General features: G+C 37.3%; 21 protein-coding genes across 48 annotated transcripts; 10 read left to right on the top strand and 11 right to left on the bottom strand.

The window, feature by feature from the left end:
- Window positions 1–7,420: 7,420 nt before the first annotated feature.
- slc43a1b (solute carrier family 43 member 1b) lies at window positions 7,421–19,342 on the top strand. Of its 3 annotated transcripts, none has more exons than XM_056731568.1 (15): window positions 7,421–7,613; window positions 10,557–10,714; window positions 10,900–11,086; window positions 11,416–11,471; window positions 11,639–11,715; window positions 14,277–14,369; window positions 14,499–14,632; window positions 15,056–15,207; window positions 15,299–15,445; window positions 15,591–15,626; window positions 15,825–15,957; window positions 16,032–16,161; window positions 16,681–16,754; window positions 16,862–16,985; window positions 17,149–19,342. In XM_056731568.1, the coding sequence occupies exons 2-15, from the start codon at window positions 10,561–10,563 to the stop codon at window positions 17,326–17,328; spliced, it is 1,677 nt and encodes a 558-aa protein (XP_056587546.1). In that variant the 5' UTR covers window positions 7,421–7,613; window positions 10,557–10,560; the 3' UTR covers window positions 17,329–19,342. The 3 variants fall into 3 exon arrangements, with proteins under 3 accessions (XP_056587546.1, XP_056587553.1, XP_056587535.1); XM_056731575.1 differs by having other exon boundaries at window positions 15,296–15,445; window positions 16,041–16,161; XM_056731557.1 differs by having other exon boundaries at window positions 15,296–15,445.
- Window position 19,343: 1 nt separating this feature from the next.
- Window positions 19,344–21,183, bottom strand: med19b (mediator complex subunit 19b). The gene is made up of 6 exons (XM_056731588.1): window positions 20,848–21,183; window positions 20,454–20,576; window positions 20,192–20,325; window positions 19,999–20,095; window positions 19,823–19,917; window positions 19,344–19,675 (listed from the first exon to the last, which is right to left on the bottom strand). The coding sequence occupies exons 1-6, from the start codon at window positions 21,059–21,061 to the stop codon at window positions 19,610–19,612; spliced, it is 729 nt and encodes a 242-aa protein (XP_056587566.1). The 5' UTR covers window positions 21,062–21,183; the 3' UTR covers window positions 19,344–19,609.
- A 314-nt stretch (window positions 21,184–21,497) lies between these two features.
- Window positions 21,498–25,730, top strand: tmx2b (thioredoxin-related transmembrane protein 2b). The gene is made up of 8 exons (XM_056740105.1): window positions 21,498–21,815; window positions 22,079–22,139; window positions 22,502–22,615; window positions 23,082–23,158; window positions 23,356–23,462; window positions 23,586–23,651; window positions 23,738–23,867; window positions 24,021–25,730. The coding sequence occupies exons 1-8, from the start codon at window positions 21,627–21,629 to the stop codon at window positions 24,201–24,203; spliced, it is 927 nt and encodes a 308-aa protein (XP_056596083.1). The 5' UTR covers window positions 21,498–21,626; the 3' UTR covers window positions 24,204–25,730.
- Window positions 25,731–26,036: 306 nt separating this feature from the next.
- zdhhc5a (zinc finger DHHC-type palmitoyltransferase 5a) lies at window positions 26,037–54,764 on the bottom strand. 3 transcript variants are annotated; one of them, XR_008909531.1, is made up of 13 exons: window positions 54,437–54,764; window positions 39,024–40,568; window positions 38,554–38,675; window positions 38,260–38,417; window positions 37,340–37,512; window positions 35,695–35,797; window positions 35,191–35,282; window positions 34,969–35,095; window positions 33,427–33,544; window positions 33,170–33,282; window positions 30,747–31,660; window positions 27,079–27,650; window positions 26,037–26,996 (listed from the first exon to the last, which is right to left on the bottom strand). XR_008909531.1 is itself a non-coding variant. In XM_056773248.1 (12 exons), the coding sequence occupies exons 2-12, from the start codon at window positions 39,176–39,178 to the stop codon at window positions 27,422–27,424; spliced, it is 2,304 nt and encodes a 767-aa protein (XP_056629226.1). In that variant the 5' UTR covers window positions 39,179–40,568; window positions 54,437–54,764; the 3' UTR covers window positions 26,037–27,421. The 3 variants fall into 3 exon arrangements, 1 of the variants encoding a protein (XP_056629226.1); XM_056773248.1 differs by having other exon boundaries at window positions 26,037–27,650; XR_008909532.1 differs by lacking the exon at window positions 26,037–26,996 and having other exon boundaries at window positions 27,511–27,650; window positions 30,662–31,660.
- Window positions 54,765–63,073: 8,309 nt separating this feature from the next.
- Window positions 63,074–67,297, bottom strand: rtn4rl2a (reticulon 4 receptor-like 2 a). Its single transcript, XM_056763580.1, has 3 exons — window positions 67,148–67,297; window positions 66,416–66,642; window positions 63,074–66,151 (listed from the first exon to the last, which is right to left on the bottom strand). The coding sequence occupies exons 1-3, from the start codon at window positions 67,203–67,205 to the stop codon at window positions 65,051–65,053; spliced, it is 1,386 nt and encodes a 461-aa protein (XP_056619558.1). The 5' UTR covers window positions 67,206–67,297; the 3' UTR covers window positions 63,074–65,050.
- Window positions 67,298–82,135: 14,838 nt separating this feature from the next.
- crybb1l2 (crystallin, beta B1, like 2) lies at window positions 82,136–84,460 on the bottom strand. Its single transcript, XM_056731905.1, has 5 exons — window positions 84,365–84,460; window positions 83,729–83,847; window positions 83,505–83,637; window positions 83,159–83,301; window positions 82,136–82,307 (listed from the first exon to the last, which is right to left on the bottom strand). The coding sequence occupies exons 1-5, from the start codon at window positions 84,458–84,460 to the stop codon at window positions 82,136–82,138; spliced, it is 663 nt and encodes a 220-aa protein (XP_056587883.1).
- Window positions 84,461–95,513: 11,053 nt separating this feature from the next.
- unc93b1 (unc-93 homolog B1, TLR signaling regulator) lies at window positions 95,514–107,812 on the bottom strand. Its single transcript, XM_056739382.1, has 13 exons — window positions 107,460–107,812; window positions 107,003–107,145; window positions 106,556–106,697; window positions 106,021–106,174; window positions 105,577–105,738; window positions 103,453–103,582; window positions 103,100–103,193; window positions 99,196–99,320; window positions 98,807–98,989; window positions 98,256–98,529; window positions 96,832–96,950; window positions 96,593–96,715; window positions 95,514–96,496 (listed from the first exon to the last, which is right to left on the bottom strand). Exons 2-13 carry the CDS (start codon window positions 107,120–107,122, stop codon window positions 96,260–96,262), a joined length of 1,863 nt encoding a protein of 620 aa, XP_056595360.1. The 5' UTR covers window positions 107,123–107,145; window positions 107,460–107,812; the 3' UTR covers window positions 95,514–96,259.
- A 1,724-nt stretch (window positions 107,813–109,536) lies between these two features.
- timm10 (translocase of inner mitochondrial membrane 10 homolog (yeast)) lies at window positions 109,537–111,904 on the bottom strand. The gene is made up of 2 exons (XM_056731151.1): window positions 111,689–111,904; window positions 109,537–110,097 (listed from the first exon to the last, which is right to left on the bottom strand). Exons 1-2 carry the CDS (start codon window positions 111,757–111,759, stop codon window positions 109,902–109,904), a joined length of 267 nt encoding a protein of 88 aa, XP_056587129.1. The 5' UTR covers window positions 111,760–111,904; the 3' UTR covers window positions 109,537–109,901.
- A 488-nt stretch (window positions 111,905–112,392) lies between these two features.
- On the bottom strand, window positions 112,393–118,801 carry LOC130409498 (uncharacterized). Of its 2 annotated transcripts, none has more exons than XM_056733510.1 (6): window positions 118,693–118,801; window positions 118,045–118,186; window positions 116,468–117,339; window positions 115,874–116,318; window positions 112,836–114,878; window positions 112,393–112,733 (listed from the first exon to the last, which is right to left on the bottom strand). In XM_056733510.1, exons 2-6 carry the CDS (start codon window positions 118,175–118,177, stop codon window positions 112,417–112,419), a joined length of 3,810 nt encoding a protein of 1,269 aa, XP_056589488.1. In that variant the 5' UTR covers window positions 118,178–118,186; window positions 118,693–118,801; the 3' UTR covers window positions 112,393–112,416. The 2 variants fall into 2 exon arrangements, with proteins under 2 accessions (XP_056589488.1, XP_056589497.1); XM_056733519.1 differs by having other exon boundaries at window positions 118,045–118,168; window positions 118,693–118,796.
- Window positions 118,802–120,793: 1,992 nt separating this feature from the next.
- ctnnd1 (catenin (cadherin-associated protein), delta 1) lies at window positions 120,794–150,003 on the bottom strand. 9 transcript variants are annotated; one of them, XM_056737138.1, is made up of 21 exons: window positions 149,882–150,003; window positions 141,446–141,597; window positions 136,156–136,227; window positions 133,146–133,271; window positions 132,762–133,042; window positions 132,400–132,675; window positions 132,064–132,313; window positions 131,764–131,986; window positions 130,535–130,727; window positions 129,723–129,840; window positions 129,223–129,379; window positions 128,849–128,866; window positions 127,226–127,291; window positions 127,018–127,145; window positions 126,783–126,933; window positions 126,493–126,688; window positions 126,046–126,236; window positions 125,871–125,924; window positions 125,001–125,083; window positions 124,619–124,719; window positions 120,794–122,894 (listed from the first exon to the last, which is right to left on the bottom strand). In XM_056737138.1, exons 2-20 carry the CDS (start codon window positions 141,590–141,592, stop codon window positions 124,660–124,662), a joined length of 2,790 nt encoding a protein of 929 aa, XP_056593116.1. In that variant the 5' UTR covers window positions 141,593–141,597; window positions 149,882–150,003; the 3' UTR covers window positions 120,794–122,894; window positions 124,619–124,659. The 9 variants fall into 9 exon arrangements, with proteins under 9 accessions (XP_056593116.1, XP_056593108.1, XP_056593160.1 ...); XM_056737130.1 differs by having other exon boundaries at window positions 149,597–149,941; XM_056737182.1 differs by lacking the exon at window positions 141,446–141,597 and having other exon boundaries at window positions 149,882–149,961.
- Window positions 147,330–160,124, top strand: slc43a3a (solute carrier family 43 member 3a). The gene is made up of 14 exons (XM_056737208.1): window positions 147,330–147,888; window positions 151,018–151,137; window positions 154,337–155,011; window positions 155,083–155,212; window positions 155,959–156,005; window positions 156,213–156,289; window positions 156,353–156,445; window positions 156,550–156,689; window positions 157,559–157,692; window positions 157,814–157,954; window positions 158,131–158,238; window positions 158,325–158,511; window positions 158,613–158,733; window positions 159,109–160,124. The coding sequence occupies exons 3-14, from the start codon at window positions 154,816–154,818 to the stop codon at window positions 159,250–159,252; spliced, it is 1,518 nt and encodes a 505-aa protein (XP_056593186.1). The 5' UTR covers window positions 147,330–147,888; window positions 151,018–151,137; window positions 154,337–154,815; the 3' UTR covers window positions 159,253–160,124.
- On the bottom strand, window positions 160,054–164,500 carry cabp2a (calcium binding protein 2a). Of its 2 annotated transcripts, XM_056737219.1 has the most exons (7): window positions 164,391–164,432; window positions 163,857–164,069; window positions 162,428–162,458; window positions 161,940–162,074; window positions 161,142–161,251; window positions 160,412–160,559; window positions 160,054–160,191 (listed from the first exon to the last, which is right to left on the bottom strand). In XM_056737219.1, the coding sequence occupies exons 1-7, from the start codon at window positions 164,430–164,432 to the stop codon at window positions 160,166–160,168; spliced, it is 705 nt and encodes a 234-aa protein (XP_056593197.1). In that variant the 3' UTR covers window positions 160,054–160,165. The 2 variants fall into 2 exon arrangements, with proteins under 2 accessions (XP_056593197.1, XP_056593203.1); XM_056737225.1 differs by lacking the exon at window positions 163,857–164,069 and having other exon boundaries at window positions 164,391–164,500.
- Window positions 164,501–178,933: 14,433 nt separating this feature from the next.
- On the top strand, window positions 178,934–188,300 carry vwa11 (von Willebrand factor A domain containing 11). The gene is made up of 17 exons (XM_056769190.1): window positions 178,934–178,948; window positions 179,031–179,219; window positions 179,952–180,212; window positions 180,328–180,421; window positions 181,686–181,814; window positions 182,031–182,217; window positions 182,994–183,163; window positions 185,094–185,206; window positions 185,415–185,531; window positions 185,654–185,836; window positions 186,191–186,323; window positions 186,446–186,595; window positions 186,730–186,822; window positions 186,905–187,170; window positions 187,280–187,413; window positions 187,665–187,824; window positions 187,902–188,300. Exons 1-17 carry the CDS (start codon window positions 178,934–178,936, stop codon window positions 188,298–188,300), a joined length of 2,793 nt encoding a protein of 930 aa, XP_056625168.1.
- Window positions 188,301–190,099: 1,799 nt separating this feature from the next.
- On the bottom strand, window positions 190,100–191,726 carry LOC130408986 (gastrula zinc finger protein XlCGF49.1-like). The gene has a single exon (XM_056732539.1). It carries the CDS (start codon window positions 191,563–191,565, stop codon window positions 190,834–190,836), a length of 732 nt encoding a protein of 243 aa, XP_056588517.1. The 5' UTR covers window positions 191,566–191,726; the 3' UTR covers window positions 190,100–190,833.
- On the bottom strand, window positions 191,666–194,604 carry LOC130408977 (uncharacterized). Its single transcript, XM_056732529.1, has 4 exons — window positions 194,182–194,604; window positions 193,602–193,753; window positions 193,027–193,138; window positions 191,666–192,903 (listed from the first exon to the last, which is right to left on the bottom strand). The coding sequence occupies exons 1-4, from the start codon at window positions 194,450–194,452 to the stop codon at window positions 191,666–191,668; spliced, it is 1,773 nt and encodes a 590-aa protein (XP_056588507.1). The 5' UTR covers window positions 194,453–194,604.
- A 490-nt stretch (window positions 194,605–195,094) lies between these two features.
- si:ch73-109d9.2 (uncharacterized protein LOC565042 homolog) lies at window positions 195,095–203,486 on the top strand. The gene is made up of 4 exons (XM_056768941.1): window positions 195,095–195,730; window positions 196,170–196,297; window positions 198,025–198,133; window positions 202,025–203,486. Exons 1-4 carry the CDS (start codon window positions 195,475–195,477, stop codon window positions 203,083–203,085), a joined length of 1,554 nt encoding a protein of 517 aa, XP_056624919.1. The 5' UTR covers window positions 195,095–195,474; the 3' UTR covers window positions 203,086–203,486.
- Window positions 203,487–203,839: 353 nt separating this feature from the next.
- si:ch73-109d9.3 (zinc finger and SCAN domain-containing protein 16) lies at window positions 203,840–207,644 on the top strand. Of its 2 annotated transcripts, XM_056740598.1 has the most exons (4): window positions 203,840–204,142; window positions 204,248–204,573; window positions 204,715–204,836; window positions 205,000–207,644. In XM_056740598.1, exons 2-4 carry the CDS (start codon window positions 204,291–204,293, stop codon window positions 206,119–206,121), a joined length of 1,527 nt encoding a protein of 508 aa, XP_056596576.1. In that variant the 5' UTR covers window positions 203,840–204,142; window positions 204,248–204,290; the 3' UTR covers window positions 206,122–207,644. The 2 variants fall into 2 exon arrangements, with proteins under 2 accessions (XP_056596576.1, XP_056596568.1); XM_056740590.1 differs by having other exon boundaries at window positions 203,840–204,573.
- Window positions 207,645–208,421: 777 nt separating this feature from the next.
- On the top strand, window positions 208,422–215,325 carry si:ch73-109d9.1 (zinc finger protein 544). Of its 3 annotated transcripts, XM_056739945.1 has the most exons (7): window positions 208,422–208,935; window positions 209,572–209,885; window positions 210,209–210,708; window positions 213,782–213,856; window positions 213,946–214,035; window positions 214,168–214,272; window positions 214,956–215,325. In XM_056739945.1, exons 2-7 carry the CDS (start codon window positions 209,594–209,596, stop codon window positions 215,034–215,036), a joined length of 1,143 nt encoding a protein of 380 aa, XP_056595923.1. In that variant the 5' UTR covers window positions 208,422–208,935; window positions 209,572–209,593; the 3' UTR covers window positions 215,037–215,325. The 3 variants fall into 3 exon arrangements, with proteins under 3 accessions (XP_056595923.1, XP_056595908.1, XP_056595915.1); XM_056739930.1 differs by lacking the exon at window positions 214,956–215,325 and having other exon boundaries at window positions 208,424–208,935; window positions 210,209–211,471; window positions 214,168–214,262; XM_056739937.1 differs by lacking the exons at window positions 213,782–213,856; window positions 213,946–214,035; window positions 214,168–214,272; window positions 214,956–215,325 and having other exon boundaries at window positions 208,428–208,935; window positions 210,209–213,393.
- A 318-nt stretch (window positions 215,326–215,643) lies between these two features.
- On the top strand, window positions 215,644–220,075 carry zgc:66472 (uncharacterized protein LOC327494 homolog). 2 transcript variants are annotated; one of them, XM_056730377.1, is made up of 7 exons: window positions 215,644–215,727; window positions 216,510–216,831; window positions 217,122–217,224; window positions 217,535–218,584; window positions 218,669–218,736; window positions 218,843–218,886; window positions 219,328–220,075. In XM_056730377.1, exons 2-7 carry the CDS (start codon window positions 216,526–216,528, stop codon window positions 219,389–219,391), a joined length of 1,635 nt encoding a protein of 544 aa, XP_056586355.1. In that variant the 5' UTR covers window positions 215,644–215,727; window positions 216,510–216,525; the 3' UTR covers window positions 219,392–220,075. The 2 variants fall into 2 exon arrangements, with proteins under 2 accessions (XP_056586355.1, XP_056586346.1); XM_056730368.1 differs by having other exon boundaries at window positions 215,664–215,727; window positions 216,483–216,831.
- A 500-nt stretch (window positions 220,076–220,575) lies between these two features.
- Window positions 220,576–225,252, top strand: si:dkey-22i16.9 (uncharacterized). Of its 10 annotated transcripts, XR_008904673.1 has the most exons (10): window positions 220,576–220,690; window positions 220,868–220,931; window positions 221,199–221,537; window positions 221,627–221,668; window positions 221,861–222,813; window positions 223,146–223,245; window positions 223,413–223,712; window positions 223,852–224,169; window positions 224,252–224,533; window positions 224,642–225,252. XR_008904673.1 is itself a non-coding variant. In XM_056730830.1 (6 exons), exons 2-6 carry the CDS (start codon window positions 223,188–223,190, stop codon window positions 224,974–224,976), a joined length of 1,293 nt encoding a protein of 430 aa, XP_056586808.1. In that variant the 5' UTR covers window positions 222,123–222,808; window positions 223,171–223,187; the 3' UTR covers window positions 224,977–225,252. The 10 variants fall into 10 exon arrangements, 6 of the variants coding, with proteins under 6 accessions (XP_056586808.1, XP_056586799.1, XP_056586817.1 ...); XR_008904674.1 differs by having other exon boundaries at window positions 220,640–220,931; window positions 221,873–222,813; XR_008904671.1 differs by having other exon boundaries at window positions 220,640–220,931.
- Window positions 225,253–231,107: 5,855 nt separating this feature from the next.
- Window positions 231,108–232,747, top strand: odam (odontogenic, ameloblast associated). The gene is given in 6 exon segments (XM_056768431.1): window positions 231,108–231,167; window positions 231,253–231,297; window positions 231,374–231,436; window positions 231,641–231,838; window positions 231,935–232,122; window positions 232,630–232,747. Coding segments are annotated over 6 exon segments (672 nt in total).
- The last annotated feature ends 26,531 nt before the right edge of the window (window positions 232,748–259,278 follow it).

Raw genomic sequence — 259,278 nt, 5'->3', positions numbered from 1 at the left:
AACATTAAAAAAGTACTTAAAACCCATCTCTTCTGTAAATACTTGAAAGAAAAAAGAAAGAAAACAAATATACTCTCTCTTTCTCTCAACAGGTATTGGTCTAGCTTTTGTTGAAACTAGTAACTTTGTATAAGCACCCAGGGGCGACGTATAGGGGGGAAAGTTAGGACAATTCCAAGGGCCCGTGACTGGCAGGGGCCCCAAAAATAAGTAAAAACTAATATAAAATTATCAAACCATCATCATTCAGTATATATATTTATATAATAATAAAATTAAGTAAAAGAAAAAATCCCCATTGACCTAAAAGTAAACATCCTTATTGACCAACCACCTGCATAAAATGGTTTGGTCCTGCTTTAGGGCTCTCAGTGACGGTGTTTAGTTGCAGTCAGTAGATGCGCTGGAACTACAGTGACCACAATGTTGCTTAGTAACTTTAAATCAAATTCTGGTTTTCCAAAAAGGAAAGAGAGGAAAGAGAGAGAGGAAAGACGAAGGAAAGGGTGTCAAACTGTAACCCACTTTTTCACCAAGAAAGGTGGGTAGCCTATTGTCTGTAAGTGTTACTTACCTGTTGGCTTAATGTCCATAGTGTAAGTTAGCTAGGCACAGACTAGTGTAAGCCTACATTTAATCACCATTTAATTAGTGCCGGGAAACGTTTAGCACTATAATAACCCTGGTGTGGAAATTCCATTTTACATGTCCACTTTATTTTCTTGTTGGCATATATGTGCAGCTAAGTAAAAAATCTGATGTTTTCATTGTTTTGAGCAGATGAAGTCTATTTATTTTGATTGAAAAGTTAATATATATTTAAGTTTGTTCGTTTTTCATTTTTTAAATCTTTCATTAATAATTAATAATAATAATAATTTTGTTAAGAGAATTTTTCATTTTGTCAAATTTTACAATAAAAATACGCTGAGACTGTAAAAGATAGCCTTCAGCACATTTTTTATTAATCTTGCATCAAATAGTGAACTGCATACTAGACTTGCATGTACAAATCACCAGCTGTAAATATTGTGCTAGTACTAGTGTTGAACTTCAAGAAGCAAGACAGTTGCAAGCCTTTAATTAGAGTTATGTAAAGCTTTTGATGGGACAGTTAGGTCCTAGAGATGTGGTGACAACAGCTGCGCAGAGGGGATTTTTTGTCATGGGGCCCAAAATTCCGGGCGGCGCCCCTGCACCTATTGTATTGTTGCTTCCATATGACATATCGCCTATGCTCGCTGAACTCTCTGTAAGGCGATTTGGATAAAAGCAGCTAATGAAATTTTTATTTAAATCAAAGCATTTTATTTTGTGTGCATACCACTGGGTCACTTTCCAGAAAAACTTTAGATTATGGCTTTCATGATCAGACTGGCACACGGTTATGGTGGCCAATATTATCACAATACTGTTTAACAAATACATAATGCAATAATATGTCAAATTAATCTTTAATTTTGTAAATGACAAAAACTTTGAACAGGTGCTTAATTAATAATAATTAATTAATAAATAAATGTCAGTCGTCACAGTTATTAATATCACGATTATATTCAATACAAGCAAATTGCAACACCCCTAGCAGAGATATTTTATTTTAAAAGGTCAGTTGCTTTATCAGCATTCATACGGCTCTGGAGAATAATACGAGACAACTTCACAATCTTTTTCAGTGTTTCTAAATTTACAATTTATAGGTCTGTGATCATGTAAAAATTATCCTTTTTGTTTGCATTTATTTGAAGAAAATAAAAACAGGACAAGCTTGACAAAATAATAATATATGCAATGTTTTCAGACCTCAAATGCTTCAAGGAAAACAATTTCATATTCATCTTTTAACAGCACCCTGACTTCATCAAAACTACTACAAATCTTGGCATGCTGTCAGTCTTTCACGTTACTGTTGAGTAACTATACCACATAGAAATTGTGATTTAATCACATCCAGAGCTGTATGTGCTTGTTGAACTCTAAATTTCAAAACCATTTTAATTGTCAGCTTCCTGTGTTCTGGGAAGGCTTACTACTACTAGATGTTTGAACATGGCTTCAAGGAATTACTTCAAAAAATACATGAGAGCTTTGATGGGATCAGGAACTTGGGTGATGTTTTAAATAGTCAGTCTAGTTCCTTCACAGTCTAGTTTCTTTTGTAAATAGAAAAAGGCTGAAAATGATAGGAGATTGCACGCTTGGTTGTCTGCTTTTGTGAAGTCTAAATTAAATATGTTAAATCAACATTTTGATCAACATTTTTTTACAGTCTTCATTTGAAACATCCTTCCAGTGCACTAGAATTGTTCATTTCCTACCAACTCAAAAAACATGATTTTAACAAAACAAAAGAAAAATCTTAACAAACGTTCTATAAGCCTATTTTTGTCTATAACACACATTAGGTCTACTACAGGTAGGGAATATTTAACATTCAAATGAAACATATTGCAATAATTTGTAATACATTGATATTTACCACATTGATATCTAACACAATAAAGTGTTTTACCCAACAGACTTTGACCAGTATTTATTAAATAAAAAAATGATTGTTTCTGTCTGTTGTTGGTGACCCAGTGATGACTTTTTACATGCGTAAAAAGTCAAGTCACAGTTGAGCCAGCAAGAATCCTTAGCCTAAACCATATGATTCATGACCTATGAGGGCTAGGGAGAGCTGATTGAGAAACACTATTGTGATTACATTTTGATTACATTTTGGTCAGGTTTAAGCGGGACTCCAGTATCTAAGCCACTATAGTATTTATGAAAATGTTCCAATGACGTATTATTTATTGTTGTTGTACCATATAATCAGGATACATTATATTCATTTCAATAAAAATAAAATTTAGAATTTGTATCACTATTTAAAAAAGCATGAGAATAGTGATGCGTAGACCCGAAACACCAAGGATTTAATGAGGGCCGGGATTATCCAATTGCAACTCATATTTACTGCTGTAACTGAAAACATGGCCACATGAGGGCGTCGTTAAAATGTAGATAAATCAGTCTTCTACTCTTCCACTCCACGAGCATGTGTGCACTTTGAGAAAAATACATAAATTGCATGCAGTGTGTCAAGGTAGGGAGGGGGGCAGTGGCGGATCTAGGATTTTTTAAAGCAGGGGCAACATTGGGGCTACAATTTACAGAGGGGGGCCAAGAATAGTGCACAATTCTTTTTCATTTACAATTGCTGCTGGCACCACAAGATTTCTGAACAAAACACTGGAGATGAGTTAGAGAATGATGCAGGTTTATTAATGATAAACAGAGATGAGTATAAGTCAGTAAGCAAGCCAACACAACACAGTACAAACGTTTTATATAGACACACTTTTGGTATGACCAAATACTCAACGGTTTTATTATCTATTATACACTATTATCCATCACTGAACTATTTTACTTTCTTGAACTATGCAATTGTTAACTAATATGTGAATCCTACTTTTAATCTAGCTGCTAAAGGTAAACTAGCTAATAAAGTAGTGTGTTGTTGTAGCTGCAGGGCTCAAAACTTTAAGGATTTTTTGACTGGTCCAGTCAGTGATTAAAATTTTACTTGCAATGCCAACATTTTGAATAGCCCTGCCAGAAAAAATAAAAGAATTGTTGTTATCGTTGTTTTTGACCCATCATGTAATCTTGTATTCTGATTAGCAAACTTCTAATACACAAATTCAGTGGCATAACTTTGTTTTGAAATGGTGAGATGACAAAAAAACACTTAAATAATTTATTTCTGTAATAACTCGTTGGGAATATTTGTCATATAATGATGTTTTATTAACAAAGTTCGAGAGAAGCCCGAGCACATAATCAAACTCTGCTGGTTCGCTCACAGCAATCACGACATCTATACCCCACGTGGCCACCAGCTTCTCCGGTCATCACAACGCGACTCGAAGCGCCGCTGCACTTCTTCGCCGCGCCCAACCGTGCAGCATCTCCACTCGCCAGTGTCGTCGTACACCTCCATCCACCGCATACGGCCATCGCAGCTATCGGGAAGTGGACAGTTGACAGGTTGCGACAAGCATTGGCCTATCGGGACGTCATCCCCAGCAGGCGGCACAGAAAAGCAGAACTGTACAGCCTTTACGTCTCACTGCAGACAGAGGCCCCGCCTTCCTCCACAGAGAAGACAAACCAGTCGTCACGAGCCCAGCCAGGCTCTTCCACCTCCACGGCAAGGCAAGACTTCCAGGTAGGCTTGCCGTCGCAGCAAGCCGTCTGCAAGTCTGGGCCACACCCCAGAGGAGCAGCTAATGTCGCCAGCTGCCTTCTAGCTCGGAGATATAGGGAGGAATCGTTTCTGGCTCCTATTTCCCTCAACTACCAGGACAACGTGAGCCGGGCTCCAATGGCGGTTCAACAATTCATCAACCCCTTCCCCCACATCAAGCCAAGATCCTTGCCAGTGGCTCCACCACTAATACCCAATGCGAGGCTGCCTCCGTTAGTGTCTCGGGCTCAGGTTTCTGGCTTCCCTCCCCTCCCCCAAGGGTACGGCCCGTCCTACCTCCATCAGGCCCCCGTCATGGATGCCATCGCGCTTACGCGAGGCTGCCTTCGTTAGCCGCTCCATCGGCCACTATTCCCTCCCCTCTTTCTCTACCACAGGCACGGCCAAGTTTCTCACAGGCTTCAACAGCTTCCATGTAGGTGCCAGTCAATGCCCCAGTTCTGGAACCCCCCCGTCTCCACCAGCATCAGAACGCATATCTTGGCAGAAATTAAGGCTGCAGGCAACCCAGACGCGGATCCCCTACCAACGCCTGTCCCTCCCTGTTCGGAATTAATCTTCAACTGAACCACCCTCTAAAAACCATAGACGCCTCCCTCAACTCCATCATTCAAGCCATTTCCCCCAGGACCCTACTTTCTTAACCTTACAGCATGGAGGAATTTCAGAACATTTCACCGCTCACACAACCTCCCCTTCCCAAAAAATTCACTAAGCAAGTTAAATTAAAGGATACCTGATCGAAATCCAGTTTTTACACAAGTGAATCCTCACAACCCACCCAGACGCCAGACAACCTATCACCATAGAAATTCTATCAAAATGCATTTCTACCCTCCGCAGAGGCAATCACACAAAGCACACTGCACGCACACTCGATGCCATGTTCATTATGGCTTTCTTCGGATTCCTCAGAGGGTCAGAAATCACCACCACGTCCAACTTGGATCCCTCAATTCAAGATAAGATTTCGGATCTATCAGTGCTCGATTCGAAAACCATCTCATTTTTTAACAAGCGAAGCAAGACTTACAAGGCCGGGAGAGGCCATTTCATCTATATCTTCAATCTCAATTCCCCAATCTAGCCCTATCAAACCCTCCTAGCCTACCTCCGCTTCAGACGATCACAAGTTAAATCTCCATCCTAACCCCTTTTCGCAGATGACTTAAATCACCCCGCCACACACTTCTGGTTCCAAAATCATCCAAAATCCGGTCCTCATCCACACTGGCATCCCAGCAGATCGCTTCTCCTGCCATTCAGCATCGGTGCGCTTCTCCTGCCATCAGCATCGGTGCGGCAACCATGGCTGCCCAACATGGACTCTCACAGCCCCCTCAGGGGCCCGTGCGTCCAACCCAACTCTTCCTCTGCCCCGAGCAGACCCCCTCATAGCCCCTAGAAGCCAGATCACCACAATGAATGTCCCCGCAGGGGCCGTGTTTCGATCCCGTGCTCACATCCAGAAACTCAAGATCACCACGGTAAGGTCACCCATCACGGGGGCTTGCACCTCTACACTCCACGGCTCACCAGCCATCTTTTAGCAAGACTTACATCTAAGTGGGAATTCACACCACCACCCATTCAGAGACATTCGCTCCGCAAGAGCTCACATCATGTCTCCATCCCCATGCTCCAAGAAATCCTACATCCCCAACCTAACAGCACCAGCCGCCATGCAAGGCCAGTCCTCAACATACGACTGCAGCAGGCTCCCCACTTGTAGGAGTCCCAGACATCCAGACGCCACAGGAGCACTCACATCATCAGGTTCTGCACAACCCCGAAGCCCCACGGCCATGAAATCTTCATCCACGAAGCCTCAAGTCTCGCATTTATGGGGGGAGTATGAGCTACGGCTGCTGTCCAGCATTTTTTATGCGCTTTTGGGGTGAGCTCTGGGTTCGGGTCATTTCCGAGCCTGGAGCCTGCTCCCTGGACAGCATGCCAAATACACATATCTCATCTACCCCTGCTATCAGCTTTATCCCTGCCATCATTATAATTTGCATAGGCGAACTCGTGAATAGCCTGGTGTAGCGTCCATTGGCTTTACTCCGCTTTTCGACTCCAGCTCTCAGTTTGTGGTTCCCAAACTATCATTTGGGGAAGGTCAATTGTTGCGGTGCACTGCAAATAAAATCAGTTTATTTCTATGACTAAAATGTCACTTGTTTATTTGTTTACGCGTTAGTGCTTGGACACTGGATGAAGAAGCAAGCAGCGCGAGCGCGGATAATGCGCGCACTTTTACACTGTCCGCATTCCTGATTTCGGGGCTCTCTGTCTTCCGCAAATATAACTTACGAGTGCGAGCACCGGGAGATGGTGAGAAAGTGGCGCATCCTGCGTTTTCCAGGCGTTTTAAATATGAATGGCACCTAAACAATACACACCTTCCGCAAGCATTTCTTAATTTCTTATAAAAAGTGGTGGGGAGTGGGGATAGGCAAATTACGCCTATGCCAAAATTAGACACCATCTAATACCACTGCGAAAACTATGGGTCTAACAAATATAAAGTTCAAACGTTATTAATGACAAGTAAACAGCCCGTTAAGAACGATCTCTCGTTCGGGTTGCTCACGTTATCAGGGTCGCCACAGCTGTTACGAACTCCACTTACGAATTTGAACAGTCAAAATGAAGCGCGTCCCAATCAGGTGCATCAGTTTTTGGGGTCCCCGGAAACACTTCCGTTGTCGTTCGTGCAGCTTGCAGCGCGTTTCTGTGTTTGTTTGTGTTGCGAGTATTTGCAGGGCATGTGTCGTCAAACTAATGAAGAGGCTTTCTGAATTTGCTTGTGTTTGCATGTGTTTTCTTCTGTTGCAGCGCAGTGACACCTAGCGGCCACGGTATATGCGGCCTTTTACCTTCAACCACATGAGCGTCTAACATTACACAACAAACAGAATCCGGTTGAATGTGTTTTCAACTTTTTCTGGAAGTGTTGAAAGTCGACAAGCTCAAATAGTTTCACACCCCGTTTACACATGTGTTAATGTCGTCCCCTCGACCAAAACGCATATCATGTGTAAGCTACAGAGGCCCTGAGAGTACAGGGAACATTCAGGGGCCAATAAGATTTCAACTGGGGCCAGTGCCCCTCTGGCCCCACCCCTAGAACCGCCAGTGGAGGGGGTTAATGTCTGGTGCCATTTATAGACAAAAAGAAAAGAGAAGAGAGAGAGCGCGCTTGTAAAACATGATGTATCCTCCTCTATAGTTTGTACAAAAGCGCAAGAACAGAAAAAGGTTTATAATACATGCGTTTGGAAAAGAAAACAGCTCAGAGGAAAATAAAACTCATTCCATTTCTCTAAAGAGGCTTTCAAAATATAAGAAACTGGTAAGTTTACCCACTCATTCGCATGGGTGTTTAGCGCCAAGAAGTTTGTAACTTTGATGAAATTGTCAAGTTATAATTATGTACATCATTGCATACTTATTGCTTGTATATGTATTACTTAAATGTACCATCATAAATAAGGTAGATTTTGAAATCGTTTCTTTTCACATAAAGTAGCATGTAGAAACGTCTAATTTCTCATATAATCTTGACTAATGCATTTAAGAAGATCGTCTGTATTGAACGTTTAAAAAATAAAGACATACCTGTAGCATATTTGGAAACATGAAGCAGATATAATCATATGCAAAGTTAGAATGTAAGTAGCATAATTTAAAAAAATCCAATAAATACTATTGGGCGATTTGTTATTATAAATGACATGAGCGCGAGGGGTTTTTCCCTTAAGTAAACTGCGCACGCGATAGTTTCAGTGAGCTTGACGTTATTGGAACACGCGGTAGCAGCTGCAGCCACTGTGAAGGAAACAGCTGGTCGCGCGCCTGTGCGTGTGTTTGGAGTTGAACGTCATTACTTTGAATAGTTACTCAGGGGCGTCGTTAGACCCCATTTACTGGGGCACGTGCCCTAGTATAAATCTGCTGTGCCCCAGGATCAATTTAAAGTTTGAGTTCTAACAGTTTACTATATTTGTCAGTGTTATCATCTACGGATCTTTATAGCTACGTAGTAACCCCATTCGTAAAAGCGACTCAGACGCGCACTTTAACCGGTCCGAAATCATAAACTCGTGCCGTATTTTCGTGCAAGAATCCATGTCCGTTCGCGTCTGTGTGTTTCATTTCAACAACTGCAGAGCATAGCTGCGCATTCGCACGCAGCTGCGTACGCAGGCGCGCAAGGGTGACGACATGCGACCGATGTAGGCTATGGAAACATGACCAACCTTTATGTGTGTTATGTTGGAAGGACGTGGTACTAGGTTTATTGACTACGATCAGTCCAAGAAAGGTGAATTTTATGTTATTTATATATTTATGTTTTGTTACTTGCTAAGTTACACATTCATAAATAAACATTTTTGAAAGATAAATCTCTCTTTTTTGTTTTCATGAGAGAATTGGAAAAATACCTAATTTCAATCAAATTGTCAGAGAACAAAAAAGCTGTGAAAGCATTGTCTGTTTGTAGTTTATTTTATTTTTTAAATCTTATGTAATTCTCTTAATTTCCCCCTGGTCCTTTGTTTTGTTATTTTTTTGTAATTTCCATTGTATGTTTGTTCAAGCATCAATAAAGAATATATATATATATATATATATCTTAAAAACATGTGAACCTTTAAGAAAATAATAATAAAAACATGACAAAACTAAAGCAAGTTTCTAAATAATATCGTTCATCTTATTCGGACTCGATCATAACAGACCCTCGATGGACATCAGAATTTGTTAAAGCAGGAAAATGGAAGCAGAAAGGATTAGTTTAAGGGAGGTAAGACTAAGGCTACACAGTGGCCTTTGGGTGCCAGTTCAGTAATCTTGTCATCTGTAAAAGCCTTTATTAGCGAAAGCGAAATCTCAGCATTTCATGAATAACCTAAATTTATTATAAAGTGTATTTGAATAAATTAAAATATATTAAGCATATCTCTTTGCGTGTATTCACTGTGTGTATTTGGTCTTATTTTCATCCTTATTGCCTATTGCTTGGTCTATGATTTATGATACAATAAACAATTTTTGCCTTGGGTAAATAATGTCTTAAAAAATATGCAGATGTTCATTTCTTGATTATCTAAGTATGTATGTGGCCGCCAAGAATTAATTGTGAAAAACACTTAATAAACAAGTCACTTTTATCCTTGTTGCAGATTATAGAATGATTGCATGTCATGTTGGCATCTGCAGTGTAACTTCTGTCGAGAGACAGATGTTAACATCCGTTGACAAATATTTTGTGCAATAGAAAAGCATCAGTTGTGTTTTATTAAATAGTTTGGAGCATTGTTTGTCACTGAATTTTAAGGGGATAAAGCTTTTTTAATCTAGAAATGCAATGAGAACAGTTATAACAGTGTATTTACTGTCAATGCGAGTCATGTTTAATGGTTTAATTAATGTTTTATACAGTTAAAATATGATTTATGTTGTTTGCACACAGCAGCCTTATTCAATATGTCGTTGTCAGTTCAAACAGTCAGACTTCTGGTAAGATGCCCATGGTTTGCCATGGTGAGGCTCTGTGGCTATTTATGGTGCCGGCAGGTCAGGGCAATGGGTATTAGGACACATGCTTCAGCCTGTCTTATCCACTCTCTAACTCGTGTGACAGAAATATGGGTACACAAGTCCATACAACCAAGATCAAACAAATACAGTATTTGTAAATTCAGATTCAAAAAGGAACAAAGACACGAGTGACTGTTGACTGTTCAGGATTCTTACAAGTTGTTTTATTGAACATTATAGTATAAACATGCTATCAAAAAACTCACTTTTATATATTGTCATTGCCTGTTAAAGTTTAGGTCATATCAAAAACATTGTTGATTTAAAAAGAAATAGCTGCTTGCCTTATATCTCATGAATAAAAACCCACAACACTCCAATTGTAATAAATAAAAACTTAAAGGCAAACCATAATAGAAGTGTTTGTTGGTGAGGGATGCTTGCACTCTGTCCTAAATCACAGTGTCCGAAGCTGAATGTGATCATCAAAGAGGCCAAACATACAGTACATGTTTTACTTTTTCTAGTCTTTGCTGTTCACAAACAAACATGCACAGAAATGGGCCTGTAATATATGCGTCTCTGACATCCACTTTATAATCAATTTTGGTTCAAGTTTGAGGTAGTTGGGTTTAAAAGTCACGATTAGCACAGACTCGGTTTAAAGTGTAAAATTGTCAGCCTGTAATGAATTAGGAATTAAAAACAGACGATATTCTTCCTTCCTGTCATGATTTCTTTCGTCCTACAGTGCGATGGCTCCGTCACTTTCTCAGGCCTATAGGAGGCGCTGGTGGATGGCTATCACAGCAGTCATCGAGAATCTGCTTTTTTCAGCTGTGTTGCTGGGGTGGGGCTCCCTCCTTATCATGCTGAAGAGCGAGGGCTTCTACTCACATCTGTGTACAGGTACATGACAGCACTGCACATTTTGCATAATTCCCACTCATGTGACACGCCAGAACAAAGAAGGACCCATGTTAGATATTTTTGAAGTTATAGGTCCAATGAAACCTCTACCCTTGTAGTGTTATGTCACATCTCTAACAGAAAACCATTCGACTTGAACACACCTGAATTGGTTTCTTTCTTAGAGAATGTCACAGAGAGTCACACAAATGTAAGCTTGTCCGAAATGACGGATTGGCCGACCTGTATAGAGCAGGAGGAGATTCTGAACGTGGGCTTTACGATTGGCTCGTTCATCATCAGCGCAGCAACTTTGCCTCTAGGTGTCCTGATGGACAAATTTGGGCCACGCCCACTCAGAATGCTTGGCAGGTAAGAAATATATGGGATATTATGGAAATTCATTTCATTTGCCGACTGGCTTCAGTTGTTCTACCCTTATGCAGACCAACTTAATTACTTAGAGGAAGATGCACCTCTTGGACCTTTTTTATAAATTCAACAATGTTGTGTTTTATATGTACCAGCACAGTACAGTGATGCATATGTCCGATATGACACATCAATAGAATAGATGGTCAATTGTTTACAAAATTATAGGTAACACAATTGATATAGTTTCCTCTAAATTAGGGTCCATGTCTGTCCTGTAAACAACTCTGGTCATTTCCATCAACCTTTTCTATTTCTGACTCTAATAGTTCCTGTTTTGCGTTCTCTATGGCTTTGATTGCTCTTGCAGCATATGATCCAACAGGTCAGTATTAATGTTCCTGTACTGTATGTTTTCAGATTTTATATTGTGTCATGGTCCATAATGTGTTTATACGTTATCAATTGATCTTTTATTGATATCTAGAATTGCTTTCTACAAATCAAATGTTTTATGAAAAATAAAGGCATTTTCTTTCATCTCTTTTACAGTGTTATCAGCTCTTATATTTATTGCTGTCTCAATGAATGGTTTTGGTGGAATCTGTTTAACCTTCACTTCACTAACAGTAAGATACACACTCACGCACATAAATATAATACACAATATATACCCAATTTTAAATACACGGACTGTCTCTCATCACAGCATGTATGGATGAATTTGTTGAAATTGATGATACATGATTTGTGTGTATAAATATCTGGTTGCTGTATTTGGATAACGTTGCTTTGGGATAAATGTGTATTGCTGGCTTTTCATATAAATTGGTGGACTGTCAAAAAGCCAAGTTAGAATGTTTTCAAAGGTAAATGTAAATATGTTAAATGTATTTTTTTATGTTTATTGAATAAGATTAGTCCTTAAAATGTTGCCAACACAGATTGTTTTGTTCACTGGACTTAAATACTTAAGTATTTGTCTAAACAGCAATGTAGTAATTGGTATAAAGTATAAAGGTTTATATGCTGGTTTTATTTATACTGTTGGCATTATGACTGTTAGCCTTTAGTGTTTAGAGTTTTTTTATGTTTGTTGATTGTCACTAAGCTTTTTGTGTTCAGTGTTGAGGTCTAACTGCATGATGCAATGTTTTTCCTAGTAAAACTGGTGGAACTTGACCAAAGTTTTGATCTCTCTAAGGAGAGTATGAACAGAACAGAATAAATACACAGTTTTTATTTATTTTTAATGAGTTGAATGGACTTTACAGTCATTAATTGAATAAACTAAGGGGCCTAACTTTTTTAGGATGATTCAACTTCTCTGCATTGACCTAAAAAGACATGTGACATTACTTAGTAAATTAAGGGGCTGAATTATTAAGCTTGTGCAATGTGTGGCTCTGTTTTGTTTATCGCAGGACTGCATGTAAGAGCTGTTTGGTTATTGCTCCATGTGCATGTGTTCTGTTGATTACTCCAGTGTTGTACACTCTACATTTTTTGCATGCTGATCTAAACCAATCAGAGAACAGATATGCCTTCACGCCCTCAACTCCACCAAACCCACCTTCTCCCTACCCTATAACCACACTAGGACATTTACAGACTGTCCTTGCTCTCTCCCCCCGTCTCTCTCTTCTTCTTTTCTCTCACATTGATGTCTTTCACATGCCCATGTTTGCTTTTTAAAAAACAACTGTAAATGTTATATTTTACATATATGTTAAAGAAAGCTAAACTATAATACCATAATATGTAATAATGCTGGTCTGCATTATAGGTCACACAAATAAAGCTGATTAAAGTACATGGGAACATACTTACAAATTATTAAAAACTTTTAATTTTAAGTCACACCAAAATGCTTGACATTCATAACTTGCCAGATCTGTCATTGTGACAGATATTCAAACATTGTATTTTAGCTGCACTAAATTCTTCACCGATGTTCACTATGTGTCAGTCTGTATGCTTCTTGTGTGTTTACTGTTGGTTCTTACCTGTCAAATGTCATCGCACTATATAGCAACGCTGTTCATCCAGAGACTGAAAACTGTGTCCTGAGCTGAACTTAAAGTAGATAAGGTACAGAGTCACACAGAGGTTAGAGTAAGTGATGTGATATTAAGTGTGTATTTATCAACTCAAGTTGGAGGGCTAAAATTAAACTCTTGAAAAAAAACTCTTGCCATGCCACTTGCTCGTGTTGTGCTGGTGTGATGTAAGATTTGTTTTCTGTGTGATGTGTGTTTGGTTTATAAATTGAAAGAAAGAAAGAAAGAAAGAACATGGTTTATAAACGACAGACCATGCTTGGATATACTGTATAAAGCAACGACTGAATCTTATTCATAATTTTTAAATATTTAGAAATATATTTTAAAATATAAATGAAAAATATGTATTGCTTATTAATATCTATGTTTCCCATAACTACTCCTAAATTAACTTTCCTCTTTTATACTGTATCTTCTTTAAACTTTTTAAGGACTATTGATTTCTGAGACACTTTAACTTACAGGGAGCTGTATCCTCACATGTTTTATAACTAAAAGCTGTTTAAAACTAATCATGATAATAGTGCTCTCTAGTGGCAATGGACAGCATTACAGTTTGGACAACATATATATATATATATATATATATATATATATATATATATATTATATTGTAAATAGAAATGAATGCCATATTGGTAATTATGGAGCAAAGAATCTGCCAAAACGATATGAAATTGAATTGTGAAATTTTGTGATTGAATAAAATTTAATATTTCGTGGATTTTTTTTAGGTTTGAATTAGATTTGTTTTAACTTGAATCCAGGACATGTGAAATGTTAGAAAATTTTATTATTTTACAGCATACTTTTTAGATTAAACAGCAGACTTTCGTTGAGAATCCTTTGACTTTACATATTCGTTTTTTTAAAACTTCAAGTTTTCACAGACAAAAATCTGCTGTTTAAGAATTCATACCTAAAAAAGTATGACACAAAACAATTCAGTTTTCTTGAATATCAAATGCAGGATTCAAGTTCAAATATTCAATATTCAAATTTTCACAATTCAAATTCATATCGTTTTGACAGATTTCTGCATCCATAGGCTATAAGATACTTGTTATGCATTTATAATACATTAATTACACTCTTATTTATTGCAACTTTCTCCTTGGTTTTCTCAGTTGCCGAATATGTTTAGACATGTGCGCTCTACGATTCTCTCACTTATGATTGGATCTTATGCTTCCTCTGCTGTAACCTTCCCAGGAGTTAAGGTAGGCTCAATTTATCGCTAAACCAAAAAGGAAACAACTGCAAATGTTTTAAACTACACAAAGTAAAGCAGTTATCACTGTGAAATACGTTGTATGATGTGAATTCTTTCTGTCTGTTTTGCTCTTTAGTTGATCTATGATCTAGGAGTGTCGTTTTGTATGATTTTCTGGGTGTGGGCGGGCCTTGCCTGCCTCGTCTTCCTCAACTGCTTTCTGAATTGGCCGGGAGAATCATTTCCTGCCCCTGAGGACGTCAGATACATGTCAGTACATGTCAAATACATAAACTATATTGCCAAAAGTATGTGCTGACACCAAACCAAGATGTGCTTATTAAGTATTTAATTGCAAAACCATTACATCGTGTCTACACCAGACGCCCAGGCGGGATGCGACATGACAACCTGCTTGTTCTTTATGGGTTTGCCACATCTTGCTCCGCTGCATCCAGTGTGGACAATTTTTTTGATTATAATGGGTTCTAATGCGTTTCTAATGCATGTTGTCGTGTCGCATCGCACAGGTCGCGTCCTTTAGTGGTAATAGGGAGTTGGTCCTGCTGAAAGTTTTCCTTTAAATATGACTGCAGGCTTTCTTCAAGAGCATGTGATTTTACATCAAAGAATGTACATTTCATGCCTGTCCCTAGTGTTTAGATTGACAGAAAAAAAATCTGTTTGTCTTAGTAAAATGGTAAAGTTGAGAGGTGAAGTAGTGGACCATAAGATGACTGAAGATCGCTCCAACAGTCATGTGATTGTTGAAGAACAGGACGTGACCAAAAAACAATCTTTAAATGATGAAGCGCACAATGAAGGAACCGCGCAACATAGCCAAGGTTAGTCTAAAAACACACATCTACAAACATGCATATGTATTATTGTGAACATATACTCATCTTCATGTTATCAATGTTTGTGGGACAGCAGGATCTCCTTCCTTTAGACAATCCATGTGCTCGCCAATCTTCCTGTGGAGTCTCATCATAATGCCCATGACCCAGCTTCGTATCATATTTTTCATGGGCGCCATGAATAAGATGTTGGAGTTCCTGGTTACCCATGGTGACCCTGACCGTAGGGATCAGCCAATACATATTTGCATGCATCATCTTTATCAAAGTGAAGCGATTTGCTTTGTTTAAGAACAAATGACTAAATATAAGAGCTACTGAATGTAATAAACATAACGGTATCAAATTGTCGTTAATGTGTGTTTCAGCCCCTGAGGATTTGGTAAAGGAGGCAGAGGAGAAAGGTAATGAAATCTTTTTATTTTCATCAAACCACTATATGTAGGATGCAATGCATGTAGATATGTTAGAATACAAAATTTGTAAGGAAAACAACAACAATAAAAGCAGAAACAAAACAAAGATTTGTTTTAAATGGGCAAAAATCATGTAAGCTGAATATGAAATGAACATAAGTCAATGGAAGTGTTCTTTTGTTGCAGTGGGTTTATACTCATCCCTCTTCGGGACTCTTCAGCTGCTCTGTCTGGTCAGCTGCCCTCTCATCGGCTACATCATGGACTGGCGAATGAAGGAGTGTGAGGATGTGGTGAATCCAGCAGAGGATGAAAAAAGGTGAAGGTGGAGCACGAGTGAAGTGTAGAATTAGTGATAGAATGTCGATGTTGTGATGACTCATCATTCTTCAGTTTGTCCAGGCCTCCCAAGAGGGATCGAAAGATTCAGAAAATCACCAACGCCATTAAAGCTTTCATCTTTACCAACCTGCTGCTGATCATATTTGGTATCATCTCTCTTATAGACAACCTGCCCATACAGGTTAGACACGTAATAGTCGGTTTCAGATTTTTCTCATTTTAAAACATTATAATTCAGTTTTGCGGAATTTCTTTGCTTTAGATTTTCCTAACACAGGTTTCCACATTTAACTTAGACATCTATTTTTATTCAAAATGAAATGCAATAATGACCATTATGCTTGAACAGTATCTCTCAAAAAAAAAAAAATTTTGGTTTTAGTTTGCTTTATTGGCATGACAAAATGATACATAAATAAAGATTTACAACAAAAACAAAATATACATTTAAATAGGATAAGTTAATATGGCATAATGTAAGTTTATCTACATTTCTTGGTTTATCTTCATTTTTACTTGTGAGTTGCTGTTTCAAAACTTGCAATATAATACCAAGTTTAAATTGCATTGTGAGAAAATCTTCGAACTGAGCGAACCAGACGGCATCCAGTAAAAGTCACGAATGCTTTATTGATTAATAAGAAAATGAAGATTATTATGAATGTCAATTAACTGCTATAAAACGTTCTCTCCATCTCAGGTGCTGTCTTTTATTCTGCACACTGCAGTTAGAGGTTTTATTCACTCATGCTGTGGTGGTCTCTATGCTGCTGTGTGAGTTTTCTTCAAATCAGTTTATTACAATTTATACGGTTTACGATCAAGCTAACACTGCCTTAGAGCTGTTTGTCTGGTATAAACATGTTTTTTTGTGTGTTTAGCTACCCAACCAATCACTTTGGCACTCTGACGGGCCTGCAATCCATGATCAGTGCTGTGTTCGCCCTGCTTCAACAACCACTCTTCATTCTTATGTTGGGACCATTAAAGGGTGATCCATACTGGGTGAGAAAAATGCATCAGCTATCAAATATACATGCTGTTTGACAATATTACATAGTCTAATAATAATATAGTCATTTTAATAGTCAAGTAATAAGCAATACTTAATCATGATTTCTTATGCAAAATACATGAAACATTTCCCTTATTTTTCTCAAATGGACAGATCAACTTGGGCCTGCTTCTGTTTTCTTTGGTTGGATTCATGCTGCCAGGATATCTCATCTATCATCGAAGACAGCTCATGAGGGAGAAGGCAGCACGCGAAAGTCTGTCAGCACAGGAATGCATCAGTCTCAACAAATCAAATGATTCCTCGAAATATCAAACTAACGGAAATGTATGAGGTGAAAAAGTGAATGTGAATTTCATTGGAAAGTCTATCACGTCTATGACTGAACAGCTTGTATTCAAGCTTTATGTTTGACTCTGCGTTAAGATAACAGACGTGAAGTGGGTAATCATCTCAGTGTTTGGTGCAACATTGAGCATTTTGTTGGTTTACCTTTGTCTTCGCCTTTAAAGTCATGTTCACCATCATCAAAACAACATTTACAGTATTTTTTTGGAACTACCAAAAGAGCCATATTATGCTATCTGCCTGGCTAACAGCGATTTACTCTAGTCTAGTGTGTTTAGTTTGTCTCTGGCTGCTATGGACTAAAGTATTGGACAACTCCTTCTAATTAACACGGTTATCTATTCCAGTAATTCCAATCAAACAAATATTAATGTTACCATACAATACCGTTAAGAATTGTAAAAATTGACAGGTGTATAAGTGTGATCAAAGTCTGCAAGTCACACCTAATGTGTTCAGCTGGGATCAGGGGCCTCATTTATAAAATGCACGTACGCACTTATTTGATCATAAAGTGTGTATACGCATGTATACAAGGCAACGTTCATATTTATAAAAATGGAAATGTGCTTAGCGCCACGTCAGGGTCTGAGCAGACATACGCACTTTTGCTTGTCAGAGTGCTGCAGGTTTTTGTAAATATAAGTCATTTTTTGCCGCTCGTAAAGGATTTGGATGTTGACAGGTGCTCCTTTATATATCAATGACATAAATTAGACATCATTAAAAGGTCGGTGATCTGAAACTGTTCAACTCTGAAACAGCTGCGTGCAATTCTGTATCAGTTGTGATTTATAGATTTCACATCTGATAGAGAGGCGTACATGCGTTTTCTCATTTATAAAGGTAAAATCTATATTAGGACAGTTTCTACGCAACATGCTATAGATGATGCCCCAGGTCTGGGCTTTATGCAGACCAGTCAAGCTAGACCAGTCACACTAGACTTAGTCAATCCTTTCTTTCTGAACCTTGCTTGGTGTGCACAGACCCATTGTCATGGTGAAATAGTAAATGTCCAAACTGTTGCTATGACATTACAAGCACACAATTCTCTCTAATATAGATATTTTGTGTAGCATTAAGATCTGTGCTCACGAAAATGATTAAAGTTGTCAAATCTGTTCCTTGGAATACTTCTCTCTATAGTGTATTAAGAGGGAGGGGTTCAATATCTTGAAAATCCAGAAGCACCTCTTATCCCATACTCTAAAAAGTCAACATTAAACCAAAATGGGCCCTTTTTACTGTCCTCATACAGTATGCGTTCATGGTCTAACTGATCGTGAAGTGCACGTTATTTAAAAAAAAATGTTGTCTTCATAATAAAAGTTTAATGAAAATGCTAATTCTTTCCTCGTTTATCAATAGCCATCTTTTAGGGATTGTAGTCTGATGTTAAAGCAATGGAAAGCTGTTTAATGTTGACTATTACTGCTGTTGACTACTGTTATATATATACATAATTTATTATGTATGTGCAGGTCACAGACATATTTAAATTTACTGATATAAAAAGTCATAATTTTTTAGTTTTTAAGGTGTTTTAAGGTTTGTGACCGCGTTGCATAGTGGCTCTATGGTAAATGTGTAACCTTTGTTTATGGGTTATGCAAATATCCCATCAAGACTCAGGGCTTTATGAAATGTCACTTTTTCTTATCAATAATTAATTTGGGAATACATTTTTAACATAACCTGTGTTTTTAAATTCTCAATACTGTTTTTCTGCCTTTCATCACTATATTTGTGTCTTTTCACTACAGACACTATAGAAATGCTGCAATAATGGTATATTTATAGTCATTTTGAATCTTATTGGAAAGGAAGTTTGCACTATATTTATATTTTTAATGGCCCAATAAGAGATATATAAGAATGTCTAAGAAATAGAGTTGTGTATGTTATGTATCTGTTGATTTTCTAGCATAATGGTGCTTGCATTGTTTATGCTGTGCTCACTACTGTTAATGTGCTTGAATAAAACTGTTTCAATTCAGTCGAATTTTTTGCGCTTTATTTGTAAAACGTGTTTATAAAAACTTTGAATGAAAAACGTTCATTATTCATTCTCATAAATAGACACAGATAGGCACTTTGAACACTTCAACACTCAGAAATGTAACACATATGATAGGTTACCATTAATACATTAATGATATAAAGTATATACACATCTGCATCTCACTGCAACGCATTAAAAATGTAACATCTGCAGAAGCCAGTTTTCAAACTCATTTCTGTTCTTCTGTCATTTAGGTAGTTTTTATCTCAAGCTGCTGCTGCTGGGCTGAGAGCCCGTCATGCCTGGGGGATCAGGACTATGGCGATTCTATAAACAGAAACCAAAGATCAATATTTATTTGAGGATCCATTAATTATCCAGTAAATTGCATTGAATTAATAAATCATAATGTTAGAATATACTTAGCGTAGCATTTGTTCAAAAACATTTGTTTTTGCTTCAATGAGCCTTTACCTTCTTCTTCTTTTTATCTTTCTTCTTTTTCTTTCTGTCTGGGTCATCGTCCTTCTTTTTCTTCTTCTTCTTATGATCTGAATCTGAAGGAGTTTCTGTTGTAATATAGGGGTACTGTGAGTTACTTTGTACTAAAAATGTTCATGTTTGCAACTTTAAATGATTGTGACCATCACCTGGCGGTAAGGGATCCTGTGGCCTGTGATGTTTATGCTTGTGTTTGTTCTTCTTCTTCGGTGGTTGAATGTGCATCAGCCGATATTGCTCTGGTAACTTTAGTAAGCGACAGAGAAACATAAATCACACATAAAACACAGGACTAAACTTGCCTTCCTAAATGTTTTTTTTCTTTCTTATAAACACACTTACAGGGCCCGTGTGCAGTCGGAAGCCGGTGAGCATTGCTCCTGTGAGAGGACTGAAGGAGTTGTTGCACACTGGTGGCTTCTCGATGAGAGAGTGCAGAGAGCTGTTGTCTTGAATACCAGGGCTGTCTATCATACCTGGTACAAAAGGAGCAGAGAATGATGCAGGTTTAATATGGGATGTGGCTTAACTCAGTGTTACTGGGAAAGGCACAAAAACTGATCTAGAGTCATCAATAAAAGGTACTATATATATTCATACACACCAGGAAGCTCAGGAAGGAAGTTACTGAGTTTCTCTTTCACCTTCTTGCCACAGAACTTGTTGTAAGCGTGTTCCAGGTTGTAGTGTGTGATGAGATTAGTGTGTCCTGTCAGCTCATTCTCCACTGGAAATAAAGGAGATTGCATCTTCCTATTTACAACATACATTAAAATATATACTGTAGCCTAACTTATATTAGTACTAAAGTAAACTGTAGTTAATTATCCTGTAGTACATAATATACTTTAACAAAACAGCAATGTTTTATTAGTAGTAATAACATGATATTCTCCCCATTCGACTGGACTACCATGTTAATACAATATTATTACCATCCGGCAACCCCCCCAAATTCAATGTTAACACCATTCTGTATTATTAAATATTGCACTTACTGGGCAGTACACGCAGCAGGTAAAAGGGCTCATTCATCGCTGCGGGTTTTCTGAGCTGAGCTCCTTCATCTACCGATACCATTTGATGGGGGAAAGACATCGAGCCCAAGTTTTGTGGTACCTGAGGTTTCCCAGGCCCAAACCCCAGCGCAGACGCCCCTGCAGCACCTTGATGATCAGGCTGGCCATACAACGACGAGAAAATTTCTGTCATGTTTACAGATTTAACATTCGCCGTTACGAGAGTGTTTTGAGATGTATCGGCGTCACTTTTGCCAATCGTTTCTAAACGATCTGTTGACAATCACTTCCGGGTGTTCTTGCGCATTGGAGAATTTACCGTAAAGTATCAAATAAAATGTCTTTTGTTTACAGGTCATATTTTTTACTAAATATAATTTCATAATGCGGCCTAAATGTGGATAAAATGTACCACATAGTTATTTTAACACATACATATGTATTTACAAAAGAATAAACCATCAATGTAGCATTTCACTTACGCATGCTAAACTCGTCGCTCATATTTGATTAATTACGGTAAAAGTAATTCCTCTTGTCCTCCCCAAATGTGACATCACGACCAATGAGCGCTGTCCTTTCAGCAAACTAACCAATCAGTACTAAGAGTCCTGCGTATTTTTTCTTCGTCCGCAGTGACCTCTGTCCCTTTAAATCGGTTATTCGTTTGCCGACGTATATTTTCTCACAGTAATAACGGCATTGATGCGGACCTCGTCGTCTCGGAACAACACCGCAGCACTCGTTCTTTGAACAAAATGGCCATATTAACGACTTTGTTCGCGTTTCTGTATCATTTGCCTCTGGTTTACAAATGGCTACTAAAACCGTACTACGTAGCCTCGTTGTTCATGTCTCTTGTATTTCTGGCCATTCGCAAGACGCCTGGGATCTGTGAACATCTTTCGACGCAACGCGAGGATGGGAACTCGTGCGATTTCGACTGGGTTCGTATAAACCACATCTTTGGCAAATGATAACGGATAAAGCCACCTTGCTTCGAGTAAGAATTGGGCCATGGGCAGTAAATGATGGTGGGGGTCTCAGTTTGGCACAAACGGAGACCAAGGCCGTTCAGTAACGTTAAATAGAAGTATGTTATTGCATATAAATGATGACAGTGCAAGTTGATACACGTTACATTTATGTGCAATATATGTTTATTAATTAACTGTTTCGTCAGTTTTAACAATTGTTTTGTTTGTTGCAGAGAGAGGTGGAGATACTGATGTTTCTTAGCGCTATAGTCATGATGAAGAACAGAAGAGCAAGTAAGTGTTCTTCCTCTGTGCAGTTATTTTTCTGCCTAAAACACAAGTCTACATATGATCCCCATTGAAAAGTAAGTCTAATGGGAATGTATGAATTGGCTAAGCAATGGTTTGTTTATACACTAAACATCCCTCTTTGTGATCTCTGTGACGGTTGTCTATGTGTTTGTTGTTGAATCACTTTTCTTTGTTGTTTCTGTCCCCCCTCCTTCAGCTCTGGGGTTTTACTCCACCCCCCTTCTGTATTCTTTACAATTACAGACTTACACAAAAAAGTGCTTGTTTTGTTTTTGGCAACAACACACTTAAGAGTGCCATTACTGATGTTTAATATTTTCTTGTCACTTATTTTTGCTTTCCAGTTACTGTCGAGCAGCATCTGGGCAATATTATCCTCTTCTCTAAAGTGGCCAATGTGATTCTGTTCTTTAGACTGGATATAAGTCTGGGACTACTCTACTTGACACTGTGCATCGGTCAGTATTCTTAATCTTTAAACACCGAAGTGTCTTGAAAGCTCCAGCTTTGGTCGATGTGTTGATGTCATTTCCTTCTGAAACAGGAAATTAGGGTGGACATATTGAGTGGCTCCTTTCCTTTTAAAATAGCAAATAGTGGACCTACACTAGATTCTAGAGAACGAGATTAGACGATAACTCAAGTGCAGAATAAAAAGTGCTGATTCAGTTTAGTGGAGACAGCAAGTTTTGGATGTTTATATGAATTTTCTAAATGTACATTTTGCCTTTTTGATCAATGGTTGGATCCTTATGGCCAACATATTTATACTAAAAGCCAAAAATACATTCATTTGTTTTCATGGGATCTTTAAATAAATCAAAACACATCCGTAAACAACGAAAGCCTTTTTTGTTTCACTTAATCCTCCAATCTCTTGCATACATCTTGTAAACCAATAAGTATATCTCATGTTTGATACAGTATTCCTGATGACCTGCAAACCTCCACTCTACATGGGCCCAGAGTACATCAAGTACTTCAGTGATAAAACCATCGACGTGAGTATGATTTTTGATCATATAGCCTTGCAGGGGTCCGACCTGACACTGGCCCAGCAACTAAGTATTTGACCCCCCCCAACTGTAGTATTCTTAGTTGAACATTAACTTGACTATTCCCTTTAGGCTGCTGGTCTTGTATAACTGCTTTGGAACTGTTTTTAGTTCATATAGAAGCTCACTCTTCTTGTCTTTAGGAGGAGTTGGAGAAGGACCACAGAGTGACCTGGATTGTGGAGTTTTTTGCTAACTGGTCACCAGAATGTCAGTCTTTCGCCTCGGTCTTTGCCGATCTATCGCTGAAGTAAGAACGTTGCTCTTAATACACAGCAGGAACACATTTAACCTGTTCAGCATTTTTTGGAACATACACTACCAGTCAGAAAGGTCATTCAATCATTGTTCTCCATCATTTATTTTCACGCAGGTACAACTGTGAAGGGCTGAAATTCGGAAAAGTGGATATTGGCCGCTATGGGGAAGTATCTAAGAAGTAAGCCGCCCTTCTGTTCGCCACTGCATTTGATATGTAGAACTGACAAATCTAATCATTCTGACAATGTTTCTTATTAATCTCAGGTATAAGGTCAGCACATCCCCCCTATCTAAGCAGTTGCCTTCCCTGGTGCTCTTTCAGGAAGGAAAGGAAATCATGAAGCGCCCTCAGCTGGACAAGAAGGGAAGGGCAGTGTCATGGACTTTTACAGAGGTGAGACTCACTCACTAGTCAATGCAATATAGGCTTTATTATAAAGTGTATTGTGACCTATGTCAGCTTATTCAGTGATGCTTGCTAAGCAAACCCCTCAACCCTCAATTTTACCACGTATCAACCAACAACATTTATTTCATTGATTTCTAGGAAAACATCATCCGAGAGTTTAACCTAAATGAGCTGTATCAGAAGTCAAAGAAACTCTGTAAGAGCAAAGGAGAGAAGAGCGAGCAGTTCGCTGTACCAGTGTTCTCCCCTGTGCCTGAAGAGGAGGAACCAGAGGCTGAAACCATCAACGCGATGGACACAGAAAGCAAGAAGGACAAATAGAATGTGTATGTGCTATTTAAGATCGCTGTGATGTCAGAATGGGACTGGATGATATTTTGATAATGCTCAGTGCGCAAAGAATTTTACGTCGTTGAACAAACGGAATGACTGTATTTTTTGTTTAACATATAGATCTTAATTTATTAGTTCAGTCAGGCTGATAGTATAGTAAATTATAATACACATTAAAAAATCATAATCGTAAATACTGGACTGGTATACTCTGATGTCCATCATTCATTAGTTGAACAGGGCATTGCTGATTCTGTCTCTGCCAACTGAGTTTGACATGAATAAAGTTAAACATAATTAAACAATCGGACACCATCTACCTCTAATATGGTTCATAATTTTTAGTCAGTGATTATTTAGTAAGAGGTTATGTGTTGCAAGTGCATCACAACTGGGATATCAGTTCTTTTTACTATTATTAATAACATTCCTTTTTTAATCGTAAGTCACTCCAGTTTTTCCTTTTCTGTTGTGTCTTCTACTAATTCTAAAAGACATATGTTGCTGTGTTTTTTAGTGCCGACTACATGGTTTCTGTAACATTAAAAGGGACAGTTTTTCAGTGAATGCCAACAATGTTGTGAAAACATTTCACAGCGTGTGTAAAGTTTCCAAATGATTGCCATTAATACATAAAGACATGGGGTTTTCAGTTATTTCCAGCCTGAATACTGCTGTACATGTCTAAAATATTTGTATTTCCTATTATTAATTTTATTTGTGCTAATGTCTTTTTACATGTCATTTTTATTTAAACAGAGGCATGGAAGAAAGCTGCAGGCAGTGTTTATTTTAACCTACAGGATTTACTTTCAAGTTGAATGCTAGTATTGTCAATATTTTCATCCTAAATCTAGTCCTAAATTGACCCGCAGAAAGAGCAATATTGTTTTTGTAACCGTTTCAAAAAATAAGTTGGTTTTCACTAATGCTTGTCAATGAATTGATTGTCATTGGTATTTTGTCATTCAAATTAAACACTGTTCAGCATCTTGTTTTACTACCTTTTAGCTAATGAAATTAATCTAACTTTAGTGGCATTAAATTCACTCTTTGTAGAATAACCAAGATGTTAAAAGATTTCTTCAAAGGGCGAATGCTGCACATCTAAATATTACATGTGCAGTTAGTGAGATTTAACATGAAAATAACACTAAGTATTTGAACTCTTTATCCACACAATGAATGCCATTGTTACAGATAACAATTGAAAGAGAACCGGTCCCAGTGGGTGTAGTCGGTGTTTTAAAAAAATCCCTTAAAGTTAACAACACAGGTTTTCATTAAAAACGAAACAAAATATAATTAGCTTTTAACGATTTTCATTTGACGCGCGTGACCCCCGGTTAGTGTTTGGTTAGTGTCTAATAATATAACTTTATATTATATGTAATGCAAGTTAATATTGTATATTAAATTGCAAATATAATAATTGTATTAAACAAATGATTTGTTGAAATTTGTTGTATGTTCATTTGATTAAATAAACAATTTGGGTCCTGTTGTTTTGACGCATTTAAAGAAACCGCGTGGTCAATTTTGCAGAGACATGTTTATCCAAGGAACGTTTCTTCTCGGTTGAATTTGCTTGTTTCAGAAATCATTTACAGGTACTCTGTGTGATGTATATATAGTGTGTGATATATATATATATATCATATATATATATATATAGTGTGTGATATATATATATATATATATAGTTTGTGATATGTCAATTGGTTAAATATTTTATCTGATGCAATAACAAAACTGTGGTTGAATCTTCCCAACAAAATTCAGTTCCCCTCCTCTCAAACATGATAAAAACACCATAAAGGGTACAAATGATTCATAGTTTATTACCAATGCTCAACCACACACATTCACGCATACATGTTGTCCACGACCATGTTCACTCACACTGAACTATACAGTACACGTTCTTTTCTTCCCCATCCATCTTTTGAGTCTAAATATTTGTAATAATTATTCTGAGGATGACTTGTGCCATTAAACACCTCCCAGCACGTGACTGGCCAGCCCTGATCTAAATGTTGATCAATACCCCTGACAAGACAATGATTGAAATAAGTCTTGCAATATGTCATAATGCTTTTCTTGAATGTAACGCGTACAAATTAAATAGTTAAAAGCGTTCCGCTGATTCATAATGAACGCTTGACTGCCATCCGACCAGAGAGCAATGATATGATAACCCACAATTCTGTGACACTGAGCAGCAAGCTTTGAATCCTACCTGGATGGCTAGTCAAGGCCACCGGGCAGACCTGCCTCACGTAGTAGTTAAAGAAAAAATAAACCTTAGAGGCAGAGAATCTATGTTTACGTGATAACCTCTGTGCCACAGATTGAGTCCCATTGTGTGAAATTCATTTTTATGCTACAAGTAACCCTCTGTGCATGACTGTTATCACTGGCTGACCTTATCCGTTTCAGACTCCTCTCTGGCTGGAGCATGTCTTTATTCCACCACATGGCTGGATAAATGTCCATTGAGAATCTCGTGAGCCATTGTATAAAAACAACATTTTGATCTTGTCAATTACATTTATAAAGTTATATAAAACATCTTAAAAATTAAATAAAAATATCCTTGGTTACCAAGGCCACTGCGCTGAAAACACCACGTTGAAAAGGCCTTTGTCATTTCAATAATGCAATCCATATCCTTATCTTCTCTTTATTCTTTTGATCCCCTGGTAATGATTGGATACAGACGCAAAATTGTTGCATGCCAATCACAGTGGTCTGACATGGCTACTGCATGTCACAGGTCCCCTTCGGAAAAAAAGAAACGAATTCCACGCTGTGAAAAAAATGACAACCTTTTCTCTCTATACAGAACAATTTACACATTTACCTTGGATAGAAATCTTTTTTTGTGATGTACTCAAGTCATTACGATGTATGAATGCCATCCAGTCCTTCCAGTAGCATACGTGTTACGCCTCTTTTTCTGGTTAGGAGTCTTATATAGGTCTCACAGCTGAAAAACAACCCCCCCTCCTCCACGTCTATCCAAAACTTGCTTGGTTTTCTTTTTCAAGTCTAAAATCCCAAAAGATTTGTTTTTGTGGGCAGCAATAAATGTCCAAAACACATTTTTTCCTCTTCTTACAGCATGCATCTGCAATGTGGGCTGAGAATTGAGAGTCTGTGGCTCCATTCTCGACAGACCATTGGTAAAAGTAGCTGCTCATGTCTCACACCGATATCTCGTAAGTGGTCCCTCCGACACCTGTCACCTTCTTTACCCCACCTCCAGGCTTGTGGGCGGGGCTCTGAGAAGAGCCAGCGCTGGAATAGGCCTGACCCGGGCGAGTGGACACGCTGGCAGGATGAGAGGGGCATGAGAGAGTGGAGGGAGACTGAGGAAGAGATGATCTTGACTGCCCGTTTGTCCTACTATATGACTTCATCTGAATCTCGTCCCTGAAACAAAAGACATTTAGACAGATATATTTAATTACATATATTACATTAGAATAATATATACACAATAATAAAGCTACTTCTGTCTTCTGTATAGAAATTATGATTTGCTGTATTGTTTCCTAATTCTTGTTAGTTGCTTTATATAAAAATGTGTCAACTACATGACTAAATGAAAATGGAATGATGCTGAAGACAACTGCATGCATTCGAATCAAGAATGAGAGTACTGACAAAGTGTATTGACAGTATGACAAAAGGTAAAATATTTAGGTAAAACTTTGACTGTAAAGACTTATATTTGAAACCACTTTCAATGTATACAAGACGTTTTTGAAACACAAGAAATATTTGTAATGACACATTTATTGTAAAATGCATCATCGGATGCCTGGTGTGTTTTATACCACTATTGATTTAAAGCTGAGATTAAAAAATAGTTAATGATAGTCAGTTAAAGAAACCTACCGAAGCAGATATCAATGCAGAAAACTAAAATAATGCCTACCAGTTCGTCTACCACAATATGAGAAGATAATATACATTTAAGAACAAAATCAAGTCTTATCAAGATTATTTTAACCTTCAGTATGACACATTCGTTTGTTTCTGAAAAAAAGAATTCAAGGAGTATATTAAATAACCATGTTGATGTTGTTATTATGTTGAGGTTTTTATTTCAATTCAAATAAATATTCAAATCAGAGGTTAACCTGCTAAAAAAATCCATGCGAGTAAATTATTTCACCATTTACCTACCCTCAGGTTGTTCCAAATCTGTATAGATTTCTTTGTTCAGTTGAACACAAAGGAAAGTATTTGGAAGGATGTCAGTAACCAGTGGCGCTGTACGTACTATGCGAACCATGAGAGGACGCTAGTTATAATTTTATTTATTTGGTTAAATATTTAAATAGTCCTTAAAATTGATTATTAATCTGAGTACACTCTTGAAATATTGAGAAAGCAAGAGAGAATGAGAGTAAATAAATAAAATAAATGGTGTGTATGTTGTAAAATCAAATGTGTGTATCGTTAGCCGCTCACAATCTGTTTAAGTAACATGTTGCCAGATCTTCGAAAATAAACCAAAAATATCCAAATATATTATATTTTATAAGGCAACAAAACTCAAATATCGGTAACAGAGCATTATTTTTAGCTCAGGTTTATATTCTTATTTACAGCTGAAAAATGCTAGAACAGCGTTACCAGTGTGTCCATCATCACTTAATGCGGGAGTGACTATACATGTTCCATACACACATGGAATGATAATTTAGTGAATTCACTCCCGTATTTAAATGCATATTTTAATCGCTTCCGAAACTGCAGTGTGTGCATGGCGCAACAGGATGAAAGACACCAGGCGTACTGGACTTGCGCTAATGAACATTCAACCTGAGAATAAAATGAACAGCGAGGGCATGCTTAAAGAGGGAGGAGGAGTGTCAAACAGCTATAAGAATGGTTTATCTTATATATAAATAAATTTTCTTGCATTTTTGAGTATTTGCGTGTGTGAGAGCTTTATATTAGGTGGGGGGGTTCTGTGCGCACCCAGAGATTAAATCTTGCAGGTGCCGGATGTCAGTTCATCCTCCTTGGACTCCCATAGTATTTAATTTCCCTACTAAGTAAATAGGAACTTTTTGGTTACTGACATTTTTTCAAATATCTTGCTTTGCATTTATCAGAACAAAGACATTTAATACAGGTCTGGAACAATCTGAAAGTAAATGAAGACAGAATTTACATTTTAGGGTGAAGTATAACTTTAAGATGAAGGATTAGGGGACACTTTTACAAGTTACTTTACATTGTTTCTAAATAAATAAATAATAAATAGGAAAAGATGTTAAGTTATGTGTTCAGTCAACTATTTAATTGCATCAACTATGTCAACTGGTTTGATTAGTTTTTATATTTAGTAAATATGCTGCTTTTGATAATATTTGAAATGATCTTTAAAGGGGATGAAACAATTCACGATACTAAACTCACGATATTATTTTTTTTTGAATTACAAAATAAGTAGAGCCAAATTAGAAATGGACAAGTGCCTTTTATCATCTCTCAAATGCTGCACACTTCTTTTTAAAATAAAAACATCTTTTGTGTCAAATAACTAAATTGCAATTTTAAAATCAATTTGGAATTAAATAGAAAATGAATAATACAAAAGTCTCTTTGATTTAAACAAACTAAGACTTTGTCTGTGCGTTTCATAACTTGGAATTTTTTACATTATTATTAAAGAAATATCATCATATCCACATTTTTCAATTTTGCAGAAAACACAGCGGCCCCCTGCTGTTCAAAACATCTCAACCGACTTCGATCGTCACATAATAAAGTTGATTTTCAACCGGCTCACTGTGAATCGTTACATCCCTAATCTTTAAGGAAGAAACATTTACTGTGATTGTTTTACACAAATGTTTTTTTTTTCTTCAATTTTTTTAATAACAATTTTGAGTTGTTGCAAATCTGTATAAATGTCTTTGTTCTGATGAGCACAGAGAAAGATATTTGAAAGAATGCTTGTAACCAAACAGATCTTGCCCACCAATGACTATTACATTTGGAAAAATTACATTGGTAGTCAGTAGTACAACAGTTTGCTTTCCTACATTCTTCAAAATATCTTCCTTTTTATTCAACAAAAAGAAATTCATACAGATTTGGAACAACTTGAAGGGGAATAAATGAAGGCACAATGTTCATTTTTGGGCAAACTGTTCCTTTAATACTAGAATGACACTTTTCGACACCGAGACCTGCTTGAAAACAGCTTTTATTTATGCAATTCTGATCTTTGCTTTGAAAAGTCATTAAAAAAAATGATGTACAATACAATGAATCAAAGCAGCAGAAAGCAACAGATCACTGATGATTGCAAAATTCAATAGAATTCTGCTTCAACAGAATGAGATGATGACAGACCATGCATGCGACAATGACTATGGAAAAAAGAAAAAGGAAGAAAGAAGTGAAAGAGATACACTCACAGGAGTCTGGGAGGAGGAGGAAGAGTAGGAGGAAGGAGGCAGCAGGCTGCGCAGAGCGTCGAAAGGTTGTGGGGGAGTTACTCACTTTGGCGCCTGTATGCCCCCTCCCCCGATCGAGGCCGAGGCTTTGCGGACCAGGCGGTACTGCATCTCAGCAGCTGCAGCACTCGAGTAAGACAGAGACTTCCCCAGTGGTGGGGCATGTGGCGAGCGTGGGGGGTGGGCGGCGGTCTGCAGGGGCGTGTCAGTAGAGCGGGTGCGGTACCCATAGGAGGACTGGGAGTGGCCTGAGTCGGAAAGCAAAGGAGGACGAGAGAAGCGGGGCGGCCGATGGTGATGGTGATGATGATGGTGATGACGATGGTGGTGGGGTTGTGACTCGTGCAGCAGCCGTTCCCGTTCGGGTGGCGGTGGAGGAGATGAGGATGTGGAGCCCCGAATGTATGCTGCGTGCTGTGGGGATGCTAGAAGGGAGGCACTGGATGGCTGATGCAGCTCCACTTCCCGTTGATGGGCGATCTGTGCCGACAGGAAGGGTGAACTGTATCCGACAGGCGTGCGCGGTCGCCCTGGTGAAATCTCTGGTGCTGCGGATTCGAAAACGGGGCTTTCCGAGGGAGTAAGAAGACTGTCGTACGACAGACTGCCATTGCGAGGAACCAGCGGTGGTGTCTGATTTGCTAAGCTCTTGTAGCTGGTGGAGGTTGTGGCCTCAGATGGTGGGGCATTGTGGGAAGAGCGGACGCTTGAGGAGCGTGAGGCCCCGCTGGCGAGAACCGTAGGATCCGAAAAGGAGGGATACGAGCGCCCACTGAGGGAGTAGCCCGGCACTCCTGAGCCTGATGGTCCTCCGGGGGGCCCTCCCGTTCGCTCCGTGCCGCCTCGCTCCACTGTTGCCCCCTCTCGTCCATCCAGACTGGGCTCAGAGCGATAACCTGACTGCTGACTGGACTGGAAGAGAGAGGAAGGGGACTCTTTAAGACTCTCCCCACGACTCATCTACAGAGAGAGCAGGAGAGAGAGAGAGAGAGAGCAAGCAGAAGAGTTTACAAAGTTATAAAGGCAATTTGAATGCTAAATCTCATAGGACTGACGGCAAATCTCTTGGTAAGGATCAGGTGGGTACCACTACAGGGAAACTGCAGAGGAGACGAGTGATTTGGGAGTATTTTTATGGCTACAAGTCAGCATTACAGGATACGACAGACAGAGAGGCTTAGCTTAGAACAGCAGGCCAGGGACACATTTGAAGTACACGCAACAAACTTAAAAGCGCTAAGGGCAAAGCACTGGTATTTTTACATTTTTGCGTTTTTGCCTGTCTCAACGAGACACCACATGAGTAACGTTAAAAACCAGAAGACTTTGTGTTTTTTATAGATGACGCTTCAGGGACATAAACATCTGGAAACCTGTATGTCACAAGGGGCAAAATAAAAAAAAGAATCATTTTTGATTTCCCGGGTCAACTTGGTGGTGTGTTTCTCATCTAAGGTCTTAATCTAGCACCACTTTGCCCCCCCCCAACCCCCCCTTCATATCTAAAACTGGCAAACTGTTTCACATTTCTATTCGATCATAACAGATGGGTTGTCTGTTCTGACACATTGTGGGCTTTTTATTAACAGTAGTAGGATTTAATTCAACAAATGGAACAGATAATCTTTTTCTTTTGTCTGCCAAATGTTTTGACATATACTAGAAGCCTATCTAGACTTTTTAAGTAATTAAATCCAAATTTAAAGAAAATTTAACTAAATACAAAGACATTAAATTGTAAATTGAAATGTGTGAAATACAACAACATAAAGTTTAACAGAAACTATTAAGCTAGATAAAAAATATTAAGCAATCAAACAGTTTTGGGGCATTATTGACGATCAATGTAGGAAGATGTTGAACACAAAACAAGATATTTAGAAGAATGTAGTAAAGCATACAGTTCTGGTACACTTTTGACATTTTGACTACTTTTGTAACTTCTCCTACTCTGGTAGTCAATGGTTGCCAAGAACTGTTTGGTTACAAGCATTCTTCCAAATATAATTTTGCTCATCAGAACAAAGACATTCATACAGATTTGAAACAAATCGAGAGCGAGTAAATGATGACAGAATTTTCATTTTTGGGTGAACAGTCCCTTAAAAAAGGTCAATTTGCAAAAATATAACTATAAACAACAGATATAAGAGAAAGGAGAAAGGCCACTGACATTAAAACACATAAACAGAAAAAAGAATACTGCGTGAACTTACTGATACTGTTCAACTGAGCGTCACTGAGTCAAACAAATTGAGGGAAAAAACAATTCAAAGACTTGAATAAAACAGGAAAAAAGCTTAAAGAAATGAAAACATGCAAAATCAAAGAAAGGGCTTCACATAAGGACAAATTAAATTGATGACCATCAGAACTGTAAATTCTGCCTGAACGTGAAAATACACATTCTTTTATAAATGATTTGTTATTGTTTATAAACAAATACAAATTAAAAGTCAGAAAAGTTACCTGGTTGGCATAGGCATGTGTGAGGGCAGTGTGGTTCTTGCTCGGGCTGCTGTAGGCGGGCCTGTACTTGAACATAGTGGGGGTGGGTGGAGCTTTATTTAACAGACCGCTCTCTGAAAACAAAGACAAATGAAAGACACAGTAAATTGTGAATTCCCTGCATAAAGGGCTCTCAGCACCCATGTTGTCCGTCCATGCAAATATTACGAATGCAAAACATTCGAAAACATTAATCCGTCATGTAGGTTTGCACTAACCCTCAGAGTGTCCGGGAGGTCCACGTGACAGCCCGGGATATCGGAGCTCTGGTTTAGGGGGAGGTGGAGGCTCGGCATCAGCAGACTGACTCTCCATCATCTCCAAACTGCTCTTGGACTAAAAGATGGAGAATAAAACGCCCTTTTAATCAAGCAAAAGACAAAAAGGCTGACGACACAATAAAATGTAGACGCAGGACTCCGACTCCAAACAGACTCACGGCGGAAAAGCTGGAGTGAATTATGAGAGCTTAGAAGATGCAAATCAAGCGTTCAGAGAGACCAGAATGTCTGATTGGAAAATGTGGAAGTTGCATTCAGTGCATCACTCCTTCCTCCGGTGACTGACAAAGTGATCTAATCTAAAACAAATGTGACGCAAAACCAATGTAGTCTGCCACGATATCTACCACAATGAACTAAAGCTGCATATCATTAAATAGCTCACAATCATTACTTGTACAGCAAAGATTTTTGAATTTTCATTTTAAGAACAACAACTCCTTTAAAAATGGCCGGAAGTTCAATGTGCGCATATACAGTATAAACACCAAGAGCAAATGTCTGAAATTTGCATAATATTCATACTGTTTTAGTATCACTATACTGCTTCCTCGCTTACAGATTAAGTTGTTGGGTGTTGCAGTATGAACAGCCTTCAGGCTCTTTCTCAGGCTCTGCTTCTTCTGATCTGCTGACTCTCTCTGAGTAATCGCTTGTGTTCACCTCTGTACCTTTCTGAACTAGTGCAACGATAATAAAACTGAGGGTGCCAAAACATTTCACAATCTTAACATTATGAAATCAAAACTGGACTCATGATGCATGCTGGCTGATCTCACAGACATTACTGTATAATCATCTTCATCCATCCATTCCACAACTGAACACATTTACCAGTGGGCTCTCTGTTACAGTCTACCTTCCTCATTCTTAAGGTTTTTAACACTTACAACTCAGTCAACTACAAGGTGAGTCTTTAAACAGAAATCCTAAAAAAGTATCGGCAAAAAGACGGGAAAAAACAAAAAAGGTTTGAATATCTAATGAAAATTCTTGTAGAACATAAATCAAATGACGTACCACAACACATTTTAAAACTAAAGCTGATCTCATGTTCCGCTTTATTCATACATGTTTGAGTGTGACTGCTTTTGCAGTCCTGAAACCAGATGATAATCTACACTCAAAAGCCTCTCTCCTTTCACATGGCAAATGACACAAACAGACATTTTAAACTGAGGCTGCCAAAGAAGAGAATTGGAGCAAAATTCTGTAATGCACTCTGTGACCTGATGTTTGCTCAAACATATCTTTACATACGAGACAGAGGCAATGCTTAAGGCCTTGGTTCAGTGTTAACAGCCCTCGGCATATTAGAAAAATGTGATAGAAAGCATACTTAATGCATTTTCAGTATCAAGTGCTATTGGGTGATTTGCTTAAAATGTAGAATCAAAGCCAAGCTTAAAAAACATGCTACGGTGAAGGTTAGATGACTGTATAACTGTAATAGTAAAGAAAACAGAAAAGATTTCCTACCCGGTGTAGATCTCCATGGATTCCATTATCAAGCACTTTGGCGGCCAGCTGTGCTTCAGTGAGCTGCGGCCGGAGGAAAGGAGGTTGAACGGATACTGTCGGAGTCTTTCTCCTCCTACCCAAATACCTGACAGATCCGAACACAACACTGTTTCAATACCTGAATACCTACATCAATGTTTTAAAAAGCAAAGGCTTTTTGATTTGGAGGAGATGTTTTACCTGGGTGCCTGTGAGCTGCACAGAACGTGCGATATGTTTCTCAGGCAGCCGTTTGTAAAGGGGTTCACGCCGCCTCTAAACTTCCCCGTCACCTACAAAAACACAGTGATATGCAATAAATTCACTGTATGGGTCAGGTACTTGAAAAGTCTCTTCCCGAGTTTAAAAACTCATAATCAACACGTTTTGGACATTAAAATCACATTATCGATAACATAACATGAGAAACATAAAGACAATTAAAAAAAGGAAATAAAAGATCAGCAAATTCAGCAAAAAACTGATTTAACATGTAATCCGTTTTTAATCTTCAAAGTAAGGAAGGAGGGTTGAGAGAAGCCCATATTTTGGGATTATAGACTGCTTAATAGTGGTTTTAATCCCGGTTCTCTACCACCAACATGATTTCTGACAGAACATCAAAACAAACTTTTTTAACAAAGATTATGATGTGCATGTCACTATCATTTCCCCTAGCAAAATGCACACAAACACGCTACTAACCTGTTCATTGGTGGTCCTGCCTCTTGCCACCAGAACAACATGGAAACCAGTGAGGCCTGCCACTGGGATGAAGAATAGCCCAGCGACACACATGACGGCCATGCTGATGAAATGTCAAGGATGTAACTGCAATATTCATCCAAATCAACATTTTTTGATTCCACTTTAAAGAACACGTTCCCAAGATGTCCTAACATTGATTGTATTTCAATGTGTGATGTAGCTTTACTTCAATGTTAAAGATCTGCAAAGTTGTTAATCAAAAAACATTTCCATGATAAATAAAGATTTTGTCTCCCTAAAATAAGGAGTCGACTCCGAACCTCCCGAACGAGTCATTTTGTTTTCGAGTCGTTTCTGCGCTACCTTAACAAATAACGAATTAACACATGTGCATAATCCCCGCCTTCCTGCGCAACACAAACACTCTGACCTGGCCCCAAACAATTCGGATAGTTTGTGTGATTTCATCCTGTAGCGGAGACGCTATGTGTTCTGTCCAGCAAAATTATCAAGTAGTTGTTTTGTAGTTCTCCAACCTTGTAGAGTTCAGTGGTGTACACTTACAGCAGCTATTAGTTTCCCACTATTTCTGGTCCACTATTGTCAAAATATGTGTTGTGCAATTTAGTGTCTGTCATTTTTATTACTTGGATTCATGATAAAGGATGTGGATGGATTTAGTTTTGAAGCTGTAATGTTTCCTAAGTCATCACGTTAGCATTGCGGCTATTGCATATAACAGTTATTTGTTCTGTTTATCTTCCATAAGTGTTAAAATGCGTCATTTAATGTAGTGTCTGTCGTTTTTATGACTTGGATTCATGATAAAGGATGTGGATAGATTTCGTTGATATGCTGTAATGTTTCATGAGTCAGTTACGTCAGCATTCCGGCTAACCTATTAACGTGGCTTTACTGTGCTGTGTTTACTGTTTAGCTGTTGGTCCTTTCGCTTACATAAGTGTCATTATCTTTATAACACAAAACGATGCCATTTTTGCAATCTTAGTATCTCTGTGTGCAAATAATCCTTAATAAGCCTCCAAGAGCTGAAATTAAGTTGTGTGTCTATGCAGAAAGACCAATCACAACAGACTGGGGTAGCCGACCTATCGGAGCAGTGGGCTTGAGGAAGGGAGGGGTTTAGAAAAAACGGAATCTTCAAACTGCTTGAAGGGAACCGTTTAGAGATCTTTGAGAAATGGGTTGATATTAAATGCATATTTTGAGAAAATGACAGCTTTATTTGACCTTGGATGCATTTAAACCTGTTGTTGAGAACAATATTAGGTCACTTAAAAATAGAACATTATGGGCACTTTTTAGTAGTGGTTCTTCAAAGAGGGATCATTAAGATGCTGACAGCAGGGTTTGTTTAGCGTGCTGTTAGACTACCAACACTTTACACTATCTCAAAGCAATACTTGCATGAATTTCGAGATAATTGCTGTCAGACGTAATATAATGTACATGCAGACATCCTTTGCCTTTTCCGTTTTTGAATCTCTGACACTAAAGTGAAAACAAGCTAATAAAAACAGGAAACATAAATTATGTGTGATGTAAATGATCACCTTCCTTCCTACAGAACCTTTAACTCTTCAATTATGCAAATGTTAGCACATTGTCAATGTAAGGATACGTGACAGCTGAATGTATTCTGTCCAGCTGCTGAGTGTGGTAGAGAATGAAGAGCAGACCAAAGCCGAACACGCTCATGATGTGAACTGTCAAAGACAACAGGAACATGAAGAAGTAACGGTAGTTTCTCCGGCCGATACAGTTATTAACCCACGGGCAGTGATGATCAAAATCCTGCGAGGAAAGAGAGAATAATAACTACTGTGGTCATGTACGAGAGAGAGAGAGAGAGAGAGAGAGAGAGAGAAAGAGAAGAGAATGAGTTTAAAGCGGTCCAAGCCTACTTCTTTACTTAAGAAGAATCGATCAATTTAGTCTGGAAAGCTTTAATCAAAGCAAGAGTGGACATTCTGCATTATAAGGAAGATTTAGCCATGGAGAAAATGCAAAGAGAAACAGTGAGGAAAAAAGACGAAAAAGACAGTTGGGGGAACATCTAAAGTCCCAGTGAAATAAAAAATGACAATGCCTATTTTTTCATAAAATATTGCAGCCTTTAATGTAAATAGTTTATCAATGTGGGTCATTCACTTTTTAAAACGCGTATGCCTCATAATCTTCAGTTAAAATCTGAAAATGCACTTCCTTCCTGTAATGCCTATCCGTCTTAAATGACGTATGTTAGACGGCTTGGGCGGAGCATCCGTTAACTCCTCCTCTTCAACTGTCAGTCTGCTCCCAGTTCCTTTTCAAAATGCAATGGCTGTTTTTATACATCCTACCAAACCGCAGAGAAAGACGAAAGCCACGCCCACTCTTTTTCTGACTTTCCTCTGGACATTTTCTGATATTTTTGCAAAAACCCCATTAATAAAACAGGCACGTATGTCTCGTATTATGAAAACTTACACATGCTATTATATGAATTGGATATGCCTTTACACACTGCTATGGTTTCAAAATTAGGATTTGTGTTTGTACCTCTACACAGTTGTCGCACACAGAGCAGTGCGAGCAGCGAGGCGGTCTGTAGAAACGACAGGTGGAGCACCACTTCATTCGCACCTGAATGCCTCTGATCTCCACCGTCTTGTATAGAGGAGCCCGGAAATCATCCTCTTTATCTTCATCCTCCTCAGCTGCAATACAAGCAGGTTATTTTTCTGAATACAACTACCTCCTTAACATTTATCATTTATATGTTCATGTTACACATTACTGGAAAATTCGGCAAATCTAGCATAAAGACACATATCAAGAATAATTCTGCACTACCTCTGGGGAAGATGCCAGGATCCATAAACGTGGCCATACAGAAGTTGGCCAAAACAAACAGAAACGTAATGCCATTGTATATTGGCACAGCGACAGAAAACTGCTCCGAAAGCCAAGGACACCTGAAAGAATGAATGAGAGAACTCAAAAAGAGTGCTCACTCGGTAGCATCCACAAAAAACACTTCCTGCTTGCAGTCCATTGACAAAGAGGACAGATTACCAAGTGCTAATGAATGAATATACAGCATGTACTGTACATGTAAAGGAAAAGTTTATGCAGTCATGAAGAAGTCCCAAAGATGTCTATTAAACTATTAACTATGTGAAGGTAAATGAGTAACAAAATTTGGGAATTCTCAGCAAAACATTTCTTTTCACTTGCTCTATAGCTGGATATTTCAACACTTGCTCTATAGCTGGATATTTCAACACTTGCTCTATAGCTGGATATTTCAACAAAGTACTCACGTAAAGCAAAAGAACAGCGTTGTTGATCCAACCAGGAAGGCCGTTGCTGCAGAGACAGGCACGTAGCGACTTGGCCGGAGAGGTCGAGATGGAACAACAGGGTGGGGCGGGGAGGTGGGTCCGGACACGCCCCCACTCATGCTGCCGCTCGGCATCACCAGGGGGCAAAATCGCAGCACACCCCGATAAATGATCCGTTTGCAAGTGTTTGTGTTGAGTCAGCACAAACGTGTATATTGAGAGAGAAGCTGTCACCCTTTCAGCGTTGTATGAAAAGGCCACAACATGAGTATAGTTTCAACAGCTACAATACCCTCCCGAAAATAAAAAGTTTGATTCAGTTTCTGCAGATGGAATTCGGTCACTATGATTCACAAGGATTTTAAAAGTTAAACATGATAAAGCATGGCACCACTGTTTTGGTCATTTGCTTAAAGCATGAATGTAAATGCAAAAAGGCTCTCTCAATTTCGACCACTGTTTAGAAAAAACACACAAACTAATCGACTAAAAATGTTTCATAAAAATGACAAATAAAAAAAGTCCAGCCAGTTTCACAGCGGCAACTAAAACCAACTGAACAAGCAAACTGATCTATAGTGATGCACTAAATATAAAGATTTGGTGATACAGTATGAAATGAGAGGTAGAGGACAGCATCCAGGACATACATATAAAAGTTTTTTTTTGCAACTGCTGATGAACGTTCATTAAACTTTTATATCATTTGAGCAAACTGCTTGTGATGAACATCTCTTCTACTCGGTTTACAAAGCCTAAGTTGGCAAGTTCAGTTTAGAAGGTTTCAAAGGTTTGAGGGAAGGAGGTGGCGGTCAAAGCTGTGAGCAGATGAAGATGTCTTTCCCCCACTGTCCACGCTATCAGAAAATGTAAAAATGTCTCTCCTTCATTTTAACCAGAATGTGCTACATCGCACCCTTTGAAGTATTTCTCTCTTCAGTCGAAGCATTGCCGATGCACTGTTGAGCGATGGACTACAGGCCAGATGATCTTCACAAAATATTAGTAGGCCTTCAATGTCAAGACTACATCTGCATCGCTGATTAGATCAAATCTTCTAACAAAAAAGACAAATGTTTTGGCATTCGATCTTGAGGAGACTTTCACAAACAGAAAAAAGAAATCCCAACAAAGGTCCTAGGAATTGAATCAGGTGACTGGAGTGATTCGGAATGAAAACTAGAAATGCCACACAATGCTTGGGGGAAGCAAATAGGAAACAATGGAAAAACAAAAAGTCAATAGAACATTATGGACCTTCTTATGTGTTTACGTGCGAGTGCATCAGGCACAACTGACGTCTATTAGCAGATGTGGCGGGTTACATAAGGGTCTCAGGAGGACGAGGTCTCAAAGGAGTGTCCCGAGCCATGCCTACTTTTCCTCCTTTGACTGAGGAGTTATCTCATCTTCCAATGGATCAAATTCACCCCAGGGTAAGCGAAGGTTGGTGCTTTGATATAATGAGGAGCGCTTCTAGTGGGTGTGCTGGAGAGAGTATTTATGAATGGAAATGAACTCCACCTGAAAAAAACAAATGAAGGAAAATTAGGTGTCTGGGCCAAGAAAAAGGCATAAATTATTAAAAGGATAGTTAACCCAAAAGGAAAATTCTGTGATGAATTACTCCGCCTCAAATTGTTATGAACTTGTACAAAATTCTTTGTTCTGTTAAACACAAAGAATGATACTTTAAATGGTAGTCAATGGTATCGCAGAACTGTTTAAAAAGAAAAAAACTTACCCTCTCTCTTTCTCTCAACAGGTAGTGGTCTAGCTTTTGTTGAAATCATTAACTTTGTATTAGCACCTATTGTATTATTGCTCCTGTATGAAATAGTGCTTATTCAGGGCTCTAGACTAACTTTTTGCACTGGTTGCACTGGTGCGCCTAACTTTTTTTCTTAGGTGCACCAGCACAAAAGTAAGGTGCACCCAAATTTTAGACCGCATCGCATTTAACGAATTAAACCGGTTTCACCATTTCATTTTTTTTAAATGTCCATATAGGCAAAATTTACTTGTAAATTATAAACTAACAATCTGGTCAACATAAAGTTCTTTATTTGAAGCACAAATCTACAAGAAAGTTAACTTACTGAAAAAGTGTTGGTGCTTAAAGTGCTTTAGTGAACTGAAATTTAAACTTAAAAGATCTCAAGATAAATGGACCAGGGCTTGACGTCTCCGTGTCAGAGCATTGCTTATGATTTTCGGACGGATCAGGTCTTAACTTAACATTATTCAGGTAAAAGTTGTCAATTATTATTTTCATCTTCTCTCATCATCCGCGGCTACATCCACTCTGTTTAACTGACGGCTACTCACCTCTCTCTGTCTGACTGCAGCACACGCATTTCAAACGTACACACCAGAGGTGGCGCTACACTTTTTTATTTTCCGACATTTTGACTGACAGGCTCGTAAAAAATCCATCATAATCTATTATTACCCATCACTATGGTTAGGGTGGTAATTAGTGAGTTCGTGACGTCCGAAAGTACTGTACAAAACCGTTTGAATAAAATGAAAGTAAGGAAAATGCTTCAGGGCACTCTTAAAGAACGAGAGCTCTGCCATTATCACTACACAAGGAAACTAACAAACATTACGGACAACAACTAATAAGCAGTGAAGCAAGCTTTACGTTGTTTATCATGTGCATAGTGTGTGGACTTTTGATCATCCCTTGTACGTTTTGCGATCGCAGTGCGGCTCACATGAGCAGCGGAGCAGGGATAACTCCTGGTGCTGCAGACTGGGAGCTGTCATGTCACGAAAACATTGTATAAAAAACTTTGCATGCTATAGTTCACACAGGACTGGCGGGAAATGTGCATTGATACTCCTTCATTCTTCATGTTATGTGGTTTCCTTTGATAAGTGAATTGTCTTTCCCACGTCCCAGCGCGACATCCGACGGGTTTTCCCAGATCGCATAACATATGTCTAGTCCGTAACAATGACAGGTGAAATCACGCAGGTCAATTCGCGAGCATATCACGCTGAAGGGAAACGGGGATTTACAAATTGCCCTCATTGTTATCCGCCAAAATGACGGTCGGCCTTCAGATTTTTCAGTCACTGTTTAAAAAAAATCTGCCAATGTCAGAGAATTTTCGGTTAACGCTACTTCTGTTACACACACGTACAGGAATATCTGGACCACGGCCAATCAGAGGGGAGTCCGCCCTACACTATCTCTGATTGGTTTAGACCACGATATGGGACTAATGTGTGTATGTTGTTGAATCACAGGCAGACTTTCAGAGTTGCAGAGACTTTTTTCCCTCGAACGACTGGTCGCACCGGTGCGACCTCTGATTATTTTTAGTCGCACCATTGAAAAATAAGATCGCATTTGCGACCAAATTGGTCGCACTCTAGAACCCTGATTATTGCTCCCTAAACTGTTTGTAAGTCGCTTTGGATAAAAGCGTCCGCTAAATGACTAAACGTAAATGTTTGTTTTCCTAAATTCTTCTAAATCTTTAATTCTGTGTTCAACAGAACAAATACAATATGTGGTAGTAAATGGTACAGTTTTCCAAATATATTTTTGTGTTTAGCCAAATAGTTTTCATTTTGTCAGCTATTTTTTATTTTACTCTAAGTTTCAGTCCCAGGACGAATACACTTCATCTTATTTAGTCATCCTTGTCCTGTTTTTGTTTATTCCAGTTTAGTCGACTAAATTTCTATACATTTTCGTCTAGTTTTAGTCAACACAAACTTAGTCACATTTTCATCATGCCGTATAATGGTTAAAATGACAATTCGATACATTCCCGCTCATTCTCTTTTTGTCTTTCTTTGAGCTTTATCATTTATGCTCTAACAGCAACATTACACACTAACTACTTCTCAGGTTTAATGCACACGCGCGTTTCTGTCTTAATGTGCGTTCATCAATGATTATGTGAGCTCATCAATGATTTCATCCACTCATCTCATGAAATGATGCTGGTGCGGGTAAACTCTCCGCACCAGTTCTCGCCTGTGATACACGTTTGCACTTCCGTGTTTACCATAACGCCATGTGCGCTGATGAATGATTTCATCCACTCCTCTCATTCACTCAGGATAAACGTTGTTAAAGTTAGAAAGATGGCCAGTGCAAGTATTTGCAACAGTTCTTGCATTTAAAGTTTGCGTTTCTGTCTATATATATGCTGATCAATGATTATATGTAAATATAAGCTCATTTTTTTAAATCATATATATATGTAGGCTAATAACATTAATGAGCGATGAATGAGCAATGCATTTGTTCAAGTAGTTATTAAACTCTTAAATCTCTTGATTAATCTAATTTTATGTGTTAAGATGGTAGGACCATCTGACAGGGTATTTTGCATTGGAAAATCATCCAACCTGTTAATTTTGTGGATGTGGTTTAGATTCTATTAAAGGGGAGTTTTTTTTCTACTCATACACAAATGTAAGATATATCATAGTGGTGAAAACAAAAAAGGTGGCAGCGCCAGGGGTGGACACGTTCAAAAAAAGGGACAGAGCACCGGAGACCCAATTTTAGCACTTAGACATGGATAAAATCTGGTTTTCGTGAAATGACCCATTAAAATGTTGCACTTCGGTAGGAAAATCTGACAGGGTAGGACCATTCGAACACTGGTACAGCCCCCCCAACGTGAGGTTTTGCTTTGCCATCGCAGGTCGTCTTTCTCTTGGTCCATCTGTGCAGCGAACAGCAGAAACCTTTCAACTGACAGAACAAAACAGTGTTTCCAACATTCTGTCACTGTTCCTGACTGCCTGGGCATATGAACATGAACGTTCACGGCGCTAAAGCCTACATCAAATGGCAATGTTATAACGCGTATTTTCCATTGACATCAGTAATCACCTGTTATCAGTCTTTTGTAATCGACATCGGGATATTTGCGAGACGTCAGCGATATACGATAACATCGCCTATTAGTTAGTTTGTTTTTAGTATTTGTATGGGAAATGTATTGTTTTCGTTTCTGATTTTGGAAGCCTGCTTAATGTGGGTGTAATAAAGGAATGTAAAGATTCACCGTGAGCCGGTTGAAAATCGATTATAATGTGTCATGATTCAAATCAGTTGAAGTGTGAACTGAATCGCAATATATTTTTTGTACAGCAGGGGCAGCCATTTTCACTGCAAACCTAAACATGGACATGCTGATATTTCTTAAATGCAAAAAAATCCAAGAAAAGCAGGGACAGTATTAGTTAGTTTATATTATAGAGACTTTTTCTATTATTAATTTGTTTTAAAATTGCAGTTTAGGTTTGTTATTTGAAATAGAAGAATTTTATTGTACAAAGAAACGTGAAGCATTTAAGTAATAATGCAAGAGAAGTAATTTCTAATTTGTTTCAACTCATTTTGTAAAAATAATCGTGAGTACATCGTGAATAAATCGCATTGAGAGATCTGAATCATGAATCACATCGCGAGCTGAGTGAATCGTTACATCACTTCTGCCTAAATGATTGAAATCGATCTCGGAGGTCTAAATTTACACCAAATTCACTGTTTTTAGCCGTCACAAAAATTAGGCAGGAGACTGTGAGAGTTATATTCAGCAGACAACGCAAAACATAGTTGGAATTGAAAATACAGGGCAGGCTGCAAACTTTTAAAACAATCAATTGAAAACAATGTAAACCTGACTATAGAGCGCATGAAGGGATAAACATCTAGCTCTTTTTGTCTTTATCTGCGTATTGAGGTAAACTTTAAAACGTATATATTTTTAACCTTTCATCTCTGTTTTGGGATCTGAACTCCTGTTATCTGGCGACTGCAAACATGAACGCAAATATTTTTGACATTATTTTCGTTAACGAAATTAACACTACTACCAAACAAATCATTTATACAGGTTTGGAACAACTTGAGGGCGAGTAATTAATTACAATATGTTAATTTTTGGGTGAACTAGCCCTTTGAGAAGCAGGTTTTATTTCGAAATACTTTATATTCGAAATAGTATTTTATTTCTTCCCTTTGTTTCTTCTTTTCAGACCAGTCTCATACCCTTTGAACAACACAATACAAAGCAAATAAATACATAAACTGCGATTAATTACAAAGACATCTGTAAGACAATACTCAACCAGTTTTCTGTCAACGTTGGAGAGATGACATCACATAAGCTTTAACTATCAAATGTATGCAAACAAACGTAATGTCTGGCTGTTTGCAGAGCCTCAAGGCTGTCTGACATTAGGTGTGCTGACAATGTATGTGTGCCTTTCAGCAATTCAACAAAAGAGGCTCAAAAACTATTACTAGCTGTACTTTGTTGACCAAAGAGGATGGCTCTAGACTGCGACCAAAATGCTCGCAAATGCAATCGTTTTTTATAATGTGCAAGGTAAAATTTCACAGGGTCACATTGGTGCGAGTGCATAACAAAACAATTTGTCCTGCCAAAGATTTATTTGAACATTTATTTGAACATGATTTATGAGTAGTGAATAACGCGCTTGTGATAATTGCAGGAAAGAGCGACCAGAGAGCTTGTGCACTCCCTCTGTTTCCAAACTAAAGTATGTGTTTGACTTCATTCGGTGTCGCACAGAGTGATCGGCATAAAAGCACCGGAGGACAGACTGTTCCATCTTCTCTTAAAACGCTCTCATGTAGGGCTGCTCGATTATGAAAAAAATCCTAATCACGATTATTTGGTCAATATTGAGATTACTTATATTATTTATTTATATACCAATAATTTAACACGATTACTTATCATCTTTAAACAACATAGAAAAGTTAAAAATCCTTACTTTTAAACAGTGAATTCGATTTAAAGATATATATATATATATATATATATATATATATATATATATAATACAGTGGATTTATACCGCAAGACAAGAGGGGATCCATGCAAAATGGAACAAACCATGTTGTAAACACAATAATTGTTTTACCTCGATTATTTTTTTTGGGTAATTGTACAAGGCCTAAATTGACAATTACGATTAATATTTGATTATTTGCACAGCCCTACTCTCAAAGAACATTGATGTTGTATTTCGATCGTTCTGTGCAGCGCTTAATGAAGATGGACATGTCGGTTTCTGAACTCTCTCTCTCCCTCACAAAAAGTCCTATTCAATGAAGTGTTTTCCATGTTAACTTCTATCTTTTGCTTCGTCCTTACAGGTGTGAAAAACAAACAGCGCATCAATGTCAGCTAATATATTATTCGTGACGTAATTAATTATTTGAAACAATTCATTCTGTTGAAACAACTATGTCAAACACTGAATTTACGAGACTCACTGTCTGAACCCATCAAATCAGTCACTCAAAATACATCAGAACACAAGCGTGCTTACATCATTTAAAGGAATAGTTCAGCCAAAAACTTCAATAGGCTAGTTGCACGAAGTCGCCATATTAGATTTTCGATCAGCGAGTGTGGGCAGGATTATTTCCGGTTGTGTTACACTGTATGGGAAAATACGGATTTTTGGCCGGCAAATATGAGCGTTTTTTAAATAAAAATGAGGAACTGATACATCAGTCATATGACAGAAGATCCTCTGTACCTTTCTGAGTTCCTCGTTAAGCCAATACAACTCTATATAACAGAAAAAAAGGCTGATGATGTTTTAAATACCAGTCTGAGCAACTCCCCGCCTTTCTCCCCATATCATCACGATCCTCTTTTAGCAGAACATGAATAAAACTCATATCACTGCTCCCTGCTAGTAGATTACTATTATTAATTTGTTTTAAATCGTCGCAACAAGTTATGTGCGATTAAAGTCAGATGGATGGAATACTCTGTGTTGTTTGTAGCGATGAGTAAATAGTAAAATATTAGTAAAAAAAATTGTAAAATATCAGCGTGTTTCAGAGAGGGGGAGCAAAGAGGACATACAAACATGCACGGTATATGGAAAAATACAGCGTTTTTTAACCTTAAATCGTGTTTACACATCGTATTACATCTAAAGCAAACAATAATATTCGTTTTAGCAGAGTCAAATGACACCTTTAAGTCTAAAGAGTGACAGGTTTTGGGAACCTTGGGAACCGATTTTTTTCTCCCACCCCTAATAGCCAATATATAACTTGAACATAAAACTTAATAATAACAGCTAAATAAAATAACAAATTCAAAATTTCTTTGCATTTATTTTGGATTTATTGGGCTTGCAAGTGTTAAAGCGCAAAAATGAAGCGTTCTACAGCTGACTATTTAAAAAGACAAGACTGACAAATTAACAGAACAATTCATCAACTGAGGTCACTATGAAAGGTCTTCATGATTACTATAAAAAAGATTGGCGACCAAACTGTAAGTTGGTGTGACCAGCTGAGAAAGTGGGTCGCACCAGTGTGACCAGTGGGGAAAATGAGTCTAGAGCTCTGAAACAGAAAAAGATATTTGGACTCTCCAATTTATAAATAATGAATCTAAACATGTGTATGACAAATGAATTATTGATGTGCTCTATAGAAAACCTAAACATTGGAATCTGCACATTTGCAAACAAAATGAGCTATGAATAATTATGTCTGTATATCTGTTTATTTCTAAGACTACAATTGATACAAATTATACCCAGACTAAAAAGCCATATGGGATATGAATGGACTGTGAGCCCTAAATCAGTCTGATGCTTGTCCATTGTGTAATTAAAGATACACAATCGCAACAGACAGGTGATACAGCAAACAGAGACGGCTGAAAATAAAAAAGGACATTAAAGTAACTGTGGTTGACAGCTGTTCTCATCAATTAATAAATAAAGGAGTGAAGGTCCAATCCAATACAGTGACTAACTTCTAAAGCAAAAGACTACATTTCTGTTATATTTACATTTATATTTATTTACCAAACACTTAATATTAGGATATTTATGAGGGATGCAACAATATTGCGACACCCCGGTTCATTATGAACCTCGGTTTATGGCCCACGTTCTTCGGTTCGGTTTTGATGGCTTTGGCACATTAAAGTGTTTTTGATGCTTATGTGACAGGAGCAGTAAAAACTATTTTTATGAAATTCTTAAAAACTACTTGTAAAAGTTCCTGGTATTTAAAGTAAATATGTAAAGATTTACACTGGTAGCTCACAGCAGTTTTTGGTTTACAATTCATCAACATGCCAGTACAATAAGCTTCTAGAAGAGGTTTTAATTAAAATGACGTAATGCAAAACTTGCGATCGCTGTAATCGAAGTAAACGTGCGCTCAATGGGAAAGGCCAAAGATAATGGATTAATAAGTAGGGGTGTTAATCGGACAGTTCCTTGCGATTCGATTAATTAGATCCATATTTTGACATTACTAGGCTAGTTAAGACCAGCAGCTATTTTTAGTAAAAATAAAAAATAAATTAACTATAAAAATACAAAGAATAAAGCTTTTAATCTTAAACCTTTGATCTGTCACACAACTTCAGATCATTTTAACAAGTGCTGCAGCATTGGTCTATTTTGTGAGGCTTTTCTATTTCTCCCCATCTGTTTTCCCTACTACAAGTACAAACTATTTCTAAACCCACGATTTATGTCCGACACCAATCACATCTTCTGCCTCTTTTGCTGTGGTTTCACTGCTACAACCGTCTTGTTGTTGCTGCATCGCATTCACTTTTTCATCCACAAGACGAAAATAAACAAAAAAAACGCGCTTTGGCAGTAAATGCCTTGACTGACATTACGTCCAGGAATGAGGACACGGAGGGTGTCAAAATAAAGGTACCTCATATCGATATTTTATGCATAGGATCTCTGTATCGTATTGTTAGAGAATTAAACGATGTACCGATCCATATCATGTATCGTTACACCCCTATTAACACCCCTATTAACGCTCCCATTGCGACGGGAATGAAATATGTAACACCTCCGTTTAGCGCATATTTCTATGCACTCTCCTGTAACGTTAGCTCAGTGGTAAGAGCATGGCACTGACAACGCAAAGGTCGTGGGTTCGATCCCAGGGGATTGCACATACTTAGAAACAAATGTATAGGATATAGCAATGCAAGTCGGTTTGGATAAAAGCGTCTGCCAAATATAAATGTTATATAGAAAAATTATGATAAAATTAGTGGTGGGCATAGATTAATTTTTTTAATCTAGATTAATCTAGATAAATTCCAAGATTAATCTTGATTAATCTAGATTAAAATGGCTCATTTGCTACCCAAATAATGACTAAAAGTAAGTCTTTGAGAACGGGTTTCTCAAGCCAGGTGGCGCATTAGACCAGGGGCTCATCTCCTGTTTCCAAAATGCATCACAAACTGCTTGAGAAAGCTGTTCTACTATGATAATTGCTGATGAAAATTAAATTATGTTCAATAAGATGAACTTGTGTTTACTTCCGCATTAGCTAAGGGATGCTTTGCGTTTAGGTGGTACTTGAGACTGGAAGAGCTCCTACAGTACATTTACAATTAGTCATATCAGACACTTTTATCCAAAGCGACTTACAAAGAGTGAGGGAGCAACAAGCGATATGTCATACAGGAGCCATAATACATTAGATCTCAATACAAAGTTACTGGTTTCAACTAAAGCTAGACCACTACCTGTTGAGAGAAAGTGTTTTTTTTAAACCAATTCCGCATTTCAAGTGCAAACAACCTTAGTCTTGTCCATGTTTCCATTGGGAAGCTTCTTAAAAATTAATATTCCCTGAAACAAACCCGGCGGCTTCATAGCTGCATCCATGTTAGCACATCACGTTTGATGCGGTAATTTCACAGTAACGTTATGTTGTGTTCAGACCAAACGCGAGTGGCGTGTCAAGTGCGAGTGATTTATATGTTAATGCAAAGAGCCAATAGACCTACTTGCTGCGCGAATCGCGCGAATGAAGCCCTGGTTATGAGATGATGAGGCGGCTTCTGTTTCCGCGAATGACGCGAATCACGCGAGTTGAAAAATCTTGTTCTCGCCCCGTACAGTGCAGTTAAGCTGGTATACATCCGCGCTAAAATATAAAGGTGAAAGTCATCACAGCTTGCGTAGTATAGACCCAGCTCCCAACCCAACTTTGAGAATAGATTATCGGCGACATTTTTTTTATCGCGCGATAAGAGTCTCACTGTTAACGGCCCACCACTAGATAAAATACTGCCGCGGCATAGAAAGATGCATTCTGTGTGAATGTCCAGTCACACAGTGCAACAGTGAAAACACACAGCGCCGCATTCCGCACGTTATTTAAGCGACATACACCCGTAATGCGGTATATAAAAAATTATATCATAACAAAAATACACACCGGTATTCGGTATGAACCGGTTTATCGCCCAGCACTAATGTGAGTTGTTTATTATCATTTAAAGAATTAAGTATCAATCTTTATCCAAATGTGTTTTGTTCCAACGATTTTCACATACAGCAATTGGTTCATATCAGTCAGTAAGATTTGTTTACACATGTCATCGAGTTGTAAATGACAGATGGTTAATTTAAAGGTCTCATGAAGTGTGCTTGTTTATTATTTTATACGGTTAAATGAGGACTACTTATGATGTTCTCATGGAATCCCCTTCAAAAACATCAAAATCAATAAGTAATAGGCTATTTTCTACACAGGTTTTGAGGCCAGCTCTGCAAACGCTCGGTTTTAATGGGAGTGCCGCATTGAAGACTTTATAAGTAAACGCCCACTTATTTGATTGGATAGCATTTTGCGTAGTTGGAGGCTTCTGTGAATATGGTTAGAGACGTAACTTTAGGTTACACATAAGCACCACTCACAGTTTTCACACGGCATCAGTATTATCTGGAGACCTCCATGATTTTACTGTCTTATTTCCCGAATGTGACGGCAAGGCCTTGCGTATAGTTTGAATAGCTTATTGTTGTATTTGGTAAAACCTGCTGTTGCTTTTGTCATCAATGTTAACGAAACAACAAAACACAAAATCATGAACTGCTCTCGTTTCTTTATTTTAAATAAGTGTGTTTATTTAATTCATACAGTGAAGAAGCAGCGTTTCATTTCTAAATTATACAGTTTCTTTGTTAATCTGATAATACGATTTTTTCAACCCCTAATTTGACCTAAATAGTTTGTCATTCTTTCTTTCTTTTGAAGTGGAACACACCTACAGTATCCCTATACACTTGACCACCAGCCAAGACAGGCAGCAAAAACTAAAGTTATAGCCCATTGGTCCAGTCTCTAAATGTAGGCTATAAAGAGAAAAGACACATTCCAGCAGCTGACTGATTTTAAGTCATTTATTTATGATGGTGCTATTTTCCACAATTTTAGACGTTTCAGGTATATTTTTTATTAATAAACTATTTAAAGATGTTCATACAGAGCAACCCAGAAAAGTGTTCTTAATAGCCACATGTCTAACTGATGACAAGACAGAAAGCATTCAGACAGCAATCGGCTTTAAAACTTTTGCTTTTGTTCCTATAATTTACACATTCATAAATATCTACATACTGTACCTACATTAACAATGTTTTGCTAATAACAGTAAGTGAATGATCATGACAGAAAAACAGTAGTGTATTGGATTTTAACTTTGAGCTGCGTGGAGCTGAAGTGGTTTAACCAGAGAAAATTATTCATCATTTATAAAATAAAAAATGTATTGTCGGCCGATTATAATCGTGCATTTGTAAAAATAATCTTATGTATATGTTATTAAACAAAGACATATTTATATTTAATTTTGTGTAATATTAAACTGTGCCTGTCAAAATGAACGACAGCATCCGGGTTAACATGTGTTATTAGTTTTGAGCGGTTGTTATCTATGAATATCAGACCTTGGAATGTTGTGATTGGCCAATAAGAATCAAGTATTCCAGAACGCAGAGTAATAAGTAGTATTAATCAATCACGTTTAAAGACCACATTCCCCGCGATCACATATTTCAACAAATAGTATGTGTGTTATGTTGTTTTAGAGCATAAACAATACCTGCAAAATGATAAAGCTCAAAGTTCAGTGCCAAGCGAGATATTGTCTTTAACAGAATTCGCTTTTCAAGGACTACATAAAACATCTGGAATCAGACTACAGCCCTCTAATTGCCGGGTACATGATGTCACTATTCCCGAGTGGTTTTAATAACCTCCACCCAAAAGGAATACACCAAAAAAGGGCCGGGGCCTTCCTGGAGTAGTATTTGGTTATCAGAGATTGTAAACATTAGACTGAGCTACGCGCTAAACTACTTTCACTTTCATCACAGTCCTACAGCTGGTAATAAGAACTCAGCTACACCCATTCTAAGATAACCAACGATCAAATAACAGCTTCAATGACTTTAACATCGGCTGTGAAAGTTGTTCTGTGTAATACACTGCTTTTGTGCGTGTATGTGTGTGTGTGTGTGCGCACGCACCCAAAGCCAATCTGTCAATCTGCTTGTCATAATATCCAGCTCGGGTCCAAGATAAAAAGACAAACTAACACTTCTGTTATTAGTGTTAATTAATATAACCGGTCTGATGCCATTCAGTCAGGTGTCATTTCCGTAGCCATTATAGGAAAAATATGCGTTTTCTAACAAAGACTGACGTTTGAACATGCACTAGCAGACCTCCGTTACACTTCGATCAATCCGCATGTTTTTAATTGATTAAGTATAGTTGACGCAATTGTTACTGTTTATTGCTTACAGTCAAAGCTTATGAATACACATTCACTGAGAGGGGGACTGACCAATCACAACAGCCTGAGAAGCGGAAGCTCTCTGATATGGTATGGGTGGGACATCATGGGTGGGACATCTGCCTGTGCTTTCTACCTACAAGCAAAACTGCTTTGTTATTGTATATAAAGAAACTGATTGTATTTGATGACCGGAAGAAATCCAGTCTCTTGTGAGGAGAGGGACAGCGTTGAACAATAGACTTGAAATATGTGAAATATAAAGCGTTTTTTTTTTTTAGAAACATGAACATCCATTATTAAACACCCAAAAAACATAATCAAAGCCTCTAAAACAGCAAAAGACTGGCTCCATTAATCACTACTTTGTCTGACAACCGAAAATATAACAATGAGAAAGGCTTCTTTGGGCATTCGGTTGTAGTAAAATACAGTATGTGACAGTCCGGTCTTCAGAGATGTGAAAGGTCCAAAACTATTCTGACAGCATGCTTGTGTTAAACACTGCAATCCAAAACATTTCAGAACAACCCCCCCACACACAAGTTGGCTTTTAACTGCATATAGAGTATGATAATAAAACACTTCACTAAACCCTTTTTGTGTACATCCTTTCTCTTTAATGCATAACACAACAGAATGACTGATAATCCACAGCCATGTGGCAATACACTTCCTGCCAATTTAGACAACCTGAATTTCACACGATCCTCTACATGCCTGCCAAATTCACATGGTGACAGTAAAGAAAAGCATTGCTCTGATGAGAGAAAACAGTGGTGAGAGAGAAAGAGAGAAAGAGAGAAAGAAAGAGAGAGAGAGAGAGAGAGAGAGAGAGAGAGAGAGAGAGAGATTTCAAAAAGACTTTTGAACTTATCCCTTTACCAGTCTTCCCTGACACGCCCCTATATAGTCTAAAGCCTTATCATCAAACTGTGGAGATCAAAGCTGGTCTATCTAGTTATGCGACTCAATACATTGGCCCACAGCCAGTAATGGTTAGATTTTCAAACACACGTCATATTGTTCGACTAATTTTGTTTCAAGACATACGCGAGTCATTCGTTTCGGTATTCGTTCCATTGTTTTGATTACGTGTTAATTTCAACAATGGTTTCTATTTTTACTCATTGTTGACTGTAATAATAACAGATCATTAATAGGCAGGTGACCTGATTACTATAAATTACTCCCAAATGACTATTATATTAAAACGTGCAGAACTGTAATGAACATGTGAGGTTAAAGGGTGAGACAGAATCACGACGACAGTATCGTGGAGTATGAGTCTGATTTTAAGGCGGTGTGTATCTTTGGGTGTGTTTCTCTGCAGCTGTACTGTTGTCATCGGTTTTAGGCCCGACGTGAATCCGGGCGACGTCGATTCCAAGCTCGCGCGGATTTAGTGCGTTCCTTTAATCGATTACCTCAGTGTAACTGCAGCCAGAAAGGTTTATTAATCACGAATCTAATCTTATTAACAGACTCCAGAGAGTGCATGTTAACCTAAAGTGTATCTGTGGTCACTCACCACCTTGATAATTCAGCTCACGCCGCAAAAAGACGAATGACAACGAATACAGATGCCGAAAATCGATTCACATGTTTAGAAAAATCAATGAATTGCTAAATATAAAAGCGTTAAATAGACATATACGTAACTTGTCGCACGGCTGGGCAGGACGATTAGCATGGCAGCTAGCATTCTATCTGCCCCTTTAAAAACGGTGTTCACGACAGTATAAAACAACACCACAAGCAACCTACCTGTCAGTTCATTGACTTTGCTGGTTTAGAGGATTGGTGTGTGTGTGTCACTTGTTATCCTCTTGAATAGATTAGATGATGTCTTTAATCTCCGTTTCAATCTTCGGGTGGTGGGGTCTTTTCGACGGCTCACTTAGCCAGTTAGCCTGCGTCCAAACTATGAAGAATCTTTAGTACACAGTCAAACATAAAAACGTCCTTTTGGGTTTTGGCACCTCACTACAATCGCTAATTATTTTTGTAAACAAAATATACTGTCGCGAATAGCTTGATAAAGCTAATGTAGCTTAAAGCTAACGACTGGTTAAATGTATTCCGATCAGCTCAGCTCAGCGGCACGAGCTCTATTGCATATCCAAGAGCCTCCCAGAACAGCCCGACGTCCCCACCCTCCTGCGAGCTCATTCGCGAGAACTGGCTGTCAATCAAAACAAAGCAACCAATGACAATTCGTAAGAGGGCATTTGACGGATTTGTCAAACTCGCCCGTTTCTCAGGTGTTGATAGAGTGTTATGGACACCTGACTAGCCCACATATGCTCGGACTCTGGAAACGGTAGGTTTAATGTTAACCATAGCTGTTTGTTAAATGAAGTAATACGACCCGTACCCTAACGAGTAATAATACAAGTTAAACTTAATAAACCGACCGACATAAACAGCTTAACGAAGGCTAAAAAGTGACACAGTGACATATTAAATACGCGTGTCTGAGAGCGAGACAGACTAAACGATCGCGTTGCGCCGAGGATTAACGAGACAGAAGGAGTTTTACAGATAAGCATCCCCCACAACCACCAATATCCTCACAAATCTGACCAACATCTGTCACATCGCCTCTCAGACCAAATAACACAAAGCTACTGCTCTGTATGCAACACACATAAAACACAAATATCCCGACAGATGTCCGTGTTACAATAAACTGTAGTTTCCTGTGAAACAAACGTGGCATCATCCCTCCAAAATAGCAAATGATGACAGAATTACAATATTTTTTGCTTGATTATATGAACATAGAAAAAGAAGTAAAATAAGGAAAAGTCTGATAAATTCTAAAGATAAATTGCCTAGATGAGAGTTATTCAGAAAACCTATTTAAGAACACTTATTGGTGTCAAATTGAAATGGGTCGAACAGTACATGAATAAAAGATTAAACACTGCTTTTTTAATGAAAAGGCTTCCTCTTTTCAATGTTTTTAGGTGTGTATAATGTACATGAGAAATAATTTCATATTTTCAATAAAGAACATTCAGTCATTTTAAAAGTCATTACAAAAAATGCTGATGCACTCTGCTTATGGGTCAGATATGTAAATCAATGGGTGTTTTTTAGTAAAATACGTAAAGTATTTTATTTAGACCATCCATTCTGATATCATTCATAATAAATTAGTTAGTAAATGTCAATACAATTATTCATGTTAGTTCGTGATTCATTAACTAATGTTAACTACAACGTTTTGATTTAAAAAAAATAGTAAATGCTGAAATTAACACAAACTACTATTAATAAAAGCTGTACAAGTATTGTATAGCTTTCCTGTAGCTCAGTGGTAACAGCATCGCGTTAACATCGCAAAGTTGTGGGTTAAATCCCAGGGGATTGCACATACCTAAGTATAAATGTATAGGTTAATGCAATGAGAGTCGATGAAAGCGTCTGGTAAATGTAAATGTCTATTGTTAAGTGAAGTGAAGTGAATTTGAAGGGATCTATTTGTCATATGGTGACCCATACCCGAAATGTGACCTCTGCATTTAACCCATCCAGAGAGTAGTGAACACATGGATAGCAATTCGTGAACACTCGTACACCTGGAGCAGTGGGCAGCTATCACTGCAGCGCCCGGGGAACAATTGGTGGAAAGGTGCCTTGCTCAAGGGCACCTCAGTTGATTATGAGGCCTACTCTCTAACTATTAGGCCACGACTGCCCAATTCATGTAATGCATATAATTGGTATGAAATACAACCTTATTGTAAAGTGTTACTGAATTTTCTTTCTAGGAATCTCGGATAAGGTTTGAATAATAAGGATATGGTTAAATTATCAAATGAACATATACATGAGGATACTTCATTTGACAACAGTGATTGGCTAAAGAATTCTAACACTTCTTATGGCCTATTTTATCTAACAGTCCAATTGACCATATTATTAGTTTTATAATCTTGCTTCTGTATGAAAAAACGTATGATGTTTTTGATAGAGATCTGAAGTTATAAGGATGCATAAGCAAAAATGCTTCTTAGCTTGATTTTATTGTATTTCTCTTGTTGTAAAATATGGTGTTCACTGATTATTTGTTATCATATTGGCCCTGTTTGTATGATTGTATTAAATCATTGCAATATCATTAACACATTTGCTTTATAAATGAAGCTTAAAAAATTATCCAGTTTTATGCTATCAATTTAGTTATTTGAATTCAGATTACATCAGATGATTTATTAATATATCTAAATTGTTTAACATATATGTATAATAATATCAATATTTATATATCAATATAAAGAATATATAAATACACGTTTAATTTTACTTGTTGTTTTCACCTGTTCCACTTTCTATTAAAGTAGTACTTTGGGAAAACATTAATAACATTTGTAACATTCCGCCCCCTCGTGGCTAGAATATATATTTCATGTTGTTTAAGGGTAGCACCACATAAAAATGTAAAAGAGAGCACAGTAGTTCCAAAATCAATTATTATTATTAAATTAGCATTTCACCTGCTTTTTATAAAATATAATGTTATTGGTAAATCCTGACTTCAGGAAATCCTGCCAATATAATTGAAGCATTATTATAGTTATATATAGTTATTATTATTATAATACATAAGTGTATTATTACTGTAGCTCATAATACACTTATGTTTCCAAACAGAAAGATTATAAATAGAGATATTCCCATAGATTTAGTTTTCATATTTACTATGTGAGTAAAAATAAATAAGAAATATCTTTCTCATTGAATTATTTTGCAAACGTTCACCTATAGAGGGCACTAAAAGCACATAGAAAATGATGCATGCTGCCAGAATCAGAGGGCCAAGCCTTTTTTTACCCAGTGTAGTACATTAGATGTTACTTAATCTCCTTTTCCGAAACAGATGTCATCAAATTGCTGCTTTCTCCACTGATTTAGGTGTTTATATATTTATTGTCCAAATTTATGTATCCATTTAAAAAAAATTGTCTGTCAGTTATCTGTTTGATCTGTCTGTATCTTCTGTCTTTTTGTAGGTATATTTTAAACATAAAAGAGCATATATTTCACATATCTTTAGACTGTATATCTAAAGAGAGCAGGAGAAGAGAGATCTTTTAAACCAGACAGGCTGCAAGGCAGATGAATGAAGAGATTCTGTGAATGACTCATAATGGACGGCCATCTTGAGAGGGATGATATGGGATCTCTGAGTGTCCCAGGGCACAAGACTGCATCTGTCCTGGTTTATTTTTGACTCGCCGAGATCCTTCTACGCACCTCTGAGACAAACGGGAGCAAAAAATAGACTGGAGCGGGAAGTCAGACAAAGAGCAAAGAGAGTTTGAAGAGGGTGAGACGAGATGAGAAAGGGTGGAGAAGGAGAAGACGCAGGAGTTAAACAAAAGAATAGAATGACGAAAACAGCAGCAGGGAGGACGTAGACAAGCTGATGCAGAGAAAGCCAGTCTGCGTTAGTGTAGGAAGATGTAAAACTGAATGACTTTATAAGGAATGCAGGAAGAAGACATGATTTTTTTACTCTCAAAATGAATCAAAGATGAAAAGCAGTACTAAAACGATGACATTTTTTAAAAAATTGGGTCAAAGTTGAATAAGGGATAGATTTTAGGGTACTTAACTTCTTGTTAAAGACATTTTAGCATCATTTTTCAAGCTCACTAGACATTATTGGTTAACGTTGGTTTAGCTTTTGAAACAGCAAAATTTAGATGCTTTGGCAAATTTGGATGATCAGCACGATCTTGTTCCTATAAAGTTAACCAATGAAGTCTTGCTTATTATAATGGTTAGGAAGATTGACAGCCCATACTGGAGACCAGTATCTAAAATAAAACATATACTGGTTACCAAGATTGTAGCAGATGAGAATTTTCAAATCTCTTGGTCAGTCAGTTCAGCGATGCATAAGACAGCCTTTTAAAGATATACAGGTTTGTTCGTCTTGGTATAGCCTGCACACATTACCACTGTAATAGAAATAGCTGGGAAGCAATCAGTAGTAGCAAAGACTAAAATGTACAGGACACATTTATCATTTCCAACACGATCAATCTTGTCATTTGCAATATTCACTGCAGCAGATAATACAACATAATAAACTACAGCTTATGAAAAGTGTTACCCAAACTATGAACAATGCACAGACTTGAGCAATAGATTATATTTGTAATTACAGCTCTGAGCATTTAAAGGATAATAAGAATAAAGCTGGATGGTTGATCTCTGAGCATGTCTGACTCCCCTGCAGAGAATCGAGGGGCTGGCAAGAAGAGAATAAAGGGATGACGCTTATTGACAAATTCGTTCATCTCTTTCGTCACACACTATCTAGTGAAAATGTATTAATACTGTAGTGTGGGCAGGGCTGGAAAGCAAAAACTGGGATAATCGTCACAGGACATTCAATCTCATTTGATAGACGCAGCTATTAAGATGAAAAACAGCCCTGAATAGTGCTATTAGACTCCCTGTCGATTATCAATAACGGCTATGAACACAACCCTTAAATATAAGCTGACATGTGTGTCATGTGTTTCTTCGGTGTAGAAGAGATCAATGAAACACAAATGCATCATTAACAAATAACACAAATATGAATTTATAGTGTAGTTGATATGAAATACATAGCATGTCGGAACGTTTGTGTGGTGTGACATATATAAGTGACCAAAATTCATATCTTTACCCTTTACAAAATGATTAGAATTTTTTTGGCATGTTGCATAGTGATTTGGTTGTAAACTAAAGCTCAGCTTGGCAAAATATTATGCATAAGTAAAGTTTATTGAGTCAAATAAGGAGAATGACTGCTGTCATCAAAATGAGAGTGATAATATTGATAATATTGTAGCCAATGTACTCTTAACTGTACTGTTATTTATCCATCCATGTATATGTAAAAAACATGTACTTTTACAGACTATTAGTGAGTTTTTATAGATTTTTACATAATACAGAAAAAAGTCAAATTACAGAAAAATACTATATTTGAAAGGAAGTATGTTATTTTTCGCCCCAGCTGCGAAAATATTTCATTTTTTCCATGAATATTTCCTGTACACTTTATTTTCTGTTCTGTTTCTGTGTATACTTTTTTCTTGTTTCTCTGTGCATTTTGGTTTATCACTGACCTTCTGAAACCTCGTATCTCCATATTTCATGCTTTTTATTTTTGCCATAAATCATTTGTTTATCACTTGGTTTTGCAAATATCTAACCAATGAAAGTATTTAAAAGTGCTTGTCAACTTTGGCCAAACAGAATATATCCAATGTTTTTTCCATTTCCTGAAAAAGGTTTTGAAAGCATAGTGTTAACATTTAAAATAAAACCCTTATAACATGATCAACTCTATTTTGCATTTTTTTACCGGAATTTATTTAAATAAATACAAACCACAATGCAATGAAACTACTATACAAAAATACTTGCATCAAAAAGATGATTGGCTTTTAACTTACTTTCCTACAGTCTCTCTCTCAGTCTAAATTTTTCAGTGTGTGATCTGTCTATCCTTCCTCCTTTGACTACTGCACTGCTGTCATGTCAACTTCAACCAAAACACATGCAATCATATACTGGTGATACCAGTCACGTTCCACTGCCTTCAATGCACACAAAAATAGATACACACTGACACCCTCCTTCTGCCACAGATGATGACAACCGTACAGCCAAATCTCTGAGCCTAAAATCTGCCAAATGTCTCTCTCAAAAGCTAAAAACAGAATAAACATTCCCTCATTCCTGCTGATCCACATGAAATATTTTAGCCATTTTAGACATAGCATAAGACTTTTTAATCAGCAGGAGGGCAGACTAGTATCTGTGCAAAGCTACACACACAAATAAGTAACACAAAGAACTGAAAGTGCAAAGGTATAGTCCACTTCATCTAACAAATTTAACCAGTAGGCTAAACATATTGACTTTGAGCTTCACATAAAAGCAGAGCCATGTGAAATCTCCCCGGTCCACCGTCGAGAGCGATGACGCACTCCGTTTAAAAACCGTCTGCCTCACCGCGGGATGAGTGCAGTGCTTTGTGATTAGGGCTAAATGGGTGTGTGTGTGTGTGTGTGCGCCCTCACAAATTGTGTGACTTTGCATGCGCAATTCATAAACTCTCCAAATGTCTGTGGCACCAAAATCTGCCAAGAATGTGACTCAAACATCTCACATCTCTTCTCACTCCTCTCTGCATTTTATTCGCTGTTTCTCACGCTATTTCGGCCGCGATGATGTCTCTTTTTATGTCTCTCTTCTGGCTTTGCATTCCCTTTGAAGTCTGCACGTCAACCTCTGCCTCTCCATCATTTATGTGAAGGGATAGGCCTATGTGCGGTTTCAAACCTCACCCAAAACATTTGAGATAAACACTTGTTCTGTCTTAGTTTGGAGGAATCCGTGCTGAGAATAACAGGTTAAACCTGGTTTGCTGTCCTTTCAAAGCAAGTGACCAGTCGGTTTCATTGCCAGACTATCAGAAAGTGCACAAAGCATTAAAAAGAACCAAGCTAAGGCTGGTTTAAGCTGTCTTTTAACAGCAGGGAAATTTTGGAAGATCTTAAACACCCACACAGATCGGCCACTGTTTATTTTTTATCATTAATCAACCATTCTCACCGATAACGAGGACCTCATCAAAACCCGAGCCTTTAACACAAATCAAATAATGAGCTCATTATTCAACAAAGTATCACAATCCACGCAACTGTAATTAAACACAAAAGATAGAAGAAAAGAGAAAAAAGGAGAGACGGTGATAGAGGGGAAATATATGTTATATGATGCTTATGACGTCAAGTGGAGCTGGAGAATGCGAGAAACATGAGAGAGAAAGGTGAGGGAGGGATGAGAGAGACGCCGATGACGACAAACAGAGCGGAAAGACCGAAAGAGATGCGAAAAGAGAGAATGTGCAATGAATAACTTGATCAAAGTGCAGCCTTGCTGAACTGCAGGCTACACAGAGATGCAGAAATATTACAAAAGTATTGGTAATAGAAACCCACTAAAACACAGTGTATATCCACACCAGCTGGTAATGGGGATTTTGTGTGTATAAGTTTGTGTTGTGCGTGTAAAAAAGAAAATGTGTGTTTCATTGCTATTTGTATGTGTCGAAATGTACCATTGACCTTATTTCAATTGACATTTGATTCCCATGGAGGCGATTGTTATCACTTCAAAGCAGCTCACTGTGATGAGCAATTTCCGGCAAACAAAGTTGCGTCTTCAGTTTCTCACACTATTCCCCCCATTCACTCAGTTTAATGACTCATTCCTGATCTCCGTTAAATTTTCAGCTATCGACAGCCTGCAGTGATATTGACGTGGTCGCTACCCCTTGGTTGCCAGCCATTTCATTGTGTCTCATTGTTGGGCGGCATGGCCGACAGCCAATGGGCACGCAGATGGTGGGTGGGATGATGCGAGAAGCTCTATTTGCGCAATCCGTCCTATGGGGCGTCAGGATGCACATGTCATACATTGCACGGGTTGATTAAAAACAATCTCATACATTACACTTGGCCATTTGTTGGTATAACCCAAGATGTAACTCATTGATTCATTGGTTGGTTGACTAATTAAATAACCAACAACTTTGCTGCAAGTCTGGTTGACATCACATTGATCTATTGAATTCAAAATCTGTCTATAATTTTGCATTTGATAATAAATGAAACAGCACTAGAGGGTCTGAAGAAGATTTCCATGGAACATTTACAATGGAATTAAAAGAAAGAGCCATTGAGCCTCTCAGTGGGACTCACATGTATGTGTGCGTGTATCTGTGTTAAGTACAGGCTGCCTTTGCACATGGTGTGAGACTGAAGCAAGCTTTCGTCATTGAGTTGCTCTTTCAGTGAAAGCCATCTGCTAATCTTTCGTATTTTTTACTCAAAGAGAAAGACAGAAAGAAAGAAAGAAAGAAGGTAAATCAAGATACAAATGCATTTTTTAGATTTCAGAATTCTTTACAAAAGCAATTTGAAGTCTCTGTTGGAGATCTTTGTGCAAACTTTTTCCAATAAAACCATCTTGTTGCATCTTTATTCGTAACTCCATATCTCAGTGTTTAGAACTCTGAATGACGGCCAGTGTGGTTGCATGGTAACTGTGTTAGTGAGTGATGTTTACTTCAAAGAACTCTGCACACAACAAAGGGCAAGGGAATAGTGTATCTGAGCCAGATGTGTGTCAGTCTGTCTGTCTGTGTCAGAAGAGGTCAGACTGAGAGATGAGAGAGAGAAAGAGAGAGAGAGAGAGAGAGAGAGTGAGAGAGAGAGAGAGAGAGAGAGAGAGAGAGAACACATGTGAGATTTTACTGTAAAACGGTTTGACTTTTGGATGAACATAGAAAGTACGCCCACACCAAATATGTTTCTTAGATAAGCCTTTATTTATTTTGTCATGCTTATTGTCCAGCATTTTGTTTTAAAGAAAACATTCAACAGTTCATTCTTTTACATTCTTACATTCAAGTGAGAATCCATACATTCTGGGTAAAAAGGTATAACTAATGCTTTGGTCATCTAGGAGCGACCTCACAAATATGGTCACTCGAGAGCACCTCAAGGCAGTTTGACCTTACCCATCCAGCTCATATCTACATAAACAAAACATCACGTGAGACATAAATGTGCCAGGGGGACATATAAAACCTGTGGAATAAAGATGGCGGCATTATTAGCTTTTGTAATATCTAATGGTAAACATCAGATAGGATATTGCTAGAATTAATAATATGAACGATACAATGCAATTTTCTATCATTATTTGACCCAGGAAATTAAAAGTGAGACAAAAAAATATTTTCTGATTTGTCTGTATTATTACTGAACACATCTTCTGTCCGAGGAGGACATTTTCTGCATTTTGCTTTACACTCGTAAATTCTTTATCGTCTTTTTCTTACTCTCTACCACCCACATCCTCCCCTGCCTTTCTCTTGTCCTTTTCTCTCTCTCTTTCTTTCTCTTGTCCTTGCCCTCTGAGTTTCACAAAACAGTCTTTCTCGATAGCCCTGTCACAGCTTCTTATTGCTGTCCATCTCTTAAGTTAGAAAGAGGTGGAAAAGGCATGGCAAGGAAAGGCAAACACGGAGAGAGAGACCAGGTGAGGACAGGTTTGAGAGAAGTTCAAAGACGTCCATTATTGCTTCAGCTCCATTGACCAATGGCAGACAATTTTCACAATGTCAACCAATCTGTCACTTCTAAGGAGTCCTTCCTTAGTTTTCTACATAGTATACATTTCAGTCTTAAAACAATGCCAATTATTATTTGTTTTGTTATACTGAGAATATAAGGAATGTGAATCAGCTAATTCCGTAAATTTTGAATAATGAACAAAGAAATTTTGTAAAAGAAATAGTGACTCTATGTGATAACAAAACATAAATAAACATTTACTCACTCATCTGCCATTGATTGATCTTTCCATGTGCTGGCCATAGAAATATAATCACAACTGACTTACTCACAGTGACATTCATGGCCAATCAGAACAGTAACAAACATAAGGCCTTTCACAGCGCTATTTACAGCTCCCTCTGCCAACATGTTATATTTACAAAAGTGATAATTGCTGTCATAGCTGGTGGGTGATGTAATAGAATTTCTTTCGCCTTCTCTCGTGCGTACTCTATCGCTCTTTTCTCTCGCATGCTTTCTCTCTCTCTCTGGCTGTTGCAACCTTTCAAATTCCTCAATCCATCATGCTTTCCTTTCAATTCTCTTTGTTCTCTCTCACATAGCCCTGAATGTGTTACAGCCCGTACAGTTAAGATAAAATCTTACATTCAGTCACTGCACTCAAAACAAAATGGATCATAGCGCGTTGCTCATGATGCCATTTGTTAACAACTGAATCATTAGCATTGGTCTGAAATGGGACTGTAGCCTTGACAGCGTTGAAGTTAGAGGGTGTCGAAGTGACATCACAAGCTATAGTTACAACTATCATAGAAGCACTTAGAGTGACTAAAAAGTTAGAAGCATACAAATATTGTACATAAACCTAAGATGGAAATTCGTATCCTCTGTCTGCACTGACTGACAGAGATGGCTTCGAATATGCATGCCCTCAAAAAAAGAAGGACAGCATATCAACTTTGCTAACCAAGCCCTATGAACATCTTTCCTGCACTGCCCAGCGTTCCCTTGATTACCCACTGTATCCTACATCAGTAATAGTGCCCTCTAGATGCAAAGAACTAGAGGCTCAAACTGAACAGAACAAAGATACAGGTGATGCTGATGGTAAACAGGAATCAAGGCATTGAAGTCAATTTGAGTAAAACCTGACTTTTCCTCCTCCAGAGAGGCGAAAAATTAAGGGGGTGAAGGTTCTTGGAGATGGATGGATTTAGCCAAAGAGGAGATGGGTGCACACAGTCAAGACAGACATGGAGAGCAGCAAGAGGACAGAAGACGAAGAGCGAGAAGAAGAAGAGGAGGGTGGCAGAGAGTCAAATTCAGGGGGGCACTCAAGCTCGAAGCAGCGTAGGGAGGTGATGCCTGCATCTTCGTTGCCATAGTTTGCCCAGTACTCTTCCTGGTCAAGCTTGGGAAGAAGAGCCTCTTCCTCTGCGAGCTCGTACTTTGTAGATGTGGAAGTAATGGATGGATGTTGAGATTTTCCTGCTGTGAAGGGGTGCGCCTTGGTCTCGGAGCTCTTCTCGAAGATGCCCTTGGAGCTGCTGACGGGCTTATGCTTGGAGAACCACCAGCGGGTCTTGGTGCTGAAGGTGGTGGTGGTGGAGCCGCTGAGAGAACCAGGGTCGGGAACTGGGCACAAGGCGAAGTCCATCTCCCTCAGGAAGCGCAGGTCCTGTCCACGACGAGAAGCAGGGGAAGCGCACATCACATCAGAACTGGATACACGGGCACCTCGGAAGAACTCCCAGAGGGGGCGAGAATCACAGCCGCATGCCCAGGGGTTGTTGTTCAGACGCAGGAACTCGATGGAGTCGATGTCACGCATGGCCTGACCGGGCAGCTCTGCCAGGGAGTTGTTAAAGAGAAAGAGCATGGTCAGCCTGCCCAGGTCACGGAAAGCGCGGCGGTTGACTTGACGGACCCTGTTGTCGTGGATAAGTAACCGGTCAAGGTTCACCAGACCACGGAACACATTCTCGGACAGGGTGCGGATACGGTTGCCGTGAAGGAAGAGCTGGCTGAGGTTGATCAGGTCAGCAAAGAGATCATCCTGGATGAAGTGGAGCTGGTTCTCCTGCAGGTAGAGGAACTGCAGGCTGTAGAGCTTGTGAAAGATGTCATGGGGGAGGGCAGCCAGACGGCAGCGGTGCATGTGGAGGCTCTGGAGCTTCTCCAGGCCACGGAAAGCTCCGCCCTCTAGGCGGTGCAGGTGAGGGTTGTCGCCCAGGTCAAGCTCCTCCAGATCACGGAGCTCACTGAATGCACCAGCCTCAATCCAGGTTATGTTGTTGGAGAAGAGCCACAGCACCTGAATGGTATGAATTGATGAGAGTAGAGTTGAGAAGAGAAGAGTGAAAAAAAATGAAGTAGGATGTAGTGAGAGGTGTAAAACATTGGACATGGGAAAAGAATAAACAATATAATTAGAAGATGAACAGTTGACGTTTCCATATTAAAGTACTCATTAGTAGCCAACTCAATCTCAAAATTACCTCATAATTATCCTATCAACTATATTTGTATACATTAAGATTGTATGTTATAACACATTTACATAAATACACTTTCTCACCTGTGTGCCAAAAGCAAAAGACCCCACTCTCAGTTCAGTGATGCGGTTGTTCTGCAGAAAAACGCGCTGGGATTCGTAGGGCATGCCGGTGGGCACGATGGTGAAGTTCTGCGCCTGGCAGCTCACAGTCATGGGGGTCGGGTAACACACGCACCGGTGAGGGCAGTTCTGCGCAGGCACGGGTTTTACCACGACCAGCCAGACAACCAGCCAGAGCGAGAGAGCGCCTGACGGAAAGAGAGTTGCACGTCACATCCCCAAGAATTTTGTATTTGCTTAAGCGCATGTCTAAACGGGAGCTGTCCGTACGCTTTAGTGCTGAAACCATTACAAGTCAATCGACATCCAACTATATTTTGTTATCATAATAGCAAATCAATTAAAACGTTTTAATACAATAATGAAATGCAGAACACTTGCAATAATAATTTTGAAAAACGAATCTGCCGATGTCTACTAGGCATCTTTATCGATCGTTCTCTTTGAAAGTAAATTGAGTCTGTACTTTAGTTATATGTTTGTTATATACAAAATATTCATATGTTAACATTTACATACTAATTTAAAGCATCTCAAATGTTAATGCGTAAAACCAAGCACATACCATAATCATAATTAACAGTAACTACTTCAAAGGCAATCATTTCAAATACTTAAAACACTTTGAAAACACAAAAGCCCATCTAATACAGACTCAGACAGCATATGAATAAAGAAGAAGCAAAAACTCACTCTTAAAGTTGTGCGCAAAGGAGCTGCGTTGGCTCCGCGTAAAAGTTGCTGTTTCCATTCCGAACCAAAGCTGAGAGCGAGTTAGCCTGAGGAGTTAAGCCACTGATTCCCTGCTATCTCTGCTGATGCTCTGGTTCCCGAGTCGGAGCGACTGAGAGAGTGCCGAATGACGGGTCCCAGGCCCATTATATACCCGAGCGACGCGTGCGCCTACGGCTGTGGGCACCACGGAATCTCTCCTACGTCACCAGTCGGGTCAAGCCCAAGTGAGGGTGGCAAACGGAAAAGGCGGGGCGGAGAGAGTAGGGGAGGGCTTTCTCGTACCAGTTTGGACCGAGGAAGTCAGACGTCTTAGCTCAGAGTTACGTTATAGGACCACGAACGTGGAGACGTAGTTTGGATAGGGCGGGGGAGCGCGGGCACGGCGCCCGGTAATGACTGAACGGAGAACAGGCGATGAGTAGTGCACGAGGCACATGAAACCGTCACACAGCTCGTTTCTTGGCTTTCAAGCCGGTGTCCCTCTGGATTTTTCCTCCGCATTATATATGAGAATACTTAATGAAACAAAGTGCATTATTTGCAGATGAGAATTATGCTCTAGAGACGCATAAATCATGACTTGAAATATAGACATTTGAAGTTTGAACAATGAGATAATCAGGGATTTGGATGACTAAAGAATGTAGTAAATGCGGATATTTAACCAGATCAGCCAACACCAAGAACGCATCTTTATGGGCAGATTCCTGGGTGCGGATTGAACCTTGAGTTAAACTTCCAGCTAAGAATTTTAATCCAGGTCTGTCTCCCTTTTAAAAAGTAACCATGGTTTAACCAAAGTAACTATAGTTTTTGGTTTAATTTGTATAAAACCACAATAGAGAACAACAGTAACCATAGTTTATCTATGATATTTGAATTGAAACCATGGTTACTACCCTTTGACTATAATGATAATATGGTTAATTTTCCCAAAAGTATGTTTTATTGTTGGCACTAAACAATAGAGGAGATGTTCATAACTTTATATTTATTCAAATGAACATTGTTTTTGATCTCCTGTAAAGGTTCATTGTTCTATGCTGTTTGTTTCTGGGGTGGCTGAAAGTTTAAATTAAAAAGACTATTTACATGTTGTGACACTTTCTCAATGTGTTGAAGTGTGAAAAAGACGCTTTATTACCACACAACATCATTCCTGTCCAAACACCACAGGTCACTATTAAAAGGTTAAGACAGACTGACAAACCGAAAGACAGAGGACCCGAGGATATCCATGTTGTTATTTAGCACCTCGTTCATTTACTCATGTTCTAGACACCTCTTTCTTTTCCTCCCTCCCTCTCCACCCACACAAAAACAGAGGATGACTGGATAAACAGGCATTCCCCGCTCCACCTACACTTACCAGCTGGGAATGTGAGCTTGGTAGTCATGTCTCATGTATATTACCCTATAGAATACAGGCAGCCGTGCAAACGGCATGACTGACAGCATGTCGGTCATGGTACAGTCGTGTATAACATTTGTAAAAAGAAGCGTAACAAAAGAATGACGGGGGACGGAAAGGACCAGTATGGAACAGAAGAGGAAGTACGGAGGAAAGGGAGGAGTTTAAGGAATAAAAAAACATGGGAACGAATGGCACATGACTCATGGATGGTGGAACAAGAGGAATGGGGACTGCACTTAGAGAGAAGTTGTATGCAAAATTTGATTAAAGTGCGGGCCGGCAGCCTAATGCATTAAAGCTGTATGCCATCTAGTGTTCCAAGAGTGGCTTTGTAGTGCCCTAAGGGAGTGCTCAACAGCGGCAACCCACATACAATGACAGATGTACTTTTCCCTGTTGCAGAGAGATATCAGAATAAAAACAGCAATGATAAGTTTAGAGACTGCGTCATGAACATCTGTGGCTTGGGGGGTTTAGGGGGTCAGGGTTAAAAATGTTTCAAAAGAATTATTCCGTAACCACAAAAGTTACATTACAAGTTTAAAAGTATGCACCTAATAATTAATGCTGTAAGTAGAGTGATTTTACATTATAGCCACTATCCGGTGTGTGTGTTGTTATTACCAGTGTTTAAACTCATCGTATGCCCATTTAAACCCAAACTCAAAGTTTCTCTACAAGTGATAACTTAAAATGGATGTACAAGCTTCAACATTCTGCATGTTTCACGTATGTACATTTGAACTAACAGTGTGACACACCGGTATTATCAATAATTGTGATGTTAAGAACCAAAATTATCGATACTGTCTTAAATTTACACATATATAATATATAATAAAGTTTTTTAGTCAAAATTTGGGCATTCTATCATTTACTCACTTTTGAAATCTTATAATTTTTTTGAACTGATAAACACAGAGAAAGATATTTGGAAGCATCACTTCGTCTCCTGCCAGCTGTTCTTTTCTTCATCTCTGTATCTACCTGGTGGTTGATCTTTTCAGATTTAATGAGTTCCTGACTAGGAGAGATCTAGTGAAACTGGACTCTAATTTTGGATTTTTAAGATCTGCAAGCAAAAATCTATAGCTGGAGCTATCATCACAGTAACTGCAAAGTAAAAATCCCTGATCACCCCATCGACTTCCATCTCAAATCCTTTACTTGAAGTCTTTGTATATAATAAGACGTTTTGAAGTTTTCTGTGGAAATCAACAGCTTATCTCAAAGAATACTATCGTCAAAGAGTTACTGAACAAGAATTGAACCCCTATTCCTTTAGGATACCAGTTTCAAAATGACAGCTACATGGCCGATGAAGTACAAATTGGTTAGCACTACCTTTAATATCAAAATTCTGTCATTATTCACATGCCCTCTTGTCATTTCAAACCTGTATGACTTTCTTTCTTCTGCAGAACACAAAAGAGACATTTTGAAGAATGTTGGTAACAGAAAACCATTGGTCCCCATTGACTTGCATTGGTCTTGTGTCCAATGGTTATCCACTGAAATGGTTTGCTTCAACACACAATATTTTGTTTGATACATACCAGAAACATTTATTTCAGTTAGTTCCATTAGCCTAAAAGACCCCCCAAAAAAATTTGAACAAAATTAAATAAATTCAAATTTAACCCAATTTCAAAGTAATGTTTTTTTATGTGAAGTAAATAGGAGGAGCTCTGGAAACATTCTATAATGGTGAATATGTATTGCACCTATCCTCATACGCAGACACTCCTGTATTTCTGTATTACTGCCCATATTCGGGATGCAGGAGAATCTAATGACGAACAACCACAATCAAATGTTAAAAACCCCTGCGGTACAGTACCTGCGTAGTCTCCACTTTCTCTCTCTCCCTCATTATTTATTTCTTCTCCAATGCTCTCTGATGTGTTTCTCTCTTGCTGTTTGTATCTCAAGGGCCAGAGTAGTTTCTGTGTGCCTCATATCTTAATTAAATTTGTGCATTGCTTTATTGTTATTTATTGCATCTTGGACCTTAATTCAACTTATTTGCTTGAAGTTCTGATGTTTTATTATCAGAAGCTGTACATGTTATGTAAATTGTCATCACACCTCAGCCATCAGTTAGTTGAATAAATATGCATTAAATATTCAGCCTGTAGGTGTTAATAACTTAGAAATCTGCTATGTGTATGTGCACTGCATAGAGCCGAACAAGTCTTGTTAAGATGTGTTTTAATAAAATAAAAACTGTTTTCAAAGACCCATGAAATCAAAATGAGAGTTTTGTGGCTTTAAAGTGATAGGTCACCCATAAATACATTATCTGAAAACATCTTTAATATTGACTGAGAGTATGATCATGTCAAAGATTGAAATATAACTTTGATGCTTGTTATCTCAGAATTAAATCATGAGAGTTTTGCCTGGATTTCAAAGACAGGCTCATATTTTGTTTTGACGTAATTCTTTTTAAGCAAAGAGCCCTTTAGTTCTAAATCAAACTCACCTCTCTACTCTACTTTAATATTTTACATAAGCCTGAATATACCCCCTTCATGTGGTTTGTGAAAAACTACAGTATTAGGTCAAAATGTTCAGTAATTATATAAAAGTAAAATAGAGATAGATAAAGATAAATAAAAGAAAATATATATATATGTGTTGGACATTTCTTTTCAAAAGTTAGTGCGTACAGTAAGAGATTTATGGTTTCAATTTTCCTCGTGATTAAATTAAAGGGTCAATTCAGGACTATGAAACTGTGTACTAAAGAACAGTATAGAAACGGTTAATAAAACAAAAAAATGGAAATTCACAGTAGCACAAACACATCTAGACTTCATCTCTTTCTGGGAAATCAAACAACATTATTGATGACGTCTCCGGCACTACATAGAATCCATCCTGCTTCTAAGGCAACAATTACAAGAAGTCTCGGTTGGATTGGTTTATATAGTTACTTTGAGTCATTGACTATCTCTAGAAATGTGTGTTCCAGCGAACCTTCTGAAAATGTGCTTTAATTGCTTAGATTACATGAAGCTCATCTTAGACACATTTGCCGAGCTACTCAAACTGAAGTGTCCTCTAGAGACACTGCAGAAAATTGATGCCGCCTTTTGCTGGGATTCTTCTGGATGAGAGTGGCTCATCTTAAAGACAAAAAGAAATAATTACAAAGTTGCAGTGACTGCGTAAGGAACCGGAGCTCTCTATTGAACCAGAGGACTAAGAGTGTGTGAGACGTCTTCAACAACGTCATAGAGCCACCCAAACCCAAATTGACCTAATACTGGCATCTGGAAAGTTTTTCAGCGTAATACATCACTGCCTGCTATGACAACGCAAATTATAATTAGATAGAAGGACCAAGTCACGCTTCACACAAAAAGAAAACGACAAGCTGTCAGACTTTTCCAGTCTGCTTTGACAGAAGCATTGTGTTTTCTCAATTGTTGACTTTCTTTTGTCCTCTGCCTACTAACAGACTAACTTCCTGTCTCTGGTTCTCATTTCTGTTCACGCTCTCTATATCTTTATGTTCTATACTGATTTACTGTATCTGTTTCTTTCACTGCGCAAACGTTTCTATGTTGTATTTGTTGTGGTCTTAAAACCAAATAAAACCAAATAAAACTTTATAGAAATTTGTATATTTGTACATTTGTAAAATATTTCTAGAATATGTGTTGTGGTCATTCCAGTCCAGTGTTTGTTAAATTACAGCAAAATTAAACCACACCAGTGACAAAAGTCATCCAACAGCAATGTGAAAGACTTACAACATGACAAGAAATATGTGATCAAGATTATCGCATTAACAGATTTATGAAAACAGATTTTTGAACATTTCCTAAACATATAAATGTTGTATTGCTTAAAAGTGAATGTGAACTTTATTCTTTGCAGTATACAGAACATATTTTCTGTTATTTTCACCTGTTTTTCGAGTTTTCATTGCAAAAAAATGCAAATAGAAACAATATTTTGGAAGTTTGAAAGTAATCTTCAAAATATGTGTGATCTGCAGAAGAAAGTGTGTCACAAGAGAGTGAGTAAATGATAACAGAATTGTAATTTTTGGGTGAATGCTGGTTACACATTGTCATCACATTGACATCACAATGACATCAACCAAACAAAAATATAGTGGTGCTTTCGCATTGTGCTCAAATAATTGATGTTAGATGTGCCTTTGAAAATAAACGTTGTGTAATTCGGTTTGTGTCACTGTTAAATGACATGCTGACAATAATAAGCATCTTATCTTTAAAAGACCTTCACGCATTTCTGTAAAAAGAAGACATGCTGTAAAGCCTGAGACCGGTTATCAATTAAATCTGCATAATGTGTCTAGTACGCAAAGAATCAGAATGTCATGCAGAAAACAAGTGTACATCACTATAGACGGTTTCAAAGGATGCGCATGTCTTGCCCCTTGTTAACAATTTTTTAAATTTCATTTATATTTAATTTATGTTAATATTTTTCGCATGTAAATTGTATATAATTATGGCCATAATTTAACTATTTATTTTATATAAGTTTAAATTAATATTTTTTTGTATGACAATTGTATTAAATTAAATTTACACTGCTCAACAGTTATTGTTTCTTTGCAGAGGTCTAATGGAAGTTTAGTTTTGTTTCAACTGTTTATGTTGTTGCCCCAGAAACCGCCTATATTGAGGTTAGGTTAAAACAGAACCTGTTGTTATTGTACAGTATACACAGTATTTTATTTATGGCAATGTAATGAAAAGTTCTCAATGTTATATGTAATGTACTTGTGATTGTATCAGTATATAATGCAAGTTATAAAACGGTCAGTTCTGGTCCTTGATTCTGATTGGCTTAGCGGAGTTCTAAGCCGTTATAAGGTGCATTTTATTAACTTTATTTTAGGAAACCTTGCTAAGCCTATGGAATAACCGTTTTATAAAAGCAATAAGCCCTGCGAAGCAGTGGGTTACAGTGCATTTTATAACAGCTATGGGGTTTTAGGCACTCCGCTTTCCGTCATGCCACAACGCCTTTAGCTGTTATAAAATGCACTGTAACCCGCTGCTTCGCAGGGCTTATTGCTTTATTATCCTGAACATTAACCTAATGTACAAAATAATAATTAAATGATATTTAATCTATGTATATCTAGGCTATGTGTTTTACATCTACAGTTTCCAAATCTTCATCTATGATTACTTACCTGTTGTTTTTTGTATAATGTACAGTATTAACATCTCTGCACTATAGTTCTTTTGCAGTTCTTGAATAACACTGACCCATATCTTTGTCACACTTTTTAGTCTGTTTAGTTTGTTTGGTTTTGTCTTCAGTTTTCCTTGCCTGTGTTCATTATTTATTAGTCCATCACCTGTTTCTGTTGATTACTCATTCACTTCAACTGCAGTTTAGTTCCTCTTTAGTCTTGTTATATATTCCCCCTGTTCTGATCGGGTCATTGTCGGATAATTTTTTTGTTACTATGTGTTGATACCTATTTCTCCCTGTGGATTTAGTAAAATACCCATTTTTGGATTGTACTTCTTCATCGTGATTTGTATGCTCACACACCGTGACAATCTTTCAGTCTACTATATTTTCCTCTGTCATTCAGCCGATAATGAATCAAGATCACTACTGAGCTCCTGCTATTCAGCTCCTAAAACCTTCAATGCACGGTGTGTTTCACATAAACACACTCTTTCTATCGTTGAATCTTTCTTCTCAACTGGCATCTCTCATTTTTCAAAATCATTTCTCTCTTACGTTTACATAGTTCTTCTTCCTCTCTCTTTCATATTTTTTTCTTATTTCTCTAAATGCTTTGCTTTCTCCCGGTGACTGTCCTCTTCAGCCATTCAGTTTTCTCTCTCTCTCTCTCTCTCTCTCTCTCTCTCTCTCTCTCTCTCTCTCTCTCTTTCTTTCTTTCTCTCTCTCTCTCTCTCTCTCTCACTCCTTCTTTTCTTCCTCACCTTCTCTCTTGCGCTGACTCTTTGTTGGACTCAAAGGGAGGGATGCAAGTGTTAGTTTGCTCACAGCCTTCTGTGTACGATCGGTGTGTGGGCAAGTGTTCCGAGGGCAAAGTGTGTGATGTTTGTGTGTTTGTGTACAGACACAGCTAGAACTGTACGACCCTGTTTGTGTATGTGCGGGAACAGCCAGCATTGTGAGATTGGCACAGCTTGAAATGTTACACTGTGCTTATGTGTGTCTTTGAGAATTTTCCAATGTGATCACTACAGCGCTGAACTTTAACAATATTTTCTCAGTGATTTCCTGTTTTTTCTTTACTTGTTTTTCAAGAATAACCTTCCGGTTGTTTACATTTACATTTATGCATTTGGCAGACACTAAAATTTAAAGTGATTTGTTGCAGTGCCCTCAGGACATGTTTATGTTTGTACTAAACATATTTCCTGGGAATCTATAACTTACAGCGGTGTTAGGCAATGCACTACCAAATCAGTTACAAGAACACATTTTCTTGGGATTTTCTTACGTTTTAATGTTATTTCTTATTTTTAGTTTCCATGCAGAATTGCTGGTGTGCTTGTGTCTAGCAGGTGTCTTAACTAACATAACTAGCAAGAATTTATTCTCGAACAATAAGTTTTACCACAAGTCTGTGCTGTTTCAACTGCATGCCTTTGTTTGTCCACTTATCAGAACAAATTTGCATAAACGTACTGTATATGTAGCTACCATCTTAAAAACATCATCCTGGCATGAACTGATCTTATCAGCAGAGCCAACAGAGAAAATAGTCAATGGCAAATTAAGATTAAGCCAGGATAAGTATGAATGTTTTTAAAATCTACTGCCAAATATCCTATTTCATTTGTATATATAATACATATAATAATAATAATTATTTGTATATAATAATTAAATTGATTAAGTTTTGTTTTACATTTCCCTAAAAAATGTGTTTATTGACTTTTTATTGAAAAGTCTTAGTCAAGTGTTTATTGAAAAAGTTGTGTTACATAATCATTTAAAAGTATTTAAAGTATTTAATTTGTATGAACAATCATTTGTTTACTATTTTTTAACTCTATTTTTAACCAATTTCCCGCCTAGCCCCCCCAGTCCCCACGGTACTTATTTGTTTTTTACAGATTTTGCACATGTAAAAACTGAAATGTAACAGAATGGTTCTGTTTTTGAATGTTTTTTTGTTGTTGTTAAAAAATGTCAAATTACAGAAAATTGGCAGTAATTTGGGAAAAAAATGTTTTTTATAATTTATAATATAATATAATTTTATGTCAAAAAAGGTTATTTTATGGTATTTTTCTGGTGCCCCACCTGCCAGAAAATTAATGTTGTTTTACAGGACTTTGCATTTTTGCAATGCATAAAAATATGTTAAATTACAGAAAAAGACAACAAATTTACAGGAAAAAATAAAAACGGTAACATTTTTGTGATAACCAGCTTCCGGACAATTATCTGATTTTCTTTACAGTGTAGGCCTACTTCTGACAAACAATACCAGAGGAAAATGTTATTGCTCAGATGTTGCTCGTTCATAGCTCAGGGGATCTGATGCATCATTTAGTTATGTTTCATTAATTATTAACTTATTCTCAGATGTTTCTCCCAATATTACTTTGGTGAAATAAATAAAAAGTGACACAATTGTTAAACTACATGAACAGCATGCAGAGCTCATTTTGAAATCTTCTATTTTATTGACTTTTGATTTCATACTTCACATAACTGAGCTCAGTTTGTGACATTGTTGAGTCTATTCTGAAACATTAAGATTTATAGGTTACATTTCTAGGACAACAGAGACCGGATGTTTCCATTAACTCTCAATTTGATCTCATTGAGAAATAATTGAGATATTAAAGATCTCATCTCTGATTTTTTTCTCACAGTAGGCTATACCAAACAAACCTATACATGCCTATGACGTAAATAAAAGGCTAATGGCATTTTTGAAAAAGGATGGGGATATCAAAGGGCTTCCTGTATTAATGGGAAAAGCATCGACACAACAACAACGAAAAATGTTCTGTTTTTTAATCTCCAGACATCACTGAACCAAAAACTCATTAAAATGATATTGCTCTCCCATGTATTATTTTTCCCCTTCTGAAGAGCGATTATGAATATTACATATATTTCCTGTTTTCACTTTTACAGTTTCCTAAGACTAACTAGTTTTATCAAGCTAAAAATAAACTCTCTTCACATACGGCTCTTCCCTCAGATTTCTCAGACGTGCCCCAGCATCCCAACACAATCTCTGGCCTTTATTCACTCACACACACACACTCACCCCTCTGCTCGTATTTTTAACCCAGTCAATCAGACGCTGCTCACCGATGACGCAGATCCACATGCAGCACCGACACCATCAGCCAGAGAGGGGGAGCTTGATGAAACAGGGATGAGCTGTGGCGAGGAAAAGAGATGAGGAGAGAACAAAGTGCTTGATGATGAGACAACCCCCCCAACAGAAAAGTAATGTGGTGTGCAATGTTACACTGACGGTATCAGATAAAAAATACCATGGTACCCAATGTACAGTGGCATGACAAAAAATACAGCTAAACATTTACATTTATACCTGAATGCATGTGACTAACAAGAATGCACAAATATCTAAATACTTTTAAAGTAACCGAAGTTTAGAAAAATATTTCAAGTGGTGATGTTTAAATGAACATATTTTATTTAATTTTTTAATATTTATTCATTACTCAAGCTAAAAATAAACAAAAATAATAGTTTGGTTTGATCTTATTAAGTGGAAATTAAACCCTTAAAGCAACACCTGCATATTTCATATTTTGAATTATACAGTATGTACTATATATTTATATATATATATATATACATTTTAGCTTCTTCATTCTATACTATTCTTTTATTCTGTCTCGTTTTTGTGTCACTTTCTCTCTAACTGTCTCTATCTGGCCGATACTCCCACTCATTTGTTAAACACTGAGACAAATGCCTTACATCACTCGACGGAAAGACTTTTTAGGAAGTTCCATAAAAAGAACTGATTCTCCCCCGGCTAACTCACAACACAGCAGTGACGCAAAAGAGACCTGCCACACACACACTCACGCAAACAAACACACAGCTTGTGCAGCCTCTGTGTGAGCTTGTGCCACAAAAAGAGAGAGATAAAAAGGCATAGGTTGCTATAGGTTTTTTGTGTGCTTTTGTGGGAAGCATAAATTCCATTAGTAGAAGGAAAAAAAATGCTTTATGTGGTTAAAGCAAATATGACTGGTTTTATTTGTCAAAAATATCATTAGATTATAGTTTTTTACACAAATTAAAGTCTAAAATGAGGTAGAAATGGCTCTTTAAGAATTTAAGGGATGTAATTGTGTGATGGATATAGCTGAGTGAGAAGAATGCTACCAAATTAAAATTGATTCTGTATTTTTTCAATAGTAGGGTACGCAGGTTGTTTTACATAAAAAGTGCATGCTTATGTAAGTAAAAAGGAGCAAAGAAAAGTTTAAAAGCAGCCTTAAAAAAACTAGAGCTCGTCCACTGGGGGACTACTTGCTACAAACTCCTTCTAGCGGTGACAGGGCGGTACTGCACCAGCCTGAGATTCAATTACTCAGAATCCCACTGAGACGCCTTGATGACTTTCTTGCTTCTAATCAGTCTAGTCTCTGGCCCAAATCATCCTCTACCTCCTCTTCATTACCTCTTGGAGTGTGAGAATGAAAGGAGAGCGAGAGATACTGATCACACATTAAAGATGCGAAGTTGGGCCTACTATTTCCCAAGGTGTCTGCGATGTAGTTGTTTACGTATGCGAGGCATGGGGCGAGTGACGTCAATGCAAGAGCTGGATTTTCTGTGGACGTGGAGGGAATTTGAAGCGTTTGTGTGTGTTTGTTTCACACTTGGGAAGCACAACATCTGTTTAAAATACGCATGTTAATTTATTCAGGAAGTTCAAATGCCAATGACATGCAGTAGCCTATTTTATTTATTCATAGAGTGCAGTGAAGTGCATTTATGAATATGTTTATGAATCCCATGTTGAGGAGATCAAACTTTCCATAAATATCATAGACTTACATTGAAAGAATGTTCTGATGATGTTTATGTTAACTGTTAACTGTCAACTCTCAGAAAATAAACACTGATAATACAATACATACAATATGTCTATTACAGTATAAATTTCTTCCACTCTACACTATTACACGTTTAACGTTTATTTCTTCCACTCTACACAATATTAAACTTTAGACTAGACTTGTTCAAGCCAACGTTGGTTTGTTCACCAATTTTTACCTCATCTACTTAATGCTTGATTTCTCACTCAGCAAAACACATTTAAATGAATAATCCTGTGGTAGCCTACTGCTGTATTTAAACAGTTTTTTGGGCTGCTTGTTTGCTGTTCGATATCACATAACTGGTGCTGCCTCATAGCCTAAATCAATAACTGTTTATCTGCAAAGCCTGCATTACATTGTGACAGCTTCACAAAACAAGATAGTTCTGCACTAAAATGTATTATGTGCCACACAAATTGTGAAAGTTGGAAACAATTTGGGGATCTTGTTTAAAAAATAAACATGACGGACACAGTCTAATCTCACAGAAACCATGTTATATGAAGTAATTCACTGTGAGTCGTTTAAAAAGTCAAATTAACCTCTGAACTGTCGGAGCCTTTTTGAGCCTACACATGAAAAGCCATGTTGGAACTAAAATGGCGGTAACTCATGAATTCTTTGGAATACAGACTAACGGTTGGTCTCGTTTGAAAGAAGAAAAGTAGCTTATTATTGATATAATAAAAACACACACTCAAAAACTGAAAGGTATGTTTTTAGGTTTATTGTTAAAAAACAAATAAAAATAGTTTGTTTTTCTTTGATTAAAAAATACATTAAAAAAATACGGGTCGCAGAAGGATAACAAAAATCTTTATAGAAAATAATCAATCACTCTCCCTACATAAATTATTTTAAAAAACACCAAGGAAATCTGTATTCTAGAGTCTTAGACCATTCCAATGATATATAGTTTGTCATAATTCGATTAGAAATTACATGCACAATATTGACACAAATTTAAGTGTCCTGTATACGGAACGCGTGACAGTTAACAGGTACAAGCAACAGGCCTTCTGAAGCCGCCTCTAATCCCACTTATACGTAACTATCATTTGCACAAATTTCTGCGAGATTGTTGAAACAGAAGTTGCGACGGTCTTTATTGTAAGGAATCTGAATGAAACAGATTCTTAAATAAAAAAAACTGTAGTGCGCTATTTGAATGCATCCTTTGGAAAGTGTTTGGATCTTTGGAAGTTAGGCAGTGTTTACACCTAGTAGCCTAAAAATGCATTTTGTTATTGGATCGTGAATTAAGGGGACACAAACATTTAAACCTGTGCTGCATTCCAATTCGCCTACTTATACTATGCCCTTAAAGTATGCACTGCATTTATTATGGAAAACGCACTGGTGACACACTACCACGAAATGGAAGTGGTCATTGAGCAGGGGTTTTCAAACTGTGTGTCGGGACCTACTTGTGGGTCGCGCAGTGGCACGAGGTGGGTCGTGGAAAGTCACTTGGCTTTTGAATGACACACAAAAAAACTGTTTAATCCACTTAATGACTGGCAATAACAATTGATTTGCTATTTTACCATTAGATAGATAGTATTTCATCTAAAATTTCATTTATTCTATTTAGGGAAAATAAAAACTCTTCTACTGATAGAGGCTGAATGTGTATTTTCTCCCCATATTGCCATTTAAAATTATTTTGCTGGGTCTCAAGATAGAATATACCTGTCTAGGTGGGTCCTGGAATGAAAAAGTTTGGGAATCGCTGGCCTAGATGACATCGTGATCATGAAGTGTCACTAACATAAAAATACAGCTCTTCCTTGCATTTAAGTAAATTACTAATTCATTATTTTGGATGTAACGTTTACAATACACATACATTTATTAATTCAGCCAAGCATCTTTTATTTAATTTTATTATTGCAGTGTAGTGTCACTTAACTCAACACTCACACCGGAAACAAGATCATCGGGGTACTTTCAAAATACTCATTTCAGCAAACTATGATTTGGGACATACTAATTATATTTTTGAATACTATTTAGGACGGATCGTTTGCGAATGGGATAGAGCACAAAATGACCAGAGTACTCTTTAATAAAACGAGCATATTTGTTATCATTAACATACCTGCAAGGGGATTGTTGGCATATTAAATTGTATCTTACAAGCCAACTTCACAAAAAAAATTAAAAATAAATCGCTGAATGGCCATTTGGGATATTATTATAAAAAAGTTTCGATAGTTTTACAGCTTGCTATTAGGGTATATTACCATTTTTTGTTGTTTGCCAATAGAGAATGTGAAGATGATGACACGCCCTATGTAGAACGTTGCAGTAGCGTCGCCATCTTGGGAGGATCATGCTCCACTGCTATTATTGTTTTGATATGTAACGTTAATTGTTTTGTTTGATATATGGAGAAATCGAGAGTGAAAGAACCAGGGGCTTTTCCTGAACAACTCTGTGTAATGCTATTGCAGTTTTTAACACAGCAAGACCAACCTACCAGTTTTATTTCCTAATCAAACAAAGAAGAACAAAACGCTGCATTGAACGCACTAGCAGCGGTCCTCCCAAGATGGCGGAGTAATCAAAACGGCGTGACTTAGCTTTTACATTCTCTATAGCATCAAATTCAAATTCAAATTTAGATGGTACATGAATTTTAAAGAAGAATCATGCGTAGGAATAAATCATGTATGGTAAACAATTCAATATTCCATAAGAAAGATTAGTTTTGGCCTATCCAACAGGTCTATCTGTATGCTTAAAGAAGAAATATAAATGTTGGTGTTCAAATATTTGCATTTTGATATTCACATAAAATAATTACATGATTTCAAATTAGTTTGAAGAAATGAGCTGAGCTAAGAGGTCTTTTATTAAGGTGTGTTTCTAGTGTATTGTAGTAAATGCTGAAGGACAGAGAATATCAGCGGTGAAAACAGAGACCAGTGGTCACAAGTGATGTTTTTATTTCTCTTTCAAAAGAATGTGGAGGTTTTACATTGCCTCCTCTCCCCCCCAATCACCCGTGGCCCCACCCTCTGTCTATCATCACCCCTGACTCCACTAAGTCAGGGGTCAGTTAAGGCTCATTGTGATGGACTGATTTCCTCAGCGGAAAAATGTACGGAGGATGAGGAAGAGGAGGAAGAGGGATGAAAGAATAAGATGAGGTAAAAAGAAGAAAATGAAGATGGATGAGAAAGAAATGGTTTGTCAATCTTTACAACTGCAGTCTTTTGGCATCAATGCGTTTGTGTCTTTATACTTTCTATCTATTAGGCTTTCACCTGTATCCGATTGTCTGTTTCTCTCAGTTTTCCTTCCCAGGATGTTTCACACAGGTGGTCCGCTCCACCTCTCCTTCTTTGCCCTCCCCCTTCCCCCTCCTTCATCTTCTTCTCCCTCTCTCTTTCTCTCCCCCCTGTTCCCTCTCTTTCTCGTCCTCCCAAGCCCTCACTTGGTGGCCATAGTGTAGCAGCCATCAGGGTGCCACTGCATGTCACGGATACGCCTGATTGACTGCATCTGGGGATGGCGAGCACCATACTCGTTGAAGTGACGGTAGTCACCCTTTTCCAGCAGGTACTGGCTACCACGGTATCCGGGGTATTGGTAGCCCACCCAACTATGAATGAGAAGAGAGGTAAAGATGAACGTATACATAAACAATAAAGAATTGAGACATAGAAGTTTATAAATAGAGAAGAGACTGCAGTCGTAAAACTACCAAATCAATCATTTCTATTCCTTTATTTACTAATAAAATATATTTTTTCTCATTTTGTATACTATTTATTTGCTTATTTATTTTATATATACATACAATGGTGTTTACCATTGATGTTTTGTTCGGTTCTGTAGTTAAATAAATAAACAATCATAAAAACAATCATAAAAATAAAATATTTTTATATTATATTATATATTATATTATATAATAAATAATTCATGATTCATGATATATATAATGAATAATTCAAGATGGTTAATCTGAAAAGAGTAACTAGAATGATCGATAAATGATCAGATGTGTAATTTTCTCTACCACAAAGATGCACTTTTTTATACTAAGTCAGTCTTCAAATGTCTTACTTCTCATGTTTTTGTTGGAATATAAAGTATTTTAATTTCACAAAATATGACAAATTACAGCTTTAAACTCGATGGATTTGCAAGTTCAATGTGTGCCATATAGATGTGATTACAAATGACTTGTCTGTCACAAACGAAGATTCTGTCATTTACACACTCTCTTGTCATTTCAAACCTGTATTACTTTTTTTCCCTTGGCAGAACACGAAAGAAGATATTTTGAAAAATGTTGGTAACAGAAACCGTTGGTCCCCATTGACTTGCATTGTTTTTGTGTTCATATCATATAAGTCGATGGGGACCAACGGTTTTTGGTTATCAACGTTTTTCTTAATATCTTCTTTGGTGTTTTGCAAAAGAAAGAAAATGATTTAAAACACTTACGTTCCACAGCTGACCATGATGCTACCAACACGGTCAGTAAATCCATAGGTGTACATACTGGGCACATCATCATCGATGATCTCCATTTTACGGCCCTTGAACTCACCGACCTCATACAGGCAGACCTTATGTTTCTCTGGGTCCTGTCAGAAATGGAAATGCAATGAAAAAAAGCTTGAGGTAAAGTCTATTTTTGACCAGTTTGACACCTTTATAGAAACTCAGAGATAGGCTGGAAAATGCTGGTAGAAGTGCAGAACGTGGAATTGTCTGATTGAAACTCTCGCACCAAACATTAAAATATTACAGATGGAAATATGAATAATGAATAAAAAGGTGTGAATACCATTCTGACAGGTCTGAAGGAGAGCAGGTAGTCGTTTCTGTGGCAGTTGCTCCAGCAGTCCCAGCGGGGGTACTCACCTTTCTCCAGGATGTACATCTCTCCACAGAAGTTCATCTGCTCCCAACCCACCCAACTACAAGAGGTGAGAGAGAACGAGAACAAAAGAATTACAAATACAAAACTAGTTCGCTCCCATGCATCTCATGAGCGGATGGGTCACTTACGCTCCGCAATCCACCCGGAGGGAACGCACTTTGTCCATGCCCATTTCACACACGTTCATGCACTCGTTGCTGATCTCGATCATACGGCCCTGAAAGTTTTCCTGATCAAACACATACATCTAAAGGAGAGAGGGGAATATAAAGCAAAAAAGTAATTTAGCTTGTTGTGCAACCCTACGTTGACAGTTTTCACTTTGGCTTAGCTTAAAATACTGCATATATCCAACACCCACAGCTATTTCTATGGAAACTATGATGAGACGCAACATTCAATAAAAGTTATTATTAAGTCCATCATGCGCGTATGTACATGTGTTCAATTTTGTGTACTGTAAAAATATGTGTTTTGTGAAATAATGATAATTGGAAAAATCCTGATTAACCTTTTCCAATAACGACTGGCTGACTGGATAAAAAACATATTTTAAAGACATGGACGTAGAATATTGATTTAAGTTGAAATTTAAGTTTAAACACAACAGAAACAGACCACACACATGGCTAAATAGAAAGCAAGTCAGTTTTATAGTATAAGTATTGGAAATGGTTATTATTCTATTCACAGTTGACCAATCAGAATAAATTATGCCATAATTGTACTGATCATCTTAAGTATTCTGCAAACAAGTTTGTTACCCTGTAGTTGCCCATGCCCATCTCGGTTCTCTTTGGCTGAGCAGTATTCCCATCAGGCTGGGAGACAGGCTTGGACTTTACTCCACCACAGAACATGACGACTGCAATGAGACAGTGAAAGAGAGAGAGAGGAGCAGCATATGCATGAGTGGGGAAACATGAATAGTTGGTGATCTACTTCACTGAAGTATCTATTATTGGACATGTGATGATGTCAAGTGCTAAATATCGCAAAATAACTAATGAGTTTCATTCTCATGGATGACTGAGAGCATTTATAGCCCTTGGGTGAATTTTTCAAACGTTGAGCCCTTGACACCCACTCACTTTGAAACTCTTACACAATAGCGCTATAGAAATCCATCGCTCATAAGTAAAGTAATGTGTCTTATATGACTATTGATAAATATATGAAAGAACATTCCTTTTTAGTTCTTTATTACAAATTTGTATTCAAAAACATTTGCAATCAAAACTTACTGTATAATCAGTGAAGGTGATTCAACAATACAACTGCGTACGCAAAGAATAAGATGAGTGCACGATTTTAAAGTCCCTCTTTAAAATGTTTTAATAAAAGCAGATACATCCATGCCAAGTGAAAAAGTTAAAGTTGATATTCTATATTCATATTCTATTGCGAAGTCCCTTTCCTCTTGTTTCTCACTAACCACAGAAGACCATTTTTCTTCTGTTATGACACATAAGTGTGCAGTTTGCCCTGATAATGATTAAGTTCTGCTCTCACTGAAGAATCACATTTTAATTGATTCTTCGCCGCTGCCTGATGTCAAAGCTTTTCTTTCTCTCCAAGAGATTCTTGTTATACAAGTCCATGATGGGATTTACACCTTTTTGTAGATCTGTGAACAAATGTGGAATTGAGTGATTTTCAGTTTGCTTTTCGCCATATGTCTCTTACCTGTGTGTTAGTCAGCGGCCGTTGTATGTTTCACTCAGCATGTGTATTTAAAGCAAACAGGGGTCCTTTATATAGCCTGGCGTCCAGCATGAGGGGGATTAGGCCCAAAGAAACAAATTCGCTGAGCTCACCACCCCACACACAGAAAAGAAATCACCCCATCATCAAACAGAGAGAGATAGAAAGAGAGGACACAGCTATGTAGCCTACACTCATTTCTCAAACGCAAGTTTTTTCAGACCAATATTTACCAGATTCAATATTATGAAAGTACATCAAGGACAAACATCTTTTAACATAATGGAAGACCAAACAAAAACCCCCAGAAACCAATTTGAACGCTTACACTGGCATACTATTCATCCTTACATTTGATCTGTGGTATTTTCCCTAAGAGGCTAACTGTTTTGGTGGCGTTAAAATTTTATTTTGTATATTTTGTCTCATTTACAGTACATTAACTTGTTTCCACAGCATACATGTGTTGTGTTTAAACTCTGTCACAGCTGCCATCTGTAAAAGCTGTTTGGAGCAGTGTGCCAGCAAATTAATGCGGCAATTAAAACATATAAAATTAAAGTGGGATCGAAGTTTTTTGGTTGAGTGAAATTGTTAGTTTAATGAGTACAAACACAAGTTACATTTTGTCTCACATGTAGAACACATATTATAAACAACCATACAAATTTTAACCATTCTTTTGTGGAAGATGTGAGTATTAATATTCCATTTCCCATCAGAGAAACACTCGGTCACAGTCCATGGGTCATAAAAGGTGAATACAATGAGAAACAGCAACGATGTGACAGCTGTAACCATGGCAACGTGCATCCTCTTGGTAATAGAACTTCTGATGAACTTGGACTTCAGAAATAAAAGGAAAATGTAATGATAACTGAACATCACAGCCAATTTTTTATAAACACATAAATGATTATTTTGGATAACACTAGATCAATTTAAAGTCACTCCACATCTGTAACGTTGTGTTATGAAGTTAAACTTCACTAAACGTGAGACAAAAATGACAGACGTCATTTTGAGAAGTTTGAGTGGGCGTTTTCTGTGTGCATTGGGTCAAATCCCTGCATTCGGCCGTATAGGCCACTCTTTGTGAAGGCTACCATACACACACAATGCTGACCGATAGGAATACAACAGCTCGCGCTCCATTGAGTTCACTCGCCCTACGGGCGCGCTCGAGGCTTCAAGTCCAATGCGCTGACTGCGCATGAATGTCCAACACTGGATTCTAAGGGAATGATCTCTCATTCTCAGTGATCTCACAAACACAACCAAACACCCACACGCAGGCAAGTAAGCTGTAGCTGCGACGTGCGCGTGGCTGTAATAAAATAATAATAAAACTGACGCACGATACGCACTGTTGGATCGGTGGAGATTAAAGTGAGTTGACGTACATTCCAAAGAGTAATGTGGGACACAATTTATTAGATTTATGGAAAAAACAAATAACTGAATTTTTTAATATAGTCGATGGATTCTGTGGCAAGTAAATAGACCAATTTGACTGTTGTATTTTGGCTATAAACTATTATATTTATGGTTTATGCTGACGAATTTGTCAGCTGTAGTTAAACTTTTTTACAATTCATGTTGAAATGTAACTTAAAATAAATAAAATACATCAAAAAAAATGTATTAGACTTTGTGTCATCTGTGAATTCAATTCAGACTGGATCAGTCTATATGAAATAAAATCTTTATTTCCTTGTTTAATTATAACTGATGATGCATTTCAAATAAAAGCTTCAATGAATAACCTCTCAATTTATTTGTTTGTTTTTATTCTCTCGTAAAGAAAAAGAACATAGTGACTAATATCCAGACAAACCGACAGTGTCTGGGATGGACATGTCTTTTCTGTCTTTACATGAAAAGCATGGATAAGAGAATTAGGCCCAACTATTGATTTGTTTTCAAAGAGAAAGACTATTGATAATTGGACAAAGGCTTCATCTTCTTGAATATATTCATGATGCTGTGCGTAATAATAAGGCTTCTGCAGATTGATGACCTAATGAAAAGGACATCTATGTTTGTGCATTTGGGTGTAAGAGATAGATTCAAAGTATAGAAATAAAAAAATGATGTGGCACATACACGTGTGTGGTTGTCAGGTGACCGCGTTCGAGAAGGAGCATTTCCAATGCACATGTCAGGAACTCACCTCGGAGTGCTGCAACATCCAGGAGCGTGGGTTTGACAACATCCGCTCCATCCAAAAGGAGAGCGGCGCGTGAGTCGCCCACTCTGTGTTAATGATGGCAAAATCTTGCGAGGTAGTAAGAAAACTAACCTCTTAATATTTTTGAAAATGCTGGCCTTTCCATGAAAGAAAAACAACAATAATTTGCAAAAAGTGTTTCTAAAGTCCGTAAAAAAAGCCTTTATCACTTTAACCATTTATGTTAAGCAACTAAACAAGCCAATTTTCCTACAGTAACATGACTCAGATCGTAGGATTTGTTGGCATCTTCATGTCATTCCAAACCTGTATGACTTTCTTCTGCAAGAACACGATAGACAATATTATAAAGAATTTTAGTAACCAAACAAAATTTCCTCCATTGACTTCCATTGTATGGACAAGAACCCACTAAGACATTTGTCATAAAAAAACATAGATTTTGAATGACATAAGGGTAAATTAATGATATATTTAAATATTTATTAATTTGCGCAAGACTAGACTAGAATTGCAATAAAATTATTTTTTTTGTTATTGTAAATGTCATGTTTTATCTGCCGTCCTTCACTACTCCTTCGATATCTCTTTCTTTATCTGTAGGCCCATCAGAGCAGTTGGATGATAATTAATGAGAAGGAGAACTTTCTAGGACGCAGTGTCATACTGTTCATACTATAGGACATGGGCTGTGCATGTGACGACACAAAAGTGGACTCCATCCGTGTGCAGTGTGGCACGAGAGTAACATTTAAAAAACACCATCAGTGCCAGACTACTGTTCTCCAGGACTGCATTTCTCATGCTCAACAGCTGTGCTGACAATACACATACGCACACAAGCAGATCAGATTGCCGTCATTAGCTTGTATTCAACACCGTCCAATGCTGTGAAGTATCAGTCTTGGTAATGTTGAATACATTCCATTGAGGTCTACTGATGGATGAAACATCTGGCTTCACATTCCTTGACGTGTCTATGTCACGTGTCACATTATACAAATACAGTACATGTTAATGTGGCATCTGGTATGTGGTGATGTTACGTACAGTATATCAACATTTCAGTGCATGTCAGCACTTGTAGATGTTAATTTAACACAGTGCAAATTCACACATAGATATACCTATCTGTGCAGCTGGTACTGGCATAATAGCTGAATTTTAATACCTCTATAAAGCACACTGTATTATACACTGGTAGGGTAGAGTGTTAAAGGTGCTGTGCATTTTTTTGGGAGGATCTATCGACAAAATTGCAATAAAAAATGTATTGTTCTTATTCTCTCCAAATTTTGTCACTACTGAAACACAATAATATATTATTTGATAACAATGATTATATTAACCTAATTATTTTACATCCCCATACAAATATATTTTTGGCTATTTAAAAAAAATCTTTTCAAAAGTACATCAATAACAGTTACAATTTTAACAATATTTAAAATGTAATATATGAGATTTGTTTTATTTTGAAGGCAATCTTTCTTTGTAAAAGGCATAAAATTGTACTGATTTCAAAGTTAAGGATTCATTAGTTTACGTATACATTGAACCAAACACTATCAAAAGGTCTAAGTTGATAATTAGATATACTTTTTTTTGACAAAACATCCCATGTTTTGGTCGTGACTGACACATTTTCAGCAGTGTTGGTAATGTTTAAGTAGTAACCACAATATTTAATATACACAGAGGAATCAGACTATCAACATTTTATGTAAATACAAATAACTAACTATGTTGCACATGCGCAGCCATCACATACCACAGACTCACATATGACAGTAGAAATCTAATAGAAAACCTACAGCTCACTTATATCACTACTAAAATACTACAATACTTGCATAACCGTACCAACTTTTGTTTATTTCCCCAAATAAAGGATTAAGTGTTCCTTTTCGTCACTATCGAAATGATTTTTATCACTATAGAAACAATGATACCCAGTGATACGTTTCGTTCCTGACAATGTTTGAAAACTTTTAAGCCTAGCTTAAAGATGCTAATCACTACATGGTAAGCAAGCCCCGTTCTGAACAGATGTAGGCATAAACAACTAAAAACAAAGTTTTATGGAATATTGGCCAAAAACGTTTTTTAATTGCAGAAACAAGATGTTTAGTAGTGACGATCCTTAAAATTAAACACAGATTTTTTGACTTCTGAACACATTTACTTAATAAGACAGATCTACTTACCATGTAGCTATCAGAGAGAGGGACACAGAAATTATTCTTGATCAAAAATGTAGGAGTGTGGCTAAAATCAGTCTCAGCCAATGGACTAAAACACACGTTGTTTCAGTAGTGGGAAGAAAATCCAGGACACATTTTTTTCACAAAGTTTAATCATTTAAAAATTAAAATATAAACATAAATATTTTTTAACTTCACTTCACTTTATTTTATTTTTTTAATCAACACTACAATATTTTAATATAATTTACAGAAATAGAAATGTACGTGTTTGGGTTCAGATAAGCAATCTCCCAATTGATAGAACCCAATAAATTATGATTTTATTTATTTTATAGTTACTGATATTTTTCATTTCATTGTGGATGTCTGTAGAGAATAGAATGATTTTAGTAAACAATTTAGATTTGAATACTTGAATGCTTTTTAAATGTTCGACAAAGAAGCGAAAATGTGACGTGGCGACACCTTTGTCCAGTGCCACCCCTCAAAGTGCTTCAAAAGGGAGTGAGGATGGGTGGAGTAAGCCATTGGTTGCAAAATTTGCAACCTCACCACTAGATGCCGCTAAATTTCATACACTGAACAATTAAGATTATTTTTCCCAAGTAAAAAATAGTGCACTAATTTAATTGTATTACACTTAGTTCTCTTCCATAAGTGTACTTAAAGTGCTCTATTACTGTATACTGTAAATACAATTCAATAAATAAAAAAGTAAACTATTCATGGTGTCTCAAAATAGCACAATTAAGTGCACTTAGATCTTCTTAAGTTTATCTTAAAATTTTTAGGCAATTTGTATATTAAAATACAAAATTATTAAAATATCTTTGTGACTTTTAGTGTACTATTTTACCTGCATTAACTTTATATCCCCTTCCCTCGCCAAATTAGAATTCATGGGGTATTTAAATGATGATGCAAAATAAGCCCAATACTTGAAATATTGTAAAGGGATAAGTTTACCCAATCATAAAAATTCTTTCATTATTTAATCACCCTCATGTTATTCTAAACCTATGACACTTTCTTCTGTGAAACAGAAAAGAAGATATTTCCAGAAATGCCCCAGTGGTTTTGTGTGCATATAAGGGAAGTCAATAGAGGCCAACGTTGTTTGGTTAGCAACATTCTTCAAAATATCTTCTTTTATGTTCTACAGAAGAAAAGTCATTCATGTTTAGAAAGACATGAGGATAAATGAGTTAGTGATTTTTGGCTGAACTATCCATTTGATACCTTTAATGAGCTCCCCTTTAGTTTCTGATTCCATTGATAAAGCATTGTCTTAGTACTGCAAAAGTCATGGGTTCATATGCCAAGAAAACCACACGTTGTAAATCGTGTAGTTAAATGCACTGTAAGATGTTTGGATATCATTTTGGATTGGATCTTCCAAATGCAAAAATATAAATGTAGTTAAACTAATAGAGTATGACATTGACAACACCAAAGTTGTTTGGTATGTTTTCCAAAAAATATATCCCAGAAACTTCATAGCTTAAATGCACTGTAAGATGACGTACTTACTAGGATGAAACGGCATCTGAGATAAAATATGTAAAATGCACTTAGAGGACATTCTCAAAATGACATGTTTCATCACTCCCCTCCAAACAGCTTGTCTTGTTATATTCAGTCCATATACTGTATCTCATCTTCGTCTGACCTTTCCATCTCACACCATCTGTCTCACACCGCCATCATTCCGTCTCTCCCCACAGCTTCGTATGCTGCGAGTACCCTGGCTATCCAAGACAGCAGTACATCACGGAGTGTGACAAACACAATGGAGAGTACCAGCACTGCAAGAACTCCCGTTGCCAGACCCCTCAGATCCAATCCATCGGCAGGATTCAACATTAAACCCTTAGGGAAAGAGGGAAGCAGAAATGGAAAGGGTAGAGAGCATGTGTGCTAACAGAGAAGACAGTTATTTTATGAGGTGCTGTGTGATATCTTTAACCGGCACATAGGCTAAAGAATCAAATATTTGTAATCAATCAGTGATTTTGCAAGCAAACTGCACATCCTCGTATGTAATCTAAGGCTTAGGCAGATGTATTTATATCTGCATCATTTATCCCAGATAGTACAGGATCAAGGGATGATGTTCATTTGTATATGCAAACATGTCATGCTCAGTGACATTTGAGTGTCATAAGTGACAGATGGGAGAGTGTGTTAAACCATTTGGAGAGGAGGACGATGGTTGACTAATACATACATGCATTTAAGACATACAATTATTTTTTATTCATAAAGTTTAGGTGTAGGGTAAGGTTATGGGTAGGGCTTTAATATCTCAATAAGTTGCCATCATTTAAATAATTTTAATATTTTTTAATACATATAATGATATATCTCATATTATTGCAATATGTTTAATGAACAGCAATACTGTAGTGCAAATAGTTACGTTATCTGCCACTATTTATAATTAATAGCATCTTACTACTATTTCTACTTAATCCAAAGAAAATACAGCTATTTTCGGTTAGTGTAAATAGTATATCGCTAAGAAATGTTGCTATTTTCACTTGGTGTAAACAGAACTTACTACTAAACTCAGCAAAAAAGAAACGTCCCTTTTTCAGGACTGTGTATTTCAACAATAATGTTGTAAAAATCCAAATAACTTTACAGATCTTCAATGTAAAGGGTTTAAACAATGTTTTCCATGCATGTTCAATTAACCATAATCCATTAATTAACATGCACCTGTGGGAATGGTCGTTAAGACCTTAACAGCTTACAGAGAGTAGGCATTTAAGGTCACAGTTCTAAAAACGCAGGACACTAAAGAGACTTGTCTACCGACTGTGAAAAACACCCAAAGAAAGATGCCCAGGTTTCTGCGTGAACGTGCATTAGGCATGCTGCAGGGAGGCATGACGCCTGCTGATGTGGCTAGGGCAATAAATTGCCATGTCCGCATTGTGAGACGCCTTAGACAGCGCTACAGAGAGACAGGAAGGACAGCTGATCATCCTCGCAGTGGAAGACCACGTGTAACAACACCTGCACAGGATCGGTACATCCGAATATCACACCTTCGTGACAGGTACAGGATGGCCACAACAACTGCCCGAGTCACACCAGGAACACACATTCCCTTCATCAGTGCTCAGACTTTCCGCAATAGGCTGAGAGAGGCTGGACTGAGGGCTTGTAGGCCTGTTATAAGGCAGGTCCTTACCAGACATCACCAGCTTCAACGCCACCTATGGGCACAAACCCACCTTCGCTGGACCAGACAGGAGTGGCAAAAAGTGCTCTTCACTGATGAGTAACGGTTTTGTCTCACCAGGGGTGATGGATGGATTCGTGTTTATCGTCGAAGGAATGAGGGTTACACCGAGGCCTGTACCCTGGAGCGGGATCGATTTGGAGGTGGGGGGTCCGTCATGGTCTGGGGCGGTATATCACATCACCATCGGACTGAGCTTGTTGTCATTGCAGGCAATCTCAATGCCTAGCGGTACAGGGAAGACATCCTCCTCCCTCATGTGGTACCCTTTATGCATGCTCATCCGGACATGATCCTCCAGCAGGACAATGCCACCAGCTAAACTGCTCGTTCTGTGCGTGAGTTTCTGCATGACAGCAATGTCAGTGTTCTGCCATGGCCAGCGAAGAGCCCGGATCTCAATCCCATTGAGCACGTCTGGGACCTGTTGGATCGCAGGGTGAGGGCTAGGGCCATTCCCCCCAGAAATGTCCAGGAACTTGCAAGTGCCTTGGTGGAAGAGTGGGGTAACTGCAGCTCGAGTTCTTACACGTACAAAAAAGTATGAGCATATAACCCCGGTTCTGTCAACCTTGCACTGGTTACCTATAAAGCATCGCATTAACTTTAAGATCTTGCTTATTACCTATAAAGCCCTACATGGTCTAGCGCCGCAGTATTTGAATGAACTTCTATTGTATTACAGACCTCCACGTAGATTACGCTCTAAGGGGTCCTGTCAGTTGGTAATACCTAGAATTTCAAAATCAAGTGCAGGTGGTAGATCCTTTTCTTATCTAGCGCCTAAACTTTGGAATATTCTTCCCTGCACGGTCCGGGAGGCAGACACACTCTGTCAGTTTAAATCTAGACTAAAGACTCATCTTTTTAATCTTGCATACACTACACCTCCATAATATTAATCCTCAGAGGATTTAGGCTGCATTATTTAGATCAACCGGAACCAGGAACACATCCAACAACAAATGATGTACTTGTTGCATCAAAGAGTGCAGAACAGTACTCTACTCTCAGCCAGTCTTGTCTCTTTGTTCCAAGGTTACCGCAGGATGCAGTTCATGCCCAGACCTGATGGCAGAGCTGAGAATGGGAAGCGGTGACCTGACAAGTGCTAAGAGGATAGAGCTGGATAAAGGACGCGACAACTTTGTTTTTCCTACAACATTTCAAATGCTATTAGATTGTTAATGATAATCTTTAATCCTTAATTTTTATATTTTTACTAAGCCTTGTTGTGCAAGCACTGTTGAGCTTGTGCAGAGGCAGCAGCTTTTGCCAGAGGGGAACTGGAATCCCCTGGTTGGGCCTAGGTTCCCCTGAGGTTTTTTTTCTCGATGGGAGTTTTGGGTTCCTCACCACCGTTTGCATATTGTTTTGCACTATCTGCCTGGCCGGGGGGGCTGCTTTAGAATTCATACTTGTATTAAATGTGTCTCATGTACAGCTGCTTTGTAACACTGAAAATTGTAAAAAGCGCTATATAAATAAAGTTGAGTTGAGTTGAGTAACATCTCACAGCAAGAACTGACAAATCTGGTCCAGTACACTTAGAACTTTAAACTTAGTGTAAATAGCATCTAGGCTAATTGTTATTCACACTTAATGCAATCAGCAGCTGCCTAAGTTATGGACATTTCCATTAACACAAAAACAGATCGCAATGCAGCGCAAAATTTAAAATGCTGTAAAAATGAATAAAAAAAAAGATTTGTATTCGCTAGTTGCACTAGATGGTACCTGTGAGCTTTTGGGATGCCAGAGTCGACAAACTAATTTCCAGTAGAATAACTGTGTGTTCACACAGTTATAACTGCTTTTAGAGCAACCAAAGCAACGAAAGCCTTCTAACAACCTCGTAGCAAGAGACTGTGTTGGGCAAGTTACTCTGAAAAAGTAATTAATTACAAGTTACTAATTACATATTCAATAGTGTAATTAAATTACTGTACAAATGACTCTCTCCAAAAAGTACTGAATTACTTATTACTAATTACTTTCTATATCCTACATCAACCTTGGTTAGTTAAGGGATTCAAGGATAGAGATAAAAAAAGTCATATTTGTTCAACTGGATAATTTATAACTACATAAAGTATTATCATTAATAGACCAAAGTATTACAAATGTAAGAATTATACATTAAAGCACGGATTTAAAAATTATACTTTAGACTAATAGATTATTTTCGATATCAATTCCACTTTTGCACACACATATTACACAAAGTATTTAGTTGAACTACATCAGAAGTAACTGTAATTAAATAACTTGAGTAAACCCAAATTAATTTTTTTCAAGGGAAACTTAATTTTCTACCTTTTCTATCATCTCATGTCAAAATTTGTTTAAAAATTAACACTTGAACAGCTTATCAGCATAACGAAAATGACAAAATATATTTAAAGTGATGTATACGTGTAGTGGGTGGGGTTTTTGAACTATACCACAGCCATCACATTTTTTGCCTTCACTTTTCAAGACAAGTGAAGCACGACAAGTCAGATACTACAAGAGATAGTACTCAGCTATATGTCTAATAAAATAATATTTTAACTAATACGTTTTTTCTTCAAATGTTTTTATTAAAAATAACTATTATAAAAGCAACAAAGGCACTCAAAGCAGCGCATTGTGACAAACAAAGCCATTAAGCCATAGGTATATTAACAATATGAACACTTGTTAAACAACATTTTGATTGATAACACATCTCTCCATCAAGTTTCTTAAAAAATCAGTTTCATAAGAAAATCATAAAAAACACAAAAATTAAGTCCCTGTGATGGACTGGCCATCTATCATGGTTGTACCCTTCATTGCAGTCGTCGAGACCCTGCAGAAGATTTGCAGGTTTGGAGAATAGATGCATGAACAAAAATCCAGTAACTCTTTACAAAAATTAAACTGAAATGCTTCTTTTAGTTTGACTTGAAACAAACATTTTAGAGTGAAAGAATGAATTACAGTAATATAGAAACTCAAGCATTACCTTGACCAGTTCAAAACAGACAGTATTACATTTCTATGGCAACAAACCACCTGACCTTCCAAGGTACTGCAATTTCCTCTTTCATTTCCCATTCAATGAAATGCTTGTATCACTTCAACAATCTTGAAACCCTTGGACTATTTTCTGACCTTTGTTTTCATAGGGGGCCCACATTTTTCCCTTTCCAAAGTAAAGAGAACACATCTAAATATGTTTTTTTTAAATGCCATCCCTACACTTTAAAATCTGACTCTTTATAGTATTTTACTATTTTCCAGACTCCTTCCGCTCACCTTGCATGTTTTCACCCCCCTTTTTCTATTCCCTCATGTTCTGGACGTTATCCTCTCTCTCTCCAACTTGCTCATTTCTCCTCCTGCGATCTCTAATCCCGGTCCTGTCTGGTCCTGGTGAACCCTGGGAGTCTGCATCTGTGTTCCTGTCCTCCTCGACCAAATGTCTCTCCTCCTCTTGTCTCTCGTCATCATCGGCATCGCTCAGATCTGTGTCGGATTCGTCTGAGTTTTCTTCCTCGAGGTATCGGTAACCTTTGACCTTTGTGAAACAGGAGGTTGGTAAAGAAAGTGTTCAAAGGTTGCACAAACGCATGTGGTATGTTGAAAAAGTCCTTTAGCAAGCATTATGAAATACCTTATGTCGTGGCCGAGGAATCTTTGGCAACCTGAACGGAGTTTTCAATGCTAAGCGACGCTCCAACTGCACGTAGCAGAAAGATGCCACCATGAGAGTCAGCAGCAGGATTCCAAGTTTGGCCTTTAAAAGAATACCAAAGAGAAAGTACACAATATAAAAACATTCCCATTTATTTTCTCCAATATTCTCCAACTCCAATATAAAGAATTAAATCTGATTATATACAGTATCTTTACCCTCATGGGCAATGCAGACCACAGGTAGACGATAAAGATGGCAACGGCCTGCCACCAGTGGTAGATCGTATAAATGAAGTCTAGTCGCTCTTTATCCTCATAGAGCATCCCCAGCAGAGCTACAAACAGAAACACACTGTTTATGTTACATCACTGATGTGATTGTTATCTAACTCACTCCGAATTTGTCTAAAGGGTTACATTTCTGTTCTTCAGAGGTACTCTCTGTGAATTGGGCAATGTTAACCACCCAGCTGCTCTTTTCCAAAACCTAGTGTAATAGTCATCATAGGCTTTTTCCTCATTTAAATGTTTTTTGTTTTCAAAAGACAGACTGCATCCTAACACCATGTCTACACCGGTTGTTCATTTAAAATTTTGTCCACACTGATAGTGCCGACATGACAAAGCCATTAAAACAAGACATTTGTCATGTCGCCTCAGGTGTAGACTTGGTTTGGTCAAAAAGTTAACATTACATGAAAATTGGATAACTAAAATGATTAACGGAAATATATAAAAACTAAACTAAAACTGTAACTAACAGAAAAAAATTGTTAAAGTTGAAAAATATATAGTTAAATGTAGAGTTTGGTACCAAAATGAGAATCATTTTTTTTTGGTGCGTTGCAATTAATATCAATCAAACTGGAGTTTGTTGTTTTAAACCATAATAACTAAAAAAATACAGCTAACTAACATAATAAAACACAACAAAAACATGATAACATAATAAAAACATGATTTTTGAAAAACATGATCTAATTTCAAATGAGTTATCTCATTTTGGAACTCTTCATATATAACAAAAGCACATAACAAAGCTGCTAAAGAACAAACTAAATTAACATAGAACTGAAAAACTATAAAGCTTTAAAATATAAATAAAACTTTCAAATGAATATAATCAATCAAATAATTTTGATTATAAATGTATTTCAATGAACACACATAAAATGAGTAAAAAATTCAAATAAAACTAAATAAAGAATTTTATTTGAAAAATATTATTACAAATAGTGTATTCATTGTAACTATTATTTCACCCAATATCAGGAGCGATGTATTTTTTCCCATTGTAATATTTTCTTTAATGCATGGTGTGTTTGGAAAGTTTATTCCTCTGTGTTACACATGTGCAACTGTATTTGTGTGGCACATAGCTTTTCAAATGTACTTTATAAGCAGACCCACACAGAAAACTCAGCGCATTAAACTCTGCAGATTTCAAGAGAATTCGCCCCCTTGTGTTTTTGCTTCCTGCTACTGCAGAACTATTTAACCATCTTTACATCCAGATTCATTCTGGGTCTGCTAATAGGTTCCCTGATGGTGCCTCAGGATGCAGCTGCCTAGGTATTTAGCAGCTTGCTAGGTTTTGGAACAGATCTAGTATGCATACTGTAAATAGCATTAGTACTCACTGCTCACTCCTGTCTTGTTAAGAGCTGTGCCCAGACCCCAGAGGGCAACGAGCACCAGCAGGTATGGAAGATATTCAGGTTGTTTAGGCTGGGGCGACCAGCACATGAGGGCTATTAGAAGGACGAAGTGCACGAAGGACCCCGACAGGAGAATAACCGGCCTGGGCAAACGCAGCATGGTCAGGGCCAAGGCCGAACAGATGGAGGATGACAAACCATACACCATAACTAACAACCACAGCTTCTCCAGTCCCACAACACACACGCCATATGACTGTAGATATGATAATGCGGGAGAATATAGAGATGGAAGCAAGAAAAACAAGACAGAAAATTGGTTTAGAAAATGAGTAATTCTCAGCTGTCACTTTAATTCCTTAATTAACCTCAATAGGAGACAAGCTGGTGTATTTGCAGCATCTTGCTGCCTTGTAGGTGGTTATATTACAACAAGGCAGAACGTTTGACAGTGAAAGATGACTTCAATAATCATGCTTTTAACACAACACTGCAATATCACACAGCGCTGTAAGAAATTCGTTTTCTCTCACCAGAATGAGACCCTTGACGGCGAAGAGCACCTCGAAGCCAGAATAGACGAAGAACGGGCAGAGCAGACGGATGCGGTAGTCTCGTAAGTGCTTGAAGGGCAACTGAAAGATGTTTCCCCAGCCGATGCTACGCAGGTCAATCTCCTCCGTGGGCCGGTACGCAGCTCCGCACAACGCGAGAAACTGCACGAGGAACAGATAGTTCAAATCATTACTAAGTCATCACTATCCATAAACAATCATGGTTTCCTACTGCTTTTGGTTGGAATGAAACGTGTGAATAAAGGTAAATTATGATTATCAAGGTCAAATGCCCGAACGGAATCAAACATAGGAACTTTAATCAGATTTGATACTGAAAACGATGTGGATGATGATGGTGGTCTTACGATGATCATGGCAAGAAAGGCTGCTCCCATGAGAACACTCTCAACCTCGATGAGCAGCAGAGAGCGAGGTAGACTGTGCAATACAGTCTTATTAAAATTCTGTATCACGCCCTTCCCGTCGGCTCCTGGAGAGAGGAGAGGGAGAATAACAGCAATGTTTACTTCTAACAAGAACTGTTTTTACCAAAATCCATCATTAACGCATAAAGCAAGTACGTAATCCAACATTTAAGATTGGGGCAGAGCCATCAAGGGGCATTTTTGAGGACACTTTGAATTTAAGATTATTTGTTGATATAAACAAAATAACAAATGACTGAGGGGTGAAACAACATAGTGTATAGTAGTACAGTTTTGCAAATTGTCCAATTTTTTTTTTGCTGAAACTTTTTATTTCAAAACCACATTGTTTTTTGAGTGATTTCCAAATAAAAAAGGTATTCCAATGAAAAAGCCGGTTTGAAGTGGTATATGTCTTCATTCATGTTAAGAGATATACTCCAGCCCTGGCATTGAGTTATGGATATCAAACTTTCTTCCTCACTTTTTCTTTTCCACCATCCAATATGGCAAGTGGGCGATCGTCCATATTTAGCAGTGCTGCTGTTGATCTGGCGTAATTGACTTGATTTACAATTTCAGATCCTGATTTAATAACATTTCCGTCATCTCTGCTGAGAGGCAGGAAGCGTCAGACGCAGCCAAATACTGAAGAGCAGATGTGTTGCTGCTTCGATCTGCATGAAGTCAGAGGTGTGATTCTTCCCTCCAATCTGACTGTTAATTCTGTTGATACATTTGCTTTTGCAAGATAACTTATTATAAATAAGTTTTGTTATCGAATGCATTGAACGTACTTAAAAGTCTAGCTCAGGAATTCTTGTGGGGACACTTCAGGGCTCAACGCTAAGGATTTTTTTGGGAATATGTTTCCGATTTTTTTTAACCTTTGCAATCTTAATAAATAGGGGTATGATACCATAAAAACGGCTGAAGACAACTAATCAGTAACAAATACAATAAGATCAAGTAGTATAAGTATGTGCAATAGCACAGATAAATGTAATAAACCAAACAGAAATTATATAATGTATTAAATATATTATTAATGTAACCTTACTAAAGTTATAATTTAATGAGTATAGAGCAGTGAGTGTTTTTTGTCTTCGTTCTTTGCTGTTTGATGAACAAAACTGAGACGTTTATTATGCTGCTGCCCCTTTAAGAGATGCACGGATCTAATATAATGTAACACACGCTATTGTTTCCACATGCGTTTTGTTCCCATAAGGGGCACAAGGATACTTGGTATCTGAAACAGCATGTGAGAACCGAATCCAGTCCTCTTTTGCCTCTTCTTGGGAATATTTAAACAGGCAAGTCTTAAAACATTCAAATTATAATTTTCCATGATGATACAGAACTGGCCAGATCTGCAAGTGACAGTTCTCTCAACTGGCCGGAGGATCTCCCATTGCAGTCCTTTATGTGGAGCCCTGCACTTGGATGGGATTATATTGATATGGCTTTCCAAAGTGTCAATATTATCTGATTTTGCTATTGTCTATAGTTTCTGTTTGGGGGCGGAGGGGACTTCACGTTATTCGAACATAGGAACAGCTGTTGAGGTGTTATATTGTTCATTCACAGTCTCTCTCACTCTGTCGATGTGTGTATATATATATATATATATATATATGTGTGTGTGTGTGTGTGGACACCAAAACCAGTCCTATGGGTACATTTTTCAAAATTGAGATCTTCACATTAACTGAAAGCTGAAAAATAGGCCAATATTGGCAGAAATAAAACTGTTTGAAAATCTGGTATCTGAGGGTGCAAAAATCGCCTTGAGAAAATCGCCTTTGCAGTTGTTAATCAGAGGCGCTTTTGCAGGCTGTTGCTCATAGATATCAAAACTAGATGCCACATTAGCATCTGTTTCTATGGGCCGCTATACGTAGGTCGTCCGCCATATTGGAAGGGTGGGAGCCGATCTGTTTTGCCATATCTGCCGCTTTCCAGTGGAATAGGTTCCTTTGTTACTGTTCCTCCGCTTTCTTTTATTCACAGGTTAGAAGTAGAAGGTTGTTGTTATATAGCAGTCAATATTACAACGATTTTATTTATAAATGTTAAGTTCTGTTATTGGATGGACGTTATGCTAGTGATTTTGTTTCACTGATCTGGCAACCCTGTCAAGCCAGTTTGTTAAAGGAGCGGTATGTAATAATTTTATTGTATTAAATCAGAACAATACCTTTATATGTTCATAGATGTTAGGAAACATGCTTAGTTCATATGCTTTATCTAAAAAGCAACACTATAGCCAGTAATGCCACGCTGAAATGTGCGTTCCGTACCGGAATGTCTGTTTTTGTTTTGGTGCGCGTGACCCCACCCACTAGTGTATTTCGAAAGCTCGGTTGCCAGTCGGCAACAATCACAGCCTATTGCGGCAAACAAACGATCTGGGACAGAGCAGATTCCACCCTTTCCGGTTCTATTACAAGGCAAGATTACTTACGAGGAGTAATATACAATTTTATAACGGTTATTTAAACGAGACAGCAATATGGCCCATAAATGCGAACTCTGGAAGACGCAACCTCTGAAACAAGCTGCTGACTGAGTTATATTCGCAAACAACAAAACCATTGTAAAAGTATAAATTATCAGATAAACTTACAGTGTAAGAGTTTATGCTTTCCATTATACTTCTGTAAGTGTCTCGCAACTCCTGTGAGCATCGAGTCTGAGGAGCAGTGGCAGGGAAGAACCCTCTCCAATATTTTGAAATTGGACTGCAATACAAATCTCAACCGTAACTGTCAATGTTACATACAGCTCCTTTAACACTCAAGACCAAGCTGACTGTATGATTATTAGGGTTTGGTTTAATCGATTTCAATTCTGCTTATCGATTCCCAGTTTCAATTCCACAGTTGAAGTACATTTAGATATCAACCTGTATGGTCATTTAGCCTGTTTATTGACTGGTTTTGTGTATATATACACATAGGATTAATGTTTTGTCTGATTGATTACAATTTGTATTACCATAGCTTATCTACATCATGGTTAAACTGTAGTTAATATAGTGAAACTATGGTCAATTTGTCTATCACAAGTTAACACACAGATGCACATTTCTGAAAATATGCACACCGGAATTGATTAGAAGAATTGAAATTTTAGTTTTAGTTATCCGATTCCTATTCCTATCTATTCCACTCTGATTCCTAGCCTTTCGATTTTGATTGTCAATCGATTCTGGTTTTCGATACTGGAAACACTTACTCATTTTTAATTTAGATTTTCTCTTAGAATGTTACTAAACTGATCAAAATCTTGGAATAACACAATTGTAACTGGGAATTAGGTTGTGCCTACAGGCAACTAAAAGTTATTGTTATATTTTAGCATCTTCAAAGCTGCCACCCTTCGACTAGAGTTTTTTTAAGAGGTTTTTATCATTCAGCTTCTTGAGGTCTCACCCAAATTCAGGGTCATTATTAAAATCACGCTTCATTATTTAGTCTTTATAATTATATTATATTATTATAATTGATTGTATTTTGAATTTTAGGATTATTATAAATATTTAGTCAAGCATTAAATGGTACTGCATATATTATGCATGAATTGAGATACCCATACATTTCTCTCAACTATATGCAGATTGAAACAAATGTGCATCACATCAGTCTTGAAAGTCTATGGTAGTTAAAAAAATGTGACTGTTTTTATCTCGTTACTGAAGTACCAAATCGGAAAGAAAAAAGGATATGAAAACCAACACTATGCAAATATAATACTGAGCACCTGTCACCTGGCTCCCTACTCATAAACCAATAAAAAATCACGAGTATAAAGTTAAAATGAGAATGAGAAAGTATTTTACCACACTGTGTGACTTTGGAGAGTGTGTGTGGGTATTCACTCAGATAGTTATTGAGAAACAGAATCATGGGGAACTCGGCAAACACGAAACTCAGCTGTAGAGAGAGAGAGAGAGAAAGAGAGAGAATTGTGAAAATTCTATAAATAACTGTGTCAACCCACCAATGCAGGCTGCATTTGACACAAACACATATGAGGCTTTGAATCCATATAAATACTTCAGATCTGATGGCAACGGATAAACAAAACCAAATCACATATTTAATCAAACTATAATTTGATTACACAAGTTATTGAATTATTGACGCTTCAACAATGTCACCATTAAGAAAAGACCTGAACTTGCCAACTCACATGAAAGAAGATGTAGAAGACAGAATGGAAAACGATAATGTAAGTGTGGAAGGCTCCTTTGGGGGGCTTCTTCTGCTCCTGGACATGTTCCTCCTTATAGTTCACATACTCATAGTACTGGTGGGCCATTCTGACACACGTAGAAGGAAGTGGGAGAAGGTGGGCATAGTTTAGCTGAATCAGTCAAAATTTTAGTGTTTAAGTTAGGTTTTTACAAACACTGAAAAAATGCTTCAACAAACTTTCCATTTTATTGTTTTATACAAACAGGTTGCCCAATTCCAAACATGCACCACTGGTTCAAGTGCCACATAGATACAGTGTTTGTACTTTGGATTAAAATCAGTCAACTAATGTCTTTTTATCTAAAAATAAATTCACAGCCCAAAAAATTTTTTTGTTTAAGAAGCAGAATAATTATTGCCAAACAACACAGCAATATATTTACACATTATTATTAACATGATTATTGACATACAACAAATTGAGCATGTTGACACCAAATAACTCTCTGCTTTCAGAACAGCTAGTTCTCTTCTAAATGCAGGATATTGCATCATTCGTCATTTTGAAAAGCCTCTGGAGGTGAGGACCTGAGAGGCCACAGATGCCATTTGCAATGCAACCTTGAATTACAGCAGCATTTGCAAATCATCTGGAGGTGGTTCCTTCAAACGTTTAGGTGCATGAAACTAAATTAATCAGATTGTACTGACTTTTTATAAAAAAACATTAAGTATTGGTCATAAAAATAGCATCTGGTGTGTTTTTGGTGTATTCCTGCTTTTGGAGACAACCATAAGTAATTTGTTCTTGTTTGATATTTAGTACAATTTTGCTACTGACTCATCTGCATATTGCTAAAAACAATTCAGCCTGTTTGGAGCTCCGCCTCATGCTGTTTGTAAACTCATATTATATCTGTTAATTGTCAGACTTGTTGTACAGATGACAAATTATGCTAATCAGAAATCTGTCTCAGTTATCCATGCGCAGTTATAATTTGTGTTTTAATACAACAATGTTAACATGTTTATATAGGATGTGGAAACAAACAGTAACAATATACGAATCACTCTCTAAATATCTTGTAAAATCTTCTTTGTGTGTTTTTTGTGTCTTTACAGTTATGGAGTGTTACACTGGGTACACACCAAACCCGAATTAAACATGTTGCGTGAGTAAATCATATACAAAGTCAATGCATGTATATATGCCAACTCGCGCAAATCTCATCTTTCGCAAGAAAAAAACGAACTTTTCCCGCGAGGGATAAAGAGCGTGGAATGTTATGTTTGAGTTTGGTGTGCACCCAGCATTAAAGTCCCCATGAACAGGAAGTTGCGATCGTTTTTACTTCCATGTTCAGACACATTTCCGAGTGAAATGGAATTTGGAATGAAAAAAGTGGGCGTGGTTTTCGTCTTTCCTTGCAATTTGATTGGATGTATAAATACAGCCATTGCATTTTTAAATGGAACTGGCAGCAGACTGACAGTTGAAGGGTAGGATGAAAAGGATGCTACGCCCATGCGGTCTATCATTCGTCATTCAAGATGGATAATCATTACAGGAAGGAAGTGCATTTTCAGATTTTAAGTGAACATTATGAGGGCACGCAAATTATAATAAGAGAATGACACACATTGATAAACTATTTACAATAAACTCTGCAATATTTCATGAAAAAATTGACATTGTAATTTTAATTTCACTGGGACCTCAATAGTAAATAGTTAATAATTACATTTTGATACCCAACGCTCTCACATGCATAGAATATTGGTCCGTCGATCTGTCATTTTATGTCGCTCAAAAATTTTCACGAGGTGGTGCTGCACATCTCAGAAGATTTTTACACAGACAACCTTTCGTTGCCATTTCGTTTCAATAACTGACGCGTGCTTCTTGTTTTTGTCGACTTCCTTCTGTCGCATAAATGATGTCACGGCATGGTTTTTGTTCACACCGCCCCCTTTCCAAACCAATCCGCGCTCCAGCCCACCTCTTCCAGCCAGACCAGGGCACAGTAAGTGAACCGCGCCAGAGCTTGGTTACGAGCAGTCACATTAGACCATGTAAGTAAGCCCCTGGGGGATTTGTTTTACACTGAAGCATCCTCACCTAGTGATGTAGTTTCCTAAGGATGCCCACAGCGGAACTATGACGAAACCAATGGCCACAGCGGACGGTACCAAAGTGTAGTATCTCTCCCAGTAATTAGTTGAAACAAAGAGTGCGTAGATTCCGGATGCAAGGAACATCATCCATTTTGTACCCAGAAATCTGAGAAGTCAGTCAAGAAATACAAAAGAGCGTTTTTTTATATCTATCGGCAGTAGTTAACACCATGTGTGTGAAATGACCTCTGATCTCACAACTGCTCATTAGATGTTTCTAGCAAAAACTAGACAAAAGTGAAGCGTGCTGATATTACTTTCAAATAAATAAATAGACTTCATGTTAAATGAGCAAAAGGAAATCATGAAAGTTGAATAAATCTGATGAGCCGTGTTTTAAATATTCGGACAATCTGACGGATTGAAATACAGAAATCTTCAATGTTACCTGATAAGCACAGGTGTGTAAAGCAGGCCGGCGATAGGTGTGACGTTGATTCCCATAAGCATTTTATTATCGATATCCTCCAGCCCCAACGTACCATACTTCACCTCTCTGTAGGTCTCATCATAATGCAGAATCAACTGCATCTGCAACAGACCTGCAGAACATAACACTCCATAAAGAAACAGACACAACACTCTCCAAACCTACTTTTGTTTCTGGCGAGATTGTTCCTCATATTCACAGCTGAGACATCGTTGTGTCTGAGCATGCCAATGAACTTGCTAAAATTACCAGCACCAGTCAAGAATGTCATTCACAAAGCATGTCACACTGTTTGGCGCGCCAAAGACACAGACCATTATGTTACTGAAATCTATTGAAATCATTCATTCCGACAGTACGTCACACTCTATGTCACATATTCGGTGAGATCTTTTTTAGAAAAGAGCACGCAGATTTTTTAAAGTATGAGGTCATCACAGGACTGAATCACATGAGGAGCCTGTGATGTGTAATGCGTAATAGTGTCGCTGACCCATGTAAACGCTGTAAATGATCATTCCTCCGCAACTGGCCCCCACCACATTCTTCAATACACCAAGCCTCTTTCGTCTGTAGTACTTGCGCTCCTCCTCCTCTTCATCATAGTCAGGATGTGGGCCGAGAAACTCCTCCACCTGCCAGAAGAAGAAAGTGTAGTTAAAACCAAATGTCTCAAACCACATTGACTTTAGGGATTTTCAGTTTTTATCATTAAGGCATGTGAAACGTTGGAAAAATTGCTGCGCTCAATATATAATTTGTCATGAAACATGTACACTTCTTTAAATATTAATATATGTTTTAGAAAACTAATATTAAACAATTTTGACTATGGGATTTATGTTGTAACAAAAAATTACTTTGAAGCTTCATAAATTGCTATCACACATTACGTCATTTCAGCTATATAAATACAGGCCACAAAAGTGTATGTGCATACCTGTCCCTGTATGTTTCCTTCTTGTCCGGGTAAATGCAGCTCATTCTCTTTACCAGCAGGGGGCGCGCCGTTCATTTCGGCGTCGTTGTACACGTCATCGTCGGTGATCACTGCTGCCATCTGGTGGCCGCGAAGCTTACTACCTACAAAAAGAATGTAAATATTTACACAAAATAAAAAATCAACCTTATCATACACGAAACAAGAGTAGAGAGAATAAGTCGTGGGGTGATTTAGTGTCTTTAATGTCCATGCAATATAATTGTTGCAACAATTGAAGACTATGCTGCTCAAGAAAAGTTCCGTCGATAAGGTTCATTTACAGCAGGTGTTAAGATTTATTCAATGTCAGCGTTGTAATACACTTACACGTAACGTTAACTGAAGTTGTGTGTGTAATGAAACGTGTGACGAATGAACCAACATAAACCATTTACTAAGTGCAAATATAACTCACCGATCCGATGAGAATACGATGAACGTCGCACACGCTGCAACGTTCGTTTGAAGCAAGTTAAAACTCAAGGTTGAAAACTAATCCGAGTTAATATTAATACTGCAATATCTCTCTTCTAATACCGCGCGTAGCTTTTATTAAGAACACAGAGAAGGAAATGAAAACTTTCTCAGTTCCCTTTTTTTCTTAAAGGTATATCGCCTTGAAATGCGGGTCATTCACATACTGTATGACAAAAGCCCACTGCGCGAGCCTGATTGGATTGCAGAATGTGTTTGTGACATTTAGTGTAACATCCTTTGATATCATAAGAAAAAGGAAACATCCTAGGAATTCGTTTACTTCCAACTCATACCCTTGAGAGACTCGACAGCCTTTCGGAAACAGGGCGTGTACCATTACGTTACCATGTCATTAAAGGAATAGTTCACTTCACCCAGAAGTGTGTTACTGCTTTATTTTTATGTGGGACACTATCACATGATACCAATCGCAAAGGATATGTTCTCTTCAAAATGAATAATTTACATGCCCTCTTCTCTTTTCGAAGATGTGTGACTTTCTTTCCTCTGCAGAACACAAAAGATATTTTAGAAAATGTTGTTAACAGAATAGTACAGACCCGCCATACATTTACATTTGGCAGACGCTTTTATCCAAAGCGACTTACAAGCAGGAGTACAATTATAGGACATTCACTTATATTGTAACCAACGCTAGAGAATTGGGGCCGTTAACATTCTTCAAAATAACTTCTTTTGTGTTCTGCGGAAGAAAGTCATACAGGTTTGAAATGACAAGAGGGTGAGTAAATGATGACAGCATTTTAATTTTGAAGGTGAACTACTCCTTTAAGAACTCAAACTATAAGGAACAAATTTTCCTTAAGAATGATTGTGATTCCATACACTTAAAAACAAGCTTAACCCCAGAAGAAGGTTCATTTGTGTTACTCAGACAATTATTTTAAATATTATGTACGGTTTACATTCATACTATTACATTTTTAGAAGAAAACATAAAAATGACTATATGTTTGAATAAGCATTGAATATTATTGTATGAGGTTGAAAAAACTGCTTTATTTAGAGCAACAAAGTGATAGTTCACCCAAAATCTGGCCTTCATTTACTCAACCTCTTGCCATTTTTAACCTGGATGACTTACTTTCTTTAACAGAACATGAAGGAGAATATTTAGAACAATGTTGGTAACAAAACTTTTACTTGAATTGGTTTTGCGTCTATAGATTAAAAGTCAATGGGTACTGCCATTATTCGGTTTCCAGTATTCCTCAAATATTCTTTCGTGTTGTGCAGAAGAAAGTAAGCCACACATGTTTGAAATGACAAAAGGGTTACATAAAGAATTTTCATTTTGGGGTAGCAATCCCCCTTTAAGACAGTTATTCAGAGAAGCTATGATATTTGAAAGTTGGGCTACCAGACATGTCCACCCGACATTAAATAATCAGAGAAATTTCCTTGTGTTTCCTTAATATGTTTCTGTATTAAAAAAAGCAACTGACAAAAGACAAAATAACAGAACAGATGGCAGGAGTCTTTTGATGCATTTTTAACATTCAAACTATTATTTTATCTTGACAACCTTTCACGTTTAGTTTTAATTCTGATGTACTTTCTGCACTAATTCAGTAAAAGCATTTCCAACCAGAAAGTTTCAAATAAAAATTAACTTCCGTTTCTTGATATCTTATAAACCCAAGAAGTGCATAACAGATTATGCATCAAGAATAGACGCAATGGTCCAAAATGACAGAATTGTTACATTTACTGACCTACTCTTCTAGAAGACTATGGGGGATTTCGAGCACAGGGTTTAAGACTAGTCATAGATGAAAGTGAATGTTAGATCTATCTTAATTTAAAACTGCCTGCACTGAAACATCTTTAAATACATCATTGCCATCGTTTTAACTCAAAATGCAGATTGTAAATTGTAAAAATTACTTAAGTCTTAATTTAGCTAAGGCCCAATTCCGTCTTAAACTCATCCCTGTGCAGGAAAGATCCTCTACATGTCTGCGATAAGACATTAAACAAATAGAAATCAGTGATTAAAGAGCACAATAAGTGTTTTAATATTGTAGAACACTCAGGGTATGTTTTTGCTAAATGATTTAGAATGTCAGAAATACAATGTCAACATAAAAAACAACCACAATTACAATAATCACAGGGACACACAATTTAACAAAACTTCATAAATCGCAGATAAAGTTTTGTTCCTGTGATGTTAATAATGTTTATGCCAAGACTGGAGATTTCACTGCAGACTCTTTTCAAAGGTCTGAACCTTTCACCAGTATCTTTTGGTGAAGCAACTGTCAGAATATTATTTTTTGAAATATTATGGTTCCTCCCCCACAAACCCCAGACCATCCACAGTTTTCAAGATTCACTTATGGAGTCCATACCAGGCCTAACTGGTGCCGGCGGCAGCCTTTCTCATCGCCTCCTCATCCTGCACAGAGAGCTCGGTAAGCTTCCTGCCAAGTCTCTCATGCAAGTCCAAGTATTTGGCGACGCAGCGGTCCAAACACACAGCCTCTCCCTTTGAAAGTTCTGCTTCCTTGTAGTGAGGAGGAACGCATTTTTTGTGACATGCATTGGTCATGCTGTGGGGTGCAAAAAAAAAACTGGTAAATTTGTAAATTCATTTATTATAACTGTAAAAATATATAAATACCCCTTTATTTAATAAACAATTTTTCATGATCCTCATAATATTTTTTATATAACTTTATAATATATTTCATGAATTCTTTGTATTGAAGAAGTAACTTTGTATTGGCACCTAATGTATTATGGCTCCTGTATGAACTATCGCTTATTGCTCCTAAACTCTTTGTAAGTCGCTTTCGATAAAAGCGTCTGCTAAATGTCTAAATGTAAATGTAAATGTAAATGAATTCAGTAGTGTTCCAATACAGATCAACTGGAAGGGCTATAGTGACAAAATAGTTTGATAGTTTGTTAGTGTATAATTTTAATATAATACAAAAAGGTTTAATACACATTCAGGGCAAAGGTATATAGCTTTTAAGCTGAAAAGTTGTTATTCCAGGTATATAATAAATAAATAATTTATAAAACTATATAAGAACAAAATAACTTTGGGTTATGCCATGTACTTGTATAATTGCAAGATGCATGAAGCATCCCTTTAAAACAAGTAACATGCTTATGGCAAGGTTGTTATAATTGTTATAATGTGAGAAGGTCACAAAGTAACATTTTGGATTCTTTTTTAAAAGTACTATAGCAGCAGCTCTATGGTAAAGTATATGGGACTTGAAATTAACCATGTTGCTGATTCTGAATAATTATTTTATTTAGGTAGCAACTCTGACAGTAGCCATGCAAGGAATAATTATTATAAATTATATATGAACACTGTATTTATATATATATAGTTACAATATACGGTTACAAACGGGTAGCAAATGTACAGTAGCTGTAGTACATACTAATGCCTTCTGGATTTTCATTGGTATGTCAAATAAGATCATCTGTAAGAAAGCGGTGTAAGGACACTTTGTATTAAGATATATTAGTAGACTAATTTAATGTAGATTTCATTGACTAAAAATAGACTAAAACTATGATAAATTGGGATGTTTAAAACTAAATTGCATTTTAGTCAAAAGACTATGATTAAAACTAAATCAAAATTTGCTGTCAAAATCGACACTGATCTTAATTCTAATTTCAGTTAAGCCTTAAAATGTTAAATATAAATTTGAATGTGCAACAAAATAAGTTAGAAAATAAATGTGATTTGATTTCTGTTTCATTTTTTTATTCTGTGCAAAATATCGAGATATGTACCGAATCATGAGCGGAGTGTATCGTTACAACCTTACTATGAGACAATTATTGGCTTCTATCTCGTAGATGACAAAGTAAAAGTCACGGCTAGCGCGCATGATAAAACTAGCTGAGCTCTATTCGAGCGTAGCAAATACAATATATTTCCATTATAATACGACGTATGATATTTTCTATAACAAAAATGTTTTGACCAAGGCATGAGATTATAAAACGCCTAGCTTCCCTTTATACACTGATTGTAGTCATGCTATACTATGATGATAATAATCATAGCATATTTGTCTATGTCCAAATACACAGCTTAACGTTATATGCCATGGAGCTGGTAGATGCTAATGCACATACGACAATGTAAGTTAATCATATTCTTCATACCGGTTATACATATCAGCCATCATTTCAACCTCGAGCTCGGCAGCGAGCTGCTGCGCTTTCATGGGGTCCATGTCTGCAAACGACCTTTCCGTCCACCCTCACTCGATTCCCGCCGATCAGCCTTTGGGTCCTGTTCAACACAAAAACCCTGTCAGCCTTGCTTAACCTTCAGCGTCTGTGCCTACCAGTCCTGACCGGAGGAAGAACCCACGTGGATCCTTCCCATCCAGTGCTGTAATTGTCACTTCCGCTGACAATAAAGTTTTCTATTCAAATACACCGAGTCGCCCATATGCAACTCTGATGCAACCTTAAACATTTTAAAATATATTAAACCACAACAATCAACAATTTTTAAGTAAAATTGCTAAATTTGTTATAACAACAAAATAATTTAATAATTTATAAAATACGTCTTTTTCCGAAAGGCATCATACGATAGGTATTACACGAACACTTAATTGAAAATGTATTTATAAAATTATAAATAAAAACAATGTAACAAAATTTAATAATAGTCTGACCAAAATAAAAACACATGTATGTTCACTATGAACTTGTGTATAGACACACAAACTTTATTATTTACATTATTTTAATAATTAATAGATTCCATATATACAGAAATATTAAACATTTCTATACAAGCAAAAACAAATATCAAACTGACAAAACCAATTCTCATTGCTTCATTGTTGAAAGCTGAAAGTGGTTAAATTTCGACTGTGTTAAAGGTCCTCTTTGTCAGTGTCCTCTCCCGTGACATCTACCTCTTCCTCTTCAGTAACATCCATCTCGCCATCTTGATCCTGTAGATCCACAATGGGCAGAGAGATGGTCTGTGCAGCTGCCAACAGCAATAACGGAGGGTTACTGAACAGAGAGTGCTCAATAACATCCACTTCAATCATTTCTTCATCTGAGCTGGACACAGCGATCTGCAATGTTGAATGGTCTTCAGTGACTGTTGACTGGTGAGATACATCACCAGTTTGGACATTTGGGCCATTTTTAACTATTACTTGGGTGCCTCTCAGTGCCATGGCTATAAAGACAAAACAGACATTGTTCAACATAGGCTAAATTGATTGTTTTTTTAAATAATGCCAAATAAGTTAATTTATCATTGTAAATTTAGGGATTTTACCTGCATTTGAAGAATCATCGGTCATCCTACCACCTGCAGTATATCCTGTACTCAACTTGTCTTCTTCCAAAAGGGTGTCAGAACTGTGCCGGCGACCGTCCAAATCAAAATCATCCCTTTTCTTAATTCCAACATCAGAAGCACATTGAGCAATTTCCTGAACTGCTTCATCATTTGTCATCTGAATTTCAGTTTCTTCATTCTCAATAGTTTCTTTTGTTAGCTGGACCACTTTGCATCTCCCTAAATCCTCCTCCTCATTCTTCTCAAGAAATTCTTGCTTATTAGAAACTGCAGCGTCTTTTTTGTTTTCAACATTTTCAGCTTCAGGATTTATACAGACACTGGTGTGCCTCTCTTGCATATTCCTTGTCATGTCGATTCTCTCCATCACTACTGGTTTGTTATTAGCTCTGCTGCCCGTCTCTGTGTGCGATATGTCACAATCAACATCCGTAACATCCTTTGTTAAGTTCTCAGATGTCAAAGGGGCGACAGAAATTTCCATCACATTTTGGAAATCACACTGAAGAACAGTAGCTTCTCTATCCGAGTTCTCCTTAGGTCTTTCTCTCTTTTCAACTGTACGATGCACAATATGTGACGTGCTTCTGTGTGACATCTGTAACCTCACCTGGTTATCCGCTGCATCCATTTCATCCTTATTTTCCACCACAGACATCACTGCTTCGTTCTCTCCACAAACACTCTTACTGATATATTCACTGTCGTTCACTAAATTACCACACTCTCCGCTTTTCTCCACGGCTCCTTGGAGCCTCTGTGGTGAACAAGTTGTGTCTTGCGGGTTTGCTGTTAGCTGCCGACCAAATGAACTTCTACAAGCATTACCAGTCTGATGAAAGATTTTATCAATGATACTCGGTCTCTTTGCTTGGCCAGAATACTTCACATGAACGTTCTGCCTTGTCTGTACAAAATTGCCGTTAACATCTGCCTCACTCATTTCTGTTGAGTCTTCCTCCCGTGGGGTTGGTTCTTTTTTGGCATCTTGTTCAAGCTCAGCCCGGCGTATTTTCTTTGCATTGTCACATTTTTGCTTTCTTTTTTCAGCACATATTTGGGATTTGGGAGGTCTGCCACGACCTCGTTTTACGGTTCCTACAGTGACCTGCACTTTAGGTAAATCAGCTTCATGTTCGTGTTGTTTACTAGCTGTGTTCAGACACATTTTCTTAGTGCGGGGTAAACAATTCTCTTGTTTTCTCTTTTCTCCTGCAACTGTTTTTCTGTTTGCTTTTAAAGGCGTGGACATTTGTGTGCGGACTCCACGCGATTTAGGGGTCTTCAAGTGAACATTTCCACACGTGGGCTCTTTGATGTTATCATCAGATTTAGACTTAAATAGCCTCGTCTGAGCCCGAGACTCCTGAGATTCTTTCAGCCTTTGAGAAGCTAGATGTCTTCTGGTCATTCTCTGCTTTGGGAGCTCACCAATGATATTTGCTTGATCCACACTTGAGCCATTTTCAGTTGTTATATCACGGTGTGTCTTCAGTTCCTGTTTTTCAGGGTTTGACTGATCTTGGGAACCTTTAGGGTCAAGACACGGATGTGGACCAGAAGAATCGATCACTGAACCAAGAGGAAAGTCCAATTTCGAAGATGATTCAGAAAGAAACAGGGGAGATGTTTTTGCATTTGGCTCCTGCTTGTGTGTCTTGGAGAGCTCCTCTTGTGACTGTTCTGATGGCTCATTTGTAGGAACATCCTTTTCATCTGTTTTAAGCGGGGAAAGACATTTCCGCAGTCTGAAATCCATCCCGTCTTCAGGGATGGAGGACATTTTAAAGTCTGACATGTCACCTGTTTCAGAGACAGTGCCGTCTGGGCCAGCTGTTGTTTTTGTGGTTAACAACAGGTCTTCTACAAGTGGGGCGAGAGAGTCCATTTCCATTGTATACAGACTTGTGTCTTTGTTCATGTTGAAAAGTGAAGCATGAAGTTCTTGTCTGGCTAACTGAGCCGGAGGATGATCTGTTTCAGTTCTCAACTGATTGTGAAACCCCGATTTCTCGAGCTCTGAAAAACACAAGTGTAGTCAGGGAAAATAACCAAGACAAACCTATCACACTCTGTTTGTGTGAAACAAGCATGTGCAGAGAAATATGAAGGCTGTCAAACCATGAAAAAGCAAGAGATATTGTGAAAAAGAACATCTGATATTTTCATTCTCTAAACAAATGTGAGTGGTGCAAAACCGACTAGCAAGATACCAGAGTGATGTGGGTGGTTGCCAGAGCATTTCAATCAGATTGGACAAGGGAAAAAAAAAATCAACCAAAATTTCAATTCTTTCAATATTTACTCATCCTCATGTCATTCAAAACACGAAAGAGGATGTGTTGAAGTAAGTTGGTAACACCCCCATGACTTCCATAGTATGTATCCAAAACCACTGAGACATTCTTAATTTGTCAAAATATCTTCTTTTGTGTGCCACAGGTTTTGCAAGACATGAAGCTTAAGAAATGGCAGAATGTATATTTTTGTGTGAACGATCCCTTTTTACCTCAGAAACAGCACAGCACTACATCGTAAGATAAAAAATCATAAGTATCAATCATGTCTTTAACAAAGTTAATATATATGTGACCCTGGATCACAAAACCAGTCTTATGAAGCACGGGAACATTTTTAGCTAAAATATATAAAAACTTTATTTTTGTGAGTGGATGGGCTGCCGCAGTGCCCCTGATTAACAACTTCACAAAGGCAATTTTCTCAATATTTTGATTTTTTTGCACTCTCCGATTCCAGATATTTAAATGGTTGTATCTCAGCCAGATATTGTCCTATTCTAACAACTCATACATCAATAGAAACCTTATTTATTCCGCTTTATATAACCGCTTTCAGATTATGAAAAAATCTAAATTTCAAAAAATTTACCCATACGATTTTTCTTAAAATTTTGTTATTCAGGGTCACATATAGCCAAAACAAAGGCTAACACTTTGTTGAAATCCTTAATACTGTGATAGCAAGCAGTCGTAACGAAAAAAGAAAATGTTTACCTTCATAACTCTGTTGTGGAGACCTGATTGGTGTTACTGTCTCTGTAAAACCAGATTCCCTGACTTCTTCCTCACAGCCAGGCACATAAGGACAAGAACCTTGAGCAGAGGTCTCGGGCACAACTTTGTCTTCCTGAAGAGGATCAAGCTGGTTGAGCTCTTGTTCTTCCAGATTTTTATCTAATGGCATCAAGGGCAGAATGTTTAATCCCATCATGAACATATCCTCCAAGAGTATCGCGATTTGTTCATCGGATTCATCTGCTTGGGGAGGACTTGAAGACAACGCTGGTAGATCCAGAGCAGAAGGCACAGAACTGCGATTTGGAGGACAGCGTTTCTCTGAAGACACGTTTGAGGAACAGTCAGAGGGTGAAATGGGCAGATCGGTCGGTGGGGTGAGAGTTACAAGACTTTGAGCAGGAAGTACAATGGACGGGCAGGTCTTTGATTGAAAATAAAGAGTAAAGAAGATTAGAGAAGGAATATCAGATATCATGTTACCCTGCCTGTGAAAACCCAAACTATGGTGTGAATACACAAATTGTGCTTCTTATGTGGCAACTCAAACTTATTTTGAAGATGAATCCTTACCGGAGTTGGAGGTCCACATTCTTTTACTTCATCTGATTCGCTCTCTCCCTGGACAGACACGATGAGGTTGCTCTCCCAGCAGGCTCCTCTCCTTCTCAGTTTGATCTTTACTTTTAACTTGTCTAATTTTTGTTCACTTGTGGCAATTTTGGGCAAACTCACAGCCTCTAAGAGCTTCCGGAAATCTTTGCCTGACACATTTCTTCTTCTTTCCATCACTTCAGGTTGGATTAATTTGGATCTTTCAACATTTAGGAGCTTCACCTGGCTTTGCTGCCAGGTTGGATTTTGAGTTGGTCCATCTTTCATTTTCCACCTATTCTTAGCATTTGTTTTACACTGGTTTGACACTTCTGTCACGTCAGCGAGGGGAGGAACAGTGACATGACTGATCCAGTTAAAACCTCTAGATGAACTTGATTCATCAAATGACAAATCAGCCTCCAACATAGAAGTCCCTGGATCATCGCTATAATTTGCATTATAAAAAGTACTCCTCTGTCTCTCTGAAGGCAGCACGCTCACACTTTCCTTGGCCTTCACGCTCTCATCGGTCTGAACGGCTGCCTCCTTCCAGCATCTCCCAACATCTTCAACTCCTCGTTCCACCCACACTCGCTTTTTCTCAATTAGGTTTTTAAGGCCAAGCTTGTGGGCAGCAGCCATTACGTCCTCGTGTTCGCTCCGACTTTCTATTTCCATCTCCCCGGTGTATAGGAACCCAACCAGCTTCAGTAAAGCATGAGATCCAACAGCCTCAAGGCTTAGAAGCCTGTTCTTCCCCTCAGGTGGAGCGGGGGATGTGGACAGGATTCTTGAGAAGATGGGACTTAAAGCGGCTAACACACAGCTGTGTGCTGGAACACAGACACCTGAAGACGTGAATTGAAAAGCAATAGTTTGTGTGAGGAAAGACATGTGAAATAAAATATGTATATAAACCAACTAGCTCAGTTGTACACCAAGCATTTGTCGGTTATTAAATAAACAACACATTTTAAACACTGAAGATATAGTTTGCCTAAAAAAAGAAAATTATTTCATCATTCACACATCCTTGTGTCATTCCAATCATGTAAGACAAAAGTAAACGTCTTGAAGAACTTTGCTAAGGAAACAACACCGGCCTCCATTGACACTCACGTTATGGACACAAAACACATTTGTGACCCTGGACCACAAAACCAATCTTAAGTAGCACGGGAACATTTTTAGTAAAAGACAAACAAACATTGTACGGGTCAAAATTATAGATTTATCTTTTACGCCAAAAATCGGTAGGAATCAGAAGTAGAAATCACATTTCATAAAAAATGTTGTGTTCCAAAGAAGGAATCATATACAGTATATGAATGACATGATGGTGAATAAATGATGACAACATCTTCATGTGTGGGTGAACTGTCCTTTTAAAGAATGGCCTGCAGTTAATCTTCAAAGCTCACTTTGATTGAACTGTATTTAAATATGCTTTATAAAAGAGGCCAAAGTTAACATTGTGCTTTTTCTAATGATTCGTAGCAAAGGTTGTCATGTACACTATTATAAGTAGGGTCTATATAAATCTTAGCTCTTACCTCCTGTCTGCAGAAGTGTGTCACAAAAAATGCTTCCCTGCTGCTGCTTCTGCAGTTCACCAAGCAGGAATAATGCAAAGTCAGGCTGCTTATATTTCCACATGCTGCAAGCTTCAGGCTTAAACTGAAACATTCAGATATTCTGTTGCAAGTCAAATTATTTTGTTTAAAACATTTCAGAAAGACACATAAAAACACAGAAAGACTGCCGCTGATAAATTGAGTTCAGTTATAGCATTGTTGTATATTTAATGGAAAAATGCAGTGGTTCATCCATACTGTAGATCGATGTAGGGTGGGACGTAACTTAGACAGGTCACCAGCGATGCCAAATGTGATGTATGTAAACAGAGCCTGACATCACGACGATTAACGTTATAACTTTTAAATCGGCGTATTAATCCAACAAGTGCATGTGGTCGGTGTTCATCGTGCAAATCGTACATATTATATTGTTTTTTTATACTATGTATTATACTCTAATATGCAGTGAAAGTAAATACTTGTACAATATGCAAACAACGAAAAACTGCAGGACACGCGAGGCCTGCAATCATCTCATGATAAATTTCAACCAATTAACATGACATCACATAATACAAGTCAATTCATAATCTGTATTCTTTAAAAATAAATAAAACAACTTACTTTACTGAGACTTCTAAGCTTCCAAAATATTTAACAGATTCAATCCACATCAATTTAGGGCATACCGATTAAGATGTTGTTAACACCTCTAGTGCAGATTCAACGTAACGTTACGTAACGTAGTGCAAGCGTAGCCATTCATGCGCTGTCGTTAAACGCACGAACGCATATATTTTTTGAGATATCAACATAAAAAAAAATGTTTTGCAAAAATCTTGCAACATTTATCACAAATGGGTTGTTAAATTGATTATGTTGAAACAAATATGCACACCTGACCAAGAAACCCGACCCATATTATATTGCAGGGCTATTCGATTAGTTTGTCATAGATAGGGCATCCCAAAATGAGGACCCGGAGGGATATGGCTTGCAATATGAGGAATAATAACAACAATAAGAAATTCATTTTTCTGTTTTAATTTAAAACTGTGTTTTACGTCCTTCACTTATCAATAGTACTATATTTGCCAACATAAAAAAAATAGTTCACTATACTAAAGTATTCACGTATAAACATTATAAAAAAGTGCAGTAGATCCTTTGAACCATACAGGGAAACTTTTTATTAGAAATAAAAAGAAAATTGTTTTTAAATCTACTTCGATGTTAGTAAAAAAAGTTCTATTTTTAAAAAAGTTGTGTTTATAACGTTACTAGCACATTTACTTTTAGTTTCCTAAAGTAAATAATATTCTCAGTAAAAATCAAGAGGGATGTTGTGGTAAACCGGACTTTTATTTTGACGGGTCGCCGCAATCGGTGTTTGACAGTTGCTTTTTTCAATTCTCACATGAAACAGGAACAGTAGAAACTGTTCATGTCTTTAAACTGCAAAACAAAAAAGGAAATTCATTGAAACAACATTAACCTACATATGCGCTGTTCTCCGACGCGCTTTTCTCCGCCCTTGCCTCAGTACTTTTTAAATGGTGGTCCTATTCGTGCTAGCGAAAGGTCAGAAATGAAACTAATAAATGTTCTCATCAGTCATTGTCCTGCTCACCGCGTCTCACAGAGAGGAATCACGTTCTACGCTCTTTATTGCGCGAAATCATAGCTCGAGTTGAAAATGCGCGTCTTTGCATTGACTTTGTATGTAATGTACTCGCGCCAATCGCACGTCACGTTCATAACTATAGTGTCAGTTCCCGACTGAACTAATGAGATTATTTTTCACACTATGCTTGAAGGGCCGGAACAAATCACATCGAGGACCGGGTTCGGCCCGCCAATTGAATATCCCCGTTACATTGTACGACAAAAATTGACGGTTTCAATCTTCAAAATACTTTTCTTCAGAAATCAAACAGCAAATGATTGTCAACATAGGCATTACATGCATAAATATTTTTTTTAATAAATGCATTTAGTTGACATCAAAACTTTTTTTACATTAATTACTTTTCATAAAAATCTTTCATCATTAACTCACCCCCATAATTTCAAACCGTATGATTTTCTTTCAGATTTTTTGAAGATCGTTGATATAATAACATTTGTTGGTCACATAACCACAAAGACATTTCACAAAATATCTGCTTTTGTGATAAAAACGTGTCACCCCTATAATCTTGGAATATGTGCAATGTTTGTCACGTGGCATTATAAAATGCTTTTTACATACAGTTGTATGTTATTTAGAATATTTTCTTCATGAATTCATGCACTGCAGAATTTTAAATTTGACCTTTGTTTGATCAGTTTTCTGTAGAATAGAACACAATTTTTTAAATGTAAAAAAAAAGCAATAAAATGTACTGCATTATGAAAAACGCTAAATGTCCAGTAAAATATGTGAGCGTTACATAGTTTAAAACGAGCTCATATGATCCACATATGATAGTTCATGGCAAACCTAATGCAAGCTTTAGCAACTAGGATATAACAAGGACTTAAGAAAACACATGGGATTATTTTATACAATGCGTATCGACATTTCCCAGCAACCAGCTTGGCTGGTGTAAGCTGCTAAAGTAAATTATAGAACGACTTATTGATTTTACTTTTCAAAGCAGAGCTACACTCTTTCAAAGCAGAGCTAAAAATACAAACTACTAAACCATGTGAATAAAAATAAGTAAAATCACACAAACATTCATTATCAGAACCTTGAAAAAATCATTGTTTTATTAAAAAATGTATTGCGAAGTTACATGTTCAATCCATGAGAGGAAGGTGCAATGTTTAAGACCAAAGGTAAAGTGTTGAAATATAGGAACAATGAATCAAGATCCACTTGTTAGTGTTGCAGAAGAACAGCATGACAACTGACATCACGACAGATTTTTTCTTTTTGTCTTTAATTAAAAGATATAAACCGTAAATGCATTTATTTAAAAAATAAAACTGATTGCATATGCATTCACCCACAACAACCCCAGAAAAACAAACAAAATCAGCCCCAATCATAAAATATAGAAAAGGAAGAGCAAAAAGACAACCAAGAAAAAAATAATTAAAATTAACAAATATTCTCTGGTATATATAGTTAAATGTGCTTTTATCTTAATTTCTAATCAAGCTAGAATCAAAATCTGAACTCTAGTTAAATCTTGAAAGAGATACATTTTTTGTTTGTAATTAAAAGACTGCCGCCCTCAACACTGAACATTCGATCGGTTACTTAAATCTTTGAGCAAACAGGACTCTGATTTTTGTCTCGCATCCACTAAGTCAACAGCCGACCTTCTCCTGTATTAATTGTAGTGTTGCGAAAGATTGGAAATAGGCAGATGGGGATTAAAATGCATTGGGAAAAAGAATTTATTTTTAAAAATCCACCGACCCCTAGTGCTAGAGTTTCCATTCAGTAAATATCTACAGCAGACTTGCTGTGCATTTTAAATATGCAGTCTATGGAACGAGCACTGTACTTATGGATCGCAGAAACAAAAAACAATGCATATACATCCTTAAATGTACACTCATTCACTTTACACAGACAGGCACTAGAACCAAGAGGCAGAAGGTTGGCTGAACATTTCCATTCACACGTTCTTGGAAGCCGCTTAACGCAACCACACGCGCAACTCGTATGTCCATTTAACAAGCGAGGCACTCCCAAGTATGCAGAGTCATATTTACAGATTCATTATTATTCAGACGAAGCAAGAAAAGCACTGGGTCCACCAGCTGGGCCTCGAATCGCAACGTTTGGAAAAGTACGAGAACTGATCTAAGATCAGAGCTAGAATTTGTCTTGGGTGTAAACGGCTGTCCTCGGACCAGCTGTTTTAATCAGGGGAAGGTAGATACATAAATTATTTTACTCTTGATGCATATGGTCCTTGGTTTTTATACACTAATTATAGTCAGTGCCAGTAACAAAGACCAAACCAAATGGAAAATATATTTTTATATGCAAAAAAGCTCTCCCACTCTGGAATGCTTTGCAAATTTCCCACCGGATCTATCAACTAACTTTAAGGAACAACAGATAAAAAATGTGAAGATCCGGAACCACACGGCTGTCCTAAAGATCACAACTGTCCTCAGCTAAACATGTGAATGCTACTGGTTTAATATAAGTCTCCCAATCATTTGATCCCTCTGCATCTATTGTAATGCTTGCATAAACACTTTAAACAACAACCCCTCCCTAGAGACAGGACACTTCACAAGACCATCCACAGATAGACAACCTTAAAGAAAAATTAGAGTCGATTGGTCATCTAGTGCTTTTGGAAAACAGCGACCAAAAAATGAGGTCTTATGGCCATCACAATGCATCAACAAGGCATAAACTCAGACATTCTATTTACAATGATTTCTGCAGATGACGCAATGTTGCATTACTGTGAACGGCAAAGCAAGATCAAGCGAAAACAATACCGACGTCATTCTACACTAGTGTTCTAATATATGCAATCCAAGAAAAAAGGACAGCGGTTATAAACTTGAGAAGCTGACTAAATAGATCTTTTAGTCCCTAGTGTTTCTTAGTCTGTCATTTCACACAAAATAGTAGTATGGACCAAAATCAAGAAAAGTTTTTCATTCTGTAGTGTCCGTATTTTTAGTGGCTGTTCTCAATCACATTGATCTGAAGAGTAAGAGTGGCAACAACAGAGGGTTGGAAACTACAGAAGGGTCAATGCAGTTAGTGGCTATGGTCCCGGAAGTGATGAGATCAAAGGCTCAGCAAGGACAGTAGGCAGGAGTAGGAAACCCACGACGGGTGATGCACACTATCAGTTTTTCTGTGGGGAGAAAGAGAAACGTTAAGGTCAAGTATTACGTGTTTTCTTGCCTACAGTTAAATTACAAAAATGATTCAGTAATGTGTCATTAAGGAATTGCGATGAGCATTTGTGCATAACGCAAAATGCTTGTTTCAATGACGAATAAAACCATTAAAACATCGGTCATGTGACCAAATCGGACTCATGGGTGAGGAAATCAGTGTTGGGGAGTAACTAAGTGAAAAATTACAAAAAAATGATATATTAGCAGAGCTGTTGCAAAGTCATGTTACTTTTCCAAACGGTATATTGTGGCAAAATGCCATTTTGTGCACAAATAAATTAAAAACAAAAGCTTAAAAATGGGGCAATAATGAAGCAATAATGTTCATACCTTGTGCAGCTTTGTACAAATTGGTATTTCTGTATAATTTAAGTTGACTTGAATGCAACTGAATCTGCAATTCGTTTTTAAGTGATCTGTCGGGTCGGGACATAGCACTAGCTCAACCAATGGCATGAGTTTGGGGCAGGGCTAATAGTTTGTCTCTGCAACTTTTCAGTTTTTAATTATTTTGATTCAATTAGTTTTGAATAAATAAATATCTAAATATCACGAAAATCGACCTGTCTAGAGTGATTATGTTTCATGTGCAGTTTTGTCTGTGATCGGTAGAAAATGCTGTGTAGTTTAAAAACAGTACGAGTTTGAGTCACTTATAACATGGATTTGAAAAAGCAACGCCCATCAAACATCATTATTATAAATATACTTTATTATCATTAAAATACCAGACAAGGCTTGAATAACAGCAACAGCAGGCGAAGATGCCAAAAGGCATTCGCCTATTTCACAATATGGCGACAGAGTAGGAAAAAGCGTTTTCTGTCGCACTGCTGCCATAGCCATTCATTTATTCAGCTTGATTTCTCACAGGCATTCATTTTATTTACCAAAAGCTACAGCAGCATATGTTGTCCGATTTGTTGCATGGTTTACTGGGAAATGTAAAAATAGGGAAAACAAATATTACAAAAACATTGTTTTTGAGTGATTTATTTATTATCAAGGTCTGATATATGTTAGACAAATCAGCATACAGCTAGCGCCGCATGTCTAACTGCTTCTAGTCTCCGCATTGTTCTGTGAAGTGAGCAGAGCTAGAGCATTGTCCGGACAAGCGTTTATCCTTCTTCCGATTTGTACACGTCACGCTGCAAAATATAGGTATATTTCCTGGAACTACGAGTTTTGGTCTTCTGCAGCATAAATTTGGAGTTTCTGCATAAGACTGCCCTCTGTTTTTCAGATGCAGCAGCATTTAATCGCACTTCGCTGACAAACCATGCAGCAACAAAAAAAACAGCAAACACCGGCCAGATCGCGTAACGTTTTTTTCCGATGTATCGTGCAGCTTTACTGTAAATCCATCCTTTTATTGCAAGTGCACATTTTTGTGGCAAATCATATTTAATAAAAAACCATAATCATCTAATATATTATAAAAGCAGGTTTTAGCTTTAATTTTTTATTTCAACTTTAACAACTGTCCTGTAGTTAACTGCAGTTAAATACTAGAAATTACAACTAGCTTCCCCAACACTGGACGCAATAAAAAAAATAGCATCCATATACACAAAAAGGTAAAACAACAAACAATACCAAGGTTAGAACCACAAAGACCAGCGCACATACACTTAAATATACAAATTAAGGCCATGCAGAAGGTGGACACACATACCATGCGTGCTCATGCACTGAGTGGGGGGGAGGGGGAGTGGCCTAACCATCATAAGTGTCCAACAGAGGCATAGAGCCCCGCCTCTCCCCATACATTCCTCCCTGAGAGTGAAAGAGAAAGAATGGCAGAGAATAAGAGAAAGTGAAAGGCCATCGAAGAATAAGTGAGTAATAAAAGAAAAGTGTGTGAGAACGTTAGTGGAGTAATAAAAGAAAAGTGTTTGAGAGACCGTTAGTGGAGTCGAACACCTCTGAAGTCCAATTAGTGAAATAAAACAGGATGTGATGTCAGTATTTGTTACTTGTGCAGGGCTACTTTAAAGGAAGTTTAGTGAAAACACAAGTTGTTGGTTGTTTGTGAGTGAAGAAGGGTAGACATTCACCTGAGGTGCGTCTCTGTCTGAACGATCCAAAGTGTCGTCTAAAGTGTTCCTCCGCCCTCTCTGGTCTATCGTTGAGTAAGCATCTGGTACCACAGATAAACATTATAAAGAGCTGAGGGGAAATCATCTGCATACTGATCGCACATTTTACATTAGCACAGTGGTTTATGTCTGAAATAGCACAGGGTGTGAAGTGGGTATAAACCTAAACATAAGTTTGCACTTGACAAGTCTGAGCCATTTTTCAACCCCAAATTATAATTTACAAGGAAACATGACCATAGCATTTATTCAACTTTGTTTTTTAAGTATTTACTAACATTTTTTAAAATCAAAAGTTGTACTGAAAATGTATGTTAGTAAATGCCAATACAAATGTATATGTTAGCTCACTGTGCATTAACAAAGATCAATAAATGTGGAAAAACTATTTTGTTCATCATAAGTTCATGTTAATGCATTTACTAATGCAAATACAACCTTAACACAACGTTGCAAAGTGTTCCCAAAATGTTACATTTTGTGCAGTTCTTAAGTGATTCACCCAAAAACTTGCAAGTATACATTAAATTGTACAAAAAGTATATTACTTTTTGTACATTTTAAAATAAATTTCCAAAGACATTTTTCTTTTGTAAATCATCAGACCTTAACGTAACTTGACTTTATCTTAGTATATGTGCCTTGGCTAGCATGTGTTGCTGAGTCACACACAACGACCTTAATATTACAAAATAAATATATAAATAAGAGGAATGCAAGCTTCTGTAATGACCACTTCATTTCACAGTCAGTAAAGAAAAATCTGAAATAGCAAGTGTGACTAAAATTTAAGCATATTCATGTACACATGTGTACAGGATGTTTTACCTGGTCCAATGTCATTCATGGGGATCATATCTCGATCTCTGTCCTGTTTGCCTCCTAACAAAGAAACCCAAACAAAGTCAGTTTTTGAGATGTCCAGCAACAGTTGAAGAAAAGATTCTAAAACGCTTTTTAGTTGTTGTGTAAACGCATTAAAGGAATAAGGGCGTGTCCTCACCCCTGTCTATTAGCGGAAGGGTGCTGTCCTCATATCCCCCATTGCTGCGGGGATTGTTGGGAGGATTGAGGTTGACCATGAAGTCCGTTTTCTTCCAGCCGTCTTTCTCCAGTGTGCGGCGGAGCTCTTTGAAGCCCCACACGATCTGCAGCACTTGCCCAGCACCACGTACCTCCCGATCCGAGCGGTTGCTAAATGGTGAGAACAAGGACAGTAATGCGAAACATAAAACAACAGCTTCTTAAATTGAAATGAGTTATGTTGCAGACAATCTAAAGGCAAAATTCCATGATCTGAACTAAATGGATTACACCATTCTGGTATCTGACCCTTTAAACTTGTGGATACCATCCTATATCCTTAAACACGACTTACTCCCAACACATAACAAGGTGGCTTAAAAAGATTAGAAACTGTCAGTAACTAATCTGAAAAAGAGAAACCAACCTGTCTTTGTTAATGAGCACAAGCCTCTCAATGCCCTGGGAGCTACGAAGGGTTTTGGCAGCATCTACGCTGGACCCAATAACCTCTGCCATAGTGCTGAGAACAGACACCACGGTTTCTTCCGAAAGCCCACGCACGGGCTGACTCTGACCACCACCCGGCAGATTAGCCACCAGGTTAGGCACTGCATGTTTCCCTAGATACAGACAAACATGGTATTAAAAACACAAATTCTAGAACACACATCATATTCATGTCTTTCACAACCCGAGTTTCTCTCACAAACACACCTAACAGTTCACGGTTGCGAGCGTCGATGGCCAGGTTCCTCAGGGCTCCAGACATGGCTCGGACCACGCGATCGTTCCCATGAGACAACAGCTCAGTCATCATCGGCAGGCCGTGCTCTTGTCTCATCGTTGCTCTGATGTACCGCCCATACTGATGTAGGAAAGTTGACATTAACTACTGAGCTCTTGAACTACGGCTAACTTAATTAGCGAAATATAGCGTCTGTATTCTTACACTCCAACGGCCTGCGCAAAGATTCTGCACGGCTCCTGCAGCGGCTTCTAGAACCGATGGGTTCTTGCTTTCTTTTAGGAGAGAAGTGTACACTCGCACCACTTCTGGTTGGAACAGCAACTCATAACCTTAACAAATGCATAATCGTTACATTTCATATCACAACTATTGCCATAAGTATTCAAATTCAACAGGAAGTCTAATGTACCTTTGGCTGGTGTGGTTCTCTTTGGAATGTCAATCATGTCAGAGGTTCCATCATCATCTTTCTTGCCTGAACACATCAGAAAGAATAAGCGAGTGAAATGGAGATCAATGGGAAATATAGGGATACAGGGACCAGTGAGGGGTAAAACTCTTGCGACTTAAGGGGAGTGAAGTTGTGATACAGTTTAAAAATGGTAGTCTGAAGAAAACATCCATTATATGCTTGACTGCAGAGCAGAGATTACTATTACATTCCACAGGCAATCAAATAGGTGCGTGTAAAGCATTACAAGATCAAAGAGAAAATGATTTTCTTCAGACAAAGGAGGTTTTCTTCAGACACATTTAAGTCAGAGGCCACATTTATTCCCCATGAGAAAAACCCCTGCAGAATGTGATGATTAGACCAATGAACCAATGCCAATTTGTATAGACGTATGACATCATAGAATACGAACAAAGTGAAGAATTGGTATAAATAACGTTAAAAATATAAAAGTGAATGTGTTTGGTGAGGTTGTATGGATTTATCTGAAGTGAGGTGCTCTGGTGCGCTCTGCTGGTTACATCTAGAAAGACATGTATATGCGGACAGCTTTTCAAAGCGACAGTTCACCCCAAAATAAAAATTCTGCCATCATTTTTTCACCCTCTACATTGCTCAAAACCTGTATGTGACACTTTTTCTATGGAACACCAAGGAAGACATTCTGAGAAATGTATATGTGGGTTGGTTACCAACCTTTTTCAAAATATCTGAAAAAGTCATACAGGTTTGGATGGACACAAGGGAGAGTAAATAACGAGAGATTCTTAAATTTTGGTTGAAATGTCCCCTTAAAGCTCAAGTTCACCCAAAAATGAAATTCTTAAATGTCAGCATCAATACACATTTGCTTGTTGCTTATTATTTTATTACACACATGCTTTTTGGAGCTTCAACTATTCAGAAAGCCATTTCTTTTGAAAAAATATGTTGCAAAATATCAAAACAATGTTGATTGTCATGTCATTTGTTTACGCATGTCTCATGACCAGTTTTCATGCGATATCCTCATAGCACGAGTAAGAAAATTGAGTTTAATGTTTGGGTGAACTATCCTTTTAAGGGCCACAGTCACGGTTTTATTTTAAAATGTTCTTAGAATGTTACTGATTCTCTATGACTGGTTTCAGTTGTCAAAATGCCTTTTGGGATTGCCTCCTATTTAAAGGATGACCACAAATTTGCCTCAGAATTTGGTCAATTTTAGAATACAGCATTTCTCTACTATCTACTATTTGAAGCTTCTTGATGCCTTCAAATGCAGTCTATGTAGGCAGTATTTCAGTTGTCAGTGATACTTGTTAGTGGTTCAACTTCTATTTCCCTCCGATCAATAAAAACCTTGTTTGTGTGACTGCGACCCTTTTCTGCCTCCTCACTTAACACAAGTAGTGCAGCTCAGAAAATGAAAGAGAAATGGGATTGAAATAAGTTATCTTCCCCTAAAACGTTATTACAATTTGCCCATTTCAGATCCATTTTCTAGAACTTGAACCCAAGACATTGTTAATAATGGATTGCAATGACATGATTTCTATGAAAGCAAGCAAAGTTAAAAAAAGAGAGAAAAGAGCTTACCTTTGGAAAACCACTCGTCTGTTACCATACGAAAAGCAAGAAAAGAGCATATAAAGACAGATGAGAAAATGCAAAAGAATAAGAGGACAGGACCAATTTTAGGTATATAAAAATGAATGCAACAGTGCCCCAGCCACCATAAAATGATCAAATCCACAGCAAACGAAATACATGCATGCTTGATCATTTTGTGTAAACAAACCTAATCTGGCAAGTATCAAACTCACATGTCTAACATACTTCTAAGTGATAAAAACACAAAACAAAATGTAGCCTCTTAGCTTTGTTTACACAAAACGAAGATAACACTGGATTTGGGGGTGCCTTATTTTAATTAGTCAGAGCTTTTTCCTTTATTTTAATCGGACACGCACCTTTACCCTTTCGGGAGCTAAAGCAGCCCCCCTTTTGGGCAGAAGGGGCGGGGCCTTGATTGACAGGCATGGTTTCCTGGTAGCGTTCGCAGCCAGGTATCTCTCGATGCACTTGGTAGGACAGATTTCTCAGCAGACACACACTGTTCTCTATCAACTGCAAAGATAGAGAAAATCAACTTTACAATAACTTTTTGGAGAAACGGGTCAACTAACACTGATGAGTTCATTAAAAAAAACTATTTCCCAGTCAGCCTATAATATGAGCGTAATGTGCAATTTCACGCCTTTATTTTATTGAGGTAAAAACAGGAACTGGGTCTAAATAATCCATTTCATAACTGCATAATGGATGTCTCCAAACAATACTTTCTTCCCACTTCGCTCTTATCGTAAATTCTCTATTATTACCTTTGCTCTTTGAGGAACAGATGTGTTCCGTACAGTATACGAGACTGAAAAAAAGGTTCGGGTTTTTCACTCAAAAGCTAGCCGGTTACCTTGTTGTCCACATCTTTACAGTTGATCTGCGATTGGACGATGTACATGAGGGAATCGACCAATCCGGAGCACTCCCTCAGCTTCCTCCTGGCCTCGCTCCGCTCCGAGCTCACATTCCTGAAAGAGAAACGTCAGGCAACTAATTATTACGCCGCATGCCGAACGTCGCTAAACATTAAACAGGCAGAGAAAGTTTTAGCCTCGGGTCATCACCCAAAACACGTAACCGAGCGTGAACAGATGACATCTGGAAAACAGTGAAGGGCGCTCGGTGAGAAAGTGAGGGTTAGAAGGCAGGACAGCACTAGCTCCATTTAAATCTAATCACGGTGTAAAATCAGTCCTCTGAATGGAGTGCTTTCGAGAAGCCTAACAGGCGAAAGAGAGATGAGAGACAGTTTTAAAAGAGAAGCACTCAAGGGAAATAAGTGGATTCAAAGATCACATTTCTCTCTTTTGTCCAAACTTTGTCCTGCTTCTTTCACAGGCTGAAAGGTTCTTGGGCAGTCACAAACACACACACACACAAAAGCATTTCCTTCGCACTTCCCTCCTTTCTTCCACATTAAAACGCAGCTTCCTCACCCACACACAAACTTCTTGACAGGAATTCTTTAGCGGAACAACACCCCTCCAGCCTTTAATGTCTTTCACCGTCTGAACCATGAATTTAAAAGTTCCCTTCCTAATCCTTGCCCCCGCCCATCTCTTTCTGTACCTCAGTGGCTTTCGCAACAGCAAACCACTCGCAATGCCGTGGGTTTGAATTCCCATGAAACGCATACGGATAAACAGCATGAATTTACTGTACCTTAAGCAACCGGTGGTGTTGGTGAGTGCCGTCTCCCACTCCAGGTGTCTGGGTTTGCAACTCTCCTCACCCCCCTGGTTCCCCCTCTCCCAGCCTGAGTGCGGAACCATGACCTCATCAGACATGGCGTGCAGCGCGTGGTCAACGATTTCCATTTTTACAGAGTCGTGAGAGGAAAGGTTCCACAGCGTGCCTGGAGGAGAGGATGGCAGTTGTGATTATTGCAACTTGGTGTGGCCACATTTACTGAATATAATAAAACGGTCAGTTTTGGTCCTAGATTCTGATTGGCTGAGCTGAGTTCTAAGCTGTTATATAATACCCCGATTTATAACGTCTGACCGCATTACTTGGCCTAAACATTTTATTTACTTTATTTTACGAAACCTTGCTACACCTATGGAATAACCGTTTTATAAAAGCAATAAGCCTTGTGAAGCAGTGGGTTACAGTGCATTTTATAAAAGCTAAGGGCGTTGTAAACCCCCTTAGATGTTATAAAATGCATTGTAACCCACTGCTTCTCAGGGTTTATTGCTTTAAAAAACTTGCTACACAGAAAACCTTGTTTACATGGAAGTTTGAGACTTGCCAGGTTTCTTGTGTGCAGTGACATCACCATCGATAGTCTGTTTAGTCATTAAAATTGCAGCAGGAAAATGGTCAGAAGCTGTATTTTATATCTCTTATCTCCGCAGAACCAGCATATGCGACAATAGTTTTTAATTTTGACGTTTCTATATCATCTGCATGATTCGAGAGCAGACTATGCGTTATTTTACTGTTCTTTCCATTTGAGACTTTTACTAATGCGATGTCAGACATGCGCACAAACAAAACTGAGAAGGCATTTACTACATGCAACGCGAAATCTGAGTAACTGATAAAAAACTACCTAGGCGAGCAGGTTTAGCTCACGCCATTTATGAGCTTTCCAAGATAAAAGAAAACCGTTTTACGCGTTTACGTGACCTTTCACGTAATCAGCTTATTAAGCATAATCTGAGTAAAACTGTGCATGTAAACGCACTCATTGACTGCCAAAATGACAATGGTAGTAAAAAGTTACCCACAACGGTTTTCTTTGTTACATTCAACAAAGAAATGCACAATTAAATTTTGACTAAGGTAGTCAATGGTTTTGGTTACAAGCATTCTTCCAAAAATCTTTGAGGGTGAGTAAATACATTTTTATTCTTGAGAGAACTGTTCCTTTAAGATGTATGTACCTGTTATACTATCAGTAAGGTCCTGATCTCTCGTCTTCCTCAGTAGCCGCACCAGAGCAGGGATTCCGTCACAGTTCTTGATGGCTATCTTGTTATCTGGATCTCGCCCATATGAGATGTTCTTGAGAGCTCCGCATGCTGCGTAATGCACCTCTTTCTTTGGGTTATCAAGCATTGATACCAGGGCCGGGATTCCCTTCATCCGCCTAACGTCGGACTTTACCTGAACGAAGACAAATTAAGTTTGACAAAACGTTCTAACTGGATCCAATGAGTGTCGAGGAATTGTATCCAGCTAACCTTATCATTCTTAAAGGTGAGGTGCTGCAGGTAGGCTGCAGCGTTACTTTTGACAGGGTCCAGGCGATAGTTGAGCATAGCGATGACTTCAGGAAGTTCAGGCTGCCTCCATGTTGTGTTGGCGGGACCCTTGCGCAGAGTGCTGTCCAATGACGCCATGCTGCCTCTTTCTCCCTGAGCCAATGGGGCTCCTCCCCAATACATATCACCAGCTCCAGAGATATCGCCATCCAGAGTGCCCTCATATGACCTGAGGAGAAAAATACAAATGTGAAAAAACAGCTCAGTGACATTGCTCAATAAAAACAATTCTTAATAACGCATATTCACACTAACCCTGTCCTACGTGGTGGTGGGGCATGGTGCCCATGCGCTAACCGGGGCATTGTGCTGTAATGCAGCCCCGCCATGTTGTAATCAGGCTCGTCGTATCCCAGGCTCCTCTGGTCATCTTCAAGGCCGTAGGGGTCTGGAATAAACCGCTGAAGAGCTCCAGAGATCTCTAGAGCGCTGCCCAAACGGCCCACCTGAGGCTGGGCTGCATATGGATCCAACTGCGGCCGGCTGTGAGTGCGGTAGGCGGAGTCAATCGTGCGGTAGCCATCCACAGGCCTGAAGGACAATGGGCGCATTTTTGTTACACCGACAAGCGGTCATACTGAAATTTCAGGCTTCCCATTTTGAAAGCAGAAACACACCTGTATCTGTCGTCCATACGAGTTCCTCGGCTGAGGCTGGCGTAGACTTCTGAAGGAGGGCCACTGCGGTAGTCATCATAGCCACCTGGTGGTCCGTAGTGGTAGTTACGTGGTACAGTAGCAGTAGGGTAATCAATTGGGCCACCCGGTGGCCTATACACACGATCCATCGGGGTGTTATAACCCATCCCGGTAACTGAACCAGTGCCGTCCAAGGAGAGCGTGTCCGAGACGGAAGGAATAACTGTTCGTGTGGTGGTTGTTTTTGTGACCTTTTTAACCTGATGTGAGAAAAAAGTGCTCTTATTCTCCATCCAGCTTCTCCGGAAAAGCAGACAGTAAGTGGAGAAAGTTTGCAAAAATTCTGAATGTGCACAAACTTACTGTTGTCTCAGTGCGCCGCGTGGTTCCATCATCACTCGTTTCGAGTGAAATAACTGGCATCATCTCATGAGGGTCCTCCTCCACCATGACCGACTCAACAATATGACCAGGGTCCAACATTCTGTACTGTAGCGTGGACACACAAACAAAGAACAATAGTGAGCAGCAGCCAAGAACAGGAAGTAAGGCGTTTTACACAAACACACCATCTGGTTGCAGAGCATTCGCAGGTGTACGATGACGACACTAACAAGCACAGAAATAGAGGATTCAATAAGTGTCGAAGTATGCGAAGAGCGTCTCGCATGTGGAAATGCGTCGATCAACAATTAGGATGGCCTGAGGTCAGCTTTAGAGAATTCGGCTAGTTGAGAGTATTTCGTATGTTCCACATTATTATGTTTGTTGTGTTGTGTCAAGTAAGTTGACCAAAAAGCTGAGGATGCGGCAATCTGTCTTGAAATCAAGCAATAATAATGGCCCATTTATATATATAAAAAAAAAACATGGGACAGTCTCCCGGACAGGGATTATTATAAACCAGCCTTAGTTTAATAAAAAAAAATAGTTGTTTTAACAAACATGCCTTGTTCGCCAAAAAAGTTGTTCCAAAAATGTATTAAAATCTTTATTCTTTTTAACAAAAAATAAGATATTATGAAGACTTATTGACTTTAAAGTTCTTTTAATTACTTCTAAAGCCCTAAACGGTTTTGCCCCAGAAGAGCCACAGAGCTTCTATCACATTACAACCCATCACGCTCTCTAATATCTCAAAATTCTGTTTTTTTATGACACCTAGAATAACCAAATCCACCAAAGGGGGTAGAGGTTTCTCATACGTATCACCTAAACTCTGGAATAGGCTTCCCAATACTATTCGAGGGTCAGAGACACTCTCCCAATTTAAATCCAGATTAAAGACACATCACTTTAGCAAAGCTTTCACTGAAAGCGGCAATGCAATGGGGTTTCATGCATTCTGACTTCTTTACGATATTAAACGTGCTGTCTTCTCATGCTTAACATGGTAAACTTGTAAAAAAACGAGCATATTACGTAGTATTTCTGTTCTTGAGACATTCCCCAGCGATCGTACATTCAATTTAAAGAATTTCAACATTTTAATTCTTAACTGAAATTAAAATTTAAGATCCATGTCAATTTTGAAAGCAAATCTTGATTTAGTTTTAGTTAGTGTTTTGACTAAAATGCAATTTAGTTTTAGTCATCCCCATCGATCATAGTTTTAGTCTCCGAAATCTACATTAAATTAATCGTCTAAAATCTATCTGGATTAACTCATGTAAGTGGTGTAATTAAATGTTCCATACAAAGATTTAACTGTTTCGACATAATTTACTTTACCTTAAAATTTAATTAAAACAGGTCATTACTTTATATTTCAGACAAATTCAGGAACTTTTTGATGAAATGCATCGTTGCAACACAGAGAATATTAGAGCATGAACGACATGTAGCAGTTCATTCAATCTCATTTTGACTGCATTGACTTGTATTCATTCAGTACGTCCAACCATTGAAACGCTCTGAGAGAGCTCACATTGGCTCACGCCATTGGCTCACGTATCTTTGAAGCAGCACGGTCATTGCTCAAGACAGTAAAGCATGAGAAATATCTAATCTTTCAAAAAGACAAATTACATAAACGGTATTACATTTCTTTAATAACGCAAATCACATACTTGATTTTAGAATGTCATTCAATATTTTAATATACACTTCGACTCCATCACTTCTCTGATCGGAACCACGTGGTTTCTTTCGACTTACTTTATGTTGAATATCACATTATGCAGCAGCTCACGTTAGCGGATAAATTAACATTGTTATTTAAAAACGTTTGTGCTGCCATTGTACCGAGTTTCGGGGTGACTCGCCTACAGTCGCGCTTCAAGTTTGCCGTGTTTTACCGGCGGTTGTGAAAGAAAATAACATGCTTATTAAACCACATTGAGACACAGATTCGTTGTTGTGCTTCCCCTTCTCCCAGAGACTCTCTCGCATCTGTTAGATAAGAACACGTGACGCGCTGGCGCAGAGTAGGTTGGGTCTTGACTGCTCAACAAATAGAATTAAACATCATATTGTAAAAAATATCCCCATTTCTACGATGAGCATCATAAAAAATAATAATCGTAAAACATAATACGAAGTATCGTTACACCCCTACATGAGAGCAGTTTGATGGTATAGCTGCACTCAGTGACTTAATTTGGAGGTTGCTGGGTGGGTGTTTGTGGGTGGGGGGTCTTGTTGGTTTTGGATAGGTGGGTTTAATTTGTTAGGGCTGTGTTGGTCTTGTTTTGTGGTCGATGTCGGACAACAGAGGAATAAAGTTACATTATGCCATTACTATTTTTCCCTGGTTGTTCCTCTGTTGTTTTGTGTCGATAGGGGAATGGGACCAGGTTGGACCTGCATGGTTTCGGCGGGTGGGGCTCCGTGGGTCGCGGTTGGTGAGCTTTTCCTGTTCTTCGTGGGCGTTTGCTCGGTGGCTATTGGTCGAGGTCCCTGAGTGCAGTTATGACACGTCCGAGGAGATCTGGCCCTCCTGGCTAAGCCTGGTTCCTCCCAAAGGTTTTATTTTGGGTTCCTCACCACAGCAGGGCAGTGTTGGCTCACTCACCAGGAGACTACCTTTAATTATTTATTAGAATGATCTTGCTTGGTCTATAAACACCATGCACTGTGCTTTGATTTACAATCTGTGTTTTGCTCCTGTAAAGCTACTTTGGATCAATGCATATTGTGAAAAGCGCTATATAAATAAATTGAATTGAACCGAGTATGGGAAACGAAAATGTCCCCAGGAAACATTAACGACCTATAAGGTAAATTTTCTTCCAAATATCTCTCTTTGTGCTCAGCAGAACAATTACATTTAAACACGTTTGGAACAACTTAAGGGTGAGGAAATGACAGAATTTTCATTTTTAGGTGAACTATCCCCATGTCTCAATCAAAACATTGAGAGAAACATACGAACCTGTGTCCCGTTTATATATCCCTCAATTAATTTGAGCCGTTCTACCTCTGCATCACCGGTGACACGCCCGTTCTAGACAAAGCGGAAGAGAGAGAGAGAATGGTTACAATACAACCACACACACAACAGATAAAAAGGATTGCGTTCAAGTAGCCAGCGATCGTGTCGCTTAACAATGCGACACATTCAGACTGGTCAGCAGCTACCGCAGGACACAAAGTAAACACCATAACGTGCAAAATCCTAAATCGAATAAAACAATGTCCATGCAAAGGGTGACTTGACAAAAAAAAAAATGTGAATGAAGTTAACGACACCATCACAAAAGAGAAACATGACTGCGTTATAAAGAATGAAGGAACGAATGAATGACCGCCAGGAATGAGAGAAGGGGTTGACTGCTACCTAGAGAATTTTACTCATGCATCTACACGACAATGGCATGCAGCAGCACTTACAACCTATAGCACACATTCTCTAAATGCAAACCTTACAGAACAGGGGCGCTGTACTATTCCAGGTCCACAGAGGGAGCCGTGACAGATGACCGTAATCTCATCTGACAGGCAGGCATGTGGGAACCTGTCAGCAGGTAGGATCTAAGCCTGCTCTGCATGATAATATCCACACAACTATGTCAACAGAGAGCAGATATGACTGGTCATGGCATACCAAACAAGACCAGGGCTCTTATCTTTATGTGCCCAAGTGTGTTCGTGCAAGAAAGAGACAAAAGATGAGGTCGGAGGGAATTTGGGAGGTTTTATGAAGGCTTGAAGTGCTTTAAAGGGATAGCTCACACAAAAAAAAAAATCTATAATTTACTCACCCTCAGGTTGAAATTAGTAAGAATGTCAGTAACCAAACAGATCTCATCCCCCATTTACTGCCATTGTATTTATTTGACCTAATTTGAAAGTAAATGGGGTACGAGACCCGTTTGGTTACAGTCATTCTTCCAAATATCTTCCTTTGTGTTCAGCAGAACATAGAAATGTATACATGTTTGGAACAACAAAGGGTGAGGAAATGTTGACAAAATTTTCAATTTTGGGTGAACTGTCCCTTTAGTATTCCTTCACCAGAGTTCACATTTATGCTTTGGTTTAATTCAAATAGTACACGTTAAAAGTAAGCCACAGCAGGTTTGCCATATTTGCATATTTGTTTGATATGACATATTTGAATGTACACGTATGAAACATTGGAAGATTTTTTGTAGGGACAGCTTAAGAGCAGACTACATTTTTTTGCCGTTAACACACAAAGATTGTATCACTTAAACCTTTGGTCTTCAACCGGGGTCCACAGCCCCTAGGGGGTCCTTGGTGGAACTGCAAGGGGTCCGCAAATTAACGTTTACTCACAGGCAACTTTTGTTAAAAATGTACCATGGGTACAGAAATATTACAACGAATGTTCGCTTTAAACTGCACACGCGGCCTGTTTGAAGCTCTCGCTTATTGAAATTTTAACCTGCGTGCGGACAAAAGCATCCATTCAGGCAGCAGAAGCAATAGAAGAAAGTTACGTTACATCTACTTCATCTCCCTTCCAATAAGTTCAGAGTATGCATAAAAGGAGCTGTGTGCAAATAAAGTGCATTCATTCGGTCCGACCTTGAGAGCGATTATTCTCAGGCGCCCCCCGCATGGTTGGTTTGGTTTCAGACTCAACTTGATTCTGTCAAACCCTGGTGCGTTTGGGTTTGTCTTACATTATCAAAAATGTGCACATGACAGAAAACAGAAACACGGATCAATATACTGTGTTTTTATTAATTTGGTGTTATTATGTGCAGCAGAGTGAATTACATTTGGGTTTACAGTATGCGCGTTGCATGTAGACTGCTTTCTGTTGTTTGCAAACAGACCGTTTTGAAGAAACAGTGATTACAATAGACCTGCCGCTCTGATTCCACTCGCAACTTTGAAATACGATGCAGTCTACACGCTCGCTCGAATCCAAGGAAAATCATCAACATTATCGTCTCTTACATGTGTTTTATTGAAGAAGTTACGTCGTAATCGCCTTAAATGCATGCGTAGGTCACTTTACTTCCTCATCAAGTGGCACCTGGGTCCGTGTTGCTTTCGTATTCATGCAAACCCCACCCCACTTCGAGAGCAACCGAACTCCGACCACCTCCTTCAGGTAGTCTCGGGTTAGGTAGCCAGGTGCTCACCAGGGCTTTCACAAGAGCAATGTTTATGCGAACCCCGCCCAGTTCCGAACTAAACTTCAAGTGTGAAAGCGACATTAGTCTGATATGATACTCAGCAGAACAAAACACTCGTTAATTTTTGTGTAACAGCCACTGCAATGCTGATCCACGAGAAAGACAACAAAGCTCAGAATTATAAAATAGCGATGTGATCTGCATCACACTGAGAAGAAAAAATACTGATACTTAATAAAACTAAATAAAACTGACTGCTTTTACAACAGAATACATATAAAATGCACAGATTTCTTTCGCATCCAGAGACAACGTCTACCTCCACTAGAATAGAGTTTGTCCCATTAACCAGGGTCATTCACAAGTAAATTGTCCATAAAAAGTAAGTAGCCTGTATGCAACAATAACATTCATAATAGGGCTAATTTAATGTCTAAACATAATATTGCTGTGACAAAAAGGGTTTTCAATTTAAATAGCTCTGACTACACATTTAGTATAAGGGGGTCCCTGTTCCATGCATCTCTCATCTGAGGGGCCCTTGCCTAAATATTAATTTAATTTAAATTAATAAATGTACCTAAAAATCTTTCATCGTTTACTCATCCTCACATTATTGCAAAGCCATATTAATTAGGGGGTTTTTTTGCGCAAAAGACATATTGAGGAAAGTTTGATGACCAAACTACTCAATACCTTTCGTGTACCCACAGAAGTCAAATAGGTTTTAAATACGTGAGCAAAGACAAAGAATTTCTTTACTACACTTCTTATACAGACCGTTTCATCGGATGTGTGCACACCTGACCTCCAGTTAACTTCCGGTCTGTGTTTGACTAGTGTCTAATGATATAACAATTTATATTTAATTTATTTTCATATTCATCTATATTACTAATCTACTGTATAATAATCGCATTAAATAAACGATGCGTTACATTTTTTGTGTGCTCATTTAATTTAATTAACAATTTGTTGACTGGGTCCTGTAGTTTTGACGCTTTTTAAGAAACCGTTTGTGTACATTGAAATCTAGCGGTTGAGCTTGGTTCGCAGTCTAGGTTCAAAATATTGAAGAGAAAAGTTTAGGTTTATGGTTTTTCTTGGTTTCTTTTGCTTGTTTTAGGCACTATTATTTGCGAATGTGTACCGGAAGTTCATTCTCCGTAACATTTGTTTATGTTGTCACAATGGTTCTCAAACTTTTCAGATCAAGTATCACTTTCAATAAAATGAGTTGACTAAAGACCGCCATAGAAATCATAAGAATAACCGCTCAGAAAAATATCAGAGCTGGGAATCTATATCTTTACACCTGGTCCTCCAATTCTTATGTATTATTAATTATTAATAAAGGATAGAATATTCAACACAGAAGATAAATAAATATACGTATACTTAAACATGAAGACAACAGCTGTATATCACGTAAGCAAAGCGCAAAACTAAATCGCACTCCAGTGCACGCTATATTGATTTAACCTCGAGTAGATGCAGACGCGTGTCGAATAAGCGCTTCATAGAAGCAACAACAGCTTTAAACAGAGGTTTAAGTGCAGAAATACATATGAAGCTTAATTTACACGAAGCTCATCAGAAGAGAGTGCGAGAGAATAGGAGCAGACAGACGCTTGTGAGTCTCTCACTCTCCGTGTTTGAGCTGCCCGTCACGTGACCGAGTTACATCGAACCAATTATTAACAAACTATAATTCATACAACTATATGAAAATTGCACAAGAGATGTATTCCGTTTGTATTTATCATGTACTAAACATTTGAAATTATTTTATTTTACATTACGTGTTTTAAATACAGAGTTTTTTAATTTTCTTTTGTGTCACGTACCACCAGGAGTCACTTCAATTACAACTTGTGGTACACACGTACCATTGTTTGTGAACCACTGGTCTATAAGGAAGGAAAAATAACCTTGAAAGAAATACTTGATAAAGAGGTTTACTTTTATAATCTTACCTATTGGAAAAATTTTGCTGGTTTTAGGCATAATCTCACTAAATTTAGATTTTTTTCCTAATAGTAAATACTTGAGCATTTTTTTCTGAAGAAAATTTATCAAGATTTAAGATATTTATACTGCAAAGAGGGTACAAAATGTATATTTTATTACGTTTGGGTGAACTATTCCCTTAAAAGGAATTTAATTTACAAATTAGTGGAAAGGAATTCTACATGGCATTTTGCTGAACTTCCACGTAAGGTCCATGTAAGTAGGTCATACAGGAGTAAAGTAAGGATGAGTTTTATAAATGGCTGAAATATTCCTTCAAGTTTGTCATCAAATTTGGGAGATGAGAGTTTATCTTACACATTTGAGACAAGAGAAACACATGCACACATAGTCGACTCCCTTGAAAGGGGGGGGTCCGAGTTGATCATATATCCAATCAAATGATTCCTCTTTTTGAATGGGAGACACAAAATTGGGAACATTGAAGTAAAACTCTCAAATCTCAAGCAACTTCCAGTAAAAGACAGTGCCTTCCGAAATCCGCTTCTAGACCCAAGGGAGACTCTACTTGCTAAACCGGTTTGTTATCTCTATTCACAGACATCAGCGGAAGGAGGTTTGGGTGTTGAGAAAGTTTCTGTGATAAGTGAGACATTGACCATGAGGTCAGTGAGGGAACGACAAATAAACAAAATTCCTCTTCATTGAAGACACTCTTTCAGATGAACAGAGGGTTAGAAACACTTGTATCATGTACAGACATGCATGTGTCGGATGACAGAAAAATGACAAGACAAATAAACGTTAGAATTTAAGAGAGAACAAATGCGGCATGAACTGGGGGAACGAAGAACCATGCAAGGAAAATGTGGTTTAAAAAAACTCAATGCACTGTAGGACTGTGATGTCACACATAATAATCACAATGACAAAGATGAAAGGATGCAAAGGAAACATAATGGTGGTTTTTGGGGACAATGAACGCAACAATGAAGGAGGAGTAAATCCGCATGCTCCTTGAAGGGCTCAGAATGACGCGGTTGGGAAAGAAGGGCGAGATGATGTAGAACATGAGTGAGATATTGCAGGGTGATGACGCGGGGTACACTGCTGCTTGGTGATTGGCTGGAAGGGCGTTACCTGCAGGGTAGGGAGGGGGCGGGGTAGGGTACCGGAGGGCCCCACGCTCCTCCTCTCCTCCTCCAGAGCTCGAGTCAGACGCTCAAACTGCATCTCCTGCTCTCGCACGGAGGCCAAGAGTGATGCGGCATTCTCACACTGCTCCATACACACTGAGAGAAAGAGGACAGGGTTACACACTCACACACACGTCAGGAGATCTAGTGCCTGCACACGTGCACTGAAAACAGAAAGATGCGCTCAAGGCAGTCCTGTAGAAATTTACACAGAGAATGTTAAATCTAACAGGGCTCAACAACAGTGATGATGGAAAAGGGGCTTTGACTGCAAACACACTATTTTCCGATGAAAATTGCCATTTGGGGAATTCTGCAAGTTTTGAATGTCACCAAGGTAATGTTATCTAGTAGGCAAACAGTTTTGTTCATAACGCAAGACGTCTGGGAGCATCCGTGGGCATAAAATAACAGTATACAAAAATCAATACTATTTTGAACCATGTGCGATTGTTTTCCAGAAGCTGCCAAGTGGTTACTTTATCCCTGTCAAATTCAACTCAGTTTTTTCTTTAGAAAGAATGCAACAATTAAAAACCAATGAAATGTCACCAGAGTAAAAATCTAAAAACCATCTTGTTGAGTCCTGCTTAAGATTGTGTGCACCACCTGACCCATGCAGCAAGCTAAATCAAGCATCAGACACAAAAAAGGGAAAACTTGAGAGAGAAAGAGAGAACATGACAGACAGAAAACAAAACCAGGGCTCCAGAGCTGCGAAGAGACTGCAAGACAGGTGCTAACAAAGCTCTTCAGACGCAGGCGTGATCACGCTGTCACTGCTTCGAGGTAGCACACTGAGGAAACCAGACCGGTTTTAAGCTTACAGAGAGTGTGTGTCAAAAGATCGTGTAGAGGCAAGAATAACGTGTGCAGACACAACAAGGAATGAGCCATGGTCTATTCAACTCGAGAGTGTCTCCACACAACCATATCGCAGCTTAAGAATAACCACAACCTGTCCTTTCCTCTGCGATAGACTCTTTGAAGGCCATTTTACTGTCTGACAACCACGAAAAAGGAAAAAAAATCTTACTTGAAACAGATGCCAAGTGCCATTGCAGGATGCACAATGATAGTATTGAGTAATACTATTTATTTTGATATAACGCCACTAGGGTTGTGCCGACAGACGATGCCATCATCCATCACCGATGGCTGACAGACATGACGATGTTGAGCCGGCATCGTGATTCCAACAAATGTTTGACTTCGGTTAAGTGACTTTTGCTACTCTGTGCTGTGGGCTGCAAATGGCGTTGTAAATAAATATGAGCGAGAAAAAGGGGCATAAAACCTCGCTCTGTACAGAAGAGTTCAGACTATAGTGACTTTATAACTGTGGAGCTCATGCTGCATAAAGAGGACACAATCGCGTTGAATAATGAAGACACGTTTCTACACAGCTTGCGTTGATAAAGACGATGCGCCTCACTTTATAACTCTTTTATTGAATATAACATTAGAATAACAATACAATCGAGCCTCACTTTATAACTGTGAAGCTTGCGCTGTACAGATGACACACGCCTGAATTGATGACTGCCCCGCTCACGCTGTATAAAGATGAGTCTTTGCGCAGCTCTTGCCAGACACGTATTTAAAATGCCACAGAGCAATATCATCATCCATCGCGATGTTTCACTGTAGCCATCGTCCGATGCCAATTTGGTAGACATGGCTCAACCCTAAACGCTGCTGTACTGAATGACGATCATGTTCATATGACGATATTTTGATAAGAATCCAAATGTACAAAAATCTTCCAACTTTTTTGCAGCCATGTGACATCTGGTAACTGCATCTCAACTTCAACAAATAATTACCGTTTCTCCCTTTGACCCTAGTACAAGCTATTGTAAAACAGCTGAAGAAGCTACGACCTGTCTTAGGCTCAAGGCTGTATTTAATATTTTTTGTTAAACCGAGGTCTTTTGATCAAGTTCGACTTGGTGAAACTTATGGGATCAGTGGTGTAGTGTATAAATAACCAATTCTGCCACTTCGTGCAGCATTTGCTCATTAGCACCAGCTATCTGGGTGGGGTGCAAACGGAGCGTGTGAACAGCAGGTGAAAAAAACCTGAACGCTGTTGAGGGCTGATCTGAGAGCAGCGAAACACTCCGAAAAGAGACTGATGACATGCGCAGGAAGCCGAGTCAATCGAATGCTGTAGGGTGAAGGTCCTTTGGAAGAAATACTAGGCAAGAGGGGGCATGATTATATTAAGAAGATTACCAAATTGAGAAATCCGACTTTGGAAGTAAATGAACCCAGATTAGGTACAAACGGTATTATGGTCAATCTAAAGTGAAAGAGAAACTAAGCCTAATGTACCTGGCCACATTCATTATTAATTATGGTGAATCATTCTCAAGCGATTTTATAAAATAACTACTACAATGCACAAAAGGCTAAAACAAAATTTCAAACCTGCAACTGACTATACCCACTTAAGGTTTTGGCAAGCAATTTGGGGACATTTTCACTTGAATGCAATTACGACCCCATAACAGTTTAAAGGAACGCCTCTTCCAAACAAGAAAAAGCTATTTCAAAATTTAACTCATCCATATAGAAATGCAAGTTGTTAAACTTTGTGTTACAAAGCAGATACAAAGCGTGCAAGAATCACAAAATATTATTTATTCGAAAAGATCGATCCTGCTGACACACTTGCAGCTTGACGTTAATGCTATTTGGCTATTTTTACATTATACTGTTTATTAATGTTATTAAGTTTATATTTTGTACTTGTATGTGGATGTGGTATTCTAATATTGTAAATATTTATGAGAATTCACTTTCAATTTTAGAATGCACAATATTGTACATGCACAATGACAAGAAATTTCTATTCTACTCTATACTATTCATAGTTGTCATTTGGGTGAAAACTGCTGTTAAACCCATTTAATTTCGCCATTCATGTTTAGAAATTAAACACCAAAACAGTGGGATCTGACTTCTGTCTCCATGCCACTGTATATATGTATCTTGGCTATGAAGATATCTCCATAAATCGGACTTTTTCCGATGTCTACAACACAGCCACAGCGAAAACAAAAGCTCAATCCGTCCAGAAAATTTCAAGACCTCTCCGCTCCCAAAGTGCAAGCGCAGCACAACTACCGTGCATGTCAGAAACTATTTTAAGGCGACCGCACGATCTAAAAGCGAAAAGAAAATCTCCAAAACAAACAGTGGCTCCCTATCATGAAAAAATGCTTCAAATGGAAGCACGCAGAAGCCAAGGCCAAATGTACAAAACAGCAGCATAGGGAAGCACCGCCCTTTAGTAAAAGAACACGTTAGCCTATGACGATTCAGGCCACTAACTCGACCTGCAACAACACACATGACTGCTCTACAACAGAGTACATGAGGGAGGGGGAGAGAGAGAGAGAGAGGGAGGGAGGGAGAGAGAGAGAGGAAATATTCGCAGCTGTCTGCCTAGTGGTTAACAGAACAATAGGAAGAGTGTGTCCACTACAGAGAATAGCTTGAGAGCGGGACAGCAGGGTGTGCATATGTGGTAGTGACTTTGGTCCAAGGGGGGGCTGGGTGGGTGTGATGATTGCATTGTCCTTGAAAACACACACACAGCAGTGAGTTTCATCTACGACTGAAACTGCTTTCCACCTCTCTTTGACTTCCCTCCCCATAAAGCAAACAGACTCTCACAGAAATTCAGGAATGAGCGAACACGAACACACACACACACACACACACACACGCACACACACACACACACATTCCAGCCTGTATTGTGGCATGTCAGATCCTGCCTGGGCTTCTCTCACAGCTTGAAATTAGCAGGAAAACACTTCCCTTCCCTTATATGTCGCTCTTTCCCAAAACTGCCTGTGACATGCGTATGTCCTCATTCCGTCCCTCAGCATCTGATTGATGAATGAGCAACTGATGACTCACCCAAATTTCAGACCGTTTTACTCAGACACATGCATCATCTGGACAACAAAGACTACTGATACGATTTTCACTGTAACAAAACTTTGAACAAAGGATGGAAGGTTCTCTCCGGACTGCTCAATCTTGTTTGGTCAATCGGCTTGAAAATAAGTGGATAACACACTTCCCTTCTTCCTTATAAGGCACTCTATATAGGTCCTCTTACCCATGACATGACGGCATATACGTCCTCATTTTTCCTTAGCATTTGGCAAAAAAAAGTGTGTGCCATGACTTAACATGAGTAGTTCGGCTTCTCTGGAATGCTTTGTTCTGATTGGTCAACGACAGCATTTGGCAATCAAGCATGTGTTATGATCTGCACAATTAACTATTTTCCTATGAAACACAGTTTTTTTTGCATACACTATAACACCTGAAAATACACCTGAAATAAATAGCAAAACTTGTAAAATTACATGTTTTCCCAATTTTTCCTGTAAATTTGCAGTCCTCTTCTGAATTTTTTTTTTTTGGGCCGTGTTTGAAAAACATGAAAAAAAAAAGAAAAAAAAAGTAAAATTCCGCAACATTACAGTTTATTGACATTATATGTGGAAAATCTGTAAGAAAAATTCTGTAAAATTACATTTTTTTTACAGTGTAGCTGTTCTAGATTCAAATGCTGTGGTGTTTACTTCTGTTCAATAATAAAATAAACTCCTCAATAATCTTACATCATTGTACAATATCTAATCCATATTTTAGAAACATTTGTTGAGTAAGTAGCCCAATAAAAAGCAGGCTAATTGATATTTATAATTACAAAATAAAGGCCATAAAAAGTTCACATAATAACAACAGGCTAACTTGACGTGTATGCGGAATAAAGTCAGGTCAATTCAAATCCAACGCGTCACAAAGTCGACACTGACAACACTGCAAAGTGACATCATCAAACACACAACACAAAAAAGGTAGTGCTGCATGGTAAGTGTGATGTCTAAGTGGCTGTGTTTACTGTTCATCAACAGTTCACACAATACCTGAAGGCAGCTACAGTCTCGTATAACAGACCGTGTTTTTGTTTGCATATACGGTTTCAGACTGACAGGCACCATTTTTCCTTTAAGAGAAGCAAATTTTTAGTGACTATTAAAACTGAATCATATCATTTCCAGAATTCGGAAACAGTGTGTGGCAAAAAAGCATCCACAGGACACTTCCAGTGACAGGAGTTCTCTTCTCCTAAGGAGAAAACTGTCATGGGACGACTCTCTAAATAGGCCTGACCTAGAACAACCTGAAACTTGGGGAAAAAACATGATTTAACACCGCAGGTACACTACATTATATCTAAAAAAGCGTACCTTGCTGATCTATGCGTCACACCAGACATAACCCAGTTTGCTTTAGCATCCCTGGCACAAAACAACATCTGGTCAAATGCCAGTCCATATTAAGAATTTGTGATTCATCAAGTATCCAAACCCACTGGGGCCGCCCCGAGCACTGGCAGGATTACAGAGAAAAGTGTCCTACATCACATCATGAATGCATCACAGAGGCCATTTAACATCATAATTAAACGTCAAAGAACTCTTATGACGGACAAACCAAAGATAGGAACAAGAGCATTACGCATAAGCCACGGTAGACCCAAGTAATTCAATTTGTCAGGTGCTTAATCATGTGTGTCCTCTAATGGGATAGCAAAGCATTACACAGCTTAGCTATAAAGCATCCAAACTCTAAACACCAAGGGCTAACACTTATATTGAGATACTGACAAGATCACAAAAGTGCTACAATGCCATAATATAGTTTAAACGCATTATTAAGGACAAGTAAATAAAGCTTGCAATATAACCGAGTGCAGCTGGCAGCCGAATATCATACGATATGACCATCTAATGCATGTGGGAGGTGATACAGACAACAGCTGCTGACTTCTGCTCCAAATATGTGGATTATGAGAAGAAAAACATTAGGGGGCCATAATGTGCCTTTATAAGGAGACTTGGAGACAAAGTCAATACAGGTGCACCTTTAGGTCATTCAAAAATATTTGCTTCCTAGTGTTTGTACTTAACCACTCCTCGTGCATGCATGCATTTCTCAGTTACTGCTGACTCGGTTCACGCTGAAAGCAAAAGCACTACACCATCAGCACTGGCCTGCCTCCAAACTAACGCTCAGTGAACTTTGGTACACACAGCCAACTTATCCCCAATGCATTTTAGCACAATATGCGCTCCTAAAACTCGAACACGTATTGAGAAGGCAGTCGTTAAAGCCATCAAGCTTGGAGAAAGGGTTTATTGACCTTTCTGTCTGGACGCATCACTCAGCCACTAAACATTACAGCCATTATTGCTCATTCAGGCCGCGGGCGCCACACACCCGGAAGTGGGAGCGCCGGTGACGTAACACGTTTCAAACATCAACCTGAGAGGCCGTTACTCCAGGTAAAAGGTAAGAAGGAGGGACCGAATCCCTGTTCTCTTGCTGGGAGTTGAAAATCCAAAGTACAGCGAGCTAACCGCTGACGAACAGACTCGTCGTGCGCTTTTTAAATAACAGCGCTCCGTCCTTCCGCCTTTGAAAGACACACCCTGCTGTTAACATCATAGCCGGTCATTACTGCGGTCAAGCGATTTGGTTACTCGCCACTGAGGAGTCATCTTGAAAGACACACTTATCCCGAATAAGTAAAGAGTTACTGTAAACTGTAAGTTTATCAATTTGGGGATTTACAATTCTGCGTTTCATACCGGGCGAGTACACACATGTCCCCTTCTCATGTCAAGGTAGACGAGTGTGTAAGTCCCCAAACATTCCCGCTTTGAGGCTTTAATGTTTCTGATGAGCATCGGATCGCGAATGACAATGACTCACGCTGTGTCTCATGCGGGTCGTGGGGTAAATCATGCACTGTGTTTGTAACGTTAACCTCCTGTTCACACGGGTTGTGTGTAAATGAGAGTCACACTGGACCGCGCCTTTCCCTTCCCCCACCCTCACACCCTTCCACTAAAATTCCCACTCAACAGGTTCCTAAACTTTTTTTGGAGAGATTATTGCCCAGACCGGGAGTAATATCCAAACAAATTTCGCACTCTTTTTGGGAAAAAAACAGCTGGTTTGAGTCAAAGTCACGTAGGAGAGACGCCATCTCTGCACCTGCGCGAAGCGGAGATCGGTTCAGGTAAACACAATAACGGTTATAGTTTAAACCTGATTCGCATAAAGATCTGATTGTTGGTGTAAAATATCACATGCACCACACATTTATCTAAATATATAATCTCCACAAAATTCGCATTTTCATATTTATACATTAAGTATACTTAAAAAAATCCGATTAATAAAAGTTCAGACTACATTAGACGTCACGCTAAAAAAAACTTATTTATCCGAAACTCTTTAAACGGTTAACTTCCGCAAACTCAGGTGTGTGGCTTGGCCCGACCTGCGTTAACGTTACCTTACTGCGGTGAAAATTCCTCCCTCCTTGCATTACATTTATGTCCTTTCAATTCCACACATAAAGCCACTGTGACATCAAGCATCCCAAATATCATATTACTATACCGTCTGGAAAGTGCACAATTCATTTCCAACGAGACTAATAAACTAGTGAATTCGTCGCATTTATGTGACGGAAATAAGCTTATCTTCAACGCAAACTAAATTCATTTATAGAATCGTGTCTTCACCAGCAACATTAACTGTTAATACAAAACAACCACACTGATATGCATACAACCACAAACACAACACACGCAAGTAAACAGATAACTTTATCATCCGTGTAACGTTAAGTTAAAAATCACAGGACCGCAACCACCCTGGAAAAACAGGCAACGCACCGCTCAGAATACTATTTAGCACGAATGTATTACGAGATCAGAAGACCTGTGCTGTATATTTAGGCATAACTTTTTGAATTTTAGGAAAACAGAGGCTTCCTTCGTCCCTGTGATCATCGGCACCAAATGAAACTCACGCTCGTGCCGTGTCGCTTAGCACGACTGCTAACTCCACTAGCCTGCTAACATGGAGAGCTGGCTAACTTTGTTACGCTCCCAAATAACGAGGCCAAACAGGGAAAATCGGTGGACAACAAAGAAAGTCAAGAGAGATCAGAACAAACAGAAGAGTTTCCATAGAATCTGTCTACCTTTGGTTTTGGATTTGTTTAAGTCCCGATGTGAGGTCGTGGCCTATCGAAACGGGCTTCTCTATGGCCAGTTTCAGATTTTTCCAAGCGGTAGGAAGTGATTGTAATTCCAAACGTTTGCTGCTCTATATTTGGGCGTTTCAGCCCCACGCTACACCAGTCGCATTTGCCCTATTTTATGAGTCCGTCGTCTGTCGTGCGGCCTTTAACGTGCCTCCTCGAAAGAAATAAAACAAACAATTTGTTTGAGACGAACAAATTTAAGCACTCTTTTCAAAAACCCACCAATCTATCTCGCTCCCCTTGTGCACTCCTCTCTTCGCTCGTCGTCCCACCGTGAAGCGTCTGACCCCTCCCCTGTGAAAGTGGAGTTCAGCTTACCAACACGACTGGGCGGGGACAGGGATGAGTTTTCAATAAGCGAGGAAGAAAAACGCATCGAAATTTCATTGCAAATTTATTTTTATAATGTAAACGCCCTCTTCTCTCAGCGGTAGATATTGCGTTTTGTTCTTTGTTGTCGGGATCTTTGTATTCGATCACTGGTTTGTCACGTCACGAAATTCATGACAAAAACGCTCTTTGCTACACCTGTGAACTTGTCATATTTCAAAATCTCTTGAAACGCTATTAAGCTGTTCATTATTGGTTCAACACTACTTTAGATTTCATAAAGATAACATTTTTAACAATTGTCGCAAAAGGACAGAACGCTCGTTTGTGATTGTTCGTTCAATTGTTTTTCATTTGAAGCTCCAGGTTTTTACAAAGGTCTTCAGTTATGACGTCATTTAGAATGCTTCATAAATTCCATTTAAAAGTTTTTAATTTCCTGAATTATAATTTCAGTAACAAAATGCATCATGCATCATTTTTTATATTAATCATTCAAAATTTAATCTTCTAAAAGTGCAGAATTTCTGTTTGCATTTTCAACCTCTGGTGTAGTGTAACCAATTCTTACAAAAGTAAATCTCGACCAATTATGTTCATATCTGTTCCAGAATAGATAGTGTAGGTTATGGATTCCCAGTCTTTGTCCGGTCCTAACAACAGTTTCAATTGTCCATCTGATAAAACTGTGATATTTGAAATCCTATTAAAAGCTTATGAAGAATTATATAAATTCTATCTGATTACCAGAAGTCCATTAGACCAATCAAATTAAATTACATCAATTTCATTGTATCAGACTTCACTAATAAATTATGCTGCTAAATAACTCAATCAATTATGACATTTTGAAGAAAAAGTTCACATGTTATGTGTAGGACAGTTCCATAAAATCATATATTACTACCCTAAACATAGTTTCTTGTAACCATCATCATCATCGCGACTAAATTGACTCACAAGCATTCATATTTCATGATAGTTATCGGAAACTTCTGAATGTGTGACACAAGATTCCTCTCTCCCAGGAAGGGAGTTTGTGGAGCCATGTGCTTAGCAGGTGACTCAGGGTTGGGCTTGACAAACCTTACACGCCTTCTAGTGGCTAGGACACGAACCTTCAGTGGAACTCCTTGTTAGGATCAAAGGTCAGTCACTCTATTGGCCCCAGCGGGCACACAAAAGCATTCAGCATATATAGTGTAGGGAACTTTAAGTGATTTTTGAATAATGGTGCTGGTTAAAGGTCACATGGCGGATTGTTAGCCATTGGGCATTTGTTGCCAAAACTAGCCTCAGCAAGTTTAGGGAACAGTTTCACTGCTCGTCAAAGAAGACTTACCACCATTGTAGCAACTAACCTCCGCCCCACCCTGCCTCATTTTAGTTTTATCAGCTGAGCCTTTATCAAATATTTTAAAATGCCGGACATTGTAAAGACAGGCTTCCTGACTGTTGTGAGGAGTCTTTGGTTGACCCTTTTGAAACAGATTGATACGTTATGCATCAGGAGCATACACAAAATGAAGCAAATTAAAAGCATCTCAAACGAACTGGCTTTTCTCATAAGGGTGGCCTGGATATTTTATCCAGCTTTTATTATGATGTAGCATGTTGGTTCATTATTTACATTTAGTCATTTAGCAGACGCCTTTATCCAATGCGACTCACGGAGAGTTCAGGGAGCAATAAACATAACATATAGCAAAAAACATAGATATGTCATACAGGAGCAATAATACAATGCTTATACAAAGTAACTAGTTTCAACAAAAGCCAGACCTATACCTTGGTGGTATAGAATAAAAGTAGAATTATATCATTATAGTAATTATAGTAGAATAAAACAGAGGTTACACTAATGTGCACTGTGGGTCTCTGTCAAGATATGGAGCATAGCTGATGAGACCTGAGGGTCGACAAGCAAGAATTTCGTGTGTTCTATAGGAAATTCTCGAAATTCTAGTGAGATTTTTAGTCATTAGTATTTTTTGAGTTTTTGACCCTTTTGTAAACACTCTAGATTTTGCTGGTTTATTGCCTCGACATTTCTCAATCTGCAAGGTCCTACACATCAAACTCTCCCACAATTCTGTTTCTATTTATTTTATTATATGCAGAAAATGGATTAATAAAATTGTCAACCATTGAGAGAATTATCATAAATAAGGATTTTACCATATTTTAAAATACTGATTATTTGTCTGATTTCCATGCTTTTCTTAATATGTTTTAATAGGTGTTTTTTTCTCAGAATTATACCCATATACAATTATACAATTTTATTAAAGAAATTTAAATAAATTTGTTACATAAATCATTTTTTATATACCTTATATGTTTTGGGGCCTCAACTCTTCAGAAACGCGTCATTTTTATATAACACTGGGGGGCTGACGCCACAAATTTCAAATTCTATGACATGATTGACATAATTGTTGTTTTGTTTCATTTGCCACTGTACACCAGACACTCACACCTGTGTGATTTCACTTCTTATTTATTTGTATACGCATATTTAAAATAGTTTTATTTGTGTGTGATTATTCTGAAGTAAATGGACCTCAAAATGTATGTGTTTTATAGACAGATATGACAGAAAGGTTCTCTGATTACTGCAATATCTCACATTATTATATAATTAATGAATGTGATATTCCTGCGGTTATCTAGCGTATAAAAATAGATGGACTCTATTATATTGCCCAGAGCTCCACCTAGTGGCCATATATGCTTCTTTCATTTTGCCCCATGAAAAATGGACACCTTCGCTCTTTATTTCCCATGCGTGTGTAAACTGAAAAAACAACAGACAACACACCTGAAAAGCTCTAAGCAGTTTTGAGACAGCAATATTCAAGGTTTTTGCATTTCATATGAATTTGTTAATAAAATCTTTTAATTTTCTAAAAAAAAGTCCTAAAATGTACAAAAGGTATGGAAAAATACACCACATATTGTATATAACAACAGGAATATGTGAATAGCTCAATTTTGACCAAAAATGTCAAAGAGAACCGTATATTTCGAAGTCGATGATTTATTGACTGTATTATGCTAATAATTGTTTTTCTTTATTATATTAGAAACCACATCCAGACACACACAAACTACTTGAAGCTATGGATTTAATCAGAATAAATAAATGCTGGAGAACTACATCTGTTGTCTAAGATTATTTCTTGGTCTATATTAAAAACATATTAATTGAGGCTGAGTTTTGAAGTGGTGACACACCAGTACGTCACACACAGAAAAGTTTCTCTTATGTTTACGTAGATCAATTTTGTTCTCTCAGTGTTAACTCATTCATGATGCATGCATTCGTGAGGATTTCCTTTAGCTGACCATTCTGTTGTACATTCACATTTATGCACAACCAGATGTTTTTATTCCAGTGCATTAAAAAGTATTCATTTTATCAGTACAGTATGTGTGTTTTCCTGGGCATTGAACCCACGACCCTTGCACTGCTCTTTCAATGTTCTAGCTGAGCTACAGAAACATTTGTCGATCAGACTGTTCTTCTGTTTTGAAATAACGTTTGAACACAAAATTACTGATTACTAAACTTTATCATAAACTTCTTCAACATTGTTTCTGTCAAAGTCATTGTTTTGTCATTGATATCACACATTAAATATTGATAGCATACCTGCTATCATTTCCTGCACTTATTGATCTCATATACTATGCTCTTTGATGTTTTTGTCTGAGGTGATCAATAAATCCCTAGTGAATTTTACATTTACTGCTCCCATGTGTTGTTATTATATAGTGTTATGTGTTAAATATGTGTTAAAACACAAATCCTATTGGTTTCCTTAATTAACTGATGTATGAAGTAAATGTAAACTTCACTGAGTATATAATAGGGGAATTATACTGGAGAATCAAATAGGTTTACGGTCAAATAGCTGCGAATTATGTATATTGAAATTACCCGATTGACATGAAGCCTTGTTATTGCTGCGGGTGAGAAAGAATCCACGTAATGGGTTTATTTGAAACATTTACACTAGTTTATCCTTAAATCGGATGTTGTGTATATCAGTATTATTAATTATATTATCTCATCTACGTTACCCATTGTAGGGTTGGATGAGGAAACATCATGTTGTTTCAGAGAGATTAGTGCGCGCAGACATCGTAATCTGGATTAGTCAACTGTCCACAGAGTGCGCTCTTATGTCCCAACACTGACCCAATCTTTAGATTTAAACCAAATAAAAAAAAATAATGTTGTAAAAAACATCAGTTATATTTTGGTCAATTATTTCATAATAGCTATAAATTGACTAGGAAATAAATAAACGACATAACATGTTGTCTGCATTTTTTTTACAGTATTTCATGTAGTACACACCGTTAAAGCGTGAGGAAGGTAGGAGCTTTTCATTCAGAGCTTTGGCAGTGGAATAAACCGGTGTCATCAAAATCGGACTCCCCGTGAGATTATGATTTCCCAGTTTTTCCCACTTGTTCCGGCAATTTACAAATGAAGCACAGCCTGGACACATACTTCTGTATCCACTAAATATTATGTCATGTTGTTTACAACAGTCGTCTCTTAGGTCCCTCCTATGAGAGGAGCATGCACAACTTCAGAACGTTTTGTCTCGACCACATAACCATTTCTTCTTCTGGTGATTTGTAAGAGCAAAGGGACAAAGGGACAAATAAAAAGAGAGAGATTGATTTACATAAAAAGAGGTTGCATTAACAAACAAATATTAAGCAACGATTATAAAGGCAAACTGCTGTTGATATACAGCACACTCTTCTTACTCAAGTGAACAGTTCAAGAGGTGTTCCTGACTGTAGCCATGTGGATGCAGAAGATGCTGGGATGTAAGGAAACGAGGGTGAGATACAAGTTGACCCTGTCTACTGGCCTACTGGAATGTTTGTGTTTCGCTGGCATTGTGTTTGGTTGGGCATCTCTAATGTTTGTATTGAAGTCAGAGGGCTACTTCGGTGAACTGTGCGTCAATGTGACAAACACTAGTGGAGAAAAATCAGGTGAGGCTATTTGTCAACTTATTTTTTATATGCTACACTGCTTTTCATCGTTGTGCTTGGTTTTTCATTAGATTGCAGTCTGCAGGATGAGAATTTCTCCTTAGTCTTTACAGTTGCCTCGTTCATGAACAACTTTCTCACCCTGCCCAATGGATTCTTCTACGACCATTTTGGCACGATGGCAACGCGGCTTCTGGCTATGTGAGTTGGTCCCTCGTAGCATGTAAAATAGAGGTCAAACAAGAATTAACTGCACAACCGTATCCCTGTTTGAGTGACGGAGCCAAGGAGTTTATCTGATTGTGAGGGGGTGTGCTTTAAGCAGATAGTAGACATCAGCGTGGGTGTTTTGACGACTCCAAAAACAGGGCAGTCCATGTAGCAGCTGAACCATTACAACATTTAGCTTTTTGGATAATAACTTAAATGATTTGATTTAAACATGATTTGGGGCTTTTTTGTCCATAAAATCTGAAGAATATTTACATTTTCTGTTGTTTATTAATATGAGAGGAGCCCACAGTAAATAACACACAACACTTGAATCATAAAATAGTCATTTTTAAAGGGATAGCTCACTCGATAATGAAAATTATGTCATAATTTACTCACCCTCTTGTCATTGTAAACCTCTATGACTTTTTGAAGATTTGAAGAATGTTGGCAACTGAACACTGGCGGAACCCATTCACGTCTATTTTAGGGACACATTACCAATGCAAGTCAATGGGTAGTGCTGTTGTTAGGTTACTAACATTCTTCAAAATATATTTTTTGTGTTCGGCAAAAGAAAGAAAGTCATACAGGTTTGACCAAATGGTATGTAAATGATGACATCATTTTCATTTTTGGTGAGCTATCCCTTTAACAAACACACCACAGTTAGGCACAGTTAGGCAAACCCAGAATTATGACCTATCGTGCATTCATGTTTTATGTTTTTGTAGAATTCTTTATACCACAGGAACCTTGCTAGTGGCACTATCCAATGAAGGTATAGATCAAATCTATATTAATTATATAATAATATAATACATAATAATATAATTACAGTATATATATATATATATATATATATATATATATATATATAAATATACATACATACACAATGCTTATTATATACTAAATAGTACAAACATGCAGACTTTTCAAAGCATTTTTGTCATAACTAATCTCTCTTTGCTTTCCCATCAACCAGCTCTCTCTCTCCTGCTATTTCCTGCTTTATCCTTTATAGCTGCGGGGGGTGTTCTGTTTTTAATGACGAATATGCAGGTGTGTCTTTGAACAATTATATTTTATTAATTTTATAGTGCTCTTACAGTGTCTATTTTACAGGTGGGGAACCTGTTTGATACTCGCAGATCAACCATCATAACAATCTATAATGGGGCCTTTGACTCTTCATCGGTTATTTTTCTCATTATTAAGGTATGCAGTGCATTTAAGTAAGGTACTGTTATATTCATTACTTGTACATCTATGACCAGTTTTGAAATTCATGACACGATTTATATAAATCATAATTTTTGAAGGTGCTGTATGAGAGAGGAGTTTCTCTTCGCTCCTCATTTCTCTTCCTCTCAGCTTGTAATGTCATTCATCTCCTCCGGACGATCTTTCTCATGCCGAAGTCACACATTCCCTATCCAGTCCCAGAGAACTACACGTATGGGTCAGTGAATTATTTATAGTAGGCTATTGTGTCTTATGTATAACACACAGACACACACACACACATTAGGGTTGCCAAACAATTAATCACGATTATTCGCATCCAGAATACAAGTTTGTGTTTACATAATATATGTATGTGTACTACTACTGTGCAGATTCATTTTGTATTTATAAACACCAAAACATACACATACATGTTTAGGAAATATTTAGAAAATTTAGGAAATATTTAGAGATTTATTTATATTTACCAATTATTTAAATTATGTATAAACATTTATTTTGTGTGTGTATATAAACACAAAATGAATATGCACAGTAAACAGACATATATTATGTAAACACAAACTTTTATTCTGAATACGATTAATCATTTGACATACATAAAAACATTTAGGCCTGGTGTCACAGATAAGGCTTAAGACTAGTCCCAGACCAAAATGAATGTGTGACCTGTCTTAACTGAACATAATTTGCCCATAAATATCTTAAAATATGTCAGTGCCATTGTTTTGTAAATATCTTAATATCTTAATCTATATAAGGCATAGTCCCGGTTTAAGAAAAGACCTGTCTGTGAAACCTGGCCATAAAACAACGATGGTACTTCTACGTATTTTTTTTTGGCCGTGGTATCAGATTTTTCCATGGTGTAGCACCCTTGAACTACTTTAATATGTACTATGTAAATATCAAAGTACATTTCAGTATCATGTATATACTGGAATTCCATAAAGTAACCATGATTTCATTGCTGTTTGTTTAAATAAAGGATTTTTTATAGTTAGTAAATTTAATAGGCTAAATATATCATACACAATTCACACTCTTAAAATTACTCATATGTGATATTGTTTTGCTTTTTAGCATGAGCTGTGCGAAATCAAACAGCTACAATGTTGAAGAATACGAGGCAGAGCGAGAACAGAGTTTAGATGAAGGCGGATGTGAAGATGATGAGCCACTGGAGACTGCAGACTCGCCAGACAACTCTGAGAAAGGTACTAGTCTGCCATCATACTGCAGAAATTACATTGGTTACTGAAAATGTTCTTTCAATGGTTTAAAATGAAATATGGAGCAATTAGAGAACCTAAAATCACAGTGTCTTCTTTTTTATAGTGAGCTTAAAGAGCTGTTGTTTGTCCTGGTTCTTCTTGTGGCACCTGGTATGGCTGTCAGTCATGCAACTTCGACATTATTTCTTCATTGGGACTCTGAATCCAATGCTGAACAGACTGGCCGACCAAGACCCAGTTACTGGTATTTTCAATTAAATTGCATGTATCACAAACTTTGGTCCTTTTTCATTATGGGAGGAATGTGTGTAGATTGTTTATAGTTAAAGGTCACAAAGAAAGAGCATCATAACCTAATTTTGTTACAGACTAAAAAGCAAGTTGACCAAAGTCCATCCATGATTTTTCTTCCTTTCTCAGTGAGTCAGTACACCAATGCGTTTGCCTTCACTCAACTTTGTGGAGTTCTCTGTGCTCCCTGGAATGGTCTTCTGATGGACAGACACAGAAGAAGACCACTAGCTCCAGGTCAGTTGACCAAGACGTGCAAGATCCAACCTTTTATTGACACATTATCTACCAAGGATACAGGTTTCTTCATCGTCATTTTGTAGGCCTGTCAGAACGAGAAGCAGACCTGCGCTCCTCCATTCTGTCTCTCCTCCTCACCTCCCTCCAGTGCCTCCTGTTCTCCATCTGTGCCAGCGTTCCCCTCCTCCCACTCCAGTATCTTACCTTCATCCTTCAGGTCCTCAACCGTTCCTTTTTATATGGAGGCAATGCTGCTTTCATCAGTATAGCGTAAGTTAATAGAAGTTTATGAAAGGTTCAGACTGGAGTTCATTGTAAATTTAATAAATAGATTGAGTAAATTCAGTGCAACAAATGTGAATTTCTCACAGGTTTCCTGCCTATCATTTTGGAAAGCTATATGGTCTGGTGATGTCTCTCTCTGCCATGGTATCTTTGCTACAGTATCCATGCTTTGCTCTCAGCACAGTTCTTGGAGGAGATCCCTTTTATGTAAGGAAGGAACAGATCTCCCAAAAATTCTGCATTTTTTCCCCATCGAGTTGTTCCAAATCTGTATAAGTTTCTTAGTTCTGATGAACACAGAGAAATATATTTGGAAGAATGCTTGTAACCAAACAGTTCTTGGCCACCATTGACTACCATAGTAGGAAAACTGCTTTGTAATTGTTTGTATTATATGATATTTTGAAGAATTTACAAAAGCAAACAGTTTTGGGGCACTTTTGACTACCATTGTAATTTTCCTACTATACATTTACTATACATTTCCTACATTCCCAATATGCGCATGTGTAAATTTGCCAAAATACTTTGACTTACTATGCACTTTATAAGTAGACTGTCTTTCTGTATTTCTCTTTGTAGGTGAACATCATGTTAACTGTCCTGACTCTTCTAGCCTTCATACACCCTCTTAATGTTTTCCTTCGCTGCAGAGAGCTGACAAAACAACGAGAGAACTTAAAGAGTGTGTCAGAGTGCTCAATAACAGAAACATCAATGTATTAACTCAAATCATGTCTTTCATCTATAGGAGCATTTGTGATATGATTATGCATATATATCTATCTAGGTATTTTATAAAATGACAAAAAGAAAACATTACAATTGTGCTTATTATTTTGTATCACTGTCTTTCTAAAGATAAAAAAACTTAGAAATGAAACGTGATAGCCAGAAATGTAATATAATTTAATTCAATGTAATATCATTATTAAATATTTACAACCTTTATTAGTACAGAAATTACAATTTAAGACAATAAAAAGTTGTATACTTTGCTGTTAATGAACAGAGCAATATTAAGAAAAAAAACATTGGTTTCCACATAACAATGGGACACTTTTTACGGCAAAATGGGATTCAGAGACATGGGTCCTAAAAGATCTCCAAAAAATGTTGTGTGATAATCAATTGTGCATCAGTGCCAATAACCCTTGAAGCATTAACTTTTGAAGCATCATGTAGTAACCTTAGACCCATTAGCCAATGGCCTGTTGTCCAAAACAAATAATACTGATTGATTACTGCCGCTGCGTGCTCTCACATGTTCAAAACAGTGCATTCAGTTGACTGATCAAGAATCAAGAATTTCATGTAAAGATTTGACAGAAAACATGTTGCAGGCTATAGTTTGCACTAGATGAAACTTTGTATTGATTTGTTTTGGTCTACAGTCTGATTTGATTTTATCTTATTTTAAGCCATAGTTAATGTGCATCATTGAAAATTTGGGAAAAACATGAATAAATAAAATATTTATGGAACACTTTCCCTCTTTGTCAAAAAACAAGCAAATGTATGAAAAAGTTCTTTTGGAAAAGTGCTATGGTTTAGATAAGTAGCAATTACAAGGTTTTTATTTTAAAAATATGTACTGCATTACACTTCTCACAACTCCCTTTTTAGTACATTCTCAAAGTTAGCGAGACATCATTCGCACAAACTCTGTGAAGGGAAAGATAAAAAATAGGTTTAGCAGTCCATGCATAAAATGTATATTCAATTTTAAACCCTTGTCCATAATAAAGGATGAGCATATTTGCATTCCATTTTTTTAGGTTTGGACTAGTTGTAGTTCATTATGTTGTCTCAGACTAAGCCGTGATCACTGGCATTTGATCTCAGATATTTATTTTAGGTGAATGCCATAGATGACAACTCTCACCTTCAAAGTCGACCAGCCCATCACCATTGAGGTCAACATCCCTGAGGATTTCGTCAATCTCTCTGTGGTTAAGCTGCTCTCCCATCAGTTTCTTCATGGCTTCCCTTAGTTCAGCCAGACTGATCTGACCATCGCCATTAGAGTCAAACTGAGAGAAAAGTGTTTAAAAGAAAGTTTTTGACATATAAAATGAATAAATGCATCCATTTCTGTCCACCAGTTCACAACTTAAAGGAAGATCAACGTTTTATCTACATGATGGTTTCATAAAGAGACCATTCACATTGTTCAAAAGTCTAATACCACATTAAAAATTTGTGATACAAAATCACTTTTAATATGGAAATAAGTTTTTGATAAATATAGAAGAAAATATTTTAACATAAATCGAATAAGGAATATTTTTAATTCTGCTTTATTTTTAGGTCACTAAAATGACAACGCTCTGTGTCTGGTTATCCTTCTGGCTAGTAATATAACAATTAATGTTAATATTAATTCATGTTAATATTTTATCGTACATGAATTGTACTTGATTAAATTAAAACTACTAAAAAGTTATTGATTATTTTGCGTAGGACTACCGGAAGTTATAAATTTGGGCCACATACGTTTGTTGTTGCCCCTGACACTGTCTATAAAAGTGTTTAGTATTAGATGTGCTAAACACAAAATGTAAACAATGCTTTATTTTATGCTATAAATTTATTCAGTAGCATGAAACACCAACCTCTCTAAAAGCCTCTCTCAATTCTTTCACCCCGATCATGTCTGCTGTCTCTGCCAACATCTTTGGTCCCATCAGATCTACAAAGTCCTCAAAGTCGACTCTTCCACCACCTAATGGACAAAGATGTTTGTGTAAGTATCACGTTTTACCTTTAAAAAAAAATTACCTGAGATCATAAAAATGACATTTCATGCAGTATGTAATGTTGCCGTGTTTGAATGTAAGCAGTCTGCCAAGTTGTAAATCCGAAGGTGAATGAATAACAAAGTTATTGGCTTGGAAAAAAGTGAGTCGACTCTCAATCACGCGAAAGAGTCGTGCCCTAGTCCGATCCACGAACCGCCTCAGATACAGACACTACATATAGTTCTCGCCTACGTTTTGGTAGGACTGCCCGCAAAAACACTTTAGCTGTATCACTGTAGCTCTTGAGCCTCATTCGCGGCAGACCAAACCATCTGACCTATCACATCAGACTAGGCTAGCGGAATGGAGGGGATTAGACAGATGAATTGCGGAACAAATCATTTAAGAGTCAGTCAAGAAGTAAGGTAAGAATAACTGCCTTTTATTACGAAATAATAGAGTTTTTACACCTTCTATGCACATAAACTTGTCGCTGGACACTCCATAAACCAAAGTAGGAACTTGAAAATCCCAAGGTATGCACTCTTTAAAACCTGGCTGTTCATGTTCATCTTTTCCTACCTTAAACTCTTTTACTTATTCTAGAATCTTATTATTGGCTCCTTACTAGACTCCTCCATCGCTTTGAATATGAATACATGCGAGTCTTACAGATCTGCTGACTGAGTTCAATCAGCTCCATCTCTGTGGGCATGTATCCCATCGTCCTCATACACTCGCCCAGATCCTTACAGCTAATGAAGCCATCTTTATCTTTGTCAAACTCCCTGAAGGCTTCCTTCAGCTCTGAATGAAGAAGAGAGAGGGAATCTTCTTTAGTGTGTTGAAATCAATATCTTAAGGGATAAAGGTATAGAGACCACCACCATTTGTTAAAGGGACAATTCACACTCATTCCCAACTAGTAGCCCCTGTTTATTCTTTCTGCTGGGGAACACAAAAGGAGATAACATATTGTTTATTTATTTTTTCGGGTGAACTATCCTTTTAAACGTACATTGACACTGTAGGTAGATACAGACAAATATATAGAAAAAGGCCATTGGGATTGAAGGAAAGTAGTCAATACTATTTTGGTTAGTGGGTAAGGTAAGTCAACAACATAAAACACATCAGTGATGTTGGATATTTCTCAATACCTTCAATTTCCTCTGGACGTAAATCCCTGTCCTGTAATAATTGTAGGTTTCAAAGAAACATACAGAGACAAACAGTCAACAAATACATAAAAAAACATACAGACTGGATGTTAGGTGATCAATGGTTAAAAAAAAGAGCTCCCAATGTATTTTGGCATAGATTTTGCCATAAATTGGAGTTCCCAATTTAACATTTTGTTAATTTATTATATGTGCTTTTTATATATTTTAATAACCTAAATAATGCAAACCTTTTTAAGATCTGCTTTGCATTTCAACTGCGCTTCTTCTCATAAATCAAATCTCAAAAGTCAGGTTTATACAGTACATTGGAACAGCAAACCTCAGCCACACCTGTCGTGTCGCCCAACACAACACAAGCAAACAATTTTAGTAATATGCTGACTTATTGTGTGAGGCTTGAACTGTATATATTGTTGACACAAGTGTAATGCTATCATCAACTGTATTTTAGGTTTTAAGGACAGACAGGTTTTTGTGTTTAGTCAGGGATTTCTAGTTATGGAAATTGAGTCATCATTGCACATCTTAACTCCATCCAAATATGAACAAGTCAACAAGCAGAAAACTCCCATCCCTAAAACCAAATTTATGTAAGGTAATAACAAATGGCAGATTGATTTAGATCTGTGTTTTGGCAGTGGTCATCCAGAACATATTCCCACAGCTGGCGAGTATTTAGGCTGATTACTACCATGAACTGGCAAGCGTGATGCAAGCAGCAGTCTGATGGGGTCACGACAGTTAACAGATTACAAGGGTCCGGGTTGCCAGGCAACAAATAGAGTTCAATGGAGTTCAATCTGCTTTGTACTCATATCCAATATAACATGTCACTTTTATACATCTTCACGTTTTAACATGAGTTTTAATGACCATTCTTTTTTTCTCTTTATAAAGATACAAACCTAAAATACAAGGATTCCTTAGGAAGTCTCAATTTAGTCTTACCGTGCTTGGCACTAAGCACACCCTGAAATATTTTGGGGAGACTGTCCAGAAATCATTAGATTAGAATAAAATATTAGCGTTTCTTTACACTTTGATTCAATAAAGCCACGTGCCTTTCATTTCTCAAGTGAAATTTACTCATCCTATAGAAGCTGTTTGTTTTGATGTTATAATACTACATGAAAAAATCCTGTTTTGTTCTAGTTGCAGTTTAATAAGAAGAGAAAAAGACATAGAAAGTCATAGAGGTTTGAAATGACAAGAGGGTGAGTAAACGATGACGGAGTGTTCATTATTGGGAGAACTATCTCTTAAGGAAGTGATGGAGGAAATGATGGAGGGGATTATGGGACTTGACTCAACAAATCAACAGAACATACGATGCACCAGAGAGATAATGTTTAGTAGTACTTGTCAATTTATGTGGATCTCGAGAAAGGTAGGTGCGTGCACATACGATTTGAGCGTGAGCGAAGCTCTGCCGGAGAAAAATGCAGGCGGGGCCCACGATGTTATGCAGGACGGTACAGTTCTGAACCAAAGCACATATGGGCTCTTCAAACTGCCCCCTTTCCCCTAACTCTTCATCATCTTCCGCTGCAGCGTCACCACTGCCCCCTAACAAGTCAGATGCCAGTGGCACTCCGCTGCCCTTCATGGGTAGGACCCCCTATGTGTGGAACCATTTCATTATGCATCGATCTATGTAATCATGCAATAACTGATCATCTGACCCACAAAATGAGTTCTTGTGATGTTATTAAATCAATAAACAATCTTTAAATTTAGCTAAAACTAGTTTGTTTAGATGTTAATCACACAAAGCTAAAATGTGTAAATTACATTTTGTTCAACACACATAGAACTAGAACATAAATATGTTAACCTATTCTAGCCGAAGTAAATCAAAGTCCAACTCTACAACCTCTACAAAACAAAACTTGATCTCTGTCCTCTCTGCACGTTTCGCCATTTAAAAAGATTTTCTTACCTTCTTCATGCTGCTTCTTTTTGATGGCTTTGCTCCCATCATTTGTGTTCCTCTACTTCTCTCTGATCCAACACTTTCTTTCCTTTTCCATACCACCCCCTGCCTCCTCCCATCGCTCACTCATGGTTCCTGCTCTCGAACATTACGTAAGATTTAACGCCAAAAGCGAACCCCATCCTCCCCAGAGGTGAGGGGTGATGTCAATATCACTAAAACAGTCTAATGTGCAGGATGTTTTTGGAGCAGCGAGACCTGCTTCTTCAGCCAGCAGTTTATTCAGTACACGCTAATCCCGATTCTCTCATTTTCCATGATGCATCTGTTGTACATTCTCTCTCTCTCCTATTCTGAGTGAGAGAGAGAAAAAGGGTGAGAGAGAGAGATGGGACAGTCATGGGTGAGAAAGGCCTTCATAATCCTTAACATTCCAGATAACATTGAATGTGGAATGCAGCCGGCAGCGCTGATGAGAAACTGTTGGATTGTAGAAAGAGAGAAAAGGTAGAAAGTCATCAGATGGTCTTTAGAGGGGTGATGAGCGAACAAGATGACAGATGAAAAGATTCACAATAGTCAGGCCAGTCTCAGCTATAGAAAACCGACACAACGTTTTCAGAATTAATGGGATTTAAGCCAACGACTCAAAACTGAAAAACTATTATAGGAACCATCTCTGTTTTACGAGTTTTCTGTAATCTACCCACTACCCCAAAATAATATCATGTCCCGTGAACTTGTTCTTGGCCACAGAGGTATCATTACAAATGAACTTCAGAGAGTTTATCATGCATCACAACCAACAAACACTAGAAATGAAAGGAGGATTGACGTCTATAAGATTAAAGGGGTTTAAACATGTTAGGGTGACTACAAAACCTGTTTTCTTCTGAGATCCGTTGCCCTCTCACCCCTTCCACTCAGCACTGAGAGGAGATTTTGGTCCAGATAAAGGTATTACTGTTTTCAATCCCACATTCGTGCAGCATTACCATTTAATCTCTTTAAATTCTATGATAGACTTTTCTCTTTTTTCTTATTACAAGACAAAATTGCAGAGCATACCAAAAGCAGCTATAATAAAGTAAAATAATAGAACCTACAACATAACTCTTTCAGATATTTATGTGTTTTCACATATTAGATGGTTCAGCATTGGTGTTTATTGAAGGTTTATTTGTTGATTGATTTTACACAAACCAGGATGTTTGATGTATAAAGTGTTTGATGTATTATTTTAAGACTATTTAAGGGTCTTTTTGAAGTAGCCTATTAATGTATTGCACTTCAGTTCACACTCAGTAACTGCATTGATTTAATCTAACCACGAGGGGGCAACAGACAAAAATAATTGATATGCACTGACGTTTAAAAAGTGATACACAACGCACAATTTGCACTTTTATTAATTTCTTTATGCAGTGTTATAAATAAACGCATATGTGCTCAATAGTTTGAAATATGCTTAAATGTGTTTAATCCTCTACCTTTGTTGTTACCTAGAAGCAGGATTTAATTATAAATGGAAAAGCATTCCGTCAAATATTTATCTAAATCCACATTTCTCTTAATCTTAAAAACATTTTGGCCCAGAGGCTCATATGCTTAGATTATTGACAAATATAAACGTTTAACATACGATTATATAAAATTAAGAATGAATACAATGTTTCATTTGTTTAAAATTCTAAATCAATTAGAATTGGATTAGAGCATACACAGTTTGAAGGCCACATGTGTTTTTTATTTTTACCAAAAATAACGGACACAACAAGGATCATTGAATGTTTGTACTTGCACATTCCTGTAGCTCAGCAGAAGCAAACTGATGTCATGGGTTTGATTGCCAAGAAATGCAGACACTGGTAAAAATGTAAAGCACACGATGAAAACCTCAACGAATACGTATATATTAGTAAATGAGCACTAGAGCATTTAAAATATACTCATAACAATCCTGAGCCATCCAGAAAAAAACACGCATAGGTCCTATATGCAAAAAAGCTCAGAGGTGTATATCCGAATGTATGGAAAGAATCTAAAATTATACCATTAGTGAAAATGGGAAAAGCAGATATTTCAGGATCTAATTGCAGGCCTATCAGTATTCTTTCTATTCTGAGCAAGCTTTGCAGAAAATCATGTTATGTTGCTGGGTGTTATGCTGGAAAATACTTTGTCCTGGTCCAAACATATGGATCAAATAGTAAATACCATGGGGAAAGGCATAGTTGTGGCTAGAAAATGTTCCTTATTCACTTTGAAAAATGTGGCACAGTCATTAGTTTTATCGCATCTTGAGTATTGCCCTCTGTTATGGTCAAGCTCATCAACGAAACAACTAAAAAAAACTTCAGATGGCTCAGAACAGAGCAGCTAGGTTTGTGCTTCATTGTCCTTTCCGGACCCATGTTAGTGACATGCATAAGAAGTAAATATGGGTGCCGGTTAAGGTTAAACTACACTTACGACTGTTGGTTTATTTTCATAAAGTATAAAAGCATCACACTCCATGTTTCTTCTTCTTTTGCAAACTAACTGGCTGAAAAGGAGTGTACTGTATCGTGGTTCCGTTGCTTGGAATAGTGTCCCAATAAATATTAGAAAAAACACTTTTTAGATATACTTATTAATAGGTAGGTACAAATTTATGTGGTGCTATTGATGATATGTTTAAACGTATTGTTTTTTGTTAACTTTAAGTTTAGATGGGTTTTTTCTATATTATAAATGTTTATTTCTGTCTGGCTGTGGACCCCAGGAAGACTAGCAGCCACTCTGTGTAAGCTAATGGGGATACAAATAAACAATATAAAACAGCCGGCAGCCACTCTGTGTAAGCTAATGTGGATAAAAATAAAAATAAACAATATAAAACAGCCTGCAGCCAGATGATAAGTGTAAAAACACCCTCTCATGCAGTAGGGTCGTAAACAGGTTTAAAAATCACAATGCCAAATCACATAAGTGTGCTCTATGTACCCTGACCTCAATGAGAGGGTTGACCATACAGCGGCCCATCTTCACCACAGGATGTAACCCCTCTATCTCCTGAATAACTCATTCATTCATATGTTAAACAGCCAACAATAAACAATTTACCGCCCCGTCCCCTGTCTCTCAAAGAACAACATCTGTTGTTCCCATCTGAGAAAATAAGTAGGTTGTGCAAAAAAAATCTATACATATTAATCACGCTGATGTCAAAGAGCCACAGTGAACTAATCATGATCTCTACCTTTACATCAATGGTGGATAAACAGTGGTCAATCCTTACATCATATAATTTAACTCACTTGAAACCATCTATGAATGTACCTAGACACATTCGTACGAATCGCAATACATGTTTTGCACATCAGAGGCCGCTGTGTTTACTGCAAACAAGGAAAAGGTGGATATGCTGATATATCTTTAAAACAAAATCCAAGTTAGGAAAAGCACAGACAAAGCCTGACTTTGTTTATATTGAAGAGACTTTTGTATTAACCATTTTTTGTTTCATTTGGAATTTGTATGGAAATTACAATTTAGTGTGGTTATTTGACACAAGAGATGTTTATTTTACATAGAAAATGTGCAGCATTTGAGAGATAATAAAAGGGAATCATATTGCATCGTGTGCTGATAAATTTCATCATTATCAAGTTATATAGAACTGACCGAAACACTGTGGACAATTTGGTTAAACCCGGAGGCCTAGTGTCTCAGATATTACTGTTACGGCAGACCACCAACAAACAACTTTCTAGACGGTAAAATGCAGTGCGTCTCTTTCTGTTGGTTCAGATAGCTTCTGTACTTTAGTGTTTGTGTATATGTGTTTGTTTTATAGAGGAGATTTAGGTTGTCTGCTGAACATTGTTGTGCTGTCAATGGATTAAGGCCAAAACCCAAGAGAAGGGTGAATGCAACAGACAGAAAAGCAAAGAAAAGGATGTCGCTTTTAGACTAAAATGTTTATGTAGCTGCAAGAATCGGTGCACTACTATCTACATACATGATCATACAAAGTTTATCCCGAAAAATGAAACATTATAAAAATATAAAGTGATTTGATTTAGAAAACGTATTAAATCACATTTTTAAATGAAATATGACATTCAATTTTGCATTCACTTTGGAGCTGTCAGGGACTGTCGGTCTCAGTCACCATTCACTTTGACTGTTTTTCCACACAATGAAAGTGAATAGAAACTCTGGGTAATCAGATTTGTGTACATTCCATAACAGTACACATCATAAGGGTGTAAAACACATTTTTTTCGATGAACTACCCCTTTAACACGCTTTAGGTTCTGTATCTATTAGTGTTGTATTATTATAAAGCTATTCTCTATCAAGTGTCTGTTAAACTGAAATGCTATTATGATGGCCAAATCTGTAGTGTTAAGCAGAGTTATTGTGGGTGAATCCATTTTAAACAGGATCTGTGTTTTTGAGTTGTTAATCTCACCCATGTAATCCTCTTCTTCTCAATCTTTCTATTATTCTTGTTCTACTATATGTTCCTTGACTTTTCCCTCATTCCTCCTTCTCAAATTTGTACTTTATTCCTTTCATGTATTGCTTGACCCCTATAGATTACATACCATTGCATGTTTCTCTTTCTTTTATAGTTCAATTATAGTTCAATTCTTCATTATCAAAAACAGATTTTGCAAAACAAAGTGACGTGTCAAAACAGAGACTAAAAGGGACTAAACCATTTCTTTGAGGAGATGCCAAAAAGAAAAAAAGAAGTTCTACACAGCTGAGAATATATATACACATCATTTATATTTATAAGCACAAGGGCTGAAGCTAGTATGGAAAAAGTATGCGGTACATGTGATAAGTTAGTTTGGTTTTAATAAAATGTAGTCATGGTGGGATGAATTAAAATCACAATTCAAACCAGAGCTTTTCTTATATAAGAGGGAATATCTATGACGACATTGATAGGTTGAACACCGCCTCCATAGAAAAATATCAACGACTGCTTTTCTAGCCCCGCCCACTGATTCGCACATGACAGAACGGAAGTACCACAAGTGGCGCGGAACCAGAAAGATATAGCAAGCAATAAACAAACATAAGATGGCTAAACAAAAAGATACTTAGATATTGTGCCACCCCTGGTTGTGGACATATACAGTCACTGCATAACCTTCCTTCGGTTCAGATATTAGGAATGCGGGGTTAAAGCTTATTTTTAAAGACGTTCCAGCTCATGCGTAAAAAAAAATTGAGCTTTTGTCCGATTCATTTCTCAGAGGATTCCGTCGTGAACAAGGCACAGGTCGACACTGAATTTGTGGAGAGTTTAAAAGCAGTGCCATTCCTACCAGATCCAATATTGAAGGCACAGCACATTTATGTGAGTAAATCATTAATGTATTCTGCGTAAAATGCTTTATTAGAGATCACTTGATGTGCCCTGAGCACGATTTGCACGAGATTAGTATTACCTGGGGACCTCTAGTCATTTGTATTAATTGCAGAGGTTGTCTGTGATCTTAAGCCCGTGGGAATCGGGAGTTTTATCCAGCATTTGCAAATAATGGAGGTTATTTTGAAGTGTTTTGGTATTATTTTGGGTGCTGGGTGATATCCATAAATAACTGTGAGTATCACATTTGTTTATTCATTTTGGAAACTCTCGTAACATTTGAGACCCGCGATCAAAGTGATCTTTTGTCCGGTTCAGGATCACTGGTCTCAAATGCTGACAGCTACATATATAGGTCATATATCTTTAAACACAAACAAAATGGCTATACAAACTATACGCAAAGCCTTGCCATCACATCCGGGAAATAAGTCAGTAAATTGGAGTAATACCTGAGTAGAAAATAGCCTATGTTTTTGGATGTGAAATTTGAGCGAACGTCATAAGTAGACCTCATATAACAGTATATAACAATAAACAAGGCCAGTTTATCAGACCTTTAAAGTGCACAGTTCACAAACTCAAATGCACCCGGCCCTTTAAGAGATTTTATATCATATTGACAATTTTTCCTCATACATCACAAGCAACAACAAAAAAACATACCTGACCAAAGACAGATGCCACAATAGGTCTAAGTTTCCTGCGCTCTATCTCACATTTGAAGGGTTCTTCTTCAGGTTCAGTGGGTGAGTTCAGGCTGAGGCTCTTGGTCTTTGGTGGCCGTTTGAAGCTGCCACCTGAAGAGGTGCTCCATCTTCTCAACTTCTCAATCTTCTTCCTAAAAGACCCCTACGTTTAGAGGAAGGAGATGTCTCCTTTTAGTCAGCAATGAAGGCCTAAATATATTAACAAATTACAGCATAACACATCTTAAATGTATTTGCTGTGGCAGAAGATAAAAAGAGCATTAAATCTGTTACTGTCATTTATTGACATTTGCAAATTGACAGAAATTGTTCCCAATCATTTCTGACATCTATCTCTTTTCTTCTCTTTCAAAAAATTAGTCTTTTTGATGTCCTTATTTTGTTCCAATTGCTTCCATTGTTTCACTCATCTGTAAGTCGCTTTGGATAAAACCGTCTGCTTAATGACTAAATGTAAATGCAAACAATAACATTAAGATACCGCAAGAGAGGTTAAACTGCACGGCTTCCGAAAGACTCTCGCGGTACTTTGATGTCACACGCAGATGAGTCTTCGTCAACGCAACACAAACTTTTTTAATCAAAGGAATGATGATTATTACTGAATACCTGTTTTTTTTTCTAATAACGTACATTGATTACACTTATTGTGTTATATGTCACACTATACGTTCTCAACCTATGCTCAACCACACAGCTCACATAGCCTACCTTTTTGACAATCTTGTCCTCCGGGATCTCAATAGTTTCCATGCTGCTTGCTCCCATTGACATTTTCTTCTGAGATGAGCATTAATCCTATTCTTTCACTCTGTTCACCGTTTCCTCTGCTCAGATTCTGTTGCAGAAATGTATTCTCCATCTCCTGCACATCACTTGCCCCTCCTCTCCCCATCCTCTCTCTCTCTCTCTCTCTCTCTCTCTCTCTCTCTCTATCATGGTCTTTATCACTTTCATTCACTCTCAATCTGTTTGTTTTTAATATTGTCTCTTCATCTCTCTCTCTCTCTCTCTCTCTCTCTCATTCATACGCTTTCTTTCTCGCTCATCCGCTTTAAAGATACTGTGGTCAAATTAAGCTCTTATTAATAACCATAAATATAAGAAAACATACACCTTGTCCATTGTCTATTATTATTCACATTAACAGTATTTTTGTCTTGTTTGGAGGCAATTTCTTGTATTTCACATTGACTGTATTTGTCTCACTTTATATGTATGTGCTAAACGTGCATTCACTAGAGATCAGGAAAATGGTTCATTTTGTCCATTGTTTGCATCTGATTTAATCTTTTATCCTGTCTCCTGTGCTCTCTCTCAAAATCCTCTTACATGTTCATATTCTTGTCTATAATCTTTTATCTCTTCTGGCTTCCATTTCAAGAAGCTCATGCTGAAATATGAAAATTTTCTTCCAAAAAATCCATAGTTTTGCTTTAAGACATTTATTAACCACTTGGAGTTACAGAAATTTATTTTATGAAGGATGAATTGACTTTTTGGAATTTCATAAGATTAGTATAGCTTATATATAAAGCATTCAAGTGTATCATTAAAAGAAAACTTTTGATCTTTGTCTTTTTATTACAGTTAAGCATACGTGTCATGTCCACGACTCATGCTACTTTCTGTGAATGACGAAGTTAATGCCATGTGATCTGACATCAGCAATTTATATAAGAGTACAATAAACATCTGAGCTTTTGTACCGAGGTGAAGATTTCGGCTTGCACTGACTGAAACGGCACACATCAACCACTCATACACAATAATATTATGTAAGACCAGAAGTGGAGTATGTGGGCATCCAAGGAAGTGCATTAAGCTGGTTCAGATCCTATCTTAGCAATAGAACATTTTCAGTGGGTATTGGCCAAGCTGTCTCATCTGTAGCCCGTCTTACCTCAGGAGTTCCTCAGGGCTCCATTTTAGCTCCCTTACTGTTTTCACTTTACATGCTACTATTAGGGTCATTTTTTAGGAAGCATGGAGTATCTTTTAATTTTTATGCGGATGACACTCAAATCTATTTTCCCTTAAAACACAACGACAAGAAGGCTATAGAAACATTTTTTGCATGCTTAGCAGATGTAAGTAGAAGAATGCAGCCCCGCCTCCCCCACCTCCCAGCAGCCCCCGGAGCCCGTTCCAGACTGTCCAGTGTCCAGTCCGATGCAGCCGGTGCCACAGTCGATGTGTCAGCCGGTCTTCCAGTCGGTGTCCCGGCCAGCCTTCCAGCCGGCGCAACAGACAGTGTTTCAGCCGGCCTTCCAGCCAGTGCCACAGTTGGTGTCTCAGCCGGCGTCTCAGCCAGCAGTTCCCCCTTTTGCCATGGGACACATGTTTCCCCCACCTATTGCTCCAGGGACTTTCCTGTCAAGGCCACCCAGTCTCCATGCTCTCGAGCGCACCCTAGGACAAGGACTGCTTCATCTTGTCCTAGCCCCTCTGGACTTCCGCCCTTGGACTCATGTGTTAAAAATCTTGAAAACTTAGCTGTACTCTCTGCTCTCAAGCCATGCCCACTTTTGCCTTAAAAAATAAAATACATTTCAACCAAAAAACATTATATACAGCCACTCTCAAATTATTGACACATAAATAATGAAACCTACAGTATATAATGTTAATGATATTAAAATGAAATGCAAAAAATTACAAAGATAATTTACTGCATGCAAAACCAGATACGTAGGCTTAGGCTATGCCGTTGCAGCAGGGGCTTGACATAACATCACTGCTACTGGGAGGGGTGCAATCTTGTGCTTTGTGATACGGAACTGATTGTATGGATCAAATATTTAGGGAACGATTGCCTACTCTTCATCATTTGGTTTATCTTTGTGCTCTGACTGGCTGCAAGCTGCTAGTGATGCACACACAGTGTTAATACCACTGAAAGCATCTGTTTCGTACAATTACAACAGAGCTCACTCTTTTACAGCTTAAAACATGAACGTTCCATCTGTCCATTCAGCTCCGCCTGTTCACCAGCTTGCTGTTTTTTTCTCACAATAACTCTTTCTAGCTGCTGATAAAAACTGGGTCAGCTCACAGATACAGTGGGAGTTTTGTCCAGTAACGTGCAAAGTTCTGAGACCAAATTAAAGATGACGGATTTCCTTAATCATTCTTAAATAATATGGATCATCAGGTTTTGCAAAAATCAAAACAAGCCATCAGCACTATATATCAAAGTAACTAGTTATACGAAATGCATGTTGTTCTGAAATTCATAACCAAATATTGACAGTAGTGTTTCTTATAATAATGTTTATTAAAGTTATTACACTTAAAGAATGTACAGCTTTGTATTTTTCTCAGTTTGCTTAAAATCTTAAATTGTTTTAAGAAATATTGTTTGCATAGCACCATATGTCTTTTTCACAAAAATCTGTAAAGATAACAATGTTATATGTGTTTGTGATTAAGTGTTGAGATAATCTGTGCAGTAATGTTGTATATGTAAGTGCAGTTGGGGGTTGATCTGAGTGCTGTGAGAAAGCGGAGGCAGGAATATGGGCCATGTTGGTCTGTGATTGAGGGATTTTGTTTTTAATTTATTGTTTTTTTTCACCAGCAAGGACACACTCTCTTTAATACTGTCAACAACCTCAGAGGTAATCCAGCATGACTATGGTTTAAACCTGTAGATGAAAGAAATGGGATATAGGCTACAGAATGGCCATTCCTTTGGTGGGTGGAACCCAATTCCCATCAGAAATGTTCATCAGTTCTAACGCTAAAAATACATAACAGGGGGTTTCATTTGATTGTACGTATAATGTTACACTTAAAGGTCAAGTGTATGAAATAAAACTGCATCTAGCAGTGAGGTTTGCAAATTGCAACCAATGGCTCACTACCAACCCTCCAGATTTGATGTTAACCGCTTAGGTCTGTTGAATTTCAATTACACTAATACACTAATGAAATGTCTTAGTCTCTTAATTGTGTTAGTCTGTCTTTGAGGATCGTCTGTTTCTATGATGTCTCGGTTTAGTCTTTTGCAAAACACATCCCTGAACCCAAGACCATCGTAATACCATCATCCTGAGGTATGTTGAAATATAGTTTTTTGCTGAGTCAGAGAAAACATTTATTATTGTCTGCATTGTCTGTTTCTATTTCAATGGAAGCAGGGACACAAATACACTCTTAAAAAAGCTTAAAATGTTCCTTACAGCGCTGCCATAGAAGAACCATTTGAGGCTCCATAAAGAACCTGTCATGGTTCCGCCTCACCATGTCAGGTATTTCTTGGTCTTGAGGTGGAATCAGACAGGATCCCTTGGTTTATGTTGGAGAGAGACTATTTTGGCACCAATTGGTTGCCATACTCTCTCTCCGGGCTTGTCATTGTTCCTGCCCTCCTGTTTCCTAGTTAGTGTTAATTGGTTTATCCCCTGCACCTGTCCCCTCTTGATTTGGTTCCCTTTATATTGACCTTGTGTCTCTTGTCTTGTGCTGGTTTATTGTTTGTGTCATCTGTGGTGTGTCATCTGTGACCCATGTTCATGACCGAACCATTCAGCAGAAGGTTCTTTAAAGAAACATCTCTTTCTCATATTTTGTGAAACAGAAATGTTTTTGGGATGTCAAAAGTTCTTCATGGAGCCATTTATGCAAATAACGTTTATTTTAGGGCATCCTAAAGCACCTTTATTTTTAAGAGTGTGTAGTAGATCAGAAATTCGATTTTGGGAAGTACACCTTGGAAAGTGTCACCAGTCTTTTATCAAACCTCATATTACTCAGAAGAACATAAATGTTGGTGTTATTATCCAGTAAATATTTTTCATGTTTTAAAAAGCTTTCATGTTGTAGGGGGCTTGAGTATGTCAGTTCCCGTCCTAACCAAAACACGTACTTAGAAAACGCTGACAAAATTGTGGAGAGTTGTAGAGAGCGAATATTTTGAGAAAAATGGAAAGAGATATGTAGGTTAAAGTCAAATGATGTAATAAGGGATGAACTCATAACATTTTTAATAACATTTTTTCAGATACCCACATTTGTCATTTGCTAGCGTTTGACATTGAAATATGTTTTAATCAGAGATCAGTCATCATTTTGTTTATAAAATTACAACCTTTTGTCTCCAGACCAATATAAAAAGCTTTATCTACTTTCAGATTATATTATAAATTTATGCAAATTTAACAAATTGTCGTCTCTGATTTGCTAAATAGGACTATATTCGCTACTGCCATAGTTTGACTAAACTCCCCATTACATTCATTACCTTTATATAGATTACGCCATTCCTGTCAAATGGTTTGCCAGTTGATGTGGTTTAATTGGGATTATAGGCTGTAATTAAAAACGCTAACAACCGTTTGTGCATGACAATTTTATTCATGAAAACACTTCAATAGCCTACTCTGAGTGTATTAAACCAGAGTATTTTATTTGTAAAATTAATACTGTAAACGTAAAAATGTATATTTCGATGTGAAATTAAACTGCGAAAAGAAAAGCTTTTTGCATAGCAATAGGATCCATATTTGTCTGTGCTGCGGTGCGGTGCCATCGGAATGTGAAAATACTCATCCTTCAGGTCTATCGTGATGAACCACTGATGCATTGTAATTGCCTGGAGGACATCTGTTATGCTTAACATGTGGAATGGTAGAACTTTCAGGAACTGATTTTGACCCCGAAGATCAAAGATTGCTCGTACATTTCCATCTTTCTTTGTCGCTCTAGTGCCAATGCACTGCTAGGGTCTTTCACCGTAGTCATCTTGACCCCGGTGAAGGCAGGGGCCCGCCGTCGGAATTGCAGACTGTATCCTTGACAGTGTTTTTATGACCCATGGGTCTGAGGTGGTCTCCGTCCAGGAATTGAGCTGCTAGATACATCCGACGGCTGGCCCCCGTACCTGTGTCTCTGCGAACCTGGATTTTACTTCCTTGGGGGGGGGGGGGGCGATGACCTTAACCCCTAACGCTCGAAGCGTGGGTTGTTGGATGTCCTCAAGCTCTGGAATACTGAGCAGGCCTGTCCCATTGCCCTGGTTGGTTTCTATAAGTGGCCCCAGACTGTACTACCGGTTGTGCCCATGAAGTGTACCTCCAAGTAACTCCTAATCTAGGCTGAGGTGGAGGGGCTGCTCTTAAGTACGCTAGCTCCTGCCTGGTTTTATTGATCTGCACATTATGTTCGAGAGTTTCCCGTGCTGCCGACCCAAACAGTTGTCCAGTTGTTGGAGGTCTCGAAGTGTCCTCCTAAACACTTTGAATAACAGAGAATGCGCTAGCCACATCTGGTGCCGCGCTTGAGTGTGCATAGACATAAGTATACCCAATTCTCTTGACATGAAGGCAAATGCCTGTAGCGAAGCATCACTTAAGTTTAGCAGTGAAGAATCACCCCCAATAGCCTGGAGCGATTGAGCGATTGAGAAAGCGCCAGCATGAGATGGCACTATACCCATGCGTGCTGCCGAATTATATGCATGAACAAGATGATCATCTGTCATTCTGCACTGTGGTTCTGGGCATCGGGCATTAGATCTCCAGGTCTCCTCTGGTGAGAGAATGAATGAGGCCATAAACTGCTCTACTTGAGGCATTTGTCCCAGTCCATAAACCTTTGCATCCTGCATTGTAGCAAAAGTCCTATTTGCACTGGTGTGGTGAGTTAACAATTTGGGGTTAGCCCAACATTTGTGAGGTTCTGCCACATAGTCTTTAGATCAGGGGTGTCCAAAGTTAGTCCTGGAGGTCCTGTGTCCTGCAAAGTTTAGCTTCAACCCTAATCAAACATACTTGAACATCTAATCAAGGTCTCACAAAGCAGACTAGAAACTTCCAAACAGGTGTGTTAAACCAAGTTGGAGCTAAACTCTGCAGGATTGTGGCCCTCCAGGACCGACATTGGACACCCCTGCTTTAGATGGTGGTATACTCAGAGCAGAAGGTATCACTGTCGCCCTAAAAAAGGCGCTGGAAGCAGTTACTACAGTATGAGTAGATTCCAAGTTTGGGCGAGCTAATGTAAGGCCATATCTGGCACCAGCTTGGTCCGTCTCCCCTCCTTCCGCCGATCCCCTTATTGGGTTTTTTGAGTCATCATAAGAGATGTGAGAGTGAATCCCCGATGAAACTTTAGCTTCTTCCCCAAACTGACATTGGGAGGCTGCCATCGACATCACATCTTCTTCAGGAGCCCCTAATTCCATAATGTGTGTTTCCTTTCCTCATGGTGGTGTCTCACAGGGTTGTAGTTTCAATAAAAGGGACTTAATCTGAGCAAACTCAGATGTCAGAGAATCCATTCTTTTGGTTAAAGCATCTTCCTTAATCCTTTTATCAACAGACAAACTCACTGTTTCTGCTCTTTTGCGTTTGGACGTCGCCTTGCCCCGTCGAGTTCGGCTATCCCCCCTCAGAAGATCATCTACTGCATCCACTCTGGTAGTCATCTGCTCCCACGTCATAGTACTAAAGTTCATGCAAGCCTCTGACGTGAGGCCCTGCTTCAGATGGTCTAGCCCCAAGCATGATGGACAGGAGTCGTGGCCATCATACTCCTGAAAGGTAGCGCTGCACATTGTGAACACCAGGGCTCCATTTTCCATACTGTTCACTATTCATTATGTCTCAAATGAGAACACTCTGGTTGCTGTAGCAGTTATCTTACTAATAGCGAGCCAGAGTACCTTGGGTGCTACTAGTAGCAATAATAACAACCACCAAGCGAGAACACCTTTGTTGCAGTAGGAATATAAAATAAAAAATTAAATAAATACAAAGTGAGAACACTCTGGATTCTGTTAGGAGTAAATATCTAATACTGAGCGAGAACCTTCAGACAAATCGAGTTACAAACATAATGGGTAACAATTATTTAGGAGCAATATGCTATTTTGATGATCAATAAGGAACTGTTAAATACACAATTAATTTTTTTTCAATTTATGGAAAGGATATAACACATAGTGGTAAAATACATTTCTGTCTTGATAATGTAATATAAACCCTTCATGGTTAATCATTTGCTGAACTTTGACACTTGTTAACTTCGGACACTGTGGGATGTGATGGGTATATATGTGTGTGTAAATCATCAATTTGCAACAAGAAGTCATATCGGTGCAACAGGCGGTTTGAAATAAAAGGACACCAAGGAGTAAGGAAATCTTTAATCTTTTTATTAATTCATAATAAATGTTGAATTTTTGATGAGTTAAATTTAATTTATATATTGGTAACACTTTACAATGAAGTTATATTTGTAAACATTAGTAACATAAACAATACTTCTAAAGCATTTATGCATTTATCAATATTTTTCAGTCAAATCTTTTTAAGTCAAACAGCTAACATTTACAAATATTAACAAGGATTAACAAATGCTGAAAAACTGTATTGCTCTTTGTTATTTTAGGTTAGCTAATGCATTTTCAAATACATCTTAATTTTAAAGTGTTACCTGTTGGTTATCCTTGTTTAAGAAAAATGAAATTGGACAAAGTAAGACAAAGTAAAATAACAGTCTGTTTTCCATATCAAACAATCTGCATTGAAAATGTTTGTCTGTGTTCTGTTAATTCAGATGATGATGAAGTCATCAGTGTCTGCTGTGGCCCTGATGGCATTAGTGGTCTCCAGTGCCCAGGCATTCCTGTCTGTTGGCGGTAATGGAAACACACATGTAACCATTTCTGGTAACGCCATCATGACAAAGATCTATGAGGTGTGTAAAGCAGTGGCTAAATCTGAGGGAAGAGAATTCGAACCAACGGTGAGTAGTGTTCAAATAGTTTGTACTTTTATTCAGCCTACACTTTTATGTGTAAATTAAATGTATTCTTGAATTTGTTGTTAAGAAAGGCGTCAGTATTAGACAGTATATACTTAGTACAGTATTTGCCTATTATTAGTCTCAAGTACATTTGTAAGTATCTATGTTTTTACTTAAGAAAGATGTACTTTATTAAAAAGCATGATATTTTTTACTGCTAAGTTTCATAAATACTTGTTAATTTTTATTTTAATACAATAAAAATCCAGTACTTTCTTAATTTTGATCAGACATTTTAATTCAGTAAAAGAAAGGTAAAAACATGTCAAAATGTTCTTGAGTAAAAATACTGCAGTTAAAATTACTTTCCACTTCTGCTCAAAATACGAAGTGATTTATTTCCCTGTTTTATAAAGAAGCTTCACACTGGTTTTATAATACTTTTATTTTTTTAAATGAAAGCATTTTATGTGGAATATATGTAACTATACCGAAGTACATTACATTATTTTTATGTTCAGGTAAGGTTTTCTTATCATTTGAATGTCTGAATGGAACTGAATCAGTCTGAGTGAGTCAGATGAACCCTGTGCTCTTTTGTCTAAATTGAAACAATAAAATTTGGACAGAATTTTAAGTTATTATTGATTTAAAATCTTCATAAGACTTTTTCAATGTACAAAATGATGTTTTGGTAAACTATTTTTTATGTTTTGTTTTACCTAAACACAGGGATCTTCAGTAGAAGAACTCTTACGTGCCTGCATGGGAACAGCCACAGGTGAGGTTTCAGGGGCCAAGCTCCTCACTGCATTAAATCAAATCTACATGCAAAACGGTCTGGTGGACCGCGACTTCATTAGCAGCGCACCACACCATTTCAACAACGAGGCCTTCAGTGAGGGACATAACCTCATCATCCAAGGAATAGCAGCTGTTAAAGCTAACGTCCATGCAGACAACCTTCAGTCAGCACGAGAAATACTAGGCAGAGTGTGTCACACACTTCAGGTGTCTAATGGCAACATGTTCAAACATTTTAAAGGTAATGTTTTATCAATTTTAATAAGTAGCCAATGATTCAAAATCGATAAATCTTTTTTTTCAGGATTTCTACAGCCATAGTAACTGGGCTGAACTGGGTTACAAAAGTCCATATCCCAATCTCATCAGACCGGATCTTACTATTGAGAACACAGCAGGTACAAACAACCAGTGGGTGGATGATGTGCTTTAAGTGTTGACATGGCCATGTGTTACAGCTCTTTAAATCGATTTTTTATTTTAACTGGAGGTTTAAGGATGAAGTGATAATAATAAAAAATTATGTCACACCAATGTGCAAACATCATATTGTTCCTGCTAGGAATGGTCATAAACAGAAGCAAATGTAATAACCTTTACATATGTTTTTCTTATCTGAGTCCATGTCAGGGTTATTAAAACTTATTAAACGGCTCGTTGGAATGCTTTTGTCTCTGATTGGCCAGTTGTGACATTTGCAGTTTCGTTATTCCCATAACAACCTCTCAAAACACACGGTAACCCGGATGCAGCAAATCATTTTGACAGTTTTTTATTAGCATATATGACATCCCAATAAACACAGTCACCTTGTGACGACGTACATAGGGCCGGTTCACAAAACATTGATTAGAAGAAAATTCTTATCATCGTTTCTTACCTTAAAAACGACAGTAAATGGCTTTTCTTAGCGGAAGGTCTGCATTGCATTCGGTAAAAATTAGATAAAACATTCAAATTCACATATCCTGTCCAGTTTTTTGCTCATGTGTAGCCGTGTAATAAGCAGGATAATGTACAAGTATAATGTACAGCCGGCTCTTATTGCGAAATAAACCCTTTCAATGTGATACCTGATGACAATGTCGGGGCTTATTTCTGCGATAACAACCGGCTGCATGTATATTATCCCTTATTAAAACTATTAAATATGAATAAAATATTGACCTGAATATTGAAAAAACTAACTAGACAGAAATAGAAAATGTTGCCACAGGAATAAACTGAAGTTAGTTTAAGTTAAATATTAAAAAAAACATTTAATCAAAACTATAATAAAAATAAAATAGTAACAAGAAGGTTGTATCAGTTTATGCATTAGCGAAAATGAACAATACTTCTACATCGTTTATTAATCTTATTATTCAGTATTAGTTGCATTAATTGTATTTATTGCTATTATTATTAATATAAACAAATACAACCTTATTTTAAAGTGTTACCAAAAAATAGTAACTTAAAAAATAAACAACAAACAAAATTTCTAATATTTGTAATATCAAATTAACATGCAAGCTAAAAATATTAGAATAAAAGCTTATTCAAAATATTAATAAAATTACTATAAAGCTAAAAATAAAAAACCTGATGTTATGTTTCATTGATGTATGCTGCTGTGCTTTGATCGTATATAATAAATACATCATCATTTTTAAATACCAGATCATAAGATGCCAACATGCAGTGACTGTGCCAGTGGCCAATGCCCAAACTCGCTTCTGCCAGCCATTCTAAATGGGAAGTTCCTCACTTCGGGATACATGGGGTTGTTCTCTTCTGTCAAACCTCAAGGTGAGGAGACGGTTCACAGGTTTCCACCTTCATAATGTTAAGCAGAAGCCTGAGGATGAACTTAAATTGTTCCGTTAATTGTCCCTTTAAGCTGCTTAGACTGAACATTAACTGTATAGATGTATATGTCTTGTACTAATTATATTCCTACATTACAACATTATTTACTTGATATTACATTTTCATAATGTCTTATTTTCATGTCTTTGTGAAAAGGTAAATGCAGCCATGGTGGGGATGCTGATCTAAGCAGTACCCAAAATCCCCGTGGCGGAATCAGTAAGGACGAGAGCCACTCTTATAATAGTGATCTGCACAATACTGCTGTAAACCTGGCAGCCAACGCCACCCTGGAGCTGTTAGAGGATATCCGTGTTGTTATAGGTGACAAGGAGTACCTTCGGTATGGGCCTAGATTCTATAGATGCATACACTTAGATACATCTATATAGCTTTTCTATGGCTCAGTGGTTAGAGCATGGCTCTAGCAATGCCAAGGTCATGGGTTCAATCCCAGGGGATTTTACATAGTCAGAAACAAATGTATAACTCAATGCAAGTCGCTTTGGATAAAAGTGTCTGCTAAATGCATAAATGTAAATGTAAATCGAACCATCAAAACACATGAGATATTATGACAGTATGATGCAAATTATTTACTGTCATGGTACTGGAAGTGAGAGAACCCAATTGCAAGCAGACACGGGGATGAAGGGGTTAACAAAGGAATTTATTATACTAAAAACATAAAACAACAACCCACGAGTGGGTAAAACAATAATACAAGGGATAAAATAAGAGCAGGCAAACAGGATTGCAGACAAACTGACACTAAACTAGAACTGGGACAACTCACTGACAGGAAACACAGGACAGAGAATACAAGGACATTAAATAGGGAGATGAACAAAGGATAATTAACAATAGGCATGTGTGGGTAATGAAACACTGAAGGGAAGCTAACGAGAAAACGTGAGGGGCGGGGCCATAGATGAGACACGAGGAAGCACATGGCATGTCAATATATAAACACAGCCATGTCTTTCTCACACTAAACACGTGATACTATCATGGTTCCACCTCAAGGCTGGAAAAGCCTGAACAGAAATGGCAGAACCATGACACATGGTAAATGATAATACTATATCTAACTTCTCCCTCTGTTTCTTCCTGCATCAGACTGATGGGTATAGCAAGTTCTGTAGTGCTGGCTTTTGTTATTGATACCACAGGCAGTATGGTATATGACATTGTAGAGGCCAAGAGAGTCGCCTACAACATCATTGACAGTAAAAAAGGAACTCAAGATGAACCATCTGAATACATTCTAGTGCCGTTTAATGATCCAGGTGAGTACAATATCTCTGCTGATTAATTTTCTCTGCTCAAATGGAATATGTTTAGTATTTTATTATCCTCACTATGGACAAAGTGACCTGATGTGGTCTGAAGAATCAAAATATGCAGGTTCCAATTCAAGTGCTAAAAGTACCAAAAAAAAGACATTTTCTGGCGGCTGGGGTTATTCTGTATGGAACTCCAAATCTGCCTTAAATAAAAATAAATAAATACAAAAATAAATCTATGACGAAATGTAAAAAAGCATTTCTACTTGTATTTCCTTATTTATGTGTAATTATATATTTTCCATGTTTATTTTATTATTATTTTTTTATTATTTTTTTATTTTTATTTACAGTTTTATTTCTTTTCATATTTACTCATTGATATATGTATTTGTTTCTACATTTATTTATTTTCACATTCATTTATTTATGTATTTCTTTGTCTGTATGCTAATGAGTGGAGGCGTGTTTCACCTCAGACATTAGCAATCAATATCAGAGTGGCGGTCCTGAATCTTTGAGGCCACAGGGACACTAAGTTATTAGAAAATAAATGCAATAGGAACCTATAAATCGCCCTTTTAACCGGTTCATTGAACCAAACCGTCCAAAAGAACCAGTTCGCAAAAAATGAATCAGACTTGACATAGACCTAACTATTCCCACTGTGTTAACATAAGCATGCACATTTTGTTTGATTTAATCCCGGATCCCTAAATCCAATTTATGACTTTTGAATAAGTATCTAAGAGCAGCATTTATGAAATATGCTTTATATTTTAAGCATTCGAAATCACACGTGTTGTGTATTGGAAAATTAGGAAACGCGAATGAAAACAGTATTTGAAGCCACGTTACAAACGCATCATAATGCTTGTGTAAACTTCAGTGAAATGCGCTGGTTTCTCTCGCCGTTCTGAGCTGGTTTGTACGAGTCTCATCGACAAACGACTCAGCTCCAGCGCTTTTACATTAAATGTGATTACTAGTGGATATTTTCACGTGCTTCCATGTCCAAGTGTCTTCTTCAAAGAGTCTGCTAGCAGACCTGTTGTTGTGCAGTTTCTGTTCATGTGTGCCAAGACATTTTAGAAAAATCTCCTTAATAAAGAATACGTTGGCCATGTGTGGTAACCCTATCTACATACAGTTATGGTGATATTTAATGACTAGATTGCCTTCTCTATGCAACTTCGTCAACCTCGTTTCGTTTGGTCACAACACAAGGTGTCCCTGTGGCCTCAAAGCTTCAGCACCAGCGCTCTGAGATCGATTGCTAATGTCTGAGGTGAAACACGCCCCCACTCATTGGCCAACAGACAAAGAAATACATAAATGAATATATATATAAATAAATAAATGTGAAAATAAATAAATGTAGGAATAAATACATATATTCATGAATGAATGTGGAAATAAATTAATGTATAAATAAATTAATGAAAAAATAAATAAACGTGGAAAATATACAATTACACATAAATAAGGTACTAATAAATACAATTTTTTTTGTTTTTTCAAATTTCTTCATGGATTTATTTATTTTTGTACTTATTTTTATATTATTAGGCAGGTTTGGAATTCCATAGTTCTCTTCTATCAAACCACAAGGTGAGGAGATTTCCACCTTCATAATATTAATCATAGAAGGCTGAGGATGAACTTGAATGTTTGCATGAACTGAAAGTCACGACACCGAAAAGATCTGTCTTTTTCTGTAATTTGAGGGGTTTTGCCTGTATTTCAAAAATATGTGAAAAATCTGTAAAACAAATTGTTTAACATTTTCTTTTTGACCATTTCACATAAATCCTGAGATAAAATCAGAGCAACATGGTACCACCCTCTCATTCCATAATTGTACAATGGTATTGCTATTGTATAGGGCACATTTTTTAAATAATGTTATAATAGATTCTGTGGAAATTTGTAGAATTCGGACCACTAATAAGGACCAGAGATCCAGATGCGATGAAGTCAAAGATTTCTAATCTCAAAGCTAATGGAGGTGGAGACCTACCAGAAATGTGCTTGTCAGCTCTTCAGGTATTGCCTCTTGTCTGCCAATAACCTTGAATCATTAAATGTTAATGGTATCAAATATATACCATAAAACTGTGTTTAAAAAAACTTTTTTCTGGTCTTCGATTTCTATTTTATGAATATTTATAAATGTAGACTTTAGATCACACAAACTCACTATTTACCCAATCTCTCTTTCCCTCTTTTCTCTCACATTTGATCACATCCACAGTTGGCTTTGGTAGGCGCGCCCTCCTCCTCGCAAATATATGTATTTACAGATGCTCCAGCTAAAGACGTAGGTCTACAGAAAACCATAATCTCCCTCATCCGTAGCACCAAGTCAACGGTAAAGCAAAACAAAAACATGCGCATAATAAAATTTAAACAGATTTTAGTTACTGCTCCTTTAAATTTACTTAAAGCAGTTTACAGAATGTTATCGAAAATATATTCACTGCCTCTATCCAGGTGTCTTTCTTCATGACGTCAACAACAAGAAGAAGGAAGAGGGGCATCACAGCAGAACCGCGCAAAAACTTTCAAGTGTATTATGATGTGGCTTTGGCTTCTGGAGGTCAAGCCATTGAGGTCTCCAAGTCCAGCCTTTCTCAGGCCACTGACATCATTGTTGACACCTCAACTTCAGTGCTGGTACATTGTCTAATACTCTCTTTTAAACTAAGAGCACAAGTAGAAAAGTACTTCTTCTTTAATAATAAAATACTGATGTTAAGCAGGTGGTACCTTGAGCTCTAAGGTTGATACTTCAGTACAAACCCAAACTCACTGCAATTTTTTTATGAATGATGTAACCAAGTCAGTCCCTTACATTGTCAAACTATTATATATTTGGATATGTTTTGAAATTGCAATTTCCAAACACATTTAGAGAAATGCAACTACTGTAATATTGAGTGTAACTACAGTATATTTTTAGCAAATAGAAACGGTCCCGGATGTATCTCCATACTTGTTGTGAATATATGAACACTTTTTCTGTGTCAGGTGACAATTCTGCAGCGTTCCAGGAGTCTAGGGCATGCTGAGAGTTTCCCCTTCCTGTTGGATGAGTCTGTATCTAATGCTACTGTCTACATCACAGGAAATGGCCTTGCGTACACCCTACGCAGCCCTTCAGGTAAATACAGACTGCATATGTACTTTTAACTACATGCTTCATGCACAGGTTTAAACCATCCCAACATTCAAACCATATCAGTAACTGTTTTTCTGGAGTCTAATGGAAACTTCTTGCTCAAGGGTTGTCTCAATCTAGTACGGTTTTAAATGGAATTCTGGGAACAATTCATAAAGTTGGAAACCTGGAACGAATCCAGTTGAACGGAAATGAGAAGGGCCTGTGGCACATTGACATGACGTCGACTAAGCCCTACAGCATAAAAATCAGCAGTAAGATCAACCAACCTTAAACTAAATTGTCTAAATGGACATATTGAGATTACACGATCTTCACTTTTTTGTGCTTTCATGGTATAATGTTGTATTACTTTTGTGTTTAATCTACAAGAACATCTCTTTTTCAGGTCAGAGCACTATTACGTTCATTTATGACTTTGTGGAGGAGTTCAAGGGACCCCATCCTGGTTACGCTGTTATAGATGGTCATCCACCAGCAGGTTTGAACTATTTTCATGTTAAAACTATTAAATAATTCCTAACTTGAGATTTTTTGCCATTTGATCATTTACTTTTATATAGGCTTTCCAGCTAAGCTGTTGCTAACGCTGACCGGAGAGAAAGGTCCAGAAGTTCTGGAGGTACAGGAGGTATCTCTCGTTGAGGTTTCTGGGCTCACAGTGTCTAAAGGAACCACAGAGAAAATGACTAATGGAAACATCCTGGTTACAGTGACAGAGGTCCCAGAAGAGTTTGTAGTATTGCTAAAAGGGAAAGACATGGCGTCCAACAGCCTGTTCCAACGACAGACCACAACGCAGAGGTCTCAGTCCAAACTCACCATCAAGGTACAAATGGCATCATATGCTGTCACATAAAACATCAGATTTTTATAATTACATTTTCTTGCAGACATTGTAAATTGACATTTTATGTGCTTTGTGTTTTCTACCACAGGTAATGGCAGATGGGTCCATGCTACCTGGACAAGAATTTCAGCTCAATTTTACTGTTACAACTAAAGGAACGGGTGGTGTCTACACAATTCGTGCAAACAACGACAAAGATTTCAAAATGGAACACACCTCTAAGTAAATTCCCTACTTAATTTTTAAAGTTACAGTGAACTCAAAAATGTAAATGTTGGTTACCAAACAACATTGTCCCAATTGACTCCCATTACATGCACATTACGTGCTACACAGAAGAAAGAGTTATGTTTTGTTATGACGAAAATAAATGATAAACATTTTTTTTTGGTTGAACTATCCCATTATAACTCCATTATGACTTCACTCTTACATTAGCTTAAATGAGCTCTTCTGTTTTGTCATCATCACAGACTCACTCTTGAGAGTGGAGGCAGTGCTCAAGGGAAAGTGTCTCTAACTCCTCCTGTTGACACTGTCTCAGGCACAGACGTCACTCTTACCCTTGAAGCAGAGGCTCCCGGAGAAACCGATTCAAATTTTGCAGTGCTTCGTCTTTCTGTAGTCTCAAAGGTAATCTCGCATCTGCCGTTAAAATGCTTTCGGGTGATATTTCTCTTAAGCTTTTGCTTTATTTCCCTTCCATCCAGGCGACCGACTTAACACCTCCAGAATGCAAGATGTTCGATGTACAGGGGCATTGCTCATCCTCCTCGTGCAGCTCATCCATCTGGGAATTGTACATCAACATTACGGATGGGCGTGGCAGTGGTATCGAGAGCATCACCGTTCAGCAAGGCAGCGGAACTTTCACTCAGAATGAGGTGGAAGATGGTGGTGTAACAATGGTGATGGGTCATTATGAGGCCTTGTGTTGTTCACCTTTCGTGACTTTGACATCAGTCGACAAAGTGGGAAATGTTGGGAGATGCTCTTTTAAAATAGAAATCAGTGCTGGCTCCGCCCTGGTCAGCATGACCCTCCTGTTGTGGGCGTGTCTACTTGCATCCACCTTGAATTTGCTATGTGACACTTTCTCTTTGAAATAAAATAGGGATCATCTAATTAAATAGACACACTGTCCTCACTTTATCTAAAAACATAAAGAGCTGTGAAATAGTGTGAAGTAAAAAGCATTTAAACCAAAGGATTATTGAGCTATTGTTTCCAAATATGGAACGCTAATATGAAGTTGCTTTTCAAACCCTACTCCAATAATACATTTTTATGTTGACAGGTGTGACATTTTGAATTGTTATTCTGAATTCAGTATTTTTTAATATTATGGGTTTGGTTTGATTTTAGTTTAGGTAAAATAATTATAAATTTTATCTGTAAATGTTTTGTGAGATGACTTAATGTAACGTGCTTATATAATAAGATCTAAACTTACTTCAAACTTTTTCAAGTGTAAAATTAGACTACATTAGGTTACACAATGCTTTTTGGTAAGTTTTGTCTTGTTTTATTGTAATTGAGGGAAATATCTGAATTATCGAAATGCCATATAAGGTTGCAAATATGTTTTCTAATCTGTAGTTTGGACTATATGTCCAATTTAGGAAATTCCCTACACAGTGTAAACATAATTTATGTAGTCACATAGCATAGATTTAGGATTATCGTATGTATCATTCATAAATAGGTGCAATCATAGTATACACCCTTTGCAAATGTTGTTCTCAATGCACTGCACAATCTAGTTATACTGTTTAAAGCACGTTTGTTATACAGCATAAAGAGGCTGTATCTGAAAACTCTCCCATTCCTGTTTAAACCTTAAAACCTGTTGACTTGTGCTTTTTGCATCTTATTTTTCTAGGTGTGGTTGCACTTAAATTTGTCATTAGCATCTCTGTAATGCTGCAAGTATGATAACGTCACACTGCCACCCAGTGGTTGAACTAATTTGCGCCATTTTCCCTTTTTTTCTCCTTATTTTAAGAGGAATTGTGCAGCCAACTGATTGTTAAAAAACGGATGATATTGGTTTTGTGATCATAGTTCATGAATAAAGGCTCGAATGTAAGGCTATTTCAAAATGAATAATACTGAAATTGAAAGTGTATGATTGTCATAACATATCAATGCAAACGATCCTTATGGTTTCACGAATGAATTAAATAGGTTATGAATGATCGTTTTATGCTAAATATGCTTAAACACAACAAATTTTTTTTGGTTATAGAGACAGCACAAAATAGAGACACATTAAATCTGTTATCAAAAATAAAATAAATCTAAAGAAAAAAACATAATTGTAAACATTTACACAATATGCAAGATATGCATATTTAAATGTTTTCATAATCTTATTTTTTGCTAAATAAATTTTAAAGAGTTCTGCATTTTAATATAAAGAGCACTGTATTACAATCCGTGTTGGGTAAGTTACTCTGAAAAAGTTATTAATTACTAGTTACTAATTATATATTCAATAGTGTAATTAGATAACTGTACAAATTACTGTTTCCAAAAAGTATTTCATTTCTGATTACCTTCTATATCCTAGATCAAGATACATGAATCTGCTTATTTAATTAATTTAAATAAACAATAAATAACTACATAAATTGTTCTTATTTACTGACCAAAGTATACAAAATAAGGATACATTAAAGCATACATTTTAAAGTTAGAATTTTGATGTCTTTCCACTATTGAATATATTACACAGTATTTAATTAAAATACATCAGAGGTAACTGTAACTAAGAAAAAATTGAATCCCTTACTTTTCAAGGGAAAGTTATTAAAATACAGTAACTACTTAGTTACACCCAATACTGATTACAACACATTTATAATTGCAGCAGCAATAAAACATAATACTTTAAAATGCACATATAGAGGTTTTTTCATTTATTTTGCGCTTTATCAACATGGATGTATTTACAAAATTAGAATGCCTTTCATTAATATCCAACAGAAGAGATTTGACAGTACATGATAGGACCTACATCAACCCTGGTGTCTTTGATGTTTATGCAAAGTAGATTCTCTCTTACAGGCTTTTTTATTCAGGAACCTGTCAAATAATATTTTACGATAGATATAAAGCTGTAAATTAATTTAACAAGGAAGGTCCATTTGAGACGGTTGTAATTCCTCTGTAGACTGTTTACATTGTGATATGAGTAGATCATGTAGCTGTGTGTAGAGCTACTGTATATGAAGCCATTAAACTGAGCAGACACATTTTCTATTTACTACTAGAATTCTGCTGTGTCAGACTAAACTAATTGAATGTAAAATGGTAAAAAGTTGCAGGTATTTTTTATAAATCCTTTACGCTTGTGACATTGCATCTTGCTAAAAAAGGTTTAGATAACCATTGTTATTTCTTAACTTTTTTTATTGCGATTTACGTTTTTCAAAGTAATGGAGATAACTGTGTGGAACAGTGCACCTCACCAACCCCCTGCAATTCCCTCATGAACCACCAGGGGTTCACGATCACCTGTTTGGCAAACTCTGCTGCTGTACTACTTAGAAAGCTTATTCATTTACTGCCACAAACCGTGAGAAGCGGCTTGTAATAACTTTAGAAACAGGTTACATTTTCTAAAAAAATATTTGTCTTTTACAGTGGAACATCTGTATTTTGACTTGGCTCAGGTAACACATGTTGCGTGTTGACATGTTTCTTGAGATGGGCTGACTGTGTAAACCGTTTACCGCATCCCTTGCACTCAAACGGTCTCTCTCCTGTGTGAATAAGCTTGTGTCTTTTAAAATTACCAAGATCCACAAATCCTTTCTCACAGATGGGGCAAGTGTAGCGTTTCTCTCCTCTGTGTCCCTGCATATGCATATTCAGAGCAACTCTGTGTTTAAACTTCTTCCCGCATTGAGTGCAAGAGAACGGCTTCTCGCCAGTGTGCATACGCATGTGTGTAGAGCGGTCTGCTTTAGCCAAAAACCTCTTCCCGCAAACTTTACAAGGAAACGGTCGTTCTCCGGAGTGGATGAGCTGGTGTTTGGTAAGCGTAAAGTGGTAAACAAAACTCTTTCCACACTCTTCACACTGATATCGCTTCTCTTCGGCGTGGACCTTTAAGTGCCGGTTAAGACCTCGAACGCTAGGGAAAGCTTTTCCACACTGGGAGCAGGTATAAGGCCTCTCACCTGTATGAAGTCTCATGTGGTTCTCAAGGGCGGAGGCGTTGCTTAGGACCCTTCCACATTCAGTGCATTCCGTACTTCTATACAATGTTTTCCCAGACGTTTTTGGTAATGTTTGAGGAATATTTGGGGCAACACTTGAGATGGCCAGTGTTGTTTCACTAACAGAGTCAGTCTGAATCTTGTCCATCCTTGTGTCCTTGACTGGAAATGTGTTGTTCTCATTGATTGGTGTGGATGTGGAACAAGTTTGTTTTATGTCATCCTCTGAGAGGTCACTACCTGAAGGACTACAGCAAGGAGAAAACTGTATTTCTGCTGTTTCCAAAGGCGTCTCTGAATGTGAAATGGGTTCCCCTCCCTATAACAACAATAGAACTGGCGGAAACTGCAGCTTGTTGCTCTTTCGGCGTAAGCAGAGGTGCAAGTTTCCCCAATGGCTGCAAATGATGCATAGACGTATGTTCTAGAGCATCTTGTGCCGTTATAAGAATGGGTGAGTGCAAATGCAGGGTATCCAGAGATTCAAGCAAACCTGGCGTATTATCAGGCGGAGAAAAATAATGGTCAGAAGAAGAGAACTGATCCAGTTGTGTTGAATATTGAGATTGCATAAGTGTAGGATGATGGGGTGGGTTTAGAGTTTCTGTTGAAGAACCCGAAAGTGTAGAGATGGAACTCTGAATTGGTGTAACTGGATGGTGGGAAGATGTAAATGGAATATGAGTTGTAAAATAAGAAGGTTGAGTTGCCAGAGACGGATTGTGTTGTGGCACCAATGGAAACTGGAATGACGGACTCATCTGCGGAGTTGAAGCGTAAACCTGGGCTTGAGGTGGAATAAGACTGGAGGGGAGATCCTGGACTGGTGATGACATAATGGCCTGTGGTGAAAACATGGTCTGTTGAGTCAGCTGAGAACAACAGGTTGATAACTCTGTAGACTGACTTGTTGAAAGAGTTTTCTCTGTATGTGTAACATGTGACTTAACCGGTTGTTTGGAAAAATGTGCCTCCTGTACTAAGACTTGACTTTGAGGAATGGTGGGTTGTGCTAACTGGGTGGAACGGAAGGTGTTTGGATGACAGACATTTGAGGCAAGTTCTTGCTGATAGAAAAGCGTTTGGTTTGATCTTTTAGAATGTTGGTTTGGTTCAAGATGAACTGCTGTCGGCTTGGTTTGAGGTACTGATTTGCACTCTGGAGCACCAGATAGTTCAATCATTGGCACTGATAAGTTAACCATAGAAACAGGAGTTTGGGTTGAATTGGCATGTTGTTTTGCAAAAGTTGATGCCTGGGTTGGTGCAATGGCACTTGCTCCTTCTGTCTGCCTTTGGGAATATGAGTCTTCAGTATTTTCAAATGATCTTTTAGCTGTATCTCTGGCTGGATGTATACGCTGGTTGGATTTGTTAGCACAAATATTCACTCTGCGACTACAGGAGGAAGTCACAGATTGAGGTGATTTCTCCCTAGAGATACCATGGAGGCTGGATATTTGTTGAAAAGCTGGTGGGATCACAACTGTGGATACAAAAATTACTTTTATTATGTCAACTGGCACTTCAACCGATCATAAGACGAATCATAAACCAATCAGAAAAAAACTAATGATGGAATGATGCTTAGCTGCTGATTTTCTCTTACCCCTTTCCATGGTTTCCTTATTTGGCTCTTTGCGCACCAGTATTGGTTCAGCACCCTCTTGCTTCAGTAGAAAGTATCCTGGTGCAAAGTTATTACATTCAGTCTCCTGGGGCTGTAGACACAGAGCATAAAATCAGACAAGATTCAGTAATAAAACATTATTTACCCTATCATCAAATATTATAGTGATAGTTCACCCAAAAACTTCACCAGGAAATTCTGTCATCATTTACTCACCCTCTTGTGATTTCAAACCTGTCAGACTTTCTTTCTTCTGCAGAACACAAAAGAAGATATTTAGAGGAATGTTGGCAGCCCAACCAATCAATGGTGATACCAATGTTAGTCAGCAGGGAACCGCCGTTGTTTGGATACCAACATTTTTTTAATCTTCTTATGTGTTCCGCAGAAGTAAGTCATACGGGTTTGAGATGTCAAGAGGGTGAGTAAGCTAAATGATGGCAGAGTTTTGGGTGAACAAAAAATTTATAAGAACCATTTTTCTACCAGCTGTGATTCAAACGATTAAAAATGTTCACATTAAAAACTTGGAAATATGACGTGTTATTTTATACCTCTTGTTTGATGAGAAGCAAAGCAAGCTGTTTCCTGCCATCCTCACTGGCACAGAGATCAGCGAGTTTATCACTTGTGAAGTCTCCCACATGAAGAAGCTGTCCTATACAAGGATGAGGATCGCAGCCGTGGTCCACCAAAATGGGCTTTTCTGTAAAGATAGTAGATAAAAATGATACTACAATACTATCAGAATTCAATTTCAAATATTTGTACATTGATGGTAGCTGCAGTCACCTGTTTTCCCAACATCGTAAAAACGACAGGTGTTCACAATAAATAATACATATTTAAAAGAAACTTTTAACTTAGGTAGGCCTACAGTAAAGAAAATGTTTGCATTGATGCAAAGCAGCTTTATAGAAATACATTTAGCCTAAGTCTTAAAAAGTCTTAAAATACATGGCATTATTACAAAATGCATTATAGTATAGCAAATTGCAAAACAACATTAGCTTTACTAACCGTACAAAAAATTGTCTATAGGAAGATTATCGTTAAAAGACGTTATAATTTCCAGGAAGTGTTTAATGCACGCCATTACTCAGAAACACGTAACCCTAAAAAAATACCACATACCACATTGCACGCCAACATCTCGATATTTAGAGTCAATGCTCGGATTTCCTTCTGCCGTGTTTCTCCTTATGTCTGGAATGGATGAACCACCTGTCGTTAGGTTGACGTTCTCCTGTCTCAACTGCACCAACTCCGCTTTCAAGTGCTGTAAAGAGGCTTCAAAAAGCTTCGTTGCTTCCCAAACTGCAGCCTGTAATATTGTTTCCATTACAGCCCTGAATTGGGCTTGAAACCCGTCATAATGTACACTCACAGTCCCGTTTGGATTCATTTTAAATATTTAAGTTGAAGTTGTTGTTTCTTTGACAGCAGAGACAATGATAACATGAGGCATCCAGGGGAGGGCGGTCTTTAAAACTTCCGCACTGAATTTTAAAATATTTAAAATATAATTTTTTACTGTCATTCAAGTGGCTACTCCGATATGTTGAAATATATATATATATATATATATATATATATATATACATTGAATGGTGTTCATTACAAATACCATAATGAAACATCATCTGATACCGTTTAACAAGATTAATTTATGCCGTGTGTTTTGAGCCTGTTTATTCCAGTAGGATTTAATCATGATCTAATAATTCCCATTCACCTGATAACATCCCACCAAAATAACTATCACATACCAATCGAACCCTAGCGTATACCATTATAACGTTTTATTAAATACAATTAGACAATTCCCATTATAGCTGTAACATGTTCTGCGATTTGTTCTACTCGAAATAAGTGTTGAATCGATTCATGCTTTTTAAAGGGTGTCTTCACGCGCTCTCGGAAATTCGATAATTCCCACTTCAACACAAAATGTGTTTAATGTTTAATCCAGACGTTACTTCCGGGAATTATCGAATTTCCGAGAGCACGCGAAGGCACGGCGGCTCAGTGTGTGTGTCCCTAAATTGTATCCGTATATTTTGCTGCAGGAAGTAACGTTTACTTACAGCAATTTAACTGCATGACAGACATGGTGCAGGATTAAGACACTTAGCATGTCGTTCATTTTTTCTAACCTTCAATTTGTATTTTTATAATGTTTATGAGAGTAAAAGATTGTTAGTTTTGTAACGCTTTTAAACCAGTGGCAATAATGCTAGTCGTTAGCCTTTGCTAACCAGGTGAAAACAGCAAATGAATCAGATTCTTACCGCTGAAACGCCTGCACACCATAGTAGATGATGTGACATTCTGATTTAAACGTGTAAACAGGGGTTGGTGGATAGATTTTTGACCCTTTCTCGGTTGGTTTAAATCGGTTTCATCCATATAACGTTACTCGTCATCATGTCCGACCTCATACATACATTTCAGTCACAGCTGTCCGGGGTCATGGAGACCGTTTTTAAAGCTGCCATATTTGAGATCACCCGTCTGGTGGAGGAGAGTTTCATGAAGGAAATGTCCCGCAGTCGAGAACAGGTGGAGACACTGAAGAAGAGGCTGCAGTGGAGTGAGTCCAGATGGAGAGTCAGGAGCCACGAGCCACGATGTGTGGCAATGGCCATATATCTAAGGAGAAGGGAGATAAGACATCACCACCCTTAGGTTTGTTGACATGTAGATTAAAATGTCCGTGACATTTGATCTTATAACTGGGATATTGCTGCTGAGTCACAATAATTATTTTAAAACGAATTGTATTACTTTATTAAAAGTTCAAGTCATTGTCGAGTATTCCACTTTAAGTCAAGTATCAAATCACTTGCTCTCAAGTCAAGTCAAGTCATTTTCTTACTTCAATCAAGCAAGTCGCAAGTCCTGAAAATTGCTACTCAAGTCAGACCCTAGTCAAGTCATGTGACTCGAGTCCCCCACCTCTTTTGGTTACACTTCAGATTTTTGGTAGTAATTGTCAAAGTGCAATAAATCATACATGTTTCTCTAAGCATGCTTTTTGACACTGAATGGGCACTGAAACACTGTTAAAGGACTGTTTAATCAATGCCCTCACATTTGCATTCACCTTTGACCACATGTAGAAAATGATGGTGGTCTCAAACAGGAGAACGTTCCAGAGAGAAGCCGGGGAAGCTGTGAGCTGGAGACTGACACGCTTTTGGGAAAAGAAAGATCAGAAGACCAAACCAGTCTCAATAACACAGCAGAGGTGTGTAGGATACTATTCTATTTCATGACCTGTAAAAGCTTGTGATCTGTTCCAATTAGGGCTGTAATCAAGTCCCCCTTTGTCGAGTCCAAGAACTGGACTAGTCAAGACCGAGTCCAAAGAGGTTCTAGTCCAAGTCAAGACCGAGTCCAAATGAGACGGTCAAGACTGAGACATAAAAAACGAATCCTTTCAAGATCACATACTTTATTTGTAATCACCAAAAAGCGTATCTGATTAGGTCGTTTTATTTACTTTAGTCTTTTTATTTTCGTGTTACAATCACATTCTGGACTGCCAGTGGAAAACGTTCCCATTCTCAGCTTGTTGACTTGTTGATTCAATACTAGTAACACTGACATCACTTTTGCAACCGCAATTAATGTTGAAAGAAATGTAGAAGTTTTAACAAACCATCATTATTGTGATCAGTATTTGCTTTAGTTGCGTTCTTGATTCATGTGTTTTAACGTTTGCCATCAGCTCCGTGCACTCATTAGCACATTTAACATTACGAGGAGTGACAGGTGACGTGACAGACAACTAGTTGTCCAGGGCTGGGTTTCCCGAAACCTTCTTAATGCTACGTCATTCTTAAGTTATACTTTAAGAGTGATAGCGATTTATTCTTAAGAATGACATTCATACGAAGGTTTCGTGAAACCCAGCCCAGTACGATTCATTTACACATCAGGCCTTCTCCGTAAATACGGTGATAGAAGTTGTCACGATAGAAAATATTGCAATGTATTTTGATAAGATACACATTTGCGATGTATTGCAATACTTAAAATAGCAAATGTAAAAAGTAGAGCTAGACATGCAACATGCTGTGCACCACCTGGATTTTTCTGCAAGGATATATGTAAAAACACCCCTTACCTCTGCATAGTGGCCATGATGTGCGATGCATGGACCTTTAGGTCAGGTTTGGGCTTCCAAACTGTGGATTGCGCCCCTCAAGTGGGTAGCAGCATAGGGGAATAAGGTGGGTCACTTGGCAGTGGGTCACTTGGGTCACAAGTCACTTGTGGTGCATTACAGTTAAAACAATGAACATGGGCAGTATAAAATCACTGGGTCATCCTTGCTTTAAATGAGCTGGTGTCACATCCATGAAAGCACAATAAATGTCATTGTTACTTTTTGGAATAAACCTTTTGTCTGATGCAATACTGTAGCCAAATGACTTGGTGGGTCAAGACTTGCAAAGCTTACAAACAGCATTTATTTTATGACTCATTACCCCATGAATTTTTTTTTAAACCAAAGCACACCCACACATCAGCTCTGAGAGCTCGAAGCGTTCTTATAATTTTTGTCATACTCGCTTCCTCTTCATTTTGGCCGTATGTATATAAAAATGTATCGTTACATGTATCAATATTCCAAAAGGAAAGAAAATTAACTTAATGAAACTCAAGAGTCCAACTAAAGCAAACATATATGCTTCATCAATGGTTTTGTTTGGAAGGAGAAAAAAATCAAAGAACTCTGTCAAGACCAACTAGAACAATGACCAAGTCTGAGTGCAGATACCAACGAGTCCAATACAAGTCCGAGACTATACTGGTATACTGCACTGGTTACTATAAGAAAGTGTTCCTTGAAGGCTGTAGTCTGTAGGGATGTGCAAAAGTGCAATAAGTTTTTTCAGTTTGTGATTAATTAACATCTCTTATCAGAATACGTTTATTACATGCTTTCTGTGTTTGTGCTTTCTACAGTTTGCAGATACACAGGATAGGAAACTGGACTGCACACTAAAAGAGGAGGCTGTCTATATCACCACTGATTATAAGGAGCTTCAGGACGGGTGGACGCTGGATACTGAAGGTGTGGTTTAAACATCTTATGAAATTGGTGTTCTGTTTTAAAGGGGTAACATGGCACGAATTGTTTTTCTGTGTCTTCTGTGTTATAAGTTGCCCATGCATGGATTAGACACGTAAAATTGCAAAAATGAAAGTGTTGGAACAAAAGATGCATTCTATCTAAAAGCGAATGCTCAACCAGACCTGCCTGCAATGCCTTTTGTAACTACACCCTCACAAATCTATGTCAGTTCTTGGTATGAGTTGACTAAGAACGCCCAAATGTATACGCAAGTATGGTGAGCGTACCTGTCAGTACAATTGCTTTGTAACCTGATGTTCCAAGTATGGTAAGAGGCGTCACATTTCCATCACACGCTTGCAGTATTCGACCAATCACTACGCACTGGTTAACTGGCCAATCATAGCACACCTCACTTTTCAGAGAGATGATATTTGTAAAAAATGTGTTTCAAAGAGGAGGGGCAAAGAGGAGATACAAACATGCACTGTATGTGGAAAATGAAGCATTGTTTTACCTTGAATCGTGTGTACACATAAGGGCTGCACAATAATTTATTGTAATACCTTTAAATCCTATTGAAACCAAGCTGGCTGCGTTATGCATGGCATCGATTAATATATTGATGCGTAGCTTGTCCATGAAGCACGTCTCTGGGATCAGTAGGAAATGCTGCTCGATCTAAAAGCATTGGGAGTTTGAGTTGCTTATAATGTGCATTTGAAAAATCAACACCCATCAAACATGATCATTATAAATATACTTTATTAGCATAAAAATACCTGATGAGACTTGAGTAACAGTGATTAAAAAGATGTCCATAGACATTTCTAGATTCTAGAACGCGTTATGGTCTTCATCTGCAGTGCGTATTTGGAGTTTCTGCACGAGATCGCCCTCTGGCTTTCGGATGCAGCAACATTTTCCTGTTCTTCACTCAAAAGCTGTGCATAAATAATGTGATATTTATCGTTGGTTTATAGTCACAGCCCTAATACACATTGCATTACATTGAAAACAAATGAAAATATTTGTTTTAGCTGTGTCATATGACCCCTTTAAAAACCTTGATAGAGTTGGAACAGAATCAGGTGCTTTGTGTTGGAAATGTTTATGTCTGCTAACCAGCTACTGATCTCTGTAAAAAATAAGTATATATATATATGTGTGTGTATACAATGAGGGAAATAATTATTTGATCCCCTGCTGATTTTGTAAGTTTGCCTGCTTACAAAGAAATGCTGGGTCTATTATTTTTATGGTAGGTTTATTTTAACTGATAGAGACAGAATAATAAAAATAAGGGGAAACATGTTATATAAAGTTATTAATTGATTTGTATTTTAGTCAGTGAAATAAGTATTTGACCTCCCCGGGCAAAACATAACTTAGTTCTTGGTGGAGAAACCGTTGTTGGCAAGCACAGAGGTAAGACATTTCAGTTGGTCACCAGGTTTGCACATGTTTGTCACACGTCATTTTGTTGTTACAATCCAACCTCTTTTGTAAAAATCCAATTTAAATCTGTCACAATGGTTACAGGCATGATGTGCAAATAGAATAACGTTGCAAGTTTGACAGTTCATTCATGTTTAGACTAGAGCTGTAATTAGTCTGTTGTTTGAACAGAGCACCTTGAATTTGTACATTTTCATTTACTTCGTTTTTTTATTCTGCATTCCTAGTAAGATCATTAAAACAGTTGGATTTTTTTGATTAAGTAATAAAATACAGATATGTAACACAGTAAAAACACAATAAACATGATTTATAAAAATTAACAAAAACAGAGTTGCCTGGTTTTGCAAATAAACTCTTCATGTGTATATATATATTCAAGACACTTTTAGCAGACCATGGACTATTCTGATTATGTGCACTGAATAATATGAAATACAAATTGTAATAATTATATATATAACTATATTTAAACTATGACTATATATAGGGGTGTCACGATTCTCCAAATCCTCGATTCGATTGCATGTTCGATTCTAAGGTCACGGTTCGATTCGATTCTCGATTTTTGCATTTATTCTTTTTAAAGCACAGATTGTCATTTTTCAAACTAGACTTTTTTGCAATATAATATCTGACCTTTGTTTGCAATGTACCACACTACATTGTCAAATTTAAAACTTTTATTAACAACATAATGTAACAATAACTTATATCTTTAGTCAATTGAAAACTTAAAATAAACTGCCATCTTCTCGTAATGTGCTGTGACAGTTATGAAGCTCTGTGTTGCTCTGGATGTCCAGCAATCTGTAGTCAAGGCAACTAAATGTGCGCTGCTCAGACCTTCAATAACTTTCTCTTTTACATTATTGTACATGGAGGGAATTACCGTAGCTGTGAGATGCGTTCTACTTGGGATTTCGTAGCGTGGCTCTAGCACTAATTAAATGGATAAAACCAGAGTTTTCCACCACCGAATAAGGTCGCATGTCCGCGGCTATGAATACTCCTACCGAACGCGTAATTGCATTTGCACGAGTTGAGTTGCTTGGAAGTTTAATTCCAAATGAAGACGGAAGAGTAGTTTGTGTAGTTGTTGGTTTAACAGATAAATCTATGTTTTTGTGGTGCCTGCGGAGATGCCCTGCCATGTTAGTTGTGCTGCCAGTGAGAGAATATGGTACACGCACATAGCACAGCTTGCAAACTGTTGTTTGTTTGTCGACAACGCGAACGTTGTCAACATAACTCACTGGAAATCCAAAATACTTCCACACCAGCGACTTCAGTGAAAGAGGAGGGGATTCGAGTTCTGTCGATGAGTCTCCTGCATCTGCAGTTGCCATGCTATCTTTTGAGTGGCTGTTAGAGGTTGACTCGCAGCACTTCAATACATGTGTTTTTTTCCGCTTGGCAAGTAACCAGACGCAACATGGGGGCGTGGCAGCATCGACGATTCTATTTTTTAATTCGAAGTTTGAGACTGTGACTTAATTTCGATCGATTTCGATTTAAAATCGAAATCGTGACACCCCTAACTATATATAATATATAGTGTTGAGGGGGGTCTCGCATCATTGTCACCTTTTTTCACCCCAATGAGTTTGCATCACCTAGAGGGATTGTGTTCTTAGGGTCATGTTCAGCATTTCTCTCCCTCCAAAAACAGGAGTTAATTTTGGTCTAACAGCACTTTCTCCGTAGCCTTTTCTGAATCATTTTGATGTTCATTGTCAAACTTCAGACGAGCCAGGTGGACCTTCTTGGGAAGGAGGAACTTGCTGGTGATTCAGGATTTCAATCCATTGTGGGATTGCGTTTTACCAATGGTTTGCTTGCTAAGTGTGGTCCCAACTGTCTTGAAATCATTAACAAGCTTATTCCGTGTGGAGCATGGTGGTGGAGAGGTTGAAATGGAAGATACAGATTCTGTTGACAGGCATCTTTTATATACTGCTGATTTAGGAGTACTTTCTTACAGTGACAAGACAAATCTGGGGTCCATATAGGCACATAACCAATCTGTTGAGATTGAATTCTTGCTCGTTGGTAGGGGATCAAATACGTATTTCACTGACTGAAATTCAAATCAATGTATAACCTTTATAGGCATTTTTCCCCCAGATATTTTGGTTAATATTCTGTCTCTATCAGTTAAAATGAACCTACCATAAAAATTACAGACCCTTAATTTCTTTGTAAGGAGGCAAACTTACAAAATCAACAAGGATCAAATAATTATTTCCCTCACTATTATAATTTTCCAATTGTTCTAAAGTTTCCAGGTATGTCATTCGTTTTGTTTCCAATTTCTATTTATTTTATGCGCATTTTGGTATAATAGGTTTCAGTGGGTTGTTACACATTTTTTTAAGCTGGTCTTTGTCTTAATTTCTTCAGTGTCACTGACTGCCTTTTTTTTTTCAATAGCTGAAACTTCTGATTTCTCATCACACAAATACAGTGAGCAGGAACTGCATCAGATTCAGGAAGACTGGAGCTCTGGACTTAGTCCGCCTGCTGACAATAAAAATTACGCAAGTAGTGGAGATGTCCAGGGACTGCCATACCGAACACTTTACAACACGGAGGACCTGATGATCTACAATAAACTCGACATGGGAGACCCTAATGGTTTTGGAGAAAGAACTGAAGAGACATTGGGTAATATGGTATTGGTTGAGCCTATTTCAAATAATCTAAACATGGCAATGGAAGGTGAAAGACATCACAATAGCTCTTCCAATAAGAGTAAGAGAAGAAATAGATGCACGTTGTCTGCACAGTGTATTCCAGAAACACAAAATTTTGATAGAGACACACACTGTTTACTTATTAACAAAAATGGCCACTTCCAGGACATGAGTACCCTTACTGAAGTTCACAGTGCGATTGCAGGAGATGCTGGACATAGAGGGTATTCACTTTATGTTGGAGATGTAGCTAATGATCCCATTGCTGGACTTTATAAGGAACATACATTAACTCTTAATGATGGAAAAGTGTTACAACTTAATGATGACGCTTCTCCAAAAGCAAACTCACTTTCTCATCGAGAAGCATACATATGCAACCAGTGTGGAAAGAAATTTACTCAAGCCTGCAATTTGAAGGTTCACCAACGTGTCCACCAGCACGATGGTCTGCACTTGTGCAGTCACTGTGGCAAAGGTTACTCGTCATTCAGTGATCTGCGCAGGCACCGATGCAGTCAGACCGGAGACAAGCCTTATAGCTGCACGCTTTGCGGCAACAGATTCAGCCGACTGTGGAATCTCAAGCTGCACAAACGCATTCACACGCAGGAGAAACCACACCAGTGTACTGTGTGCAATAAGAGCTTTACCCGGGCAGATATCTTGAAAGTCCATCAACGCACCCACACGGGAGAACGACCGTACTGTTGTGGTATCTGTGGACTCAGCTTCAAACGGCTGGACCACCTTAGGTCACATCAACGCAAACATAGTGCTGACATATACAATCAATGAACATGTTATACCACACCACAATGTTATTTTTAATACGGATATGAAACAAGACTGCAATGGTTATACATATGAATGTATTTATAGAGGGATATGTTGAGACCATGTTGGAAGCATATATGTATTTGTATTTCTATTTCTTGCATTAAATGTCTGTATCATTTCATTATTGCAGAAAAAAGTTTTTACCACTGCTCATCAAATGTCGCTATTTATTTAAGATTTATTTAAAAAAGGCATCTGATATTTTACATTATGGTTAATAAGTATCTGTTTCTTTTGAGATACATGGCAATTCATATTAAGATATAAATCGCATTAATGCAGTAATAATGCAATGTTTTCCTCAGTATTGACTTTGTCCACAGTTTGGTTGATGAAATAAACATGGGGAATTATATTAATATTTTATACTTATCATTTTTTACCAATTCATAGGCGAATCAAATGAATGAACATTAACATAATTATGTGGTGGTTGCTCAATTAACATCTTCCAGATAATTATTACCAAAGGGCTTTGTTTATTTTAATAAACTCTTCGAAATATTTACATTGAGCAGACGCTTTTATCCTAAGCGACTTACAAATACATGTTTAGATAACATAACTCACTAAAGCAATTCACAATATTTTACGTTTTGCAGCGTTGTTGAGAAATGAAGATCAGTGCTTCCATATCATCGGTCTAAAAAGCAAATGTGATTATGACGTGCATTACCGTGAGGTCCATCAGGGCCACCGTACAACTCGTGACGTCACAATTATTATTCAACAACAACAACAATTATTTCCCGTCTGCTACTCCGTCGTGACATGTTGAATGATGTATCAGTGAAACGTCGTGGATTTCACGCGCTCGTGAAATAAAATCGTTATTTCTGTAGACATATGAACATTTTCCGATGAGCCGCGCACGCTGGGAATACAGAAATGCTCGCGTTTCATACTGTCAAACAGTATGCTAAATGCTAACACCATTTATTATACTGCTATTTATGATCAAGATTTAATTACCTTCTAATAAAGTGCAGATTTGCACTTTACATATTGGAACAGAGTGAGTGTTCATGTTTGGACTCCAATAAAAACATAATGTCTAAAAGATATTACACGTAAATAACCGTGATCTGTCACGCGATCTGTCGTTAATTCATCGCTGTAGGACCGCAGTCTGTGAGAACTCTATCCGCAGATCAGATACAGGAATGACGGACACGCTCGTCCTCTCGTTCCAGACCCAGCTGTCTGCGGTCATGGAAACGGTTCTCAAGACAACCATGTACGAGATCACGAGGTTAGTGGAGGAGACCTTCCTGGATGAAATGGATCGAGGCAAACGAGAGGCGGATGTATTGAGACGGAGGTTGATCTTGTCAGAGGCCAAACTGAGGGAGCGCGAGAGGTTTAAGAGATTGAGATGTTTGGACTGTGGTCGGACAGCAGTCTCAAAGAGAAGAATACTGAATAGAGGCCCTGAAACACAGAGCAGTAAGATCATTAAAATCACTTATGTATGCCCTAACTTGTATTACTAAATACCAAAGTAAATTCTCAAGCTTTGCATTCTCAGTGTGCCACATTTAAGCTTGGCGACAGACTGGAGTCTATTCACTTTTCTCTCTTTTGAAGGTTTGGGACAACCGCTTGATATAAAGCAGGAGAAAGATTCGGACAGTGGCTGGAGGTGTGCCAAAGGAAGCACATTGTTAAACCAAGAGACGTCTTCATCGGTTCTTGATAACAAGCTTAATGTGTGTGTTTAATAATGTTTACAGCTACTAAACAGGTCCTTAAATAGTTTTGAAGCAAATTGTATTTAAACCAATTCCACTTTGATTTTCTTTTCTGATGCACTTTAACTAAAGCTGAACATGTTTTGTGTGGTCTCATTCATGTGCTTTTTATCAAAAACAGATTGGTCAAGTTGATGTACCTAAAGCTGGAGAAGTGATAAAGGAGAACACAGAGATTAGAGGCACAGAAGCTTGTGTAGTAATACGCTCTCAAATACACAATTGGACAGATTCTTCAAGCAGTGAGACTAATGGACTCAGCAGTTTCGAAACGGAACAGCGAAACCTGAAGGACAAAACATGTGTTGCCACTCGTACTGAAAGACCTGGGTTTGAGGATGAGGTGACGCAAAGAAACCAGTCGAAATGGCTTGATTCCAAACCAGATCCTACAAGACGTACATCTGTTCCTCAGCCAGACCTAGTCCGAGTTTCACCATCTTCAGACGCTCTGGGTTCAAGACTGCAGTTGGCCAGCCTAGACTCAGGACCCATTAAACAGGAGGTTGTTGTGATGCTTCCATCGGACTGGGAGGAGATGGAGAGAATTCCTCCTCAAATGGTTTCTAAAACGGCACAGTTGGAAATTAAGTGTGGAGATCCGCTCACCACTAGACCTCAGGAGGAGAAGCAAGTTCAACGGTCTGGGCCTCCCGTCAAGGTTCAGTGCCTTTCACCACAAGCCATGCAGCAAATGCAGCCAGCCAACCAACCATGCAGATCACCAGTTAGGAAGAACACAAAAATTGTTTTACAACCCAGTGCAGATGTGTCAGATCAAGCTGCCATGTCTGTAGACAAGGTACATCCTATCTGCAAAGGCCTTCCTACACCCAAGCCCTCTCATGTCCGTCAATACCCAGATGGAGCTGGTGCGGGTGAAAGGAGTTTCAGCACCATAAATCCAGGAAGAAGTCTCCCACAGGGGGTCAATTTAAGGGTTCAAGGGGACGCGCGGCACAATTCGCAGAGGGCGGTACATAGTTGTAACCAATGTGGAAAAGGTTTTTCTCATCTGTGTCATCTTAGAGCTCACCAACAGATCCACACAGGAGAGAGGCAGTTCTGTTGTACAATCTGCGGTCGGAGCTTCACAAAACTGAGTAACTTAAAAGCACACCGCAGGGTCCACACGGGAGAGAGACCCTACATCTGCATGGACTGTGGGAAACGGTTTACCCAAAAATGCAACCTGAAAAGACATCAGAGGATTCACTCTGATTTCACAAACTCCAATACATGACAACAAGTGGAACTATAAAAATCATAATTTATCTGTGTGTATTTATTATCATCCTCATAACATTTGTGCAAAATTTAAAGCCTGATTTTTATTTTGCTGTGCGGCACAAATCACTGGATCTCTCAGGGTATTTTCGTACTGTCATATAAGAAACACATAAGGCAGACACCTTTTCACTTTCTTATACATTACCGTTCAAATGTTTAGGGTCACCTCACTAAAGATTTCTCTTGACTTGACCTTTTCTTTTTAACGCATATGCTAAAATTACTTTTATAGAAAAAAGTATAATTGTGCAAACATGTTAGTCTTTCATTACTAAACACACATTTATAAAAAAAATACATTGGGCAGAAAAAGTTAAAAGCAGTCAATAAGGGCCAGCATAGATGGTAACATCTTTAGTACTGTATAAAATCATACACCAACAAGCTGGTTGATAAAATGTGAAAAGAACATTTCTGAAAATTCTAGTCAAAAGATGCTTCTTTTTAGAATTTGTTTTGTATTCCAATAATTACATTTGGAAATGAGTGAGTTAAATATTCTAATATGTACAAATATTAATAAGTCAGTTAGTGACACTAACATTTTGAACGGTGTTGTAGCATATTGTGAGCCTTGTTTTTTTCCCCCTTGAAAATTAATCTCACTTCCTCGCAAATTCTGCTAAAAGAACTGAAATAAATGTGACACATTGTGACAGTTTCATGAGATTTGCCAACTTTTCTGAATTCTTTAGAGGAGTTGGAATTTGCCTTGTATATAAATTGTGTCCATCTCTATTCAAACGGGAAAAAACACAACTACTCAAGGAAATACTGTTAAATGAGCTCTTTTTCTTAACATAAATGGATTTGTAGCATTCACATTGGATTGGTGCACATGTGCGCTACTGTGACTTCTTTACGGGTTTTGAAAGGATAATCTGTGGTCCACACAGGACACATATGTCTGTCTGTATTTTGTTTTGCTCTCATACATAAACGCCTTATGGTTGGATCCAGCTAGTGTGTTGAGATAATGAAGCATGTTCAAAGGTCTTACAGAGTTACATGTTCAAATTTAGTAGAATATGCAAGTACAAAAGTATGCGTGGGATAGCTCCAGTGTTCTTTTAAGTTTAACCAGGAGGATTTATTAGTATGCAGCTGGTAGAATTGGCATTAAAACCGCTTTGCCACCTTTTTAGTAGTTAATGTTTTTTTTATGTTGAACTAAATGCCAGACACTGTGTTACATTCAAAATCCATTGATGCTTGTAAATTATTGGTGATTCAGGTACATCACAACAACCACATGCTTTGAGAGTGTAATTAAAATATTTTTTTTTGTGAAACATCACTGTTTAAACATTGCATTGGGCTATAACCAGCGATAAAATTATGTTTTCAATGGACCAAATGTTTGAAGTGTTGGAAGTTGTCTAAAATAATGTGCTGTTATGTCTTTGGTTTCTGTCATATTGTGTTACATCAATGTGTAATGTTCAGATCAAAAATTAAAGTTTTTTTCTCAGACTGTTTGGTAGTACTGATCTGGGTTCTGATATTATGTGTTCTTATTCTTCTCTTTATTCTCCAATGATTTTATAAAAATTGTACTCCTTGATGTGATAATATCACCATTCATTCACCTTCATCGTTTAAAACCAGTATACGACTCATTTCATTTGTGAAACACAAAATGTATTTCCGTTTTTGGGTGAGCTATTCCTTTAAGAAACAGACTAGTGGTGTTTCTCAACCAGGGGGACAATAACAACAATAACAGATTAACAGAACAGAAAACCGATATATAACTAAACAATTGTTCCCTATCATACTAGCCTACTTTTCAAACTTTAAAAAAGTGCACAGAATTATTACTGAAGAACAAAGCTTTCCCTGTCATGCACTTTTTTAAGGGAATTTATAAACAAAGTGCACACTATTGTTGGAGAAACAAAGTAAAAGTACTTTTATTCTTTGTCTTTTTACCCCCAAAGGCCTAATCTCATACATCGCAGTTCGCAGTGTTTTTATTCACCGATGTGAAAAATCTCCACAAGATGCTCCTCTTCAGCAGCGTCTGCGTGCTTAGGCTTGGCGCTGCTGAGTCACGTGATAGCGGACTACAAAACACAGCAGGAAGGAGCAACGTGTGCAAAACTAGGTGTATGGAAAATAAATAGTTCTTCTTTATTATACAATTATTATCTACATTAGTAAATAAATAAAATCTTTAGTAAAAACACATTATTATCGATGTTTTTATGTTAGGATCGATCCTTTTAGATACAACCTCAGCATCGGAAGAAACATTATCTTTATTTCAGGATCGATCCGCCCAACCCTACTCAATATGATTTTAAATATTCGAAATAATACAAAACAGTTGAAGATATGTCATATATATATATATATATATATATATATATATATAACACATTATAAGATATGTCAAGCTCCAGGATATTTTATTCTGTAGAAATTGTGAGTGGAAAAGAGGCGGATATTGTTGCTGGGGGTCCTTTCAGTCAAAGTGAGATCCAAGTTATAGCAGAGAAAACAATGTGGAGGATATACTATAACTGTATCAATTTTCTAAATATCAAACGGAAAACCAGCTGTTTATCATACGATTCACTCAAATGGAATAAAGTCCACCAAACCAATGCGGGGCGCTAAGAGAAGAGACGAGCAAGATATATGTTTGTATCCGGGGGAGATACTGTAAACTCGAATGATCGTAAAGCAGTTTCACAAACCTCTATATTCAAACCATTTTGATCATTTTCTGTGAGATCTGCTCTGCAGGGATCGTTTTCATAAGGTACGTAGGCTACGTCTGAATAATCGTGGTGTCGTCGTCTAGTTATTATTGTACTGTAAACAAAGGGCCCGGTGGGTCACTAGCGAGCTTGCTACAGTAAACCGAGTGAAAACATCCATATACATATCAACGTGTTTTAATAATACACTGTTGTTACTATAACACATATCACATTCTATGTTGTACATTGCACGTGGGTTAATGACAACGATAATAAAAAACGAAACTCCCACTTGGTGACAGAAACGCGTGTAACGTTAAACATAACGTAAAATACAATATTACGGCAATTTTACCAATCTCACAAATACTATTTGTAATTAAATTAAACACATTATTCAGTGTGATTAATAACACGTCTATATGAATGTATTTACTTGGTTTACTGTAGATGGCAAGCTGCATGTGTTGCTGTAGCAAAGCAAAGGTCATGGGTTCGTTGCCCAGAAAGGACAAATACTGATTAGAAAAATGTAGAGATTGATAGCACGCCTGGGACCTTTTTCGAAAAGCTTCAGTCAAATATCATAGGTCTACCAATTTTTTGTTGAATTTAATTGTTCTTTTAACGTAAAATAAATATAATAGTATTTAATATTTTTGAGACTGACAAAATCTGCACACCGTCCCTTAAAGGTGTCCTCAAGGCGACAGAACAATGTCAGAAGCCCTCTTCCTCACATTCCAGTCTCAGCTCTCCGTTGTCATGGAGACCGTCCTCAAATCAGCCATGTTTGAGATCACCAGGCTGGTAGAGGACAGCTTCCTGGAGGAAGTGGGTCATCGTAAACAAGAGGTAGAAGTGTTGAGGCGGAGGCTGCAGTTGTCTGAGAGCAAACTGAGACAGAAAGAATATGAACAGGGGAGGAAAATACATTGCCTAGACTGTGGATGTTGCCGAAAGGGGGCCAGCAGCAACAAAGACATCCAGTCTGTGGAGACGATCCATGGTAAGTTAAAGAACACTGGACTGGATTATTCGCTCAAAAACCTACCTACCCACAAGCTGTTCCAAACCTGTATAATAAATGTCTTTGTTCTGTTAAACACAAAATAAGATATTTTAAAAAATTTGGAAACTCATAATTGTTGGGGCACCGTTGACTTCCATAGTAGCTTTCGTCTCCATTCCTAGCTTTCGTAGTCAATAGTGCCCTAGAATTGTTTGGTCACAAACATTCTTCCAAATATCTTGTGTTCAGCAGAACAACAATGTATACATGATTTTTGTGCTAAATATTTTTTCCTTTCTTTTCGTACATGCTTTGTTTAGGCCCAATCCTGAGAGACCAGTCAACCAACGAGCCACCGTCGACCCAACCTAAAATACACACCGCATCACACCCACATTCTATAGACAAGCATGAAGTACACAGGCAGAGTGTGAAAGATATCACCACACCTAACTCCAATATACAGATTCCTCAGGACGTATTGCAAAGACTTCTGGGTAACGCACCAGTTCAGAGTGAGTCCACCAGTGAGGATAAACCAAGAGTGCGAGACAAATCTGAACATGACTGTACACTTGATAAGGACATGAGCTCAAATCACTCAAGACTGTTACACAGTCCTTTGGCTCAGGAGGCTTTGGAACCATCTTCACCAAAGAAAGTAAAATCAGAGACAGAACCGAAACTTCTCCCTGTCAAGGAAGAGGAAGAGATGGTTCCGGTGTGGGAAGGCGTCAACAGGGATGATGTTTGCCATGAAGAAATGGCTGATCCGAGTCACGGAGAGCTCAGTGGATCTTGTGATCAGGAAGAGATACAGGTAGACAGCTTTCCAGATCTAAACTCTCTCGACATGCCAGATGCCACCTCATTTTTCACACCCTATTCAGTCAACACATTGGTACATCAAGGTATTAGGGCACAACATAGTCAATTAAGCACAACAGATCTTGGGCTATCCAGCATACCAGTGAGTTCAAATTTGTTTGTCCAACAAGAAAATGGACAAAATTTTACAAGGGCAGACGTATCTGAAAGTTCTGCCTTTTATTCTCACAGTGTTGTTTGTCCGGGTGAGAAAATAATCAGCCGTGCGCAATACCCAAGGCATTTCTCCCAGGACAAACGCAGGATGCCCGCAGAACAAATCCATGCAGAAAGATCTCACCATTGCACCCACTGTGGGAGAACTTTTGTGAGAGCATGTGACCTCAGGGCTCATATGTTGATCCACAAAGGCAAGAAACCGTTGAACTGTCCTCAGTGCGATCAGACGTTTGCTTACAACTTTGAGTTAAGGGTTCACCAGCAGCATCACTCCGGGGAGAGACCTCACATCTGTCCGCACTGCGGCAAGGCCTTCGCTCGGCTTAGCAACTACAGGCAACACCAGAACATCCACACGCGGGAGAAACTCTTCAGCTGCACTCAGTGTGGGATGAGGTTCAACCGTGCCACCAACCTGCGAGTTCACATCAGAAGACACAGCCATGCAGGGAAGACTTACAATTGCCCTCAGTGCGGAAAGAGCTTTCTTGGTCCCAGGCAAATGAAAACTCATTTACTGAAAATCCACGGAAGAGGTGGGAAGTAATTCTAGCGGTTTTACACAAAACACTCGACTTTTATGACTTCATTTAATTTTAAATTCTCTTTTAAATGATTCTCTATTAGTCTAATGTTTACATATTAATATGATCTTCTCTGTTCGAGAATACGACAAATTGATCTACGAGAATGGACACTCATTTTTGATTTCTGAAGTGCGGAGACATTGTTACATATTGATTCTGAAAGATCAGAGCTCTAGGTCGGCCGAACTGCAGGTGGTATCAGACACAGTATCAGCGGTTAGAGCTCAAGAAGACGGAAGATTCCTGCGACCTAAGCAGACCGCTGTCTTACCTTGACACCTCTTTACAATCATTGACAAAAAACAACACCTGGAAGTCTTATGCATGGGAATCTTCTTTAAAGAATACCTGTTGTGCAGGAAAATAAGTCAACACTTTTTAAAGTTAAAGGAATAGCTCACCCAAAAATAAATTCTCATAATTTACTCACTCTCGTGCCATTCCAGATGTACACGACTTCCTATACTTAGGTAATCACCAATCATTTGTATATCATTTCAAACCAATATTTTAAGCTTATCAAGTGACAGAAACAAGGACATCCGAGTTCAAATATGGCGACACATTCATAACATCCGTGTTTGACCCGTGATGAAATATCATGACAGTTATTATACTGTATTTATTATATTAATATATTTTTAGCAGCCGTGTAAATAACTTGAGTACGTTTACTCTCAAGGAGTGTTTTTACTTTGGAAAGATATAAATTCCATACATTATATAGCATAGCATATGCAGTATCATAGCTTTTACTCAACTTCATTTGATACTGTAGTCAAAAAAATCTTATAGTTAAAGGTAAAGCTAAATAAAACATGTATTTTATATATAAACAAAATATATTTGGGAGTAAAAAGGTATAATATATGCTTTATAATTTAGTGAAGTAAAATTTTCCCAAAGTAAAAACACAGTGATAAAAATACTTGATAATTGTACTTGAGTAAAAATACTCAGGTACGTAACATCTGATATTTAGCACTCTGATGTGCTCTTTTGGTTTCAAAACTGATAAATAAGCTTAATTTTTTCTCTCACACACACCTATTGTTTTACTTCATCAGAAATTTTGTAATCCTCTGATGTTATTTGTATTTCTTTACAGATGGACGGATGTGCTTTTAAGTCCGATGTGAACATGACATGTCGGCAGTTTATAATAAAGTATTTGTTTGTGTTTAAATAAAATAAATCTTATACATTTGGAATGGCACATTTATTTTTGGGTGAATTATTCCTTTAAGATTTCAGCGGTTACCTGAGTTTTCAATACACATGGCCTGCATTTATTAGCTGAGGTGATTGCTTTACTTCATCAGGAATATTTTTTTGTGGTATTTCAATGTATAGTAGTGTAAAATTGTGTATTTAATGTTGTTATGTATTCCCTTCAACAACAGCGTTGACCTATTTTCTGAAGTAAAAATGCTATTAAAAAGCAAATCATTTTTTCCCTTTATCTATGGCACAGAAATTGATTGTGAAAGGAATAGTTCACAAAGTTTGCAGTGGAATTGTGTCTTTAACTCTTAAGAATTATTTATATATAGTTTCATCAAAAACGTGTCCTGACCATAATTTGGGATTTGGCTCTTTTGACAAAATCAAGGTGTAAAAACCCTTTAGTTTAATGACTGCTACCATGACTCCCCCACTGTGGCATTTCAATCCATTTTCATTATAAAACTGTTCTTCATGTCATTCCTAAAAAGTCATCTACCCCAAATTTCTATTTACTTTAGTCAATGTCCTGTTCAGTGTTTTCGGATGTTTGACAGTGCCATTCCCTTAAGATTCTTAAATAATCTGCTGTTTCTCATGGAAAGGAACAGACTTAATTTATTTTCTAAATAAAGTTTATTATCTGATGGATTTGTCCTGCTTTTTTCTCAGCAAATGGTTGACTTTAAATTACTGAAATGTTTAATTTGGATAATTTGATTACAATGTTACTCAAGTTTAAAAATAAATATTTATTTTTCATGGTCAAACTAATGCATTTGTAAATTTGTATTAGAGCTTATAGGTTTCTAAATGTAATTTTCCCATAAAAATCACTCCATATGAAAGACAGTTTAATGGACAAAATATTTGTTAAAAAATGAAAAAATGTACATAAATAAACATTGCATTCATTTCAGTAAAATGTAATTCCACTAATACACATTTTATTGCCTCTAAAAGTTGATAAATGCTTTTGAAATATGAATATTATAAAACTGTGGTTTACATAATTTGGTATTGTGTATGTTGTAGATTGGCCAAAGGTTTGCAGAATACCCTTCCCCAGAACAAGGACTGCACTCCATAAACAAACAGAGAACATTCAGTGTAAGCAATTCCTAAAAATAAATGTGGATTTATAGCTTTTTGACAGTCATCGAACGCCCCATTTCATTGGTTTCTTGTTTCTTCAACAGGTAGTGGCAAGGGAGATTTTGACACAATTTCAGGTTTGGCAGAGCGCATGCTATAGCAGGAACATTGAGTGGGCTCCAATTACAGCAAAGGTTTAATCCTCTTAATTTATTCTATTTAATGAGCTGATCTGTAAAAGCCCTCATTGTTTCTTACATGATCCAAAGTACATGAATATAAAGATTTATTTTGTAGCGAGTAAAGTTTCCTTTTTCCTTGCACAGATCATTTCTGCCCTGCCACAGTTGTATGGAAGAGAGACAGAGGTGATTGTACGATGTACTAAAATGCTACACAACCGCAGGGATTACCTTCGAAGAAGAGCAAAGGTTGGAGTTGTACAAATTTTCCACATTGTATATTTACCTGTAAATCTTTTGTAGTTTTTATAATGTAAAGGATGAAATTATGTTTAGCTGTATTACCGATATTTTAAAATATTTTTTACTGAATTATAGCAATTTATTTTACTTCATATTTTGTGTAGATTTTTATAAAAATTCTGTTAAATCAAGAGCTAGAGTATGTTATGGTGTTTTCGGTTATTTTAGGCGGAGTTTTTGAAGAATATGGTACTTTTTACTTTAGGGCAGACTAAAATCGGATCTCATATTTCTTTGCTGTGGTCTATACAATTTCACAGAAACTGATGTGCCACATTTTGATTTGAATATGAGCTACGTTTTTGTTTCATGCCAGCCTGTTATTGTGTTATCAGATTCTAGCAAATTCCCCTTTCATCATGTGTCACATAACAAACAAATTAGTTGGTCACTATAAGGCAACATCCCAAACTTTGTCACTATTTACAATGTTATGGGATCCACCAGGACCAAAAACTGAGCAGGTAGTCTCTGGGGTTGATGAATTAAGACTTAAACCCTCTCGATTGTATTTGTACTGTAAATGTAACTTAAGACACGTACTTTCACAAGGCTATTTTACAATTGTAATCAAATTTATTCTACAGTCTTAAACACTTAAAACATTGTTTATTTTTTTCCTGCTTTAGGAAACTGCTGTGGAGGAAAATCTTTTACCTATGGGCCAGAGGTATCTTGTACAAAGAGATGATCTTCAAAATGTGAACTAAATAAAATGTAGCTGTGTGACATCATGTTGTTGTTGTATTTGGTGTGCTTTGGTTTGTTTTCTTTTTATAAAGACTATGTTGATTTTCTATCTGCCCTTCTGTGTAAAACAGTCTGTATGAGTGCAACTGTTGTAAAGAATATGTGACAGGAAAATAGAAGGGGTAACACGAATTGAGACTCTGGGTTTAAAAACACTTAACTGGTTTGAGTACATTGCACATTTCCATCAGATTCTGGAAGTTAGGCAAATTTTATGTTAACTGTTCCATACAAACACCAATTCAGAATTGCCATCATATGAAAAATTCGCAATAATGCTGTGAGTTATATGTATTTTCTAATTGTATTTACAGTTTTTCTTATGTAATAAATGCATTAACATGCATTTTATTTTATCTCCGTTAAACGTTCGCAGATAATAGAAATATTATTTTATAATTTTCTGAATTATTCTTATTTGTCTAGAATACAAAGCAGAGGACACATTCCACACTACACATGCAGAAAAGAGAAATATATATTTATAGTTTGATAAAAACGATCTGGTCCATGCTAGCTTAGATTCAAGCGGGAATCAGATCACGCTGACCCGTGTTTCCCGTCGGTCAGTAATGCGGTTGCGCCGCTTAGCGAGAAGGTAGAAGAGCATCACCGCTTGTCTCAAACAAACAATTCATTATTTATTCAAAGGTAAGCTAATATCGTTTTGTGTGTTTTTGACTTTGAGTGTTAACTGGTGGTAGGTTGTGGTATCTGGTAATTTGCGATGCTTTATAGAATGAGCACAGGCGCCATCATCGATGACCGATTCCCGTTAGTCTATTGATAAATTGAGGAACTTTTCTAGCAACGCGGTAAACCTGAGCGTTAATAGTGGAGGTGACGTGAACACTTTATATTTAAGTTAACAAAGAGCCGATCGAGGAAGATATTAAACGCAAGCACATCTTTGTGGGTTAACGTATATAAATAAGTTAGTGCTTCGCTTGCTTGCTTTGAAAAGAATGGACCTTTAACCACGAGAAATGCCCTCGTTCACGTGGTTTTCCTCAACCATTTCCATGCAAGAATTCGTAACAGTTCCTTAGATTTCTTCACGCGGTGAATTCAATTAATTAATCAACTAAACAAGGATTTTTTTTAACTTGTCCTGCAAATATTTTAAATGACCCATTCTTTATACGTTTCTCGTGATATATATGTATAATCGTTTTCTTTGCATATGCTTATGCAGTTCATAGCATGTGTTATATTTTATTTTTTGAGAGATCAATAACTATTTATAGTTGTGCTACCAAATACTGTGGTTACAAAGTTTTATTGAACTAAATATGCTTAAATTAATTTGAATGTGTCTTCTATAGTTAAAAGTAAATGGGATGTCTTGATTTATACCTTCAACATTGCTGTGTATAGTTGCACAATTAAAAGGTTGTTAATCTCAGAGAGGACTGTTTCGCCTTCCATAAAAGGAACCAACACGGCACAATGGAGGTGGAGGATGCTCTGTCTGCCAAGTTCAGTACTCTGATCGAAGGTCTCATGGTGGCAACAACGGCACAAATAGTTAAAATGTTCAGCAAAGTCCTGACGGAAACCAGGGTGGAGATATGCAGGAACTGGAAAGAAATCGACTCTTTAAAGCAGCAGCTGGAGGAGTGCGAGCTCCAGAAAACCGAGGCCATCATCAGAGCACAGATGTTGTCTGAATTGAAAAGAGAAACTGATGAGGTGGAAGTTTCGTCTATGGTATCTCAGCCTGACGTACAGGACGCTTTTAGGCCACAGGCGCAGGTGAGTGGGAGTGAGTAGTGTGGATTGGGTTCAGTCAATCTTTAACATTAAGTGCATTGCCAAGTGGTGCCACAGCCGTTTAATCCAAATTTGGTTGAAACAATCAAAAGTGTCCGAAGAGTTTTGACTTGACTGAATAGTTAAGAAATGCAGAGATTCAACCAAATCATTTTCAGGTTGGAATAATTTTTTGTCTATGTGTCATTTTGCACCCTTGAGGTACTGTTCAACATTTTTTATTTGGACTGTGAAATGTCATTCTTCATAATCACTATTTTGCACGTCTTCAGGGTTCTGAAGAAAGAACGGAGATGGTCTCAGTGGAAAACAGAAGAGTCGGGGAGCGGTATGCTAAAACCAGTGGACCAGTGACAGCCCAGTCAAGCAATACAGGTGCTTGAGACAATAAAGAATATGAATATGTTGAATCAGCAGGATCCATTCTGCTCAGCTATGCCAAAAATTTACGGTTTAAGGATCTACATCAAGTTTAAGGTTTAGATCAAGTTTACTTTTTCTCACACAAGGTCTCCCTATATCTCTGCTTTGCAGGAAAATGACTTTGTCCATAACTGAAAGATACAGAGCTTTTATTCAAATTCCAGCAACATTTTCTCTGTTACAAAAAAAAGGATTTTTATATATATGAAAAATATAAATCTAGATGTAATCCCACCAATTTTTACTAATGTGTTTTGTGTAGGTGCATCGTCTGCAGAAATTGAGTGTAGCTGTGTATCTAACAGCCCACCCCAGAGCCAGGAGACCCATGGCACACAGACGGTTGTTCATTCGGAATTAGCTTGTCCATCTACTAACACGTTGCAAGTAAAAGGAGAAATTGCCTCGTCAAGCAATCCCAAGAATAATACTGTTCCCAAGAGACCTTCAAGCACAGGCTTGTTAAAAGTTAACCCAAAGTCAAGGGACATAAAACCAGCGGTGAAAAGAAGATTAATGAAAAAGCATGCTAATGACATGGTTAACGTTGCTCGCGCTCTTCGAGACAGGCAGCACCTCACCATGCACAGACGTTGCCTGTGTTGTACATCGGACGAGTGCTACCTCCAGTCGAGCCCTGCCAGAGCCCACCACCAGGAGCCCACTGTGTACGTTTGCCGTAAATGCGAGAAACGGTTTAAAACGCACATCCTGTTTAAGAGGCACAAGTGCTCAATGCCTCAAATTTGTGACCGGTGTGAGCACACATTCTTTACCATGCAGGGGCTGTCCGCACACGGTCAGGAAGTCGATCCTCCGTTCATCTGCAGTCAATGCGACCAGACATTCGCCACCCAGTGTGCTTGGAACCTGCACAAAAGAAAACACCCCAATGATTCATCTGCTCAGGACAGTAAAGAGAACGTTGTCGATGTCATAAATGCACACAAGAACATGAAATCTCAGCTACAGGTTCGTCTTGAGAGAATTTCCGACTCCCAGTTGGAGGCTGCTTTATGCACGAAAAATGATTCTTTGCATGACAACTCGACCAGTTGCGCCTGCAGATCACAGGAATCAGAGCCCGGTGTAGCAGGAACACTTTTAGATTCAAGTGTTGAAGAGTCAACTGACAGGAGGGTAGATGCAGTGATGTCGACCTCCACTTGCCTAACTGAGTTAGGTGAAGATGCACTTGGCCTACAGTCACCTGTCGCACATGGATTTAATAAAGTGAAGGATAAAGGAAGACATAACAGTGGAATGGAGGAGTCAGGGCTATGTTCCTCTCCAAGAAAGCGTAAAATATCAGGTATATATTATAAGTTAATTGAGATTAGTTTGGAGTTTATTATGACTATTTTAGAAAGTATAATTCTTCATATTTTTCATTTAGATTGTTCTCATGATGCATACAATGGTGTGTTTCCTGTTGAAAAAATTCTGAAATCGAGGAAAAATAAGGTAGGTAAAAAATCTGATCATTTTAATGCACTTCCCCATAAGCTTTGAATCATAGATAGAGCTGAAAAAGAAAATATTTTGCTTAACCACCATTTCATTTCAAAAGGGAAAAAGTGAAGTTTGGGTCAAGTGGGTGCCGTGCTCATTGTGGTAAGTTCTCTTCCAACATCAGTTTTTTAAACACACTGTACAATCTAGTCTTAATAATATTTCATATAATTAGACCAATCCAGATCACTTTGGAAGATGTAAACATCCCTGTTTCAACACTGGTCTAGAATAACTGAAGTTTTTTAACTGCACAAACGTTTCAACTAAATACAACTAAAAGAATATTGTTAACCGAAACAAAATGTTAAACAAATATCTTTCAATTTTAATTATTTATGGAAGATTAAAAAGAATAATATTTAATCTAAGCAAGATTAAAAAGGATCATATTTAATAAGTAAAAACTGAAACCGGAAGAGCTTCTTGACCAGTGTTTACATCTTGCAAAAGTGGTCTATATTCAACTAACAGAAGAGTGTAAAAATGTCCAAACTGAAAGCTAGTGTCTAATGAATCAATATCTTATTTGTCTTTTGTTAGTGGAGCAAAATTTCAGAACACATGGGAACCAGCAGAGAGCTTTCCGGACCTTTTGGAAGACTAGCGGAAGAAAAACGAAAATGAATTAAAAAAGTTATATTATATTGACCTTTTATGAAATCCTGTGTTTACACTATAAGGATGCACGAGTTGCTATGCAGCTAATTTAATGAACGTTCTCTCCATATCATTTCTGTTATATTATATTTTTTGAAACAGGTTCCATTGCCATTTCAAACTAAATGACAGCTACCCTATGTAGGTGTGTAAGGCGTTGTTACTTTAACTAAAGGGGTCTTAAGTGCCTGAGATGAGAAACCTTTATGTAGTTTTTCATGTTGTTATCGGTTAATAATTTAGTTTGTGAATTTAAATGAACTATATGCACCCATTTATATTTTCACCTTTCTTAATCTCACTTCATTGTTTTAGATGTTTGTGGTGAACCTTGCATTACATTTTCTCACCCATCAATTTAATTTGACAGTGCTGTTGGCTAAAACGTTTGTGATTTATTGTCTTCAAATGTAAATGTTTAGTAGCAAAGCCCAGTTAATGACTGCCTGCTCCAAACTTAATGTGTTCACTGATAAATTCAGAAATTGTTACAGCAAAATTTTATTAGTGTTCAAAGGTCATGTTAAATATAATGATATAACCATTAGTTGACACAATTTTTGTTGCAGGCTAATAAATTAAAGTGGTTTATGTATAAAAATATGCATACATTTCAATAAACCGTTTTCAAATCTCCAAGGTGCTGAAACTTTTTCATTCACTCAAAAAAAAATGTTTAAAGGTGGTTTGTTTTACTTAATCAATATAGTTTGATATAACGCATTTGTATTAGTTTCTTGTTCAAGCACAATTTCAATGTTTAATACTGCCATAAATAGTTAAAATTTAAGATGTACTTGTCTGTACAATTCACCCAGTTTAAGTTCAGATAAACCAATTAAATTGTGTGGAAATGGGTTTCATAAATTTTTCACCCAACAAATCATTTTTTTGTGTTCATGACCACCACCATTACACACTAGCTCGCTTTTAAACTGATCACAGTTATAGTTTTCTCTGCAGACTTAACATGTTAACACTGAACAATTCTTAAAAACAATCTCTAATGGTTGGTGATTAGTGTTTTGTATGTTGTGGCTTTATGACCTTTAAAGGTCTTGGCTATGTTTGTGAAAGCGCTTTTACCGAATAACTTCCTGTTGCAAGAGGGGACTCCAATCAGTTTGAAGCGTGATTTGTTTTTTATTCAACGACAACCTGATCCCAGAACAGCCGCCAGAAGTGAAACCTACTATAGAGGAAAATATAAAAGCACTTTGGCTTCATCTGAACATGAAGTGAAAGAGTATCTAACATTGATTAAAGAGATCTTATTAATATAAGTAATATGAGGCTAAAATTATTTCATAGGGGATTAGACTAAAATACAATAACCATGACGGAAATTTTGACTCTGTCTGGGAGTGGGCAGTAAACCAAAGTGGTTTTATTTCCCCTAACTGAAAATCTTGTGATTCTTTAGAAGGAAGGACTGGACTATGTCTACACATCCACAATGGTATTGTCAAACCTAATCGCAATAACAGGTAAGATTTATATAGAAAATCAACAAAAAAGTAGTGGCATCACAGCAATACCAGTTCAATGAATCTAATGCATGCTATATAATTTGTGTTGGTCAACTAAATGTCACCAAATTTGAAATGATTATTTTTTGTGAAATGGTTATATATTTTAATGCTAAAGTGTAAAGTATTCAGGAAATGATTTACCAAAACACGGTTTAAAATGACATTACTTAGACGTTTATTAAGGAAGTTGCTAAGGAACCCTTTGTCTTCTCTTTCTATCAGTTCTCATCTTTTTACCCTTGAAGTATTTGGGAGCAGTCGAGATGCAAGAGGTTAAAATTGGAGAGGTGGTGTCAATAAACTGTAATCTCTCGTTCTTCAATGAAATCCACTGGTTAAAGATAAGCGCAGAGGGACAGCCAACCTCTCTGATGGTCACAATTTTAAAGCATGATGGAAATGTGTCTCCTGTCTGGAATTCAAAGCCGTCTCATTTTGAAAATTTTGAAAGGAGTACCAGACTGAAAATCCTTAATGTCTCTACTAATGACCTTGGCACATACTACTGTGCAACGTTTAAAGGAAAAGAGATGAATTTTGGGAAAGGAGTGAACATATACAGTAAGCATGGTTGTTTAATTTTTGTAAAGAAATGGAAATAAATACTTATTATGGCATGAAGGCTGCTAATCTTGTTGTATGCTTTTAAGCAAACCAACAGGGCAGTAAAGAAAAAGAACAGCTTTCGCAAGGTAAGAGTAAAATGTTCAATGCTTGTAGGCCTACTAAAGCAATGAGCATGAATGAACTTACAATGTGAAATGATGAGCAATGTGTGCTTTAACCCCCTCACTTGTGTCAACTGTTTTCTCACCATATATTTATAGTTACAATCCACACAGCAAAATACTCTCTCATGAACCTCTTATCAATCTGAAACACAGGTTTATCCCCAGGTTTTGGTGGACTTTCTCTACATTACCAAGCATTTGCAGCAGTAATGAGTTTTGGCATACTGGGAATGCTGCTGGCTGTTTCTATGGTGCATCTAAAGACCAGGACAAAGAACATTGAAAAAATAAACACACAGAATAGTATTTGAAAACAGATGTATTATCCTTCTTGTTCATTTAAATAAAACAATTACAATCTTTTAGAAGCATCTTAATTAAAAAAACTTAATTTGTCATGTTTGAGTTGTAATATTTTATACTTAGCTGAGATTACATTTATATTATGCAAGCATGCATTTGATACATTAAAGATAAAATTATGATAACAGAAAGCACTGTAAGATGATGCATCAAGGGTTGCCGAGTCTGCGATTACATTTAAACTGTTGTACCGGGTTGAATATAGAAGGGTTTTTTAAAAGAAATTATGTAAAATGCTTGTAAAATATAAATTTTAGATACAGGAGGGGCTGTGGCCCGTTGGATTAGGTTTGTCAGATCTGGCAACCCTGTCTGCTTGCGTCTTTGAAGTTAACTAAGCAGAATAGTTGTGTATTGTTGTGAAATAATGACTTAAATTGATGACTTAATACAATCACAGGTTTACTTTAAAGTTTTATCCAAGTCATACCGAGGTATTTAAATTTTTATTGCTCGTTTTAAGGATTTTGTTCGCATTTGTTCAGTCAACTTCCGGGTTTGTCTGGTGGTGTTTACAAACCGCTTCGAGTCGTTTTCGATTTTTAATCAATAAATAAATTCAACTTTATGATGTCGACGGAAAGTGTTGCTTAAAACTGATAGAAGAAGTCAGTGGGCTGGAGTCTTACACATTATCGCTTCGTTTCTCCGCTGGTGCCGCGTGCGTTTACACTTTGTGGAAGTTCGGTGCACACAACTCAGAAAGAGGTTAACAACAAGAATAAACCACACGTGCTGGTACCGTACGTACACTTACTTATATTTAAATACGGATGCATGTTCATATTTAAGACTTTGGGTCTCCTAAATTGTCATAAATTGTGTAAATGGCCACAATTGTTCAGCAGCACATCTGCACTAAATAACATTGTGATGCACAGTGAGTGACACCTGCCTTCAGTATAAAATTTCGCATTATCATCAATTATATTGAGATTGTAAAATAATTCTAAACGATACATAATTTAAAACTTATGTGAAATATTTGTATATTGTGAAATACATGGTAAACAAATCTGGGAAAGATGTAAAAATGTTGAATCATTTACCCTTATGTAATTTATTTATTTATTAGTTTGTTGTCAATGTTCTAAACTCAGAAGGCATTCTACCAGCTATGATGTTCTCTGGAACCATTTGGAATCCTGTCGGAGTCCTCCTTACATTTGTCTTGCGTAAGTTTTTGATATCTTCATTTTAAAGCCATGGGCCTATAATGTCATAATAAGCTATCCTCACAGCCCGTTTTGACATTTTTAAATAGTATATTTAATATGATTTCTTACAAATCAATGAATTGATCTAATATGACATTGAAATGGTGCTCTTTCTTATCTGCTAGAGCCTGTTCTGTCAGAAATATCAAAACCTGTCGTTGTGAATCTGGGGGACACCACCGTTCTCAATTGTAACTCAACATGTAACCGAGAACTCTTATGGACATTTAAACCCAACAGTGAAAATCTGCAGGTTTTAAAATGTGTCCAAGGAAACTGCACAGAGGGAGACGGCTTTAAGAGAAGAGCAGAGATAAAGCATGGCACATCTCTCACCTTACATCCTAGCCTCTACAATGATGAAGGCTGGTATGAGTCACGCTGTGATTCAGAGATTCTCTGTACTGTCCACTTAGATGTTCTGGGTAGGTCCTCTCTTATTTCGTACTTTGTCCTGTATAATGCGATACGTACATAAATTTATGAATACACGACCATGTCAACGTTAGGTTGATAACCCAATGTAATATATAATTCTTTGAATTGTGCCTTTCCAACGTTTAGTACCCACTAGTGTGAACGCCTCAGTCCAACACAACGTCACATTACCCTGCTATGCACGTACAGAGAAATTAATGGCTGATGATGCCATGAAGATTCTCTGGAAAAAGGACCGCGAACCGTTTTTAGAAGTCAAAAACGGACATACAAGCTATGGTTCTGGTTTTACAAAGAGGGCCTCGGTTTCATTGAATGATTACAGGGATGGAGATCTTTCTCTTTCTATATCCATGGTCACTCTATCAGACAGTGGATTATACCAGTGCTATTACGAAACAGAGGAACCGGGGCATCCCGGAGCTATCACGCTCACTGTTACAGGTTCATAAATGTATATTTTCAGTTTTTCCTCCATAGAAAAAGATTTTTGTCTGATTACAACTTGTTCAATTCTCTTTTTCAGCTCATCGGAGCATAATTGAAAGACAGGTGGGTGATAATTTGACACTTGATGTGATGAACTCGGAGCAGGTGACAGTAACTTTCATCAATTCTGAGGGCGTTGGCATGCTTGTCTGCAGTGTTGAGGGAAGAACCTCCTCATGTGACCCTAAATATAAACACAGAGTGTTTGTCGTAAATGCCTCTCTTGTGCTGAGTGGTTTGACATCTGCCGATAGTGGAACATTTACTCTGCAAGACAACATGGGAAATATCATGAGTGTCTGCACTGTAACAGTGAAGGGTACGTTTTACTTATTTGATTGATTTAAAACAGATCAGTTTCTTTCATTGTACAAACATTGATTGCTTTTGCATTTGGGACTATGTTTGTTTATTTTTGTGTTTACAGATGTGGCCGAGATATATTCCAGGAGAGCTGTGCTCACAGTGATTCTTTTACCTATTCTTTTTATTATTTGTGTTGCTCTTGCTGGCCTCATCCTTTGGTATCTATGTTATAGAAAGCCACAACAGCAGCAAAGAAATTGGCCTTTTAACAGTCAACAGTCTACTGTGGATATAGAAACGATACCATTAAGAGAGCCCGCAAAAATTGGATTGTCACAGGAAGAAACCGGCCATGATGTTCAAGAGCAACCTGACATCCCCCACACACCTGTAGAGGAGACAAGTCCTGAGATTGTGATGCCCACTGAAAAGAAAGACACTTTGTTCTTAGAATAGATAGGATTAACCAATTTACTTGCACTTTGCGTCTTGAAAATACCTTTTTAAAAAGAAGTTGAAAGCATATTTTTCATTATTTGCACTTGTTTCTCATCATATTATTGCGTTGTATGTATTTTTGTTTCCATTTATTTTTATTCTTTTTAATTTAATTCCTGTTTATTCTGCACTTTCTTCTGCTATGCCTGCACTTCTTCATTGGAAGCTCCTGTTACCGTGATCAATTCCTTGTGTTTGTAAACATACTTTGCAATAAAGCTCTTTCTGATTTTTTATAGTCTGTTTTTGTGGATTTTCCTTACTCTGATCAACACTTTGGTCACCTTTTTTAACTAAATCGTTTTCTTACTTAATCCTTGCAAGTTGTCACTAACCACTTTCAAGTTGTCTTAATGATCAGTGTTACAAATGACAGCTGCTTTTATAAGTATTTTTGCTATAGAACAATACTTAAGTACAATGCACTTGTGATTTGATTAAGCAGTACACATTCACATTGTTTTCATCGTCTCATAATTCGTCAAGCCCTACCTGCCACGTAAGGAGTTTGAAAGTGTAATTCATGCTTTCATGACATCTAGACTAGACTACTGTAACTCTTTATATTTTGGTTTGGATCAGTCATCTCTTCAAAGCTTACAGTTAGTCCAAAATGGAGCAGCTCGGCTCTTAACTGGGACCACAATGGATTTGCACATAACCCCAGTCTAAGCTTCACTACAATGGCTTCCTGTCTGTTTCAGGATTGATTTTAAGATTGTATTGTTTGCTTTTACGATTTTAAATGGGATGGCAACCGACTTATTTATCAGAGCTTTTACATGTCCACACTCCTGTTAAAGCAGTGAGGTCGTCCAATCAGGTAATTCTTGATATTCCAAAAAACAGGTTAAAAAAATAAAGGTAACCGCGCTTTTTCAATGGTGGCACCTCATTTGTGGAATAGTTTACCTGTACACATAATAACTGCTCAGTCTGTGGGACACACCTGTATTCCTTGGCTTTTATTTCGAGCTGAGCGGAGACATTGTGATGTCTACTGTTTTTGTCTTGTTTGTGTGCGAGTCTTTTTCTGGAAATTGTTAAACACATTGGTCAACCATGGTTGTTTTTTAAATGTGCTATATAAATGAAATCTCTTTCAATGGACATACAATTATGAAGTAATATTTGAGATAAACACCAGGAGCTAATATACAATATTCATAATTGATTCTGACAATACAATTTTGTGTTGTTTTACCAACTTTTCTTTAACAAATGTCTCTTATTTCACATATTTGTAGACCTATGCATCACAGCCTCTTTGTTAGTTTTACCGTTCACATTTACTAATGTAGATCAATGTTAAACAATCCAAAGTTATGGGTTTCATCGGACACAGTCGCCTGGCCCAAAGTAAACTTCCAGTCTGGCTTTGAATATCGGTCTACTGGCTGGTAATATAACAATATATAGTATTTTTTGTGTATTGTCTTAAATCAAACAGTTATTTCTTTGCAGAGGTCTACTGGAATTTCTGTTTGGGCCGCATAACTTTTGTTTATGTTGTTGCTGCTAAAAGCATCATATAATGTTTACCTTAAATGGTTTGCTTTAAAATGTACAAGTGTAACTGTTTATTTTTTATTTCCTACAATGAGAATGCAAATTTGGTTCAAGAGAAGCCCAAAGAATCGCCATAGTTATGAATGTGTTGTCATGACATTGACCGTGCAGGTTACATTGAACATGATGATGTCATAGACTTACAGTATAACAAAGCACACATTTTGCAAACTCAGTCCTGCGGTACACTTAAAAATACTGAAATAACAAAAACATAACAATTAGTACAACAACTGTGTCTTAATAGATACCTTACTGATAAACATAACTAGATTAGTGCTGGCCTGTGATTGGCTGAACAAGAACACACAACTCCATAAAGAGATTTTGAGATTTTGAGATGAGATCACTGCTGCTGTGAAGACTGAAGCCTGAAACAGGTGGGTTCCAGCATCATTTCTGAAATCAGTTTAAAAGTGTGTATCAGGTGTTTTATTAAGGGAGACAGACTTCTAATACATTTCGGAGGGGTGTCCCGAAGTTGAGAAACCCTAATGTATGGTATAAATCTTCATTTTGTAACGTTTTTTCCAGATTGTAAAATGAAGCTTCTTCTTATAACTGTGTTGTTTATGACAACAATATCTCAGGTAAGCATTCATTTATTATACTTTGCCATACCTTTGCCACATCTTTGGCCTACGTGATGTGTTTAGCTAACTTTAATTCTTTCATTCATTTAGATTACCTCAGACAAGGTAAGATAATTTATATAATTCATTGTCATAATCTGTTTATAGATTTACTTTAAACTGTACTGGTTTTCAGAAACTCCGTCTGATCAATGGTCTGAATGGTGGTCTGCTTACTGGTGTAAATGGAGTTAACCCTGTTCTGATGGGGGGTCTGAACACACCTCTGCTCCCAGGTGGTCCTGCTGTTTTAGGACAGCCACCACTAACACAGGTAGGACTTTCTGATCTATTCCTCTTGTCTGTAGCACTTTTCATTAAACATTATGTTATTTTGAATTGGACAGGTTGGGCCTGGTGTTGGTTTCCCCTCATATATGCTTCAGCAGTTGCCTGTTGGAGGAGTTCCCTTTGGCCTGCCCAACGTTGGACCTCAGTTGACTTACCCTAACTTTCCTCCTAATGTGGTAGCAGTTCAATGCATATACAGAATATTTCCACCTTAATGAATGTAAGTCGATATGTTTGTTAATGTGTTGCTGTTCTATTATAATCAGGGGCTGCCGTACTACCTTGGTGGACCCCCAAATCAACCTATATTTCCTCAACAACAACAAGTTGGGGTACAAAGTTATGTTGTTATATTATTATTCAGTCCTTTTATAAACTGTGTGATAGACTCATTTATGAATGTTTTTAGGCTGGGCAGAATCCGGGAAACACTCAGGTGGCACCACCAGGCACACTGAACAGATTTAAGGTAATTTTGAAGTGTGTAGGAATAAGATGTTACAACATGAATTATAGAACTTAAACTATTAAACATTTAAGTGGCATTCTGACTGTTTTTTGTTAAACATTCTGTATTTTCCCCAGCGTTCCTTTTTAAGAAGGACCACTGCAAGACCCCCTGTCTCAGTCACCCAGGTGAATCTGAATCCTTCTGAAATTAAACAAATGCAACTTTAACTGTAATTCTGACTCCATCGTCTGCATACTACAGATGTCAGTGCCGGTGAACCCTACTGTGCCTAGAAATACTTTTGGGTAACTGAGTTCAGGTTTGAATAAACAAGGTTTGTTTCACATATCAAATGGCACATTAAAATATATACATATAAAATATTAATACTCTAACTTTTTTTTCTGTTGACAGGCACTTTCAGGAGATCTCTTCTGAGCAACCTTATTAAAAACATATTAATAACTAAAATGAACATGTTACAATCGCCTGCTGTGTACAAGTATACTTTCTAATGCTTAATATTTCTAATGTATAACTATAGAATTGTGCTTGTGAAATAAACATCACTTATTTTGACTCTCATCTTTTTACCTCCTTTTTGAAAGTGTGCTGCTTGTGTTACGGTTAATGTTAAACACCTCTAATGTACATTTCTAATGCAATGTTAAAGAAAACAGTATGCAATGCATCAAATAAATCTCAAATTGGACAGTTATTGAGAGAAAAACTGATAGTAATGTAATGTAATAGGCCATTCAACCAACATTTAAATTATTAATATACACTAATTATAAACTTCTATAATAACACTGTAATAATGACAGTCTTTGCTCTGGCTTAATAAAATGTATTATTGGTTTTGTACAGTATAAGAATTTAAGGACAATGAAATGCTACATGTGCATAAGGAACCATTACTATACACAAACCCCCAAAACCTCACACAGACTGTTCTCTCTGTATCTTTTTTTTAAACATTTTTTTATTTGCTTAAAAAAAGGAAATACAAAATACCAAGTAAACAACCAGAAAAATTCTAATAATGTTCAAAGAAGTCCAAATAGCAGCATAACAAAAATAAGCAATATGAACATAAATGAGAAAAAGTTATCTATGTATCTGTACTGCTCCCAATTACTGGATTTAAAAAAAGAATATACAATAAATTTTGTAACTGTAATGGTTTTAGATAGGAGGTTATAGATATGTTGAGGTTAGAATGAAATTGCAGGTTTAATGATGAAGGAACAGAAAAAAATTAACAGTAATCAAACAAAGTTAGAACTGACAATGAATTGATGAAAAGAAGGGATATAAACCAAATCAAAAACAAAGAAAGCAAATAGAAACTAAAAGTCCATTTCTAAACAAGAATATTATAGAACAATACAGAATAGAGGAATTATGCAAACATGATACTTTCTAAAATGCTTGTTTAAACACCAAATAACACTTTATAATAAGGTTCTGGTTGTTAACATGTGATGACTACATTATTTGACAAAATGAGCAATACTTCTTCAGCATTTATTTATATTAGTTTATGTTGACTCAAGAATTTACTTATGCATTTTTAAATCAAAAGTTGTATTTGTGTCTTCATTCAGAATGTACATACATGAACAAATACAATTGTTCATCATAAATTCATGTAAGCCAACACAGTTTCTACGGGACCTTATTAAGTGTTATCCATTAACCTTATGAAAGTGTCATTTTTGATTATTATTTTAAAAAGCATTAGAAGTCATAGCTGAATGGAAATGGACAGTAGACAGGCGTTTTTAAAAAGATTTAGCTGTGTGTTAATTCTGCCAATTTATGTTTTCTTTGTTCACTGTACTGAATTCAGCATTTAATCCTATTTCTGAAATTCTGAAATAAAATATTTAGAGACCCAAAATGTAATCACATATTTCTTAAAGAGAATGATTAAATTTTTCACTTTTTCAGTCAGACCATACTTTGGATGTTTACGTCACAAAACAAACACCTCTTTAGTTTTCTGCAAAGCTCCAGAAAACTCTGTGGTTTTAGGAAAGACTGTGTTTGCAAAAATGGCACACAGAACCTCAGAAATCCAAATATGTGCAGGATGAGGAACGGTGTTGTGGGCAATTTCGGATGAGTAGTAAGTTATTTTAGATTTAAATTTTACACTGTACTGGAGATATAATGCTGAATTTGACCATGATTTTGTTCCTTATATATAATGATCACTGGTCTTTTATGTGCTTTAAGATCGATGATTATATTGCCATCTACTGGCAGGGTCAAAGACTTTTGAGGTTGCTGCATAAGGGCTTGCAAACCATTTCAGCCTAATTCCTCTGTCTGGAATATTCAGCCCATGTAATTACTGAATGGTCATGCACATAAACAGCATTATCATTATTTTTAAAGAGAATGATTCAATCTGTTTGCCTTGCTTTTCACTCAGACTATAATTTGTCTCTACATCACAGAATATCTATTGGCATAATTGGCCCAACAATTCTACTTACATATGAGCTAACACTAACTTTATTTTCATTTAGACAAATAATATAATATACAATTTTAACTGTTTTAATAATCATGTGTTATTATGCATTGAAATATTTTAACATGTTTAAAACTTTGGTTATTTAAATCTGCAGTCTATATTTAAATTTGGTATATTTATTTTTAAACAGCTATGTTAACATATACCTTAATGACTTCATATGTTAATTTTGAGACTTAAGATATTATGAACTGTCACCAGAGAACCATTATAATCATTATCATGGATCAAAATAAAGTCAAGACTATGCTTATTTACATCTTTTTTCATCACCTCAGAATAGCATCAGCACAGAAAAACTCACCACTTCACAAAGCATGTGTCATCAAACACAAATAAACAAAGAAATTAATAAAACCAATAAACAGCTCAGGTTTTAAAGTCTTTGGCTGTAATGATATATTGGATGTGCACAGGCAATTTGAGACACATGACACAGTAACAACACTCAACCGTACATTATAAATGAGCTTGTCCCAGTTTAAAAACAAAGAGCATTAGACCATGATAGCTCACACTTCTTCACTTTCATTTTTTGAGTATTCTAAAGATTTTGTTTCTCAGTTTTTACAAGCGTTTTCATTCATAGCTTACGAAGATGGAATTTCAAGTCATCCTTTACTTGGCTGGTGTCCTCAGTTTTTGCTCTTGTGTTCCTGTAAGTGTTCATCTTCTTAATAACTATACGTTTTTTACCTGTATTGAACATGTATTAACAAACTGCTTTTGCTTGCATTTCTCAGGTCTACCAGCCTCAAATCGGAATATTCGCAAGTAACAGTAATGAGGTATTTTTGTTTTTAAATGACACGGCATACTGTTATTTTAAACAAAGCAATATCTACAGTAAAGTGTTCTTTTTAGATTTTGCGTCTCAATGGACTCAACGGACTCACTCTGGCAACTCTTGGTTTGGGTCAAGCACAGGTACATTAACATCCTATAGTATATCACCTGAGAAAGTAATAAATTCAGTAAATCCAAGTCTGTATTGAATTGTAACAGGTTGCATATAAAATAAAATGTATTTATGAACGTATTTACGTGTGTATTTATATATAAATTGGATATTGGATAATTTATTTGCATCATTTCTTTAATTTGCTCTATTTGCTTGCCTTCTTCTTATAGGGTCCATCATTTTTCTCTCCCTTCATGATCCAACCGCAGCTGCCGCAGGTTCTCAACTTTAACCCCTCAGTGCCTGGTCCCTTCTTACCCCCACAAATCAACCAGCTGAATCCAGCCCAGCTGCCTCCGTTACGACAGGAGCAGCCTGTAAACCGCCTCGGTCCCAATAACGCCATACCAGCACAGAATCCCGCACAGGTACACATTACAAGAGATGAACAGCTGGGTTTGATATGTGTATGCAATATCTGTTCTGCCGAATTGGAAATTGTGCTATTTACATTTTGTTTGTAGGCCTTTCCATACTTCCTGAATAATTTTTATCCTTTGAGAAATACTCCGATATGGCTGCCACCCAACCAGATCCCTGGTCCAAATATTCAACAGCAGGCTGTCAATCAACCAATACAACCAGTTCAGGTACTGTGAAGACTTCGAATCAAAAGCCTGAATACTGATCAAAATATCACCTTTTCTCTGTTGTTACAATGAAAGCATCTGAGTTAAGATAAAGTGGCTATTAATAAGATAATCATTGTATTAGCGTTTCAAATTAAGAAATATAGCAATATTAAACTATCAAAATATGTGGATTGTTGTATTTATTTAACTTCAAGGTGCCGTGTGTCATTTCCTGATGGACAGAAATGCATCATAATCAGAGTTGCAGGCCTATAAAGACCTTAGATAATGAAGCGTTATGTTTTTATTAATTTGGAATGAGCTATTTCTATCTCCATACACCGCGGGTCCCCTTGCATTTAATCGCCTTGTTGTTTCTACAGTAGCTGTAAATGATAAATACTTTATCTCCTTCGGCAAAAAATTAAAACGCGACAGCATTTTTGTCCTGTTGGAGCCACCGCTTCAAAAGAAAGGGGTGGAGTAAGTCGTTGGTTGCAATTGACAACCTCACCAATAGAGGACGCTAAATTTTAGTCACTGAACCTTTAAGTGCCACTTCATGTGTTTTCTTTATAAATTTTAAGGCAATTTTATTTCATTTCTCAGAACGGAGGAAATGCAGCAGACCCGAGTGCAACCGCTGCTCCGGATTATCGAGGTGATCGGCCTGGTCCTGGAACTGTAGAGGTAATTCTCATGTAAACCTCCATCTAATCGCCAAGTTTTCTTGTACTTTTCTGTGCAATAATAATAGTAGAATATTTGCATGCAATGAAATTGATTAAAAACTGAAAAATGATATTTATCAATTCTGATTTGATAACAGGGGCATCCTGTTTTTTCACTGTTTGGGCCATAGTTTCTCAGATGATTTTGTTGCTAGCAAGGTAATATATTTTTTCAGATGTATTTCATGTACATTATGATGGGACATAACAGTATACCTATGTTTTTCCTAAATTCATACATTGATTTGTTGTTGATTTTCAGATATCCCTGGAGAACTATCCATTAAGATATATGTTTGTTTACTTGCACATTTCAAAGTATCAAATAAATGAACAAACTGGTGCTCAGTTGCGCTTTTTATTATTATTATTAAGTTTTTTCCTTTAGCATTTAAACTTGACAAGGGCATTGCTTTCCATAGATCAGCAATCAAGCATAACATCTGTGGCCAAAACCAATGAAGTGAAATTGAACAAAATATCAAAATCAAAGCGATCATGTTAAAAAGTTGAATTAACAGATTCTCAAATACAAAAATATGCAAAGCAAGCAGTGTTACTGTGTTAATATGAATTTAAACATCTATACATTTATCTGTCTTTACATTTTAGTGCAATTCTACATTAAATAAAAGTTAGACGCTCTGTCATGGAAAGAACCAAAACAGCTTAGTTAAAGCCAGTTATGAGTTGAGATAATAATATATAAAGCACAGTGGCAATCTGTCCCAACAGTGTGAGTACATGGTTCCTCCATGCTAGCTTAGTGTGACCCCTAATTAGTCTCAGACTCCGCCTGTAGATCAGAGACAAAGACAATGTGTAAAGAAGATAACCAAGAGCATATTGAGTATACTGTATAGTGTAAAGATTATTCCACATGAATTCAAACATCAATTTATTCTAAAAATTAAGGACTAAAACACTGACCTTCATAAATGATGGAAGCTGGAAAGAAACAAAAAAATACAAATTATAATTATATATACACAGTATTGAAGCTATACTGAAAAAAGTCATGACAGATACTGGCTAGATTCTTTATAATATACCTATAACTGATACAATAAAGTTCCTCTTGAATACTTACAAGAAGTGTAATGCCATACTCAAAGGAAATTCTTTGCTGTCGGAAAAAATATGCAAAAGGACTTTAATAACTGATGTATTTATTTGATTTAAAATGATGTTTAGTGCTATAATATTGACAAACTATAAACCAGTGTGTTTTAGTGTCTTGTAGATTGAACCTACTGTTGCCGTTGGGTTATAGATGAGCTTCAGATAAGGCTGGTAAATAAACAAGATATTCAGATTTGGGAATTGGTGCATTCATACTTTTATTTTTATGTTATACATGTTTTTAAATTCTTTTGATTGATGATTTAGGTATGTTATAAACCATGAGAAACCATGTGGGTACCTGAGGGCCAGTAGGAAAGTAATCATACTGTTAATAATAAAAAACATAAATTAATTAATTTTACAACAAAGTTAATCCACTGTAATTTATTTTATTAGAATTCAAATCTTATATCATAAATTACCCCCATTTCCTGAGGCCTTTTCATTCGACCCTGTAAATCATTCAAAATAATATGAAACACAACTGTTCATGAAACAGTATTATTATGTAACATTAGCCTATTATTAAGTTTTGCTACCTTTGTTGGCTGCTTCTGCTCTTTGTCCTGAATATCATGAAAGAATATTTGTAAGTTGTTGTTTGTGGAAAATGTAAAGTATGCTTAAATGAAGTACTCCAACAATCACTCACCTTTGGCAGGAGAAAGATATTCTCTCCCTGGAAACAAAATCCAAAAGGATGACATTTTATTAAAAAAAATATATATATTTTGGGGATTTTTTCGATTTACAATTTTCATTTACGAAAGTTTAAGTACTTTTTTACCTCTTTAAGATGGTAAGTGCTAACATTCTGTCAAAGAAAATAAATGTTTAATTATTAAAACAAAACCCTGGCATCCTTAAAAATCGCACAACAACTTACACCAATAGTTTCACTCACCTGCCAAGTCACGTTTTCAGCCTATAGATTCAGTTTAGTGAAATAAAACGTACATAATTAGTCACTGAAAATATCAATTAACATCTATTTATTTCAACATGTCAAGATATTAACATTTACCTTGAAGATTGGGAGGAACTGCCTGTTGTCCTATTACACCAATAACAACGGAAATAAATAAATACAATTAAATACATATAATAACACTTCAAAAAGATAACAATGAATATGTAAAGAAATCAAATTCGTTCAAAAAGAAAGATTTACCTTCATTTTGGGGCTAAGAGCTTTTCCAAAAAATTGGTCAATTTGATTCTCTCTGCCTCCATCTACTGGACTATGAGGCGGATGCAGAGGCAGCCTCACTGGCTACAAAATTGAATCAACACATTAACAACAATATGTTTTAAGCAAACATGTTGATAGCACTAGGTTAGCATTCCCTTTAATAGATTAGATATTATAAAAAAAACTTAACTTTGCTAGAAAACAAGTAGGCCTTTACATTGGTATATCAATACAAAGAATATCTAAGTTTAATAAACTCACAAAACTTCTGAAATTACCAATAAAAATCTACAGTAATACATTTGAGTCGTAGTAACACAAAACAGTGTTTGTCTTCATTTTATTTAAATCAACCAAAATAATATTAAAGAAACTTTGCTATCTAACTCAAGTCATTTTATGTTTAAATTAGGATCCTTACTGAGGTTGACAAAAAACACATTTTTAATTAGGATTTTTAACTCAATTAACTTACTTTAAAAGGTATTCCAGACCTGCCACTCCGCTGTGATTTTCCAGATATTCCCTGTTTATCCCACTGTCTGCTTCTCCATGTAGCTTCGTCAAACTCTTCACCCTGACGATTTATTTAGCTTTTTAGATAAACATTGTTTTTTTAAGAATAGAGTAAATTTAGAGTAAATAGAGCAAAGTTGCTCTCTCACCCTGTTTCCTTTTCTATTTTGACGAGGGAATGTTGGATCTGGAGACCCATCAGGGGCAGCCTGGGCTTGTTGCTCAGGTGTTCCATCAGGATTCCATGGGTTCATCTGTTCTGGCTTCTGTACAGTAAATAAAGAGTCAAATGTAATGTTGATAAACATATTTTGGGCATTTCACTGTTTTACACACTTTGAAACTGTTAGACAAACGTACAAAAGCTGAAGATCCAACATTTTTGTGCTGCCATCTTGGTCGAGGGTCAGGGAAACGTCTCTCTTCAACTTGGTCCCAGTTGTCTCTGTCCCTTGGCTAAAACATTAATGCATAAAAGTCTCATATCATCAATATATGGCTCAAGGAGCACTTAAACAACAATAAGACTCATTGCAGTAGGGTAAACGATTAAAATGAAATCATTTTTACTCACTTGAGCTGCCACCACAGCAAATAATAATGCCACCACAAACCACATTGCTTCTGTAAAAAAAAAACGTTACATCTTCTGCACAAATTATAACTTTACATATTGTTAAACACATTTTTTTTATCTGCTCTGTTACCTTTTCAGCGTTTCCACTTGTTTCCACTTCCATCTGTATTCCTTCTCTCTTTATAGCAGCTGATGATTGAGCAATCCTTGTTGTTGTCTTCAGTGTGTTTGTTATGGCCAAGTCAGTTATTATCACTTATCAGATAAATTGTTGGTCTCAACGAATAATATTAATAAAATGTATAAAATATAAGAAAACATATTGAAGGCCATGCAAGCATATGATTCATAACGTTTCAATATTCTTGATTCCAAAGGATGTAAGTGTATTGACTTTTCTACAATTCGGCTGTATTGCAATGTTAGCTTGAGAGATTAAATAAAACCACAGAGGAGTGTCAGGCGTTGGAAGGATGTACAGATTTGTTGTCCTAAACCCTCTTAATGTTCAAGGATTCTCCTGTCTTTGTATTTTGCAACAGAAATGAGGGTGAGGTGTATGATACGTATAGAGATGACTCATCAAAGCTTAACATTATCGTTTGATAGTACTTGTGAATTTAACAAAGTGACTGTGTAAAAGAAATTATCTTGTTGATGTCACTTAATCCATGGATGTGGGTTGTGGTGATTTAAGAATACACCTTTGGATAATGCGACTGGCCAATCAGAATCAAGCATCACACAGCGTTGTGTATTAAACATAATTTTCTGTCATTAGAGAAGATATTCAGATAACCCAATCATTGCATGAAAAATGTAACAAAGGCGCAATTAGACATGCATCTGTTATCCCTTAGATTATGTGTTTTAGCATTGTGATTTTTTTTTTTAAATTGAACAAAAACGTGGTGAATTGCTGTATATAAATCCTTAGGCTGTTTAGATTATCACAGTTCTTGAAGCACCAGGGCGACAAATATCCTGCTGAAATTTTTTAAAGGATTTTGAAGAATCCTGCAGACAGAAACATGAAGATATTATTGTTTTTTTCATGCATTCTTGGTCTAACTTTGGCCTTTCGTGTAGGTTTTTTTAAGGTTTTTAAATTCAGTATGGATTATGTGCAAAGAAAATAATGAAACTAATGATTGTCATGATACTGTAGGTTGAGGTTGATCACCAGCATTTGGGAAGCTTAGCATCCGACTCTGATTCCGATGAGGTTTGGCGAAAAATCATATTTATGTGTGATAAATATGTAAAATGCAATTGACTGTTTTTGTTGTAATTCTCTTTATAATCAGATTTCAGCTGTATTACCCCTTCTGCGATACCTGGACCCAAACCAGATTTGTCGGCTGCTGTTGACCATATTCTCAATGACTGAGGCTCCAGTCCCCGCCCTGACAACCCCTGCTCCAGTCCTGACCCCGATCCCTGCTACAATCCGTGCACCTGCCACAGCAGGTTAAGATCTGCACCCTGTTGAGAGAAATCACAAATCTGAGTTGACAAGAAACTATTTAAGAAAACTTTGTAATTGATGTCGAGAGCAGATAGTTGAATGGAACTATAGAATAGAAATACAACAACAAATGTATTAGAGTGTATTCAAAGTGTATTAGAAGAATGTCATAAAAGTTGTTTGAACAGTTTTAATGTTTTGATTCTAGCTATATTTTCTTGATTTTGGTGATATTTGTGTATTTCAGTAGTTTGTTAACATTAAAGCAAATGCTTACATCTCTTGTGTTGACTGCAATTTATCTTTCATTGAATTTAAGTAGATTTGCCATTTTTGGCTATGAATAATATGTTGAAGCAACACATAATCCCAGTGCAAATCACAAGAATCATAAACAGAAAATATTACATGTATGTATAATTGCAATAGGATAAGCAATTAAGATAAACAACACATCATATATTTCTTGTTGTGGTCAAATGCTGTATCTATTGAATACCAAACAGATATAACACCTTATATAAAAAGATATAGAAAGCTGCAGGTAAATATGTAAAAAATATATGCGGTAGATCATGTGCAATACTGCCCATGCAAATCATATCCAGCATCTTATTACAATATTACAGTGTTTTTGATTGCTAACACACAATTAATGAAACTATTCATCATTTTTGCACAAAACACGAACTTGCACAGAGCCCACACAAAAATGTTTTAAAAGGTTTAACCATGTTCTCATTCAGAAAACACAAACATAATATAAAAGAATGAACTGAAGTGTCATGATGCAAACTCATAAAGTACATATTTATCCATCAGTCAACATTCAAGAGCAAAACTGATGACACACCAAACAGAATCTCATGATAATATCAGGTTTGTGCATTTTATAATAATCTACAGATCTTTACAGTATACTTACATGAACATATAGTATAATTTTAAAATATAGTGTAAACATATAGGGTTTTTTAAAAAGATGCAGTGACTGAGATTCACTACACTGATGACCAGTGATGCACATAAAAAACATATATAGTACTTCGAACCCCCACATCTGACTGTTTAAAATTAATTCCCCTGTAACCTCTACTCTGACATCTCAGAAAATATTCTGATTATTCTTTTAAACCTTGATTCTATTTGACTTTTGCTGAGTGTAGAGAATTCACAAACATGGACTATGCATTTAGAGTTTCCAAAATGCCTGTACACATTTTGACCCAAATGTGACTGGTAAATCTCTGTTAAAATTTCACGAATATACCTAATGAACATCCAACAAGTTTTTTTCCAATGTATATGCTAAAAAATATGAAGTATGTTTCCAAAATGATATAACTCTGTATTTAAAATTTTCTCAAAATTATGTTTTTTATTGTGTTATAATGTTTTTATTGTGTTTAATTGTGTTATTTAGCTGTATTCTTTTGTTATTATGACTTAAATAAAAAATAATTGCTCTTTGATTGAAATCAATATGAACAGTAAAAATATATTTTTGAAAAATGTTTAATACGGACATCATTTTGGAAATTAACTCCATAAAGAAATCAAGTCATTATGATTTTTCCAATTTAAATTTAAATCGTTAGGATAGGTTATGTGTGTGTAAATAAAAACAATAAACATAAAATAAACATTTTTAGTAATTTATTATAGATCAACATATTTAGGGTTGCTCAAATTTCAAGATAATAGGAGGGTTAAAGTAAAATTCCACTTAAATGACAGGGACCAAGAAAAATTTAAACAATCAAATGCAACAAAAGCCAGAAGATGAATTGAAAATGTTCACCTCCATGATAAAGATAATCATTATCAAAAACAGAAAATAATAGTCACATACACCCATAAGGTGTGCCTTAATCTTCTGTTTTGTTTATGTGTTGCAGAAAGTCATTTAAGCCAAGAAGGCATTTCATAGTCCTTCAGAGTAGAAACAACCATGTGAATCATTTTCCTATTTCTCAATTGTTGAGTAAAGTCTAACTTGCCAAATACGAAGTGATACTAAGATTTGTGATCCGGTCTTCTGATTGGTTAGTTGCATGTTGATAAGGTGTTTATAAAGCATCTCTCACTGCTCTTTAGATATCATACCTGCACTGGACAATTACTTAGTTTGCCACAAAGGTAGGAATCAAAGTTTTTAAAAGAATTTATTTACTGTTTTAGCAGATACTTAATGTACATTTCACATTTTTCTATTACGTTACAGATTATCTGGAACCATGAAATCTTTCCTTATTGCTGCTTGTTTCATTGGGCTCTGCTGTGTTGTGCTGGTGAGTTATTTCATTTGTGATTTAACTTTTTGACACTCCAATAATAAACAAATTCTGACAATTTTGAACTTTATTTATACCAGAACATGAATCTAATACAGTTGCAAAATAAAATTATTTCTTTCAATAGGCAGAAGATGAAGAACACAGAGAGAAGCGAAGCCGCTCCTCAGAGGTAAGATTGAAAACAAAACTGAACAAGATCTCTTTATTTAAATTTTATTTTATTTATTTAATCTAATGGAAAATATTAAAAGCAGTGCGAATTGTTAAAAAAGTTATAGAGGTATAATGTGAATATGTGTGCTCATGTGAATTTTTACATCTTTCCATGTGTACTTTTATTTTGAAATTCTGTATAACATTTTTGAATGACTGTCGAATGGCATTCTCTATATGTGCTTTCTTTGGAATTACTATAGAACTATGGAGGATTTGGAGGATTTGGAGGATTTGGAGGTTACTACAACCCAGTCCAATATCAGCGTCCCTATCCAAATCCATACCCTTATGTTCCCCGGCCACCCCAGAACAACAACGCCCTCCTCAGCCTTTTGCCATTCCTGCTAGCACAACTGGCAGGTGCCACTGCTCCAGCACCTGCACCAGCACCTGCACCTGCACCTGCCCCGGCACCTGCCCCGGCACCTGCTCCTGCTCCTGCTCCAGCTCCTGCCCCTGGTGGTAGATGAGTCACTAGTTGAAGCTGAAGATGTGTCCTCTTGCATTCATATTCTTGGAATATTTTAATATTTGACTTGATACTCCTGTTCTTGGTGTCTTACAAAATAAATATTGCATACTTTAATAAAATATCTTTTCATGTGATGCTTTCTCTGTGTGTAGTGTAACTGGAACATGTTTAAGTATACAGGTAAAGGGAGACCCTATTTGATCATTTCTCAATAGTGTTCCTTTTTTAATGCTCCGAGGATGAACTTGCTTGTGATGTAAGGTACTTACAGTATTCTTACGAAAACAAGCTACTCGTATTAAGGGATCATTTTTCTTATAAGTATCCCATCTGAACTTTGTTTTACAGTAAGAAGACTAAAAAGAATGATTATGTCCCTTAGTAAATTTTATGAAAAGAAATTATTAAAATATTCTTAATATAATTATGTTCCTGTTTTTATCAAAAAAAGTTCAAATAATGTAAAAATATTTGAATATAAAATCTACTAATTTTGAATGTTAATATTTTAATTATTTTGTTTGAGTAATTTTAATTGACCTAATTATTAAGTAAATACAACTCAATTTGATTATGTAAAACCAATTTAAGCTGTTGAAATTATGCTTATTTCTTTTGTGTTGATAACTAATAAATAATAACTACCTTGGCAATTGATCTTTAGTTCCAAGCATGCTTTCTATCTGATTGCATTAGGAGATTAATATTCAAAATTAAAAGTAATTTTAGGGGGGCACGGTGGCTTAGTGATTAGCACGTTCGCCTCACACCTCCATGGTTGGGGGTTCGATTCCCGCTTCCGATTTGTGTGTGTGGAGTTTGCATGTTCTCCCCGTGCCTCAGGGGTTTCCTCCGGGTACTCCAGTTTCCTCCCCTGGTCCAAAGACATGCATGGTAGGTTGATTGGCACCTCTGGAAAAAATTGTCTGTAGGGTGTGAGTGCGTGAGTGAAAGAGTGAGTGTGTGTGCCCTGCGATGGGTTGGCACTCCATCCAGGGTGTATCCTGCCTTGATGCCCGATGACTCCTGAGATAGGCGCAGGCTCCCCGTGACCCGAGGTAGTTCGGATAAGCGGTAGAAAATGGAATGGAAAAAAAAAGCATTTTATGTTTTTTCTGTAAAAAGAAATACGTGTTCGTGTTTATTTGATTTACTTTTGCGATTTAGTAGAGTTTCGGAGTTCAATTTTGTCATGGTCCTGGCCTTCCTCTTCTGAGTTTCGTGCCTTGTGGACAGAACAGTACCATGTCTTGTGTGTATGTTATGTCTTGTTTGGAGACACGTTTCGTTTGTTTTAACATTCGGCGCGTGTCTTCTGTGTAGCTCCGCCCCCTTTTTCATCCGTTAGTCTTCCATTAGTGTTTCATCTCCCTCACCTGTCTCCTTTAATGTTTAATCTTGTCACCAGCTCGTCATTCTCCCTGTGTCATTATCCTTTGTTAATGCGTCCCTTCTTATGCCCTGTGTTTTCCTAGTCCTGTGTCGGTTCATTGTTTATTCTTGTTCATGTTGAAGCCTCTTCGTGTGGTATTGTTTGGTTCTCAAGTCTCTTCGTTTTGTTTTATATTGTTCCTGTTATTTTTACCCCCTTGTGGGCTTTTTGCATTTTGTCAAGCTCCCTGTTATTTTTACCCTCTCGTGGGTTTTGTTTTCTCGTGTTTATAGTTAATCAATTTTAACTCTCTGTCCTGCATTTGGGTTCTGTCTCACACTCAGAACCATTTTGTGACAAGTTTGGGTTTAAGTTGTTAATGTTGTTCAGAAGAGCGATGCTTGTGCCAAGGTTGAATGAGGCACAATATAAGTCATGAAGTGTGTTATTTCACTACATGAGAAGTAACTGTGCTAATGCCACTACACAGACCTCCAGTCTCTTCTTAATGACAATCTATGTTGTAAATAAAATATTATATTTCAATATGAAAGTAAGTCGTCCCTGAAGTCAGAGTTACAAACATGTTTTTATTAAGCACAATTAACATTTACTTGATATTTTAACAAAAACTAAATGTACACTGACCAAAATTAAGAATGCAACACCCATTTTTCATGAGCTGAGATCAAAAACTTTTTCGATGTACACAAAAGGCCTATTTCTCTCAAATATGGTTGACAAATCTGTCTAAATCTGTGTTAGTGAGCACTTCTCCTTTGCCGAGACAATCCATCCTCCTCACAGGTGTGGCATATCAAGATGATGATTAGACCGCATGATTATTGCACAGGTGTCTATGTAACACACAAAAGTCTTACAGGAAGTAAATTGAATTCCTTTTTCAAACACAAGCAATCAAAATGCAACACTAATTCATCAGTGCCTCACACTAAATCCTCACATGTGCAAACACACATTGCTTTACTTAACACCAACCAATCATGATTTTAGAAGAGGCCTTTAAATAGGCCATGGGTCATGTTATGGGTTTTGAGCAATGGATGCAAACAATGCAGACAGAGAAAGAGGAGTTAGAGGAAGAGCCAGAGGAAGAGGCAGAGTTAGAATAAGAGGAGTTGGAAGAGGATTAAGGGGAGGAAGAGGACGGGGAACAAGAAGAGTGGTCTCAAATGAGTTTAGGGCCACAGTCATTGATCATGTGATAAACCACGGTTTACAATCAGAGAGGCTGTACAGAGAGTCTAGTTTAATTTGAGTCGATTGACAGTGGCAGGTTTAATTCAAACCTTTAGAAATGAAAACAGGTATGTGATAATCTAATGTTATGTACACATACTATAATAGCTATTTTAGCATAACAAACAGTAGGATATCATACATATATTTGACAGTAGTACTCTTGTTTTAATTTACTTTAGTGCACTTCATTGGTCACAGTCTGGTGAGGTATCAAACTGTACAACAGTAGACAATCTGATCAAATATTGTATAAAGTATTATATTATGTTACAGTTTATGGCACACATTTAAACTCTTCCTGAATCTTCTACAGAGTGAAAATCTCAAGGTTTCATGGTGGGCGGGGTCACATGTTCACTGAAGTGCAAGAGACGGCTTTTGTGAACTTGGTTTTGCCAATAATGCTATTAGAATTCTTGACATACTTTGATGAAATATCCTTAACGATGGCACAATTTTTCCGAACTTAAATGCTGTTAGTCCGTCCAGAAAAAATGTATATATTTCATACTGTGTACAGCATTCACTGTATCCACAAATGTTTACAGCAACAAAACAAAATAGTAAATCAAAAATTATGTTTGAATCTTCCTTTTGTTTTTAAAAAGAATTTTCAACATCTCTCTGCCAATTTTTTCAATCTTGTACAGAAATGTACAGAGGAGCTTGTGAAAGTAGAGCTTTAGTTTTTGAAGAACTGTGTGAATATGATTTATCCAAAAATATAAAATTATGGGAAGGGTGTTTGCAACTGAAGACAAATGTTTGCTTTTGAAATGTCTTTGTGATATTTTTAATGTAGCGCTTCATTTTGCAAGAGATGAGTGTGTGCAATGCTTGGATTTGTGTGTAAAGTTTAGAAAAAAAGAGTCAACCTTTTGAAAATGTGTGTAGGCAGTTTAAAAAACATGTAAACACATTTCTTGATATTATGTCTAATGTTCTCGAACCTCGAAACACAAATCCATAACTTCTTACACAAATCCCTGAACACCCTATTTTTGGAATGAAGCTCTCACATCTAAATCATTCAAACTTGACAATATTGTTGAATCCCAATAAGAGATTTTAGTAACAGTGTTCTGAATTGATCTCATCAGTGTTTAAGACTATGTTGTAGTGCGAGTGTTTCTGAGGACTTGTGTGTCATGTGTGGGGGAAAAGTTTGCTTTTCCAGCAAGTTTGAATGGTTTTAAGAGGAGATCTTCATTTTTACCCGAAAATAGGATATTGAGGGAATTGGGTGAGAAGTTATGGATTTGTGTTTGATGTGTCGAGAAAAGGAGCCATTATTTTAAGAAATGTGTTTCAGGAATTAAGAAAAAAAAGGAAAATAAAGCCAACGTTCACCTCCATGATGAAGACAATCATAATAATAAAAATAATAGTCACATACACCCATAAGGTGTGCCTTAATCTTCTGTTTTGTTTATGTGTTGCAGAAATTCAATTCAAGCCAAGTTTGCATTTCATATTTCTTAAGAGTAGAAACAACCATGTGAATCATTTTCCTATTTCTCAATTGTTGAGTAAAGTCTAACTTGTCAAATATGAATTGATACTAAGATTTGTGATCCGATCTTCTGATTGGTTAGTTGCATGCTGATGATGTGTTTATAAAGCATCTCTCACTGCTCTTTAGATATCATACCTGCACTGGACAATTACTTAGTTTGCCACAAAGGTAGGAATCAAAGTTTTTAAAAGAATTTATTTACTGTTTTAGCAGATACTTAATATGCATTTAACATTTTTCTATTACGTTACAGATTATCTGGAACCATGAAATCTTTCCTTATTGCCGCTTGTTTCATTGGGCTCTGCTGTGTTGTGCTGGTGAGTAACTTCATTTGTGATTTAGCTTTTTGACACTCCAATAATAAACAAATTCTGAAATTTTGAACTTTATTCATGCTAGAACGTGAATCTAATACAGTTACAAAATAATTTCTTTCAAAAGGCAGAAGATGAAGAACACATAGAGAAGCGAAGCCGCTCCTCAGAGGTAAGGTTGAATACAACACCGCACAGGATCTCTATATTTCAAATTTTATTAAATTAAATGTATTTATCCTAATGGTAAATATTTAAAGCAGTGCAAATTATTTAAAACGTTATAGAGGTACAAAGTGAATTTATACATCATTGCATTTGTGCTTTTGTTTTGAAATTCTGTATTACATTTTGAATGACTGTTAATTGGCATTGTCTATATGTGCTTTCTTTGGTATTACTACAGCACTATGGAGGATTTGGAGGATTTGGAGGCTACTACAATCCAGTCCAACATCAGCGTCCCTATCCAAATCCATACCCTTCCATTCCCCGGCCACCCCAGAACAACAACGCCCTCCTCAGCCTTTTACAATTGCTGCTAGCACAACTGGCAGGCGCCACTGCTCCAGCACCAGCACCTGCCCCAGCACCTGCTCCTGCTCCTGCTCCAGCACCAGCCCCTGCTCCTGCTCCAGCTCCTGCCCCTGGTGGTAGATGAGTCACCAGCTAAAGCTGAAGATGTGTCGAGTTACATTGATATTCTTGGAATATTGTAATATTTGACCTGACACTTCTTTTCTTGGTGTCTTACAAAATAAATATTGAGTCATTTAAGGAAATATTTGTTCCTGTGATGCTTTCTCTGGGTGTGTAGTGTACCTCGAACATGTTTAAGTATACAGGTAAAGCGAGACCCTATTTGATCATTTCTAGTCAAAAAGCTACTCGTAGTAATGGATAATTAATCTTATAAGTGTCTCATCTGACCTTTGTTTTACAGTTAGTAGACTAAAAAGAATGATTGTGTCCCTTAGTAGATTTTTTAAAAGAAATTATTAAAATATGCTTAATATAATTATGTTTGATTTTTTTAACAAAAAAATGTAGTCAAAATCATGTAAAAATCTTGGAAATAATCTACTAATTTTAATTGTTAAGATTTTTATTATTTTGTTTGAGTAATTTTAATTGACCTAATTATTAAGTATATCCAACTTAACTTGATTATGTAAACCCAATATAAATTGTTCAAATTATGCTTACATATTTATTTTGTGTTGATAACTAATAAATAATAACTACCTTGGCAATTGATCTTTAGTTCCCAGCATGCTTTCTATCTGATTGCATTAGGAGATTCATTTTCATGTTTTTTTATGTAAAAAAGAAAGACTTGTTCGTGTTTTTTGTTGATGAACTTTTGAGATTTAGGAAGATTTTGGTATTATTTTTAAGTTTGGGTTTTTTAAGTTGTTAACGTTGTTCAGAAGAGCGATGCTTGTTCCAAGGTTGAGGGAGGCACAATAAAAGTCATGAAGTGTGTTATTTCACTACATGAGAAGTAACTGTGCTAATGCCACTACACAGACCTCCAGTCTCTTACTTGAGACTGGAGGTCTGACTGGAGTAAGACTGGAGACTTACTTGACAATCTATTTTGTAAAGAAAATATTATATTTCAATATGAAAGTAAGTGGTCCTGAAGTTCGAGTTAGACACATGTTCTTGTTCAGCGTAATTAACATTCACTTTTTTTTTATACAAAAACTAAATGTACAATGACCAAAATTAAGAATGCAACACCCATTTTTCATGAGCTGAGATCAAAAACTTTTTCGATGTACACAAAAGGCCTATTTCTCTCAAATATGGTTGACAAATCTGTCTAAATCTGTGTTAGTGAGCACTTCTCCTTTGCCGAGACAATCCATCCTCCTCACAGGTGTGGCATATCAAGATGATGATTAGACCGCATGATTATTGCACAGGTGTCTATGCAACACACAAAAATCTCACAGGAAGTAAATTGAATTCCTTTTTCAAACACAAGCAATCAAAATGCAACACTAATTCATCAGTGCCTCACACTAAATCCTCACATGTGCAAACACACATTGCTTTACTTAACACCAACCAATCATGATTTTAGAAGAGGCCTTTAAATAGGCCATGGGTCATGTTATGGGTTTTGAGCAATGGATGCAAACAATGCAGACAGAGAAAGAGGAGTTAGAGGAAGAACCAGAGGAAGAGGCAGAGTTAGAATAAGAGGTGTTGGAAAGGGATTAAGGGGAGGAAGAGGACGGGGAACAAGAAGAGTGGTCTCAAATGAGTTAAGGGCCACAGTCATTGATCATGTGATAAACCACGGTTTACAATCAGAGAGGCTGTACAGAGAGTCTAGTCGATTTACAGTGGCGTGTTTAATACGAACCTTTAGAAATGAAAACAGGTATGTGATAATCTAATGTTATGTACACATACTGTAATAGCTATTTTAGCACAACAAACAGTAGGATATCATACATATATTTGACAGTAGTACCCTTGTTTTCATTTACTACAAGTGCACTTCATTGGTCACAGTCTGGTGAGGTATCAAACTGTACAACAGAAGACAATTTGATCATATATTGTATAAAGTATTATATTAAGTGACAGTTTATGGCACACATTTACACTCTTCCTGAATCTTCTACAGAGTGAAAAGGCCAAGGTTTCATGGTGGGCGGGGTCACATGTTCACTGAAGTGCAAGAGAACGCTTTTGTGAACTTGGTTTTGCCAAATAATGCTATTAGAATTCTTGACATACTTTGATTTGAATATCCTTAATGATGACACAATTTTTTCAGAACTTAAATGCTGTTAGTCCGTCCAGAAATAGGAGGAGTCATTATTTTAAGAAATGTGTTTAAGCAATTGAGAAAAACAAAAAACAATTGAAACAAAACTCAATGTTCACCTCTATGATAAAGATAATCATTATCAAAAACAGAAAATAATAGTCACATACACCCATAAGGTGTGCCTTAATCTTCTGTTTTATTTATGTGTTGCAGAAATTCAATTCAAGCCAAGTTTGCATTTCATATTTCTTAAGAGTAGAAACAACCATGTGAATCATTTTCCTATTTCTCAATTGTTGAGTAAAGTCTAACTTGTCAAATATGAATTGATACTAAGATTTGTGATCCGATCTTCTGATTGGTTAGTTGCATGTTGATGATGTGTTTATAAAGCATCTCTCACTGCTCTTTAGATATCATACCTGCACTGGACAATTACTTAGTTTGCCACAAAGGTAGGAATCAAAGTTTTTAAAAGAATTTATTTACTTTTTTAGCAGATACTTAATGTGCATTTAACATTTTTCTATTACGTTACAGATTATCTGGAACCATGAAATCTTTCCTTATTGCCGCTTGTTTCATTGGGCTCTGCTGTTTTGTGCTGGTGAGTAACTTCATTTGTGATTTAACTTTTTGACACTCCAATAATAAACAAATTCTCACAAATTTTGAACCTTATTTATGCCAGAGCGTGAATCTAATACAGTTACAAAATAAAATAATTTATTTCAATAGGCAGAAGATGAAGAACACAGGGAGAAGCGAAGCCGCTCCTCAGAGGTAAGGATGAATTTATAACCGCACAAGATCTCTTTATTTTAAATTGTATTCAATTAAATGTATTTATGCAAATGGGAAATATTTAAAGCAGAGCAGATTGTTAAAAAAGTAATAGAGGTATAATGTAAATTTGTAAATCTTTGTATTTGTGCTTTTATTTTGAAATTCTGTATTACATTTTGAATGACTGTTAATTGGCATTCTCTATATGTTCTTTCTTTGGAATTACTACAGAACTATGGAGGATTTGGAGGGTTTGGAGGTTACTACAACCCAGTGAAATATCAGCGTCCCTATCCAAATCCATACCCTTATATTCCCCGGCCACCCCAGAACAACAACGCCCTCCTCAGCCTTTTACAATTGCTGCTAGCACAACTGGCAGGTGCCACTGCCCCAGCACCAGCACCTGCCCCAGCACCTGCTCCTGCCCCTGCTCCAGCTCCAGCCCCTGCTCCTGCTCCAGCTCCTGCCCCTGGTGGTAGATGAGTCACCAGCTGAAGCTGAAGATGTGTCCTCTTATATTAATATTCTTGGAATATTGTAATATTTGACTTGATACTCCTGTTCTTGGTGTCTTACAAAATAAATATTGCATCATTTAATAAAATATCTGTTCCTGTGATGCTTTCTCTGGGTGTGTAGTGTAACTGGAACATGTTTAAGTATACAGGTAAAGCGAGACCCTATTGAATCATTTCTACTCAACAAGCTATTCATAGTAATGGATAATTAATCTTATAAATGTCCCATCTGACCTTTGTTTTTACAGTATGTAGACTAAAAGGAATGATTATGTCCCTTAGTAGATTTTTTAAAAGAAATTATTAAAATATGCTTAATATAATTGAGTTCCTGTTTTTAACAAAAAATGTAGTTAAAATCATGTAAAAATCATGGAAATCTACTAATTTTAATTGTTAAGATTCTAATTAATTTGTTTGACTAATTTTAAGTGACCTAATTATTAAGTATATCCAACTCAATTTGATTATGTAAAACCAATTTAAATTGTTCAAATTATGCTTACTTATTTATTTTGTGTTGATAACTAATAAACAATAACAACCTTGGCAATTTATCTTTAGTTCCCAGCATGCTTTCTATCTGATTGCATTAGGAGATTTATTTTCATGTTTTTCTTATGTAAAAAGAAAGACTTGTTCGTGTTTTTTGTTGATGAACTTTTGAGACTTAGGAGAGTTTTGGTATTATTTTTAAGTTTGGGTTTTTTAAGTTGTTAACGTTGTTCAGAAGAGCGATGCTTGTGCCAAGGTTGAAGGAGGGACAGTATAAGTCATGAAGTGTGTTATTTCACTACATGAGAAGGGCCACAGTCATTGATCATGTGATAAACCACGGTTTACAATCAGAGAGGCTGTACAGAGAGTCTAGTCGATTTACAATGGCAGGTTTAATTCGAACCTTTAGAAATGAAAACAGGTATGTGATAATCTAATGTTATGTACACATACTGTAAAAGCTATTTTAGCATAACAAACAGTAGGATATCATACATATGTTTAACAGTAGTACTCTTGTATTCATTTACCACAGTGCACTTCATTGGTCACAGTCTGGTGAGGTATCAAACTGTACAACAGAAGACAATCTGATTAAATATTGTATAAAGTATTATATTGAGTGACAGTTTATGGCACACATTTACACTCTTCCTGAATCTTCTACAGAGTGAAAAGGCCAAGGTTTCATGGTGGGCGGCGTCACATGTTAACTGAAGAGCAAGAAACGGCTTTCATGAAATTGGTTTTGCCAATAATGCTTTCTGAATTCTTGAAATACTTAACAATATTCTTAATGATGACACAATTTTTCCGAACTTAAATGCTGTTAGTCCGTCCAGAAAAAAATATATATTTCATACTGTGTACAGTATTCACTGTATTCACAAACACAAATGCTTACAGCAACAAAACAAAATAGTAAATCAAAAATTTTGTTTGAATTTTTGTTTTTAAAAAGAATGTTCAACATCTCTCTGCCAATTTTTCTCAATCTTGTACAGAAATGTACAGAGGAGGTTGTGAAAGTAGAGCTTTAGTTTTTGAAGAACTGTGTGAATATATAATTTATGATTGATGATAATATGATTTATCCAAAAATATAACATTATGGTAAAGGTGTTTTCAACTGAAGACAAATGTTTGCTATTGAAATGTCTTTTTGATATTTTTAATGTAGTGCTTCATTTTGCAAGAGATGAGAGGCATTTTGCATTTTGTCTGTGCAATGCTTGGATTTAAAGTTTAGAAAAATAGAGTCAACCTTTTGAAAATGTGTGTAAGCAGTTTAAAAAACATGTAAACACATTTCCTGATATTATGTCTAATGTTCTCGAACCTCGAAACACAAATCCATAACTACTCACCCAAATCCCTGAACACCCTATTTTTGGAATGAAGCTCTCACATCTAAATCATTCAAACTTGACAATATTGTTGAATCCCAATAAGAGATTTTAGTAACAGTGTTCTGAATTGATCTCATCAGTGTTTAAGACTATGTTGTAGTGCGAGTGTTTCTGAGGACTTGTGTGTCATGTGTGGGGGAAAAGTTTGCTTTTCCAGCAAGTTTGAATGGTTTTAAGAGGAGATCTTCATTTTTACCCGAAAATAGGATATTGAGGGAATTGGGTGAGAAGTTATGGATTTGTGTTTGAAGTGTCGAGAAAAGGAGCCATTATTTTAAGAAATGTGTTTAAGCAATTGAGAAAGAAAAAAAAAGCCAACGTTCACCTCCATGATGAAGACAATCATAACAATAAAAATAATAGTCACATACACCCATAAGGTGTGCCTTAATCTTCTGTTTTGTTTATGTGTTGCAGAAATTCAATTTAAGCCAAGTTTGCATTTCATATTTCTTAAGAGTAGAAACAACCATGTGAATCATTTTCCTATTTCTCAATTGTTGAGTAAAGTCTAACTTGTCAAATATGAATTGATACTAAGATTTGTGATCCGATCTTCTGATTGGTTAGTTGCATGTTGATGATGTGTTTATAAAGCATCTCTTACTGCTCTTTAGATATCATACCTGCACTGGACAATTACTTAGTTTGCCACAAAGGTAGGAATCAAAGTTTTTAAAAGAATTTATTTACTTTTATAGCAGATACTTAATGTGCATTTAACATTTTTCTATTACGTTACAGATTATCTGGAACCATGAAATCTTTCCTTATTGCCGCTTGTTTCATTGGGCTCTGCTGTTTTGTGCTGGTGAGTAACTTCATTTGTGATTTAACTTTTTGACACTCCAATAATAAACAAATTCTCACAAATTTTGAACCTTATTTATGCCAGAGCGTGAATCTAATACAGTTACAAAATAAAATAATTTATTTCAATAGGCAGAAGATGAAGAACACAGGGAGAAGCGAAGCCGCTCCTCAGAGGTAAGGATGAATTTATAACCGCACAAGATCTCTTTATTTTAAATTGTATTCAATTAAATGTATTTATGCTAATGGTAAATATTTAAAGCAGAGCAGATTGTTAAAAAAGTAATAGAGGTATAATGTAAATTTGTACATCTTTGTATTTGTGCTTTTATTTTGAAATTCTGTATTACATTTTGAATGACTGTTAATTGGCATTCTCTGTATGTTCTTTCTTTGGAATTACTACAGAACTATGGAGGATTTGGAGGGTTTGGAGGTTACTACAACCCAGTCCAATATCAGCGTCCCTATCCAAATCCATACCCTTATATTCCCCGGCCACCCCAGAACAACAATGCCCTCCTCAGCCTTTTACAATTGCTTCTAGCACAACTGGCAGGTGCCACTGCACCAGCACCAGCACCTGCCCCAGCACCTGCTCCAGCTCCAGCCCCTGCTCCTGCTCCAGTTCCAGCACCTGCTCCAGCCCCTGCTCCAGCACCAGCACCTGCTCCAGCCCCTGCTCCAGCCCCAGCCCCTGCTCCAGCCCCAGCCCCTGCTCCAGCCCCAGCCCCTGCTCCTGCTCCAGCTCCTGCCCCTGGTGGTAGATGAGTCACCAGCTGAAGCTGAAGATGTGTCCACTTGCATTCATATTCTTGGAATATTGTAATATTTGACTTGATACTCCTGTTCTTGGTGTCTTACAAAATAAGTATTGCATCATTTAATAAAATATCTGTTCCTGTCATGCTTTCTCTGAGTGTGTAGTGTAACTGGAACATGTTTAAGTATACAGGTAAAGCGAGACCCTATTGAATCATTTCTACTCAACAAGCTATTCGTAGTAATGGATAATTAATCTTATAAATGTCCCATCTGACCTTTGTTTTTACAGTAAGTAGACTAAAAAGAATGATTATGTCCCTTAGTAGATTTTTTAAAAGAAATTATTAAAATATGCTTAGTATAATTGTGTTCCTGTTTTTAACAAAAAAATGTACTTAAAATCATGTAAAAATCTTGGAAATCTACTAATTTTAATTGTTAAGATTCTAATTAATTTGTTTGACTAATTTTAAGTGACCTAATTATTAAGTATATCCAACTCAATTTGATTATGTAAAACCAATTTAAAGACCTCCAGTCTCTTCTTACTTGACAATCTATGTTGTAAATAAAATATTATATTTCAATATGAAAGTGAGTGGTCCCTAAAGTCAGAGTTACACACATGTTTTTATTCAGCACAATTAATATTTACTTGATATTTTAACAAAAACTAAATGTACACTGACCAAAATTATGAATGCAACACCCATTTTTCATGAGCTGAACTCAAAGATCAAAGACTTTTTCGATGTACACAAAAGGCCTATTTCTCTCAAATATTGTTGACAAATCTGTCTAAATCTGTGTTAGTGAGCACTTCTCCTTTGCCGAGACAATCCATCCTCCTCACAGGTGTGGCATATCAAGATGATGATTAGACCACTTGATTATTGCACAGGTGTCTATGTAACACACAAAAATCTTACAGGAAGTAAATTGAATTCCTTTTTCAAACACATGCAATCAAAATGCAACACTAATTCATCAGTGCCTCACACTAAATCCTCACATGCGCAAACACACATTGCTTTACTTAACACCAACCAATCATGATTTTAGAAGAGGCCTTTAAATAGGCCATGGGTCATGTTATGGGTTTTGAGCAATGGATGCAAACAATGCAGACAGAGAAAGAGGAGTTAGAGGAAGAGCCAGAGGAAGAGGCCGAGTTAGAATAAGAGGAGTTGGAAGGGGATTAAGGGGAGGAAGAGGACGGGGAACAAGAAGAGTGGTCTCGAATGAGTTTAGGGCCACAGTCATTGATCATGTGATAAACCACGGTTTACAATCAGAGAGGCTGTACAGAGAGTCTAGTTTAATTTGAGTCGATTTACAGTGGCAGGTTTAATTCAAACCTTAGAAATGAAAACAGGTATGTGATAATCTAATGTTATGTACACATACTGTAATAGCTATTTTAGCATAACAAACAGTAGGATATCATACATATATTTGACAGTAGTACCCTTGTTTTCATTTACTTCAGTGCACTTCATTGGTCACAGTCTGGTGAGGTATCAAACTGTACAACAGAAGACAATTTGATCATATATTGTATAAAGTATTATATTAAGTGACAGTTTATGGCACACATTTACACTCTTCCTGAATCTTCTACAGAGTGAAAAGGCCAAGGTTTCATGGTGGGCGGGGTCACATGTTCACTGAAGAGCAAGAGACGGCTTTTGTGAACTTGGTTTTGCCCAATAATGCTATTCGAATTCTTGACATACTTTGATTGAATATCCTTAATGTTGATCCAATTTTTTCCGAACTTAAATGCTGTTAGTCCGTCCAGAAAAATATATATATTTCATACTGTGTACAGTATTCACTGTATTCACAAACACAAATGCTTACAGCAACAAAACAAAATAGTAAATAAAAAATTTTGTTTGAATCTTCCTTTTGTTTTTAAAAAGAATTTTCAACATCTCTCTGCCAATTTTTCTCAATCTTGTACAGAAATGTACAGAAGAGGTTGTGAAAGTAGAGTTTTAGTTTTTGAAGAACTGTGTGAATATATAATTTATGATTGATGATAATATGATTTATCCAAAAATATAACATTATGGTAAAGGTGTTTGCAACTGAAGACAAATGTTTGCTATTGAAATGTCTTTGTGATATTTTTAATGTAGTGCTTCATTTTGCAAGAGATGAGAGGCATTTTGCATTTTGTCTGTGCAATGCTTGGATTTAAAGTTTAGAAAAAAAGACTCAACCATTTGAAAATGTGTGTAAGCAGTTTAAAAAAAGTGTAAACACATTTCCTGATATTATGTCTAATGTTCTCGAACCTCGAAACACAAATCCATAACTACTCACCCAAATTTCTGAACACTCTATTTTTGCAATGAAGCTCTCACATCTAAATCATTCAAACTTGACAATATTGTTGAATCCCAATAAGAGATTTTAGTAACAGTGTTCTGAATTGATCTCATCATTGTTTAAGACTATGTTGTAATGCATGTGTTTCTGAGGACTTGCGTGTCATGTGTGGAGGAAAAGTTTGCTTTTCCAGCAAGTTTGAATGGTTTTAAGAGGAGATCTTCATTTTTACTCGAAAATAGGATATTGAGGGAATTGGGTGAGAAGTTATGGATTTGTGTTTGAAGTGTCGAGAAAAGGAGCCATTATTTTAAGAAATGTGTTTAAGCAATTGAGAAAGAAAACAAAAAAGCCAACGTTCACCTCCATGATGAAGACAATCATAATAATAAAAATAATAGTCACATACACCCATAAGGTGTGCCTTAATCTTCTGTTTTGTTTATGTGTTGCAGAAATTCAATTTAAGCCAAGTTTGCATTTCATATTTCTTAAGAGTAGAAACAACCATGTGAATCATTTTCCTATTTCTCAATTGTTGAGTAAAGTCTAACTTGTCAAATACGAAGTGATACTAAGATTTGTGATCCGATCTTCTGATTGGTTAGTTGCATGTTGATGATGTGTTTATAAAGCATCTCTCACTGCTCTTTAGATATCATACCTGCACTGGACAATTACTTAGTTTACCACAAAGGTAGGAATCAAAGTTTTTAAAATAATTTATTTACTTTTTTAGCAGATACTTAATGTATATTTAACATTTTTCAATTTCGTTACAGATTATCTGGAACCATGAAATCTTTCCTTATTGCCGCTTGTTTCATTGGGCTCTGCTGTGTTGTGCTGGTGAGTAACTTCATTTGTGATTTAACTTTTTACACTCCAATAATAAACAATTCACTCAATTTTAAACTTTATTTATGCCAGAACATCAATCTAATGCAGTTTCAAAATAAAATTATTTCTTTCAACAGGCAGAAGATGAAGAACACAGGGAGAAGCGAAGTCGCTCCTCAGAGGTAAGGATGAATTTATAACCGCACAAGATCTCTTTATTTTAAATTGTATTCAATTAAATGTATTTATCCTAATGGTATATATTTAAAGCAGAGCAAATAATTAAAAAACGTTATTTTCCACTGTTTTGGTGGTTTTATATGATGCCTCCTGATGCAAGCTTATAAGTATTAGTCCTTAACAATAAACTTTGGACTCTGATTGAACAAGCACTTGTGTCTGTGTCAAACTTTGTCTCCAGGCCTGAGCCTCTGTGTGTTTAGTCAATTAGACTCTTCAACCGTAGAATATTGTTTAGACAAGGGGACATAAGAAGTTTACATTCTTTCAGGCACAAAGTGAATTTGTACATCTTCGCATTTGTGCTTTTATTTAGAAATTCTGTATTACATTTTGAATGACTGTTAATTGGCATTCTCTATCTGTGCTTTCTTTGGTATAATTACAGAACTATGGAGGGTTTGGAGGATACTACAACCCAGTCCAATATCAGCGTCCCTATCCAAATCCATACCCTTTCATTCCCCGGCCACCCCAGAACAACAATGCCCTCCTCAGCCTTTTACAATTTCTGCTAGCACAACTGGCTGGTGCCACTGCCCCAGCACCTGCCCCGGCTCCAGCCCCGGCTCCAGCTCCAGCCCCTGCTCCTGCTCCAGCACCAGCACCTGCTCCAGCCCCTGCTCCTGCTCCAGCTCCTGCCCCTGGTGGTAGATGAGTCACCAGCTGAAGCTGAAGATGTGTCCATTTGCATTCATATTCTTGGAATATTGAAATATTTGACTTGATACTCCTGTTCTTGGTGTCTTACAAAATAAATATTGAATCATTTAATCAAATATTTGTGTTCCTGTGAAGCTTTTTCTGAGTTTGTGTAGTGTAACCAACTGAAACATGTTTAATTATACAGGTTAAGCAAGAACCCCTTTTGATCATTTCACAATAGTGTTCCTTTTGAAATTCTCCATGGATAAACTTCTTTTTTGATCTAAGGCACTTACAGTATTTTTAAGAAAGCAAGCTACTCTTAGTACTAGATAATTCATCTTATAACTGTCCCATCTAACCTTTGTTTTACAGTAAGTAAAAGCTATTTAATTTCTTAGCTTTTATTACGACAAATCTGAAAGCTCTTTAAAAGCAGGGAAGCTCATAAAAGGACATTTTATTTTAATGTAAATCAAATGACAAACCACACTCATCAACTATTTTTACAGGTTCTAGTCTAAGAATATTTTTTATCATAATAAATTCTATAATTATAGCTCGATAATTCAGATCCCAGTTATTCAAACCCACAGTATTTCAGCAAAACAATAAATAAATTAGTGCAGTCAAATCAATTAACTGAAAAAATAGAAAATGAAAACAAAAGTTTGTGTTTATATAATGATGTGTGTGTTGTGTACTGTATATTTTTGCACAGATGCAAATATTTGCATCACTATATATACATTTGCATCTAAAAAAAAATTATATTATGAATAAATAAAAAGATTTCAAAAGCAAGCAAATCAACCTCAAATGGGCCCTCTACCAAAATAATGAATGAAGGATTATGTACAAAAGTTGACACAACTAAAGCAACAAAAAATACAAAAACTTTTGATTACAGACTTTTACAATTGCTATAACCATATTTTCAGTTCACCTAACAAGTTTTCTAAACTCTAAACACAGCAACACACCTAAACCACATAATTGGCAAAACTGTTAATTTCATGCTCAAAACCACACATTGTAAACCAACCTCCAACACTCATTTTAAAAATACAAAAATATATTAACACAATACACTTTGTCTACCAAAACACTAACACATTTATTCTACTGAAAGAAACATTCAGTTAATCCTATCACAATGTCATAAAAAACACTAACATCAGATTGAATTACACAAACTGCATTATTTGATATGTGTCATGTATGCCCTTATACAATATCCTACCTGTTGGTTTCTCGAAAAATTTGGACAATAAATGCCACTGTGTCCCAGCTGAGATTTGTCTATATTCTTTCACCAGCCTCTCTGTATGAAATGATGGGGATTTTCGAACTGGGGTCCAGGGTGTTCATCTGCTTTTTTGCTACATGCAACATTTTCAGAATTGTTTATATTTGTATATTTCTAGTGAATATTTCATTTTTTTCCACACTCAAAGTGAAAGTTACGTATTACAGTACAACTAAATATTGAAATGTCCCTTCAGGATTATATACCTCAAACAATATTTGTAAGTTTGGAAACAATATGTTTATACTGTTAAACAATATACTGTAATGTCACATTCACTGTTTATCTAATACAATTTTAATGTTTCATTGCACGTGATAGATGGATATGTATTTTTGGAAGGGGGTCCCTCACAAAAGGTTCATCTGTTCAGTCCCTCACTTCACATATGTATGACAGAAGGCGTAAATATATACGGTTGTGATTTATGTATTTGCATAACTTCAAAAAGCTTTTTATCGTTAGCAATAGAGTAAACTATAGATGATGTATTGGTGTTGTAATTATATTTACATTTACATTTACATTTAGACATTTAGCAGACGCTTTTATCCAAAGCGACTTACAAAGAGTTTAGGTTAGGAGCAATAAGCGATAGTTCATACAGGAGCCATAATACATTAGGTGCCAATACAAAGTTACTGGTTTCGACAAAAGCTAGACCACTACCTGTTGAGAGAAAGGGTTAGTGTATTTTTTTTCTTTTTCTTATTTGTTTGTCAAGTATTCAGAGAAGAGTTGGGTTTTAAGTAGTTTTTTGAATATTGTGAGAGATGTGGTAAACCGGACCGAGTTAGGAAGAATGTTCCACCAGGAAGGAGTTGTGAATGAGAAAGAATGGGAGAGCGATTTACTGCCCTTATGGGAAGGCAATACAAGACGCCGCTGGTTTGCTGAACGCAGGGATCTTGATGGGGTGTAGGAGTGCAGGAGAGTGTGGAAGTATGTCGGTGCAGATCCAGTGATAGTCCTGTAGGCAAGCATTAGTGATTTAAATCTGATATGGGCTGCAACCGGTAGCCAGTGAAGAGAGATGAAAGGGGAGTCACGTGAGCCCTTTTGGGCTGTTGGAAGACGAGCGTGCTGCTGCGTTCTGAACCTGCTGAAGTGGTTTGATAGCCTTTGCAGGAAGACCAGCAAGGAGAGCATTGCAGTATTCCAACCTTGAGATTACCAGGGCCTGGACAAGGAGTTGTGTCGCATGCTCATGAGATAGGGTC

The sequence above is a fragment of the Triplophysa dalaica genome, chromosome 2 (genome assembly GCF_015846415.1).
Source record: "Triplophysa dalaica isolate WHDGS20190420 chromosome 2, ASM1584641v1, whole genome shotgun sequence".
NCBI classification, from domain to species: Eukaryota; Metazoa; Chordata; class Actinopteri; order Cypriniformes; family Nemacheilidae; genus Triplophysa; species Triplophysa dalaica.
Note: the sequence above shows the minus strand (reverse complement) of the source record. Positions and strands in the feature narration are given on the sequence as shown.

What these genes read in the sequence shown, in the direction of transcription:
- slc43a1b (XM_056731557.1), top strand. Translation starts at nt 10,561, where the DNA reads ATGGCTCCGTCACTTTCTCAGGCCTATAGGAGGCGCTGGTGGATGGCT. An exon ending in TACCCATGGTGACCCTGACC is followed by an intron (nt 15,446 to 15,590) that starts GTAGGGATCAGC and finishes TGTGTGTTTCAG; the next exon opens with CCCCTGAGGATTTGGTAAAG. An exon ending in AAAGGAGGCAGAGGAGAAAG is followed by an intron (nt 15,627 to 15,824) that starts GTAATGAAATCT and finishes CTTTTGTTGCAG; the next exon opens with TGGGTTTATACTCATCCCTC.
- med19b (XM_056731588.1), bottom strand. Translation starts at nt 21,061, where the DNA reads ATGACAGAAATTTTCTCGTCGTTGTATGGCCAGCCTGATCATCAAGGT. An exon ending in ACAGGATCCCTTACCGCCAG is followed by an intron (nt 19,918 to 19,998) that starts GTGATGGTCACA and finishes ATATTACAACAG; the next exon opens with AAACTCCTTCAGATTCAGAT. An exon ending in AAGATAAAAAGAAGAAGAAG is followed by an intron (nt 19,676 to 19,822) that starts GTAAAGGCTCAT and finishes TTCTGTTTATAG; the next exon opens with AATCGCCATAGTCCTGATCC.
- tmx2b (XM_056740105.1), top strand. Translation starts at nt 21,627, where the DNA reads ATGGCCATATTAACGACTTTGTTCGCGTTTCTGTATCATTTGCCTCTG. An exon ending in TTTGCCGATCTATCGCTGAA is followed by an intron (nt 23,463 to 23,585) that starts GTAAGAACGTTG and finishes ATTTTCACGCAG; the next exon opens with GTACAACTGTGAAGGGCTGA. An exon ending in TATGGGGAAGTATCTAAGAA is followed by an intron (nt 23,652 to 23,737) that starts GTAAGCCGCCCT and finishes TATTAATCTCAG; the next exon opens with GTATAAGGTCAGCACATCCC.
- zdhhc5a (XM_056773248.1), bottom strand. Translation starts at nt 39,178, where the DNA reads ATGCCGAGCGGCAGCATGAGTGGGGGCGTGTCCGGACCCACCTCCCCG. An exon ending in GCAGGACCACCAATGAACAG is followed by an intron (nt 35,283 to 35,694) that starts GTTAGTAGCGTG and finishes GTGTTTTTGTAG; the next exon opens with GTGACGGGGAAGTTTAGAGG. An exon ending in TCCATGGAGATCTACACCGG is followed by an intron (nt 33,545 to 34,968) that starts GTAGGAAATCTT and finishes TCCATCTTTTAG; the next exon opens with TCCAAGAGCAGTTTGGAGAT.
- rtn4rl2a (XM_056763580.1), bottom strand. Translation starts at nt 67,205, where the DNA reads ATGGAAACAGCAACTTTTACGCGGAGCCAACGCAGCTCCTTTGCGCAC. An exon ending in CTTTGCGCACAACTTTAAGA is followed by an intron (nt 66,643 to 67,147) that starts GTGAGTTTTTGC and finishes TCTTTCCGTCAG; the next exon opens with GCGCTCTCTCGCTCTGGCTG. An exon ending in CTTTTGCTTTTGGCACACAG is followed by an intron (nt 66,152 to 66,415) that starts GTGAGAAAGTGT and finishes CATACCATTCAG; the next exon opens with GTGCTGTGGCTCTTCTCCAA.
- crybb1l2 (XM_056731905.1), bottom strand. Translation starts at nt 84,460, where the DNA reads ATGTTCTGTGGTGGAGTAAAGTCCAAGCCTGTCTCCCAGCCTGATGGG. An exon ending in CTCCGGGTGGATTGCGGAGC is followed by an intron (nt 83,638 to 83,728) that starts GTAAGTGACCCA and finishes CACCTCTTGTAG; the next exon opens with TTGGGTGGGTTGGGAGCAGA. An exon ending in CCTTCAGACCTGTCAGAATG is followed by an intron (nt 83,302 to 83,504) that starts GTATTCACACCT and finishes CATTTCTGACAG; the next exon opens with GACCCAGAGAAACATAAGGT.
- unc93b1 (XM_056739382.1), bottom strand. Translation starts at nt 107,122, where the DNA reads ATGGCAGCAGTGATCACCGACGATGACGTGTACAACGACGCCGAAATG. An exon ending in CATTTACAGCGTTTACATGG is followed by an intron (nt 106,175 to 106,555) that starts GTCAGCGACACT and finishes TATGTTCTGCAG; the next exon opens with GTCTGTTGCAGATGCAGTTG. An exon ending in TTCCTCGGCCACGACATAAG is followed by an intron (nt 96,497 to 96,592) that starts GTATTTCATAAT and finishes TGTTTCACAAAG; the next exon opens with GTCAAAGGTTACCGATACCT.
- timm10 (XM_056731151.1), bottom strand. Translation starts at nt 111,759, where the DNA reads ATGGACCCCATGAAAGCGCAGCAGCTCGCTGCCGAGCTCGAGGTTGAA. An exon ending in ATGGCTGATATGTATAACCG is followed by an intron (nt 110,098 to 111,688) that starts GTATGAAGAATA and finishes TGCACCCCACAG; the next exon opens with CATGACCAATGCATGTCACA.
- LOC130409498 (XM_056733510.1), bottom strand. Translation starts at nt 118,177, where the DNA reads ATGTTTCAGTTTAAGCCTGAAGCTTGCAGCATGTGGAAATATAAGCAG. An exon ending in TCCACAACAGAGTTATGAAG is followed by an intron (nt 114,879 to 115,873) that starts GTAAACATTTTC and finishes TGTGTTTTTCAG; the next exon opens with AGCTCGAGAAATCGGGGTTT. An exon ending in CGATGATTCTTCAAATGCAG is followed by an intron (nt 112,734 to 112,835) that starts GTAAAATCCCTA and finishes TTGTCTTTATAG; the next exon opens with CCATGGCACTGAGAGGCACC.
- ctnnd1 (XM_056737138.1), bottom strand. Translation starts at nt 141,592, where the DNA reads ATGGAGCAGTGTGAGAATGCCGCATCACTCTTGGCCTCCGTGCGAGAG. An exon ending in TCGCAACCGTGAACTGTTAG is followed by an intron (nt 126,689 to 126,782) that starts GTGTGTTTGTGA and finishes GTCTGTATCTAG; the next exon opens with GGAAACATGCAGTGCCTAAC. An exon ending in GTGCTCATTAACAAAGACAG is followed by an intron (nt 126,237 to 126,492) that starts GTTGGTTTCTCT and finishes CTCACCATTTAG; the next exon opens with CAACCGCTCGGATCGGGAGG.
- slc43a3a (XM_056737208.1), top strand. Translation starts at nt 154,816, where the DNA reads ATGTGGATGCAGAAGATGCTGGGATGTAAGGAAACGAGGGTGAGATAC. An exon ending in TTTTAATGACGAATATGCAG is followed by an intron (nt 156,290 to 156,352) that starts GTGTGTCTTTGA and finishes TCTATTTTACAG; the next exon opens with GTGGGGAACCTGTTTGATAC. An exon ending in GCCAGACAACTCTGAGAAAG is followed by an intron (nt 157,693 to 157,813) that starts GTACTAGTCTGC and finishes TCTTTTTTATAG; the next exon opens with TGAGCTTAAAGAGCTGTTGT.
- cabp2a (XM_056737219.1), bottom strand. Translation starts at nt 164,432, where the DNA reads ATGATGGGAGCAAAGCCATCAAAAAGAAGCAGCATGAAGAAG. An exon ending in TGAACTCAGTCAGCAGATCT is followed by an intron (nt 161,252 to 161,939) that starts GTAAGACTCGCA and finishes TTTGTCCATTAG; the next exon opens with GTGGTGGAAGAGTCGACTTT. An exon ending in TGAGAGAGGCTTTTAGAGAG is followed by an intron (nt 160,560 to 161,141) that starts GTTGGTGTTTCA and finishes CTTTTCTCTCAG; the next exon opens with TTTGACTCTAATGGCGATGG.
- vwa11 (XM_056769190.1), top strand. An exon ending in TACTATTGAGAACACAGCAG is followed by an intron (nt 180,422 to 181,685) that starts GTACAAACAACC and finishes TTTAAATACCAG; the next exon opens with ATCATAAGATGCCAACATGC. An exon ending in CACCCTACGCAGCCCTTCAG is followed by an intron (nt 186,324 to 186,445) that starts GTAAATACAGAC and finishes TTCTTGCTCAAG; the next exon opens with GGTTGTCTCAATCTAGTACG.
- LOC130408986 (XM_056732539.1), bottom strand. Translation starts at nt 191,565, where the DNA reads ATGGACAAGATTCAGACTGACTCTGTTAGTGAAACAACACTGGCCATC.
- LOC130408977 (XM_056732529.1), bottom strand. Translation starts at nt 194,452, where the DNA reads ATGAATCCAAACGGGACTGTGAGTGTACATTATGACGGGTTTCAAGCC. An exon ending in AGATGTTGGCGTGCAATGTG is followed by an intron (nt 193,754 to 194,181) that starts GTATGTGGTATT and finishes CTATCTTTACAG; the next exon opens with AAAAGCCCATTTTGGTGGAC. An exon ending in TGCTTCTCATCAAACAAGAG is followed by an intron (nt 193,139 to 193,601) that starts GTATAAAATAAC and finishes CTGTGTCTACAG; the next exon opens with CCCCAGGAGACTGAATGTAA.
- si:ch73-109d9.2 (XM_056768941.1), top strand. Translation starts at nt 195,475, where the DNA reads ATGTCCGACCTCATACATACATTTCAGTCACAGCTGTCCGGGGTCATG. An exon ending in GGAGATAAGACATCACCACC is followed by an intron (nt 195,731 to 196,169) that starts CTTAGGTTTGTT and finishes GACCACATGTAG; the next exon opens with AAAATGATGGTGGTCTCAAA. An exon ending in GTCTCAATAACACAGCAGAG is followed by an intron (nt 196,298 to 198,024) that starts GTGTGTAGGATA and finishes TGCTTTCTACAG; the next exon opens with TTTGCAGATACACAGGATAG.
- si:ch73-109d9.3 (XM_056740598.1), top strand. Translation starts at nt 204,291, where the DNA reads ATGACGGACACGCTCGTCCTCTCGTTCCAGACCCAGCTGTCTGCGGTC. An exon ending in AGGCCCTGAAACACAGAGCA is followed by an intron (nt 204,574 to 204,714) that starts GTAAGATCATTA and finishes TCTCTTTTGAAG; the next exon opens with GTTTGGGACAACCGCTTGAT. An exon ending in TTCTTGATAACAAGCTTAAT is followed by an intron (nt 204,837 to 204,999) that starts GTGTGTGTTTAA and finishes TATCAAAAACAG; the next exon opens with ATTGGTCAAGTTGATGTACC.
- si:ch73-109d9.1 (XM_056739930.1), top strand. Translation starts at nt 209,594, where the DNA reads ATGTCAGAAGCCCTCTTCCTCACATTCCAGTCTCAGCTCTCCGTTGTC. An exon ending in GTCTGTGGAGACGATCCATG is followed by an intron (nt 209,886 to 210,208) that starts GTAAGTTAAAGA and finishes TGCTTTGTTTAG; the next exon opens with GCCCAATCCTGAGAGACCAG. An exon ending in ACTGAAAATCCACGGAAGAG is followed by an intron (nt 211,472 to 213,781) that starts GTGGGAAGTAAT and finishes TGTATGTTGTAG; the next exon opens with ATTGGCCAAAGGTTTGCAGA.
- zgc:66472 (XM_056730377.1), top strand. Translation starts at nt 216,526, where the DNA reads ATGGAGGTGGAGGATGCTCTGTCTGCCAAGTTCAGTACTCTGATCGAA. An exon ending in AGCCCAGTCAAGCAATACAG is followed by an intron (nt 217,225 to 217,534) that starts GTGCTTGAGACA and finishes TGTTTTGTGTAG; the next exon opens with GTGCATCGTCTGCAGAAATT. An exon ending in AAGAAAGCGTAAAATATCAG is followed by an intron (nt 218,585 to 218,668) that starts GTATATATTATA and finishes TTTTTCATTTAG; the next exon opens with ATTGTTCTCATGATGCATAC.
- si:dkey-22i16.9 (XM_056730830.1), top strand. Translation starts at nt 223,188, where the DNA reads ATGATGTTCTCTGGAACCATTTGGAATCCTGTCGGAGTCCTCCTTACA. An exon ending in TGTCCACTTAGATGTTCTGG is followed by an intron (nt 223,713 to 223,851) that starts GTAGGTCCTCTC and finishes TCCAACGTTTAG; the next exon opens with TACCCACTAGTGTGAACGCC. An exon ending in CTGCACTGTAACAGTGAAGG is followed by an intron (nt 224,534 to 224,641) that starts GTACGTTTTACT and finishes TTGTGTTTACAG; the next exon opens with ATGTGGCCGAGATATATTCC.